This window comes from Pomacea canaliculata, linkage group LG3 (assembly GCF_003073045.1).
Source record: "Pomacea canaliculata isolate SZHN2017 linkage group LG3, ASM307304v1, whole genome shotgun sequence".
NCBI classification, from domain to species: domain Eukaryota; kingdom Metazoa; phylum Mollusca; class Gastropoda; order Architaenioglossa; family Ampullariidae; genus Pomacea; species Pomacea canaliculata.
Genome location: NC_037592.1, coordinates 27,704,839 through 27,965,246, shown reverse-complemented (window position 1 = coordinate 27,965,246; position 260,408 = coordinate 27,704,839). Strand labels below are relative to the sequence as shown.

Genomic DNA, 260,408 nt, shown 5'->3' with positions numbered 1-260,408 from the left:
AAACACAATTTCATACCTTCATTTATAAGCGTTCATTCTCCACCACTTAATTCCAGTGAAAGCAGCACCATACCACTTTTATTTGTTATTATTTATATTATTTCTGTAACATTAAATGTCAGTTAATTCATCTTTCTCAGTCTCTCACATGCACATGCATAATAACGCTGTAGTTATTTCTGCAGTTTTTACCTATTGTGTTTAAAACCAAATAACTAGCAATTGCTTATATACAGTTCAGATATGGTAGAATAATATAAATCTATAGCAGACGTGTGTAATCAGGTGTACAAACGTCATCATTAATAAACAGGTGACAGACGAATGTAAAAAATAAGGAAATCGTTGCTGGCTTGATCCCTTGAGAGACGAAAAGAAATTATAATGGAAGAGTGTTAAACAGAGAAATCAGTAGAATCAATATTTCGACTAAGGCTCTGAACCGTCTGTTTAATGACTGGCTGATGACAGTCTTTAACAGAACAAGTTATAATGAAGAGAGTATTTACTTTCACGATGAATAGATTCGATAGGAAACTTGTCAACGTGAGGCCATCGCACATGCATTTTAAATTAAAAACAGCAACGAAGCGATTTTTCTTTGGCCAGAAAATGAAAAGTAAATAGTCTGGGTTTTGTACTCATGATTATACTCTCTTTTTTCACAAATGATAAGTTTAGGAGAAATAAAATCCAATAAAAACTGTTCGCCTCTATATAGCCTTCATTGCTTGCTCGAGGTAAAATTCTACTCATTTCTTCCCTTGACAAAAAATGACTAGTATAATATTTGCCAGGGTCTCTGTCTTCAACAGACGACTAACATGTATACAACGTCTTTCCTCGATCCCAGTTTCACGAACATACAACACACACAAAGGCGGACTAACAAAAGTGTTAGCATCAAACACTCCTTCATGAACAAACACGCAGGAAAGAAAAGAATAGTTAGCTAATAAGGAGATACATCATTTGATTACGGGTATAGAACATTTTTCTTTGCTAGGGTAGGGAGAGGGAAGGTTTGGTGTGCGTCGAAGAGGAAATAAAGTAAAAGCAACCGATTATCGGCTAAGGCCATAAATGTTATGTACACCCCTGTTATTTTCAAAAATTAATTAATTCAAAATCAATTGATTAAAACACTCTCTCTGAAAATCTCTTTAGCCCACAATAAAGTCGAAACAAACAGGCCCGAAAAGAACTTGCATACATTATACGAAAATAAAAAAAATAAATCAAAAAGAGAGAAAACAGCAGCATGACAATTATCGGAAGCTTTCCAAACTATATCGGAAGCCATCATGTGTGTGCACATCCCGGGGTAATCAAGAAACCCTACGCTGGGCGACTAAAACCGTTTCTTCTCTGTCCAGGATGACGCCGTGGGCTGCACAGCCTTGACCTCGTCCATCAACGGTCGGCTGTTCCTTGGGCAGAGTAAGAGTAGAAGAAAATGCATAAAGAATACGCTTGTTTATTCGAAACACGCACGCACTTCCGTTTCTCATGTTTACTGAAAGTATGTTTTAGAATATTCGTTACTGGTACAAAAAACCAGCAATAATTTTAAAGTTGAAAATACCTTTTATGACAAATCTCACATTTTGTGGTCTAAATAACCACGTCTTATTAATGTGTGAACGATTTCTAATTTTATAAAAGGGCTCGCCACATCTGATCCAGTTGCATCTGAAGAGACCTTTTAGCTGCAAAGAAAAGCTGTTTCCCGTCGTTGTCTCCATTATGTAACGATAAGATGTGTAGTTAGCAATGTTCTCGTCTTTATCGTGCATGTTGTGGTTATCGGCCCCAATGTCGTCATTGATGCTTGATAACAAACATGTAGACTTGTTTTCTTTGTTTTCCTACGTGCTTCGAGTGGTAAGCACAAGATTACTGTTTAAAATACCACTGTGTATTTAAATCCAGACAAATGGGTGAATTTTAAATATATATTTTTAAAATAATTTCTAGAAAGTCTGTAAAATTGTATAGATGATGGGCTTTTCTGTAAAGAAACATTTCAGAAACTTATAAGGGGAAGTAACTTCAGCTTTCCCAGATTCTTGTCATTGTTACGTCCCTTGAACTATTGTGTTCAGAAGCTCACAAATTCGATTAAGAACAAACGGACGAGCAAATAAACGGATGAACGAAAATCGCTGAAAATGAATTGTACAGGACTAAGATTTAATGGGGTGTAAATTGGTTTTCTAACAATTGGGCAAAATACTCAGTTCTCAGTCTGGGCTAAACTCTCCTTCTGTCATGTGAAGAAAGAAGTTAACACCACAGATTGTTGTTGTACATGGATTCGAGTTCGTGTGATGGCCTCAGTAACTGGAAGACATGGGGCAATATGTTACAGAATACATCTGTGTACAAACATGACCTCACCATTTCAACCTCTCCTGTCTATGGTGATATTTTTGATAATGTATCTAAAAAAAACGGTTTTCAAGCGAATCTAGAGAAACAGTATTTTGCACTAAGGTTTACTTTTTTTATTAGAAAAAAACAAAGTTTAAATTCCCACAAGTCTCATTTGTCATCTCCGCTCTGCTTCTTACTGTTCACCAGAATGTTAAAGATCCACACGGTAAATATTATTTAAATTAAACCTTCACGCAGTGCCTCGCAAGGAACCCCAAACTAAAAGGTTCACTAGAAGCCAGAAGATGTCGATATGAAGTCCAGAACTGTTCCTTTTTATGATCAGTTAAAGTTCAAGAACAAGTGGTATTGACAGAGACAAGAAATAGAAAACTAAATAAAAGCAATGTTAACTTTTTGCATATTGTCTTCCAGTCCCTCACCGACTTCCACATGTAGTCTTCATATTTCTCCTTTTAAGTGCTTCTTCTCAAAGCACTTACAAATTCTTCTCAAAGCACTTACACCGAACTTTCTCTTTAATAAAATGAACACCTGCCCTTGGTTATTTTTTCTGAGAAAGAGAGAAACATTCAGAAGCATGTAACAGCGCTCCATCACCACGATAGCAGCTACATATATATTGCCATGAACACCCTGACATAAGTCAAAGAAAAAATACTTTTTGACTTTCAGCTTCTTTGAGCCAACGACAGCCAAATGAAGGCCGGAGTTTATTTGATTTGTTCAATTTGAGTAGTGGAGGCCAGCTTGACAAGCGAGAACAGACGTCTGGCAGGTGATTAACTGTGTTTAGGTACAGTCTCAGCCGCAGCTAATCTCCCGCGACACATGGCGGTCGGGCTAAGCCAGACTTTATCAGATTTAGACCAGAACAGGGTGGACCTGAGTGAATGGCCAAAAGTCTCTGGTACTGCGGTAGAGAGAGAGGGGGAGGAGAGAGAGGGAGAGACAAGGCGATGGAGAGAGGAAGAGACAGTGATGGAGAGAAGGGTTAATGACGGATAAAGGGAGAGGCAGAGACAAAGTTGAAGGAAGGAATGAAGGAAACAAGAAAAAGGAGAAAGAAAGATCGGGTGCACGCACCCGTGTATGTGTTTTGGGTTTTGAGGGAGAGAAAGAGAACAAGAGAGGGACAGAGAGACAGAAGGATTGAATTTAAGTGGTGAGTATTTCACTGAGGTCAAAGAATTGTGTCTAGAAGTAGAGGTGCTTGGGAAATGCATAGTATTTAAGTTTCTTTGCGTGAACCAAGCTAAACTAAACCAAACTAAACTACACTAAACCAAATTAACCTAATCCAAACTAAGCTAAACCAAACTAAACTAAGCTAAAACAAACTAAACTAAACCAAACCAAACTAAACTAAGCTAAACCAATTAACTAAACTAAACCAAACTAAACTAAATTAAACTAAGCTTAACCAAACTAAACCAAACTAAACTAGACTAAACCAAACTAAACTAGACTAAACCAAACTCAAGTAAAATAAAGTACACCAAACTAAACTAAATTAAACACAGCTAAACCAAACTAAACTAAAGCAAACTAAACTAGAATAAACCAAACTAAACCAAAATAAAGTACACCAAACTAAATTCCACTGAAACACAGAACCCGCAGACCAACAAATACAGTTTTTTTTTCATTCTGTCGTTTTATCTTGGGGCTGGGAAAGCACTTGGCATGAACACTGCTTGCTCAGCTGAAAAGACCGCAAGGCTGGGCAAATACTAGCACATCAATGGCAGAAACATTCTCCATCAATGGAAGGAGCATTCTTCCATGGAGAGGCAGTTGCCCAAGGCTATACTCTTCTCCTCTTTATATTTCCAACAACCTGCAAACTTCAGCACCGCCCCTCACCCAAGACAGCGAGTGCAAGAGGCTCGCAGACAGGTTCGTTGGCACATGCGCTCTCGCCATCAAAGCTCCGTCTCGTTATCGCTTGGCATTCAACGAGGATTCATTGAAAGATGATGTGTTTGGCAGTGTCTGCGCATGCAGTACATTTAGACCTGCATTAAGGGATCAAATATTTTATTTTCAGGGAAAATAATGCTTTTTTTCCTCCCATTGGGTCTGCTTCAGCTAGTTCACTCCATGCTTTCTTGAGTTACTATGGAGACACGGGCTCTTACGTACGCACGCGCGTGGGCATGTGCTTCATTAAGTGAACGTCTTGCCGCATGTCCAAGTCATTTTATGTAATTCAGCAATTTTTTTCTGTTTGTCTGGGAGTTTATTCCTCCTTTCTCCGGTGTGTCTGTCTGTCCATAGTTCTTGCTCCATTCTTGCTCACAGCAAAACTGTAATAACAAATTTTTTTTACATCAGCTTTCATAGACATTCGTAACCTGGATGTACTCCACACTATGTAAGATAAAGCTGCATCTGCAATTTTCCAGTCCAACGGACAGATTCTCCTCTACACAATACCTGTGAAACTTTTCATCGAGGTCATGTACTTTTGTAGCAATTGTTGACTTGCTCTGCTCAAAGATGCAGTGAATTGAGTTTTATTTTTATATCGTACAGTAGAAGAATCCAGATGGTTAATAACTTGTTCTAAAAAGTGTTAGATTGATAAGAAGAGAGGAAAAAAAAAATCAGCATGCAATGAAGGGGGGGGGGGCTTTCTATGTTTAACAAAGGGCTTCCTAGAATAAACTATATTCCTAATGTAGACAGCCAGTAAACAGAATATTTCTTTTCGGTTTAGTTAAAAACAAACGGACATAGACTACCTGCTAAAAATGCTGAGTTATTGTGTGTCTTTGTCAGTTAGAATTCAAACACTTCACGAACCCATCCCTCTTTGCTTTTTTTCTCTGACGGTGACAGATAATGAGACACCAGTGTCTGACCCAGGTCACGGATGTCAAGACGAAAATGTTTTCTGCAAGTTTGCAAGACAGTAACTACTTTACATCTTGTCTTTCTTTTTTCCTTTGTCCAACTATCTTGTTTCTCTTGTCTTTAGTCTATGTACGTATGCGTGCATATCTTGTGTATGTATGTACAAGTGCGTATACTCAGATATCACTTTAGTATCTATGTTCTACCCGTATTAACAATGGTAGCATTGGAACATCTTTCAGGTAAGCTGTAAGTTTCCTGTCAACTTTGGCATGGTTTGTTTAGAACTAGCTTCACTTCAGGTTTTTTTTACAGTTAAGGCCTTAAACAAGAGGAAAAAAAAACACAAAAGAAAATAAACACAGACATAATCACATGAAATATAAATGTTTATTTTTATATTCTAGGATTTTATAAAAAGGAAATTGTAGTTTGCAAGAGGAAGGGATGTGAGATAATGCAGCCAACACATTCCAACCATCACCAACAGTTCTCCCTCCTAGTTTTCTATCACCGGTCAAAATGCGCCCCGAGATGATGTAAAAGCGTTTTCCAGATCGTCTGTAAATTAGATTGTCGAAAGCTTAATCGTCGATCATTCTGATTTTTCTCCTAATTTTACAATCTCGTGACATGGGGCAGCCAATCGTCTCACAGCACTCGTTTTCCTCTGGGTTTGAGTGATTCTTGCCATCTTGTAGACGACAGTTTTGCTCGTTCGGTCGTCACTCAAGACGGTTCTTAACATTTAGAGAAGTTTCTGTTCAATGCAAAGCTTTTTGACGTCCAGCCAGAAATCCAAAATCTTCTTCTTGCCGATCTGGTTTCATTAGCTCGACTGACTTTTAAAACAAGTGTCTTTGTGTAGATTACATCACAGCTCACTGGCATAGAGACATGCATCAAAGATTTTGATGATCGGTTATCTATTTTATGAACTCGGTGAGTCTAGTTTTCATATGTTAGCACAAAATAAACTAAATAAAAATAGTCAGGGCACTTTTTAGTAGGAAATGCAGTTAAAATTTCACGCATACTTCTTCAGATTTAAAGTCCCCAGACAGGTTAAAGAAACCTTTCAAGGGAAATCTTTGTGGACAAAACAAACCAACGCATATGAAAGTGCGTGGTGATGTTGAAAACACTAGACTAGGAAAGGAAGTATTATTAATGTTAACATTTGCTATAAAGTTTTTTCACTACAGATACTACCTACGGGAAAGAATAGGCATCAAAGTCTTCTGGATGATTTTTCATTGCCTGTGTATGCAAGGTTCTTCGATAACCACAAACTTTTTTTTTTTTTGTCAAATTCACTCAATGTTTCACATAACAACACATCGACATTTCGAAGTAAAAAAAAAAAAAGGATAAAAACTAAAAAAGAGCTTCTGCCAGTTCAGACCCTAGACATTGAGTCATTTTGTTGAAACTACTTTAAAGGCTTAATAATTTTTTTTGATCCAAATACCAGAGTGATTGTAATTGCCACTGGCTGTGCCAGTCTTTCCCCACTTATTTATTTCTTTTTGGGTCGTTTTTAGTTCCTTTCGTTCTGCCTTCGCAGTCACCCTCCTCCGCAGAGCGGACGTGGCTTGATCGCGAGAAGACACGAGGAAATGGCGAGAGCAGGTCTGTGTGGTGGGCGACGTCATCGCCTCGTGGAGCGAGACGCGAGGGCATCTAGCGTAGCCCTGACTGACAGCCCTCGCGCTTCGCGGAAATTGGACGAAAAGCCCGGTTGCCGCCACCGAAAACATCTCGTTTAGGCGCCTGAAAAAAATTAAATTTGTATGCAAATGAGACAATTAAGAGGGAATTAAAGAAGCCGTTGTTGTGACGACAGATTAGGACGGAAGAAGGAGGAGTGGTCGGGGTGGTGGTGAGGAAGGCTAGGCAGCAATGGATTTCCCGGATGTGGTTCGTAGACATGGCAGAAGTGATGGATGGTGGAGATGAGTTGGAAGCGTAGAAGGCGAGGAAGGAATTGATAGTGATGAGATCCTGTCTCACAGCTTCATTACAAAGTCGTGCAACAACAAGATAATAAAGCATTAATGCCTCGTCTCCTAAGTCCCGCAGCGGATGTAACGGTGTAACGGTAGCATGCGATGTTGTCGTTAACCTCCTTCTCTCTTTTTTTTTTGTTTAGTGTTTATTGTGATTCTTGATTCGAGGCTTCCTAGATTTGATCTATGGATAAACAAACAATTTGTTTTTCTCACTTTTCTCTCAAAGCGTTATTTGAGGAACACTACCTCTTTCCTCTCTGAGATTCTTTTTGTTATGAGAAGCTTCTTCTTATCTCCTGCTAATGTTGTTGCTACGGCTAACCACAATAATAACAAATATAAAGAAGACTGTTAATTTTCTTCACTTTTTATCTAAGACCATTCTTCTTATAAAATAAAATATCACATGGGAAAGAAAAACAAATGGTTTATAACGTACAAAGGTAGTTTAGAGATGCTTGACTATTGATATATTGAGATTATTAATAATTGATAATGAATACTCATTGCATCGATTGTATTTAAAATGTTTTGTGCTTGTGTGTGTGCATTCAGCGTGCCTGCATGTCCGTGTGTCTGGATGTGTTTGTTTGCTTATGTTTGTTTATATGTGTGTTTTCGCAGCGTGTGTTCATGGGTTTGCGGGTCTGTGTAATTGTGTGTATTTCTGTATGCATGCACTCGTGTGTTTGATCATCTTTAAAAATGTCCGTGCGTCTGTGGGCGAGAGCAGGCTCCTGAAGATTCTAGAAACTTGTTAATATTGCCGGGCACGAGAGTTTTCCACGGCTTGTTCATCAACAAGTGTCCTCTTGGTCCTTTCTCGCAACCCTCTCTGTCCACTTCGACAGCATTTATATAATTATTCTGACAAGTTTTGAGACATTGTACAACACCATTCTTAACTATTGCAAGCACAAGATAAGTAGTTCTACGGAGGTAGAGGGCCCTCGGTAGTATAATGATTCAAACACTACTTGTCACCCCTACGGTGAGAGGACCTGGGTTCAGACACCGTGACACCTGTTACACGGTCCTTCCATCAGGGATTGTGTGTGGATAAGCCACCAGAAAAATATATGGACAGGCAATAATTTGGTCAAAATAACAACATTTTTGTTTTTAAAGTTAGAAGTTAGTTTGTCAGGACTGCGAAAGTTTGGGATCCGTGTAAATCCAGCGCGTGCCGCCTGACGTGAATACTAAGAGCGGAGACGTGGCCAGCCCGTCACGTGACAGGAGACAAGCCAGCGGTAGGAGGGTTCAGCGGTCGTCCTGCTGGTCTGACACCCGAAAGTCCTCGGTAATCTTCGGATTGTCTCGGTGTCAGTAGTGTAGTCTTCTTGATATGCTAAGCGGACTAGGGAAGTGGCAAGATTACAAACTCGTCTTGCAGTTTGTGTGTATGTGTGAGTGCTTGTGTTTGTAAGCGTGTGAGTACATATCTTTCATAATTTATCGTTTCTCATCGCTGTCTTAACTAAAAATGTATGTTTGGTGGAGGTTTTCATCGCTGTCTCAAACCTAAGACTGAGTCCTAGAGTAGACTATTATTTATATTCGAAGAGTTAGGAGGTGGTACTCGGTGAATTCGAATTTTTGGAAGTCGTACTCGTCACGTGCGTGCTCACATACACACATATATTAATACGTTTACACACACACTATCTCTCTCTCACACACACAAACACACAACAGAAACACGAACGGGCATATACGCACATACATCTACCAGTCCTCCCACTTGTTGACTCAGAAAACATTCAGCACCTCATCATGTAAAGTTTTCATTATAAAAGCAAGCACACAATGACTGTCAAATGCGACATTGCTTTTCCTAAAGATTATTTCATTAAGTGAAAAGCAGGATATCGGTTTCCCATAAAAAAATAAAAATGTCCTCTAAATAGTGAAGCCCCGGTGTTCATTTTGGAGAAGATGCGGTGGAAAAATAAAGAAAGATAAAGGATTCTTTGCATTTCTGAGCTATCGTCAATGAACGAGGCAATAATCGGATGCATTTACTTCTGCGAAACAAATAGTAAAAACAAAACAAAATAAAAAAAGAAAAAAAAAAGAAGCAAACAGCTAATTAAATCTTGTAGTAAAAAAAACTGACTTCGTTAAATGAAGCAGAAGGGTTTGCTTTTTGAAAAATGGAATGGTGGGTTGGGACTCACAAGACTAGACACTGATGTGAAAAGACAAGATTTTGATAAAGGAAAATTGTGAATTTGACTAAAATGACAGACTGACTTTCTGAACCCACTATTACTTAAAAGGTTAGGTTGCTAACTGAAAACAGTTTACTTGAGGAGTGAGCGATGTTCAGCATGGCTGACGGACATGCTCCTGTGTATGGGAGAAAAAATTTTCCCTAAACAGGCTTCAATCGATGTTGAAGATGTCTAAAAAATAGTAAAAAATAGTAAAAAAGAATCAGGGAATGTACAAATGAAAGATTTCTGTGCCCGCTGTGTTTCTGCGCCCGCTGTGTTACAAAAGAATAACTGATTGTGAGACGTGGTGAGTTCTGCTTCTGCCGACTTCGTAAACAACTCTAAGCTTTGGTGAACACGGGCCAGGTTATGGCCTCAATGAAACAAAAGGACAAAAAAAGAAAGAAGGCTTCAAGTTCTGAAGAAAGTGCGATGGAAAGCTCCAAAATAACGGACGGAGAAGAGAGAACAGCCGTCTTCGTGAGAGATCGGATAGTAAGTCCAAAAAAGGTAGGCCGTCGCAGTCTAGAGACAGGCAACAAACGCTACTTACACAGGCCTTTGTCGTCAAAACAAGGCGACAATGCTGCTATTGTAGAAAGACTCGAGGCCTTACAGAAAACGACCGATTCGATGAAACAACTGATAGAAAACAGCAGATGTTCACTGCTGAGCAAATTGATAAAAAATTAGAAATTCTTACAAGCACTTTGTTTGAATTAAGAACTGAAAACGATCTGCTAAAAAAAATCTTAGAACAAACGCAAAACCAAGTAAACAGCTTGGAGGAAGAATCACAAAGTTTGAGAATACAATGTGCAGAGCAGAAGGAACAAATCAACGTGCTGGAACAGTACTCACGACGTGAATCCATACGTGTGTTCGGGATACAGGGAGACAGAAAAGAAGAAACACCTGCAGAATGTGAAAAAAAATACTGCATATGATTCAGAATGTGCTTGGTTTGAGAGATATTGATAGTGCCAAATTTCAACACTTCATCGAGTGGGGAGAGTGACGACAAACAAACCTCGACCAGTGATCATAAAATTCGTGTCGCGCAAGGACAGAGATCAGGTGATCAAAACAAGAAATAAACTTAAGGGCTCAAATGTTGTCATCACAGAAGACCTGACTAAATTAAATGTACAAAGACTAAATCGTCTGCGGCAACACGATGGAGTGTTAGATGCCTGGTCAGCGGCAGGAGGTCGTTTATTCGTTAAACTAATAGACCTATCCATAATGGAAATCAAGAACGGAGACACCAACCCCATAGAGAAGAAACTGGTGGGGGTTACAAGAGAGCAACAGCGACCAAGCAGGGAACCAAACAGACAACAGAGATATCGTCAGGGGGAGCAACGACGGCAGCAAGACCAAAGACAACACCATCAGAGGTCAGGACGGATGGAGGACGACCGTCATGGGGCCTCACCGTCACGTTCCCACTTCTCCCCTACCACCTATTCGACGCCTTCAACTACCTGGGTACATTGCGCCCGAAACATGTGTTAGAGACAGATATGGTCCTCCATCAGCATGACTCTAACAAGGAACAGCAGCCTTCCGCAAGTGATGTGAGCAACATTGATATGCAAAACACAAGCAGAACATTGGATAATCCGCCTGTGTAATTGTGAAACACTAATGACAAAAAGCAGTAGATACTCGGTATATAGAAACTGAAAATTCATGGATATATTTGATTTCCCTCAAAACCAGTGTGTACTGGTAAGTAACTTTCATATATATATGTTCTGTACTCTTTGAGACCTTAATAAGGGGAGTGAAGAAGCTAGTAGGAATACGCAGAGCCAAGGATGGGTTACCTTTTTTTTTTTTTTTTTTTTTTTTTTTTTTTTTTTTTTAAATAACCCACCTTTTGAGATTCTCTCTATTAAATAAAAAAGTAAGAGACAGTTATTAGCGCATTTAAATTCTAAACTGCACGAATTCTTACTACTTAGAATTGAGTGTGCTTTCTTTCCCCCCGTCCATGTACTCGCATAAAGAAAAAGTACGCAGCCGTAAATAAAGGTAGCGCTTATGCACAGCAAAAAGCTCACCGACGTAAACATAGATGCACAGTGGGACTTTTATGTCATCCCTTTCTGTAACAATATGCATCATCGACATTAATACATCGGTGAATACCGCTCATGGCAAAATGCTGTGGCCTTGCTGCGCCACCGTGCCAGCCTCTTTTTGTTTTTTACCTTTGCTTATGTCCTTGTTACTTTTCTTTCGCTCTTTTGTACTGTGTCTACTTCTGTCCACATGTGTCATACCTAGTTTTGCTTTTTGACACCAAATGCATTGTTCTTTGTTTACAGTTAATAGTCAGACCAAGAGTAGAGAGACTGTTAGCAATAAAATGGTATAATATGACAACTGTATTTCTGCCTAGAAACAAATTAAAAATGACAAGCATTAAGATTTGCTCAGTAAATTGTCAGGGACTGGGTAACCTACAGAAAAGAAAAGATGTATTTAACTATATTAGACAAAAAATTATTCAATATATTTCCTACAAGATACACACTTTGACCCTAAACAAGAAAGGTATATTAGATCTGAATGGGGGTACACCTGCGTTTTTGCATCCAACAATACCTCATCTAGAGGTGTTGGAATTTTATTTAAAAAATAATTTTGAATTTAAAGTTAATAAAGTGTATAAAGATGAGAAAGGAGATTATATTTTGGCAATGATAGAAACTATGGAGAGAACCTATTATTAGTCAACATTTATGGACCAAATAAAGATAACCCGGAATTTTATGTGAAACTAGAACACTTAATTCAAGATATGCAGATTAGTAAGTAATAATAGGGGTGATTGGAATCTAGTTATGGACCCTAACATAGATTACCATAATTACAAACATAAAATAATCGAAAGCCTGCGTAAGGGTAGAAACTTTAATAGACGATTTAGAACTAATAGATATATGGAGATATTTGAACCCAGAAATAAAGCAATACACCTGGAAAAGATCCAACCCTTTACAACAAAGTAGGCTGGACTTTTTTCTTATTTCAGAATCTTTACTTCAATATGTAGCTGAGGCAGATATCGAATTTGGATATAGATCAGACCACTCAATGATTACTCTTACTCTCCAGTTTGGGGATAAAATAATACCTCACACTTTATGGAAATTTAATTCCTCTCTCCTAAAGAAACTTACTATGTAAAGGAAGTACATGAGACCATTGACAGAGTTGTAGAACAATATGCTGCACTCCCTTATAATAGAAACAGCTTATCTAAAGTTACAGACCAAGACCTACAATTAACAATATCAGATAAATTGTTTCTAGATGTACTACTTATGGAAATTAGAGGGAAAAGTATAGCCTACTCAACAATGAAAAAAAAAAAAGCATCTGAGTTAGAAAGAAATTTAGAAAAGGAAATTAAAGTGCTAGAAAATGAACAAAATAAAAATAACTCAGTTTTGAAAATGTTGGAGGAAAAAGAAATAGAACTGAGATCCCTTAGAGAAAAGAAAATGGAGGGGATCATAGTACGGGCAAAGGCAAAATGGTTGGCAGAGGGAGAAAAAATTAATAAATACTTTTGTAGCCTAGAGAAAAGAAACTATGTAAATAAAAGAATTATGAAACTTATTAAAGATGATGGAAGTTGTATTACAGATGCAGAGGAAATAAGGACTGAAACTAAATTATTTTTTGAAAAGCTTTATCAAAAGAGAGAAATAGAACAGTGTGAAATAGATGAGTTAGTTAATGATATTCCTAAATTGCCCGTCATGGTGGCAGAAACTCTGGAAGGAGAAATCACCATAGAAGAAGCAGGAAATGCCCTTAAGAGTATGAAAAATGGGAAAAGTCCAGGAACAGATGGGTTTACAGCAGAATTTTTTAAGTTTTTTTGGAAGAAATTAGGGTCATTTATCATAAGGTCACTTAACGAGGCCTTCAGAGATGGGAACTTTCACATCCTCAGAAGGAAGGACTCATTACTTGTATACCTAAGGGTGACAAGGCTAGAGAATTTATTAAAAACTGGCGGCCGATATCGCTCTTAAATGTAGTCTATAAAATAGGTTCAAAATGTATAGCCACGCGTATTAAAAAAGTACTTCCATTACTGGTCGCGGATGACCAAACAGGATTTATGGCTAATAGATACATTGGGGACAATATTAGATTCATATATGACCTGATAGTTTACCTTGACCACAAAAATCTACCAGGTTTATTGCTTAGTTTGGATTATGAGAAAGCGTTCGATACCATAGACTGGTCCTTTATGCACAAAGTATTAAGGACACTTGGATTTGGGACTGATATCTGTAACTGGATAAAAACATTCTACCAAAACATTAAGTCAGCGGTTATGGTTAATGGAAGACTATCAGATTGGTTTGAAATAAAACGTGGATGTAGGCAAGGGATCCAATATCACCGTACCTATTCATACTTTGTGCTGAAGTCCTAGCAGTAATGATAAGGAAGAATGTTAATATAAGAGGTATTAGAATAAATGAAAAAGAACATAAAATATTACAGTTTGCCGATGACACACAAACTTTATGGAGGGCGATGAAGTATCGTTTAATAACACTTTGATTACATTAAATAAATACACTAGAATGTCAGGACTACAGATAAATTTTGAAAAAACAGAAGCTATCTGGCTAGGAAATAGAAAAAAATTCACCCATAAAATATGCCCCACACCTGAAGTTTAAATGGAATCCATCAGAATTTAAAATATTAGGATATGGCTAAGCACTAAGTTAGAAACATGTTACACTCTAAACTTTAAGGAAAAATATATTGAAACAAGGAATTTAATGAAATCCTGGCTTAAACGAGTTATTACTCCAATGGGAAGAGTGGCTGTATTAAAATCATTAATACTATCAAAATTAATTTATTTATGGATACTGCTACCCAATCCCCTATCCAAGATATACAAGAACTTCAAAAGCAATGCTTTAACTTTGTGTGGGATGGAAAACCTGATCGAATAAACAGGAAAGTTGTAGTGAAAACTGTTCGTAATGGGGGCTTAAGTATACCCAACATTTATCAATATATAAAAGCGCTAAAGCTGATGTGGATTAAAAAGCTAAATGTCACTGAACATAAATGGAAAGATGTAGTGATAAAGACATACCCAAAACTTGTAAGATATTGATAAATATGGCCCAAATGTGTACTTTGACACACAACATAAAAATAAATTCTGGAAAGATGTATTAAATGCTTATGGGAATTCTATTATTATGTCAAGCCAGAAACATTAGAGGAGGTGATGGCAGAACCAATACATTTAAACAGTAGATTTCAGCTTGGCAAGAATGTTATTTTCTTTAAAAACTGGGTTAGTAAAGGGTTATATAGAATTAAACATTTTTTATAATGAATCTGGTGTACTTCTGTCCCTGGATGGAATTAATGCAAGTATGGAACAACAATAGATATAGTTACATATATGGGATGTGCAAAAATAATTAAAAAATTTATACAGTCAGTGGCATTACAATTAGGAACAACACTGCACAAGAAACTTCAAAAGCTATTAAACTAATTAATTCTATAAAGAAAGGTTCCAAATATTATTACGAAATATTGACAGAAAGTACAATCAGGCCCAAATGTTGTGAAAAATGGGAAAATAAAATGGGGGTTCAATTACCCTGGAAAATAATATTTTCAAAGGTTCAAGGAATAGAAGATATTAAACTGAGATGGTTTCAGTGCAGAATTACACACAGAATTCTAGGTACAAACTCCCTGGCAGAATATATGGGGGTAGAAGTTAATAATAAATGTACTTTCTGTGGCAAGGAAAGGGAGACAATTGAACATTTATTTTGGCGCTGTAAGGAAACCAAATTATTTTGGACAAGCCTAGAAAAAGCAATAAGAGAAAAATGCCCTAAAAATAATAATTAGCACTTAATGAATCTGTAATACTATTTGGATATGAAGCAAACTGTCCAATAGATAAGACGTTAGAGAATATACTACTAGAAGCAAAGTGGTTTATCTATAAATGTAAAATAGAGAAGAAACAGCCAGACTTAAGAGTTTTTATGCTACAGCTAAATAGAAAATACAAGATTGAGGAATTTAGTGCACTTGTTAATATGAAATTGCATGAATTTATAATAAGCTGGGCTGATTATAAGAATTTTATGAGTTTATCTGGAAATATATAATTTCACGACTATGTTGTTTAATGTAAATTGCATGGTGCAACATATTAATCTAACACTAGCCAAGTGGACACCTTTCTTTCTTTCTTTTTCTTTTTTTTTTCCTTCCCGCTCTATCTCTTCTCTTCAGTTATGGATTTTGTCTAGCAGATAGATGTATTTTTAAAATTGTTGAATTTGTTGAATTTATGTGCACATGTTCATTGTTTATGTATTGCTTAATAATAATAAAAAAAAAAAAATTACTTTGCCTGTACAGTTTCACAAGTAAAGTATAACTGAACAATTGGTGTGATATTTCATTGTTTAAAAATTGCTGTTTTATATAGAAAATATTTTGGTTCTTCATGGTTAGCTGCTGTGAACAAAAATGGGTCTTGCTATTATTGCTCTGAATAACAGTTTGTTGGCTGTTGCCTCGAGATTAAATAAATTTGTAAATTTCTATTATGCAAACATTCCTACATAGTGAGGGTGTAGTTACTGTCGTGTAATGACTAGATCGAACAATTGTTTTCAGCTTTTTACTAAAGCTTTTTCCTACTTTTGATATATACATATATACATTTGCTGAACTTGTGTGAAAGATAATTTTTGTACAAAGGAGAAACAAGTTTTTGTGAGAACAGTATGGCTGCAGTTTTTGTGTCAGTCAAACTCTGAGTTATGCTGGAACAAACTGCACATTTCTGGAAATTGTTTTTGCAGTTTGTGGTATGCAACCAATGAAGATGGAGGTTCTCTGTTAAAAAATTTTGCAATCACAACAGCATGATTGAGTCTGCACTGTGATGTCTCCAAGCATTTATTGTAATCTAAATACTTGTTTTGCTAATCCTCCAGCCAATAAATCAATCATTCAATCATCATCCTCGTAATCATTCATAATCATCCTCGTAATCATCATTACTATGTACTTGTACTTGTACTAATGGACTGCCTGCAGGCGATTTCTATTTCTATTTTGTAATTTCTATTTCATGTATCTGTGAGACAAAATAAATGTTATATAAAAAAAAAAAAAAAAAAAAAAAAAAAAAAAAAAAAACAAAAAAAAACAGTTTACTTACAATCGTGCCTAAAACACGACTCATATCAGTTCTCGGAACCGCCATGGTTAGTAGTCTTTCATGAAGAAAAACAAGTTCTTTCTAATTGGTTACATTGGTGGTAACCAATTAACTAGTAAAACATTCACTGTCCTGCCACTGTCCTCCATTTGGATTATCCTCATTGTGTTCAGGCCTGAGATAGTACCCACACGACCCCCAATTCTGCGATGCCAGGGTCTAGACGAGCACATTAATGAGACCGACAATGAAAGTTTGCTCCTGTTGATGACCATAAGACATGGCGGCCACCTTTTACCGTCCCAAGGTTGTTACATGCAATTATTTTACAGTCCGAAAATTTGAAATCCTTGAAATATAAGCATTTACCATTTCAGACCAACTCACCATTTTCCATCTTCCTGTTTCTGAGGGCGAAAATAGAAGTAGAGTGAAAAGGTCTGGAAGCCAGGGAATGGTCAAACCTTTTGTGACCTTTGTACACCGTATAGACAGGTGTAGAAGAAAGTGGATCTTATTTACCTGGTACGGCTGCCTGGTCATCTTTCTCCTGCATTAACTTTTTAATGCTCTTTTGTTTTCTCCGTTTACCGTCTAGGTTAGAAAAGAAAAACAAGTGACCAGAAAAAGGGGAAAACACTCACGGCTGTGTCAAAACATTTACACACATTAACGACCCATCAGGGACTCAGTTTGCTGCTTTTCTTTTTCCTGTCTCGTGGCTTTTTGAACTTCTACACAATGATCGGCTGAAACCAACCACGTTTTTTTTCAAAGAGACTGTGTTTTTTTTAAAAAGGAGGCAGAAACTGATTAAAAACTTATTCAAAGAAGTTTAAAGCACTCCTGAAAATGTATTGGTCCTTCAATGTAACAAAATATATGTCTGGTACGTTTGTGAAACTTTAACTAAATGACTAAAAAGCTACATAAATAACTAACTCAGCAACGAAAATTTATAACTAAGCAAAGCTTTAAAAGGAGTAATGTAGATAAGAGGAATAACTATTAAGAAGAAAGTTCGACATAGATAAAATTAAAGCACTTTGCTACCAAACGTGTTGATTACAACAGCTATCATAATGATTTGCACCTCTTCGCCGAGTAAATCAGATACGTGGATAGAATGACAACTACTAATTACAAATCCTCCAAAGTTAGATTGTCAGGATTACAAAAGTTTGGGATCCGTGTAAAACTAGCAGGGAGGGGAGTTGGGGAGAAAAAAAGGAGAGAAAATAATTGAGTTGCGTGCGACCATCTGGTGACACGAGAAACGAATTCCTTAAAGAGAATAAGAATGGACATATAGCTTTTAATATATTTTCAACAGGAACATCTACATTGTCTTGTGTTGTCATGACGACTAAGAGTGACCAGGACCACAGGGATGGAACCCTGGACAGTTTCTCACCTCTCTGATTCCTGAAAAGTGATCTTTCTAGAATAGTAGCTTAAAATTAAAAGTAGCTTAAAGGTCAGCCAAACATCAGCAGAACAGGTGAGCATGCAAAACATTTAACAGCTTATTCTTTGATTGAGTATAAAATGATTCGTATTTACATTATTTATTTTAATAAAATACTTTTAACACGATTCTGAAATTACAGTTTTGGTGTTTGAGGTGTTGAACATCTGCTGATGGCATCAGAGGCAGTCGTGGAGTTGGAAAGTGCAGGTATGTGAAATCACACTTTGTATCCACAGGTAAACAACTAAAAACAATGCACTTAGAACTTTTTCTAATTAAAAGTATTTCAAAAAATGTTTTCAAAGGTTTAAAAGTTAGAGAATAAACACAAATATAGGTGATGAGCACTTCATCTATAAAGTGAAACACCCGATACAGGTTAATGAAGTTAATTTGTACCTGCAGATGTGAAGAAAGACCTTCTCAGAGATAATTATCTTTCTGTTAATGGTTGGTCTATAAAACAGGTAATAAACGACTTCTTTTGCACTTCAAAACCTAGACTTTCATCATCATTAAAGTGATCATGAAGATGTTTCTATTCAATGCTTTAGAATGTCGAGAAACATAATACAAACTGTCTAAAGATACCAGGTGCACTGAAACAAAATTAGTGATGTTCAGATGAAGATGAAGCATTTTACATGAGTAGTGTTTCCCTTGTTATTGTTTTATTCCAATGTTTTTTCCAGTCATCTAGGTCTCTCGCCTTTTCTCCCTCCATTTCTCTCTCTCTCCTCACTTATCTCTCTGTGTATTTCATAAGCACGACATTAGTAGCAGTTGCAGAAAAAGTATTAATATTAGTCACTAATAAATGAGACCAACCCACCTACACACACACACACACACAAACACACATTCCCGCTGTCTTCTCTCTTACTTTCAGACGACCGAACACATTTTTGTTCACTTGTGACCTCTCGCTTCAATTCCTCCTCGTCGTCACAGATCGTCGACACGTGCCCGAGGACCAGTCATGCGTGACAGTATCATCCTACATCAGCAAGCCCCGCTCATCGCACCTCGCCTGTATGTTTTTAACATCGCACACGAAGCAGAGGCAGGTCCTGGCGGAACAAACCTGCATCCCCCATCCATCACAACCGCCTTTCTTTGGACACCCTCTTCCCACCCCAGTCCAAAGGACATCATTATTTCATGAAAGTGTGGTTTGGAGGCGCCCCAGGGAGATATAAAACAGAAAACCGTGGGTATCACAAAGGCTAGGAAGTCGGAAATTCAAAGGACCACCGTTGGCAGATGTGTATCACACGCTTCGTACATAGAAAAGACAGAAATATCTCACGCTAGGGACGGCGAGTACCTGGCAACAGAATGCGAAATGAGTTTCTAATTATAGCATGCAGTATGTGTTAGGTAGACTCAGAACACGAACAACAAACAAGTTACAAGGATGCATAGGTCCAAACAGTCGAAGGTGTCCAGTTTGTGGGAGTCACAAACAAATAAACATCGGTCCAGGAGAGTAACTATCATTGCCATTAGTGTGCCAAACACTCGGTGTCCCTAAAGACAATGAAACAACCTGGCCTTATGGTGCGTGGCCCACTGGCTCTAACTGCAGTGATCATGTGACCTTTGAGGACTGCCCGCTGCTGAAACAGCAGTTAGAATTGTGGTGTAAATACCCGGTTGTCGTGAGGGAGAAAATAAATTGTTATTCACAATGCGCCTATGAAGACAGACACTGGAGGTCGATGGTTTCCTTCTCTAAAGTTCAAATTTTTGTCATCACGATGAGCATGTTTGTCATCTTAATGTCAACGGTCAGTTTTTTGGCTGTGGTTTTGGTTGTGTTGACTGATAATATTCCATTTCAAAGACAGTAGCTTTTAAAGAAATTGATACTGGACCTGCGTTCAACATGAAAGGTGACCTAAGTGAGTTCTGTTAGAAAAGTAAGAAAAATCTGTGAGTGGACAAACAAGGAGACAGGACGACCTGAAGTTCCTGCAGTGGTAACATCATCGCTATAGTTAAAATATGGATAGAAATACATAAATTGTACACAATATGCCGACCACGTGTGATAGCATCCAGGGCTAATGATTTTTAGGGAATGGTTTGGTTGAGGCCTACAAGAAAGACATTGGTGTAGAATGATAATTTAAGGAAATGGGAAAAGTAGGTGGGCTTTTCTTGGCTTCACATATCATCCATAATGTTAGGCTGCCTCTAGAGTTTCATATGCTACAAAACACTAGAGGATGCTCTTTCTTTTGCTCCTAAAACTCTTTGTTGTAAACTAGTGAGAACTGGTAGAAAATGTAAGGGAGAAACACAAGATCAAAGAGAAATAAAGAGAGAAAGGATGGATGGTAAAGGAACAAAGGAGATGAGGATGAAGAAATGGTAAAGAACAAATGAAAGTGGGAGGGAGAATGTGATGGGATGTTCATTGGAGTCCTAGAGATGAACTACACACTGGGGGTAAAGGTAAAGGAAACAAAGAAGAAGGAACAACAACAAAAAAAAGTATAGAAAAACAACTGCTGCAGATAAAGGTCGTAAAACCGTAAAAGCTTGCAAGTGTAATCACTCCTGTTGAAGTTCTCTGTCTGATAACACAGGAGGGTAAGCAGAAGGCTGTCCCCATGTTTTGACTGTGCAATGGGCTTTAATGGCTTTTATAAAAGCAGGGTTGTAGTAACTTGAAATATAACAGACACATCCCTGACATTAGCACCCATATTACCCACAAATGTAGTTCCCAGGAGCAAACTGTGCGAAACAAGTCATACATCAACCTGGCAGAAACTGAAGTTGATGTCAGTGTATATATATATATGAATAGAGATTGAGAAAGAGAGTTCATTCCAACGGCAACGACTTCATAATCATAAATAATAACCCCCTCTCTCCATCCCTCCAGACAAAACGCGCCCAGTCATCTGTCATGTGGAGGTAAAAGCAGACAAAAGCAGACTGACTGCTTTATCGTGACGTCAACGGCGGCCACTTCCCATCCTCCCCTTCTCCTCCTCCTCCTCCCTCGCCATCGCTCGCAGAAAAAATAAAAAAAAAATTGCCTCGCAAAATAGCATGAGCCTAAAGGAAACGTTTGAACAGCTAACAGAGCGAGCAACTGGCCAATAAATCTCTCTCCTGCGCTTCGTCACACGGTGTGCAAGTGCCGCCCAGGTAGTGACAGAAGTCTCTGGTAGCCGGGGAGCCAGACACAATCATGGGGCTTAAAAGCCGCCGTTTGTTTACCTTAGCCGCCGAGGAGAAGGAGGACTTTGCCAATGTGCACATGCTCCTCTGTGTTTGAAAGGACTAACAAGTAGTGCAATTTGGTTTCGCAAGCTTTGGATTGACGCCAGACAGGACGAAGGAGCCAGAAAGTGCGGGCTCGATGTCTTGTGTGCAATTGAGGGTCGAGACGGTTGGGGGCAGGGGTGGTCGCTGTCAGATGGAGGAAAGAAGCCGTGGAAAGAAACGGAAGGGAAAGAGAGAAAAGGGAGTTGGGGAAGAGATCATTAAGATATTCGGAGAGAAAGAAAAGAGAAAGAAAGAACATAAAGTGGATGAAAAGAAAAGTAAAGAACGAAGAAAACAAGGAATGTTAGAGAAAAAATGATGGATAGCAGGGCAAGAAGACAAAGGAAAGAAAAATAAAAGAAAAGAAGACATATGTACAAATATCTTGGAGCGTGTTTACCTCACTCAAACACAAGTCTACCTCGTTAGAAATACGGAAATGACTAAATGCCAGAGAGGAGAAAGAAAGAAATGGACCATACACGCTCGAACTTATTTTTCCACTCTTGATTTCAATAAATTCCGAGAAATTCAGTACCGGCCAAATTCTTCATTCTTTCTCTTTTTCTTTCTCTAAAACCCTCTTTCTTCAAAATCGACATGGAGGCTCCACGACTGCAGTCTGCGAACGACAACAGCAGCGATGCGCAGGTCGTCAGATCGCGTCCAGCAGGCGGCGCCACCGCGAGCTCAGAAAGCAAGCGCGCGTTCTGGAACTTGGTTGCAATGGCCGTCTTTGATGAAAGGCACGACTGCCAGAGCCAAGAAGAGCAGATCGTCGCAGAAGAAGATTAATTTAGAGGATTCACGCTGATCAATAATTTTAATCATCACAGAATGCCAGAGCGCGGAGCGGTGCCAGAACTCGCCAGACGTCTGGGGCCAGTTCCATGAATGCCGAGCTTAATATTAACGGCGTTTAGATGAGATATGGGATTGGTCAGAGGTCCGGAGCAATCAAGCCTGAATGAGGACAACAATGGTTAAACAACCATTCGTTTCTCGCGACTGGGACGCTCGGCAAGTATTGCCAGTGGTTATAAGGCTAGGATGAGTAATAAGCAAGAACCAGGTTTTAAAACTCTTCATTAAAGGAGATCGCCGAGAAATTGATTGAACGGCAGAACAGAAAACAATTGTCAGGGTAATTAAAGTGAGGTAAATGAAGGATAAACGACACTTGAGTTGTTTTCGATTCTAGATAAACAACTTCACAGAAATAAGCTTGTGGTCCTGTGCTTGCAAGCATCATCAGTCTGTACATCCAAAGGGCATGTTACTTCCGGGAAAGATTAATAAACATAAATAATTACAAAGGAAAGAAAAAAAATCTAGAATAAATGAATTAGAAAAAAACAAAGAACGGAAGAAAGAAATGAAAAAAAAACAAGAAGGAATTAATGAAAAGAAAAATGAATAAATTAGGAAAAGTGAAAATTTCCTTTTATTGTACACCAATTTAGATAGAGGTAATCGTTTTATCGACTGCTGTCATTAATTAGGCATTTTTGTCACTTAAACACCCATTTTCTATTAAACGGTTTATTGATATATTTTTCTCTCTCCTTTTTGAAACCACTGTGAATTAGGAAATTAAGCGTTTGAAGACAACAGGGGTCCAGATGGTGGGTTAATTTATTGTCCATTATTATAGCGATAAAATAATGCACTCACCTCAAGAGAAGATGCTACGGACTGTGAGTGATTTCAGTTCAAAGAGTAGAAAACTTCAGATGTCCATCTACCCAGGTAGAGTCAGGAATCCCGACCATCACAGTCAGGAAATAAAAGGATGCAAAACTCTCTTGGACAAGACTTAGCCGAATCTCAGCCACCTTTACAGAGGAATAGCTCTCATCTTCCATTCCAATTTTACTTGAAAATTGTAGAAGAGGAAATGATGTAAAGGTGAAACTCGCCATGCTCTCTGAGATTTAGCAGGTACAAAGACGAAACATTGCATGCAAACAGGGTGTGATGAAAGGTCACACGCTCTTCAACTCAGACAATTGATGGCGACGACGATAACTCTACCGCATTCTCATTTCCAGTTCTTCCAAGCATGCATCCCTGGTGTTGAAAGGAGACAAAAAGGTAAGGTAGATGAGACTAGCGAGGTTGCTCACGGTATCATCTTGTTCAGAGCAGGAAGTCCCGAGATGGGTTCTTTGGATCATTGTCAGGCTCAAAGGTCTAGTCAGTGCAGTTTATTTTCCAGAGACTGAATAAAGCTCACTGCCAGATTTTGTTTTGAAATAATTATTGAATCCCCTTTAGTTTTCAAACTACACGTCTGCAAATATTAGAAAGAGACTAGACTCTTGATGCCAGGTTTTGTACAGAGATGCAGAATTAACTAGCACATGGCCCAGGTCTTCAATTGGCCGACTTCCGATCTTCTTAGATATATTTAGATATATGTGTCTGTTATACTTCTTCAATTTATTCGACAAATTCTTTCAACTTAAAACTTGTCAAACTGCTATGCAGATTCCAAATCACTAGTTTTGTTGAGACCCCGCCTACCAATTTAAAAAATCCCCTTAGCATGTCCTATAAGCCAACATACAAAGAAAACAAGAAAAAAAGAAACAAACAAAAATGATGTGATCCATGGCTAAGCCAGACAAAGTAAATAGAACCGACACAAACTTGTCTCTGTGTTTCTTTTGTCGAGCATTTAGAACCAGTAACTGGCTTGTGTTTGTCAGTCTTGAAATATTACATGTCTTGTCACGAAAGACACTTCACTGCTGGTGGCCCTAAAGGGTCAATGTTGTTATTAGAAACAAAGACCAGACGGACTTGTTTCCCAGCAGTTTAGCATGTGCCCCCCACCGCACGTGCAATCTTCGCCCGAATAAAAAGCAGACTTTTTTTTTTATCTCAAGACGCTTTTAATTTGTCTATCGAAAAATTTCCGTCAGGCCTGCCAGCCCGAGAGTCTAATGTCCATGTACGGGGCTGGGTAAGAAGTGGCCGAAGAACGCCCTATGGCAGCCTGTGACAACCCACCTCCATCTCCCGGGGGAGCGTTCAATGGCGACTCGATTAGGCTGTCACTTAAGAAGTCAGATGTCAGATATGACGGCCTTGCCTCCATTACTGGTCCTCCTGCTTCCACCAACAGTTAGCTTCCTTTCGTTCACTTCTGTGACCACGTGGGTAATATTGGTCTTGGCCAGAGCTGTTACAAAACAGAGCATCCAACATGGTATCCATCATCCCAAATATTAATTTAAAAAAATAAATAAAAAACAAACGATGGATAGCAGACCTGCTAACAGATGAATAACCAAACAGAAGGACATACCAAGTGGAGGAAATAAACAGAAAAAAACCTGGTAGACAAATAAGCTAAAAAAAAATACCAAACACTCACACACAAATGAGAAAAACAACTAAAAATACACTCAGCTATAATGTCAACTGTAATTTGAGAGAGCGTGCAATGCGATATCGCGAAGCAACATAACAGCCTCAGACAGCATGCAGGACAGCTGAGCTGCAGAGCATCATTGATTGCCAGCACTACATCATCAGCTGCATGTCAGGCTGCAAGACGACGATCTTGAGACATAAACAACATCGATTATGAGACAAGCAGCTTCAATTGCTTGACAGCAGACCCGTTGTCTGGGAGACCAAATTCTCTCCGTGAAAAGAATAGCCTAGCGGGGCACGAACATGGAGGAGAGTGTGATACAAAACTCTCAAAACTAATATGAAAAGAAAAGAAAAAAACGGAACAAACAAAGCATCTATTATTAGTACGGGGACCTGTACATAAAATGTATATTATGTAATACACGTGTCGTGCATGTGTTCATTAATATGCTCGTTAACGACAACCACTGTTAAACTCAATCACAAGTGAACAGTTTACAATGCAGTCTCAAAGTGTTTTTAGTGGTCTCATTTTTTTTTCTTTTTTAATACACAATTATCTGTGTTATCTGTGGATGTGTATTACCAGAAGGATAGAGATGGAGAAAGAGAGAAAGAGAATAAAATCAGAAGATTCCTGGTAAACAGTGTGATAAATAGTTTCAAAGAAATACAATCCTTGAAGGTTCAGTTACAAACTAGATAAAGTTTATATCGCAAGGTGTTTGTCCTCTCAATACCTACAACATTACCTAGCATTGTGTAGTCACCGTTGTCTACCTCTAGATTTTTACCCGATCTTCTGCCACTGAACTGTCTCCAGTCCACAGCTAACCTAGGGGTAAAGTTACCCCTATTTCACAACTATGACCAAAGAAGTCTTACCACCGCATTGCCAGGTTAGTTGAGACCATGTCCCCTAGGGAAGAAGGCAGATCGGTGTCACCATGGTAATGATCTCAAAGTCTGCGAACGGGTGTCACTCAGAAAGGAAGTTTCAGTCAATACAAGCGTGACATAACAGAAAGAGGAGACATGAGCGGCTGGCCCTGCTCTCAGGCTACCGGCCATTCTCCATCACAGAATGGGAGGACCGTCAAATGGAGACATTGTTACAGTCACGAGTGATCTGACTCCCCCTGTAACTGCTGGCTTGGTCGTGGTGCTTGTTTGTCCTGGTGTAATCTTTCTTGTCTTCAAGTATTCCTACACAAATAATCTCTCTCAGAAGAAATGATTTGAATTCCACAACCTAAAATTTGTAATGTTTTTTGAGCTTACGATGACGGACTGTGTTTGTTTACTGTAAATAGCTGTTTAATAATCAAAACGCAATTTGTTTAGATGATTATAAGGTAATAGACGATCCTACCCTTTTAAAAACCGTAAGGGGTGGTGACTGATTCTAGAGACCAATTTTTCTTATTTTTTCTTTTTCTTTATTTTTGTGTGGGCAGTAATCATCTTCTCTCCCTTTGACTGTTTTTAATCTTTCCCAACCTCTATGCAGTCAGGTAGCCATTGCCAACAGCTGGATTGACTGGGGAAAAGTCCAGGTTTGTAAACCAAGTTCTCTAACTACTGTACTGCTATCCACCCCTCCACACATAATGAGAAAACAATATAAAAATGTATATATTAACATTTCATGTGACCTTTACGTCAAAGTTATTTCTCTCTTTATCGCTTCCTAACAACTATTTTAGGTCAATGCATGTCACAAGAGCTCAGCTTTAACAGTACATTAAATTTACTTAATAATAAACACAGAGAACGGAAAAATTAAATACAGAAAGAAAAACAAGAAAGAAAAAGAAGCTCGGAATGGGTTATAAGTTTGGATAAAATGTATAATCATGAAGTAAGAAAGGAAGAAGTCCTACCACTCTTCAGAAGACAAACTGCTAATCAGGATGTTTTCTGGCATTAAAAACTCTTGCAGACGACATCAATGAGGTGCGTGACGTAGGGGCGACTGGCCAAACGGCAAAACACAGAAGGTCTAACGATGGCAACGGCAGAGTTGCAGAAGGCCAAAGATAGTTGCCGACGTAATTCAAGGCGCCAAAAAAAAAATCGATCTTTTCTCGAGAATTCCTCGCAAGAGCGAGAATTATAAAGGAAACGCAATCGGTCAGAGAAAGAGTATCCATCAAATGAAGCAAAATAATAAACTTCGTTTTGCTTCTTTCTGTTGCTAAAATATTGATGGACGTACTGACAAATATTGACAAACATTTAAGTTTGTTTAGAAGACACGTGGGTTGATTATTTTATGTGATTAATTTTACAGCTTTGAGTTTGCCATAAAACTATGCAGTTTGTTTTATTTTTTCCATTTCTGTTTGATTGTCCGCGGGTTTTGTCAGTCTTCTACCAGTCTGTAGGCAAATCGAGTGGTAATGACATCAACAACACAAGAAGCCAGTGAAGATGTAGACAAGAGTTGAAAATGTTTGGGTTTTCTGTTTCTGCTACATCGAAAATAGAACATTTTGCTATTTAGCTAAGAGCAAACCCTTTATCGCCAAAAGGAAAACAAATTATATTTCATGATTGTTTCTTCTGTTTTCTTCCAAAAATGTCTTGGCTATTTTTTATTAGGTGAATACTAATCCATGGTATAAGGCATATATATATATATGCTTGTAACTGCATATCTGCAGCAAAGAATATTTTTACAGGAACTGCTTTGAACGAGAATTAATGGAGAAGTTTCTCTGATATTTTCTTTGATGTTTCAAAATACATTAAACGTTAGACTTGGTTTCAAACCTGGAAACTAAGAAAACTACATTGCAGGGCTGATATCTAGTTCTTGGATAAATGCTGTATGTTTGTGAACTTCCCAAGTATAATGAACTTTATGTATTAAGCTCATGTGTGTGCGTTTATGTACGTGTGTGTATGAAGTTGAAAGAGAGAGAAAAAAAAAGAGAGAAACTAAAAAAGTTAATAAATAAACAAAAAGATCAAGAAGACACTCTCATCTCTCATCCATACGTACAACAGACCTAACATTCGTCATTACTTATCCCTAAGAAAGCAGGCATGCATGTTTCAACGGTTTTTTGCTTCCTAAGGGGCAAAGCCAACATGGTTGAGGGGACTAAAGACGATATAAGCGGATTCTCTTGCGACGACGACAGAGATCCTCAAATCAGTAAACCTCTCTCCACATCTTTTCTGACACTACCCAGAGAGCTTCGACCCTAGAACTAGTTATTTTCCTTTGTCTGAATGGCGGGCAAGGCGCGAGCCATCTCGATGTGCGTCGGGTAACAACTGCAGTGAGACCAGAAGAACAGAAAAAAGAAGAGAGAAGGGAAAGAAAAGAGAGACCAACAAAGAAGGATGAGACGCACAAACATTCAAGCAGAAGCATTCAACCTTTGCTCTTACATTCACATGATTGTTCTTGTTTGCTCCAGCTTTTATAGAAGTACAACCCCTTTAAGAAAGCTGAAGCATTACAGCCTCCGCACTCTCTCTCTCTCCTCCCACATTTTCACCGACCTTCTGAACATTTGCGAAAAAGTCACTCAGAACATACTTAGTCCATGTCTTGTAGCTTTTTTCTAAATCATTAAATGCGCAAGGTCTTACATGCTCCTCCATCCTCTCTTTCCCCAACAATGGCAAGTTGCCTTCTTTATTATTAAAGGATTTTCCCCCCATCAGCTTGTAACAGTTTCATGTCTTGCAAGTCATCTTAGGTGTAGAGAATTTCCGCGCTTTCCAGTTCGTGCTGTATCTTTCGGAGGGCGTTCTGCGTTTTTGTTTGGACAAGCAACAAAGCCGTGACATGCTGTTTGCCTCCCTCTTCCCCCCACGAACTCAATCTGTTGAAAGGAGCCTGGAGTGCTGGCCACGTTGGCATCACGTAGAGTTTCCGCGCGTCTGTCAGAAAGACACAACGGCACGCAGCTTTCTGGTGTCTGCAAGGTGAAGAAGTCGCCACGGCCATGCTGCCCTCCTCCAGAGGACCCCCCGCATCGTTTTTTTTTTAACCTTCGTCCCGAAAGTGGATTTGTTTCCAGCGAAAACATTCGCACAGCGAAGAATAACAATCAGGTTTCACGTTGTTCCTCCCCTACCCAGGCTCCCAACGCCTAGGTAATAATGGCCAGCAGCATCCCGCTGTTTGGGAAGATAGGAGACGGTGCGGGTCTTTGGCATATTTTATCTTGTTTGAATGTTGTGAGTGGGACTTTTCGTAGTAGAGGCTCGAACACTCGGCACCATGCAGATGGTCGAATTTTAAACGCATTGCCTCTGCTTCACAGTTTGGCCATATTTTTTTTCTCCTCTCTTCAGCCATTTGGTCTCCATCGTCTCCCAAGAGACCTAAATGGGAAACTGTGGCCAAGGGGTGGGTGGAGGACTGGGGCAAAAAAACAAATCAGGAACGATGGAGTGGCTACGGCGTCTAGACAAGCAAATTTGATTAGCACTGCGCCTTATGTGTGTATACGTAAATAGTTACGAAATGTTTTCCACTTTTCTCCCCGACAGCGATGGAAACAGCAAAGTGACTTGGAATTTAGGCTGCCATTTGTAACCTGCTAGACGGTCAAAACGAAATGAATGGAAACCTTCCTTGAGCGTGGCTACCGGCGGTTCTTTTACTTCACGCGCGTCGACCAATAATAATGTTCACTGTATGTCAGGATGGAGTGCGGTGACAAGGACGATAATGCGAAGACGACGACATTTCTGAGCAGTAGACGGTGACGTCCCTTTCTGAGGAGAGCACTTTCTTTGTAAGATTACCCGCCGATGGGGCAATCTCATTGATTCTCTGAACATGTTTCGCACGTTCACAGTCACACGCGTGCTCTTGACATGGTGTTTAATCCGTTTTCAGCCCCACGGCATTCACGCATGCGCATTTGCGTGCATACAACGTTTACCAAACACACAACTGCTTCCTTTAAGGAATTTCTCTGGAATTTTACTTTCCTGCTCAAGAAAATTGTGATTAAAATGGACTAAGTTCATTCTCTTTAAGTAAGCTGTCTGAGTTTAATTACGGATTTTAAAAAAAAATGTCTGTTAGTTCTATCACAGCATTAGAGACAATCTCTTGACCAGACTCCAGTGTCTGTTCGTTTACCAAACTTTCCGGTCTTTCTACCATCACAGAATTTTCATTTCCTCTCAGTGCTGTAAAGCAAGGAAGCAGAAAACAAAGAAAGAGAAAATGTGGTCTAAGCTACAATTACGAAAAATAATTTTTGAGGGAAAAATGTGATACTGATCGTTTTTCTGCTTTGCTTGTTGATTTCCAGGATTGCTGTTTTTGTGAAATGATTGAGTTTGTGTACATGCATTCACTTCAACGCAAATAAAAAAACCCTGCAGCTTTGCATTTCGACGAGACAATTTTTCAAAACTATTTTTTTAAAAAGAAAACTGTTAACTCGTCGCAGGTCTGGCAGTTTCTGCTCACATCGCTGAGATGCTCGCTGATGTATGTTAATATTTTGCATGCTGCTATGAATCACGCATATTTCTGTAGTTTCCACAATCAATATTTCATAAATCCACTTTCCACTGGAAACAAATCCGCTCTTGAACGTATAACTTTGTCTTAGGTTTTTCTAAATCATTCTTGTCGTGTGTTCAGTGTAGTTTGCTAATAAGAACATGACTTCCACGTGGTTTGTACAAGTAGATGGCCTCTACCTTGATCACAAAGTATAGTCATGATGTCATTGGGCAAAAATATGAAAACCGTTGCTAGACAGTCGTTTTACAGACTGCAGCATCACAGACATGTCCTTTCTGTAGTTCTCTAACGACAAATATGGTCTTAGTTAAAGCTTACCAACTTAACCCAAAACATTTCATTCTTTTGCAATGATGACGAATTAGTAGTAAAATTAAAGCAATGGTCAAACTATCGTATTTCCTATGAGCTTCCGGCCACTTGTTCCTCACAGAATCCTGCAGTGGCTCTGCTTTGCACAGTTGGGTCAAGGAAATGAAATAATGAGCCTGGCACCATGACACCAGCATCATTTCAAGCAGCAGCGCCGTTACACCAGAGATTTCACCACATGCAGCGCTGCCCTTGCCCAGCCTCGTAAAACTTGGATCCTTGGGACATGTTAACTTGATTTTATGCAAATAAAGAAACGCTAGTTTCGCCAATGGACATGAGTGACACATAAAATATTTAACCTGCTGGCAGCAACAATCTTCATAGCTGTCTTTTTCTTTCTTTCAAGACCTTTTTCTCTCCCTCTCTCTCTTTCTCTTTTCGTATACTCTGTTTTCCCCTTTGATTTTTTTTTTAGTGGACTTAATTTTTCTGCTTCTCACATTTTCTTTATTTCCATTTTCTTATTTGCTTCTTTTCTAAAAGCTATTGCGAAAAAAAATCCTGATTGTTAATATTTTTATTTTGTTTTAATATGAGCATATAATATATGTTCATTTGTTTTGATTCTTTTGTTTCTCTACCTATCATATCGCTTTTTTATTATCAGGAAGGATGTATGTTGTTGTTGTTAAAGTATCCCTTATATTTTTCTCTACTCCTTTCTCGCAGTCATTAGTATTATAGAACTCATGTTTCTGTGACAGCTATCGTAGTCTATTGTACATACTGTATGAGAATTTATTTAAGTCATCTTATTCTCTTACTAACCATATTTTTCATGTTTCTAACAGATGCAATCACATCAATTCATTGTCTTCTCTATTTCTTAAGTCTACAGGCTTTTACAATAATGTTATAAATATACTTTTCTTTTCATTTTTAAGTACATTAAAGTCGCCTTATTGTCAAGAACTGACTGAATTTTTTTAATTATACCATTGCTAGCTAATCATACCTATTTCGTTTCCATTGCCACTGTAGCCATCAACATGGACCATCTTCTTGAAGGCAGTGAAGATACATAATCAGAGGTGTATATATATTACAAACGCCTTTCCCGCTAAATAAACAAGTAAAAAAGTTTGTGTTTCTTGACACAGAAAGGCCAGCAAGAAGATCTTAGTTCTTGAACTCATATAAAAAATATCTTGAAAACAAGGAGAGAGTTACACCGCAGCTAAGTCCAGCTACACACGCTCTTAAAGTAAGCGTGAGTAGGTGATTTAATTTGGTAGAGACTAATACTGTCTCGCGAGTCGCCATAGTGGGGAGGAGACACCTCCAAAGACTTGCATCGCAGTTCTTGACTGTCCTCCTGACCCGGTTAACAAGTGGCGACTACAGTCTTCCCGCCAACAGTCATCGCCATGAAGCGGTCAAGGTCTAGTGTGGACACAAGGAGGCAGAAGAGCAGACAAGCAGTCGACTGAGGGAAGAGAACTGGCGATGGAGTCTTTTGTAATTTTAATGGTCAAGGCTTGGCGGCTATTGGTTAGAGAAATGCTCTGTTGTCATTATTTTGTAAACTTACTGATAAGTCCTCCTCCTCCTCCTCCTCCTCCTCCTCCTCCTCCTCACACCACCTCCTCGTCATCATCATCACTTTTCCCCTTTTGCTCGTATTTACAAGTCTCACATGAAAATTCTCGCCCGTTTTTTAATCACCCCGTTTGATGCCATTGACAGCGCGCATAAAATGTCAGAAGATGTCGTTACCAGAGACACTTGTCAAGACGCATGAGCAGCGGGAGGCCTTCATTGCCATCATTTGTAAGTAGTGTACAGGAACATGGCGAGCCCAAGGTGACACAATTGACGTCTGCCGCTCCTCGCTGTGGCTGATCGATGAAGATGAAGGAAAGAATGTTTTAAAATAACCTACACACGCGTACTAACCCGTTTCCACATGTAAAGACGCATGCGAGCGTACATACACAGACTTACAGACCTGCACAAACATTCACGCAAACACAGGTATAGTTATGAGCGAGTAGTACCACACACACACACACACACAGACACACACAAACACACTCACGTACGAAACACACACACACACACACACACACACAGGTTTATTATTGCTGACGTCCCGGCACGACTATCTATATCGTGCTTCTATATCAGACCTCAGCTTTTCTACCTAAACATAATTCTACAACTATCTCTCATAACGATTAATGAAGAGAGTTTCTAACTCCTGACTGGAGTGCATGCAGACTCGCAGGGAACCGAATGACGAAAACCGGGATTGATGGAAGGTAATAACATGAAATAGGAAGAACGAAGCAGATGGATCGACTACAGGACTCCTTAGGGTAGAGCGATAGTCCAAGACAGGGAAGAAGAAAAAAGAACAGCTTACATGAGTTTTTTTTTTTAAAGACTGGGTCCTTTTCTCTCAGAGAATTTCCTGCGGTCCTTTTAGGAAAAGTTTTAATTTATATGTTAGTTTAGCATTTACAAAGTATTGAGCAACTAGAAAAAGTAAAGTTTGAAGCAGAAATAGAGCCAGTGAACGAAAATGCGCTACTAAAAGAATGGATTAAAAATATATAGCAGAAGTTGTATATGTATTTAGCCACTAGCAACCCTCATACCTACTTTAAAGCAAGTTGACTTAACTAAATTCAGAAAGAAAATATATGTTGTAAAACCTTTCAAAAGCATTTAAGAAAAACAAAGAAGCAAAAATAGTGTACTGATCCAGATCACATTGAAGAGATGCATTATGGGCATGCATATTAGTTATCCTAGATTTTATTCGAATTAAAGTCGAACAATATCTGAAGAGCTGTTCCCTAGAAATGAAAGACTAGCAGCACACCTTAATGTTGGTGAGTCAGTGTCCAAGTTGAGCTCAAAGACTGTCTGGTTCGTAACCTGTTTGTTTTCTTATCTTGACTACAGAAAAATAAAACTGTAATTGAGACGCTTTGTCATCCGCTTCAGAATGATGAATAAAAGATAACGATTTTAACATACACCAGCATGCTAACAACTGATCATCTTCAAATTCTAGACACATGCTTCATCACAACAACAACACCAACAGTGCTTTTGGGGTCTGGACTCTAGAATTCAGAATATACAAGAAAACTTGATGCATGGAAATAGTTCTACCTTAAGTAGAAGCATTTATACATCACTGACAAAACATCCCACTCAATAACAAAAGAAATATGTACACCAAAGACAATCATTTACAAGAACAGCTTTTAGCAGGAAGCAGCTGATAATTGAAAGATCACGTGTTTAGTTGGCTGCTTTTTGCCTATCATCAGCATTTCACATCATCTGTCGTTGATGACAACATCCTCTGTTGTGTTCGTGATGAACTTGGCTGCAATCTTGATATTTCAGGCTGCCACCAAACGTCAAGGAACTGGCAATCACATCTCTTCCTGTCCTCGATGCTCATCGACAGCAACTTCCCAATGCAGACGACATGATTGTGGTCCCACGCAGGCAGGCTTGCCTCAGGGCTCGCGGGAAGCATGTGACCACGTGACCAGTGGAAACCAGGGCGACTTCAACTGCTTGGGAAACAGAGTTCTGCGGCTGACAGTTTCAAGGATGGGTGCTATTGTAGGGAGAGTAAGAGGCAGGGTGAAAAGAAAATGGAAGTTCCGGTTTTACTGACGAAATTGTTCAATACTGTAGACGTCTAGAGAGGTGGACCTCATTTCCTTTGGCAGCTAAATGAGAAAGGAAAAAAAAAAAAAGAAAGCCTACATACGATTAGCAAACTTTTCTAACATTTAAAAAAATAAAATATACCTTTGTTCTTTGATATATGACTCTGTAAAGTATATCTTTTCTGTCTTTGAAGAATAAAAAGGTCAGATAGCTGTCGGATCTGTGGATTTCCAATCATGCCCCATGGAAGGGAAGGTAAGACACTGGCATTAAAATTAACAGAAGGGGGAGAATTTCAAGTAGAATTTATTTATGGAAAACTGTCTAGAGTGTATCTATGGAGAAACAAGTAGCTGACCAAGTTCAAGACAAAAGAGTGTAAACGGCTTTGTTTGACCGTTAAAAGTTCTCGTTGTTAGCCGTTACCTTAACGAGGCAGGGAAGGAGAACGCGAGACTTGTCTTAGTATGGTTGTAGCTCTTGCTTGTGATGCATTTAAAAAAGGAAAACACAAGCAGTGGGATTAAAAGCAAAAAAACAAAAAACTAGTGGAAAAAAAAGAATTGTAACAATAAGCGAGTTGTGGAAAACAAGTCCTTTTTAAAAATGACAATCAGTAAGAGAAAAAGTCTCTTTGTAAGATCACAACTATATTTTACCAACCAAATAAAACAAACGACAAAATAACTCCCAACATTTTGCAATATGCAATCAGTCTTAATTTGTTTTGCAACGATCTTAGTAAGTATAAAACTATCTACATAAAGGGCCATGTGCTTCTGGACTAACATTTCTCATTATGAGGTCGTGACAGGAACAAATCAATGTACAACAAGCGTGTTGAAAGCCTAATGCAGCTGAAGACTGGAATTCTTCAAGCAACGGGCTGTAAAATATTCTGTGTATTGGTGTCGAATTGCAGCAAACTGCCTATATTGCCATCTCACAGATCTGCATCCAATTTATCGCTTCTCATTAGAAATTTCTCCCCCAGGGCCCGGCGAAAACGACTTTGGAAATGAAAGCCTAGGATTGAATTTCCAGTGAAATTCACTGATGACAAAACAGAATGTTTGCCGCAATCGAAGCAGACTGTTCTTAAATCCCTTAATGCGAGGACCTACGGAGACCCTTTGTTGTCTGTTGTAAAAAAATACCCGGATGGCCGTGCATATATTACAAGAAGGTAGCTGTCCGGCCATTCTTCTACTTTCACTGCATCGTGACGAGGGAGAAATCTCAGTAAACAAATGAAGTATAGCCCGTGTCTGGTATATATTTCAGGCATAATACTAGGGAGTCAGATGGGAAACATCGGAAAGGGGAGATTAATCCTCCTGACTGATGACGATTTATGTGAAGTTTGAAATTGTTTCTTTCTCTGGAAAACCTTTCATAAATGCGCCCTATCTTATGCAAGCAGCAATCAAGTACAGACACACACGCATGCGAACACAGAAATATTCATGAACACGCACGCTTATATGTGAAAGCTGTTTTGTTTGTTAAATGGTTGGCCATGATGTTAGGGAGCAGGGAATAGACAGAGGAGGTCGAGAAGATAAAAGAAGCATAAGAAGCAGAAGAAAGAAAGAAAGATTCAAGTGACCAGCAAAATGCTTTTTTTCAACGATATATCAGCAGTTAACTTAGATACATTTTTGTTTGTGATTTCGCCTTATTTTGCTTTCGGGAAATGATTATTCTCCATTTTGGAAAGCAACGACAAAATGTAGTACTTTAAAGTGTATAAAACTATAATATAATGTAAATAGTTTGCTATTTTGTTTTATTTGCATTTACATTTTCACCTCAAAATTTACAAAATAGCAGATTTTAACGGGATAATAAACAAAATCATTAATATACCACTGGAGATACTTGTATATTTATGTAGCTTAAGACATTGAAAACTTTTTAATACTATCATGTAATACGTTTCAGCTTGACAAAAGAGAGGCAACAATAACATAAATAAACAATAAATTTTATCGATCATTCGTCAGGATGCCGTGTGTAAAAAACATGGACAGATACATACTCACACGCACTCACGCACCTCACACACAGGCGCAAAAGCAAAACAAATATGCATGCACAAACACACGTGCACACATACCTAAAGACGCATAAACGCTTTTAAGGGTAGCAAGCGCAACATCGAAGACCCCAAAATTAAAAAGAAAGAAAGCAGCTGGACTGTAAGGTGTGGGACTGCCAGCCATCTGTGCAGAATAAAGTCTACAAGATGTATGCCGCGTGTTTTTCCCGAAGCGCGAAGCAGGCGCTGAGGTGTTTTCAGGTGAAAGGACACATTAGATGCACCAATCGAAAACCCATTTCAAAACGCCCAGACAGTCAGTGTGCTTGATAGGATTCGTTTGAACTCTGCTTCTTTCTCTATTGACCCTTGCACCGATTGACTGCGCACCCTGACTACTTCCGGTTAGAGCGTCGGCGCGAGAGGAAGTTGTCGATTTCTGTGCGCGCTCTTTACAGGGAGACTACCATGGCTCTTCTGCAAAAACTCTGCCCCGTAGTTAGCGGCAGCAACTGGTAGTGTTTCCACATGAACAAAGCCCTCAGGTTTATTGCCTACAGAGTGGGCGAAACCTCTATCTGACAAGCGGAAGCAAGCGGCTGTGTCTATTCCTTCATCCCTCTTCTACCATCATACATGCTATTATGACTACAAAGATATTAAGTATATTCTCTCTTCAGCCAGTCTTGTGTCCTGCAACTGATCTGCAAGGCAACAAATTAGAAAATATTTATCACTCTTTTATTGTCCTGCTTTCTGTCTGTACGTGTGTGGAGTAGTGGTGGTGGTTGTGGTTGTGGTGAATGAGTGAATTTGTGGGTGGGTGGTTGTGGTGGTGAAGGGGGGCAGTGCACGGCGATGCGTGTTTCACATTTATCTGTCTATTTATTCCTTCTGCTCTTGATCACAAACGTACTCTAGCACACACAGCTTTTTCTAGAGAGAAAGATTCTACTTGTTTAAGGTCAACGAAAGTTGAATACTTAGTGTTGAAAACTAATTCAACATACTGCATTAAAATCGTATTAACAGATGTTGTTATAGCTATCGTAAAGGTTGAAAATGATATAAACAAAAGTTGTTAGTGCAGTTAATGAGTCTCCTGAATTGCTTGGGTCGTTAGCTTTTGGAATTAATTGCAATAATTCTTGGAATGTGGAAAAGTTTCTAAAAACATTTCGAAAAAAGATACCGACATTACAGGACGAAAACTTCATGTATCACCTGTTAATGCCATCTCTTCACTTCCTTTCGTTGGATTTTGGTTTGATGATAGAATCCCTAGACATTCTTGTTAAAAATGAGCGAGGGTTATATTTGCTGTTATTATGCTAGTATTATTATTATTAAAGTTAATTCTTAGGATGTTTCTTATGTCTTATTTCTACATATCAAAGTAACTTAGTCTTAATAAGTTTGAACAGAATTCCATTGTTTTATTAGTTTTTACGAGTCCCTCTTTCGTGAAAGCCAGCATGATCATCTTGTTGTAAGCGAGACGGACTTTGCTTTACATAGCTGAACATCTTCACTTACAAAACAAACTTTGATCAAGAACTTCACGATTTTTTCAATAAGGTTTCCGTGTTTGTCATCAACATACTGATGTCTTATATGTAGATATTAACTCTGTTGCTGTAGCTACCCAGATTGTTTTTTTCCAAGAATCAAGAAGATTTCTAGTATGCACGACCCATGACATAACCCAGCACATAGCACTGATTGACCTGACAGAGCAGACGCACTTAAAGTTTTCCTTAAAGGGCAAACCGATATTTTGTACTTTAATGACCTCCATTAGAGCTCTGAATAATTTTGTTTTTAATTTTTTATTCGTTTATTTGTCTCTGGAGACAACTGGTCGTTGGGAAGAGCACATGGAAAGAAGCGACTGTAAACAAGACCCGCGATTCAGGTCTGTCTTGAGAGGTCGACCATCCACTTGTTCACCTTTATAAGCCAGTTCATCCTCTGGCCATCTCAGTGTCGACCTCTTCCCAAGATACCATAAAGGACGGTCTTAGACAGAGTTTGGTGCCTGGTCACATAGCCTGACTAGACCAAGCTTACACTGCTTGACTGTTTTAAGCATGGGTTTCTGGTTTCCTACAAGTGTGGAGCATGCGCAGCGAATAACCTCTACTTCTGTGCCACCAAAAACAGGATGACCAACAGTATTTCCAATAACACCAAAGCGAAGACCAAAGTGTGTTTTAAGTAGCAGGGCTCGCAAGTCCAAGCACTCTGGCACCGAGTGGAATAAATCAGATGTTGTGGATTCCTGCAACAATTCTGTAGTACTTAGTAATTAAATATTAATGCTTAAAACATCTTGCTAGAATTCGAATCAAACATATTTTGTGGACAAAAAAAAGTCAAGTCCAGTTCACCAATCACAAACATTAATCAATGCGTGAAATTGCTATTACAAAAAATGACATTGAACAAAAAAAACAACAATAACAACAAAATGTGACTCCTTTACTTAACCCACAGATTGTAACATGTGAATTACTTTGACATGTTCTTTGGAAATTAATCCCCCATTCGGGTTCTAGACCCCATTTTGAGTACAATACCTGTTCTACAACTTAAATTTTGTGCAGTGACGATTTATTAAAATAAGCATCCACCTACTTTGCCCTTTAAACTGTGAAAATTAGCAGAATTTTAATCTTCACCATTCGTAGTCTAAAAAAAATATTTATCTATTTTAGAGTACCGATGATCACTTCATTCAGTTAATCAGAAAAATCTTTAAAAAACTTTGTTTTCTAATATTCATTTCACGGCAATCTTCTGTGCGGCAAAAGAAATATAATTTAGAAAAAAAATCGTCAAAAAAGTATACAAATCTCTTTAAAAATTACATTCTGGTCACCTGATGAAAAGTATTTTTAGCTCCCCTTAGACACACATTCTCACGCGCATATCATTATCAAACACTCGTGTACAGTATTATTGTGTCTCACTCTCTCGCCCACATTTTTGCTGAGTTCGTTGTTGTCGCCGAAGACGTGGCTGTGGACGCCTCGCTAGGTCATTTACAGAAGCCAGCAGCACAGCCAAGGGGAAAGCACCATTGTCGCTAGCCGGGGGTTTCACTTCCGGCCTGATGAATAGACGTCCCTGGGTAGCGACGTGTCGTGGGTGTGTTGACTCACCGTCTGCAAACGATTCTAAGTAAACAAGACAGGAACCCGTCAAACTCATAGAAGAGATGGCTGTAAAATGTTGCTGTAGTTTCATGCATAGGCCGTTAAACAGCAGTTGCTCCAACGTGCGTACACATGTGCACATGCGCAGGATTTGTACATCGGAAGTTCACAATACATGTGGCGTCCTATTTCCAGACCAAAAGGCTTGTTTTTTTTTTCTCTCTCTAACTCTTTACTATCTCAACGTATGATTATCATCTTGCTGAACATTTTTCAAAAAAGGAAATTATGGGAAGCAAAATGTCCAGGATGTGTGTGAAAAGCGATCAATGTTTAAAGCGAAAAGAGGAGAGATGATTTTAAAAAATTCAGCAGCTGAGATCGGAGGGGTAATTCCAGAGAGAACATGAGATATATAAGGGTGACAAGGTTTGCTTCTTCAAACGAGTGGTACCCCAAGACTTAGTAGACCTAACACGAAGATACGAGTCTGTTGAATAAGATAAATAGTTTTGTAGCTGAGGACGAGATGTTTATAAGGACATGTAAAGACCTTCCTAACGTGAAGACAGATAATTTGAAAAAAATAAATGGATGGTCAAGTTGGCTAACCCAGAAAGTTATGTTTTTAGACAACGCATAAAAGTCTCAGAGCTGAAGACACTCTCACATTTACTCACCAATGTAACTGCATTACGGTTTCACACTGCCAGCGACTATTTTCTGGTACAATCTGATATAATCTGTAGTCTTTTCAAAGCAACTAGGGCTTTTCGGCGACTATTTAAGTTTTAGAAGCTTAAGTTGTATTTCACACACTGTGTGTGTGTCGGGGTAAGTACTTCACGTGCAGTCTACGAGAATGCATTTTCACCAACATTTGGTTAAATAAATATTCGGTTTTCTTTCTGTGCACTAAGGTTCCTAATGACCAATTTCCTCTCTGAAATTTATAATAACATTTATGTAAGGAAACAATACGGGGAACCTCTACTGAACCCAGTCTACACTTTAACCCCTGGGTAGTTTGGTAGACTAGTCATCAACAGCTTAGTGTGTGCGATGGAACGGACTGGCTTCTCCGAAGACTTTTTCTTCTCTTTTCTTTTTTTTCAGACTGACAATTATGCCTTCATGCATCTACAAGTATTCAAGGAGGACCGCAAGCATGCAGACTCGATCAAGTTCCTATGTCACCGAGAATCCCTGGGGATCGCAGGAAGCTTCTCCAACTGATGCAATCTCACTTACAAGCAATAGAGGAGGCTGCGGAATCGCGACATCCGGACAGCAAGCTCCATTGCCAAGACTATTTTTAAAAGACGGTAGATTACCTGCCTCTCCCTGACCCACCCCGATTGCACCTGAAGCTGTTGGGTCACAGCATCCATGACCCCGGTGTGCGCACCCAGTGAAAGATGCGTGCAGCGGTGATCATGCAAGCGAGGTCAGTGAAGTGTGACCGGTGTGCACACTGCACGCTCCATGGATTTCACATCGATTTTCCTCACCGAGGCCTTGTCTGTAGCAGCCACATTTTACTCTCCTAATTCAAATAAATAAAATAATAAATAAAAATAAATATGCCTTAAAGTTCTGTCGCAACTGTGTGAAAAGCTTTACACCGATTAATAATCAATCCCTGAGACTAAAATGGAAAAATAATAAATTGATGCATAATTTAATGCAGCTGGTTAGAGAAAAAAAAGTGAACTGTGGTGAACTATGAAGTATTATATTTTATTTTAGTTATCCTCTTCCATCTCTCATTCATCCTCTGCTGGTTCTTATTTTACTTTTTGTTGCTATATGATTTTATCCTCCTCTTTCATCCTTTTCTCGTCATTGAATGGCAAATAAAAAGTTATTTAACAGTGATTAAAATATGTATAATAATACCTATCCTCTAGGCCTATATAATGGAAATCTTTCTTGTTACCGAGGACAAATCTCAGAATGTTATTAGTGGGTAACTACTTTTTAAACATTTCTCAAAAGAACTTCGCTTTCAAAATAATTTCCTGTGGGACTTGGATTTTTAACATTGAAAAGCGGAAAGACAAAATCGTGGGCGTATGAACGGTTTTTGAAGAACATTCTTTAATTTACCTTTTAGCACGAAATGATGGCTTTCCTAGTCTGTTTATTTTTTCTTCTCCTCCTTGTTAAATAAAGGTAAAGTACGTACAAAGATAAAATGGATAGCCTGGATTTCGAAGGGTAGACGACAATTACGAACGTTAATTATAAAGTCGACACGTGCGAAAATAGAATCGGATATGTGCTGGAGGGAAAAGGAAAACTTGCAAGACCTTTGACTAATCAGATGAGCATATCTCGAAATTTCTGTTCTGTCATGATCATGTTTACTACGATGTATGGTGGTGAAACGTGGACTCTGCCTGCCAATACTGAGAGGAGATTTCAGGCATCTGAGAACAAGTCCCTGAGGACGCTTCTAAGGATCTCGTAAAGGGAACATAAAACCAATGACTTTTCATGGACCTCGGTCGCCCCACTCGTAGGATACCAGAAAACCCTACTTAAAACAGTCAAGCGGTGTAAGCTACTCGGGTTTGGTCATGGAACCTAGCACGAAACTCTTCAGACTGTCCTTCGAGATGCCTTGGAAGTAGGTTGAAGAGGGAGATGGTTAGAAGAAGAAATGGCTTACAAGGTGAAGGAGTAAACCGAGCATTTCATACAAGACCTTCTCATCATTTCTCATGACAGACCTGAGTGGCAGGACTTGTCAGCTGCCGAGTGTATCCATATGTTCCCTCCCGATGACCATCATGACTAGTACCAGTCAAAGTACGAATGAATGATAAGATTGCACTCGTTAAAGTTAACCAGCTTTAAACTCGATAACAGCTCAATCTATAAACATTTTTTTTTAAAAAAAAGGTTAAATCAGTTTAAAGCTAAAAATTGTAATTATGACTATAAAAAAAGCAAGGACATGTGCCAAAAAATAGCCAATCACGTTTATTCAGTATTTTCAGTATTTGAGTGATTTGTGGAGGAGGCTGGAGGTTTGTTTGCACTCAACGACCGTTCCGGAGCCAAAGTGACGAGCGTAATGAGTGCTTAGCACGTGAATGGCACGAGCTGTGGGCAGGGTGCCAGAGTTTTCAAAGCATAATCGACGGTCCGTCATTCACGGCGGTGAGAGTTAGGGTTAGTGAGCGCGAAGATTGTCGTTGGTGGTGTTGGGGATGGCGGAATTATCGAGCTCACACCGTTTCAGGATCGAGAAATCGTCCATCCGTCTGAGAGAAGCGATTTGTTAGCGTTAACCAGTGCAAACCTTCCTACTGATGTTCCCTTTTATTTTGACGAGAAAACATTTCTTTTTCTTCTTTTTCGTTTACTGGAATAAACTAGCTCGCCATGATGCTGACGGCGTTAAAACACTAAAAACTAAACAAATAAACAAGATGTATGTAAAAATCTTGAAAAGACGGGCAGACTATGCTGGATTTGATCCTCACCCACGTCTATTAGAACATTCCAGTTTACCTGTGGGGGAGAAAGCGAGAAATTGAACTAACCCCCGCATCCTGTCTTCTATTACAATGGATTCTCATTGTTGACAGTTCATCCACTCACAGCTCGTTATATAAACTCTGCTTCATGCAATGTTTTTGTTAGAACAATAAGTGGTTGCTTCCTGGCCTTGACATGACTTGCAATGGACCCTCACAATGCCAAAGACACCTCCGTTCATTACAGGTAAAGCCGAGAACACCAGGCGAGGCAGTGCTATTTGAGTCATTAATTATTTCTTACATTGACTGCTGAATCCCGAACTTAGTCTCGTGAAAGAACGAGTTGATTGAGGTGGAGCAGGATTTAAATGTGGACACAAAATACAAGGTGGTGCTGAAATTTCTAGACAACACCTTGCTATCCTTGACGTCTGTTGTGTATGATTTGTTTGTGCGTGTGTTCGTGTATGTGTGTGTGTGTGTGTGTGTGTGTTCGTGTGTATTTGTGTGTGTTCGTGTATGTGTTCACTTTACTTCAGTCTACCATGCCGTGGAATCTTGGTCTACAAACGCTACCTGCCACTTTTACCTTTGTTCGATGAGCTCAGCTACCTGTTTGGCACTCCAAGTGATCTTTTCTGTGTCTCAGAAGACAAGTATTCAGAAGAAAAACATCCGAGTGCCGCTACAGCCTCTCCTTAGTAAAACACTTGCTTGTGTCTCATCTGGCATTTCTGACAACATGGTCAGGGTTTAAGGTGACGGCTGATTAGAAGGAGACATTGTATATGAAAAGAAATATTAAACTGTTCAAACTTTTATTATCAAAGGGCAAATACAGAAGCTGATTATGTTTAGGTTGTCTTCCTTGTTGCAATACTTTCACTGTAATGTTTAAAAAGTCAAACTGTGTGAGATTATTTAACAGGCGAGAGAAACTCCACGAAGGTTTACGAAATAGTTGTATCCAGTTTTATATTTGTACTACATGAAAAAAAATTGTCCGGATGAAAGATTCTTCACTGAACAGGTGATCGTCAACTGGGGGTGAGAGAGAGAGAAGGTGGAAGGAGGAGACGACTACGTCTTGCTATGTGTTTATTTGTTTACACAAACGTAGCACGCATTACATTCCCACGAGAACAGCAAAGAAATCTCTTGCCACTGGGGATTGCTCATGCATGACCGAACTGAAAAATTGCAAAAATTCATACAAAGAAAAGGGAAAAACGAAGAAAAGAGGGAATATAAAAATGGAGGGATGGAGAGGGTAGGTGGTCATTTATTTTAGAAGAAGAGGGCGAAAGAATCAAAAACCTGGGTGTAATAAAGGTAAAGGGGAGAAGACCTTGGCTTAATAGATGATTACAATCTATACTTATACAAAAGATTTGTAAACTGTCGTTACTGTTAGGGGAGGGAAGGTGAGGGAGGTGGTTAAGCGTGTTTATCATTGCAAACATTAAACGCAATGGCAATGCAAATATTTATTAATTTATGGATAGAATCAGTTCATCAATGCATTTTCTGTCTTACCACACACACACACGGGCGCGCATGCAACGACATCTTGTTCACATTAATATTACACCAACCTGTCTATTTTCACTTCACAAGCTCTCACACCTTTTAATAAATGAAGGATATTAACACATATAAAGTTAGATAAATATACTGATGTACAGATATAAAGATACTTTCGTGTTCCATAAGCACGTCTCGCTTTATAAAGTTCACGTACAATGGTCTGAGCAAGAAAAGTGAGAAACAATGATTTCGAAGCTACATCGGTAGTTCTAATGACCACCACATTCATCGAAAGATACTCAGGTGGGAGGTGGGGCTTCTTCAAGTAGGTGTTTATGCCGAGCTAGCAACTAAGGGTATATCATTGAAAAACAGCCAGCCCTATAACCTGGCGCCATATACAGAGATGTATGTCGGGGGCGACAGCAAGACGTGCATAGTTCAGAGCCGCAATGTCTCACCTACAGGAGCAAGGCGGGTCCATCATAAGTAAATGATAAAGGCATAATGTAAACCCAATGCTTTCTCCACTGCAAGTCAGTTGTTTGCCTTTGACTTCAAAGCAGACATTTACAGAATATGCTGTACAGGAAACTGATGGCAATATAGCCTGTCTTTTACGCATGTGCAAGGAAAACATAATATTTTCAATACCGACGGTGACCGAATAATTTACTTTGAAATTCGAACATTAAGGTCTGGATGTAAAATCATAAAAGATATGTTCTTCTAAGAATAATATTGCAGTGATTTCCATTTATCGTCGTCTAATGGGTTGGGAGTGTAAAATATACGTAAAGAATACAGGTTGTTAATATGTCTTCTAAAAATATTTTTGCAATGACTAGTCACGTGCGCGCGCGAGCACACACACACAAGCACAGAGAGAGAGAGAAGTTGGGGAAGGGGAAGGAGAGAGAGAACGTCTCATAAAAGACAGATCTCTGTGCCACTTCACCCATGTTATTAAGTTCGTAGAAGGCGGTTTGGCGAAAGAAACGGCAGTTTATTGATCTTTAAAACGGTTCTGGCGTCTTCACTCGACTTCTTCAAAAGTCTTGGCAATCTCAAACGCCAGTCCCGCAGCTTTATAGAAGACCGCAGCAGCCCCACTGCTGTATTCTACCCACTCCCCCCACTGGACCCTTCACAGTGTCCCACGCCCCCAACAAACCCTCCTCTCCTTCCAGCCGTGACAACCTTACCATCATTACTTGACCCCCTCCCTCCATCTTTTGCAGGCCCCTTTAACCTCGCGACAAGACGAACACTTGAGCGTAATTGCTGGAATACAGCGTCTGCGGCAAACGGGGATTGGAACCCTGCCACTCGGGCTGTCACAGGACCAGAACGGTGAATGCCAGGGTCTCTAATCACCAGGGCTTGTGAGACAAACTGATGGGTGTTAGCATGACTGTTAGTCGAAGATCAATGTTATCCCAGTCTCGTGTGCGGGTGGGATGCGGGGTGGGGTGGTGGAGAGTGTGAGGTTTCTGGGTACGTAATGTAAGATTAGAGAAGGAAACAAGGTTTTCAGTTCTTGCTTCTGTGGTGGTGAGACAAGCAATACACATGAAGATTGAGCAAGGTACTTGGCACTAGGATAGATAAGGCAATAAAAATCAGTGAACATCTATATTATGTAGATAGGCAATAGCAGTACTACCAGAGTTAACAGCTGCAGGGTATATTTGATCAGTGGGTATGCTTGCTACAACATTCTACAAGGTGTGTATCACCTGCCATATGGAAATGGGTGCTGGTGCAATGGGTTAAGTGCTTGTCACCATCACAATGAAAATAAGTGGATGTGGGTTTGAGCTCAACTCCTTCACCTCTCTCAATTGACGAGGCTTTGATGAAGCTCTCTCTGTTTGGTACAAACCACCCAAGTTTTGCTTTGATGGCAAGTGGCCGTGATGATGTTTTCTCTGTTAAGATCTCGTGATTATATATTATGGTGTTCATATTTAGTGTAATGGTGTATAAATATTATATTTTGTGTGTGCACTTGTATTTTTGTGTGTGTGTGTGTTTGTGTGTAAGAGAAACAGAGAAAGAGAAAGAGAAGGTATGTTCACGAATGCTTTATTTTGACGTCTATATATATATAAATGAGAATTTTCTTGGTGCATGTTTATACAGAAGTTGAGTTCAACTGGTTCTGACTTTGTTTTTTGTTAGATTCTATATATAGTAGTTTTAAGATGGTCTATATTTACTGTGATGGATGCTAGCACCTGGGGCTATGCTCTTGAAGAATTCACTAATCAGTCTGTGTACGTACTTGTGTGTGTGTGTGTGTGAGAGAGAGATGTTTTGACACATTTCACATAAGTTAATTCCAAAGAAATTTCTGCAAGCCTATCGATGCATGTAAATAAAGAACTTATGAGGAGCCTGTGAGCGTGGGTAAGGACAGCATATAAGGACAACATCTGAAGCTCGCAGCTTGCGCTCTGCGCGGTAAGACAAGGGCAGATAACTACATCGACCAACAGTCCTGTCACACACTTACTCCGCTTTGCCCAAGTGGGTTGTCGACCTTGTCAGAACCGGTTTCTCTCTTTTGAGTTCTGAGTTATGATGACTTATTTCTTGTCTTCTGCTTCGCCACCTTCTCCCGATTATTCTTACGAGCGCTTATCAGACAGGAGCAGCTGTGACACAAGTATTACAACAGAATTTTTTTCTATATCCCTTAAATGTCCTAAATATGGTTTGACAGTGCAATCATAATTTTTAAAACAATACAAACAAACAGTACACAAAAGCAAAAGTCAAGCAAAACAATTTTCTGTTTATTGACCAATTTTGTGTCAGTATAGATAAGAATTTTGATTAACCTATAAAGAAAGCTAGAAATAATGTATTAAAATTGTTGCTCTCAAACAAAAAGCTGCTCCTAAAGTCCACCTCAAACTCATCCTTTCTTCCACACTTCCTTCCTTAACAATGTAAAATTAATTATAATGTCTAATTTTGCAGATATATAAGCTCGCCCAGGTTGTTTTCAACCACCTCCCTACCCATCCCCCCACCGTCTGCTAACTTTCTTCTTTCCTGAACGCAGGTGGAGTATGTGCTTTCAGAAAAGGATTCAGTTTAAATTTCGAGACAAATGTCTGTCTCTTTGCCATCATAAGTATCAAAAAGTAATTTCTGAAAAGTCATCGGGATATATTGCAACTGTTATTCGATGTCTATGCCTCCGAGAAAATCTCATGAACAATTCGACAACCATCACAGAATTCATTTCGTGATTTTTAAATTTTTGTTTCACAGATATTTGATGACTTTTGTTTCTTTTTTGCAAAAAGATGACAGTAAAATCTTGAAGCAAGCTATCACAGAACAGATGAATGAGGTCGCCGTAATATTACTTGTGTTAACCTTTGTCTTTTTGCGTGTGTTCCCAGTCTCCAAGGCACACTTCTGCAACGACATTTTGCCGAGGCTTACGACTGTCAGTGGATGCTTTGCAATTAGCCATAAAAAAATCCAGCTGCGAACAGCAAAATCATGCTGCATAAAAAAAAACATGAGCGCGTGAGCGTCACGTGTGCATGTGCGCGTGCATGTATGTGTAAGAGAGACGATTATTTACAAACGACGTGTTAAAAAAGTGAAAACTTTACTGCATACACGCAAACAAATGACAAAGCAAAAACAAAATATCAAAAGTCTAAAAAAAAAAGAAAGGTAGAACTATTAACTATATCTGTCTATTCACCTGTTTGTCCTTCTGTCTCTCTATGCGCCTCATTTTCATATCCACGAAAACTCAAACATGCAAACTTTATTCTTATTATAAAATTACAAGAAAAGTCAAGTAATAAAACTCCAAAGACATTAAAAGATTACAAAGATAACAGGAAAAAAATGAAAAAAAAATACGAAAACATAAACTGACTACAACAGAGAGTACATGACAGAGCCATTGTGCGATGTTAATTATTTTCTAATAAACGGTGAGGTTCCACGAAGGGTTGTGCGCTTGCCTGAGGACAGATCAATGGATCCCTGCTACAAAAACTCGTCCCTCAAGCGAATTTAAATAGCAGCAAAACACATGTCACCCCCGAATCTCAGCAACTTTTCCCATAATGGTCGCGAGACTAGTGCTGAATATCTCCCTCTTTTTTTCAAATCCCTCCGTTTCTCCTTTTCTTCCTTCTGGGCCTCTGGCATAAAGGCGTCTCAAAAATCGTGTTTCTGCTGCCATATCTCTCTGTGGCATTCGACCAACTTCTTCTCAGGGGATGTGACAGACAAGTCTCTCTCTCTCTCTTTAAGGATTTTGTGTTTCCTTAGTTACGGTGTTGTTGCCTAGCTGCAAGCTTTCTTATTATTTTTGTTTGATTGGATTTTTTCTTGGTAGTTCTCATTAAAACGTCGCTTGCGAAAGTCTTCGTTGATGTAGTAGAGATGATGACGACTGATATTTGCAATAATGATCAACTGATTAATAAACTATCTTGAGCCAAAGATCTTCTTAGGAAGGGTTAGGATTCCGTTGGAATCATGAGGAGGTTGCACCGGTGTATGAATTATTTCTTTTCGCAAGAAACAGTGAGAATGGCGCATTATCTTATGGACTAGCAGTTAAGAATCCAACAAAAACTTTAGACTACAAAAACTGGCTTTTTGATTACTTTGTAAAATTTGAACTTGAAGAAAGTAGGAGGAAAGCTTGTTCATTAGGTTCTTTCCTAAACAGACAGAAAACAAGACAACTAAATAATAAAAAAATTAATCAAATTCAGAACAAAAACAATGAACACTAGAAAAACAGACATGATGAACGCAAGAACAAAAGCAATTAACACAACGAAAACAGAGATAATTAACGCAAGAACACAACAGTAAACGAGACAATACAACAAAAACAAAATAAGATACCAAAAGCAATAAACATCAACAATCAAAATAGAACCAGACATGTCCTCTGTAATGATCACATTCACTTTATTTCCTCACACAGAGCTGCAGTCCTGCAAGAAATCGCACTCAATGCCCTCTGTTGTCGCATAAGAACAACTCTGCCTCACGAACTTCGAGCTTTGATGCGATGTCAGCGATGCCTGTGTCCGCACACACCCAGAGATGACTTCGCCCTCTAACTGTGTGGACACTTGTATTTATGTCAGTGCTCGTGGCCATCTTACTGAACCTTACTTTATTTACATAGGCAGGCATAAGCACTGTCACACCTTGTCCTATCTCTCCAAGCGAACATATCCATGTACACTGCTGACGTCAGTGTTGGAGTCATCTTGCCGCTTGTGATGTTATTTGTAGGAGGGTATGTGAACTGGGTTACGACCCAGATTTAGGAGTAGTCTCAACCACGGTGCTATTCATTCTAGACCTAAAGCACCGAAACTATCCCAAGGGTTGTGGGACATTCTTGTTTTATCTTCCCTCAGACAAAATGGAAATGCAAACAATGTATTGGGCTTTTTTAGGCTGGGACATGTTTCAAGAAAAACAATTCTTCTTGGCAGCTGATGGATGACATTAGACAGGCTAGTTTAAAGAAAAGGAGGAGGGAACTTCCCGCATGTTCACAAGGTTATCTGTGAAACCTCCACGACAGACAACCCAGTTCACTAGCTCAATAAACGGCGACCTGACAAAGGAGAGCTTGGTGTAATACTACCTATATTTGTTGTATATTTTGACATCCTGCCCGAATGTGACCTTATACCTCTTTTAGATGCCGTGCATATATAAACCGGATGCCAATGGGTTTTTTATTGTAAACACTGGATACCTGTGTGGGTCTCTATTTCTGCTTTGTTTAAAATAAACCCCTGGAGAAAGGGATAAAGGGTCGAGTATCGTAATAGGAGCACTGTTGGTTTGGAGTTTGGTTTGGGAAGAGACAGTCTTTCATCTTTCTTTTACCAGCTCTATCTTCTTCCAAAACCTTACATTTATTTTTTCCCCTTTTTTGTTCATTTGACGTGTCACTTTGCAAACAAATGTAACTAGAGATAAAGATAGGGGGAGGGTGGAAATTGGTGTTATTACCCGAGCCAGCAGCTAAGGCTATATTTATGGCAAGGCAGCCAGCTCTGTAAGATGCAAAAAAGAGAAGAAAGAATGAATAAAAGATAATATTTCGTGGAGAAATAAATATGACACTGTCTGTTAGCCTACGGAATGAATGAATGAAAGTCTAAATAAATGAATGAAAAGTTTGATAAACCTGCCACTGTGCATTAAAAAGTATCACATTTAATTGTGAAACACAACCGATGATGTACAACTCCAAACTCTTCCTCAGATATAAAAGACAGATAATGCGATCTTTGATTTTTTTTTTTTTGTTTTTTTTTTTTGCATTTGTGCATAAATTATTAGGTTTTTACGCGTTCTGATTTATGGTGTGTGTACTATTTCTCGGACCATCTCAGCTTTCATAAATGTTAGCATTGCAAATTTTATCTGATACAGATTAAACAGCTGCGATTTCTAAAGAATGTTTCTTTTTCCCCACCGTATCAATAGAAGGTGCAATCGTGCCCAGTTGTGTATAATACAGAAAAAACATTGGTTTTTCTCAGACGTGGTATTCGAGTAATGTTCTCGAGAGTAGCCGAGACTCTCTTCTGCATGTTAGTCCGGGTGTTCTCACACCCTTTTGCTTCAAGGGACCAGCACTGTCTCAACTTCCTTTCCATCGAGCACACCTACACGGTCATTATTCCTCTGTTTACTTTGCCAAGGCCTCGGATGGAGTGGCGTGTTCAGCTTCTAGGGATACAGATCTGCCAAAAGCTTCCCTTTCCTGCAAACAGCCACCCGCTTAATGCGCATTTGTTTACCCGAAGTGTTCCCACGGGATAGCTCTGACCGCGAGGCAAGCTGGCCCACCCTTTCTGGCCCGGCATTCTGGACGCCATCTGCACCGCACGAGAGTGGCTCCGCCTGCTGGTCTACAATGCGGAAGAATAATAAGGAAGGTAAATTTTTATTTCGTGCCCTCCTCTTCTCTCCCCGGCAGCACTTCATAAAGCTGGAGGATGCCAGTCAGCTTCTGATTAGAAGATAAAACCAGAAGCATCCCACTCCTCCACTTAAGTGTCTGTACGGATATTCATATCAACTTTGTGGGCTGGGTAAACCTTGCTGGTGCACAACCTCCAGAAACAAAGGCGTGACCTTCTTCTTCTGACATCTCTTACAGCTGTCACACTCTAACAGTTACATTACAACTGTCACAACTGTCTCATCCAAAAAAGAACTCAGTGCAAATATTTCTTTTCATCAAGTTGTAATTTTGTAAACAGTTAAATGTAAATTACAACGAACGCTTACCATCTAGCATTGCCATAATATAAACTTCACTCTTTCGAATTTCAGTATGTCATGTCCTGTTTTATTTCAACAGTGCAGATAGTATAAACCTTTTTTTTAAAAAAAAAGATTATATAGTGTGGTGTACAGGACGAAAGAAGAAAACATACAATAATACCATCAAATACGTAAACCGCGAGCTTGTAGTTTTAAATGAAACTTTAAATGTCAACGCTTGTAGAAGTAACTCATTAGTGTGAACATAATGTTGAGTAACCATGTATATGGGTGTGGGTCTGTGCATGAGAAAGACAGAACAAGCTCATACAATAATTACTAAACTTTTATCATGTCGCAATACTTTACAAGACGAAACGCATCCTCAGACAACCGCGTTTTAACTTTCACTAATTCTGGAAAGAAAGAGACTTTGGTTGTGCAAACAAAGATAATTTTTCTCGATGGCAAAAGTGTAGATTGGCAGTACTCTACGCAAATTGTACACATGTCGCACACAAAAGGGAAGTATATTCTGATCAATCCATGCCTCTTAGCGGAAATCAGAAAAGGGTTATATTTCGTTATTTTTCTCCGCTGCTATGCTTATTTATGATATTTATTTATATTTCTTATTATTATTTCTAGTCAAGTATCGCGTATTCCTTCTTTACCGGTCAAGGAAATTTTGTATATTTCTCCTGTCTCCTGCAACTCGATTGTATCCTGCATTCATTAGCCTAAAATGCAAACGTGTTTATGAACATCAACATTATTTCAATGAATAAATGAATGAATCAATCAAGCTCGTCTCCCTTGTTCTAGTTAGTTCATGTTGTCAAGTGAGACAACAATGAACTACATCTGGCTACCATGTATGTGTAAGAAAAAAAATTACATTTTACGAGAAGTCGTTCGAACACACACACACACGAGCGCGCACACATACACTCAGACACTCGGTGTTACTGCTTCTATAACTTGCGTTGTTCGACCTACATGTGTATATATTCCAATTTATCATTGCCGATCTAGCATAATGAGACTTGTTAGAAAGCTCTGACTTGGACAGTACGAACAAGGAACTTCAAAGAACACAAATCTCTGTCTTTCTTTCATCTTTTCTTCCAGGTTCTATCTAATGCTAATTAAGCACTTCTCAGATCCTACCTTCAGAAAGCTCGTCTATATACCCCATATTTCACAGAATCTTGACTACCCCTTTATCCTCTTAAATGCCAGTACTTGAGCTTCCACGAGGCTTCTTACCAGTGATATAGCAGTTACAGAAGTTCTATTAAAACTAGTTTAATGATTCCTCCTTTCTAGAAGTATTTAAAACAGGCTTACAAACAAGAAAACCATCTTCGTCCATAGGTAAACTGTCCTATAAACTCTTCATAAACAATGCCATTCGTCTCTAAAACGTACCATCCCATTCCAAAAGGTGACCTATTTATTAAATCAACATCGAAATACTGAGGGAGGATACTGTATAACAACCCTCCTCCCTACCTTGTCTCCAAGATGAAGCGTCTAGCGACAAGAATGACTTGTATTGTATAAATACCTATATCGCAACGTGTGATCATTTGCTGAAGCCTTTTACCCACCACTGGTGAGCCCATTACCAGGATGTGCACTGGACTTGCATTCAGGATAAAAGTCATAAAGCTTTTGAGATACTTCCCGACTATAGAACTCGTGTGGTATTAAATACCACTTCTGTACATATTTCCAGCCACTCCCTGCTTCTGTCATGTCTTACTTATATTACTTTAGTAACTTGTGTCAGAGAGCTTTGGCGTGGACAATACCAACGGGAAATTTCAAAGAACAGAGGCATCTTTATCATCTTTCCTCCCTCCTCTGTCTGTCCATTAACAATAAAATAGAATGATGAAGTCCACCTGTGTTTTTTCTTGACTTCACCTCTGCGTTTTTGTGCCCCACTCCTTACGCCTGTCATCACTACGAGAACCCTCCTTCTCCTCCTATGCGATTTTCCAATCCTCATCTTCTGACCTCTTTATTCTTCTCCTTCTCCTCCTCCTCGTCCTCGTCCTCGTGGCCGCTGTTCTGTGTAATGCAGGCTGAGCCTCAGGGCATAGGTGCTTGGTGACTTACAAGCGATCCTTGCGCAGCCGACGAAGTTCCGTCTCATTGTCCTACGGATGTCTCCGTCCCCGTCTGCGGAGCGTCTGTAAGGCGACCCAGCGTAGCGGAAATGACGGAGTCGGCGCATTGTCAAACGACAAGGATCAATGTCCAAAGCATTCTGAGTTTCTGTCTTCTCTGCTCTTCCATTTCGTGTTGCCTTATATTGCTGTCGTGTAATTCACTCGCTCCATGATCCCGCCCCCCGTGCCCTCCCTCGCCCACACACACCAACCCTTAGTCATCCCTAAAAGCCGTGACTTGTTTTGGTGAAGATTGAGGTCATTACTACGGATGTCGTTACTGAACAAATCATATTAGAAGGACAAGAAGAAAGTTTTTTTTTATTTGAAAAATTGGAGTCAGGCGTCATAAAGGTCAGGGAGTTCGTGAAGTGTTGACTTCTTTATTAGAAGCAACTCTCGTATCTCCATTGGCGGACGTGCTCACATACGCTCAGACAAATCCTTTACCTTTTATCTTCGATCCAATCTGTTTCTTGCAAATCCAGGTGTGTTTGAATAAAGTTATGTACGTTTGTATGAATGTGTTCAAGGAACAAGGTCGTCCCTTACTTTTTTGGGTCGTTGGGGTGAAATATTAGAGGCCACGCATTTTTGGAGACCAAGTATTTTTTTGTAAAGCTGGTGCCGCCTGTCTTCTCCTTCTAGCTGCTTGACCTTTCAAAAACTCTCTATGGAGCTCGCTTGACTCTGGGAATATCGCTTGCGACACGCAGGTATTGAAGCGTGCGCTTTCAGGTCTGGACACCGATTCTCTAACAATCGGCTATTCGTTTTCCATGTGTGTGTGTGTCAGAGAGAGAGAATGAGAGAGACTAAGCACTATTGACAGATAAGTAACATTTAGTCGAACTCTTCGGGTGTATATCGTGAAAAAAGTTCGAAAGATTAACTTGCTGATTATTGAGAGTCAAAGCGTGTTTCTTGGGATGCTGAGTGATTGTTAGTTTACCTCTAAGGTAAGTTTTACCGTAGAATTTTTTTTTAAAACATTTGTTTTAATTTTAGGTAACAAAACCGCAAGCCAAGATGAATAGAAAGTGATGGCTGTAAGAATGCTTCTTTAGTAAGTAGAAGTGGGTCACCTCTACAGTATCCGGAGCCTTCCTTACATTTTTTATGCATGTATATAGAAGAACAGAGGGGTGTCGTGTCAACAAATTCTGAGAAATAGTACTTTCGTCATTAAAAAAAACATCCTACTATTCCTAGAGAAAGGGATGTCATCATGCTGTGATTTCATGCTGTAGGGTTTGAAGTAGAGTGCGGTTGAGGGTAGAAGAGTTTTGAAGAGACCACCTGCAGGCCATCCTTGTAGACAGGTGTCACATTCTGAAAAGAAAAAATCACTAGCACAAGAGATGCGCCATTCACGACCTTTACTTACGTCTTCAGACTAAGTTTAGACGTCCCTGCAAAAACTCGATGCTAACTGGTGCAGACATAAAGACGACCGGATGTAGAGCACAGATATGGGAAGATGACTGGCGTGAGTTTTACTGGCCTGCAGGGTATAGTCTCGACTAAGTCTGCCACGGTATCCTCGTGCTCTTTGACTAGGAAACAGTCACACATTTTCTGATAAGGGCTGAGGCCCAAACGCCGACAGATCAATGTGTCCTCCTCCCCGCTCCCATCGTTCTAGTCTGGAGAAGAAGTGTTTACCGTTCCTTGGTATTACCGCTTTCAGAGTGACCTCCCCTTGCTACTTCACTGGACGTGACTGGTGGTCAACTGTCGCACTCCGCATCTCCATTACGACTGATCAGAACCTCTCTCACAGAAACGTCATGGCAACGAAAAGCGTTTACTGACAGTTTTCTACATTCTTTGTTTTATTCTTCTTACCGTTATTCTTCTTATCCTATCCATGCAACATGTCCTTTCAAAACCGTTATAAATGTGATATTCTTTTTTTAACTACTATATTTGTTCATCTGTTAAAATTTTGTAATCTGATTTACGAACACCAAATTAATATTTATTTAAAAACTATAAAAAAACATTTATGGAAGAGAGAGTGGTTGTACGTAATACTGTAAATAATCTGAACCTGCTAGCGCGGGTTGTACAGCGAGTTATCTTTCCTGTCTGTAAACAAGATATTTGATGTAAAAGAAAATGGTTGCAGATAATACGGAAAATTTAACTATTTCATCTAAGGGTTACTGATATCAATTCTTATATCTCCATTTGCAGATACATGTAAATTTTTTTAAATAATTAATATTGAAAGAAAGAAAGAAAGAGAAAAATAAAGAAATTTAAAGGGCAGCAAGTCAAACATTTGCAATAACTTTAGAAACAAAATGACTTGCACTGGTCTTCAGTCCACCTGATTTAAACTAAGCTGTAGGGTATTAGAGCCCCATGCAATCCTTAATACCTTCATAAATTACCCTGATAAATCTTGAGTTACGCATATAACAATACAAAAATAAAATGCATCGCCATGAATGCCAGCATTATTACTACAAGTTAACATACAACACGCTTTACTAGGTTTTTGTCGGATCAAGGGATTTAATCAATGTTTGTTTTCCTTTAGCAGCATTCCGTATTTTGCTCCCGAGCTTTCAGTTGGCATTTTTTTTTCAAACTGGAAGATCAGCTCATTGTTTACCGGCTAAGCAGGCAAATCTGAAGTGTGTACAGCCTGTTTTTCACCAACAAATCACGGGATGCTTCGCACCGAACCACTGCCCACACCGTGCGTTAAGAGCAAGCAAGAACATATGAATCACATGCAAAGGACAAAGGTCAGGCGTCACGCATACGCTTACTTCACGTACGTACTAGCAAACACACAAACTACAGCAACGGCAGGGAGGAACACAAAGGACCGCCAGCCTGTTAATTTTGTGACCTCTTTTCCCCCAAAAGAGATTAAACGATGTGAGCAGTGTTTGCATCCATTCATACAAAGCCAATGTTGCACGGCTCAGTGCTGACGTGTCAGTTTTTGTGTCAAAAACACTTCATCGTAAATACATAAAATTGTGTATCTTTGTGTAAAACCAGCAGCGGCAGAAAAGCCTTTCTTGTCGTACACGATTTGACATTTCCTCGTGAAGAGAGTCAAACAAGCGAGAGAGTTGTCTCCCTTACTGTGTGAGCAGCGACCCCACCCGCTGCACCCCTACTGTCTGCCTTTAGCTTGCTTAATCCACCAGACGTACATCACTGGGGAATATGAGAGAGTATCGGTGAAATGGAAACGCCAAGCCCCACGTCTAAGCGTCCTCGCTGGTGCTTACTCTCAAATCCTAGCGCCTGCTCCAGCATCACGTGACTTCCGGCTGGAGTTCTTTTGCTCGGTTCGCGGTTTGACAGTCCTGTAGCAAGATGATAGGAGGGAGACCTATTTGTTCGTGAAACGGGTATATGTGGCGCTGAATCGATGCCCGTCCAGCAATAGGGGCATTATGTTACACGTGGTCATTGTTAATTTAACTAATTAGTTGAAAATTAAAATATATCACGACTGTGTACATATGCGCGCGCACACAGACTGACAAGACAATCCTGTGGGTTGAGGTCACGAGGGAAATGAGAGGATTCCTCATATTTAACTTGCTTTCTATGACTATGTCTAGAAGTCTGAAAGCACAAGAAAGGCGATGTAGAAATGATTCAGTGCTGACATAAAAGCTACTGGTATTCTTTCGTGTATCGGTAGATGTGTTCGGCTTATATTGCCGGAAGGACCACGACTTTGATCTTTGCATTTTTGTACTCGCTGTCCATTAGGAGTGTAAGAGTGGCATTGTTTGCTTTGACACAAACCTCTCAGACTTCAGTAATGAGACAAACCGTGCGACCCCGGTTCTCTCGTGCATGAATGAATTGTGAGTGTATGTGGGTCTGAACTATGTGTAGATGTCTGTCTGGGATGAATGTAAATATGTGATGGTATTATTGGTCCTTGTGAGTTTAACCCTTGTTTTTCTTGTCGAGTTGCTTACCTAGTTGCCCTCTAAAGTAAATCAAATCGTATTTTATCCTAAATCTTGAGAGAGTTGACTATAAACCGTACACTGTGCTCTCAGTCAATAATAAGTCTTAAATAAGTAGAGAAAGAAAAGGAAGAGAAAAGAAGCTTTCAAGACGGAAGCAAAGGAGAACACTGATTTATTACTATAGTCATAGGTCATGTCAGTAAGAAAGGTCATACTCCTGATAAAGGACGACATTGAATATGGTGATCATGAGGAGAAAGGTCTTAAAGGTCTAGTGGGGTAAATATTTTCGGTAAATAGTATCTTGCACTGCTATTTACTTCATCATTACAGAAAATGCATCCCACCAATCCTTTAACAGTCACAGTACTCTTCGATAAATATACTCCCTGCGGGAATAATTATAATGCCTCGCCTACTACGATTTTCCCACTCATTTCATTGTAAAACCTCTAAAAAAAATTTATCACTTTAGTGAGAGTTAAAATTATTAAATATACAAATAATGCTACTCAATGTAAAACAATTTTTTATTGTTCTGCAAATTGAAGATCAAGACTAGAATGGATGTCTGACCTTCTAACATTGCTTTTGCGAGCACATGAGCTGTGAAAGGTTTGTGGCCCTCGAGTGTCTGCGTCTCTTCAAAGCCAGTCCAGCGTACCTCTGCCAGTCCCACAACGTCCCATCTGTAGTGTCTGAGGTCCCGAGGGAACTCATACACTTTGGTATCCCGGGGATGCGTACAGACGTTGCACGTCCCAACTGTTGTCGTAACCTTAGTGTTGTGATGACTGCAGGCTGGACGGCAGGCTGTGATTCCTTGGCGGCGAGAGGTATTTCGTGACGACAGGCTATTTGGTCGCGGTTGACTCTCTCGTAGTAGCAGGTTCCTTGGCGCAACGACGGTTCAAGTAGCATAATTCTCGCAACCTCCCACTCCTCCGCGCCGAAGGGGTGAGCGGTCGGTTTTTGACTTGGGCCGCGACAGATCCATTGTTATTTCGCTTGCTGCAAACCATCATGTCTTATCTCTGGGCTTAATCTACTTGGCGGCACCCATTTCCTTCTCCAGCCACACCCCAGACGGTGTCCCGTCGACTCGCTGTTGTCGACCGAGCCGCCTTGGGCACGAACAGGAGGGCCCTATACTCGAGCTGGCCCTCCACATATAGTGGGTTCTTCCCAGCAAGTCAGAGTGCTGGTCAATGCCATCATATAGGAAGTTCATCGGGATGTTAACATTTATACGAATATACCCCATTACTATAGGGTTGTGCTCCCTTATTCTTCATCCCTAGTATCCCATATGACAGCAGAGCAAGAGCGCCTGGTCACGGACATGTTACTAAGCTCAACATCCAGCTGAAGAAAAATCATGTTCGACACACTCGAGAACCAGAACACCTTTTTGTCGATCGGAAGAGGCAACTTATTAACCTCCTTATGTCTGACGACATTTCTCATAGCGGCCAGCAACAGACACTCAAACTATCTACTAGTGCAAGCGCGTATAGGATGGAGAATACCATAATGCGAGACCTGGACCTTATTCAGTGAATCAGAGCGACGGATCCAAGAGTTAGAAATAAAATGCTTCAGGAGACTACTCCGGACCTCACACAGGAAGCAAAGGACGAACGACTACGTGCACATTCTAGTATCTTGTCTGGCAGGTACCCAGGAGCCTCTGCTTGTCACCGTCAAGAAGCTGGATTGGCTCGGTCTTGTCGTCCGACATGACATCTTGCGTACGACGATCCTGCGAGGTAATATTGAAGATGGTCGACGCTGTGGCAAAAAAGAATGTAAGCTGAGTGACTAACAAGAAGGAGTGGACCGGCTGTTTACTAAAGGATCTTCTCGTGAAGGCACAAGTCCACTGGCATGAGTACCCCTCTGCTACGCTTCATCATGTACCCGCTTTGGTACCGGGAATGAGTTGTGAAAGGGCCTTTTGTTAGAAAACCAGAAAAAGAAAATGAGCTATGAATAACTACATACAGGAAATAGGAAAGATGACGGTCGGAGTGGATGAAAGAAGACTGAGACACAGCAAGGACAAATAAAAACCGTTTAAGAGTATAAATTTCCTTACACGTACAGCGTGAACCGAACTAAACCATTTGAATTGCTTGCGTGCTGAAATTCAAGATTCTTTGTGCCTTTCTCACTTGAAAGAAGAATCATTGAAAAGAGAAGCACATCCTATTTTTATTGTGCAAACGTTCTTATATGTCTTTTAAACGATTTTTCAAATGTTTTCATTCTACCATTTAACCATCACTTTCCTGATTTTCGTGGACATTAATTGTCAAGCGAAATCATTACCTAGAATCGTAATCATCATTTTAGAGTATAGCTTCTCGGGAATCCCTGTTTTGTGTCATTAGAGGTGATTGAATAAACAATAAAATCGGATTAAATTAGGTCTTCCTAAAAAAGCTGGTACACATGATACATATCAGTGACCTTTTTTGTAAGTAGTTAGGTGGCTGTTAGTGTTTTAACATGAGGCCAGCAAGGAATGTCAGATCACAGAAAGAAAGTTTTAATGTGCAGATTTATGGACTTGAAATGTGGAACTGCACTCTCTACAGTACATGTTGTTTTGGACTCTGTTGATGAGCAAGACTCACTGTCCATCTAAAAAATATTTTTTGGCTGCTGTACGTGCATAAATTAATAAACAAATAAATGTGTATGTGTGTGAAAATTTTTTGCATGGCCTAATGGTTTTAAAAAAAAAATACTGAATGGATACTTGTTTGTTGTAGATGTTTATCGATGACGTGATATTATACTATCACCATTCAGTGCAGCGCATTAGTGACGAATTAATAATAAATGACGTCACACATTGCAGCAAGGAGCGTGTGACGTCAGCGGTGGGTGCGAAGACGCTGATGCGTAAAAAAAATTAGAAAAAATGACGGAATTGCTACGTCAGGATAGACTGTAGTAGAATGTTCGAGCTATATATAGTTCCTTCTGGAACCTTCTCCTTACCTGTGTGTAGTATATAAGCACGTGTTCTGTGGAAGCACTTTCCCTTTCACAACAACAACCAACAACCAGTGACAGAGATAGACGGACTAGTGACTAGAGAAGCAGTGATGTATAAAATAACCAAATAGGTACGTGCAATACGTCTATTGTCGACAAATAGAGCGATAATAAAAGTATTAAGTAGTTGTCCAACAATATATTGAGTAGCCTAAGGACAAGTCAACTTTTAGCCATAGTATCTTTGCTAGTCCATTGTCAGAACTTCCCTTGACTGAACTTTCAAGTTGTTTGCAAGTTGGATGTTATTTTCTGTCTCTGAAGGACAACAGGTACACCAGCAACAAGGACATTGCTCCCCAAGTTTCTCAGACACTGACGCACCTGTGCACTCATCGCTGGAATTGCGCAACAACCAATCAAAAAACGTCAAGCTCGAAGTGTTCCGATTAATGGACGAAGCAGCAAAACATCTGTAATTTGACTCTTTCATCATGTGTGATGATCGATATAACAGAAATGATGATATCTAACTGCACTCGAAGTTTTTACATCCCGACTTTTGCAAAGAAAAATTTGTAAATATATATATATATACAAATCTAATTGGTTTTGGAGACGTGTTGTGTTCTCTTTTCGTGTCATTTAGACTTTGTAACCAACCCTCTTCTTCACAGAATCCCATTCCAACACTCAATTCAGCATATCGTCTAAAAATTTCTGCCGTTAGAAGGTGGGTTTTTGGCCTAAAAAATCTTTAGGGTCGTATCCTATTCTCATTTTGCTGGCTGATGGATAGTCACGTGAAGGATGAGTCCGGTGACGAGAATGCTTAGAATCACCAACTGTCTGGAGGGATTTGAACAGTGGTGTTCTCACTACTGTGAATTGTTATAATTAAATTTTGTCTTCAGCTCTTTATTTCTATCCTGTGCTGTGTTGTTGTTGTTGTTGTTGTTGTTGTTGTTGTTGTTGTTGTTGTTGTTGGGCCTTACTTGTTTACGTGCTCATAAAACAAACAAGAAAAGCAAAACTTCACAAAATCTTGTACCTTCGACTGCTCGTAGGGTTCATGCCCCTGCCGATTTCCCTGTGACCATCTAACCACTTAACGGTCGTAATGTATTTGCTATGAAAGAAAAAAGATTTCAGATGAAATCTCCCAATTTACAAAGCTGCCATGTTCAGTATAATGTCTGGTGCTGAATTTTCATCTCATACTCCTTTGACTTTAGATATTTAAGCAGTTAACATGCCGAAATGGAACAAAGCTATAACTGACGTCTTGGTATCCACCCGTCATAGTTATACCTTGATCGCTGCTCTCCCGGCACGTGATCGGCAGGGGAAAGAACTCCCAAGAAAGAGTTACAGATTTGCAAACAGCTCTTTTCCGATGGACAAGCTGGCGGATTCGCTTGCAGCACGCACATCCTTGGGCCTGTCTCCTGGCACCAACTGCAGGAAGAGTGGAAGGAGCCTCTCTTCCTTCTCTCGCTCCGCGCTATTCCCTGCCGGCAATGGCGGTACGAAGGCAGAGCGCAAATTAGCGAAAGTGTTCTCGCGAGATCTCGGTAGAGAACGGAGGTTCTCGCGAATGAAGTTGGAAGCGTAGTTAGCACGCCCTCCCCCGCAACCTTCCTGCAGTAGGATGCGCGAGGAAATGAAGCGACCTCCACATCCTTGTAACGGAACGGCGGATGAGACCCTACTACCCTTGTTCCTTCAACCCATCCTCCTTCTGGGGAGACGGGAGGGGTTGTGCCAGAAAGATGTTCGTGGTCTCGCCTCAAGATCATCGCTCTGGATTACAGTTTCCGATCGAGATTAGTGCAATGCAAAGCAAGCACGACCAGTGACGATAGTTTGGTGTTAGTAGGTGTAAGGTCCTTATGGTGCTAGACATTAATGGTACACAGAAATAAATTGTTTCTTTGGCTGCCTTCACGCGCTAACAATATTAATCTAGTTCTTGTGTGGGAGGTAATCAAGTAAATAATGAAGCAAAAATACATCTTGATATATTTGCTAACAAGATGCACAGAAGACGCTTTCAAAAGTAGATCACGAGGCACCGTTTTCCTGTTAATTTACTTCAGACCAATTCAGAGAACATTTAACCTGAAGAATATTAAGTGCTTGAAATAATAACAGCGGTGACGACCATCCGATGAGCATGATAACGATAACGACGACCTCGATGCTGATGAACGGGATGCTGTTTATCTCAAACTATTTACCTACTTAAAGTTCGTGCGTGTTACACACTAAGAACATGATCCTACCGACAAAGCAAGAAGAATATCAAAGCAAGATGGTCTTTTTTATTTTTTGTAAGCGCTAAAGAACATCATCACCGTGGCTTTGTTAGAAGCAAGAAGCAAAGTGCTGGCATGGCTACAACATGATATTGTTGTTCCGTGTGATAAACATCAACCGCCAAGCTGCATGAAATGCTCAGCTGCTGTCAGGGTATACCGGTGAATGAAATGATGCTCTTTATAGCCTTAATATATCACATAAAAAATGATGCGGTAAAAATACATCAAGCAGACACCACAAAGAACATGTCAGCACCCAGCATGGAAAGAGGAGAGTGGGTGAAAGAATTAAACTCACCTCTGATCTTGAAATGTCTGTCGTCTCACTGTTTGCTATCTGTGAGCTGCCGAAACATCCGTAGAAGTAATGACAGATCGTGGGCTGGCTGCCTGATGTGTTTTTTTTTTAATTCGAGAAAGTAAAACAACAAGACTGTACCAGAAAACTCACAATGAGTCAGTCCACCCTTGACAGTCCACCCTACATACACAAAAAAGTGAACTGTTGGAACCGAGATCCGAACACAAACGCATGACACACGATCTTGGAACTACTGATGACAAACAGTTTCCCACTGAGCGACCGAATCCCTATCCCTCCCACCTGTCAACCTATTTCCCCAAGGGATAAGCTAGTCGTTCGATGGAAACAGCCCAAGCAGGTCATACAAAAGGAATGTCGTTGATGACCTACTAGTTTGTAAAAGTGGTAAGTAAGGGAAAGGGAAATGACCAACTTTTCTGAACTGTACCGAGTGAATTGTACTCACCCACCAACGAATAATACCTCTCCCCCTACCCACACCATCACCACTAGGACTATTACCACTCTCTTTGTGATGCGGGCAATCCGATGGCCTACTGCACACCTTTGCCTACTGAGGCAAGCCTTTGCCCACACTTGCCTGATGAGGTCACCAGAGCTCAGATGTCGAGGCCGGCCTGCCGGTGCGCCGCCACGTGCTGAATAACTGAGCACCACCAGCTGCGCTATTTGATTGAAAAAGATCACCTGGTGGACATGTGTCCAGGAGGACCAGAAGACCTCCAATAACAGCGAGAACCATCAAAGGAGAAGGCAGACACGCAAACCCCATAATGACCCATCACACGGCAGGTGTTTCCTTGCGTTTCTAAGCAAGGCTTAAAAATTAAAAAGGACACACGAAATGTCCTTTGCAATATTTAAAATACTACAAACGGACAAAAGAACCAGTCTGGGAGTAGGTAATTGTATTTGTCAAGCCAGAAACAAGGAATATATTACTGAGAAGCAGCTGGTCTTCTAGATGTGTAGGAGGTTGTTTCCCAGCGTGGTAAGTAAAAACCGTTTTTGAGTGTTTATATCATGTTGCTTTTAGCACAAAAACTAATAACTCTGTTATTTATATCTACAGAATGCTTACATTTAAAGCCCATTCGTGTCCAATCTGCTTACACTATATTTGAGAGTTGCAGTTTACTAAACAAGGCACACGCACATGCTCATACACGTGATAAGAGACAGAGGGGGAAGGAGAGAAGAAAATGGAAATCTTAACCCAAGCAGTACACAACAAACATGTCTCTTGAAAGTCTGGTGCATACATTTAGGATAAAACAAAAAACAATCATTATTGCACAATATAGTAGCAAGGGACTAAAAAAACATAAACAAATCCGTTTTTGTGTGCGGAGGAACCAGAGTATACACATACATAAAAGTGCATTATCTTTTCTTTTCCTTCCTTCTACGTCTCAGGAGAAGATTGCTTAACCATCTTGTCATATTAGTCAGTGACTGACCACGTGCGTTTCGCACTTAAGTTCTCGTATGATCCTCCTTAAATGGCAACGGCAGGAATTAATCAGAAATTATTTGAACATGTAGTCTTCCTGCAGAACAATAAATTCTGTCTTCGAAAGTGGATATCTTGATCTAAACCAGATTTATCCACTTTTTTCTCGTCTGAAATTCCAGTTTTCTCTTCTTTATTAGCCGACTGTCTTCATTTTCGTTCGCTCGTACAAACAGGGACTGTGTGTGTTTAGTCGCGTTAAGCTCGTAAAAGCTCGAGAGATATTTTGTCTCGTCTCGATTGCAAGTCCTCGGGTGGAGAGGTTTGTAGTCCGCTCGTGGTTATTGTTCTCGCTTTTTGCATCAGAGGGTCGAGTATTCGCCTTCCCTTCGGGACCGAGCTGGAAAATGTTTTTCCTGTCCACTCAACAGCTGTTGTAAGTAATACGGAAATCGGTTAACGGTGTCTTTGCTAACGTCCAACACCCATTGCATCTTTAGAGACCTGCTTATCACGTGGGAGAAGTAAACAGGTGGAGTGGTCACAGCGGGGGGTCACCAATAGTTCTGAGGATCACGTGCCGTAGCATACTGCAGGACTGGTTGTACTGGCTGAGTATAGGAATAGTACAGCAGATGTGGCTTTTGGGAAGAGATTCTTTTTCTATAACAATGGTGGTAAGAGGCAAAAGGAGTTATTTTTAAAGAATTTCTTGGCTTAGAACCAGAACCGTCTTTCGTTTGCATATGTCATTGCCAATACCCTAGTTTGTAGTTTAAAGTTTTATTGTATCGACAACTTTCTCTCTCATTCCTTCTGTCCTTCTTTTTGTATGTGTATGTGTGTGTATGTGTGTGCTGAATACTTTGAAAGTCTGCAACCTTCCTACATTAGGAACAGCCAATGTTTTGCAACTACTTCACCACACTAATAGACTTTGTAGACCACGCCCGTGCGCACCAGACATCTCCATATATTTAAATTTTCCCGACATCCCACTTAAATTTCAGTCGAAGTAACTGTAACGCAGACGAGTACTTGCCTGACCTCAACGATTTGTTCTCTCTGACCCTTGGCTTTACCATTTGCCTTCTGGAAGAAGCCTTTGGTTCTGAGAAATCGTCGTCAATGTCTTTTGATCATCATCGTAAGTCGTAACTGCCAATCATTGTCATCTTTGATATCGTTATTAGTGTGATACAAAGTTTTGAAAAGTTTTGGATGACATTTTATCGTCTGTGTCATTACTTCTTTTTTCAGCAAAAATTTGGATAAATAAAAAGCGAAGAGATGTCAGACAAAATGCTGTCATGTCGTTTAATATGAGGCACACCCGACTGTCTGAGTTATTTAGCTTCGAGACTTAAAAAATAATGACAACTTCTAAATTTAGGTAACACAGTTTTTAGAAATGTCTGTACTGCATTGGTGAAACTCTCGAACATCTGTCTCTAAAGTATAAATCATCCCATGCTGCTCAGTGCCCAGCACACCAACAATAAAAGTACAACTTAGTCACGAAATTATACGGGATTTCCACAGCAGTTTTATGTCGAAAACTTCTTGCTTCATTAGCACTTAAAGTTTTGTAGATGTCTTAACATTTTTTGAGCAGGTACAGACTCGAATCTGCTCCTTTTTTGTTTTTAGTGATTGCTACTCATTCTACAATCATCGGGTTAGGTTTTTTTTTCTCTGTGTTGTATCGGACAATATGTCATTAGTGGAATGATGTTTTGCAGCACCAAAATTCGGCAGAGGCTTCTTTGTTACAGCTTTAAAATGAGATCAAGGTATTATTTAAACTCGATCAAGATATTTTGCTGCCAAAATCTTGTCAATATTCGTAGAATTCCGAATCTTTTATCTTATGGAAGGTTCGTTATCGTTCTTCTACGTCGAACGAGCCCTTGATTTCGAGAACTGCATTAAATATATCATCATTCTACACACTTCTGCTCCAAACCTTCGTTCCTCATCAGACTCGCTGTTCACAAGTCTTACTCTTCTCCTTGAACATGTTGAGTCTTTCTTGCTACTTCCAGTAACCAAGCAATTTTCTCCTGCTCATGTGTGAGGATCTTGCCCTAAAGATGATGAAGACGCTGAAGCTTTAGTTTCTGTTCTTTCCTTTCTACAAGTGTTCTTTGAGGACCTTGTTTAGAGGATTGCTCGCAGGGTATAGAAATAGTTGCTGACGCGGCTCTAAACAGTAACAGATGGCTATTACCACAAGAACATAATGAGTGTATCTGGTGAGAACAAGGGACAGTACATAAAATGATAAAAAAAAAAAAAAGCTACGTACTGAACTCTCACTGATCAGACAATTTCTCACACACGACACGAAGACTTGAGGAGGATCAACAGAAAAAAAAAGAGTTGTCTCAATTTTTGTCGGCACTTCTATGGATAGTTTCGGTTCGAGTGCTTCGGGACAGGTTCCCTCTAAATGAGAAATCCCACTCCTGCCCTCGCATTATGACACACAATCTTTCTAATTCACGAATTTTTTTTTCTTTTTGGATAGTCGGGGGACACTCGGGGGATTCTGTTTCAATAGCGCACATTGTAGTAATCTTTAGGGACAAATGAAACTCACTGTTTGACATTGTTAAAAATGTGTCTATTTTTTGTTTTGGTTTCTTTAGTTTGATAAGATTTGATTGTGAAAACATTTGTCTATGGCGGAAGAGATGATTACAATGATTCAAGAAATTAATGATGGCAAGGGGAAACAGGAAGTGGAAAAAAAGATTAGAAATATGATACACATAAGGATTGCAATAACCAACAACACAGGAAGTCAGTAAGTTTGTGTGTTCTGCCAAAAAGCAATGATATTTAGATGAACAGCAGATGTTATTTGTGGTGTGTAGTGGAGGTGTCACGAATAAAGGTATATTACAGGTACACTGAAATCAACTTGAAAAGAAAACGTGTGACACGATGACCCTTTCTGAACTCGACAAGAAGGTCAGCTGCATTGTACTGCACTTTCTGTAGTTCTCAGTCATCTGTTGTAAGCAGCCAGCGAGAAAATCTTTGTAATAAACTAGTCTGGTAAAAGCTAGTGAACAAGATAAAACTTATTGACAGTAACTTCAACTAACAAGCATCTTCATCTCAAGCTACGGGAAGACCTCGAACCATATAAGTTGGTTTATACTGCATCGATATCAAGAGATGCCTCTCTTGTAGCTCCGAATTGCTCACTAGATCACGGGTTCAAGCTCCAAAAATGAGCTTCGCATTTATGCTCTTTTTGGGGGCTTCGGGCCGTCAATCTCAGGACCAGCCTGCCTGTGTCGATGACCCAAGCCCCATCATTGAAACCGTTTAGACAAGCATTTTGCAGACCTTCAGTTCTCAGCTGAGTTCCCCATTTGTCCAGATCATTACAGGCTAAAAAATCTCCGGAAGGGTGAGGTTGGAGTGGAGGGTACAATTCCATACAAAGCTGGAAATGGCGACCCACATATCTCTAAACTTACCTATAACTATAAGACCTATGACTATATGACCTTTGTGTGTTTTTTTTTTTGTTTTGTTTTTTTTTTTTTTTGTCGTGAACAAGTCTGGAAAGTTCAATGCTATTAAATGGCAAATGACGAAGTGTTATCATGGGATGTGCAATGCACAGGGGTTACTACGGGCTGCATGTGCACACTAGAAACTCAGCACTGAGCTCTGCTCATCCATGCAGGTAGATTCTGTCCTCGGGGAACAGAAGGATTTGCAGCCAGCTTGAAACTAGAGTCGCTTCGTAGCATGACTGCAAGTGCGATGTAAAATAATTGCTTTGGAAGCTGTTTCAGGACCTCATAAAGACGAGGCATGAGCCTGGCGTGGATTGTGACCAGGAAACACTCCACCATCCCCCTGTACTCTACTCGAGTGAGAAGGCGGGATGCTCCTGTAAGTCCCTGCATTAACCTTTATGCTTCCCCGGCATGGACAGTGTGGACTACCCTTCCTGCGAGCTTTGTGTACAAACTGGAGGGATGTGAGTGTCATGTGGCCGTTTTTAGAATCGTTTGTGGCTTCCACAACACTTCAATCGTTTCAACTTTAAATGCGATAAAGCGATGAGGAGCTTGATGTTTAGTTGTCGTTTTAGACCGTTCTTGCTAGGGTAATAAGTTTTTAATAAACTAACTTTACTTTTTTTATTTGTTTGGGATCAATACAGCTTAGTTATGTTTAGCACTATGCATTTGTAACAAATCCGTTACAGAAGTTTTTTGGAAAAGGAAAGTAATCCACTGTTCCTCCTCCATCTCAAGAAACAGCGGCATCTTGTTAAAACATTTGCACACGACTCAATCTGAGTTTTCTTCGTGACCTGGCAATGTTTAGTGCTTTCACCTCTGTCTCCTCCCCCATACAAGTTTTATATATGCAATCACTGAGAATGTTTCAGTGTGCGTGCGCGTGTAATGTGCTGTAAGGAGAGAAAGTGAGCTGAGCTCCTCCACTTCTAAAATATCAATTATTAAGGAAATTGTTCAAACCGAGTTTCACTACACATAATATCGATGTCAAAACAAATAGCATCACATACGTAATAAGCAAATAGAAGCAAACAAAAAATAATAAAACAAAATATTTGTCTTTTAAATGGTGTTGATCCTCTACTCGTGTGTATAACCTTAATTATAGGCAAAATTTTCTGCAATCTAGAAGTTAGAAAATCCTCCTTTTAAAACCCCTTACTCAGTAACTCTAAGCTCCGGTTCTTAAATAGAGATAATTATTATATTAAATCGAACAAACAGTAAAATCTTCTCAAATTTCACAAGGACAAAACTGCTTAACTTTTGTTATAAAGTAATTGGAAATATAGAGCTTTGATAGAAGTGTAAATTGAAACTCTTTGTCACAACAAATTAAAACGTGTAAATTTATTCATTAATAGCAATTTTTGCCAGCTTAGCGAGAGTAAAGGTGTAGAAAAATGTTGGTGTAATTTGTAACTGATAACCATACACACAACAAACAAATTATTCATTACATATCAATGACAATATGGGACCGAAGCTGGAATGGAGGGTCTTAAAGAACAGAAAACTATGCTTGTCTGCTAAGCTCAGGGTTTGACCTCCTGCTCGAGAACAACGGAAGACCGGGGTACATAGTCCCCCGGTCGTAGTTCCCGCTTGTTTCCCCGTTACTCATGTACGTCCTTCCCCGGATGTCCAACTCCAGAGACGATGACCGTGCGAGCTGCACGTGCTCGCGCCAACTAATCGCGCTGCTGTTGACGGCGCGTGCTCGGGACCAGCCACCAGCAAGCGGAACTAGCTGCTGTGTACAGTCAGGCGGAGGGAGCGACGAAAAGAAGGCGATGACGCGGCAAGCGGCTAAAATCGCTACGAGGTCTGCGGCCAAATTGTGCATGCTTGGGTGGCCAATGTCTGCGGCAAAGTGCTGGTGTGGGGAACAGATTTCTGTCACTCACCCAGAGTTTGCCAGCTGATCAATCAATCAATCAATCAATCAATCAATCAATCAATCAATCAATCAAGTAGAACTGCTTTTATGTTATTGCAGATCATAAAGCCAAAGCCCATATATTTTTGCATGACGCAGTGACCACGAACACTTCGTAAGATTCTTTCATTGATTCCGCCTTATTTGTTCTGTTAGTGAATGATGTGACTCATGAATAATATAGTTTTCATAAATAAAATTCTCATGTTTTTTGTCTCAGTTTTATTTAGGTTTGTGTGTAAGATGCCTTCTATCAACAAACCCCACCGGGAAGTAAGAATATGAGAAGTGGAAGGTTGAAGGGTTAGGACTGAAGAACTTTACCATCTTTCCGCTCAGTGGTCGCAGGACTGGACACCCGTAGACATAATAATTATGTTGAGTCGAGTCCATAAGACTTGGAGTTACATTTCATTCTCCTAAACGCAACATCGTGGTAGGAGGATCGTCCCACACAATTCTAAACCTAGGAAAGCTGAGCAAAGTGGATGGAGGAGACTGATGTGACAAGGAAATGGCCGTTTTTGTCCAATTGTACCACCTACATCACGAAATAGATACATTTGTTTTCCTTCTCGAATGAGACCAAGCCTTCTAGAACCGACATACAACTATTTTTTAGTCACGATTGTAACAAAGCAGCTGGTTTGAAATTGTAAATTTTGAGTGTCAACGATTCAGCATCTGTCACTTAAGCCTATCCTTTCATTACACTTGCGGTTGCCTCTAATGGTTACACAATACAATTCAAGCTTATGAAGCTGTCACAAACGAGTGTTTGAATCCAATGACTGTGCCAAGGCAAGCATTCTTGTATCGTGTCCGACGACATAACCACACACTCAACCATCATTAAAATTCATTCTTTAATGAACATACTCTTATAGACATGAACAACATTTTCGTGTAATCATCAGGAGCAATTAATTTACGACACCATGTGTCTGATCTCGATCGTAATCAGACTGACTTGCCAAGTGCATCTCAGGTACAAAAAGGTCGTATCTATTTACAAAATGTCAGTACATCACACACTTTCAATCCATGTGTGGTGACTCTGATGTCCAACCATTTATTCCTGCCGTATCATCTTACTGCACTGCCCTTCTCCTCCACTCATCCCTCCATCCAAGGTCTGCCGGGTCAGGTTTTATCACTGTAATCAACGTCTGAGCTTGATGACAGGCTGGGCTGTCAGTCGGTAACGAGGCGTGAACTTGAGGTCATTGTTCTCTCATTAGAAGTGGTTGTAGACCATGCTGACTCGTTAATACCGAGGAATATCCACTTAGCTACGCCGGCTGGAGGTTCATTTCGTGGCTCATTATCCCTTCCAGCTTCATCATCTTCCTGAGTTCGATGAAGATGGGGATATTGTCATATTGCGCTACCTGCCAGTTGTGGTAGGAAGAAGAGAAGACACTTTTACGTCTGCTTCACCTGGCCTAAGAGTTCTGTCAAACACACCTGTTTGCACCTGTCAGTGATGAAGGCAGGTGGACAAGGTGCACAGCAAGTGGCATGAAGCTAGCTCCAAGACTGATGCTTACCACTTCAGGAGATTGATGATAGTTGATGAGTTAGTTTGGCTATCCAGTTATAGCGCCAAGCAAAATGACTTTCCCATGAATCTTCTTTGTGAATTGCCATCCTTTTTTAAAAAGATTTTGCAGCTGTTGTTGTTGTTGTTGTTGTTCTAATAACAATACAATCTTCCGTAGTTTCAAGCTGTTCGTGAAATAATTTATCCCAAATTACCCTTATCGCAATCCGTTTTTGTTTGACATTCTGAATGTTTCTCCAGAGGGCTTTAGGATTAGTCAAGAAACTTCAAATAAAAAGCACACCTGAAGCGAAAGGTAATCAGTAACCCTCCATGTGGAAAATGCGCGCGGCTCAAGGCACGCGATAATCTCGTCCGGCGGCGCTGACACGCAACTGATCGTTACTCCTCGCGGAGCATCCATGCGCACTGCCGCCCCTCATCCTATTACCTGCTAATCCCCGAACTTGAGCCCACTTGCACGGCCTGCCCCGGGCTTTTGACCTCCACACCATTCAGATTGCTTGCTTCTCGCTCCAGCGGATCCTGCCGACACGTCTTGGACGATGAGAAGAAGCATCTCCGAGTCATGGACGCAGGTGACGTTCACGTGTGAGGTGAAGATTGCGATTCCCAAGAGAACGGAAGCAAAAAAATTCACGAAAATGCGTTTCCTCGGTGCTTTCGATTTTTTTAATTCACGTGTATGTGTGAGAGAGGGTCAACCCACATTATTCAGTCAGGTCGGGTGTGGCCCGGGTGCTACTACGAGTTCCTGTCTGGGTACATGTCACCTACTGCGTAACCTTGCGCCGCGAGGCAAAATATGAAAAAAAATGTTCATGTTCATGCTGATAACATCCTTACAGCACGTTCCACATAAAGAAAAGGCTGATAATGATGATAATGACCTCGACGACTCCGACTCCGACTCCGACTAGGAGGAGGAGGAGGAAGAGGAGGAGGAAGAGGAGGAGGATGTAGCATTCATGTTTTATCGAGTCGCCAACAGGGAAAGGGCAAAGAAATAAACAAAGTTGTGGTGTCTGTCCCATGCTGTGTAAAGATGTAAACGATGCTCATGAAGGCTGACTACGTTAGTTCTTTATGGTGTAATCAACAAACAAAAATAGTGCTTGATCCTTATTGGTAAAAAGATATAAATAAACATCACACAGACTAATCGTTTTACTTGAAACTATTGAACTACATGTATAATCTTTTATAAGCAAGATGCCTGCAAAGATTTGTAAAATTCAAGCTGCATGTGCGAGAAAGAAAGAAAGAAAGAAAAAGGCATTTAATGTCCTGGGTATATTTGGGGAAAAAGAATAACAAAACTACTGTTACATGGTATGTGAATTGAACTTGTCAGACTTTTGTGTTACGCTGGGGCAAAAAGAAGTTAGTATTCATCCGAAGCAGCTGCGACTGCTCGCCCACTCGATGCTCAAATCGATTTCAGCTGCTCGCCGACAGAACGGGTTAACAATATTATAGATGCGTTTATCATACGCCGCTTTTTCTAAGTGCATCTCTCCTCCCGACCTCGCCAGGACGGATCAAAGCCAGGATGCTGAGTGAGCCCAGGTGTGGGAAGAAATTGATGGACGCTGAGACCCTAATACCTGTCTGTGAAGAGCTGCTACCCCGACCCCGTTACACTGAGATGTAGACAGTTGGCTTTCTAATTTAGTTATTATTGTGTGCCTCTCTACATAAAAAAAAAACCAACAGAATAATGCCATTTATAACTTGTATTCTGTCCTTCTGATGTTTACAGCCTGACATCCCCATCTGATGTAGTGTGGATGTATGTTTTCTAACTTTTGGATAGTTGTATCGAGGACATCCGTAAATAAAGAGAGCTTTCAACAACATATACAGAATCTAAACACGTACATGGTTTGGCGTCGAGGGTATAAAAGCTTAAGAAGGTTTAGGTCGGTCAAGATTTTACCATTACTAATTATCTTAGTCTCACAATATTTAAATGGATAAAAAAAATTACCTTTGACAGGTGAATGTGGTCAGTTCTACTTTTTTCATGTCAAGCAGCACTACGGTAGTACTTTGAGGCTGCCTTCTCAGTAGAGAAGTATTACATGTGATTGTAAGTTTTGTCTTTGGACAGTTTTCCAGACACTAAGTTATCAATATTTCCAGGAACTGATTAGCTCATATACATTTTTCAACCACTCTTTTGAATCAACAACCCGTAAGACTGATAATTTACAAAGGACAGTGTCCTTTAGAAACACTGTCATCAATTGTTAAGAACGAAAGATAATATTTCTTTCTTTCTTTACATTTGCTATTACGAATTCTAAACTAATTTTGAAACATATAATTGGAATATTTTGTGTTGTATAACTTTTGTAGTGCACATAATTATACTTTATTTTTTCTAAACCTATAAGTATAAAAGCTGTATAGAAGTAAGACAGTTTTTATCACTTAGAAACTTGGAATAACAGACAAAAAAACTGACGAATATTTATTTTATCATTTGGAAGTAGTGACAACCAGACGGCCAAAGGTCTTATGGATTTAAAGAAGCTCATCGCCTCAGCCACCGATGACACTAGATGTGATTATGGTCCTGATTCCATTTGACCAAAGTTCCCTTTCTTATCCTATGTAGAATTCCCCTCTCGCCTCCTGACTTCCGGTAAGATGATAATTACAGAAAGCGCATCGATGAGCACTGGGATTTACTCTGTGGCCTGAGGTAAAAACAACCGGTTACCTCCCCTGCATACTGAGCACTCCAGTGCAAGCTGCAAATTGCATTTTTTAGGCCATGCCGTAATCAAGCCAACGCTGTTCGGCGCTAAATTGAAAACCCAATTTCAAAAAAGCGTAAACTGAGTTATGGGCCCTTGAGTATTTTGAGGATGACCCTTTACTTCAAATCTCTAATGCGCTTGTGCCCTCTGGCAGAAGGCTTGGTAGAGGACGGGAGACAACTCCCTCCATCGACGACACCATCCAGCTAGCGTTGTTTCTCCACTTTCACCACGTGACATCCTCATGCTAACCCCCTCTCTCTCTCCTCCCTTCATTCTCCCTATTGTCTTCCCTAGTCCCCGACCCTCTCCTTACAGCAAAAAATAAAAAAAAAATTACTAATAAAATAGTGTTAGTGGACGCAGCAACAGCGGTAACATTTGATTTATGATATAAACGCTCGTGTCCCGTGTGCACAGAAGGATAGATAACCCAATAGAGGCGGTCTGCATCAAAGACGAGCAGAGATATCATGCAGACCAGTGTGAGACGATCTGTCTTCCTGCCCCGGAATTTGAATAATCCCATAAGCTGCCGGCTTCCCCAAGGGACGACATCGATCCCTTTGCCTTTTAGCCTTGTAGTCAAGCAGAGTTCGTGAGATATCTTTAAGAAAACTCTTTTTGTTTTATGAGTCTGACCGTTGACATTGGTCACATTGCCGTAAATTATGGTCACATTTTTTAATATAAGGTAGAAACATGTTAGTGGACAGGGAATCCACCAATCAAGAACAAACGAAGGAAGCATACAATCTGCATTGATTTTACATTTATTTTCTTAGTCACAGGGGACGGTAAGTAAGCGATTTAAAGTTTCAAAGCATCACGTTCACCCTCCTCCAAACATGTCATTTCTGACTTGTAGGGCAAACTAACCAAAGAATTATGTATTAATAAATTCTTACGCATAGACAACAGCATTTATAGAATGGTGTTACCTTTATTTATGTATACTGAATAATCTGTTAACATATAAAGACAACTAAAAAGAAGAAGAGCAAAGGTAGACGGGTTGACAAACAAAGAGGCAGACAACAGACTCACGAGATGAACTATGAAGAAAAACCTGCTGACAGTTCTGTCCCCTTCATTTTCCTCTCTGCCTTTTTTTTCTTGTTTCTGTTTTTTTGTGTGACCTTCCTCCATAATTCCCTCAATCCCTTTACTCTCATCGCACGGCCCGGAGCCGGCGTGTCTTCGTGGCTGGTGCCCTAAATGCGCTTCAGGCAATCCGTCCCCTTCCTGCCGCTGGGCAAGAAAGAGAATGCTAGAGTGATTGGGTTGTCCATCTTTTTCTTCCTGCTCGCTGCTGCATGCAAAGGAAATAGATTTTACTTTCCTTCCAGCTTCTTTTACATGTTTTCACAATATTTGGGTATAGGCTGAATTTGATATAAATCGTGCGAAAAGAAAGAAAATATGGTCTGGGAAACGGGTGGAACGTGTAGAGAAAGGGAGATAACGAATAAAGATAAAATATTGCATTGAGGGAAAAAACTAAAAATAGAAAACGAATGAATAGAGAACAGTTTTACGTATATAAGAAACTCTACGAAGAAAAAAGAAAAATCTCAGGCACACAGAAACATTTTTAACCTTTCGGCATCAAGGCTGTGGAATAATGACAATTCTTTCCAACAACCATTGGCTTACACCTTTAAAAAAAAAAATTCTACCTTAGAAGAACTTAGCTGACTACTTAAAGTTACATCTACTACACACACGTGACCACCGTACATAGTAGCTTGACATTGAACATCAATCTGTTCAAGGTACCTGAGTACAGTAATACATAACGGACATTCCTGCCAAGAAAGGGAAGTAGAGCCTTATATGGAGAGGTTTCCGAGAATTGGCAAGATGCTGATGCTGCAGCTGAAAGCTGTGCGTTTGGTCTGATGCTTTCTTTCCTTCGTGACAATAACATCTATAGCTTTTTTTTTTTTTTTTGAGAAGCATGTGCCTGGAGTACAACTTCAAAGTTCAGTCCTCTTTCCCAAATCTTTTGGCCGCTGCAATTTCTTTCCGCAAGGATCGTAGAGTCCGCCCAGACGGGAAGGGTGGCTGTGCTGCACAGTTCAAGGGCTGGGTGGGTGGATGGATGGATGGAAGCTTCAGATCTGTTCTTAGTCCGTCAATCACAGTAAGCTTACATCAAAGATGGCTGCGCATTATTGCCAAGGGGAACTCACTCTTCGCGACACTCATTTCGCTGGCAGCAAGCACGAGGAAAATCAGCTTTTAGATTTATTTGGAGAGAAAGTTGCTTCACCAACTGACAAGGGCGCGCGGCCTTCACGCAGTACGTCAATCACGTGTCAATAGTCCCACTCCAGCCTTCACCTCTGACCCTCCCTGCCAGTGTCCCCCTCCCACACACACATACCCCTCCCCCACACATACACCTTCCTGTGTATTTGTTTCATTGCTGCTGCATCTCCAGGGAAGCCGCGGGTTTGGATGCGGTCATCGATACTGCTGCTACTGTTTTTGCTGGGTGGCCATCTCTTCCTCTCTTCTTTTCGAAATTCGTACAGAATCAAATGAACGCCGTTTCCTAGTTCTGTCACTAAATCATTCTTTTCTTGTCTTCGCTCCCTTGTGATCTATGAAAGTGACGAGGCTCACCTGAATATTTTAGTCACGCCTGGTGATCACGCTAATTTTTTTTTCTTTTTCTAAATGTCAGCGAGAAAATTGCTTTTCGTTATGCCTAATCTCGCCACCATCTTTAACACGACAACCAGCGGCTGATGGACGAGTGATTCTATCCTATCTGCTCTGTCTTTACCCCCCTTCTCTCCTTCTGCATCATTTCTTTATGTGGTTATCATTTATCGATAACTGATTGTTTTTGCTGTAAACGAATGTGTCATTATGAACAAATATATTGTGCTTTTTAGAGCTATAAACGGGTAATCGTTATGTTAAAAACGAACCATCGACAGTGTTTAATACCAGGGAAAGCATATTGCCTGTGAATCGATAACATAATAAGGCTACAGTGTAAGAAGGATAGAAGGAAGAAGAAAATGGATGGATGAATGAGCGAACGAATGAAAAGGAAGAAGGAAAAGTGAATGAAAATAAGGAAATGGATGAAAGAGTGAAAAGGAACAAACAAATAAACACCCGCTCAAAATAATCAAACAAAGAGATAAAATAGGCAAGAATAAATAAAAGAAAAAAATAAGAAGAAAAGAATGTAACATAGCAAAAGACAAATGAAAGACGACTTTTTGTAGACCTCTGTCATTCACATGCCTTTTATCGATAAGAGAAGATGAGGAATTAGCAGCCAATCGTGTCTTAGTGGTTGTCACTACTGAAAATGTCTTGAAATCATGATTAACTCAGTTAACATGTCTTTCTTTGGATGTGACATATTGTTTTCAAGTTTCTCCTTGGTCTCCCTCCACTGTGTGTATACGTGTTAATTTTACTCACACCCTATCAACATGTCTCTGCTTGTATGAGTACATAATGTGTAAGTAAATTACAGTGAGCAGACAGCTGCTTACGAAAGATTAATCTATATAAATGTGTTAAATTTTGTTTTATAAGCTACTAATTAATATAATTTTTTATTTACTTTTATGTATTAACTATTGTCTTTTCCGAGAATATATCCTATTTCTATTTCAATAATATTATCAATTAGCGCAAAAATGCCATTATATATATATAAACTGTATTTCTCTAACAAACGGAGGTGCTTTTTAAGAAAGAACACACATTCCAATGACCTGTAAATTAAAACCTGTTCTCTTCCTTCTCCCACTTTCTTTACCTTCTATTATCTCTGTTCTCATTCAATCAGCGTCCGCACATGCGCCTAGCCTTACTTAGCATACCTCCACAGAATCTTCCTCCTCTCTATAATCCTCGTAAGCTCTATACATGAGCTCTCTCTTTTTTTTTTTTTTCAAGAGCGAAGTACAAGATAAATTGTGAGGCCACCCCACCCGGTCCCTAACCCGGGGTTGCCGCGCTGGCAGTGTGCTCTGGACAAACCCAGGACACACGATCGTTGGTGTGGTCAATAAATATTTCCCGCCGCTGTTTTGCCCGTGCTTCGCCAAGACATAGTGTGCGCGCGCGTGCGACCTTCATCAAATTTCCGGCGAAAAGTCGCTGTTACCGGAAATCGATTTTAGGCATGCCTTAATTGGCGACGACGAGCAGAAAGATCCTTGCATTTCCGGTTAACCTCAAAATACTTGCAAGATATATAGCGTTCTGACCTTCCTCCTCCATTTTCGGGGGTTGCAAAGTGTGCTTTCTTTTTGAAGGTTCCGTTGTCTTTCTTTGTTTGTTTGTTCTGTTGTTTGTTCTGTTGTTTGTTTTGCTGTTTGTTTGTTTGTTTGTTTGTTTGAGCACTCCATGTCCATTGATGCCGTTACTGTTGGTGTTGCTGGAGACTTCAGTCTCAATGAGTATTTATCCCAAAACAATATTCTGTTTGAAGCTTTTGTTTTCTTTCTAAAATGTTTACATTTTAATTAGAGTTGATTGCACATAATTATGCATGAGTTGGGTGTAAAGTAGGTGTGGATTTTTCAGTGTTGGAGAGGCGAAGCGCGTTTACAACAGCGTTTGTGTTTATTTTTGGTTTGTGTGTGGGATGAGGGGGAGAGCACACATACTCAACTCAGGGTTATAGATGACAGACATCATAATGCCTTCTATAACTTTGGTGATAAATCTTACACATACTGACAAATGATTTTGTTAAGATATGTCCGGTGTGTAGTCCTTATGACTGACATTTTGTAGTAACAGCTTGATGGCCTTTGACGCCGAAGTTATTTTATAAATCAGTTTCAAGAATGACAAACTTTTAAACTGTGTGCCTAATTACCAGTCCGTGTGTTTCCAATCCTAGAACTTAATGCTTACAGGTGTAAAAGTAGTTTATATCAAACCATCAAACAGCATCGATTTTTTCATTGATCTTGATGATGAAAGCACGTTTCTTGATTCGCGTAAGCATGTATAAATTAGCAACAGAAACACTGTTACAAAGAAATGACACCTTCCTGAATTGGCATTTTGAATTCAGAGCCATACTCTTTTGTCTGCTTAGAAAATGATGGAACGCTTGCTACCATTTGCACCTGAGGAACTAAAAACTACCCTTAGAACAAAGATTGGACACTTGACATTTTCTAAACATTAAACTCTGCAGACCAGTGGAATCAAAAACGACATAATCAGCACACACATGCACAAGCAATTTAATATCTTGTCTTCCTTTATTTATTAATGGGACTAATTCCTCCACAAGTAAAAGAAAAGAAAGCAGGCTTGGCGCTGACAACAAGCAGTCAGGTGGGCGCCGCACTTGCCACAAGTGTTATCACGTACACACATGGTTTTAACTGATTGGAATAGTTTTCCTATAACACTATTTTTTAAAATAAAAATAATCCAAAGTAATAATAGAATCAAAACACCTTTTTCAAAATGAGTAAATGAAGTATACCGTTCATTCTCATAAACTCAACAGCAAAGAGCATACTAACCTAATTTATTCAATATAGAAGATACAATGTTTAATATTACAAGTTTGAAGTATCCTCTAAAAATATCGAATTCATGGCTTGACATGTTAAACCCACCTTGTCCTATAACTTTACTTTCAGTTACACTTTTCCCTAAAAATGTTCCTCTGATCAACATCCCTTTAGAAACAAATCCCTTGATAGCGCTGAGAATTGAACAAATAACAGAGACAATAACAGAAAAATAAGTTGTAAATAATTGAAACACAGTTTATTGTCACACTTGCTCCGTGGCTTCAGCTTTGTTGATACAATAAACTATGATGGAGCTTTTGATGCAACGTGTTTTACTTCTGCATATATCATTATGAACTGGAATAAAGATACCCCTTTGTATCCTAAAGTTTCGTGGCCTGTGTTCTCGTAAAAAGTAAGTTAGAAATAAGCTAAAAATTGTAAGTTAGAATCTTAATAATATCAGCTTACTGAACACCGAGAATGATGGACCCAAAACAAGCTACATAATATACTGCTACTGAATTTTTTATTTTATTACCAAAACTTATTATGTTCTCTGTGTGTGTGTGTATTGCACACGAATCTTGCAGGGCCTTGGGGTTCTTTATCCCTAAGGAAATCTTTATTCCTTTGCTTTCTAAAGCGAGTGCTGATTGTGTTGTCAAGAAGGATGGAAAGCTAAAAAAAGTGATGCCTATAGACATGTGACCCAGCATGTGAGTCTAAACCAAAGAGAAACTCAAAAAAAAAAAAAAAAAAAAAAAAGAAAAAAAAAAAAACTCAGAAAGAGGCTGGAAACAAAGGCGCTGTCCCAAATTGTTGCGTCTGCAATTCCACGCTGCGAAATATAGCAGGCAATAAAAACAGACATTCGCCAAGAAATTTACAGAAATACCTTCGGTAAAGTACCTGGTGCCAGCAGCTTGTGTGTGTGGGTGTGTGGGTGTGTTAGAGAGTGAGAGAAAGCTCAGATCTTCCGGCAGCAACGTATGACAAGTGGCGGACTCCTTAGACAGCAAAAGCTGAAGGACCGGACCGGTGTTGTGAAGCCGGTGCATCTTTCTCCATCCTCTTCTTCTTCTCCCCCACCCTCCAGCAACCGAGCTCAATCCTCATAGCCCACAATCGGGCAAGATCTGGTGGCGAGGATGTGATAAACGATGCGGGATTACGATAAACATCCCTAGTGCGTGTTCACGGCTGCCTGACAAATTGGAGGTGCCACTCGCGATACACTGCAGCTGACTCTCTCTTGTCTCTAGGCGCGACTTGCTGAAAGGTTTTAGTTGTTTCCCGCCTTGTAGAACATGGCTGGGTTCGTTTCCTTTTCTGCGTAATGGCCACAGAGCATGCCAAAAAAAGACCGCCAAGGAACCGTATGAGAAAAAAGTATAGGGAAACAAACAGCTGGTCTGTCTGGGACTTCGGAAAATATGCGGGAGGGGTAGAGACGGGCTTGTTCGTCGAGATGCGTAAGGAAGGATGCTATGGGTCCCTTGGGGGAAAAACAGAACCAGTAAGTCATCGGCTATGTCTCATACCATCCAACACCGGAGTGTACTTAACAGAGCCAGCCCAGGGACCGCCTCAGAGAATATATCAGCGAGAAGGAGAGGAAAAGAGTTTACCACAGTCTGAGGTCAGGCTCAGATTTTTCCCCTTTAGCCAACCATGTTTACCAGAGGAAAGTCACGACAGAGTTTTATTTGTAGACAAATGAAAACAAAGTGCTATGTCATTCTTTGCGTGGGGCGGGTGATACGTGGTGAATAACAAATTTAACATTATAGAATTTTATTACTTGCGTATCAGTTTAACCTCAACATTCAAGCGAGACTGAACTACATTGGACGAACAGCTATTGGTTCGTTCCTTGCCATCATCATGCGAGGAATCACTAAACACACAGTCCCCGCCGTGCGAGGAAGAACAAATTAAACTTCCAACGACCGTGTTGACGACCTGAGGTCAATTCATTTTATGGCGCCGCGCTTTGGGAGGTCGCGAGCACCGGAAAACATCGGCCATCGCTAGAAGGTCCTGTGATGATCCTTGCAAAATGGTCTTCGCCATCTGGATATTGAGACCGCGCGGTTGAATTAAAATACATTTTGGCGAAACATTAGGTTCGGCATTGAGCTCAGCCAATGTAGAAGGCCGTTTCGGTAAAGGATATCTGTTTTTTGTTTTTTTTTATTTCTTTTCCATTTGCCAGTACATTCTTCATGGCTCAAATACTAGCGAAACAAAACCTAGGGTTCTGAAAGCAAACATTCAGCGTGTATCAGAAAATTAAAAGCAAATGCATGAAGATGGACATCAGCTGATACTAAGCCGAATGTGAAGAATGTCGTTTTGTTTATTCGTCTCTTCTCTGTAATTTTAAACAGATACATGTATGATGATCCTAGTAAAGGTTTCTTCTGGAACAGATGAGCGATAATGGAATTCCCTTTTTGTCATGCATCAGCACGAACTTGGATGCCAGACACTCTTTGCACCTGCAAGGTCTTCGTTAATCTTTTTCTACCAGTGCTTTAAACTAAAATTGTAAGGCAAAGCTGGTCTGAGCACGAACAACAACGGAAGAAGAAGAATCACAAGAAGAAATGGCATATATGATAAAAGAGGAAACGATGATCGAAGTGAATCCAAAAATGTTTATTATTTTAGTACACTATGGTATATTTAAACACTTTAACTGTTTTGTTCAGTATATATATAATCGTTTGTATGTATGTGTGTCTTGTTCTGTTTCTATGTGTACCTGTACTTTTGATATCTGTGGATACGTGCGTTTGTTCATGTGCGTGTGTGCACGTAAAATAAACGACAGCGCGTGTTTTTAAACTCTCTGTTCTTGTGCCATCTCACAATTTATTGCTTGCTCCGGAAGAGGAGAAAAACATGGTTTTCAGAGCGTGGGCTGAGTTAAGAGCAATATTTTACCCAGCTAATAAAATGCCACGCATTTCTTGTGCTGCGACGTGAACTCTACTCGTATACACGAGCAGACGACCCGGCTGCCTGTCAACCTGAATGATCCAGCATCTGTCCCCCGTGCGTCTGAGTCAGTGACGACCTGCAGCAGTCTGTCCATCAATCAACACTCAGCGCGCAGGCGCAGAGGCTGACGGGAGGTTAACACACGTGACCATGCTGCCGGAGGAGAGACGTTGCTCGATTCGCCAGAACCCAAGCCCTTGCTGTATTCACTTACAACGGGTCTCCAAGGAAAAAAGCTGCAGGACTTAGATGTCGGATAGTTCACCCCATGAGCAGGACGAGCATCAATTGGGGGTTGTCACCCTGCCTGTCAGGCTCCAGATGTCGCTCTTCTCGAATAAAGACAATACAAAGAAAATTCAAACAGGATGCATGGGTGGGGAGGAGGGATAAGAGGGTCATTTTGGCTTCAGTCTGCGAAACGCCCGGGGTTAACATTCATTGGTTAACGTATTTCTAACGAGGACAATCTACTACCCCCATATCCACCCATACTTTTCTGCTGTTCCTGTTCATCTCACAATACGCCAATTCTAAACCTTGCCACAAGCCTCTTTTTCTGTCATGTCAGACACGCCACCACTCAATCGAGGCCTTAAAATGGAGGCTACGATGTTAAACTTAATTATGTATTAAGAAAGAGCCTCGCCAAGCGTCAAAGGAACGCGACGTTGTGGGTGACCTCTTGACCTTACACTTTGACTTCCGCAGCCGATTTGCAGATTGACTATACCGGGAAGAACTGTTTCTCCCTCCCTGGGCCCGCTGCCTGTGCCAGGAGACAGCTAATTCAAAAGACAAAAAGAGTGTCAAACTAAAGGGCCGGCTACTCACGTCAACCATTCGTTGACTTAATCGACCAGGATTTTTCTTAATTACTGCCAATAGCAGTCGACAGGACCAGAGCAAATGCCAAAGGATAGAGTGGTCGAACATCGAGACAACTGTGTAAGAGGGGGTAGAGGGAGGGAGAGAGGGAACAGGGGATGAAGGACCGACAGTTGATCGTGTCATTCTACCAAAAAAAAAATTCTCTTCCTCTTCTTTCTGTTCACCTCCCTCTACAGCCTTAGGGGGAAGGGAGGCCTCACGTGACTCGATCTAATCTTGGACAGAGCCCTACTCCCCGGGCCGAACATAAAGTGTCAGAAAAATGATGCAAATCTGCGCAGCTGCATCGTTCACAGCATGTCAGGCTGCGGACTCCATTATAATGTCAAAATTGCATTTCACGTGCGAGTGATGTCATTTTGAAAATATAACTTAAACAGAGAGGTGGGTCATCTGCCACACGCGCTTTCAGGCTGTTTTCTTTTCTTATTTATTTACTTAAGGGCAATCATTTCATTTGTGAAAATTTCACCCCCGTCAGCCACCAGATACTAAGCTCACCAGACTTCTGTCGCCTGGTTTTGGCTTCATTGAATTTTTTTTTTTAAGAAATGGGGATATATTTCTGGTGAGCTGAGTGTCAGGGCATATATTTCTCTGGTATCACTTAGCTGTCTGACGCTGTCAGTTCCTCCTGCTGCCACTGACCCAACCCCATTTGCTTATCTAGTTCCAACCGCTGTTCCCATGAACCAAGGCGGAAGGAGCAGTGCCGTGGCATCTTCTTTCAAGAAATTGAGAAAAAAAGGTCTCCGATTTTGGCCAGATGTCGTATGGGATGCCCACCCACGAACGATGGCGTTCCAAGCATACACCAGAGACTATTCTTTAGTAATAATTCTGTAGAACATTGGCCACATGATAAATGTTCGCAAGAGTTTACCTTCTCTTTTACTTTGATTTTATTCTTTTTATTGTGGACGAAAATGGTACTGAATAAACATCCATTTTTCTCTCTCTCCTTCCAGTCTCTATCTCTTCTTTTCGTCGGTCTTCGTTCTGCTATCAACTGATTTTCATAAAAATGCGGTTAGAGCAATTTTCAAAAAAAATTCGCATCAACATTTACAGACGATTCTTGATTCTACCATCAATTTTTTTTTAAACATTGTTCTTTAAATTATGGGATGTACTTGCCATGTGTTTGATATACAAACAAATCATACTCCTTAAAGATAAAGTCATTTGAGGACACGGAAAGCCTGATTGCTCCAAGACCTATTCAGAATGCACAGAATATTTTTACTACGTGTTTTTTTTTATTATTATATTAATTTTGGACAGTCGTTTTTCATCGACATCTTATCACCTTTGACCTATTTGAGGGCATGCGCGTGAGGTGACTAACAACACTTACGCACATTAATTATAGTGTGGCAAACCGTCGCAGCTCTGTGTCAGTGCGAGCAAACCTATCTTCATCACCCTTATGGCCACATATATCACCGCTCGCAATTTACCCCCAGCACGGACTGATGCAATCCCCCCGCTGACCTCACTAGTAACGAAATATAACCACGTAATTCATTGGCGTCTCGATTCTCTCCCCTGTTCAGCAAAAAATCCTCAGTCTACAGCCTGTTCGATCATCTTTCCCTCCTTTTTTTTCTCTCTTTCTCCCTCTCTCTCTCTCCACAGAGTACATAGTACAGTTTCTATTTTTTCTTGTAAACACCATTACTAAGTTATGCAGCAGTAAACAGTGTAAACAATGGAATAAGTTTTATATGTATCCTTTTATTGTGTGGGTAGCATTATCTTTGTGTCTCCTATAATTGTTCAAAAGATTGTATATTTACTCTAAGTAGAGTAAGATGATAATTGCAAGGTAAATTATGGTCACAGATGCGGCCTTTGCCCAATACTCCTGTAGAGTTGCAGATGTAGAAACTTTTGTCTTCGAAAGCCATACAAACGACCAGATGCCTTGACGGAGTCTATAATATATACCTCCTCGCACTTATTATCCCCCAACGCTAACACACCTCACTAATATCAACCAGTTTCAGTGCATTTCAAAGCTCACTGTCCAGCTTACTCATTCTAGAAGAACTATCTTTCCCCGAAAAAAAAAAACTGCAACTGTTCTGCATGTCAGCTGAGGATTCCAGAAATATTTTTTCGTCTTTTCGGTAAAATTAATCTGATGAGATTTATACCTGGAAAATAAACAAGTTATATGACACCCTCCCATTTGAAAACCCTTCTATCTTTGGTAAACGATCTTTTCAAATCTCATCTGGTCGTCAAGTTTAGAATTCCCCTCTTAGCTCCCTTCAGGTACAAGGAGCTTTGAAAACAATACCTTGAAGCTCATCTTTCACATAAATGCTTCAAACAGATTTATTGTTTTGCGTGGTCGTGTTGTGTACGGTCGGTGGAATCTGCTGGAATAATAACAACAACCATCATCATCATCGTCATCGTCATCGTCATCATCATCATCGTAGACAGAAGTGTAGCCTAGGCTCATTCTCACACGTCATCGCTTGTGGTTATAAAGTTTAGGCGAGGAAATAAATAAACTAGACTCCAGTGACGTTTGCAAGATAAAAACATTGTCCTTTCAGTGACGGTTACACCTGGAAGTCACGCACCTGAAGTCGCACAAAAACACAGCACGATGCACAGTCATGATGCCAAGAGACACAGAATGTACATAACGCATGGAGAAAAACAATTCCGATTCAGAGAGTGCTATTAATCTCCCGTGACAAACAAGCAAAAGGAGCGGCAATGAGTAATCCGACTAGCAAAATGCTTGTAAAAGATTTCGTGGAAGCCTTGTTGAAATGCGATGCTAATTTTTTTTTTCTCCAAAGATGAGTTGCCTGAACAGAAATCATGTTGCGCGCATCTGAGTCTCTGAAGTCCATAAAGAAGCATGATTGCGTTTTTTAATCAGACCTTTGTATGTTTATGGACATTTTCTTGCTTGTTGACTGGTTGAATATTTTAGTCACCTTCATCCTACAAAGACATTTCGATGCTTTCTAGTTAAATCGCTTGCAAATAGACTAATTAAAGGAAAAGCATTAAATACGTAGGCCTCTCTGATCCTAATTGTTTCTGTACATTATTACAGCTACCATACAGTGGGGATATAGTTTCAAATTATCAAATATTATAGAGTAAGTTATTTTAAAAAGAAAACAATTCAATATAAATATTAATTAAGTATTGAAAACGATAATATACTGTCTACCTATTCTAACCTGACCTAGCCATTTATCAGTTTATGTTTGTCTGTTCATCATTTTCACTGTCCTCCTCTTTAATGGGCTCTGTATATTACTGGCTGCACACATTAATAATTCTAGTTTTTCGAAGCGGGAAGGACATTATGAAGTTGTTTAAACTGGTGAAAACAAACTGGGTCTCAAAATCAGTCTACATGCTGTAGCTCCATACTTCACCCTCAATTTTTTATTTATTTTTTTTTTTTTTTTGTAGTTTGTAGTTGTTGTTTTTTTATCACTCTCACTACTCTTAGAGGCATTCTTATGTCTGGTTTGAGCCGTTATATTCCGGAAGTGAGTGGAAGCACAAATAAGGCATTGGGAATCTCGTGTTTTATTTGTGTGACTTTTGAGGCGGAAATGTCCTGGAAACCTTTGCTTTTCCTCCATGCCTTGTTTTACTGAAGGTCGATATTGGAGTGTGTTGCTCAGGGCAACCGTGCGAAGCTGAACAATAATGACTACCTGTAGATTCCTTCTACTTTTATTCAAGGGCTCACTTCTGTCCTTAAGGACGATTGAATCACCCTCCCTGCATGCCTATGTTTGTATGTGTGTGTGTTGTGTTGGCGGGGAGGGGGAGGTGGTTGCCGAGTTAAAGGTGCGCAATTGTCGATGTCTTATCTCCCTTTAATAAGCTAGAGACTCCCAGAACCATCGGAATATATTTTTTGTGTGAAAAAGTTTAATTAAAAGGGGCTATAAAAACTCCGATAAGGACAGCAAGAACATATTAATTAAACATGCAAATTATGAAAATACATGCATACAACAACAGGACTTATCTGAAATGGGTTCCAGTATGTCCGTGCTATCCGTATTTCCAATGACACAGTGCTGTTTACTCCCGTTACAGCCACAATCAACTCTCACATTGTTACTGCTGCTCTCTGTGAAAATTCTGTTTACATGTTGCATGTCCAGGCTTGTGATGAGGTGAGTAGCAGGTCTGCACTCTGATGACTCTCTTCTTGTATCTCACCAACACGGTCCCCCTACAAGTTTCGGGAGCGATGAGTATTCCTTCTCCCTTTCATCGGCGACACGGAACTGATGTTAGTCTGTGTCCTCGACAGCTGCACTGTCATGAACACACAGTCAGACGCACCGAGATGAGCAGTGCTACGTACAGCCGGGTATCTGTCGCAGGTAACCCAATCAGGCAAACTTTTTACGACCACAGCTCGCAGTCCCAACGGTCCATCGTCGTTGATTGCTTTTTCCGAGAAGGTTCTCTTCCGTTCCCACTTTCCCTGGAGTCTTTGCCACTCTTAGACTTTGGCGGAAAGCTGAAGCCGTGCCGGCAGTTGACCAAATACTTCATGACAACGAATATAGAAGTGTCAGAAGTTGACTTTCTCTTACTTCATATAATCACATGTGTTTGACACATAAAGTTCCATTTTTTTCCAGTCTAAGGTGAGGTTTTACCGTGGTTTACCTCCAGCGTTCCTCGTTCCCCTCCTGCGTTCCAGAACGAATCTCCTTGGAGAAGGGTACCGTCCTTCTTGATTCCACAGACGACAGCAAGATTTATGTGTACTTGGTCTGGTGCTGGTGGTGCAGACGATACTGAATTATATATATATATACCGTATGTCTATATATATATATATCGTAGGTCACCGTGTACCCAGTCCCTCCTTGTACAAACTTTCTGTCTTCAGTGACGTTAGTCGTCTTCTTCCTGCCTGGCTTCTGATTCCACGGACGACGACCAGATACTCGGTCATTAAGTGTACCTCCCTACTGGTGGCAGGTTGACACTGCCTCACCACACCCATCTTCATCCTGCCTGGCTTCTTCCTGACTGGCCTGCAGGCACTAACCTGGCCTCTACAGAGACAGCATCTCCGTGGCACGAAACATCCCCGTCCCGTTTGTCTAGTGGTCTGCATTTGGCTACACCTCTTCACATACGAGGTTGGTAGTCGGTCTCCACGCTTCCTCTCACCATTCCTACATTATTACTACAACTTTACTGCCACTCTCCTGGCAACAGAGTGTGCTCTACTTCTTCCTCCACCCCACCGCCATCATGGCTTCCTCCCCGCGACGAAGTTGACTTGCATGCTAACGCGCCGGAGATCCTCTCCTTCCAATTGTGGCGAGCCCCATACATCGACACCCGTAGGATGGTGGGAAGTAGTTTGAAGGAGAAGACTCGAGACATGGGGAAGGTAGTCTGTTGACGATTGGAGGCGACGAAGCGTATCAAGTCACTGAGGCAGTTAACATTGTTAGCCTGGTCAATCTTGTATAGTCAGCTGACCGTTTGGGAGTCCCCTGTCCTCACAGTTTCACTCCTGTTCACAAGCACCTCCATAACTTCTTCATCCTTGCTAGCCTTCCTTGAACTCTAGCGTCTGTCGCACGTTGTAGTGAGTCCAGTCTTTCTGTGATCATCCCCATCTCCATGTTCAGATGAAGAATTTTTGCTTAGATGTCCTAATATCATCTGCCTGCTTTCAGTCTTGCTGTCCTGCTAAGTTTCTTTCTAACCCTTCATTCTGATATCTCCTTTGCGTGCCCACATGATGGCAGTTTCTTTTTGCACAAACCTCAAATCCTCATCAAACCTCACTTTAATCCTTTTCACCTAATCTCTCTACACTCTAATCTCTCTTTTTAAAACAGGTGAGCTCAGAATTAACAATTAGAAAGCATTAAAAAAATCTTTAGTCTCAGACGACGACATGACGATGACGATGACGATGATGATGATGATGATGATGATGATGATGATGTTTTTTTATTACACTCTCCATTTCAAGCGCACAATCCCTCCTTACTTGCAGCAAAAGTATATATATATATGCACACACACACACACAAACAGTAATGCATGCAGTCTGCCGAACAAGTATGTTTCAGATTAAGCTCTAACTTTGTAATAGTTAAAAAAAGTTTCTTTACCTAAATACTTCTAGCATCCATCCCTTCTTTTCTCTCTTGTGTTCTTTTTGCTGCAATTCTTCATTATTTGTGTCTTTTGGTCTTTGATTAGTTATTTTGTTAGTGTATCAGAGTGTGTGTGTGAGAGAGAGAGAGAGAGCCAAAGACATAAATAATTAAATTAAATAAATAAAATATCAGAACTGGATTAAATGCGAGCTACGTGTGGCTCAAAGCTTTGAGAGGTGTTTCCACAAAAAAACACGGGTTTCGCCATTAAACAAACGAGTAGACAGAAAGACGCACTTTGCATTTAAAAACGTGATGGAGGGTTAAAAAGTCGCGTGAGTAAAATGTTGAAATGAGAAGCAAAAACGGTCGTCACTATTAAAAAAGTAGGGGCTGGAAAATGGAGTGCTAGATGGACATATAAAAAAGGGTCGGCTCATTTAAAACCGTTTCGAGTGCCCAAAATCGACACAAGAAAAGGTGAAAGCTAGCTTCCCCTGAAAAATTGAGCAGAATATTAAATCTGAGAGCAGAAGAGGCTTGCTTCTAATGAAGTGAACTGATGCAACAACGAGGTTCCACGCAAACAAAGGTGCGCTGACAACTTGGATTAACATCTTTCTCGGGACATGCCACCTATACACCACAAATAAAACCACCCTGAGATCGAATTAGCCTTTTGTGACTTATAAAGAAGCAAATGCAAATGAAGATCATAACATCTGAACCATAAAATTTCTTCCTTCTGTTAATTAGAATATATTACCATATACGATGTATTGGCTATGTTTGGTCCAATTTATAAAAGAGAATTCTACTGCCACGTGGGAAACAAATTTAACAATGTAATAGACTTCTAAAGGTTTCTTTTTTTATCGAGCTTCCATTATTTTTTTTTTTTTACATAATATAGTATAATGCTTGTAACTTGTGACTGGTTTCAAGTATAGAGTTGTGTTTTCATATACAGAAGTCCGGAATTTAAGTGTGATACAGTCTTTTTCAAAACCGTTTCTTATTTTTTTTTTCTATCATCGCCCCTTGCCAAAGTCGAAGACACTTTTGAACTTGCATTTCGATGGTACCTCACCTTTTCCTCCCGTTGGTAATATTAGCTGGGCTCGGCCAGGCGTGCTCATTCAATCTGCAGTCTTTTCTCTCCTGTCATCGTCTAGCCTCAGTAATTTAATTTTCAAACTAAATGCCTGCGCCGTCTATTGGCTACTTTTCACCATCAGAATTGCCCACAGGAGTGGGAGGGGGAAGCAGGCGAGCGACAAGGGTGTCAAAGGGGCATAATCAGCTAGCTTCCGGCACCGAGGGAGCAATATAGGGCTCTCTGCCCGCGCCCCTGCCCCACAGTAATGTGGTCGAAGGCGTCTGGAGATGATGGTATGTAGGTGTCAGGAGTTTTCTACTTTTCCGACAAAAGGTAACCGCGAAACATGTTTGTCGGAATCAATAGAGAAAGGTGCCTACACTGTGTAAGACCAACACTTTTTGTACACAAACTGTTCCATTTCACGTACCAAACGTATTTTTTAAATAATAATAATATTATTATTAATATTATTATAATAATAATGCCAGAAAAACGTTCATTAAACATTGAGAGGAAACAATCTACCAATTTTTTTTTACTTTTACATGCGGAGCGCAAAAACCACGCAGTGACATGTAAAAAGCCACCGGCCACTCCTGACATTTGACCTTTTCTATACGGCAAGCTATCGGACATCCTTGTATCATTGGAATGACTCTTGCTGTAATGTGCAAGAAAGATCACATGGCCACGGTACATTCTGTTGGTTTTTTTTATTACTAAAGATATCTTCCTGTCGGATGTCTTTATGCCTAATATTTGGATGCTACAGTACTTTGAAGTACTTACTGGAAAGGAGGGAAGACGCACGTTGAACCAATAATCAGTGTTCATCGCTTGTAGGGCACCAGGTCAAGGACTCACGGAAAGACTTCCTCCCTTTCCTCCCAAAGGACAGCCTCTGCAAAGACTTGGAGCATTCATCACAGACTAAGCCTCAAACTGGTGGGAAGTTGGAAGGGATCGAAACACCAGAGATTTATAATTCCACATAAATGTCAAAAATTTTAAAAATTCAAACAAAAAAGGAAACAAAATATTGCGTGCCGTACATGCTGATTGAAGTTAATAGTCCAGATTTTATTTTTTCGCCTTTCGATTTTTTTCAACTACTTCACAAATTAAGAGTTACATGTAGCTGCAAGAAACAAACAAAAAAAATAAAAACAACAAAAAAAAAAATACTAAAAAAAAAAAACGCACAAGGTGTACGAGAAAAGCCGAGACTTCACACTATGGAAGTCGCCAGGTTGTCTCTACATGGCGTCACACGGAGGGACAGAGAGCTGAGAGAGGAGAGAGTCCCAGGAGACAAGGATGGCCGTTTGGAGGGAGCCAGGATGACACTAGCCTGCCTCATCTCCACCACGCGCTTCACAATCGAAAGCGAGGCACGCACGGGGAACTCTTCTGTAGCGGAGGCTGGGCGCGAAATGATGGCGCTTCTACCTGTGGGCCAACCTCCCGACGGCAAGACGGATGGCTGGTCCGGCGAGAGAGATGACCTTGCTTCGGATGGATGGAGGGTGAAGATGGAAGGAAATGAGCTGCCAGCGACTCACGGTGGGGTCCTCTTTGTTGTTGCTCACCCTCCCTACCCCGCATTACAGGGTTAATAGTAGAGAGCAGACCTGGAAGGGTTAAGTGGGCCACTTAGGTGAGGGCAATTGTTTGCACTTAAAGGCCGCCTTAGCCACTTAAAGTATTGATTCATCTCTCCCATCATCATTTAATTTCATACTCCTCATACCTTTTGTTGTGATAGTATTCTAGCAGCTTAGCATAATATTCGTCTAGGTCTCTAGGACAAGGGCTAAATTTAAAATAAAATGGTATGTTTATACCTTAGAAAAAAAGTTGTCGTCTGTTTATGTATCCTTCTTTCCTCCCCCACCCCTTCTGTGTGTGTGTAAACTTTGAAACATTGATAATTTGCACACACGTCCCTGGGGACAATAAGAGACATTTGTTAGGAGTGGAGGGCGTATCAAAGACATTGAATCAGGAGGAGAAGACAAAACGAGAAAAATAAGGCGAAGCTAATGTATCAAACAGACAGCAGCATGACAATGTAATCGTATAACACACTACAAGATTAAAGCAAACCCTAGAAATGGCGATCAACTGTCGAGTGAAGCCGTCTCAACACAATCCTGACCTGCCATCTGTCAAAGTTTACCGAAAACAGCTTGCCCAGTGGCTTATTCTCCTTTACTACAACAACAACAACTTAATCCCCTTTCAGGAGGTAAAGACCAATTGTCTTCCAAGAAACAGCTTCCTGACCAGAAGTAGTCGTTTGTCGCAAGTCTAAGGAGAACAGATTTAAAAGGACAAAAGGATTGCGATTGGGTTACTGTCTCTCACGCAGAAATAAAACTAATCCTGCCTCTGTGGAAACCAGATAGATGTCTTACACGAAAAACAAGAGATCCAGACAATACATCCGACGGAAAGAATACCACTTACTATTTTTCTTGAACACGTTCACGAAGAAAGAGACCCAGGGGGAGTGAGAGAAAGAAATAAGAAAGGGAGAGTATAACATACAGTTTAAGTGGTCAGGAATTATCTTCAGCTGGTGTGAAGAAATAAGCACAAGGACAAGAGTATCAGCAATGAAAAAGCAGACAGTGCAGCTGGATACAATGAAATATAATAGGATACAATGCAATACAATGAGGATACAATACAAAAGAGCACATCACGTCTTCATTATGTCGATAAAAAGAAATTCATATCGTCTGCAACCAGAAAAGAAAAGTGTTAAAAGAGTTTAACCAAAGTAATAAATAATAATACATTTACACCGCTGTTGTCTATCTAAGGCTACACGCGTTCTTAAATTTAAAAAAAAAAAATTCACTCAAATCAGAATTCAAAAAAAAGAAAAAATAAACTTGAGCCTGACTTCTACATGCTCCTCCAGGAAATAGGACTAAAGTGTGGAAAGTCTGCTAGTATATTATTCCCACATGTAATCATGTCGATCCGAGAAAGGTTGAGCTCATCTACAGTTACATGTCTAGGAACGGAGCCACAGAAGACTAAAAAAAAATATTTCCAGACATTTAAATTCTGTCTATTTATGCGTTTTTTTCGCGAGATAAATTAAGGCGTTTCGTCCTCTTCCTTGCTTGAAAGTTGCGGCACCAAGGATATGATTTCAGGGTCTGCCTGATGCTGCTGCTCCAGACCTTCTGCAGCCCCTTGTCTAAAGCCTGCCACTGGCATATTGAATCTGTTTTCTCCGATAACATCATCCTGATTGCGCTCATCTTTGATGTTGAATTTTCAAGCTTGTTGAGTGAGGTTATGAATAAATTTCTAGCTTCTATGTTTGCTGGGGTAATTTGCATCGGAAGCCGGCAGTGACAGTCCGAATAACTTTATAGCTGAACGTGAATTCCTCCCTAGTGAAAACTTTGGGTTTGATTCTCTTCATGTCAAAACTAACAGTCACCAGTGCTAAATTTCGATTGAATATGTATACGTTTCGTGTTTTTTTGACTAGGAGTAATCGTCACGGATTCACTGTTTTGTGATGGGGCTGATGGCATTCCCTTCGTGATAATGAAGCGCGAGAGACTTAGTTGTGTTAATGACAGCCTTTATCAATTGAGATGTTTTGCCTCTGTCAGTCTCAGCAGACAGGGTCTGGAGGTCTAAATTGAACGCTTGTCTGTAAAAGACCGAAAAGCAGCGACAGAAAAGGGTGGGCAAAAAAAAAAATGTTTGTGCGTTTCTTTCTTTGATTTCAACGCGAGAATAGTGGTGTGACATTTAAAACTCGCCTTCTCTCTTTTTGCTCTGTTTTCTCTTGTAGTACAGTGACGTCACAGAACGCGCTGTCGAGCGCACCTTGCATCACAATCCAATCGCAATTATGCGGTCACCGGTCCCGTTACGCCCTCGTCAGACGTTGCATCCATGATGTCAATATGCCAGAATACATAGAATAAACATGGTATCCTGCCTTTGTGATTCTTTCTTTTTTTTTTTGACAATGTGTGGTTATCCATCTTTAAGATCAACGTGGAATGGCAAACTCAGCTTCCTACCTTTAGTTTCTTTATCAGCTTTGATGGGATTTAGTAATGCTTTGTATTTATCTGTTTCTTTTTTTAACTTTTGTTTTAATTTAGAATAGTTGCAAGTAGGTAAACACTACTCCTTCTCTCTACCATTAACCCTCGTAAACATATAATGACTTCCCGAGAGCAAGGCACCATGATATAATTTGGTGAATACCATTTTTTTAAAGTGAATTGGGAGAGCCTTTTGGAAGCCAAAAATGACTTTCAGGATACCTTCTACAAATCTGACTTCGCCAATGTCCTTCACTGGGCACCTCTTTAATGTCTTCTCCTGAAAGCATGGAAAGCCAGGTCCTCGGTTTTAGGCTTAAGGGGGTAGTGTGGAGTATTCAAGGGGGATTTTGTTTCCGATTTTATCACGTGATTCCTTTTTTCTTGAGTCGCTTTGATATACAAGTAAGATCGACGAGGTTTTTCTTGACATAAAAAGCAACTTAAATGGACTACATCCTGAGACAACGTCGGTTTTAAAAAGGGAATGAATGAAAAACCTATGGCTGTGTTAGCGGTAGTACTAACGGATGCAAACGACTCAATTGAAGGGACTATAGAGGACGGCGATGAAAACCAGACTGGCAACCACAGATAGCAATGAAATCAGTTACCCGGATTACAAATGTCTTCCCAAGAATAAGAAAAAGACGAAAAGAGTGGCATCAGTTATTATCTTGCCCTTGTAGTTTTGACAATTAATTCAAACTGCCGCTTGCTTGCATCGATCCGGTAAGAGGAGGCAAATGGTGGATGTGCAAATGCATGTTTCATTGCTGCTTCTGGTCTCAGACACCTCTTGTAAGCTTCAGAATGAAATAGATCGAACTCTTCTCTGCCAGTAAAAGCGTTAATGAGCTTGGCTCAGATTTATGACACGTGACCACCACTGCGTAACAGACTGATGTCTATCCACACATCTCTCTTTCTCCTTTTCTCCTTCATTCATTCCCTCTTCAAATCCCCCTGAGCTGCATAGGAGAAGTGCCTTCTCACAGCTCGGTATCAAAGTATTAGCCCTCGGACGCTGTATCTTGTATCCGAGCTTTAGACATATTTCCTCTTCTAGTATATGCCAAATGTATGCCAAAAAATAATACACTGAAGTCAAAAGTATTCGATTGTTTCATTTGGTAAACAATAATAACCTAGAATTCTGAAACTGAACGCAGTCAATACAATAATAAACCAAGTGCAATCATGTTTTCATCAGGCAAGGGTCTTGAAAAAGTTCAAAAAAAAAAAAAAAGACGAAAAAGGAGGACAGATGGAAGACGATAGTTAAGATAAAGACATGAGGATTACTTAAAACAAAACAACAATAAATGTAGCGAAAAATACTTTGTCTAATCGGTATTAATTAAAGACAGTATTTTCACTCTCATTTTCAGTGTACGCGGTACGGTCCCCAACCTTCTTCTCAGACCTTGTCCCATGAAACTCTGTGTCTGTATCATCAGCTGCCCATCCTTACTTCTGAATCAAAGCCGTTTTCCCCATACAGTTGGTTCCCTTGTTGTCTTTGCCCAGGCAGCCACTCACCCTGTCCAAAGCCTTACCAGCTGCCCGCCCTTCTTTTCCAGGCATCCGTATCCTCACCCTCCCCATACCCCATCCTCCACCCCGCGGTCCGGCCCGCGTTTCCAGACCGTGTGAAGGGAAACGAAGCTGTGAATCCGACTCTAAAAGGCAGAAGCTGAACATGTCGCAAATTGTTTTGACCCTCAGGTCAATCAAAACACTCCGGGTAATTTGTTACATCGATCTCCCACATATGACAGATGATCTGTGCCTCGTTTTCTTGTTGATCTGCACCTCCACGTCAGAACACTTGCCACAGCGACTTGGAGAAAAATGTTCTCTTTTTGAGCCTCTCCAGCCCTCAAACTTGATTGAGTCTTTTTTATGTAGAGGAGGGTTTTGATATTATTTACTTCACCTCGAGATGTAATGTAAGTATACAAGTCAAGAACTAGCTACACTCATATAAAACAATTTATTGAAATCTCACTTGAAACCATGAAAAAAATGAAAGAAGAAGAAATAGATGATTCTATACACGAAGAAATCCGAAGATTTTTTTTCTTATAAAAAAAAATGAAAACAAGATTGTATAAACGTATAAATCATTGACTTTGTCGCTATGTATAAAGCTTGTTTCTCTCCATCCCTATCTCTTTAAACCTTACCAATAAACATCCGACGAACCCTTCTCCATCGACACTAGCTGGTGCATAGTTTGGATCGCCAGCCCCAGTCCTGTTCAAGACAGCTCGTTTACCATCGGTAATACCAATATACGTTCTGCTCCATGTCTCAGTGGTCTCCACGGAGTTCTGTCCGAGACCGTTGCGATACTGATCCGTCTGAGATGATTCTTTCGCCTCATTTCAGGCTTCATTGTGAACGTGTCCCCCTATTTTCCACAGCCGTGCTCGGGAGAGATTCGCTGCCTTGCTGACCCTAGATTTGACCCGACTCCAGTTTTCCTACCATTTCCGATCGTCCTCACCGCTGTCCATCTTTGATGCAAGCCTGTCAGGCCGCACGAGCGATCACACTGTCGCTATTCCTCACGCTAGAACATCCAGTGAAGGGTGTAGTCATAGCAACTGCTGCAAGAGATATAAACATGCTTGAGAGAAAGAAAGAAGATGAGAGAGGGAAAGAAGACAAGATTGATGTTCATGTTGCTCGATTTGAAGAAGAAAAATAAATTGCAATAGAATGACAAAGACCCATAAATATGGTTGTGGGGGAGGAGTGAAGCAACTTATCTCAGTTAAATCTGAAATACGTACTGAACGATGCATGAAAGATGCATCATGGGACTGATCCTGCCAATTACATAATTTATCTAATTTTTAGTAACATCATATATAAAACCACAAAGCATACATAGTATGGACCAGCTCTGTGTGTTATTATCATCATCGATCTTGTCTGCTTTAAATGTCATCGCCCTAATGACATCGTCACCAACTTAACAGACACCTCATCAGCCTCCATCACCACTACTTCTATTCCCGTCATCACAGTGCAGTCTTGCTGCTACTTTCTGCGGATAATCCCGATTTAGTCCGCTCTGGTAGCAAAGAAAAATGGCATCGAAGCCCAAAGAACATTTTCAAATAGCGATAACTGTGGCCAGGAGGCCGTTGGTGCGCCGTTCCGTACACTGTGGCCGACGTCTCTGGTTGATGATACAGTTTGTCCATGCATACATCTTCCTTACTGTCACGGAATGGAACGGAACTGCAAACGGTTTGAGTCTGATATATGGCGCAGGATTTCTAACAGGATTTTCCCCCAAGGGCTTCCCGGGCGATAATTACTGTTGTTTGAATGTTCTTTGTCCTTCGCAAGAGGTAGAACGTGAAAGTGCAGTTTCTTGGCTACGATTCTGACCGAAGCCGATATAGAACACACGATGATTAACAGAGTGATTCACTTCATGCTGCAGTTGTACAGAAATCCTCTGTCCTCAGTCTTCAACTGTCTTGATCATCATGTCGTGTCAACTCACAAAACAACAATGTGAACCTCCTTTATTTTTTAACTTTTACTTTTCTCTTTTTTTCTTTTTTTTATGCACGATCTTGCAGCGCTTGTTTCCAAGATTGAAATGACGACTTCAAAGCGAAAGTTTTAGTGCACAGACCCTTTATTTCGATAAATATAAGCCTTCCGTAAAAGAGATGTGCTTAGTCAACCGTGCGCAACAAACTAGAGAAGTGAGGGCTGAAATTCTCATTTACGTTTGATGCTCTTGTTTGTTTGAAGCCAAAACAGTTGAAAGCTTAGGCGCCTTCACTCTCTTTCAGCTCCTCGCATCAATACAAACTCTCCACCAGCTCATTCCACTTTCTCTCCACAGTAGGAAGCCTCATTTACGGCGCTCAACTTAAAGTACAAGGCATGTCAGAACTGAAGTTTGGCTTAAATGACATGAATTGATTGTAATTATTTTTTAAATGTTGGTTAAAAATGAGAATTTTACATACAGCCAAGACAAAAATCTCTCTGAGGCGGTTCAAAAAAAAAAAAAAAAAAAACCCGCCATATTGGGTACTCGAGTGACGTCAGTGAATCATTGGACACCAGTGTATTTTTCAGTCCTCCGAATGTGGGTTTAAAATTACAGCATCCATGCCGTAAAATTTCGGAACCGGAGCAAAGTGACAAGACTTTGAGCAAACTAGAGAACACAACAGAAAAAACAGTAACAAGAGATTTTACCGTAGCTTTCGGTTCTTTTGAGCAATTGTACCAAACCTAATGTTATTAGGTTACCGACCTATGTGGGCTAAAAAATTAAAGAAATGCCATTGTAAAACTGAATGAACCTCATCTAGTTTACTTGCTTTCAGACCAGTTTGTATAATTTTCACATATCCTCCTACACAAACGAATCGTTTGCTCTACACGCACCCTGCTTTCTCGAAGGTAGGACAGAACAAATGTGTTTACGTTGTTCTCGTAGCTTCTGTCTTTCTGTGGATGTCAAACTTTACTTGCTTCTCGCAGTTGTAACAATAAATCTTTGTCAGGCTGGGCAGCCAGCAAAACCACTAACAACATCGCAGCATCGCTCAACACGTTTGTTGTCAGAGGGCCCCGTAGTAAATCTACTGACATTGCTCCACAACAACCCAAACAAGTCCAGAACACAATAATGAATAGTAAGAGATATTGATTGGTTGTGTGGTAGAATAGAAATATAGTTTCCAACGTTAATTAATTATTCATTTGTCAAAGGTGTATTTCTTTTCTGATCAAAAGCAGAAGTCATTTTTTATTTCATTTTTTCTTACTTTTTATACATTTACAAAACCGTGAATTAAAAACTATAATGATATCCGCTAATGAGTTTATATGAGTCCTCTCTTTGGGAAGTCAATGTAAATGTTCACGCTCGTGAAGATTATTAAAAAAATTTAAAATATTTCTGTACAACGCAGACTATATATTTTATCTTTTTCCACTTACTTGATATATTCCAGTACCAAATGGACAGCAGGGCTTTACAAGACCAAGAACACTTCTTGTCGGTGGCCATCGTTGTTGTTAAATGCGTTATAGCAAAGTTGATGTGACCAGTCGGACGGTAGCTAACGGTTACTAACTCGTTCCTTGCCATGGTACATGGTGTGACCTACCGACCCAAACCAAGTACAGGAAGGTCTAGAAGCCCATGATACAGAGGCTGACAGCAAGTGACCATCAAATGACTATCGGTCTCTTTGCCAGCCGCAAACTTTCTCTTTGATTGATGCCGGGTTTCCATCCTCTGCTCGACTTATTTTCCTTCTGTCACTAACCATCAATATCTGTTCAATCGTCGTTACTTTTCTAGCACTCCATATTAAACAGTGAAAAGCAGAGATCTCAGAAATGCATGATGGATAATACTTACCACATGAACTAAACGAAAGAACGCAGAAATTTATACCTTTATTTAAAGCGGCGATAAGACATGAATGAAAAAATAAAGAGTATAATTATAATTCAAGAAAAAATAAAATTGTTAAGAGTTATGCATGTTACAGTAAACACTAATTTAAAGCCACAGGTCAAACCTTTCACCGCGTTGAGAACTGAACAAAAGAAGTAAGCAGGTCAGTCTAACCGTAAATTAACAAATAAAAGGAAACAGGCGGAAAAGCTTGGGAGGCCATTGTGTGAACATGACGTGCAATTTGAACCCGTGCAAGCACGACTTAACAGCGCACAGGTAAAATCCCTTGACAGGCTGCATTTGTCACGAAAGTTTCATTAACTACTCTCTCTCCTTCTTTCTTTCTCATGTCAGGGTGTGACTGAAAAATGTACAGGTGAATCCGCAGAATTCTTTTTTAGATACTGCTATAATTACAGAGTAATGCGTTAAGGGCATCATCCATCTAACATTGAATGCTAGTCGACAATTTTTAGAAAAAAAAATATTTTATTTGACCAGTTAGAAGTTTAAAATGTAAATTTAATTTTTAAAAAATAGGTAAATTTTCTCCCACCACTCAGAGTTGGAGAAAGTATTAAGTAGAATAAATAGAATGAATACGTGTGAAGTAAAGAGTAAGTCATGTGAATGTTTGTGTGTACATGTTTGCCAATACCATTTCTTGCGTGTCTCATGTGCCATTCTAAACATTCCTCCATCTACCCTGGGTACCAATGTTACTGCCATCAACGAACAGGTTGTCACCCCCTCTCTCCCTTTTCTTCCTCCCCGCTGTTTGGATGCACGGTACCGACACAAAAGCGAGGGCAAGCGAAGTGCAGACCGATGATCAGTGACGGCGACGGCATTGTGCAGCCCACAGTCCACCGACCCACCGGAGCGATGATGGATGGAGCGAATGATGTTTGCCCTCGCTGTCTCCCTTGGCATCGCGTTGCTTCGGCGGCCTCATTCATGATTCATTGACGCTGCTTGTAGCAGCGCCACCAACAGGTGCTGACGTAATGTCCCGAACGTTGCCACCGGATGGACACGTCTGGTTCTCGCCACGAGAGACTGAAATGAGTTCAGCAAACTTCCCTCCCCTTCCTCCCACCAGTCTACGTTGAAGACAATTTAAGACTTGAAGGTAAGTGTTCGAGTCGAGGTAGGTTTCAAGAACACAGTCCTTCTGGTTTTTTTAATGAAAGTTCGGAGATAATGTGTTGAACGGAGAAAAGAGAAGAAAGACTGAAAAGGAGAAAAATGTTGTTTCCATTATTTTTTTTTTCGTCCTTACATATAAATTGTTAATGACTTTACACAATGTGTGCCATACATACTTGTATAATGTACTGCGATGAAAAGCACTACCGAACAGTTCAGTCCATAATCGTTTATTCTGTCATGCATGAGTCATGTCTGTCATGTCTGTATCTTCTGTCACAAACACCACGTAACAACAATATTTATTGCCATCGTCTGCCAAACAAGTTAAAAATTCTTCTGAACTGGTGAATGAATAACCGTTTCCATCGTCAACAGCTTTTTTTGGGTGTCGCCTTGAAGAGATTTGGTGCAGAAGGAAGAGGAATCAGTGAAGCGGTGTGTCGAATGCATGCGGCGAATATGCGTACATTGTCTGGCCACAACCAAACGTATTCCCATGCGGGTGACTCTTAGTCTAGATGTCATCTTCGAACGTCAGGCCTACAGTGAGAAGTTTCATGTCCTAGTGGCTTCATGGCAGACCAAGGGAATGAATGACAGGCTGTCTGTAAACTTGTGTTTATAGCGTAGACCTCTGGGATTGAGATGAATCCGTTTGACCGAAAGTCATGACTGCGTGGATTTGGGTTGAAGTTATATAGAATAGTATTGACATTCATTTGTTAGACATTCTACAGTTATTGCCCTATGAAATATGTGTTTCACTACGTTTACTCAGTACTATCTAGGGCAGGGTGCAGTTCTTTGTGTCATCATAATGGCGTTCGTGACATATAAAGAATCAGGGTGTGTCCTTCTTTCTTTGTCCTCTCCAGCCTGCAGATGTCCAAAGCCCAAGAGTATGCGTGCTGTCATCAGGAAATATGAAGTGTCTGCCCCGCAAGGCCGTGTGTAACTCTCGGTTCCAGAGTTAGTCTGGAAGGTTGGCCTCGCCTAACAGAAAGCTAATGGCTGTTCAGACTCGAGGGTTGACCGAGGACGGTAGAAGTCTTTTTGGAAACTTAGGAACACTTGTTCTGTAAGGGCTGCGGTGGACTAGAAGTGACAGGGTTCGCCTCTTGCCGTGATGTTCCATGGTGTGCAGGCTATGGTATGGAGTATGAAGGCTGTGATTTACGGTGAGAGGAGATGGTAGGGAGGTAGGAGGGTTGCAGAGTGTGCGTCTCGACTTCCACCGTAAAGCCGCCCAACGCAGGAATCAACAGAAAAAGAAATTAATAATGGCGTAGATGGAAGAAAGTGCAGTCACTAATAACCTACGCGGGCAAACGAACATCTGCATACAATCAGGAAAAAAAAATATATATATATTATTATAGAAAGAGAAAATGAGTGATATAACAAACTAACGAATTAACTTTATTAAGATATCTGCCTTTTTAAGAAATTTTGCAAACTAAAATTGGATGACGTGATAATTAACACCGAGGTTATATACACATATGGATACAAAACAATACTATAGATATTATAAAACAGAGATTACACAGCAGGCATATGTTTATAAATTATTAATGCATACTTATTTGCAGGATTTTAAGAAAGAGTGATACATAGTTTAAGTATTGCTAATGTTAAATAACATGGTTTCAAAACTAAAAGATGTCATGGAGCATGATGAATATGCCGAGAGAAATAGAGGAAAAGAAGGAGAGTTTAAGAGAACATAAAACCTTCACAATCGCATGAGTGACTTCTAGTTGTGCTCACAAGCAGATCACTCTAGGGGTCAAAGGTCGAGCTAACGCCTTGGTGGTGACGAAGAACCAGCAATAGTGAGAGTTTAGCACATGCGCAATGCCAGCAAAAGCCTTCAACAACGGTTATCGACGGACAATCTGTCTTCAGCAGACGATGAAATCTGACGCTGATAACGACGACGCTGTCTGTAAACAGAACTGTGGAGGAACGGAGATGCTAGACGAAAACCTGGGGAAGCAAGCAAAGGGTAGCAAAGGTGAGAGAATATATTTTTTATTCTTGTGCTCTTGCAAAAATTGGCCAATGAAGGGAGGAAGATAAACAGTTCTGCTGATGTCGTCCTTTTAAAAAGACATCAATTTATTGGAGTTCATGTGCAAGCTTAACACATCTCTTTCGATAGAAGTAACATTTTTGAGTCGATGGTTTAAGGTTCCTGTCCCTGGGTGCTTATAATTTCTAAAGGTGTTGACGAGAAAAACTGACAAGTTCCTGTTCTAAGAACTATTGTCCTCCAAGACAGTTTAGAAAACCATGAGCTAAGCATTTTGAAAAGTGGTTTGTAGCCGGATTCTTAATGATGAGCATAAGCATCTCCAGGAAACTCATGTTATGTAACCTTCTGGCAAAGAAGAAATCAAACTCAAACACTTAACACTACAACATTTATTGGATTATCGAGTTTAGACATATTTTTAAATGAAAAGAAAGAGAGAAGAGAGCAGAAGAAAAAGAGAGCGGGGAGTGGATGAAGGTTCATATCGAACAACAGGTAAGCGTAAAGGAGGGAATGAAAGACAAATGAGAAAAAGTTAAATAATTAAAAAAATAATAATGCAACAAGGTATGTAATGAAGTAGTCACGTAAAGCAGGGGAAGACAGGGGGTGATAGAGAGAGAGAAAAAAACAGGGATAGTAAAGATTCGAAAGTCAGATTTGAATTCCAAACTGTTTGGATTACAATTCATCTCTGTTCGCTCTAGCGTTATAGACGGAAAAAGCAACACTGATTAATGTCCAAACTGAGCATAATACGCCGATATTATGAAAAACGGAAGTGACAGATAGGGTGCGGACATGCGTAAAGCCAGGTCCTTGGCGGGGAAAACGACCAGCTGAGGAAATTAGTGGTGAGTGTTCAGTGGAGTGTGAAGGCGATGTGACAAGCATGGCATTAGCGGCTTGCGAGCTCCGCTACTTTCATGCCTCGTAACTGACCCTCTCGCCTCCAGTTTTTATTTTACCGGGCTTTGAAACTGCTTTCTTTTCCCGTATACTCTTTCTTCAAATTGGATTTTCGTGCGAGAATTCATTAGATGGAATGAATCCAAATATGGGGGCCTCCATGATTGAAAGTAAAAATTAGAAGAAGGTTAATACCTGAGGTTTTAAAAGTGCGAAATTTCAATAAATAATTGACTAAATAAATCATGGAATAAATACTTGAATGAAGGATTGAATACGTTATGAGATGTATTTTTTAATAGGTAATAAAACAGAAATGAGTTGCTATTTCTGTTGCTAATTTCATAGCTGTGAGACCGAAAGTTTGGACTCATGATGCAAATGAGAACACGAACTATTTCTTTATTTACCATTGTATTCTGTCTTCATCGTCAGGGAGATGCGGATTGGGTGGATTAAAGAAAAGGCAGTAGAAGAGGTAGAATTAATCTAGGAATTGTCTTCGCAGAAAAGAGGAGCAGAAATTAGGAGGCTTATACGGAAAGGGTGAGTGTGAGATATAGGAGAGAAAGAGAGGTTGATAGATTTTGAGCGAATTTTTGAGAGTGAAAGAGACAACATGTGTTAGAGTGACAGAGAGATAGGTGAAGAGAGAGAGATTTTATGATTATGTGTTAAAGAAAGAAAATGCAAGACCGAACCATTTTGAACTTGAGATAGAAAGAGAGAGAGAAAGAGTGGGGATGAGTGGGATCTTGCGAGTGAGTGTGTGAGAAAGAGACTGTGTCCGTGTGTGTGAGAGAGAGAACGAGACAGTTACTCATATGTAATTTTCTCTAAAGAATAGAGGGCAACAAGACTTGTAGGTATTCAACATTAGATAATGAGAGTTTAGCATAACAAAAAGGTTCCTCTGGACAAATTCAAAAAATCAGCAGCGTTTAAATGTTGTACACGTCCCTTACGCGCGATTGCAATAAATAAATAAAATGTTTCGCACCAATGGAAACTGTTTCCACTGTCTAATCATTCATTTTACGAGAAGGTAGCCAAGTAAGAAACGAAAGCAGCAAAACAAACACACATACATATAAACACTCGCACGTTCGCGCTCAGAACAGCAAGCACTGCAGGACCCTAGGGATTCTGACCCACACATCCCAAGAGGTGAATGTAAAGGCTGGGCATGATGGATGCAGGATGAGTTAACACCAACACTCATGGGACAGCATTGAGTTGTTTTCTTCTTCATCGGAGACGAATGTTATCCGGTAGTGCGACCGCACTATCATTTCTTCTTGCACTCCTTCCCTGATCTGGATTTCTTCACTCTTTCCTGAACTTCCCATTGACAGTCATCATCTGGGAGGAGGCCTCGGCTACTTTCCGTTGTGCAAATGGCTCTTTAGTTCCAGTACTAATACTTTTTTCAGAGCGACACATAGCGGATTTACGACCAGTAAACGATCTTAAACGATGCGATCTCGTGTACAATTTCTCTTTGCTGTCGTCTGCAGGAAGGAACGCGCTAATTCCATCGACATCTGTCTCGCGGGTATCCGGTAAGATGCTAACGATGTCTCCTGACGCGCCTCGTTTTGAGACCCCGGATGTTGCGTAATCAAATTACTTCCTCCTCCACCATCATCACCCTTCCTTCCACATTTCCCTGCCAGCGATGTCTGCAGCGACGACGATGTCGCCCACAGCATCGTAAACGTGTCCAGCAGTTGTAACACTCTGTGGCTGTGACTGCCGGATTGTCTGCGTCCTCGCCTCGGTGCCGACGGACGCTGCACGCCATCACACGGCGGAGACCATTGTCGTCTGCTGCCCCGACCTACACAACTACGGCGATCAGCACCGGGGTGGGGAGGTGAGGGAGAGGAGGGGTGTGTGGGAACTGCTAGGGGGAGGAACGACTGTGGAGCTAAGGCTGAAGCACATAACTACTAGGTTCCACCTGCTCATTCTGCCCAGTAATCTACGGCACACTGATGCAGATTGATGAAGTCTGCGACGCCCCCTCCTCCCCCATCCGTCTATGAAGCTACAGCAACTCGGCCAACACCACCTTCAGGCCATGGCTTGCGTCTTGGCTGGACTATGGAATTCTGGAACCTGGTCTTCTGTCTTTTAGCAGGTCAGGACTGATTGTGCACAATTGAGTTAAGGTTCCACTGGATTCCGTCGGTGCCCCTCCCACCCGAAAAAAAAGAAGAAAAAACACCAGGATGGATAAGTTTTACAGTTGTGTGTTAAAGTAATCGCGGTTAGTTAGCCACATGACTGTCACATAATATGCAACAATAATCTTGCTCATGCAATAAGAACTGTCACTCAAATAACATCATGCATGTTAAATATAAAAACAAATTTGAAACAGTTTGTAATCACTTACATTGTGGTCTACATTTACTACATTATAATGACGAACAGACAGATTTATACCTATTGAGAGAGAGATTGCATGTGTATGATAAGTATAATTTCGAAAGCAAATACTGCTTTAGTTATACGGATTCCAAATCCTGCTTGATGGTCTTCGACGGCTTAAAGGGACAGATGGAGGGTCTTCTTCCCGCCATACACTGCGGCAGTTGTTTTCATTTTTCTTCATCTTCCGGTGTTTTGTTCGTCTGTGTTCGACCTCCTCGTTGCCTTATGATTGTCTGGTCTCTAGCTCTGTATTTATGTTGTCTGCTTACATGACATTTCTTGATTATACGTCTTGGCGACTACCGGACATCACATTTGTTCCTCGGTAAAGGATCGGTGAACCTGACGCCCATACATCTTTTGGATTAGTAGTCGACAGCAGATGTTCAATTCTGTAGCTGTAAGTGCCACGCTGTTGTTTCCTTCGAAAAACAAAACACAAAAATAATGTATGTTCTAAGTAAGAAATCGGTCAGACAGGGGAGAGAATCCGTTGCTGATATATATATAGAGAGAGATATTTTAAACTCTAGTCAAGACAATCAACAATTTTAGTTTATTGATGAGGACACGTTGCATCAACATCACCTACATTTTCATGGCTAAGAAAGTAAAGTTTTAATCCTAAATATTACACAAATAATGTCCATTCATCCTCACCTCAAACCCGACATGCGTTGCAGTGAAGTTATTTAAATCACTAGCCATTAAACTGTTTTTCAAACAACATTGAATATTATTACATTATACTGAGAAGGACTTTTCTGGAACTAGTCTATGCTCAGTGCAGTAGCAGGGTGACCACACAGGACTGATGAGCTTTAACCCAGCGCATTTCAGATGGCGGAGAGGAGAATGGTCTCCAAATATGAACAAAAGGTTAGTCCTGAAAAAATAAGCAGTCAAGAACCAACTGGCGGTGTTGCTATCTGGTGGCACTGCTACCCACAGTAAGGAATACTTCGTGTCCAATGACAGGTCTACTATGCGATTAAGATCCGCATTATACGCCCTGGCACTGGGGCGGAATCCCAGCAAACATTCCCCATCCACCCCCTGTGCTTACAGGGCAGGATGGACTCTGTACATTGTACAGCCCAGTAGCTTAGGACAGAAAACCTTGAGTGCTGAAGACAAAGGTGTCTGGTGACACGGCGCAACCACTACGACTTCCTGTTCAACAGTAAATCCCTATTAATAATGACGATCAGGATCACGATGATAATAATTAAATAATGCAATAAAGATATAAAATCAAGGAAACACAATAATCACCTCTAACTCACCCTTATCAACTGTGGAGTGGATGCGTCTGTAGATGGTGGTGTTACCCGGGGTGAGCGTGTGTGCCTGCCGTACATTACACTCAACACTTGGTCGGAGACATCCACGACACACACGGCAGTGGAGCCCCGCTGGTAGCCGAGGACGTAATAAGCAGCTGCTGAAAGAAATGCACATCCTCAAATCACTGCATCCGGGAACTCTCTCTTTAAGGTCGGCGTAGATTACATTATTACAAAGGTGATGAGTGGCACAGAAGACCAGTGGCGTATTATGTTCATAGTCAGAACAACACAGCGCGCCTCTTAGAAGTGGCCCTGACAATGATGGCAAAAAAAAAAAAAAACAGTTGATGTTAGTAGGTGGGCAGCAAGATGAAAGCGTTAAGAGAAGGACATAAGAAGCTGCAACTTAGAAGTGCGTAGTAAATGAAAGAGCAAGCTCTAATATTCTGTTGTGCATTCTTAAACAGTACTCATTATCTTAACATAAGGCTTTCAGTGTTTAAAATTAGAACTGACCTCAGAGGTATAATTAAGACGCAGGTGTAAGCATACAACTAGTTGAGTATTTCTTTAATGAAGTATACCTACTGATTTAAAATAAGCCATTAAATATCAACTTAGATCAAAGAGAAGAGGGAAAAAAGATAACGAATGAGAAAAGAGACTAAAAGAATGAAATAAAAGAAACAGTAGGGGGATAGGTATAACAAAAACTATATTTGTGAAGAGCATGAGGTTTGATTGTTGATTTTTAATTACTGAATTGAATTCATCTGCGAGTACTTCATGTTGAAAAGAGGAGTTTGCTGATTTTATGTTACATGTGTAAGTGCACCTTATTACTTATTAAAAAAAAAAAAAGCTACTACCACGATGATAAGTAATGTCCTAATCTGTGGACTCGACTACGTGTTATCAGCGAGACCATAATTTCAATAAAGAATCTCCAAGGGAGCTCATTTCATTTTTGCTTCATGTTGACCTCAGATCATCGACTAGCTCTTTTGTGCGAATATAAAGTCAGTTTTAATGGAAGCCAAAGATAAAAGGATTGTTGAACAGTCCAGAGGACTAACGATAATAAGCCGCAAATTAAAAGAAGAAATATAAACTTCGATTTTTATCACAAATACACGATGCACTATCAGTCTCTCTTCGTCTTTCTTAGCATCTACTGTTCTTGCTCTTCTTCATCTATACTTATTTCTATTTGCTTGCTTCATAGAAAGTAATGTTCAGACACCACTGGCACTTACCACTGGCGAATCCCTTGTTTATAAATAAAAGTCGAGTTGCATCAATCTTTGTCCGTTTTATTTTATCTGTATTCCTTCCCGATCCACACTTTAAGCCTGCTTTCCGTCTTGGACGAGAACAGTCTGAGACAAACAGACAAACAGACAGACAGAGCACAAATTAAAAAAAATGCGGCAGACAAGACCAGACTGTAGTTCGACCCAAAACTAAAAAAAATAAATCGGAGAGCATCGGCCCTTAAAAGGGGCTCTATCTCTGCCATTAGCCTGCTTCCCAATTTGGAGGCGACCAGTCTGACTAACTGTGTGACTAACGGGTATAAAACATAAAAAAAAAAGAAACGACAAGCTGTCCTTACTTTACCCATGTCCACTTTCCACTTCATTTAAAATTCAATAGGTGAAGAAAGTAGTCCTCGCGAGTTTGAACCCTCGATCCTAAAGTACGCCTTGCCATCGCGGCTTTGTCGTCTGGTGCCATGACGATAGGATCATAGTTGTTCAAACCGTTTGGACAAAGAAAAAAATCCTTTGAAAAGCACACAAAGCAATAAAGACGCCAAATGGCTTTTCTTGGACCGCAAAATCTTGCCAGCTAACGAAAGAAAAGAAGTCCAGCAGATAATTAGTCCAAGGTTTGCAGGCGTTCGGGTTCATTGAGTGTAGGTACTGGCATGATGCTAAAGCTCTGCTGTCGGTCCCCTTACATTTTAAGATAAAGCTTTTGTTGCCTAGGAGATTTTCTAGGCTAAGGTCGAGCTTTCTTTCGATGTTGTCAATTTTAAAGCACAATACCATTTCTTAAGATAACAGAGATGACAGTTTTTTGGCAGATTACTGTGCAGATACAATGGCGTTATTGAAATATGTACTCACCCGAGCATAACAGCAAAGAAGAACACATGACTGGCATGTGTTAAAACACTAGCCACAGCATAGGACAAAAAACAGAAAACTATGTAATGCAAGTGTGTATATATACAAATTTATACTCACACTGGAATCTTTACTGTTTTATTAAAGCTTTTTTTTTCGATTTTGAAGCCATCTAGAGACAAAGATGAAGGGACGTAACCACGTCCAACCACAGTGTGCTGCCCCTTGAGTCCTACAGGTAGTACATATTAATCGAAGGTGAAGTAGGGCGTCCGAAATAAATGAGTGTTGATGCCCACACTTCCCATTCATCCCTCTGCAGGATTTGGATGAACACAAAGTTGTCTCAGCTAGCAGCCTTTGAATTATCTTCCATCGACACAAACATCACCGTGCGAGTATCCCAGGTTTAACTCCGTAGTGGAAGCTTGCAATGCCCTAACAATCACTTGTGGATTTGGAGACCATGGATACCAATACCCCAGGCTCGCGGGGGGCATACAAAGAAACCCCTAATCAAGTTTACTTTTACGATGACCCTGTCGTCCGACGGCTTATCAATAAATAAAGTGTAAGGGAGGGAGGACACGCAGCCCGCTCTTGGCAAACTTTCGAAAAATGATGACATGAAATAAAAAAATACGATGCAAGGCTACACCAACAAATCCCAGAGTTCCAAGCATTAAGTCTTATCCTGTGAGTGCTCTAGACTGGCCACTCCACTAAAGTACGGGACTCAGTCTGCCTGCGAGAGTTTCCCCGAGAGGGCGTGACTGGGTTGCTACTGCTGGCCGAGCGATGGAGTCGACGCACGTTTCCTACCTTCTTAAACTTGCCAGGTGATAAATACCTTGTGACACAGACCGATACGCTACCCGATATCACACGCGCTGACCTCCCTCGAGGGGTGGGCCCAGCTCGGTGCCTGTCAGAACAAAACAGCCATTAAATAATAAATGCATGCGTCTGCACAGTATGGCGCCTCGAACGGCGATTCTTCCCCTCCGAGGGTTTCGCAGGGCAAATTTCACTAATTCAACGTTATAACATGGCGGCTGATACCCGTGACCCGACAGTCCTGGAGCCTGGCCCCACTTCCAGCTGAGCGGCTCATTTCTGAAAGTGTGCGACGACTGGCACGACCGGCATTAGAGGAGAAACGACCCCCGCTCTCCACCGCCTCCTTCGCAAGTTTGCCTCTGTAACTACAAAAAAAGGAACAAGGTGTAGGTGCCATCTTCCTTGGCAAAAACGGCGGGACAGCGCCTGGAACCCGGGGTACAGTTAGATTTACTCATTTTGTCATTTTAAAAGTTAAAAACCAGACACGTTTTAGTTAGGATTATTCAGAGTGCAAGAAAAAAAGGTAAGAAGAGGTTTAAAAACAAAAGAACACAAATAAAAAAATTCTGAGGAAATCAGGCAGTAACTCAGTTGTTCTGTCACACAGAAACAATTTTGTTCTTGTAGGATGAATAAGAAAAATACCGTCATCTCAAAAAAAAGTGAAATAAATATTTTTAAATGGACATCGAATGATAATTCACAAATTGAAGGAAAGAAATAAGATCTGTTTACAGTTTTTTGTATTAAGGGTGAACATTTTAACACAAAAACCCCACAAAAGTTTGTGGAAATAGTGAAACAAAAGACTTACCATGTAAGATGGTTGTCCTCTGAGCTACTAAACGAAAACGTGGAGGCGCCATGAGCTACAAAACTGGAGACTACTTCCTTCTCTGTCTTTCAAGACTGCGACGAGAGATTAGTGACACCTCGCTGTATGGCTAATCCTCAAAACCTCGAAAATCTGTTGGCTGGAAGCTCTGGTGCTATACAGGAAGTCCTCTTGTTAAGGGTACCTCACCCGATGGATGTTTGGCCCGATGACAGGCAGAAGACTCGCCAGGAGCGGGAGGAGTAGGAAGATGGTGGTGATGGAGGCTCAGCGGATTATGTCTCCGGTCGATGCGGGAAAAAAGCGATCTAACCTCTACCCTTGGCTTCGGGGTTTAGCTTCAAAGAAACAAAAAAAAAAAAAAAAAAAAAAAAAATGGGGGGGGTTGATTCTAAAAGAGCAAAAGTGGGAGAGACGGAAACATGCGAGCTGTCAGTTAAACTTCGAAAGCGGATACCATGAGGTGTTAGAAAAAAAGGTTATGAATAAGACCTGCAGAGAGACAGAAAATAGTATGAGCTAGTAAGATGGGGAATAAACGAAGAAAAGTGATTTGAATAGAGACAGGTGAATACATTTGTGTGACAGAGGAAAAGTGTTGATCGTAGACAAAGGTGGGTGAAGAGACAGGCAGGCAGAAAGGTGAGTAGAAGAAAGGAAGACTAGAAATGATATAGAAGACAAGCGAAAGAAATGAAGAAAAGAGCACAAGACCATTAAGACATGCTTTATGGGTTCAGGTCAGAAAGTCCCAAGGAAGTCGGCTGCTACAAGAAGACAAGAGTGCTCAGGTACAGCATCTCTTCTTCTGTGCGCAAGCAGGATTACTATTATACATTGATTTAATGTTTCTTTGTTCGTTGTTCTTTTTCTGGCTTTGATAAGGACCTTTCTAATGAGCTTCATTTTCGGTAAAACCTCCTGGTGTGCTCTATTTGATGGAGCTTTATGTTTAATAAATATGTCACTTCCGGCATTTTCAGGAAAAAGACATGGCATAGAAATCGTGTATGTGTTTCCCGGATTTACTTCGATTTGCTTCATCTCTGTATAGTTAGATGATTTTGTAGACATATACTACTTTATATATTGTTGTAGAGTTCCAAACTCTCAGCCAGGACAGGATAATGAGAATAAGAGTTTTGCTTAGCAAGGGTGGGTTTAATCTTTCTATTTTTTCCTGTTTGTGGGTGTGAAAGAGAGACAGACGCAAAAGAGAAAGAAGGTAAGACAGTCCGAAGCATCTAGTATATGAATGTTGTGTTGAAAGTTCCCATTCTATATGACAGTTTTATGATTCTATCCCAACATTTAATTTGTTGCTGTGAAAACGCATCAACCCTGTATAAAGGTTCAACACTTGTATTCTAAACGGGTTTGCACCACACGATGTATTCCTTTCTTCAGACTGTGGACAGACTTACAGGGGAAATGGAGTGAAAGAAGGAAGGGTGGAAGGTCGCGTGCCTGCCAGCACTCAGCGCACACTACAGGCCCTCACAGCACATCACTCACCGTAATGAAGGACTCGCTGTGCGCGTGCGGCTTTAAAAGCGCTGGGGTAGGTCGGGTAGAGGCAAGTGGCGGGGGAGTCAAATTTGCCTTCTTGCACCTCCTTGTTCTTCATCATCACCACCTTATCTCTCTAATCCGCCGTGGAGAGAACGATCGGGTGGAAAGAAGAAAGCGTAAAGAACCGACGCTGGGTCGGAGTGCTCTCCCCAGCGAAGGACTCTGTCCAAGACTAGGGGGAGCCACGTGCCTACTTTCAAAATCCTTGCACGCAAGCAGGAAGACCCCTGCTTATCGTAGGGGCGGGCGTAAGGGGGCGCTTTGCTGTTGAGCTTGAGGATGGCCAGACTCTGGAACTACTTGCAAGTAATTAAACAGCGGCCGTACCAGTGACAACGCCTTGCTCATATCCCTCCTGCGGCTTGTCTATAGTTTATGGCCGTTGCGAAAGTCCTCTTTGTGACCTAGCCTGAACTTCCAATAAGGCCAGGGAGTTGCACAAGTTTGAGCCTCTACTAATTCTCTTCTCAAGGCCACATCTCGCCAACAACCCAAGTGCCATTTTCACGAAATTGCCTCATCCATTTTATTGTCAAACCTTCAGCCTGCTATTATTTTTCTAGCTTGTGTTTTCTTTTCTTTTCTTCAAGGGTGGGGAATGTAGTTGAAAAAGTGCAGTTGTTGTTTTCGTTTTTCTTTTGAATTTTTTTTCTTGACGAACGTGCTGGTATGTGTCCTCAAAACTCTATTGACCTCCCATCAAAATTTCTACTTGCCGGGTAGCTGTTAGTGTCAACACTTAAGCCACCATTTCCTGTTTGTTTCCTTACCGAAATTTTATTGACAATGCAAATGTATGATGATAACTCCTAATTAAAATAACTATCATTCAGGTTTGTTAGTTAAGCACACACGCACTTTTTTTCTCGAAGTCACACGCATAGATGCATAGGTAGACAAGGAAGGACAAGAGAGAGAGAGAGTATGAGTTGCTTAAGCAGTTTTCTCTTAAGTGATGTTTCCATGTGTTGCATTACACCTCAATTGTTGACGAGCATTTTTAATAGTTTGTAATTGCGGGCTGAAGCAATATACAATTTAGAAGTGGATTCTGTCACGAGAAAGAAGCAGAGATATCAGTTCCTGATTTTTGTTTGTTTGTTTGTTTGTTTGTTTGTTTGTTTGTTTGTTTGTTTGTTTGTTTGTTTTGCTTGTTTTTTGTAGTTTTTTTTGTTTTGGTTTGGCACTAGACGCACATTCATTTGTGTCTAAGGGGCTAGTGTTTTGAAGCCTCATCAGACTTAAACAGTTATTGGACAAATGTGTATGCCCATGAACATGAGTTTGAAGGAAAGTCCACCCTCGTACATCAGTTGATGAATGTGACTTTGCATGCGTGTTATGTGGTGTTCTTTTAGTTACTTATACTACATCTATGAAAAGCCAAATCTGGGTTCTGTCACAGAACCCATTAGTTCTGACTTAAAGAGAACCTATAATCATTCTCATATCCCTTATCTTAATAATCAGTCGGCGTGTTGCATTGTCCAGTGATGTACGCTCAAGAAGACCTGAGTACAACAAAGATATCTACTTATTTCAACCATCATAGTTTTTCATGGATTTTGTCAGTTAGGACAATGATAAGGTATTTAAAGTTCCAATCAAGAGAAGTGCACAAGAGAAAACAACATTCTTTTCCCTAAACCCTCATATTCTGAATGTCGCTGTAAGCACCTTCTGCTCACTTTACACCTCCTAAATTTGTCTTCTGGTGTCATGAACTCCGGTACCTTTTGCTTCCACCTTTTTTTTCTTCTTAAATATACCGTCTGCAGACATGTTGCCATGATTGCTATTCCGTTGCGTATGAGGACCTTTATGCCGTTGTCAGACTCGCTGTCGCAAATCATTGACGAAGTCTCGAGAGCCCACTGAGGAAATTTGGACTGCTGGGGGACGTGGAGGAGACGTCCGTCGCTCCGCAACTTCGGCGGCTGGGTAAACAGGATGGTGGAATTAAAATCGGGGTCGACAGGAAGTGAAAATGAAGTAAACACTTTGCTCGCGTAATTTGTTTTATTAAGAGAAAAAAAAATGCGCGGCTGTCGGTAAAGATCGTTCTATGAAGTCAGTGTGTGAAAATCATCTCTCACGAAGTCTTCCACGGAAGGACTTCAAATCGGATTCCGTACTTCTTTTTAAGAGCTGGTTCTGTATTTTTTTCTTCTATTCAAGAAGAAAGCTATTTATGCGCACGCATGCTTATGAGTTTATCGGTACAAACTTGTACAATTCGTCTAGGCATAAGAAATTTAAGAGTTGGACAGAGATGTAAACAACGTGAATCCTTAGTTACTATGTTTTATTATTTGGGAGCAAAGAGTTGAACAAACATCAGATTGAATTATTTTCATCTCCTTTATCTGTAGTTAGTCGAAGTATATACATGCGTCCTCTTATTATAATTACTGTCTGTGCTTACCAACAATAATAACAAAAATAACATTAGAACATTTACAACAATAACATGCCATGATACGAAACACATTTAGCCACCTAGCCACGTGTTAAAGAAAACAATGGTATTAACAGTTAAAGTGATACTTTACATGTAAAAGAATACATGCACCATACACATATACTAAGTAGAATTAAAATGTGTTAATAATATGTAATAGACTGATGTCAGGCTGTGATTATGACTTTAGTAAGTGATGAAGCCCAGCACTGGAGAACAACAGACACGATAATCAACAATCATAAGATAAACAGACATTGTGAACATTCGTTCGCTTTGAACAATGATTCGGTTATTATATTTCCAATTATCTTTTATTTTAACTGTATATTAAAATGCAGACATAGTTATCTTTACATACACACACATGCGTGAATATTTATTTGAAAGTGTTGGCACATTTTATTTCTCTGCAAATTTAGTCTTTTATGTTTGTTAGTAACAGTTGGTATACATGTGATTTTTTTTTATTGCGAGGGTGTGTGTGCGTGCGTGCGAGAGAGAGAGAAGAGGAAGCAAGCGCTGCGCATGATGCCGATCTCAACGCGCATGTCCTGAGCTCGAGGCGTCACACCGCCAGCGCGCGCGGTCTCTTCATCTCAGGTGTACGCGGCTGCAGCGGCAGGCGAGCCTACAGTGAGCGGTACGGGAGGGACAGGGGAGTGGCAGCGGCAAGAAGGGAGGGGGAAAACACAGGGAGAAAGAACAGGAGGGTGGAGGGTAAAAAGAAACTGCGGCAGAAGCGGAAAGCCGGGGGAAGGGAGGACGGAGGGAGCAAAGGGAAGGGGAGTCGGTGCGTTCGGCCGCAAAGGTCTGCCGCGCGTCGAGCGAATCGCCGCTTCGCGATCGCAGGCGTCAGCCGCGTTTTCATGCGTCCCTCGTTCCCAGCTTCCAACGCTCCGGCCCATGCTGTCTCGAAGGCAGAAAGTAGCAGACGACAGACACTTGGTGCTCTCCACTGTGACGACAAGCTGTGTGCCTGGCAGCCTCCGGCCCCTTCCGTCTCTTCTGTGAGCGTGTGCCTGGGTGGGTTGCTTGGTCAGTTTTTCCCTCAGTCACTCGCCTTCCCACACCCTAGCCAAGCTGATGGCTCGTGGAGATGACTACTCTCGTGTTTTACGTTGATTTCTACTCACCTCGGCTGCTGGACGTATAAAACCGTGCAGTTCCAAAAGGATCAAGGGACTGGTGAAAAACTTTGGATGCATGTATGCTGAGTTTGGAGGATACGCCCATTTGAAGTAAGCATCTTTCTGAATTATTCCTATAAAGACTATTCTGTGTTTATATTGTAAGATATACATTTTTTTCATTTATCTCTTCATCCTTCCTTCTCTCTTTGTATCTACCACTTCCACTCCCTCTTTTCCTCCCATCCTATCGCCTACTTTCTCAGCCTAGCAGATTCCAAAAGTTTTTCAATCACTGATTAAGACCGTCATATGAGATGTAGAAAGTGTATCAAGTTCTGTAATCATTCAACGCAAATTAAAAATAATTGAAAGTCAAAAGAAGAACAATATTGTCGAGGTTGTTGTGCAACAGTTTTACTTACGAGTGTTCATACAAGCGAAAGTGGACGTACAAAATTTCCACTTAACTGTCTATAGTTCTCCCAACATTACTTTTCCTTCATGTCGGACAAAAAGGAGTTGATTAAGGAGGCTGAGAAGAGTAATTCCAAAGATTCTAATAATCACTGACATCAGGAAGTAGACGAGAGAGAAACTATTCTTAGAATCTTTCTTGTTTAATTCCAACACTTTAAAGTGACAACATACACGGCCATTTCTGAGGTCTCAATATCAATATCAAACATTCTCTTTTTTTTTTCTCCCTTTCTTTTCTCTCGAGATTTCTACCTAACGCGGTCTCATCACAACCTTCAGATATAATAAAGGTGTTGACAATTTCTTTAAAGCACTCTGCAAGCTGAGCGAAGCTTGAGAGTAATGGAACGTGAGTAATCGATAAACATGTTCCCTTAGGCCGTGATTTGGTAAACAAAAGCCACCAGCAGAGACTAAACAACACTGAACACTACTTTATAACTTTCCACAGCAGAAGTTAACCGTGTGGAAAGACTAGAGAGCAGCGGCTCCACACGATGGTAAACAATATGCTCACAGACAACACTTTTATCACTTTTTCTTAGGGGACAAGAACCGGAAAGGTTTGACTGAGAAAGTCATCTGTCACCTCGACTAAGGGTCTGTAAAACGAATACAGTGAGGTTTGTAAAGTCAAGGGTTCGGATCTCATCTCGGGGAGTAAACATTTCTATCTGTTGCGGCGCCTGTTGTCATGTCCAACCTTTCAAATGTTTTTTTTTCTTCTTCTCTACATGGCTTTATTTTGTTTCCGTTCGTTCTTCGTTCTACCACAGTATGAAATTAGTAGGATTTGGCCGCTTTATGACAATAAATAAATAAAGTAAATAAAAGAACGATAACAGCAGCAATTTATCCGCTCTCTAACCCGTCTCCGCACTGAATATCCATGACAACAATAACCACACACGAAAGCAAACGATATTCATTCGTTAGGTCCAGAAATTTTAATCTGCGTTCATTCAATCTTTGTCTTCCTCTTTCTCTCTGTTTATCACGCACACACACACAAACAACACCAACGGTAAGAGCGTTGGTGGAGCGCTAATGAGTGACGTCACGAGAGGACACCGGGTCACAATCTGGCCACTTGACGGTTGTTTTATGTCTGTTAGCTTTGGCGAGAGATCAAATTTTCTCACTGGGGAGGTATGAACTCTTTAAACTCTCCTATATGGGGGTTTACGTTGCAGCTTTTAACCGGTCAAGGAAATAAACAATGCTTGCTGCATTAACTATTGAGTATTAGTCCAGAAATCTCATCCATTCTCTCGGCATTTAGAGGTTTAATTCTATGCAATCTGTAACAAAAAGTGTGATTGATGAGGTTTGCAATATTAGGGCCATGGTGTGCATTTTGGGGTGGGTTTCCTCTTTCACTTTTTCTCTCAGACACTCATACTGATAATATCTTGATTGGAAACGTTTTTGACTACAAAAAGTATCAAATAAAGTTCAAACACAAAGCAGATCGTTAGGTGCAAAATAAATGAATTTTTCTGTTAAAGAGAAGACGAAGGTGGAGGAGAGGGACAGAGAGAAGGACACACACACACACAGTCATATTGCAAATGGATTGCATTGGTGACTATGTTTTGAGACTTATGTAAGTTCGCATCTGTAAAATTTCTTTTTTTTAGAATATGAGACTGTTTCAAGGTTCTGAACCCTCAATGCTAGTTTTTTTTAAATTTTTTTTTTAGTTGTTGTTTTTGCTTAACGCAGCTCTTGTCGTTAATTTATAAGACGCATTACCCAATTATAGAATCCTTTTATTTCACATCAGCTAATGGCGGTTCATTAAACTGAGTGTATTCAGCTGTAGTTTAGGTTCTTCGTTTAAAACTAACGGTTCTAATGTATCTGTTGTTTATCTCGGCTCTTTATGAACAAACACAGCACACGATTTTTTAAAATCGGTCAGTTGAATAAAATTTTCTATTTCCCTTTCCTTTAATAGTTCAAGCTATTTTATAAAGGCTTGAAAAAAGTGAGGCAAAAGAAATTAATATTAATACTAGGGGAACAGGATGCAATTTTATTTTACTAAAAAACAAGTGATACGAAATTAAATCGATTTGGCATTTTATACGTGAGAAACTAATTTTCGAGAATAAAATATTCACAACATGAGAAGAAGGTATTATGGAAACAAAGGATTGACTTGGAATTGTTTTTTTCAGGTAAATGTAATATTATACATTTGAACTGCGTTGTTTTTAATGTTAGGGTAGAGTATGAAAAGGATGTGTTCTTGAAATCGAAAGACAAGCTTGTATATCCTCTTTACATGATGTCAACAAGTTCTTCTACGAACTCTGTCAGAGATGTCCTTCTTCCCGACCCCTTCCACACACACCTATTAATGCAGACAAAACACATTTTTGAAAAGTTCCCCCTAAAAATGTTGTTTATAGATTAAAACTACAGTCGAAAGAAAATGGTTGTTATTCGTCCTTTCTTTGGTCAGGTTTTATAAAGACAGGTTTCCCCTGTTTCATTTGTCAGTAGCTGTAAGACAACTTTTTATCGCAGTCTGTCTTCACGAGGCTCTTGAGGACTGAGTAGTAAAAGGTCTTGCATCTGTTTTCCAATAATAAATTAAATTCTTTATGTTCAGGGGATGACGGGGCTTTTAAGCATATCAGACGAGGGTGTAAAGGCTCCACAAAAGCAGCTCAGTCATGCAACACATGTGATTCTGGCATTGCTCTCGGCTGGTTATTGTCTGATTTGTACTTATCTCACGTCTGCAGTGTTCTACATGATTTATATTTACACCCTAACATCACGAAAATGTGGCTTAGGTTTATACGGTTATCCCACCATTACTGCCGGCGCGACGTCTGGATAGATAAAATTATATCATATTACTTTAACGCTCGTTAACTCTCGCTTCTGACACGCTAGTGGCAAACATCTTAAGGGACTCTAAATCACAGCAACTTTAATGCTCATTGGATCATGATGGAGATGATTTGTTTGGTCGGTTAAAGAACACATCGAGCTAAGGGTAGAATCTTTAATGACTTTTTTTTTTTTTTTTTGTCTCGATGTGTGTTTTGTGTGTATGTTGTGTGTACATTCATCTTTACTAAAGAGGTAAAGAGGGGAAAAAAAAGACATTGGAAGGAAGTGATTAAACATTGTTTTAGTATTGCATGTTCACGTTAGCAATGGTAGTAAAACCGATCGAGTAGACAAACAGATAGACTGAAGGGGAGGGGGGGCTGTGAGAACTCACAAAATAATTTAAAGGCATGTAGAAAAAAAGATAGAAAATGATATTGTATTGCATATTTAGATTAATAATTATTGAAAACAATCAAGTGGATAACCAAAAAAAGAAACAAACAAAAATCTCATTAAATTCTAGCGAATGAGATAGATGAGAGAGGGATGAGTATAGCTTTTTATATTAGGCCAATCCAGCCTCTAAAAATAAATCAACCCTGTAAACAGCTGCTACATTCAGAAAAAAGAGCAACGACATGTGATCTTCACTCTGTTAATGAGAGGGGCTTAATCATTGTACCTCTGGACCTCTCAGAAAATGCAGAGAAAAAAAAGAAAAAAGCAGCGAGAGTTCATACAACAATGGAACAGGCAAGAGAGACAGAGCGAGAGAATGAGAGAAAACCCTGATGGTGACATGCAATCACCACCCACACAAACGATAGCTTAAGCGACGACGAGCATCCCGTTTTCAATCCCGACATGCACCGGAGTCTCGCATGGAGCTGCGAGAACTCGCGAGAGCTCGCGTCATCAAAAGCTGCCGCCAGCGTGTCAGTCGGCAGCCAAAGGTAAAGCCCCGTGACTGTGTTGTCTCCTGATCTCAGGGCTACTTAACCCGCCAGCTGACGGCGGGCTGTCACTGGAACCAAAACAGGGAAACAACATTTGAGCTCTTCACAGGATCCATCCACCTGTACCGAGCCCCGTCACACGCCTGGTGTGACCAGCACGTCACGCAACAGCTGATGGTGATTGTTCTTTGAGATACAGAAAGTTGCAGTTTATCTAATTGAACGCTTGGGTTTGTGTAGTGCGGGTATCTGTGTGTGTGTGTGGTGAAAATATTTTTTAAAAAAAAAAACGATTAAAGGTTGGACGAGCAGAAGAAGACAGGAGATGCAAATGGCAGGGTGGACGAGTAAGAACGTGGGTGGATGCGCAAGGAGGATCAACGGTCGGTCAATACACACGGAGGGTAGTGTTGCCAGGTAGTTATTGTCATTAGGGTGCTCAGCACTTACAGCAGCGGACACATCAGGTTGAAGTGGAATGCTAATTGCCAGCCCCATTTAATCTCCGCAACAGTCCTCCTCTATCTCACTCTCCTCGTGCTAACAGACTGCTGTCCTCTCTGTACGTGTCACCCCATCGACTCCACCCCTGGCTACATTTCTTTCTAATTTAGGCTTACTCTACCCGTTTGTTTTTGTCTAACATGCATGTGTGTGTGTGTGTGATTTACCCTAAGTGCTAAAGTGTGTCAGTGCTTCTTATAAAATTATCATCTGAATCTTTAGTGAACGATTAAAGTTACTCTTTGTCCTGTCGCCAAATTTGATGAGGACAGGGACTTGAAAACAAATAAAAGCGCATTAATAACAACAAAAAATCCGGTTAAAAACATAAAGTTTAAAACATGACAGTACACACGTACTACGATGTATCTCATCACTACACTCAATAAATCTTTACTACTCACAAGAGGAATTAAACGCAGGCCATTTATCCTGTCAGCATCCATTGATTATGTTGAGATGTGCGCCATGACTACACATCATTGGCCGGAAACTATAAAACAAAACAGAAATTCGGGATTTTGCGCAGATATGTGGAGCATGTAACTATTTCGCCATAACTATTTGCTTCTTAGCCGCACAGATGTGAAATGATGGTGTCAGAGTACTAGAGATACACATGTACTAGGGTATCATAATGGAGATGTCAACAATCGTGGGTCACATGCCTGCCATGGTGTGTTTGTCTCAGGTCTATTTTGTTTGTCTATTCGTGACCTCGATCTTAAATGTACTTTTCTCAAAATGTTCCACCAGGTTTCTTGAGCACGCAAGCAACTTGAAAAAAAAGAATAACATCTGAAAGATATTAATTTTTTATTTTATGAATTTTTTTTAGTTACTAGTCTTGCACATCTTCCATTTCCAGAGTTTGCGTGAAACATTGACGAGCATGTCAGACTTGGAATCCTTCTGCCTGATGACCAACATGTGACAAAACTTTTCTTTAAATAAAAAGTAGTTGTTTACACGAAAATTTCGATGAAAAAGTCGTGTTCAGGTTGAAAACATCCCTTTACTCTCTTTGACAGTAGTATGTCATTCCTCTTGCCTACCTGTAGCTAGGAATACAGGTGCGGTTAGGGAAACACATGACATCTGTGAAATCCGTTGGATATCATCACTTTGTTGAACAAACAAAAGTGACATGAGACAACATCTTTTAAAAAAAAAAAGGTATGGGAGGCGATAGCAGCAGCCGCAAGGGACAATAAACATTTAAAGTGAAAACAAAACATTGTGGAGCTAAGATCAGCACGGCCAGTGACAGATTTGTGAGGATCGTTAAGCCATTGCCTTTTTATGAAGTGCCTCGCCTGAAAATCACCTCTTTATGCCCCAGTTTTACAACCACAAGTGTCCGAGAAAATACGCGTGACTAGTGGATCTTACACGCCAACTGTATTCTTTTTTCTAACGGTTCTGGCCGGTTAATAAGTTTCCTAAATAAATTACGCCTCGTTCCTTACTTTCTCTCTCTCCATGCTGTACTACATGCTTGAATGCTCTTGTAAATGTAGGAGAGACAGAGAATGCGTGTGTGTAAGAGATGAAGAGTGAAGAGGGAGTCGGGGCTCTTTCTGCTTTTATTTTGGAGAGTAAATATTTACGCACGTCTCATAAAGGCAAAGAAACGATCGCGAGAGGAAAATGTCGAGGAGTTGTAGTAGCATTGAGCTATAATGTTATCGCGGTCATAAATCATAACGGTCTAATTTAAGGTCTGTGGCATTTGATCGACTGTTTGAGTGAAGGAATAAAAATGTATAATTTAAGCAATTTTCTTGTATCCATTTTTTATGAATGAGCGTTAAAAAATATTCTGTAACATGACCGAGATCAGTAGAGGGAATGTATTATTCATCTGATAAATGTGTTCTCTCAGCGTGAAGCTGAGTCAATTTAAAATATGTAATTTTTTATTGCAATCAGTCAGAAATAATAAAGCTGTAGAGTAGGTGAAGCTGTTTCCATTTCTCTTTTTTTGTGTTCTACACATACTGTGACATAGTAAGTGTGTAAACATGCGTGTTAGAAACGACCGAGAGAAAGAAAGAAAAATACGAAAATAGTGGCAAATCCGGGTATGCAAATGTTATTGATAGGGCTTTTGTTTCAGGGCAATCTTTCCTATTTCTGGCTATTCCAAACATTGTACTAACACGCATCTGTATGGAAATTGAGTAGACTTTGAAGGCGGGTGACACGCATCATCACCTATTATTGGTTTCATCTCGTCAAACATGACAAGCCTCCCCTCCCCACCACCTTTCAACAATACTTTTGCCTGGTCACTCATGCATCACCCGAGTGCTGATACATGCGAAGGGTACGCCATCCAGCAAGCCGGCCGTCCACCTCCTGTTGCTGGAAAGGGCAACATCGTAAAGCTTGCAGTCGGGGTCATCAGGACAAGATGCATCCTCGGCTACTTTAATCATTCACGAAAACTGCGTGCCCAGGTGCCATTTAGCTGGTGCTAGATCCCACCCAACGCTGACCTGTAATACATTGTGTATGAACTGTTGTTGCAACGCCTCTAGGGGGGGGGGCAGTGGAGGAGGAGGACCTGGAATATTTCAATGTGGTGCTTACAAAGGACTGGGTGACTGGGTGCAAAAGAAGCCATGCGTGTTGCTATCGAGTTTGTGGGTTGGACTATGTCAGATACTGTGTTTTGCATAATTTATCAATCGATCCATCTCATTGCATGTCGTCTATCTTTACAAACATAATCACACGCACAGACGTAAATACACGGACTCACAGACACGCGCTCTTGTTTATCAGTTGTTTTTAATCAGTGGGTATAGTTTTCACAAGCACGCACATGCACAGAGACACACACACATACAGACACACACACACACACATACAGATGCACACACAGACACACGCACACACACACACAATCACATACACACTCACACACACAGACGCGCTGACATAAGGATACCCTGTAATCACCCCAAGATCACTCTGACTCACTCTGTGCTCCACCACGTGCGCACGGCTGGCGTTGACATGGTACTCCATCACAGCTTGTAGAGGAAGCAGCTGTGCCACGAGGAATCAAGAAAAACTCACGTTTCCAACCGTTAAAAACTGACCGTTTGAGTAATTCAGATGAATATTGTGCAAATGACGCACACTCACTATAAATCAGTGTAAAGAAAATAAAACAATGAAAGGAAATGACGGTTAAAAAAATAAATTCTTGCGCAGGAAGAAATCGTCAGGACTCCTTGTATGGGTTTGGAATCAATAGAGTTTGGGTTTGTTTTGTTGTAGACGATGTAGTGGAAGTGTGGAAGTTTGAGGATATTTCTGGTCGTTGACTTCACGACATTTCAATCAGACTTTGACCTCTGATTGTTTTTGTCTTGCGATTTCAATGCAGTACACAATGGATTTCAATAATTTTTACGGTCTCGGGAAACTTGTGAAGCTTTGTGATGATTCCAGTGGTTCTGTCGTGACACACTGACACTTGCAAACCTAACATTGCTAATATCTGGTACTGGACTCTGGCACTTTAGTGACACTTGGTCACGCACTGGAATTGGAAAAATTACAGGTTACACCTGGACATGATGCCATCTTTGATGTCATTGAGTGTGTCTACCTTTCCTCCCATTGTTGCTTAGAGACAACAGAGAAAACAACTAGAAGATATTTTCAGATGGATGATCAAAGAAAGAAAACAACATTATTGAAAGGTTGGAGGCGGCCACCCACATATATGATTTACGGCGAATCGTAAAAACTAGGAGGGAATAGTGTTTCAAATACCGAACAAGGTTTCTTCTTCTTTTAAAAAAAAAAATATTTAGCCATCTTTTATCTTGTAACGCATCTTTTTCTACGGGAAGTCTGAGATAAGAAAATCTGCTATGCATTTGTTATCTTCTTTTTCTTTTCTCACTCGGAAATCTTAATGTCAATGCATGTTTTAACACGGTTGTGCTCTCGTGCAAAAGCTGCACGGTTACTTTCCTAAAAATCATTCCTTCATGCTTTAATTTTTTAACCTAGTTGAACTTTAAGTATGATGAACACGAATGCACAAAGTTTTAGTGTAGACGAGAGAATGATTCCATAGAGGAAAAAGAGGATATATGTTGTATATGTTGTTCAACTAAATATAACCAGGTGGTTTCATATGGAAGGAGGTCAGGATGTGGTGCCAGTGTCTGAATATGACAAAGGATGTACGACAAGTTGATTGTCGCGTGCAGCGAGCCAGCATGGATACCAGGGAGGAGTGCAGCTACATCCCAAACATGTTGGCGTGCGACTTAAAACCGTATTTGACTTTAATGCATCTTGAAAGCATTTAGCGGAGGTTTCCTAAAGAACTAGATCGAGACCGAAAGCCGGAAAAATAAAACAGAGGATCACGAACAGGAGAGAATGAAATGACATAAACCTTGCACGAAGGAAGAAGGGACACTTCCATTTACAAGCATTTAAAATAATACCGTCTTTGCGGTGTGCGTTCTGGGAACAACGAGGAAGACTGACAAAAAGAAGGAATGAGAAAGAAGAGAAGGAGGAGAAATGAAAGCGGAGTAAAAGAGCGTGTTTTAAAAGTTTTCTTTGTGGATGTAGAGTTCATTTATTACTGGCTTTCAAGTTTCCCGAAAGCATCTTGTTTACAAGAACGAGTGGTGTAGAGTAAGATGTAGTCTACAATAATAAGTGATGTGGCCATGGGGAAATCGCAGACATTGTGAGAGAAAGTGTGCAAATGTTGATGGTGGTGGGCATAGTGATGGTGGTGATGGTGTTTATGGTGGTGATGATGATGGTGGTGATGATGGTGGTGGTGATGAGGGTGGTGATGAGGGTGATGGTGATGGTGAAGACATAGCAAACAAGGATGCTGATAACTCCAAGACTTGTTTAAAACGTGATAGAAACGAGGCTGCAGCCCCGGTTATAATTAGTCCAGGAGCAAAGCTTCTCGTCAGGAGACTGAGACACATCTCCTGCTTGCTGCGCGCCTGTTCTCCGGGGGATCATTTGACACTTTGCCCCGCAGAGCAACCAATATCTGAGAGGACCGCCACCCAGGCGAGCTGGCAGCAGCTCCATTTTCGGACTCTTTCTTTGGCATTACGGGCAAGCATGGCAACAAAGGCCAACATTAGCCTCTCCTAAAGTCTAAATCTTCTCAGCTACGTCAACAAGATGGTTCAGGGACAGAAACATATGTGCGAGAGAGAGAGAGATTACCTAGAAGTGATTCGCAGAGGACTAAAGACAGAGAGAAAGATGGTAAGAAAAAGAAAGAAGGGAAGAAGTATTGATAAAGACATTGAGGAAAAAAAAACAAAAAAGAAAAAGTAACAGAGACACATCAGACAACATTGAACCAAAAGCAATTAAAGCGACGTTTGTGGTCGCAGCATGATCCATTATCATCATGGCGGGGCGTCAGAACTCCACCGCGAGCCTACAGAAGCCAATGACGTCACTTGCAGCCACCGAACGCAGTTTCGCCGTTATTTCCGGTTACGGGGAGGGTGACCGAAAAACCACTCCCATGTTCCAGGAATTAAGGCACTCTTAAACCAAAGACGGCTTTCGGAAACATTAGTAATCAGGAGAAGAGGCTGGTCATTCTGGGCTGCAGAAGACACAACCGTAACTAAAGAACGAGTGACGTGCTACAGACAACAAAATGGCGGCGAAATTTGTCTACGCATTTTCCTTTGTTTTGTTTTGTTTTTTTTTTTTTTCCTTTTCGCGAATTATTGATGACGCTGATTGGTGCAAAGAAGTCTCTCAACTTCGCTCAGCGCTTGTCGACCGATGAGATATTTATAGCTGAGGCTGGCTTCATGCGGGAGTCTTTGAGAGATGCTGCTAACGAGAGAAAAGTAAATTTGATTAGTAGATTGCAGCCCCACATAAAGGTCAGCTTTCAAGTCGGGGACAGCCGTCTCCAAACTGCACAAATCTCAGCATCGCTGTTTGTCGTCAACCGTCTTCGACATGGGGACAGGAAGCCGCTTGACAAACTGAACAGATCGCAGCATCGCAGTCTTGGAGATGGTGTGTTGAGATGTATGTGGATTGAAAACTGATTATCTTAATGCATTAAACTAGGAGACTGTGTGTTGAATTTCTTCGTTCCTTTCTTCTTTCATTCAGTTGGTCGGTACTTCATTACCTCCCTTTATCCATCAGCTAATTCCTATTTAGTAAAGAATGGGGTATGACACGTGACAAACAAACAGTAATAGATACATTCAATTCAAACACGTTCTGTTCATTTGAAAGATATATAATTTTTTTTTTTAATGATGAGTTATTTTTAGTTTGTCTCTACGCTGAGCAAGCTCACGAATACTTGCATTGCTAGATGGAAATTAGTCACTAGGTAAGCGGAATATCGAACAGAATGATGGATGGTAAAAACGAAGGTATAAGAAGGTTGTTTAAGGTCGTTTTTTGCTGATGTAATGCAAGACTCATTTCTTCGAGCATCTACACGCTGTTCTACTGTGGTTGATCGGCGCAGCTTCCGAAATGGCTTAAGCAGCTATAATTACCTGTGATGGCATTTTCCTGCGGCAAGAAGAAGCAAATGCTGTGTGGATCGGTGCACCAAGCAAAATACTCTTAATGTATTGCGAAAGAGCGGAGTTCCACGGGGAGGCAGAAAGAGAAGGAGAGTGAGTGAGTGAGTGAGAGAGAAGAGAAAAGAAAGAAAGAATAAAACAGGCGATGCCGAGAGCAAAGAGCAGAAAGTTCTAAAGTGCAGAAAGATCCTTCTATAAAAGAGTTGGCCTGATCGTTATGAAAGAGACGGTTTGAAACGGAACAAAAGTGGTAGATATCTGTTGCTTGGTTTCCATGGTGACGTCCAAACACCTTGCAGGTAAAGGTGACTGCGTAGAAGCGACACGCCCGACGCATGCAGTTGACTGAAGACTACTGCTCTTGCGGCGTCAGCAGGGCGTCAGACGAAGTAAAATAACTAAAAAAAATATTGTCTCGCTCCGTGTCACGTGACCTGATCATCGAGTATGTGACGCTCGCGGTGCGTCTAGGTCTTCTCTGTATTGGTAAATGCTGACTCTTGCTCTTACATTAAAAAAAAAAATTTCGAACTAATTACAAAAAGTGAGGGAGTTGAGTAGTGATTAAAACTCATTCGACGTGTAGTGACTACTGTTTATGTTGTTGTGGTTGAAACACGTGATTATCATTAAGAATAACAAAGATAATAAAATTATGTACAGTATACACTCCTATTGGGAATTAATTGCAGTTGTTGTCATGTAACACGTGACATCATGGGTGGGGTCGTTTGCTCCATTTTGCTCCATTTTGCTGTGCTACTTGCACGACTTCTTAAAGGGGACTCATATAAAAAAAAGTTACAGGTACATACGGGTATGTCAGCCGTCGCGGCATGCACAATATTAATAATTCCAGTGGTCTGTGATATACAGTGTTAAACTGCGTTGTCAAGTTCCATGGATCAGTGCAGGATTCTCGAATGGTAAATAAAACAGTGTATGGACAGGATTCAAAGGACATCCAACGCTTGTAGATGGTTTCATCCCAGGAGGCACTTCGGGCCAGATGATAGATGATCAACGGAACTTACGGGTCGTGACCACATTCATGATGTCACTTCGATACCAAGCCAGTCACACCGAGCGGGTCATTTGTCATTGCCTTGCTGTCCATCATTGGGTGGTTTAGTGCCATGATCGTTTGGCGTCAGCAGACTTAGTTTTTCACATCCTCAAATTCAGCAATAAAAGACGCTCGACATTTTTATCTCACACAAACAGAAACACAAATACAAACCACAACACATGTTAAAAACAGTGCCCAGCCCTCTCCTTTTACTGCCTTTACGTCCCGGGTACCTGTTTCTGCTCGACTTCAACTGGGTGGGCGGACGGAATTTTTAACGACGGCCGCGGGTAGACCTCCTACCATCACCTTATTCGCCACAGTCGGAGGGCACTAACTAGCAGTTGACATAACCTCCTCTTGCTTTCAACATTTGCTTTGTTAATAAACATTGGTAGAGGTTGTGAGAGGTAAAGGAAACCTCTTATACGTTCTACAAACATGTTGCTCAGTTACGAGAGAACCAATCGATCTCTTGTTCCATTGAACGATTTTTTTTTTCTGCCTGAGATCGGAATCCAGATGTTTTTAAAGTATGGATGCCCTTTCTAAATGCCAGTGAACATATACCCGGCACAGCAAACATTCCCAACGCATGAAAACCTGTGGTCAAAGCTGAATTCAGTTTTTTTCTTTGAAAAAAAGATTCCTTATGAAAGGCTAAGTAAGAAGCAGGTCTTCACCAGGGACGCAATAAAACATGCTATCGATTTGTTCCCTTAGTGCCAGAGAATTTATAACAATGGCTTAGCTGCTTTGGTCGCATGCGTCCAGCTTTCTGTCTTCATCAATGTTTTTTTGGCAGCGCTTACGATTCAATGCTCTTAAAATGTGGTACGACCTTGCCGTGCGTTACTGGCACCACGAGGATTAGACCCTCGCTATTCACCTCCCAGCTTTTGCTGCTGTGGAGGGTTAGTGGAGACAAGATGCGAGGGATGCAGATGCGAGCAACTGACGTCACTGGTTAGACTTTGTGATCTGTGACGTCACAACGTCTTTGCGAGCGAACCTTCCCATGTTTCAATAAAAAAATGGCCTCCGCTTGTTAGATTAACGTGAAGCGAGCGTGGAGTGGTCCTGCCATAGCGCCACATCCGGCATGGCTGTTAACTCTGCCGAAGCTCAGGAAACCTTGGATGGATTACGTCCTCCTTTCCAGCGCTCCCAGGCATGTTACGACGCCGGCGAGAATTGTAAGTATCCGGGACAGGAAAACGCGGAGTGACACATGAAATGGCGGACTGAAAGTCGATCTCTGCCTTCTGGAAGTCACACGACACCGCACTTGCATTGATTTGCAATCATGGTGGCAAGGACAAGCGAAGAACAAAAGACCATTCTCTAGGAGGTGAAAGTTTGCAAGGTTGTCAAGCGATCATAAAATTACCGTTGCTACGGTGACGTAACTATATGATTAAGTTAAGCCAAGAGAAAAGTCAGGTTGGGCGACAATAAAAAGATCTGAGTCCGCAGGCTGATCATCAAGAACAAATTTACATTCTGATGAAACAGACGAAGCAAATTGCTACAGCGCAATGAGCCAGTAACAAAAGTTTATAGGTGGACGCAAATACATTCCCAAGCTTTATGTATGAGAGAAGTCAAAGGTAGAGTAGTCAAAACTTGGCTTAGCTACCCGACCAAATCCAAAATTAAGTTGGTGCCTATGTATGAGGAAGATATGTATTTTTGCAAGTGCTGTGTGTGTGTGTGAATTGATGATGATAGGCAGTTCATTTTTTCTGGAATAAATCTTAGGGTGTTAAAATTATCTAAATAAATAAAATTATTGTTGCTCTTTGTTACGTTTCATTGGAGTACTTCTTTCTTATAGGAAGATTTTTTAAAATCCAGACTATAAAAAAAAAAAGGTGCAGGGAGGCAATCAGTATTACAATGTTTCTTACAGTATAAACAAACTTGACCATGATAACATACAATGTACACATCTATGTGAACTGATTGATTGATACATATGGTAGCGCTAAGTTCTCGAAAGAATAGGATAGAGGGATGAGATGTAAGTAGAAGAACTGAGATTGTACCCGACATAGAGTAATGCCGACATTTAGCAAGGCTTTCTATAGACGATTAAAGTGGTCGTTAGTCAGAAGGACCAGCTGCTTGCATCACATTTTTTGAGTACCTCATGAAATCGTCTTCATCAATGCTGCTGGACTTCTCCTTTCATGTGTCATCGCTTCTCGTAAAGTTTCCTATGCAAAGATTCTTTCACAACAGGTCATATCTTCTGTTTAGCTATGTATAAAAAAGGCTATTTCCAAGGAAGCAATCCCTGAAGCGAACTTATTTTCTCTTTTATAAGGCCTCCCATGCCTTACCTGAAGCCGGAAATTTCCTTTAAAACTAAACGGATACAGAAGATGATAAGTAAATATGGCAAGATGTCTGATCTGATGATGGCTGTTATTTTTTTCACAAAGCTTGAAATCAGACTGTCTTTAAAGTGTTATTGTGATTCCAGTCCTGCTATTATCGTGAAAGAACGTGGAAATCGTAAATAGATATTTTATGTTTGTCTTCCAAAATTTGTTAGTCAAACAATGGAAGTTTAGGTTTTGTTTTTAATACACGATCTTGGAGATAAATATAAAGATTGCAGTCAAATGCACAACACAGCTGTAAAAACAAACATGTCCTTGGATATATTTCCATTGTCAAGCAATGGTTTCTATATTTAAAAACTTGTGATTGTGTTTGGTTTTTTGACATTGAAGCAAGCCAGATTGAATGCCAGTGAGACCATTAGTCTGACAGTCTGTTTTGCTCAGTCCGCCACCACAATTGGAGACAGAATGCTTTTTTTTTCTTGAAGACCAGCGGTTTGCTTTCACGTCCATCGCACGCGAGTGCAGATCATTTGCAGGCGCGTGTGTACCCACCCGGCTGCTGGCGTCCTTAGGTAGTTTAATTGTATTTTGCCAGCTGCATCTGACACCGCGCCTCGGCTAACGACACAGGGTGAGATGCTGTTTACAGCGCTTGCGTCTCCCTTAGGAGGCAAAGATGGGTATAGCTTAGCTTCTTTTTTCTTCTTCACCAGCATCGCGAGATGTTTGGGAAGTCCGTGCAATGCGCGTGAGTCCGCGCAATAAAAATGGAAGCCACCCAAGGGAAAAGCAGGCCGCCTTAGAAACGTTGTTTCATATGTCAAAATGCTTGCGCCATGTGCTACTCGAAGCCCTTATGACCAGTTAATGACGTGCGCTCTTCCGGGAGGATCCATCCCCGGGCGATGACAAGAAAACGAATCCACTGAGAGTTGAGCTTCGCCGGCAGCGCACGAGCGGCATGGCGGCGAAGGATATCCGATGGCGAGAGCTGCAGGGTGGGGTAGGAGAAGAAAGAGAGAGGAGGGAGTTGCTTGGCTCATCCCCTTGTACTGTCTGTCCACACGTCCACACTGTATGATTTAACGCTTTCCTCCGGCTTCTTCTTGGTGCTGGCGTTGGCTCCGCTGTTGCTGGTTGTTGCATCTGTCTGTTGCGGCTCTTCCTGCTTTCGTTGCTTGGAGTCTGTTCGATCCGTTCCCAACAAATAACAACTGGATGCAATACAAATCACGGACGAACTGTGTATAATCTGCGGAATCAGCAGAACTCACGGAAGATTTCCTACCAACATAGGTAGTTACGCCTTGGTCAAGTTCCAAGGGACAGTACCGGTCCAAAGGGACACAACCGGAGTCAGATCGCCTACAGCGGGGAATCGCAATGAGAGAGCGGCGCTCTGTCAGTTATAAGCGGGCGACGTAGTCAATAGTTCCGGTGACTTTCCCTCCACCTGCCTCCCCATCACTCCTTCCAGCCCTCCTACCTCAGCCCCTAACAACCAGCTCAGCCTCGGACCATCCTGTCGTGCAGCAAGCTCGTCCTCGTCTCCGGCGGGGGAAGCCCAGCCAGTAATTACATGCACCGTGTCTTAAGTCAGTCTGACAAGGAGATTCTTAGCCACCGGAAGAGTCCAGAGCCTGTCACTCAATCCCATAGTTTACGCAATCGACACTGTCTCTACCTCCTTCCTCTCTACCTCTTCTGAGTACAGATGTACACAAAAGTCAGTGGTATTAGTCTGGGTGGGTCTGTGTGTGTGTGCGCGCGCTCTTCGTCGACATATTGTTTCCCAGAGAAACCAGAACCGTCCACATTACTTCTGGAAATCATTGCTTCTTGTAACAACTTATCATGTTTATGTAAGTTGAAAACAAGAGAAAATATGTTGCTATTTTATTACATTAGAAAAAAAATCCTTACAAGGTCTGCGGTGCAGGTTAGAGGGGTTACTATTCACGTGGGTCTTCATCTGGAGCTATTTCGAGTGTCTAGCAGCCAACAGGTCATATATACTGTAGAACTTCCTGTTGCACGTACAGTTATGTACAAACTCTCGGCTGAAATACAAGCTGACCACTCGGTAAAATGCTGAGGACATGATCAGGTGAAAACAATCTTTTCTGCCACATATTCTTGATTATTGGAGTTATCTCTCCTATTCTTTTCCAACCAAGGAAGATTGATTTAAAGAATGTCCACGTCTTTGGCTTTGCATCGTCCTCGCCGCTGGCAAGGGTTAAAACTGGTTCCAACAAGGAAGAGAGTGTAAGGGTTCGATACAGCGGCAAAGCAAATGAAGCACTCGATGCAAGAGGGAGGAAAAGGAGGAACACGTTACAATGATTACAACATCCAGGCAAGTGTTGCACTCACTGTAGGACCTAGCTCCACCTACCGGCAAGTGTTACAACAGCGGGGCAAACCCGTGGACACACAAGGGGCTCGCCGCGGTTTCATCAGACTTGGCGCTGCGGCTAATTGCTGGCTTTCCGGCCAAGCCGGGGTTGACAAATTTGAAATTGATCGCAGGGCAAATCTGAATTCCTCTCGCCCATGCTCGCGCATCTTCCTCCAGCTCTCTTTTATAGCTCCCTGCCCAGCATCCCTTGCGAATCCGTGGGCTGCAGCAATCGCCGTGATGAAGACGAAAGCCTCAAAGATGTGGCGACGATGGACAGAAGGCTGGAGGGATTATGTTCCCCCAACTCTCTGTCTGAATGTCTTTTGACACTTGTCTGTCTGTGTGTCTGTCCGTCTCCTACTTTTCTCTCTACCCACTCACTATCACTATCCATCCGTTTAATTTAACAGGTATACCCATCATCGATGGAACCTTTTTTATTGTCGTTAATGATTGAATTATTAATTGCAAAGGTAGCAGGGGAAATATTATTATAACCTTTTAATCATTTTGTGACAAACGACTATATTTAAGCAAATAAATCGGATTAAAAAGTAAGCTTTTGTAAATTCTACATCCACGTGCGGCTGTTTAAGCACGTGCTTACTTTATTTCTGTTGTCATGTGACTTATTTTTTTTTATAGAAAAGATCGTTTTATGTATGGTGTATGATGTATTTATACGCAGACACACAAACCAACTCGTTCGCCGCGGATAAGTTGCTTAGTCAGATGAAGATAACCGCCGATAACGACAGACTTCGCCTCGTTGTGTCGTCTTACAAGGGAGATAAACACCGACATCAGTGATGGCTCTGTTCACAGACCCCCGCCGGCCCAGTCGCGTACATCCAGAGGAGATATAAATAATAATCAATGATAGATTTAGCTTACTTTCACTGACCCAGAAGTGTAAGTATAGCCACCGTTGATGGTAGACAAAATCGTAATAATGAACAACTCCCTTGCTTGGTATGGTAGCCCCGCGAGACTGGGATGAAGTTTTCTTCCTTGGCTTCTTTGGTCATCCTAAGGAAACACTGGGAAAGGAATGCTGGGAAAGTGGGGTAGCAGCACCTTGATTTTGTTAATTATCTACCCACAACGCCTTCCTTCTGGCTTGGTGCTGACAGACATTCTTCGTGAACACTTGGAATCCTTCCTTCTGCGCTCCGCCATGTTGCTGGGTCGTCTGCTCGCTTCTCTATCTTTTGATGCAGACATGTGTAAGAAGCTTGAAGCCCCGCTAACAGACACAATTGTTTCTGCTACAAGCCCATGAAAATAAATATTGCCAGAGATTCCTGCCACAAAATTAACGTTGCTTCCTCCCACCACCACAAAGCCTCCCGATAGGCTCGAGTCACGTGATGCAGGGATTCTCAGGCTCAAGCAATATGATGAGAGGTATTTCAAGCCCGTGTCAAGTGCAGGTCTTCTCTTGCTTCTGAATCTTTTTTCTAGTCAAAATGCTGCGCAAATGAAATAGGGGTATAATGTTGCCTCCACCCGAACCACCACCCCAGATTGCTTTCCTCAATCTTAGTGACCAAAATGTCTCCCACCTGTGTAACAATGTCCATCCCCAACCTCCTTTAGCCATGTTATACCCGCAAGCCTTTACTTCCAGCAAGACTCGGGTCGTGACACGCAGCTTCTCCCTGCATACAGCTGATGTTTTCTTCCTTTCTTTCTCTCTTTGTCCCGCCTTCTGCACCTACCCTGCTGTGAGGTGTGCGTCACACGCACCAGAGGATCACGGCCCGCGGCCCACAGCTCAACACTGCCCTCCCTCCCCCAACCTCTTACCCCGTGCATCAGTGATGTCCTTGGTGCGTGCGCATGAGACACACGTGCCCACACGTTACCACCCAGCAGGCAGCACGTGCAAGAAACTACGTGACCCGTAACATCACTGCACGTCACCGTTGTCATCTAGTAACACTAGAGCACGTCATAATCGCACCTGTAACATTACCACAATATCTCTGCGATTTTATTGTATAGTTTTGTCATTCTTTATTGGTAATTCTCATCGAATTTTTTTATTTGTGTGTTTTACATGAAACGAGTATAATATATGACAGAAAGTGGGATGAAAAAGAAATAACGAAGAAACAGAGATAAAAAGACGAAAGAGAAAGAAAGAAAAAATAAAATAAAAGAGAAAGAGAGAGAGAGGACAATATACAGAGGGAGAATCACAGAAAAAACAAACAGCAGGAGGAGAAATTTAAGATGCGGACGTGTCTTCCCCTTGTACAGCTGGCTGCGTGTCGGTGGTTCGAGAACAGCAGGAGAAGAGAGCATCCAGATTACTCGCGCGTCACTGCGCCGTCCAATAAACTGTGCATTAGCATGGAGGCTCGGTTTCCGGCGAGCACTAAACGAACCGTGTAAAATTTACACGCTAACTTGTTTTCATTTTATTGCCTGTGGAAGTTGGTTTTTCACTTACGCGTAATCCCGGCATTGCTTCTGGTAATCATGACACTGGCGTAATCCCGACACGAATGTAATCCTCATAATCCGTCTCGTTAACAGTCCCTACGGTAATATCTAAATATAATTCCACACTAATTTCCACTATATAGTGATTTGATTTTCGTTTTGATGTTTTCTATTGTGTGTGGTGAGTACTTCAGTCTGCTGTTTGCGTTCTTCGTGGCAAAGAGGAGTGGATGGAGTAGGCCGTTGTAACCTCCCGTCGAGACCCCTCTTTTGTTGTCCATTCAATCGCGCCGCTTCCCAGCACCTTTCAAGGGTTCCCACTCTTGATGTGATTTGTTCCCCCTGGTCCGAAAATGAAAAAGAAAAAAAAAACCAACGTCGCAGCTAAAGTTGTTCAGACTCCCCCGAGACCACCTAGGGCGGGTCTCATCGGTGGTCACCGTCGCGGCAAAACTGCTGTGTGATCAAGGTTTGCAGGCGGGGGTACAGGGGTGTAGGGGGTACCCCATTGCCGACCTGCTGAGTTCAAACAACGTAGGACCAATGACAACAGGACCAGTAACGTCTTCGTGCCGCTGCTGTTGTCGTGTTTTTAATAATCCTCATCCTGTCTGCTTTCATCCGTGATGACTGGATCGATAGCAGATACTTTCTTTGCCGTCACAGGCTCCTTTTTATGGGTCTTTTTCAAGAGGGTTTTCATGTTCCTGTCAGACATTTCTATGTTTCTTCCATTTTATAATGAATAAATTTGTGAAAAAATAGTTCTTCTTCTTTGGAACGAAAGACAGAGGTCATCAGAAGAACAACACCAACAAAACCCCTTCAAAGTTGGGAGTCTGTACATGATTAAGATACCTCTAAATGTTTTGCTCGCAGTGAACTCGAACACTCTGCACAAAAAACAGTAGAGTGGTTAGCAGGGAAAAGTCATTCACCGGCTTAAAGAGAAATATGTACCTTCACGAAATGTACGCTCCACCGCAATTCATTTGAAACGGTTTGATGCCATGCTGGAACACCAGACTTGGTCAAGCTCCTGACAATTCATCGATTCTCACTCTTCTCTGGTTCACATTCAGCTTCAGTTCAGCCTTTCCAAACTACGATTTCTGTACTTTTTCCCTTTCATTTTGTGTTTGCTTTGTTGACCATGATGTAATGACACTTTTCTGGTTAACATTTGCAGAAATTTAATGTTATATTTATATATATACACTCACAAATAAAAAAAGCTCTTTAAGTATTGCCTTCAGCAATAATTAATAATTATAGAAAAAAACATTGTAATTAGCCGTTTGTGATGATTGAAGGTGAAAAGAGAGCAACGAATTAATATGTGGAAGGAGAAAAAGAAAAATTAGTGTCGTACACTGCCGCAAAACGATACTGTATATTTTTTAAGGATTTTGAGTGCAAGTGTTCATAACGGTAAAGTGCAAATTTTTAATAATTAAGATAGTTCCACTGCGTATTGATTTCCCTTCTTTAGCTAACCCTGATTCTCTGTCCTCTCTGTACATCTCTCAGCCTATTTCGAGTCCCAGGAAATTGTTCCAGACTGCAGAAGGCTAGTTAAGGGATGGACATTAAGGGTATTGAAGAAAGGAGCGCACAATTGTTCATACATTATTCAACACGATAAATTTTAAACTCGGGGAATATGATTTGAGGACAGAGGAGTGCCAACCCTAGAAAAAAATCGTTGGTTCTTTTCGACACAGTTTCACTTACGAAGTGTCGATAGTGTTCTTGCTTCACCTTCATAGATTGCAGGAAGAAAACTGCAGTGATGCTTTTAAGGAAAAAAAAATGAAATTGAAATATATTTATTTATGCATAAATGTACTCCACTCGCTTTCCATTAGTGCAGTGAACTTTCGAAGGGGTTGGGAAGATAGTATTGGCGTTTTCACAGTGCTGTTATGGAATTTTCAGACATTTCATAGGACATCACTTGACAGATACGACAACGTCCCACGCAAGCGCAGTCAAACCAATGATCGAACAAGAATATTTTCGTTCAGACAGAATGAAACTGCGATTTGTCTGGCGGTTTTCTTGCGGTCATTACTGACAGCAAGTCCGATAACTAGCATTTGTTTTTTCAAAGGATGGTGGTGTTCAATAACATATTGGATTTGAATGTCCTTTACTGAAAAACAAACATACAGAAGATAATTCTTGTAGAAGTTAGCCTCTCGGGCGGGTTTGTTGTTTCCTTTCTTTTTTTTGTGTATCTTCCCCTTCGTTCTTCACTTCTTTTGCTTTGCACTTTTACACCATCTTCCTATTTTTAATTCCATTTTACATACCGCTGGATTCTCTGTACTGAAGTATGGCTAGGTCAGGGTTAGCCAGCCACTCACAGAACTCCGCACCAAGTGCCTTCATCTGTACCTTCTTTACTTCTTCTTAATGCAGCTCCCAAGGAGGACATGCAGAATATTCGTCATCTCAGCCAGAAACAGGCGCAGACCCTTAGACTAGGGGAAGGTTGTGAGCGCCAACGAGACGAAGACGATAGAGAAAATTCAATAGTTTGTCTGTGTCTGGAGCTCCTGACACTGGGCAAAGAATTCACGGCTTCGATCGGACCATGTTACCTCAATGTATGACAGGCGGAAAGAGACTTGGCACTGATCCTCCAAGACGTACGCTCCTATAATAGCGGGCTCGCACTATCGTAAAGCTTCTACACTTCTTAAATGTGTCTCCTCAGACCCAGGTGTTTACTTCTTGTCTGGATATTCTGTTTGCTTCCAGCAGTTTTTTTTTTCTTAAGACCAAGAGGACGATAGTATCTGTCCTATAATTCACGTGCTTTAAGATGTGAAAAAAAAATCGAAATAGCCAACCAAACCTGGATTTACAAATCGATCAGCGAGGTACTTAAATGAAAGAAAAAAACTCAGAGTAGACGGACATTTGCAAAGGCAGATGCTTACACACTTCTGAACGGGTTGGACTTCTCAAAAACTGAAATCAGGTTGCAGAAACTGGGTTCACGACAAGACTAGGTCGACTTCGCAGACAAAAACGGTTTCTCCTTGTCCCTAGCGTGTAAATCCGATGTAAATGTCACTTACAGATGCTACAGGTCGAACTCCACCCTTACACATACCGACCGCCCACACCTTTACTCGTAATATTGCTCATGATGTTAGTATTATAGAAAGGATATATATACTTTTAGAATCTTTCAACTATTTCAGTATTTTTTTTTTGTCTATGCTATCAATATTAAGCAGAATCAGTACCCACAGACAAATAAATATGAAAGGCTTTTAAATTATAATTTAAGAAATATTCTTTACGCTGCTTTCCACCTGGCTTGATCTTCTGCTACATTCTTTCTAAGAGAAAATGAATATCTCCACATTGTGTCTGTAGTATCACATCACTGATGAAAAGGAAATATTTCTGAAGACGATGACCATAAAAAGATAATAATGACGACAACAACAATGACATTGACGATTGACGATGATGATGATGATGATGATGATGATGATGAATCACACACTATTCAGCTAGCACCATTGATATAATCACACTGACAAAAGTACTTACTCAGATTTATTGAAGAGCATTTCCACTCCTATTTGCATTTCAAAATGTACTTTTGTAAATCGACCAAACCTTTACTGACATTAGAAAGGTTTACTTATGCTGCTTAGTTCATTGCAAGAAATCCGTAAAACAGAAAACCTTCATTTGCAGGACATTCGATATAATAAATAGGATAAAACAAAATGTTCAAAAAAGACAAGAGGCTGCTGAAGTCGCAGGTGTCCTTACAGTAACACATCTACTATTTCATACTTTGCTATCTCTACCAGGTGTGCCTTACCTTTCAATCAACAGCTTAAAAAGGATAATTAAGCGAATGCATTAAAATCTAGAAAAAGGAACATGTTCACTGTAGACGTCCTCTATCCGCAGATGGCTTGGGTGAAATTAATGGAGTTTTTGAATAAAAAAAGAGAAGAGACATGCGAAACGCTTCACTAACAGCTAATTAACTATTTCCAGACTAGTACAGGCATGAGACGTATCCTGTTACGACTAATGTCAAGAGGCCTTTGACTGTTTATTCTGGAACAATCAGATTTTCCATGGTAAAAAGTTATTCATGGCTTCCAATTTGCAACACCAGTCGACCGCGTTTCTCAGAAGTAGAAATTGTCTTCAGTTTTGCATTTCTAGTCGATAAAGGAAGGAGTAGGAAGGTCTTCAATGCATAAGAAGTGTATCTTTTGTACATCTATGTTGCCGTTTTTGTAAAAAATGAATTTTCATGAAAGATGAATAGTCAATATTTCATGCACACACACTAGTGACCATCAAAAAATGTTGTGACTGTCATGTCGCTAGTAAAATAATGCAGTAAACGTTATTTAAAAGTAATTTTTTAATCAGTTCCTGAAAAAATGTTTACTGGAGGTTTGTGTTAGAACATTAAAGTTGACAGTCGCTTTAAGTTTACTGCCTTGAAATAACCTTCGACATTTTCTTCATTGTACAGAACCATTTTAACTATTGTCCTTCATGTTGAAGAATTTATTGCATATATATATATATGTGTGTGTTTGCATTTGTAAGTATGTAACTATACTAACTTTTGTAACAACAGAGAGCCCCTAGCCTTAGTAAACCACACCAATTCCAGCTGTTATGGCAATCAGTTCCATGTGTACTATTATTTTCCAGCTCTTGCAGGACAACACGAGAGCTCAGCGAAAATCACTAGGAATAGAGCACAAAGTATCATATAATCATATTCCGGTGATATTCTGTGACAAAGAGGCATGCGAAATATGATATTGATGTTTTCTTTTACTCACACCTGGAATTTGTCGAGAAAACAGGAAATGACGAAATATTTCTAAAAATAGCGTCGTGTGCATGAGCTGAATTTGAACAGGAGAGATGCGATCCTCGGTAAAAGAAAACAGACCAGAACACAATGTGGTGTTGCTAAATGTTCTCTCGACACTCACATAGAGTTGACACACCATCTGTCGTATTGATGACCGTAACTGTTGCCCAATAAATTTTGCTATGGTTTTCTATGATTACTTACCAGTCTGTCAAGTAAATTTGGCTTGGACCTTTTTTTAACTGCTGTCAACACTTCTATATCAAGTTCAAATCTCTAGGGCTGTATTCCAAAATTACCCGTTTCATTTTCTGGGAAAAAACATTTCATTTTGGAGCACGACAACTTGAGCAATGTTTCTTCTTTTGACTCGAAGACATACCACACAAAATTTAAGGATGCAAAACGAAACAAAGGTTACAAAAGTGTCGTAAAAAGAAAAGAAAATAACCAGAAATATATTTTTTTCTCATTTAATTATTGCCCATGTCCTGTCCTTTTCTTGATACACATTCGAGTATCAGCTAAAAAGGTTGAGGTGAAGTAAGATAAAATAATTTGTCGCAGGCGTCCGCAACAGCGCCACCAGAAGTAAAAAGTTTACTCAAGAAGGGCTCACTGGCTGATGATGGGCAGGAAGTAAGGATGCCGATGATGTGGACACGTGACTGAATGAGGTCAGGAGATGCTGGACCATACACCTGACTGAGTGTCGCACACAGGTGGGTCATAAACTGTACCTGTTCAAGCTTGTTTTATTATTTAAAACTTGTTAGATTATTTGTCCCTCTGTCTGCCTGTCTCCTTTATCGTCCTCCTTTCTCCCATCTCCAACCCTCTTTCTCCCTTTCCTCTTCATCCACCCCAAAAACACGCATTCATTCTCTCTCTCCTCTCCTCCTCTCTCCCTCTCTCCCTTTCTCTCTCTCGCACATACACAATAGCACACGGGCACATACTCAGACATAAATTAAGCAAGAGATGTAGAGGAGATACAGATGTTGTCGAGCGGTGTTGCTGCCGAGCACAAACAACAGCGCCCATCACCGTGACATGCAGGAGAAGATAATGCAGGACAGCACGATGACAGAGAGAGAACTTCCAGTGCCACGGCTTACTTATGTGCGTAGAAATAAATCATTGTAGATGATGGAGATTTCATCAAGACTACAAGAAAACCCTCGTGTCTTTTCACTGTCTGTCAGATAATTTAAGGAGAAGACAAAAGAAAGAGAAACAAGTGCAGAGTCAGAGGTGGGAGCGGAAACAGGGAACAACTCATAACTCATCTTCAGACATAAGAGATGTTTTTCTGAAAATAATAAGAAAATATTTTTTTTCAAAAAAGTTAAGGAGAGCTAGTTCCTTTAAAGAACAAATAAACAGACGATATTGTATTTAGAGCTGTCTCTACTTGTGCATGCACTTTTACAGCCACTAACGAACCGACTCAAATACTTCTGCATTCTCACTCACGAGACATGTGGAATTTTATCTATCATATTATTTTATTTAATTTCTAAATACTTTTTACAGACTTGCTTTGTAACATGATTGTTTTTAATTTTCCTCTGGTTATTGACCATGGGTTACTGTAGTGAGCTATCATAATACTTGTTTTTTCATCCTACGTGGTTGTCTTACTGCTTTGTATCGACACATCGATAAATAATGTAACATAAGTTCTTTAGTTCGCCAAGAGAAGAAATTTATTCCATACAGGGTTCCTTTGTTAAAACAGCTAATCAAACGCCTTCAAAATGACAAATAAAATAACTGATACAAAACTGAAAAAGGTTGCATTAATGTAAGAGTTTGTTCAACAATGGAATTAAAAGAAATCTAAAAATTTTAATCTGCAACGACATATGCGGCACCTGTACAGAACATAGTGTGTAACATGACAGGTGTGAGACAGGGTGTGATGCAGGATAACAGTTATTTTCTGTAAAGAAGGTTGCTACATAGGTTTGTTTGGCCTCGACTGTAAGAAGACTTGTGGCAACTGTTCTGGGAAACAACGTGCAACGTCCTATCAGGAGACTGTCTATAGGGCTGAAATCAAGTTTTCTGTAGATTGCTGTAAAAGTTTATTTATTCATGTAAAGCTGCTTGAGCTAGACCGCTAAGCTGATGACTGAATATTATAAAATTTTGTAGATAACTCAAGTTTCTCAAAATCTTTGGGGGTTTGTGTTGTATGATATGTTTCTTATCACCCAGCAGAATCTGGTATAAAACACACACGCACAACCACAACCACACACACACACACACGAGAACAACTTTCACTTCTCATCCGTCGATGATCAAAAAGGAGAAAATGAAAAACCTTTCAGGTCAAGGATGGCGGTGGGGAAAAGTGTGTGTGTGTGAGAGTGGGGTGGGGAGAGATGGGGACACGGATTAGTCCGATACTTTACTCATGAGCATCCTCCAAGTACAGAATCAAAGATCGATGGTCGATTACTATTTCAGTACACTTTTAGTCCGCGAGTTCCCCTCCCTTGCGGCCATACACTATAGTCGGGCAGCGGCGGCCATGTTTATCCTCATCCCATGTTTCTTTCAAGATGCCAGGTGTCGATTATCTGGGAAACAGTTTGCAGACTCTGGCACATGTCCGCTGCGCACATATGGCCAAGGGTTGCGTCTGAAAGCATGTTTCGTTTTGTCTGATCACTTAGCTCCGACAAACACAGGAGCGCAGGGTTCCCTCAAAAAGCAAACAACCCGACAAGAGAGGCTGGGAGAAGCCTTGGAATCTTGCACTGCTGTAGCGGGGAGTGATGGGAAAGGAGGATCAGTGGTGCCCTCGCAGCGGAAGAACGGCTGTTTCCTCAGGTCAAAGGGTGTGTGCGTCGTGTATGCATGAAAAGAAGGATGAACACGCGCGATTTTTTTGCGAAGAGTGTGGTAGATGCAATGCATTGGATTAGAATATAAAGGCATGTTAAGCCAAAACATCTGGCTGTAAACAAAACAAGGTCTCCTTCGTCAGCGAGGGACCTAAGGCTAGGTCAAAGTACTCCCCATTTTCCCCCCAAAACGAAATAAAGAATTTTTTTGTGTGTTTGGATATATATATATATGGGAATGAAAATCGCCACCAGACGTTTCTTTGATGAAAATAGAAATGTCGGAAGTCAGCCCTCGTCATCATTTTATAAACCCACCTTTACTCAAAATTCTGAGGTGTGGAGAAATATGCTTGTCCGAACAACCATGAGCGAACACGCACTTCACACACACACACACACAGAGTAGAGAGATAGGTGTTTTCTCGCACACTAATGGAGATATCATTTCCCGAGGAGACTCTGGTACGGAAGCACCATTGTCACTGTGGCTGGGTGTAATCTGCCTGGAATCGTTGCTGCGGGACTGATGTTGACGCCCCTCGACAGCCTCTCATTCAATAGAGCCAGCAACAAGGTTTTCCGCCATTGATATCCGCTGACCGTTTGTCGAGCTCAGTAGACTAGTCGGACAAGAAATAATTTCCCTGGTTGGTGGTGTCGTGCGACGTGCTGGTACTTTGTGAAAGTTACTTTGTTAGGTTTTTTTTTTACTTCGTTACTTAGCTAGTTATTGTACTGAATATGTTTACTATTAGTGGCTGAGCTAGTCACGTGGTTACTTAGCTACTTATTTAGCAAGCTACTTTCTTTCTTAGCTTATTGTATAATAACTTACTAACTGAGCTACTTAGATAGGCATGGAGGTATTTGTTTACTCAGGAATAGAAGTCCGAATGAGTTTTGCTACAATAAGGCTCAGAAATTTTATTTAAAAAATTTAGTTCATTTCAGCAGAAACGCGAAATCTGAAAATCTAAATGCTTTCTTTTCCCGCTTATACAAAATTTGTACACTATACATGAAATTAATTGCTGATAAAAAGGATATCAGAGATATAAGTTTCTCAACACGGACCAAGGTTGCATCAACCCCTGGTGTGGGTCCCGTGAGGAAGTCTGTAGACGATGTTTAAATTGACCTTTTACCTTCCCAGTGAGGTCATGGCCATGTCAGACATTTTACCTCTACATCATCGGCTCGCATCGACGTGAAAAAGTAGCATCACAATCACGACATAAAGACTTTGTAGTATGTAAACCAGTCGGAGGCGTATGGCTGAATTATTTTGTTTTAGAACTCGTAAAATGCGAGGGTTCTACTTTTCTTTCCGTTTCCCCGCTAGATGACCGTCATTGTTCCAGCCATGTCTTTTCATGATTGCCAATGAAGTTGCATGCCGTGAGAAATATTGTGTTTCCCGCCGCCTCAGTGGCAACAGAGCAATGACAATTTACAACCCTCAGTGTACCAGCTTTGATGTAGTAATGGCCCTTAATTGCTAAATGCTGACGCATCTGGTGTCGGCACAAATCAATAGTTCACATCACCTTCCTTCACCGGAACACGCCTCCATGTGTGCGTGTGTGCGCGTGCACGTGTGAAGTGATGAAAACAGATGACATAGAGGTGAGAGACAGAAGGGAAAGTGCTGTAAAAGCCAGAAAGAGAATGCGTCTCTTGGGATTTACAAGGTGAGATGGCTCTCTCTCTACATATATATAAAATGTATCAGATTTTTTTTATCACAGTTACTCTACAAAACTATAAATGTGCCACACAGGTCTTGAAACAACTGATGCATACATTTTTTTGTGATAGACGTCGTGATGAACCTCAGATGGGTCACGTGTCAAAAGTCTGTATCTTACATTTAACAAGCCCTGCTTCCTCATCCGTTTCACCTCACTGGTCCCTTTCTTTTGGATATAGCTTATCACGATGATGCGAAAATTGTATTTGAATTTGACTTTGGTTATATTTGCTTTCTTTTTGAAGTCAAACGTTTGCATGCTATAAATACATGTGCATTCAGAAGAAAGATCGGGTGTCATAGTTCGGCTTTCAATATAAATACTTGGAAATGACACTTTCCCTTTAAACATTTTCTTGGTCGAGCAAGAAGATTACGTGTATTTTGTTTCTGAATGAGTTATAATGTAAACGGTTCTTGCCGTGATCAGTTCAGTTATTTTGTTATGATTGTGGTGCATTATTTATAACTATGTCCTCAATGAAGAAACGATTGCTCCATCTGATGATGTCTCACAAGCTGATAATGATGCTGACTTACTAAATAATGTAATCGGTAAATAATGTGCAAACAATTATTTGTGCCCATACCCTCCTCTATGCACAGTTATGTCTAGAAAAAATTCTTTCTGTTATCATCTAATTCCCATTTACGGTAGGAAAGGTCGAAGAATGCCAAGACGTCACGTGCCGTAATACGATAAACATATTGTCATGTTCATTTGAAGGTTTTTTTAATCCTTTCGGTCAAATTTTTTTCTGATTTGTTAAAAGTACGTGACATTCTGCTCGCCAGGCAACAAGAAAATATCCAGTTTCGATTTTAATCAGCAAAATGTGGGATCTCCGACAGGAAGCCTGGGCTTCTTGAGAGTGAATATTCGTTTGACGACAAGAGACGCTGGCTGAGAGCGTGGCGGCCAAACGAAAGGCACAAAAAACCCAAAGCCTGAAAACGCTCCTCAAAGTGTGGCGGCCAGCAAACAGCACAAAAAAGGTCCACAGAAAAAAAGAAAACGAGAGCATCCACGCGCTTGCCCAACAACCATTTCCTGATGCGAAGACGGCCTCTTTTTTGGCTTTCCGTCCCGCGATCGAGTCCCCCCTCCCTCATCCCCTTTGCTTACCCTCCCTCCTCCCGTCCTCCCTTTTCCACCCGTCCATGCTGCTGCAGTGTGTCAACATGCAGCCGGGGGATCGGTGCGCAAACAATTCTCATCTCACCTCTCCGTCTTCTAAGGTCTGGACGTTCTTCGCTACCGTCATCCTCTCCAACCTCCCTTCTACCGTCCTCTGTCCCTCCTTCGTTTTCGGTGTCCCCATCCTCTTTTACTCCCTTTCGCCCCACTGCCACGCCTCTGCCTACCCCCCTCCCCTCACTCCCTACTCTTTCTCTCACTCTCTCGTTGTCTCTCGTCTGTCTGAATTTTCTCCTGTGCATACGAACCTGGAGTGTTTTCATTACCCTGTTTGTGTGTCAAGAGCTGGGCTAGCGTTCCATGCAGAGGGCGTCGACGCTGGTTGAGGAACCATTCCCGGGTCGATCTGAGGTCTGTCGGCGGCTGAGCTCTGTCGAGGCCCTGAACGCCTTGTCTCAAGTCATTCATAACAAGGATGAGATAGTTCCAAGGTTGGTAGTGAGCTCGGAGATAACATCATTGATCCTCCGTTTGACGAGGTCATTAAAGATGAGCTTTGCTCAAGCGTGTTTTTTTTTTTTACATTTCGTAGTAATATATCTTCACTTTACTTCTTCTGAACCTGTGCTTATTGTTCAAAAAAAATCATGCCATCTTCAATTTACTTATGTAAGCTAACTATCGTGTGCACGAGATGTGAAACTAGTCATCCTACAGTTTGAGGTCTGTTCACCCCTGTAAAGGTCGGCCTCATTAAACGTGAAGATGGTAAAACTACAGACGATAGATCGCAGAGACCTTTCTTATGAGCTCGAAGTATTTTGTAGTCGAATCGATTTTTTTCTTGTAAATGACTAGTTTTTGAAAGGAAAGAAGAAAAATAAAGAAAGTAGAGAAAGAAATCACAAAAGTAAACAAACCCTCACTCACACCCAGGAATCATGGGCTTACAGATGCAAAAGCACTGAACTCACATGCACATAGTGTGGTCGTCGTCACCATCTTAACAGCATTCTTTTCAGAGCTTGTAATTCTGTCTGAATTATCCACAACAGAGGATGAAAAAATTAGAAGGATAATTCTGTAAGACTTTTTCTGTAATTTGCTCTCTCACACACACACACACCTCACCCATCTACCAACTACACCGACCTCGTCCTACACACACCCAGACAGAGTTTTTTGTAAATGCACAGTTTTAAAAAATCCTTTCGGCTTTGGCTTGTCCACCAGATCTTTAATTTTTAAAAATATCATGATGTCTCGTAATGAAAACGCACACGTGCAGAGCGAATCGAAGATGCAATCAATGGTACCGGACACACGAGGAGAGGCGCGTTCTTAAGGATACCCCGTGCCATTACCACGCTGCTTGTCTCCTCCAGCTTTTTCCTCCCCGCCCGTCTCGCGTTCCGGGGGCCTGCTTGGATAACTGTCACTACTTGCGGGGCTTGTCGCATGCTGTACCCTAGCGACACTGGATCACGTGGTAACGAGGGGTAAGTGTGGATAAAGTGCACGTATCCTTGCATACCTCCCTCTGTGTGTCTGTCTATCCCTTTCAGCCCCGCGCTGTACAGAACTCACCTGCGTGTGGTGTCGTACCGTGGTGTGATCCTCCGTCCTCGGCGGGTAGGAGAGGTTGAGAGATGGCGGAGTGTGTACAGTAGTGTGGTGCTGATGTTTGCTTGGCGTGTGGATAGTCTGTATAGCTCCACGACTATCTTACCCTAGACAGGCTCTCTCCATTTCTCTGAATTCTACCCTCTCCTAGTTCTCTGTCGTGTGTATTAGCGTGCATCTGTGCTTACTCTCTGAGAGTTGTGAGAGAGAGAAAGAAAAAGAAAGAGTCAAAAACAGATTTAAACGGATTATGCCAGCACGCTAGTACGTGTGCGTGCCTGCATTCTGTCCTTGATCATGTTCCAAGTCGATACTCATGAGACTCCATTTCTTTGCCATCTCTCTGAAACCGCTTCTTGTACAAGAAACTGCACAGCGCTTTGTGCGCCATCTACCGGCGATGGTGAAGCCCGTCGAACCAGATTATTGCTTCTCGTGCGGCCACCAACAAAAAAAAAAAAAAATGGTGGCTAACGGCAAATGCATCAAGGGACTAACCGCAAGCCCACTAGCGTCTTCTGCCAGTCGGAGGGCATTGTCGCAGTCGATGCTGTCACTGATGAGTGCAGGAAACCCTCCACGTAAACAAAAGCCGGCGAGTTGCCAGTTTTACGGCAAAATAAACATTTCCCACTCTGGACAGAAGTAGAGGGAGGCAGATTGGTGAAACGTGCCATTCACCGGCCATTAATTGGCCACTTGATCGCCCGCATCGATCTCTTTAGGTCTGATCCATCAGTGGGCAGGCGATTGTGGCCGCTTCTTGGTCACAACAAAATAAGTCGACTCGAAGATGGCTGGACAGGACTAGGGGAGTGCAATTTCCCTCCCTTAAAGATTGGGTAACGCTTGGTGTGAGATACTGTGTCCCTAATTTTGGGTTCATACTCTGTTTCCGTTCTGGACACACACTCCTACAAACATCATTATTCACAGAAGGTCAACAACACTGACGTCACGAGTGTACATGGATACCTTACGTTGTGAAGACCTCTACCAGTGGGACAACTGGGACGATAGTGACCTCACGATTTTGACCTTTTTCTTTGCATGTTAATATTTATAGGCGTGCATATTGAACTGTTTAATCATTAGAAAAATGTGTACCTCACGGGTTTTTTTTTTTTTTTTTTTGAGACAAGGAATCTTGCGACTTTGAATACGCTTATGATGCATGAAAGTTACGCGAGGGCACTAAAATCAAAATTTGTAGTCTGTAAACTTAGTGTATTGTGTCTGTTTGTACGTGTTTCTGTGTGTGTCCGTCTGTCTGTCCGTTCCCTTCCTCGCTGTGAACATCGTGACCACGTGTGTAGTCTTCTTCGCCATTGTGCCTTTCATCGTAACATCTCCCGACTCCAGACATGGTTCTGACTTGCCCATCACACACACACACCCTTCCTGCCACAATTTTCTAAAGGAGCTGGAGATTCGCCATCACTTTTAACGGGACTTTGCTGTCTGCATGACCCGCCGCCTCCAGTCAAGAGCCACCTGTAGGAACCCTGCCCAGGGTAAATGTCAGATCGATTCATCGACATACTTCTTGCTAGACGTTTGATGGTAATGGCGTCAAATTTGCGCGCCTTTCACTAGGAGACACGTTGCTTTTTGCTGTTTCTTTCTTTTATTGAATTTTACTCAGAGATCTTTTTCTTGAGGTGAAGTTTTAAATTGAAGAAAATAGGAGAAAAGTACATCACTTGAAATCTATATAAGTTTTGATATACAACAGGATTTTTTTTCATCCCAAGTCCTTGTGTGAGTTGAGTGTGTGTGTGTGTGCATATGACAACTTCATTTCTTTTTCTTTTCTTTTTTTCTAATTTTTTTTTTTTTTTTTTTTTTTTTTGTCGGCGTGACTCGTACAAACGCTGCTATTTGGGCTTTGGTGGGGAGACCACCATCGTTCGCGAGGTGCGTGGAGACGTCTTCAACACGCGATCCGCAGAGGTGTTTGACACGATGACCTTTGGGAGGACAAGTTAACCTTCTGCTAGGGATGCAAAAGACACTGAGCTGCTCAATGTCAGACGAAAGCGTGTGCTGCTGCTGCTGCTGCTGCTGCTGCTGTGACACCAATCTTGCAGTGCAGCGCTTGCTGCTAGACACGAGGCGTTGTTCGACGTTACCTTTGTCCTCTTTTTCCAGGTCCTGACCTTTCTCCCACAGTTTTCATTCATTACAGTGATATTTGCGACAGGTGAGGTGTGACGAGGTTCTTTTCGATTAAGACGTCTTGATAGCGACAGCACTAACTGTTACAGTAACATCACGGATGGAGGTGACGATCAGCATCGTCAACTGGTCTATGCTTTCGTCACCGATGAGGGAGAGATGAAGCAATCATCGATGAACTTTATACTATCCCTGAAAACAACAGCAGACGAGGGTTAAAGAAAAAAATAATGTAAAGGCACATCATCTTTAAATAAAAACTTTTAGCGGTAATATTGACAAAGACAATAGTTTCGGTAGCTAAGAGACCTTTGGCCGGCCGTGACTGGCACTGAAGTCCATAACCTCATGTTTGCAACGGAAAACTTGCCCCAGTCAGTCAGTTATGGCCCGGCTTCACTGCATGGACAGGAGTGTGGCTCTCTTCCCCCCGACCAACCTAGCCCCTGCCACCGCAGCCGCCATAAGCGATCCGATCTCTGGAGAGACTGACGCAAAGTAGACGGTGACTATAAAGCTGCAGGGACTAGACAGACGGTCGATTTTACTCCCACACTAAAGGGGAAAATCACGAGGCAAGAGGCGGCCATGTTCTCAGGGCACACTTCTTTTTCCTGACGATCTGCGGCCGCGTGGCCACCGACACGCCACCAAGGGATCGTCTTCTCTTTGTAGCTGAGAGTTGTTTCCCTTTACCTTTGAGAGCGGTTTCTCTTTTGACCCTTCTTACCACCCTACCCAACACCATACCCTTCCCCCCCCAAAAAAAAATCTAAACAATAAAACCACTATTTTTCGTCCGGTGTTGTCTATGGAGAAGTGTCCGATGTACTAGAAAAGAAAAGGAGCGATGAAAGAGCTAGTCTTCTTAATATTGGTGATAATCTCTCGCTTGATGACCTCGCGACGATGATGTTTGGCGTGACCTCTGGTGTCTCGCCCTTCCTCTGCACGATTTCTCGGGAAAATGAGGCAGTGATTAATTGCAGTTCAGGTTACCTGAACTTTCAAAAACACTGTGCAGTGTCTCGAAAAGTTTTGCCAAGATGGTCCTTGAATGGTAGTCTTAAGCCCTTACATGCCCTTAAAATGACTGTTTGGAAGTTTGTTTATTTGTAAATATGTTTGCATGTAACTAGAAGGATCGATCTATTATCTTCTTTTATTCTTTATTTTCACTTTTATCTGTCTTCATGCCTGTCTGTCCGTTCGTCAACTTTCTTTCTTTGTCTTAATGTCTGTCTGCCTGGATGGCTGTACATACATCTACTCGCCTACGTGATTGTTTTTCATACGTATGACAGACATTCTGGAGCTACGATTCGACCCCCAAAAGTATAAAAAGAAACCATAGAGTTATGTGCCCCTTTGTTAAAAAAAATACACAAAAAAGAATATATTTTCTTGTCGGGGAGTCAGCAGTCTGTGAGAAGCCCCAGAGGTGAGACGGCATGCAACGTTTGGCAAGCGGACTGTTCCCCTCACTTTTTTAACATGCCACCTCTCGTCTGCCAACTAAGTTTAGCGACCACAAAGCAACATACTCGGAAACAAGTTTTTGCGGACTTCCTCACCCAAGAGTATCCGTCATGGCGCCAGTGCCACAAAGCAGCAAACTATAGATGAGTCAATCATAGTCTTGTAGAACGATGGGGGTCTGCATAATATAGTACAGTCTCTCTCTTTATACCCCCATTCTCTCTCTTTCTCTCTTTCCCCCATATATATATATTCACACTTCACGTAAACACACACACAACCACACAGAACACTGAAGTCTTGCCTTTCTTGCTTTCCTGGAGGGTGTGGGTCACCCACACAACATGATACCCTAATCTTCAACGAATTACAATCTTCAAATCTTTATTTCTTCGCTCTTCTTTACTTTGAGGTAGACACAAGACAAACAGAACGAAGGAACACAAACATGAGTCTCATTCCCATCTGCAGACGACGAAAACTAAACCTGAAACCGAAACGCGTTTGAGAGTAGCGGATAGAAACCGGTTTAGTCTTACGCACGTAGTAACATAACTTGATCTACGATGATCGATGTGGTCTGTGTAGAGAACAGTGGCAGGTCTTTGACCATCACATACCTGCAATGAAGCCTAGGGACCAAAGTTTCCCGGATTTCACAGAGCTAGAATCGTTGCATCTTGCTGTGCTGTTTTTATTGTGGAACATCCGCTCCCGTCCTCTTCTCCAACAGAGCCTCTTCCATACATCATCTCTTAGCCTTTTTCATCTGATCGTAGCTTAGGGGCTTATTTTGGCGCGTGTCTTGCCTGCAACCAGTGGAGAGTAGAAATGACCACTCTCTCAGCTTGGGGCTAATGGCAATACCACTGTATTATGATATATTACTTCACAGTTTATTGGCTTAGATGATGGGATTGCATTTTTATGGAGTCCACGCTGTCCTTCTGTCCTTCTGTTTTCATTTCGCTCACCATATCAAATTAAACTAGTTTTTTTTCTCCATTCCACTTTCTTTTATCTGTCTCATCTCTTGCTGTGTTCTTTTTACAATTCTGCTTTTCCTTTGCACGAATCCTAATTCTAAAACAAAGGAATTTTTTTCCTTTTTGATGTATTTTTACTGTCCTCTTGTGTATATCAAAGTACTAGGTTTTTTTTAATAAACTGGAAAGGATTATTTCATTTATTATTTGATTACCACAGACAGACAACCCCTACGGATGTTTGTTTGTCGACCTTGTGGTTTCTATTTCTGCTCAATCTCTCTATCTCCTAATTTTCTCTTGTCTGCAGCATGTTTGTTCTCGAGATAGGCGCCATAGCAATGTGTATCTAGGCATTAGAGCTCATATCCAAAATTAACTGACGCGTGTGAACAAGAAAAAAAAAAGAAAAAAAAATCCGAACCAAACTTTCTTCGTGGTATTTTTGCCATTGCTGAGGAAAATTCAATGTGTGCAGCTGTGGCAGCCGCGACAATAAAATAAGCACTAAATCAAAATCCACATTAGAAACAAATCTGATTTGTCCGAATGAACCCTAATGTTGCGTATGATTGCACAAGTCATCTGGGAAACGAAATTTCTGTTTTGTTACGCAGCACTCTGTTATCCCGGGATCTCCTCATCAATTCTTATCATCCAGGCCACGTTTCTAGTTCCTGCTTGTTTAACTAGTTATCTCCCCTTAGCTTCCTGTTCTTTCCTTCTGTTGTCTCTGCTTCTCTGGGACTGACTGACTAACCGACTGATAAGACTGACTGACACTCATCGAATCACTCATCCACCCTCTCATGTTCAGACTGGGACAGAAGGAGGGCTTGCCTGTGTTAATTTGCTAATTGATCTTTCTAGCAAATCCATAAGCTAAGCCTCGGCCATGTTGTAGTTAAAATTAGATCTTAGTAACGCTGTTGATCCCCCGACCTTCGACCCCGGACCTCAATATGTAATTGCCTTAGTTTCGATACGGTGAAGAGATATTGCCATCTTTGTAGTTTTCAACACTAACAAAATTTGGTTATCAAACACTGCAAATTAAATGCGATTCATTAAGCAAAGAAAAATTCGCTATGTGGAAAAAAAAAAGAAGAGAAAGATAGATGAAATAAACGAGTAAATCATGTTGAAAATGACTTATTGATGATGCAAGCGAGCAGACAACATTAAGACAAGCTCTGTTTTTTATCGAGTGTCTCCCTTTTGTATCATTTATGGATCGCCCGAGGGCTGTTGATGTTCTCGGGAACTCTCGCGGAAATTTTAGGGACGATCTTAGTACTTTGATGGAATGCCCTCGGGATGGTGAAATCAGTAACAAAAGAGTGGGGTGACGAATGCAAGGTTTGGTGCAAAGCTTTCTGCGGCTCTTAAAACGCCGCGGTACGTTGCAATGATGTCCAGCTGATGCAGCAGCTGTCGTTGCCCTCCGTTCCTCCCTGGCTCCGTCTGGGGGCCGGGTGATTATCTCTGCGGGGTTTAACTTTCAACCAGGTTTTCTAACGACGAGTCATGAATTATTCTCCTTTGTCAACATAGCCAGTTGCAGCATATGCTGGAATTACATGGAGAGAAGGAGAGAAAACGGAAAGGTGCTATCCGGTGCAACGCATGTATCAAGCGTTAAAACGACCGTTAGAAACGAACCCTTTCCATATTAATGTCTGGGGAAGCGAGTACGAGACAAGAATTTCATCCCCTTTGTCAAGCATGATTATCCTGCGATTCTTTGATCTTTGAGTGTTTTTAAATATTTCAGGATATGCTTTTTAACACGAGTTTTAGCAGTTTTAACCAGCTATCCTTGTTTTCAATCGCCGCACCAACGGAAATTCAATAATCAGCCATTTAAGACTCCCAGGTCTAATTAAAATTAGGGAAAAATAAAATTTAAAGAAATTACCACCTTCGGCAAATTACATTTGCATGCAGTTCTTGTTACTTCGTTGGATCAATCCTTGTTTTATTGCAGTGGGTGTAATTAAAAAAAACTCTGACTTGAGAAATCATAAGAGTATATACTAAAAAACTCAACTTCGAAAGAGCAAACATCATAATAAAAAATAATAACAACACCAGCCAAAATACTCTACTCAAAATGCTCAGTTTGATTATTCTATTTGTTAGTCTTGTCCCGATATTGTGTTCTTTTTTTCTTTCTTCCCTTATTTTTTTTTCAACTTTCTTTTCATACAGTCGCTATCGTGTTTAATCTCGTATAAAGAAACAAAAATAATGAACTCGTATTTCGGTGAGCAAAAATCATTAAAAAATTCACAAAACAGAGCTGTTTAAGTAACACAGACTCTCTCCCTATGTGTAAGTGTTTGCATATATAAAATAATATTATTGTTATATTTTATTTCTATGAGATTCATACATTTGATATATCTGCACCAAGAAATTTATCTTTCCAATGTCTGATTTTAAGGAACCGCCAAGAACTCATGTTGCAACCCAGTCTGTATCATGGAAGCTCTGAGATAAAATGAATTCCTTATTGCTTTCTTTTCAGACTCCGGTTTTCGAGTCTTAGAAGAACAATCAGCTTCGAGAATCACCGGTATGAACTGCTGGCAATTTTCTGTCGCCGTAAGCTGAGATGTTAGACGCAATCACTTTTAATCCCTGCAGCGGTTTGGTTAGTAGGCTACCCAGGGGCAATATTATTCTTTTTTAAAAAGGTTTATTTCATCAAAAACTGCTTAGTCTAATATGTAACTGAAAACTCCGTTCTAGTCATGAGAAATAAGTCATTGGACTTCTCAGTTTTCATCAGAGTTCTGATGAGTGGTACCCACCTTTTTTTTTTTTTTTTTTTTTTTTTTTTTTTTTTTTTTTTTTTGCCATGGCGATGCTCAAACTTGCTTTGGACAAAGTCTCTTAGCATATGTTCTGTATGTAGCTTCACATTGGCCGCTGCCTTTAATGAAGTCGAGAGTAAAAATTTAAGTGAACCTTTGAACAATTTTAAATATTTTTTAAATTATAAAACACACTGTTATTTAAAATGTACTATAAAGGTTAATATTTCCCTCTTAGACATCGGAATTTTCTTTAATAAGTACAACTTTAAAATATAAAAGTAAGGGACTGCAGAAGTGTTCTTAAGTCCAAGAGTTTCTCTGACACTTTCAACAAATATTTTGCTATTTGGGACTAATAAATGGTTTAACGAGTAACTGGTGAAAATTTCAGACCGTTAAGACGATGGGAAGTGAGTGAAAAATCTGATGCTGTAAACAAGAACAGCTTGAAAGGCGGACTATGGTCACCTTAGATCGTCACATGTTGCCATGTACATGTGTCAGAAAGTCGTCAGGAGCAATGTATATAGATAGTAACGGCTCAATATTGAATCATTATTTATTAGTCTCAGCATTTGATTGTCTAACTTGTTCCCTGGAGATTGGTTTGACGCTAAATCTTATTCACTTATTTGTTTGCTTGTTTCTTGCTTGAATGAATAAATAATCGACAAATCGATCAATCAATCTCCGGTGCTGTGAAGTATTCAATGCATTTGACAAGGCACGCCAAGACTCCAAATAAAATTCTTCATTGTTTCCCCTTTCGGCTATTCAGTTGGTTAACCCTCCCACCGCAACGACACCGGCATTGTCGCCCCCACCAGCACCATCACTACAGTACCCGATAACCACACACACACGGCCTCATCATCCTTGTTATCTTCATCAATTTATCCGTCGACAATGTGTCATCGCCATCACACGCACCACTCGCTGGTTCAGTGGAGGAAGGAAAAGTCATCGAGGGGTCGTTTGATACGTTCACCCTCCTACCCCTCCCTTTTGACCTCGGATGCCCACAGTGATTGCTTGGTACAGCTTAGTCACTCCGTTCTTTTATACCTTCAGTAGTCAAGTCATCCTAAGCCACCCGGCAACCGCGCTGTTGCCAAGGAGCTTGATTAGGCTACGTCATTTTTGCGCATGCGCAGAGAAAGAAGACGGAACGATCAAAGGCGCGTACTAGCGAAGATCTCTGCGACTGATTCCATTCCACTCTACTCATCTACGTCTCGTTACATCCTCCTACTCCAGACACATGGCCCCGCCTACCTTTGGTGCAGACACACCTACATCATATGCCATAATGTGCTCTATGCTAAACTTTTTTAAAAATATAAACTGTCTAAGCAGCAAGATCAGGGCAACCGAGTCTGCTTGTAGTTATATCTTTAGAAGATGAAAGAAAGTGAATTTTTCTCAGTCTGGCTAATGCACTGCGCGAGCTGCATTCGGCAAATGGAATTCCAGATTGAACGCACGCGACCAATGTCTTTTCTACCACCACTGCCGCCATCTCTCGCTCTCTCTCCCCTCTTCAATCTCCATCTTCAGAAGCCCCATTACTCTTGCTTTGGGATGGTCCGTAAAATTACTTCGTGGAGTCCCAAAGTTTATGTACCGCTGCTCCTCCACTGCAGCCCTGACTCAGGCCGCAAGGGCCAAATACCGGCGTTTCCTATCTGATTTTTCTTGGCAAAACCTCCAGTGAGGACAATTACACTAGATCCTCCAACCTTTCTGTCCCTTTGTTAGTTTTCTTTCCTCGTTTTCCCTTACACTCATCCAAAAATCGGACCATTAGAGCCTTTAGTCCAGTAGCTGGCACTAGTTTATGGTAGTTGCAGGCAAGCAGTTATTTCTCTGTATATAGTGTCTGCTTCTAGACTATACTTTTGTACTATAATGTTTGTTTACTTTTGTTCAAAACAAATCGGAACAAAATTTATATTTTGTGCTTGCTAACGTCCATTTCCTTTGACAGTTTTTCCCCTTCTTTGCCTGCAAAACTGAAACGTCTACAGGCATTCATCTGCAACAGAGGAAAGAGTACGAAAACGATTTGCTTACACAAGTGTTAACAGTCAATTAACTGTGCGATGGATTCTGTCCTCCCGCTGATATATTTACAAGGTTTATTATGAAACGTTTGACAGTAGGCTGCTTAAGACCATCCTTCTTTTGTTTTTGTTTTAACGTTCATTGTTTTAGCTATTTGAAGACAAAAACTGTTTTCCAAACCGTCCAAAAACAACAGGCGGGTAAATGAAGTGTGAGGTGCAGGCCGCCATGCTTTGTCTTTGGTGTTCTGATGCGTGTAACAACAGACCTGATGTCAAGTGCACCTTTTGTGCTGCTTTTGCAGTTCTGAATTTTCTTTTTTACTAGCTTTCCTTCTGGCTAACTTTTTGAGGAACAGTCTAGTCCTTGTTTATTGGGACTGCGGTTGCTGCTTTAGTCTTTTGTTTAGCTGGTTAATGAAGCAGCCGAATTTTTTTTTAAATTATACAAAAAGAAGAGAAATGTTTAGCTGAGATTATATCCAATATCCACTGACAAATTGAAGGAAAAATGGATTGATTGATTGATTTGTTCATTCAGTCATGAAACACAGAATGCACATGACTTTTACTCCGTTGGTTATAATGTCTTACTGCAGTTACCTCAGCGCCATCTGTGTCATGGTGACATATTTCAGTATTTTAGAGCACATTCTGGAGTGTATAATGATATTTCACTTTGGTATCAAAAACGTGTGTATAGCAGTTTAGAGTGTGGCGAGCTTCTCATCCTTTTCCTTTGTTCCCGACATTATTGATTTCAGCCTCGGGAAAGTGTTGATGATGTCGTCATGGTTACTGACTTCAGCCATGGGACTTTTACAGAAGAACCTACCTGTCACGCCCATAACATGTACTTTGTCTTGATCTCTCTTTGTGATTTAGACGCATCGTCTATGTAATAAATAATAAATTTTTACTAAGTTTACGCCGTTGATAGATAAATAGACTTGACGAGGGTGATGTCCTTTTGCCTCACCAGCTTTCTTGCAGCACCTTTGGGTTTGTTAATCTCGCCCATAGAGCAGGGATAAGACGCTATACAAAGGAACTTGTTTATTATTTTTATATGAATTCATTGTTCTGGTCTAAAGTACAAGCACACAAACGTAAACCAAACTCACATTTACTCGACCACCCACCTTCCTCAAGGGAAATAATCATCAGGGACTTTCTTCCACTCCCTCCAAACCCCATAAACATGAAGTCTTATTGACTCGGCGGCACAAAATGTTGCAGGTTTGTGTGCAGAGAATCGCCCACGGTTTCATTTTCGCAAATAAGCATCGCTTACCCCTCTGCCCCCAAGTCCACCTCCATACTCTCTCACTCACCATCCCACGACTCCTGCAACTAGCGGGCAACGTATTTGGCCGTCAACAAGCAGTTCCTCCGCATCCCAGAGGCCATTAAACTCCGTCAACACGTGCTCGCTAGCAGCAGATGGCGAATGAGATGCCGGAAAGAGTCCACGCGGTGCAGACGGCTTTGCCTCTCGTCGTTTTATCCTTTTCTTTACCTTACTCCTCCCTCCCGAACATTTCTCAAGACTTTCTGGATGCGAGTTTTCCTCCCCACCCATACCCGTTTCACTGCTTTTGTCTAACAACTCTCTAAGTCAGTTCGCGAGGTCAAGGGTTAATATAGTACATTATATGTGTACATCATCTCGTGTATTATCGGTCAAATAGTTTTGTAACCAAGCTGTGTTACCATCGCCGGTTATTGGTGGAAATTCGATCACGCAAATCACCAGTAGGCCAGATTAAACGATGAGCTTATAGGCTCATTGCTTTCCTCCGGCTGCTTTTACTTTGGCCAGACTCCAAGTGAAGAGACTGAATATTATCTAGTTTCGTGAGATGAGCCACTAAGGCTGGAATTCCTGGCATTACGAACTGGTATCAGAAAGGTCGACTTGTTTGAAAGCCTCTCGTTTCTGGGTCTGCTTTTGGTGGTTTTGTCGTGATACACGTTCATTTTACTTGCTACCCGCCCTGTGTCATCACTCTCTATTTTGTTCATCTCTTTCGTAGTTTTCTAACAGCCTGTATAGTGTGCTAAGCGCACATCACCCCTTTCACATCTCGACAGCCTCACTCCTCCCTACTTCTCGAACTCTACTCACCCTCCCTTTCCTCTCTCGTCCATTTCGTTGTTCTGTGCAGCCAGATGGCTATACATCAGACAAAACAAGCTCTCTTGTAAGAGCAAGAAAAGAAGGGGAAAAAAAAGAACAGACATACGCTCTTCGAAGTCAATTTTCTGAGCTAACTAGACGCAGCCATTCGAACAAAACAGCGAAAAGAATTCACTTAGAAATCGGGTCATGCGTGTAATTACTAGAAAGACAGCATCAAGGAGGGCAAGGAGAGATAAAATGGCAGAATCAGGAAAAATCCCTCCACTGCAACATTTGCCGCTATGTTCAGTACAATAAAAAAAGGCGGTAAATATATAGGAGATTATCTATATACTTAAAAGAGAATACTCCAAGGTCTTTGAAATCCTAGGGCTAGCAAGCGAACATAGGGAATACTTTGACTACGACATGACGGGTATAAGAGGGAACCCAACTGTCTCTCCAACCAGTTTGGAGAAGAGTAGAGTAACACGATGTGTATATGCGTTTTTCTCATTTTAAGCAAAAAAAAATCTACTTCTTGTAACAGGGATATGTCTAAAAAAATAATAACAAAATGAGTGTTTTTTGATGTTTTTTGACCACACCTATATTTTTTCATATCCGTTTCTTCCTCATATGTTCATGTTGTATTTTGCTCTGGTGTCCAGGAAACATGAACTTCGTTTATTAATAACTTGTGATTGTTTTTCTTTTTTTCGAAGCTACGAAAACGTGGTACGTGTAGTGGACTGTTGTGAGGCTGACAAAAAAAATGCTTAATTCTGAATAGTTCCATTCTTTTGTATATGATATCATTTACTTATTTGTGTTCTGAAGACGGTATGTGTGTGGGGTGGATAGGGTGCTTGTGTTTTAGTTTGAGAAATGTGCATAAAAACTGTTTTGGAGTTTGGTTAGTATTTAGTGTTAAGGCAAACTGGGTTAGGGTTTGGATGTAGGTTTTGTTTTCGGGAGAATGAGTAATGAAACCTGGAAAAGCTTGCTTACAATAATTCAGTCGCATCAGATCGGTACAAATGTATAGTCACCTCCTGGCCAGACGTGGGTTTTAAAGAGTTGGTTTGATTTGCACTTGTAAACATTTGTCTAGCCTTCTAGTAACCTTTCCAGCGGAGTAATGAGAAGTTTTTACTGCCATCAGCACACAAAGCCAATACTATGTGGCAACATCGGCGAGTGTCATATTACCCAGACACTACAATACACCCTTCACAAAACATCCAATATGAGAGTGTCATCATTAAATTAATAAAAATGGATTGGCTATAGAAATAGACGAGAGAGCTTAATTAGCTGCAGTACAAGGTAGAACCTACAGACAGACTTTTTAATTACATGGAGACATTTAGTTGATCTTACTAAGTGAGCATCCATGGTCATATATATATAATTTATATACATTTAAACATTCATGATTATACAATAATTAAATAGTTGAATAAATAAAATATACTCACAAGTAATAAAGGTAAGACAATGAGAAAGAGGAAGAGATACAAAAAGAACAAAGTGTCAAAGAGAGAGAGAGAGATAAAGATACTCTCCGGAGGAAGAGACTTGAGGTCTTTCTTTCCAGTGAGAAGAAAACATGGGAAGGTTTGAAAGAAAGTTTTCATATGACTGTTACATAAAACCTTGCAATTTTTGCTCAAACATTTGTCCTTTTCTGTCTCGTTAAGAAGGGATTTGAGGTAAGTAAGGGAGTGTACTCTGGTGCAAGCTGTGCTAACCTTTCAAAGGTCGCAGCCGTCGCACCGTGAGACATCTCTTCAAACACAGGGAAAAGGGAGCGGTCAGTGATTACCTGAGCAAGGACCGGAAAGACCAGTATTAATCGATCAGCCGGTAAGATAACTCTAAGAAAACGCCAGGCAAGGTAGGGATAGAGAGAAGGGGAGAGAGAGAGAGAGGGAGAGAGAGACAAAGGGAGAGAGAGAAAGTGAATCTCGTAGACTTCAAGTTCTATCCCAACATTTTATATCAAAGTAGCAATGCTTACGATACCAATTCTCGGATATTTCTTCTCTTCTATAAAGTGTGTACAAACTCGAAGACAATTTCTAGTTCTCACTCTGACAGTCTGCACGGAAAGATCAATCTTTTCTCCTCGGTTTCTCTCATCTTTCAACATCTCTGATAATCGCGGTTTCCGTCCTCTCTTTTTTTCTGTCTGCTATACTGCAGGAAAGAAAAGAACTGCACGCCTTAACCCTTTATACGACTACACCTCGTGCCGGTTGTTTCATTACATCGCCTTTCATCGCCATCCGTCAACAGGAAAGTTCTCACATTAAAACACCACTCGTTCTCTGTCATGATAGCTTATTCATCTGACAGAGCTTGTCGTTTGGCTTCGTCATTAGCGAGATCATCAAAAGCTTGATCAATATTATCTTTACCTGACGCCTTTTACCTGATTGTGGCAAATTGTAGTTTACCGCGGTTTCCCTCCAGCACGCAGCTCTCCCACCAAGCGGTCTTGAACCCATCAAAAGGCAGTCGACAGCCTCAGCAACCTCAGCTCCTGGGCCGATCTGTCGTCACCAGAGAAGATAACCTTATTCCAGATGGTTTTTTTTTTTTAGCGGATGCAGCCTTTCCTTTGGTTAGTTGTTCAGGTGCTCGTCCTCGCTCGATAGAACCTTGTTTGAAATCGCTGCGCATGGCTGCAATAAAACACCTTCGAGCGCACTGAGGCAGCATTATTGAAATGTTTATGCAAACCTACCTGCCCCAGGTGCGGACAGCCACGAGCTGTATTAGAGAAGGGAAATAGGCCGGTGCAAGCACGGTCGTGGCGAGAAACGAGTGTTATTGGAGCAAGTGCAAACATGCTAAGTATGGTGCTGCTTTCTCTCCGACGATGTTATTGGAACAAGAGCAAATAAGCCGGTGTAGGACTGCTTGGAGCGAAAAAAGTGTTTTCTTTATATCCTGATTCCAGCAGTATTCTGAGCGAGATGTACAAGCACATGACAAGTCAGGAAGAAATGTAAAAATATATATATATAGAGAACAATCTGTCAGCGTGCCAACCTTCCCAAGTTACTGTCAATACTGACAGGATCTGAAGGAATAACGTGATAGCCACGTCACGTTGTTGTACCTGCTTATTCTCCGATTTTGCATGAATTTTCGTATTTCATCTCCCTACAGGAAAACTTCCATACATTTTATACAGTAAAGATGCAGGCTCATGAAAACCTTCTGGCATGCGCCAAAGTTGGTGATCTATGATGTCATCCTGGTCTGCAACAGGGATGCCAGATCACAAGGGAACGGCCTGAAGACCACTGAGGTCAATACAACAACCCCTAAAGGTCGAAGACGACTAAGGGAAATATACAGGAAGACTAGACAGAATGCCCGGGCTGCTATACCAGCCTGACATTTCATCCGCGGTAGTCTTAGTTACGTGTGCGTCAGATAATGGCTGTCAACCTCAAGACTGGCGCTGGGCGCTGCTAAGGTTCCGCTTTTCTACATGTGTGCATATATATATGTGTGTGTTCCCCGTCACTTTTATGCCTATTTTTTTTATACAAATAAAAACGAGCAGACTAGAAAGAAATAAATGAAGATCAAGCAAAATTACAAAGGAAGAAGAAAGACGAAAAGAAGACATGAGAAAGAAAAAAGTCAAGAGCGACTGCATATGCATTGTTACCATTCTTATGGTTGCAAGACAAAGGAACATATGGCACCATAAAGAAATAAACTTAAGAGGTCGTCAAACAGGGGAAAAGGGACAGTAAGGAACCAATACAGGGACAATGGAAGACCATAAGCCAATTTGCAAACACGTGACGTGTAAGAGCCATCCTGTGCGCCGGCTGACCCCGGCCCTGCAATGCTATCCGCAAACCTGCGGCCTCGGTGGATAAAAGACCGCCGTTATCCGCAGACTATTTTCACTAATGGGAACTTTTATGTCAGCCAAAATTGCGTGTACACAACCATCAACGGCCCGTGATTAATTGCGTGTGATGCCGTTAAACATCCGGATCTTTCGATGAATAGTGGCGGCTGAATCTTGCGCAGCCGCACGTGAACTCTCTCCCTCTTTCTCTCTTTGTCCTTCTCTACTTTCTTTGTTTATTCTTTCATTTCATTTTCTTTTCCTCGTCTTTCTTTCTCCTTTTCTTTATTTATTCGTTCCTTTAGTCCTTTCCATTATCCCTTTCACCCTTTGGTCTGTTTCTCTCACTGTCTCTCATTTTCTCTCACTCACACTGTCTTTTATCCTCTCTGTAATGGACGACCAAGGTCTTTGTCTGGTGGTGGTGGGAGGAATCAAATTAAGGCTAAACAGACTTATTCCATTTTCTACAAAGAAAAGTCAAGATGTTGATTGCTGCTGATGAGATACAACAGTTGGTCGTCAGACAGATAATTATGTTTCTTGTATTGAGTTCTTTCCTCCTTAGGAAAGTTTTTGGAGTATCTTTTACTTCTTGCAAAGATCTCTAAGATATCGAGCGGACATTTCAATAATGCTTGGAACTGCACGCAAGAAAACAGCTGTATCACTGAACAAGAAATACCAAAAGTCAAATGAATATCACAGTATATCTAAACCAGATTTTCCAACTTCATAAAATTTTTCGGAGGATCATGTATAGAACAAACGTTGTTGTGAAAACTGATAATTACTTTGTATCCAAAGATATGAAACTTCTCTTTTTTGAAAATTTGAGAGCTTCTGTATTTTAAATCTGTCGAATAAAAAAATATTATAGTATCAGTTGTTGTCTTCGTCATCATAATCTACATTTGTAGCAGCTCTTGGCAAAGAGAAAATAACATTCACCATGGATGTTTTTGTGTACAAGTAATCACAACTTTGTTTAAAAGTTAGTTTTTTATGCTTTCAACATGACCTTCGATAAATTAATGATAGTAGAATTCACTTGTTCTTTAAAGGTAAATGATATTTTAGATGCTGCATACATAAAAATATCCTGTTTAAAGACTTTATCTGTATTCTTCTTTAGACATTGATTGTTTCTTTCTATTCCAGGATGCAATTATCGTTTCATTTATGTGTCACGCGGAACAGTGAATTAAATTTAGTTAAAGAAAATTAAAGTAAACATTTTTAAAAGTTGTAAAGAAGACATCGCTGATCTCTTTCCACTGCAAGTGATAATTAAATAGTCCAGCGTTTCAAAGTTCAAAATGATTATGTCAAATTAAAAAAATAATAATAATAAAACTAGTCACATCTTGTCCGGTTAGCATTAGGGTAGAGATAATCTACCTTTATGAATGTTTTGAAAATATAAAAGCTCAGCTCCTTTCAACCTGTATTTGTTTCAACACTACCAAGTTCACAAAGAAAAATTCTAGGACAAGGGGTCAGTTCTCCATGGTCTTTGTAATCCATACAGGGAAGAAAATTCCCATCGTGTTCACTAATTTTATGACATTTCGGTAATTGAAAGTAAAGGAAAGAAAGACAGATAATAAGACATGAACATCTTACATCTGAATATTTTTCTAGACTACCAAGAGCACACTGTAATGTCGGAAACATCTAAAGCATTTCATTACAAAACATTCCAGCACAAGGGAGTATTTACATAACTAACAAAACCCCAAAGTGTGTTAAATACGTATTAAAAATAAATTTCTCGTTAAAATCTCTGGTGAGAAGCTTTTCTGCCTGGCTATTACTATTATTACTGTAAGATCGTCAGCCTTATAAAAGAGCTTTTTTGTTTTGTTTTCTTGTTTTGCCAATTTCTACAGCGAGACAGTTTCTTTGGATTCTGTGATGAGGTGTTTTGCATAATTACGTTGTCGCTTGAACTCCGTGCACTGTTTAGTTTTGCACAGTTCATTCTTAACAGCCACCGGCCAGCTAATCTCGTTAGCCATGGAAGTTTGAAGATTAGACCGACAGCTGAGCCTTTCTTTATGATGTCGTGTTGATTTACCTCTTCTTGGCGCTGGACATGCTCCTCATCCCGGGCTCGTTAGGACCGTGGTGTAAAGAGCAACAGAACGGACATTGAAAAAACAGCAGAAAATCAGCCCTCCACAGTTCTGTTGTCTAGAAGCCTGCATCATTAATTGTAGGTAAATGGAAAAAAATTATACAAGAATTGGAAGCTGATGGAGGAGTTTTAACTGATGATTTTGAAATCAGATGCACTGTGGACTTGAAAAAAAAGTAGAAGAGTTGTATTTGTGAATGCTGTCGAAGTAGGTGTTAGTGCAATGAAAGTGCAATGTATTTTATATATATATAATTTGTCAGGCAGATGCTAGAAGGAAGGTGTGAAAGAAAGACGAATCGACGCTGACACTAGTGTCAAAAGATGTTTCAGGAGAGGGGCAGAAGAAGAGTGGCCTGAGAGAGAGAGGAGGAGGAAACGGGGAGATCAAGACAGAGAAAGAGAATGAGTTACCGAAAACTAAAAAAGTGATGACGAAAGAGCATATATGAGTGGAGCTATGTAGCTAAATGAATAGATAAGATAGAAGTAGGGACAATCGAGACAATAATTATAGTTTTTGGTCAAAATCACTGGTACCTAAGGACTCTTTCAAAATAATTTTTTACGTATACATATTATTTTTAATACATGACCTCTGCCAAAAAAAAGTCGTGAAAGAACACAACATATCAATCCAAAGTCGTTGAGGAGGTGGCCATAATAGACAAAGTTTATGTTCAAGACACGTCCGTGGAAAAAAAAGTTTGGGGTCGTACCTAAGAGGGGCGTCGCAGTACGAAGGTCTCAATGAGGAAGTTTTACTGTAGTCGGATCCGCAGACAATTAAAATGCCAGACCGACTCTCGACCCTTGAGGAGGACAGGAAACAGCGCTCGGCGAGACACTGCGTCTAAGCGTTGCGAGGGTTTTGAGTGACCCTTAATGAGTCGTCAGGTGCTGTGCCGGGCTTTGGCACTTACTCCTTCCCACGATCACTGTCCTGGCTGCACTCACCACCAGCCTTCAACAAATATCTCGCCGCAAAGCTTTCTCCAGTCCAACGGCGCCGTCCGCCTCTTGGCCAAGAACGCTAACAGCGGAGGGATGTCCGGATGGCGCTGGATGTACAGTGGCTTCTAGTGCTCCCAGCTGATGTGAAGTCGGCCAAGGAGTTGTAAACCCTAGGGCTGGGTCAGGGAGGTAATTTTTTTTTTTTTATCCACCCCTGCCATTCGTTTTTGATGCTTTGCTGCCACTACTGCTGGATGCAGCTTTATTTTCGACACTGACACTGATGTTCGTTAAGATTCCTTCAACCCCTCAACTTAGCAAAAAGATGATGTGCCTTGACCTGAATAAGTAAACAACTTCTCTCTTCTGTTGTCTATCCATATACACCTCTCTTCTTTCTTTTCTATGGTGGAAAATCATTCTTTCATTTTATGTGTCCTTTGCTTACGGTCCTCTTGCAATCTAACTGAATAGCAAGTGCCTAGACGTGTTTAACTACTTTTCGATTCACCCCAAACCCTTATGCGTTTATACCACAATAACTGAATTACAAGAAACTTATGTTAAACACACACACACAGATATTTACATCTCTCTTGCAGAAGAGCGAACGAGGACTCTAATCACTTGACAGAAATGCATGCTGGGAAGTAAAAAAAAAAAGGGTTAGAGAGCTGGGCTTGTGACAAGGACAACATGGAGAGCATAGATGATCTGGCTGTTTGCAGAGAGGAAAATTGTCGCCATTTGTAAGCTGGAGGCTGTATTGATACTAGCGCAACTGGCTGCAGCATCTCGGATGTTTATGGCAAACATCGGTGGCCATGTTGAGCCGCTGGGCCAGCGCAGTGTGTTCACCACCGGAGGTGGTCTGCTGCTGTTTGCACTCTCTCCTTTCTACGTACGAGCAGGAAGCTTAGATGTTCTCCGCGAAACCACCAAGATTTTTTCAAGCAAAAAGTTTGTATTCGCTTTTACTAAGCCTCTCCCCTTGTCGCTAACTTAGCTTGGATAGCTGCGGTTGTTGTCTCCCCTTGAAGAAGTCGGTGCCAATGACCAAGAACAGATTTTGAGGCAATGTAGACGGCGAACTACTTTAACCGATTTAATTTTTTTTTAAATAAATCTTTTTGTTAAGTTTCTTAAGAAAGCTATTTCTGTCTCTGATCCTCCCTCCACTCTTTGGTTAAAACTTTCAATAGCCGAACTTTCGCTCGAGGTCGTGGTTATTTAGACGACAGCAGAGAAAGATTTCACGGCAGTTGTAAATCCGGTTCATGTGTACTTCTGCTTTTGAAATCACGAGGCAAAGCTCTTTGACAAGACAGTTTCCAAGCCGGAGCAAATAAGTCCATGTCGATCGGAATACAAAACTTTTTAAACAGAAGGCATTTTGTCGGCGACGTCATGGTGGACGTGAGTTCTCCTATTGGCTGTAACCTTGGCAACGCAAAACCTATGGATATTCGTCACGGTGTTGTGATTTCTTCCATTTGTGTCCATCGGTGCCGAACGTCTTTAATTTCGAGAACAAAAAAAGGGATTTTTCCCTCACTGTAATCTGCGGGGAAAGGTTAAATATAAAAATATCCTTTATAAGATATTTAACATAAGGATTCCCCTGTAGTAAGGAGGGAGAGAAACAGAACAGACAGGCAGACAGGAAGAATATGGTTTCTAGCCAGAACTGTTTGGCGGTATGACTCATTGGACAGATTGATCTCTAGACGGAATGGCGTACGCACCTGATGCCACGTGGATAAGAAGAAAATGGCTGTCAGGAGCCCTTACCGGCGATGACTGAGAGCGGAGGTCAGTCAATACATTAAGTCTTATCCTGATGATCGACACGTGGACTACTAACTCGCTTTGTGTGGCCAGTAGCTTGTCAGAACCTCCGGCACTTTCCGGTTGGTTGGCTGTCTGTCGACCTCCAGGCCTTTGTGACTAAGGTGAGATGGTGTGTGTAGACACTGTTCACCTGCACTGGCGCGTTTTAGCTATTCTAAAGGATCAATCAATCAATCGATCAATTAATTAACCAATCCATAAATCAAATCAGAATTAAAATGGAAGTAGCCTTAACCAAATATAATAATCAAAGAGGTTAATTAGTAATTAAAGACGCAAACAGCAGGTCTCTAGACTTCATTAAAAACGATTTTCTAGTTCACACTGCCAGTTGACCTTTACACCAGTCTCTACAGAATTACGATTTGTGGCTCAGCTAATGATGTTTCTCCGTTTACTAAAGCACGCCTCATCCCACGTGCCGGCATTGGGCGCGGTAAATTTGATTTTACACTTCTCGTTACCTACATCAAGACTTTGTTTTCAGGGGCGTGGTTGCCGTTGGCATTCTGTTGGTGCTCTGAATTTTTTTTTTTTTTTTTTTTTTGAGTGGAGCGCATGTATACGAAGAAGTTCATGCATAGATGAGAGGAGAGAGAGAGAGAGAGAACGAAGGATATGAAGTTAAAATTGGAATGCTTTTACGACATAGCATCTGACATTACTTTAACCTAGTTCCTACATTCTCTTCAACCTGGTGTAGTTCTTTCCCATGCTCTCGCCTCTTCCACCAACACTTGGCGACCAAAGACGCTGAAGCCCGGATGTTGCAAGTGCAGGTCTTGGCGAATCTCTGCTTTGGACATGTCACCTGCTATGTGGTGTGTCTCTTGTGATGTTCTGCAACCAAAACTTTGCATGATGGGTTGTGAATTGTCGTACTGCTCTGTGAGAGAAAATATGCTCTATATGCGTGTTCAACGATCCCTGCGAACATCATAATTGAACATCAACTGTACCTTAAAATCGACAACAAAAGCATTTAATTCCATTAATAGTGTTGACGGTATCTCATAATTTTTGCCTCGTTTTGGTGCTAAAAATTATTTTAAAAAAAAGAATGGTGTTAAAAATATTTTACACACCCACGCGCGCATGAACACATGCACATGAATGCAGGGTATTCATATACAGTTGGCCAGTAATTACATAATGATGTTCATAACATAAAAATAATGCAAGAGCTGTTCGCGTCATAAGACTGCCATGATTTTTTTTTTCTCATTTTCATGTCACATTTGTGGACTGCAATTTAAGGGTCCACACTAAACATAAATCTTTGGGCCGCCTGATCTCTCCGACAAAACGTGAAATCCTTCTCAATTTCATTAGATTTGATGAGAACAAAAGATTTAGGGGCGGGGGACGATAGGGGGGTAGAAACGGAGAACTCAATTTAACAGTTCAGAGAAGTAGGAAGGCCCCTGTACCGTGCATGTATTAGGTGGGAGAAGGGGAAGGTGGTCCTGTTGACTCTTTGTGCCAATAGAGCAGCCCTCCACTCTCCTCCATGTGCATCAAAAGAAGGGAGGCAGCGAATGCAGCGGGTGCAGGATGGAGTGGGGTGGTGGAGGGTTTGGACGTGGGCGGGATGGGGACATCGTGTATCCCGAGGTTCGAGAGGCGGGATTACGCTGACCGCTTGAGTCAAGAGAATGAGTGGCGAGCTTGCAAGCAACCGGCAAACATTTCTCTTCATCGCAGCAACAGCTTGTCAACACTGCACCGTGTCGGCCTGGCCAAGGAAGAAAGCCAGGGAAACATGGCTGGATTTCTGTATCCAAATATTGTTTCCTGGCGACTTCACACAGGGGCTTAAGCTGTGTCACCGGCAATTATCACTTCTCGATTTTTTTCCCTCCCGAAAGCAGAAAAAATATAGCCTTCAAATCGGCTTGACAGTCAGTGATGCTGGTCTCCGTGCTTTGCTGTATTGGTGTAAATGCACGTCCATTCAGCCATCCAACGCTTCACTGCAGGCGAGAGGCAGAATGCGAGTTCCCAGCGTTCCTGCTCCACGTCTTGGCTGTGGTATGAAGTCATCCAGAAACAACATAAATTCCGGATCCTTTCCGCAAAACTAACATTGAGCAAACTGTGGCATGACGGAATAAAAGAATAAAAAAAAAAGGAAAGAAAGGAAAAGTCAAGCTGTGTATAGCCACGCCTGGTAAAAACGATCTTGAAGGCTGTCTGCTGCGCAGGCATGATGCTGCAGCTTAGTTGAGTGTAACCAATTCCAAGTGCCATTCCCATGCTTCTCCTACATTCGATCCGACTCTTCATGGGTAGTCGATGTGTTTTCTGCACTGTTTTTTGGGTGACATTCTCATTCAGTGACAGAAACGGGTGAGCCAAGGAGCTGCTGCTGCTGAATCCTTCAAAATCGTCTGATGGTGCGATGCTGATGTACATATGGAGTAGTTGTAGACTTTTTAGGGCGCTTGACCCTAAACTTTTAACATCAGTTATGCAACAGCTTCCTGAGAATTGAAATCACACGTTACAAAATGTATTCTAACAGCAAATTTTTTTTTCTAAATCAAGGACAGAGTCGACCTCTAGAAACTTGATTGGTTTGCCGTTGTGCCATCATGACAACGCCGTCGGTAGTTATCGATGCAGTGCTGCAGCAGTTGACATTATGGTACAGCAAATTCCTTATTATTATTATTTTTTTATTATTTCTGTGGGTGCTGCCGATGTCTCTCAGCATGGTGGTGCAACGTCATTCAGCAGTTTTGGAGATCAATATACAGCAACAGATTTTTTTTTTATATTTTAGTTCTTACGTCTAGAACCTACAATGTATGGAGCGCACGAACAACTGACAATTCAGTTTCCTCTTTTGGCTTCTCTTTATCTTCTCGCAAAGGGTCACTTGGTGTAAGTGCGGAAATTGAGCTTCAACAAAGAGATTGACGGTGATTGTGACGAAAAGAACCAAATCTTCGTCGACCAAGCTACCTTTCGAACTGAACCACACAGCTGACCTCAGGTCAATGATCAATGATACACGGCATATAGAATCCTGCCTTGACATGACTGGTATTGATACAAAACACAGTTCAAAATATCCTGGAGTGCTGGAAGGCCCATTATTTTGGAACATTCCTAAATAGACTTCTGTGACACTGGCATCCGGCAAAGCTCCTACCAGAGAAAGCCATATGTATGGTAAGTAAGGGATATCTGGCGATAGACAGCCAGAAAGTAGCGCTGCCAGCCAATCGCAAGGCCGATGCTTAGGTACTTAAAAGCTTTTTACAGGAGAATTAACTGGTGATCAATTGACATTTTTCAGTCTCAGTAATCTCAGGCTTAACTTTATTACTCCAGTGTTTACATGCACGAGAAAGCGGGGGACTAGCCTTGCAATAACACAAACACTTAGTTCCATACTTCAATCTGTTTTATGGTTTTTTTTCATTTTTTAAATTTTCTTCGTCTTTCTGTCAGCGAAAACTAATTAATCTTTTTATAAACATTTTCCTTTAACATTTATACTGGCATTTCATTCAAAAATGAATGACTTACCGCCTTCTTCCACACGCAGTGAGATTTTGTACTGTAAATCTCACATCTTTCCTTCCTCGCCACATTTTAGAAGAGGAATTACATACTGCACAGTCATTACAAACTCATTTACATCCAATTTACATCTGTTGCACTTTCTCCATATCAAAATGCAGTTTTTGGTAGTAAGGCAGGTGGGCTGATATACAAAATGTGTTATTCCTTACAGACAAACGAATAGAACTGAGACTAGACGACAGCTGGCGGCCATGATGCCGTAGTTAGTATTGATTGCAGCTTTGGTAATGCATCAGTGGGCCACTAAGATAATTATTTTCTATTCAGGTGTGTATCCAATTAATTTTTTCTCACCTATTGCTTTGATAAAAAATGTTACTGTGTATACGTGTGTATTGGTGTGTGTATATATATATAGATATTTTTCAGGGATTCTCACTTTAATATGGATATTGTTTAGTCTTTCACTAAACGACAAGAGTGATAATTTTTCTGTGTTACTTTGGAAACGGCGCATTTTCTGATAATGACAATTAGGTCCCTGTATGAACAAAGAGAGAGGAATAAATGTGTTGTCAGATGTAACTCTCGGTCAAAAAGGGTAAAACATGGAAAACCACAAAACAATTCACGAACAAAAAGCCTTGAAACACAATGTTGTCTAAAATAGCTTCTGTCAAAGGGTTAGGAAAGCTGGAATTGAGCTATAACCATGGTCATGTGATATTGGTGAGATCTGAATGTTGTGTCAATAGGAGGTCAAGGGTCGTCAGACAGGAAATGGCTAATATCCATCGGGTAAACTAGGTACCGGGACTACAATAGCTACTACGATGCTCCTACCAAAGTTATCTGTAGTTACTACAAATTCATCTACAGCTTCTGCCGGTGCCTCCACCTTCAAAAAAGAAAAAAAGAAAAAAAAAATCCAGACGCCAGATATGTATTCATTAGCTTTCACATTCTCATTCTCCCTGGCGGTCTTTTTCGCTATTATCATGTGTGTGCGTGGGTGCGCGCGGGTGCCGATATCTGTCATTCCTGTCTGCATATCTCCCTCTTTTCTTTGTTTCTTTTTTCTTTTTCTTCATGTCTTAGCTCTTTTTTCCTTTCTCTCTTTTATCTTTTTTTGAAAATAAAACGAATCTGTGTTTTAGTTCGTCCCTGCAGATGTACCCAGAACGAGGGTCAGTGCTGAATAACTTCTAGCCCTGTACTCATCAGCGATGTTACGGATGTAAGTTCAGATGTCTTTACCTTGGCACGTGGTTCTAAGCGCGCCTGCAGGCACGTGCGAGCTTAACCCCGTCATGCACAGGCGCACCGCACATCAGAAGGAAGCAGATTACTTCTCGCTTAGACACTGATTTCTTCACCACACCCCCTGCCTTTCTGCTATATTGGTTTTCATTTAAGAAAATGCAGTTGTTTCCCTCTGAATGCAGCAGGAAGGAACTGGTACTGATGGAAAAGTTAACCCCCTCCCCTCTTCCCCCACAAGCCTTTGCTCAAAAAAAAAAAAAAAAAAAAAAAAAAAAAAATGAAAGGAAAAAGAATGAAGCAATTTACTTAGGAGCTTTGCACACTAGCTGTATCGATCTCTAGGTAGCAGCTGGTTGCTAGAAAGTCTGATGAAAATATAGGAATGGGCCGGCGAAATTGAAAAACATCAAAAGAAATGAAACAGACTTGCCGGCACGACGGTTGGCGACCACAGCGCCCCCACACGACCGTCGGACGTGCTGGTGGTGTTCTCACATTCGCAGCCGTGTCCCCCAACACACGCGATGTGGTAAATCTGGTTTTGATTGCTTTTATATGGCGGGGCTAACTTCGAGTTCCTTTGATTGTTATTAAAGCGGTCACGCAAAAACGAGTTCGAAACCCGCGATTGCTTTTTTTTTTTTTTTTTGGCCATTTTAATGATTAGCGTGGTCACATGCATGTGATGTATGTAGTTTATACTTTTATTTTGTCATAGCCATTCATTGCTTTGATTTCAGTCTTATTTCGTAGATCGTTTATTTTTGATGAACTGGCGTATTATTATTTAAAATATTTCTTGATCTTATACAAACTGATTGTAATGTATTGCAGCTGTCATTCAACATGTAAGTAGGGATGAACATGCATGGGCGGGTAGACAGATGGTCACACAGACTTATACAGAAGAAAAAAAAAAAAAGAAAAATAGAAATAAAAACGCACGCAGCGTTTGCATCCGCGAACACACTGTTGTCTTCTAATCATGTTGTTGACCATCCGCAGTTACGTCTAGACATGCATGAATATTCATGAGGGCGTTGCTTCCACGCGTCCCGCGCACTTATTACCGACGGTTTGCAATCACTCTCCCCGGACACATTAGGGCTTCCTAAGGAATGAGTAATGCAGCCAGTCCATTGGTCAGTGTGACATCTGCCACACCGGCATCGCTGAACACTTCTGCTTGGTGGCTAGCCAGCTGGGAGCCAGACTGGCGACTGTACAGGCAGAAATATTGGGCATGCAAGAGGGAGAGCGATATGCGCGTGCGTGCGTGTGTCTGTGTGTGTGCGTGTGAGAGAGAGAGTATACGTGGGTGTGCTTGTATGGGTATGGGTAAGTGGGCTCGATCTCATACTGTTAAAAAAAAAAGGAGAAAAAAAAAAAGAAAAAGAAAAGAATGATAGAAAAACGAAAAGAAAGAAATGGAGTTAATCATTTATTCAGACGGGTACAAGTAAGTGACTGTAAGAAGAACACCAGGATACTGGCACTCTGTCCGCCTAACTCGGTCAAGCCCAAATGCCACCCGTGGTACTCTGGACCACATTAATGTAAGTGCTGCCTCGGTCACTTTACATCCAACTGATGGAGGTCTAACGTTTCCAAATTACTTTAAACATTTCTCCTCCGAAAGTGAGTCAAGTATATCATGCAACATCAAACGAACGGGTGTCACAAACAAGAACCCAGCTTCTACATGTCATTTTTAATCAAAATATATTTTGAAATCAGGCAAGTAATTATCGGAGTAGGTTTAATTAAAGTCTTATCCAGGTTATGTTTATTAAAAAAATATTTAAAATAAAAAAAAAATCTCAAATAAAAGTTTCAGCCGTTGCTGACAGTGTTTCGGGTGCGCAAAATGAAAACAAAGAAACATTTTATTGTTTTTAAGCATCCATTGAACAACAGAAACCTCAAAACAAACAAAAAATGACAGAAGGAAAACATGTTTAGTTAGCACGTGGCGGAGACCGTTTAACCACAGGATGCAGCAGAAAATTACCGAGAATGCGACCGTTATGCTTGTGAGCGTCTGCTGGTTGTGTTGCAGTGTGAGATAACATTAACTGAAATGCGATCGCAAAATTAGTGGCAGCCTGAGCGCGTGTTGCCATGTTTTATGGTGTCCTTGTTTCTCACTTCATTCCCCTGCCCCTAGTTCTTCTTTTTGTCTCTATCTCTCTCTCCATCTCACTGCAGCCTTCTTTTTCACTTGCAGTGTTTCTCCATCTCGATTCCCCCTCTTCACGATCTCTTTCTGTATTTCTCTACTCTCTCTATCTCTCTCGCTCGTTGGCGGCACGCGCTGTTCGTGGAAGGTCGAGTCGTGTATAAAAAGTCTGTAAACTCGTTTACATGTAAAATTATTTACTCGATAATTATCGGTAATTTTACTGTTGACATTACTGGCTTGCTTCTACCGTTTTGCTTCGAGTTTCATAATTGTGGTTGTACGTGACTAGTCAAATGGCTGCGAGAATATCACCATCTAGTTTCTCTTAATTTCTTCTCTCTCTCTCTCCCACACACACACTCCTGATCTCTTTCTCACTTCTCTCTCCACTTTACATTTCTTTTTTTTCTCTGGATGCGCATAGAAGAAATACTAGCATTTTTTCTGTGATCCTCATTACATCACGGATATAAAGTTGGTCTTAGCGTTTTTACTAGTTGGGGAAGAAAACACATCGGCCATTGCATGCATTAGGAAAATTGCAAAACAACAAGTGGGTTTTTTTTTCATTAATAAATTAACAATATAAGTTGTCTCTAGACAATTTCCTTTCCAATTTTTTAGTCACTTTGATCCTCCTTATTCTACCAACGTACATGTTTGTGAGAAGGAATAAACACAGTGTGGACTTAGACACTAAGCGTGCACACACTCCATCACACGAACACACCCACAGACGCACAAATACTCGTAGGCGCGCAAAGTCCTTAAGAATATGTCAAAACCTTTTTTTTTGTGTTGTTTTACCCTCCCCATCTCTCTCTCCTACACACACACATACACATATGCACATGAGCGCGCGCGCCCACCCGGAGGAGCTATCTAACTCTCTTAGATCCTTCGTTTGATGTCGCAGTCATCGCCAAGGAATAGACAGCGCGCGCAGTTCCGATCTGACTCAGGTCGACCTCTGACCATCAAAAGCCCCACCACCAGCGCCCTCTTGCTGCCATCAGGATTCGGATCAAAATAGCACTCTGGGAGCCCTGGTGCTTCCTGCTAAAAAAAAAAAAAGAGAGGGCGTTTGACCGCCATCAGACAATGTAGCCGAGATTTTTGATGTCACTTATTGAGGAAATCGCCAACATCTGACTCAAGGGGTCGGAGGCACGTGATCACAGGCAGGGAGGGAGGAGCTGGGACAAAGCGGGACCTACGTGGAGGAGGGGAATGTTACAATTTCTTTCATCTGGACATGCGTACGAAAATAATTTTGTGAGGCGCATGGATCGGTGTGTTCGTGAATGTGTTACTCTATCATTCACTTTGTGTATGTGTGCGTTTGTGTGTGTGTGTTCATTTAGCTGCTGGCGCCGTGAGGGGGAGCTGTGTGCGCTCGGGGGGCGTGCAGTGCGGCGACACAAAGCACGCAATGGCTGATGGATGTAATGGCGGTTAATGGCAGCTCCCCCCACTGCCAGCCAGCATGATCTTTGTCTGCACTGTGGCGCTGCAATTTAGAGGCCCGTGAATCTGTTTCTCTCTAATGAAGCAAGCGTGCCACGCCGTCGGTTTGTGGCCTCCTCAATTTCCGCCAGTGCTTCTGCACGGTGTGTGCTCGCTGCTTTGTGACCAGCAACTGCCGGCTTTCCAACACGTTGCACCCCATGCTCGTGCGCGCGAGAATTTAGTAAAAAAAAAAATTAAAAAAAAAAATACATACGTATCTGAGTTCGCGACCGATCTGTAGGTTCCCATTTGTTTAGATAAAAAGTTAAAGGTCACCCGCCAACCTTTTTTTCAGGTCGTTGAGATGTTTGAGACCCCACTTTACTCGGGGTCAGCTTTATGGACTGGCGGTGCTCATCTCCTCTCTGGGGAGTCAGGTACTCAGTCCCCGACAGTTTGATCCCCTGGGGAAAGTTTGCCGAGCCTCTCGGTTTCGCCTGTAGGTTTGACGCCATTGCACTGACCACTACATTAGTTTATGAATCATCAGATTAATTCAAGCCAGTTCGTTATTCCTCCTCAGCTCCCGCAACTAATATTTCACAAAGATTATACAAAGATTTTATGAAGACGTGTCATTTTAACACAATTTACAACTGTGCTATATCTTTCATGGCAAGAGGAGAGGGGAGGAGCGGGCGGGCGTGAGACCGCAGCCAAACTTGGAAAGTTGTATGTTTAGCTCACAGGAAACCAAATGTTGACCAAAGTTCCAATATCCTGAGCGTTAGCAGCAAAACCACTGGTTTCCCGTGATGCTCACATGCCATACATGTGTGGTAATACGACATGGAGTGTTGGGCACTTTGGAAAATCTTATCTTGCCCGATCAATATCATCATCATCATCATCGTCATCGTCGTCGTCGTTACTGCCATCCAAGATGTCACTATTATCATCAATGGCTTACTTGGCATGGTTGTTGGAAGCTTACTCCCAATAAAAGGGGTTGAGAATGTCCCTTTCATTATCTAGAATGCCATCTAAAACAGGTCAGTGATAATGAATCCAACAACCCGCACCCAACCACACACACCCGTAAAATATTCCTCCTTCTTTGCGGCCATTCTATTTTTCTCGACTAAAAAACTCATCCTCGTCTACAACTGTCGGCACCAGACATTGCAGAAACTCTGACCTACCTATACAACCTAAGTCTTTCCAAATCACACTTCCCCGCCCTTTTTTAATAAGCAAAAGTCATCCCAATTCATAAATCAGGTGACCTGGAACATCCTACTGACTATAGAGTTCTTTCATCACTCTCAAAACCCTTGGGAAGAGATATCCATACCCATCTCCAAACTCACCTAATCAAACATAAACTTCTCCACATCCAAACACTCTTGCCACAGGACTAACATCTCTAGCAAAGCAGTGGATGAATGACAATCATTATACTGTAGCCCTATTCGTAGACTTTGCCAAAGCTTTTGATATAATTGAATTTGGTCAGCTCATAAAAATTAGAACTTTACAAACTTAGTACCTGCTCCATTCAATTCCTTAACTTTTTTCTCTCCATAAGAACTCAGATTCACAGTTAAAAACTAATCGTCGCATTTCATTGAAGTAAAATTTGGTGTCCCACAAGGGCAGTCTTAGGTCCTCTTTACTGTTGTGTACATAAACGACTTTCTCTTTTATATCTCTCAATAGGCAAACTTTTTTCCGACAACAAGAAAGAAAGAACGAAAAAATTAAAGGATAAATAAGCAAAACAATCAAAACCCCTTAAAATCAACCGCTCGCAGTTTTCAAAATGAAAACTGTCGTTTTTGCTAATAAAAACTCTGAGGTAGTTACCAGCAGTTTCTGGGCAACACGCCGTAGAGCGGGGCTTAAAATTTTGAACAGGTTTAATTATACTTTATTATCTTTTTATCAGCATTACGTAGAACACTGCTCATCATGGCCTGATTTGCTCTTGAAATCAATATCTTACAGTGAAATCAAGGACCTTAATTCTCCCTGGCTGTCAGTCGAAAAACTGCCTACAATCTGATTCAAGGAGGAAAAAAACTTGCTCTAGAACACAGAAAAAAAAGGCAACAAGTGAATGTATTTCCTCGGCAGATATTGAATAAACCAGGATTGTTTCATTTTGACTCATACTTGCAAACGATCGAGCGAGTTTGCACGCTGTGGTGTCACGACGAAGCCCGGATGTCTGTGAGTTCAGCAGCAAGAGAATTTATTGTGCGTGTCTAGGCAAATATCAGAGAGCTTTTTCAATTTGCAAAGAAGCCATGAAAACCGTTGCTTCTGCTTAGTGTTGCCAAACGGCCATCATGGCAGAATGTAGTAAGGTTAAGAAAATAAATTTGAAGATTAATATTCAGGTTTGGAAATATCTGAGGAAGCACTTCAGTGGCATCTCTTGCTCAAACTGATTGAGGCTACATTTGGTCCAGTTTCATTGTAGAGTTAAGCAAGTATTTGTTTTTATTTTTTCCGACTAAAACAGTAGTTATCAGTCGTGATTGCTTAGCCTTAACATAAATGTTAGCCTGCTAACATCAGTCAATAAAGGTACTCTAGCACTCTTCTCATTCCCTCTGTAGGAAGTCGCAGTGTTATTTCAGCAATGACCGGGTAGGTTTTGACTAGTTAATCTTTTTACAAAGAATGACTTGATATAAGATATTCGCCATCTTTGTACCTCTGATGTCCACAACTATTCGATTTGTGTAAAATGATTGGGATGCTAGAGCAGTCGAAGACAGTGTGTACCGCTATAAGCGGGTATTCTGTTACCTTTCTACAGTTACCCGCCGTTTTCTCGAGAAGCAACTTGTCTTTTTGCCCATGTATGCACTCAAAAGATGAATTTCACTCATCTTCTTTAAAAAAAAAAACTTTCTGTAGGATTGCTTCTTCGCTAGTATTACGATAATGCCGAGTCAGTAAACTGGGTTTAAAGAATAAAACAGTCTTTTCATTACTCCCTTTATATCACATTACATCTTTCTTTCGTTCTTTTTCACTGTCTTTCTTTCTTTATTTTCTCTTTCTTTCTGATCCTTTTATGTTTCTGTCTTGCTGTCGCGTGAAACATTTTCTAGTTTGGGGAATACTATTCATGGTGAAATTGTTTTCAGCTCCACACTTTTTAACGCTTATTCCCTAGAAATTCAGCCCCTAAATTTTATTCTGACTTATCAAAGGCTCAGCTTCGGGAAAAGGGTATTCCCAGCAATAGATTGTAATTGCACGACCGCCTTTTCCAAAACATGCGACTGTCTTTCCGAACGATTGCTTAGATCCGCACGTCGAGCAGAATGAGAGAGAGAGAGAAGGGGTGGCGGGTGGTGGGGATGAGGGGGAAGAAGTTTTGCTTCGTGGTTATCAAAAGAACGATGCCAGTACTATTGACCTGGTTTATGGTTAATTTCCTGGCGTCGCCCACAGATTGCTCCTGGAGCGTACCACGAGGCTGGAGTGGTGGTCACCGACAGAAACCGTTATCGAAAATCGACGTTCTTCCTCAATCGGGTTTTCTGGCCCGAGCACTGGACGTTAAAAGGCGCCGTTTACCTCCGGTCCCCATCACCCTTCCTAACTTCCCTCCATCCTCCTCCTTTTTTTTTCCTCGTCTGAAGTCCGAAAACGTGGACCGATGGAAAGAGATGGGAAGTAAGAACAGTAATTACAGTCCCAGCGGAGCCTTAAAGTGGTATCAATTGCTGACAGCAGGGGGAACGCTGGGTATCCTCCTCTTTTCTCCAAACTGGGGTCTTTATCGATCAGAGTTGCTGATTAAACTTCTAATTTCCATATGATTCATTGAAAACCAGTTCGAAGAAGCTTTTTTTCTTCCTCGTCCTGAGGTGATGCATTCTTTTGTTTGAGCGAGATGGTGGTTGTAGGAGGGGAAGGGTAGCAAGAACCAGTTGCACCCTGCTTGTCTAGTTCTCTGTCTACTGTAGGATGTTTGGGAAGTGACCCTGGAGTACGATACCCTGTACTTTGACCTGGCATGGTGAAGGAGAACTCATAGTGGTGCTGACCCTTTGTACCGGTGGTTACCGGCAGACCAGGAAGACATGGCTGGCTAGTTCACCTGTTAGTAGGGTGCTTCCATAAAGCGGTGATTTGCGCTGTTGGGGGCAAAGGAATGATGGAGGAGGAAACGAAAGTCCTGGGAAAATACCCCGATAACCAGCCGTGTGTATTTTGTAATTTTCTAGGAAATACGTGTGCGGCTAGACGAGATTTGAACCCGAGGCTTTTCGATCCCTTAATGTATCGGAGATGAGCGAGTTATTTACCATTGTGTCGCTCGAGCCCCTAACGGTATCTATCTTCAGATCATGTAGATTGTGAGGGTTCACCCGGAAACAAATTACCTGCAAGTAGAATTCACTTTTTTTTAGCAGCCCCTGCCTCTTTCTCGGAATAGAATGGATCCTTCCAAGAAATTCAACCTTTGATCTATGGCTCCCTCCATGGCCCCTTTCCAACTCCGGTCGGTAGCTCCCTTTAGTTATTCATTATCCGACCCATAGCACCCTGTAAGGTGTCTGATCTTTGGTCCTGGCTAGGAGATGGAATTGACAGACACAAATTTCACTCTTGCAGAGACGAACAGAGGAAAGGTAAAGGAACAGAGAGAGGAAAATGAAGTGTACCAAACGTATCTTTTTACCATACTTTAGCTAGAGAGTGACCATGGGCTTATAACTGACTAGAACATGACATGGTTATAGATGATAAAACATCGGAGCAGAAAAGCTTCCCCCAAAAAGAGTGCTAAGGTAAATGGTTGTCTCCTAGCTTGCTGGTTGTGAGTCCAGCTTTACAATGAGGTTGGTTCCCATCTCTCTCCTCACTGCTTTACTTTCTCGAACTCTCTATGGACTCAGGTAGTCATTACCGCCAGCTGGGTCAACTTGTGCACATTAGCTGCGCTACACGGGTATCGAACCAGCGTGGTTCTGGGTTCGAACGTTCTTGCTCTAGTCACTCGGCTTTCCATTTCCCCAGAAAGAGTGAGAATGAATTAGCCAAAATGACCTTTCATTCCGACCCGGGAATTCATCATTATTACACAAGAATTGGCAATAAAACGGGCGTACTTTGAAAAACATCAAGTAGTATCGGCTAAGTGGAGCTTACGGTTTGAAAAGATCGAAGAAAGGACTGCTTCATCTCTCCCTCTCTCTCTCTCTCTGATCTCTCAATGCGGGCTTACAGTTGTTTGACGTGTCAAAGCCTGCAATTGCCTCCCCCAGACTTTTCACCGTTTGAAATCGACTCCACAAAAGCTTTCTGCCATCCACTGAACCACTGGCGCCGTGGTCTGAAGGCAGTTTTAGTGATAAGCGGAGTCTGTTAATTACATTTCGATCTCTGTATCTGAGACATTGAAAACGCTGTCAGTTCTTTTTGCGCTGATTTGCATTTCAGTGAATCATAAAGGTTTCTTTGATGAATTGCTAGACAGTTTGAACGCTTGTCAACTCTGTTCCATTCGTTCACACACGTATGCATACAACTCGCAGCTCTACGTGTTTAAAACACACGCAAACACTATACATGGAGAGAGAGAGAAAGACTTACCACAAGACAAGGATTGAAAATAGAACAATTGAAATAGATAGCAAAGTCTGAATTTAAATATTAACCAAATAAAATAGATAATAATGATTTTATTTGTTTGCCTGTCCACCCAAAGTTGTTTCCATGAACCATTAAAATGACTGTAAAAAGGTAGTGAGAGACAGAGATAAAGAGAGAATGAGTGAGTGAACAGAGCAAAATATAATCGGAACATAAAACAAAAATTCGAGACCTTCAATATATGCATGAGAGAAAAACAGTTTAAAATGCTAGCTTTTTCTATTGCCTTCTCGTTTTGCTATTTTTTCTGCCCTCCACTGCCATTTGTTTCTTGCTTTCTTTCTTTCGCCTCTTTCCCCAGTGTACACATCCTCATCACAGTCACGTTTGTGTTCATTTCTCTAAGTTCTCATGAATTAGTGTCAACTGCCCGTCTCTTTCATTTTAGGAGCCGATTAGCCCGAAAGGGGGAGGGGGAAAATTGATTTTGTAGGTTTCACTCTTCTATCGGCTGTTCCGTCCCTCTTGGGAGGGACTCCGTCTTTCTTCATGTTTTTCTTTTTTTTATTTCCTTCCCTTTCTCCTCCTCCTCAGAGTGCCCCCGCTTCGGTATTTAAGCTGTTTTAAAAACAGGAACTTCAGCTACATTAGACTAGCTTGGCCGTGCATTTCAGCGAGGATTGTGTTATTACTCCTTGCAGATGGTGTAGACGAGATGGGCTGTACAGCAGCTACTCTTCCGAGCCTGTGAATACAGAAGGACGATGCTGCTGTCGACACCCGCGCCAGCGTCCCGCACGGAGGGCTCCTGTATCAGGCGCTAGGAGCAGCTGTAGACACTAGACGAGCTTGAGCTGTCGCACGAGAACTGTCATCAAGATGGCGGCATTCGATCCGGGCGCTGCGCAAGCTTCTAATTGTGGCCTCTTTATGCGAGTCGTTCTTTTGGCATTGCTCGTTGCACGGGAGGGTACATGCCAACAGCTCCGGCAAGTGGTGTTCGAACTGATCGAATCGCAGCCTTCAGGCACCTACGTGGGCGACATTTCCAAAGCGAGCGGCATCGAGCGGCAGGTCTCCCCCGCCGAGCTACGAACTTTGCGATACAAGTTTCTCAACCCCAACAACCTCCAGACCGCCTCCCTCTTCAGCATCAATAGCGAGAATAGCGTCATCTACACGTCGGCCATGATCGACCGCGAGAGCATCTGCAAGCTCGACGAGGTCTGTATCATCTCCTTTGATGTCACCGTCACTTCAACAAAGACGCCCTTCTTCGAAATCCTGAATGTCCGCATCAAAATCAAAGACATCAATGATAACGCCCCGAGATTCCCGACGGACGAGGTGACGTTGTTCATCAGCGAAGACGCCAACGTCAAGTCTGAGTACAAGATCAACGGCGCAACGGACTCGGACAGAGGGACAGGAAACTCCGTGGAGCGCTACGACATGCAGTCCGACTACGATACCTTCAGCCTGGATGTGGACCGCAACCTGGACGGCACCTGGAGTCTAAAGATCGTCACGAACAGCCAGCTGGACCGCGAGCAGACGGGACCACTACCGCTTCCTCATCGTGGCCAAGGATGGAGGAACTCCCCCGCTGTCAGGCACTCTGACAGTCAATGTCAACGTCACGGACGCCAACGATAATTCACCAGTGTTCACGCAGAATGTCTATGATGTCTCGGTGCAGGAGCATGCGCTGGTGGGGTCAGTAGTGGGCCACGTTCTTGCCAAAGACCGGGATGCGGGCCAAAATGCCAAGATCACCTACCGCTTCAGCTCGCGGCGTGCCAGCAAGGTTGGCGACCTCTTTTTCATCGATTCTCAGTCCGGGGAGATTAAGGTCAAAGACAGACTGGAGTACGAATCCGGCAGCAGCTTCGAGGCGATCGTGGAGGCTTCAGACCGTGGTAACCCACCGCAAGTGGCGCAGGCCATCCTGATCTTGCGGATCCTCGACGCCGGAAATGACCCCCCGAAAATCGAGATCAATCCGGTGACAGACCGAACTGGCAGTACCATGACCCTGTCGGAAGGCGCGGAGATTGGACTGGTCGTGGCGCACGTTCAGACAACAGACAAAGACCAGGGACTGAACGGTGTCGTCGAGTGCCGAAGCTTAGACGAAAGCTTCCGCGTGGAAAGATTTGAAGGGAGGGGTTATCTTGTACGAGTGGCCAAGGCCCTGGACCGAGAAGCCAAGCAAGAGCACAATGTCACTGTCGAGTGCCAAGACTCTGGGAGCCCCCCGTTGCCAGCCACTTCCAGCTTTCAAATCCGACTGCTGGACGAGAATGACAACAATCCGCGGTTTGAGAAGCAGATTTACCGAGGAAACCTGACAGAGGACAACAAGATCGGAGAGTTCGTGCTGCGCGTGACTGCCCGGGACATGGACCACGGGATCAACGCCATGCTCATCTATTCAATCTCACTGGAAGAGCAAGACTCGATGTTCCAGATCCACCACGAGACGGGGGAGATAACAGCTGCCGCTGTCTTTGACCGCGAGACTCTGTCGCAAGTTCAGTTCATGGTCAAAGCCGTGGACGAGGGCGTGCCACCTCGAACGGGCAGCGCCTCCGTCATTATCGACATCGTGGACAAGAACGACAACGCACCTTACTTTAAATCGTCGCTGGAGTTCGAAATTCCTGAGAAGCTGGAGGGAGGTACCAAAGTGGGACAGCTAGAGGCTGGGGACGACGACGAAGGTCGCAACGCCGAAGTTCAGTTCATGGAGTTGACGACCGACTCCAGGCTGTTGCAGGTTCCTTTCGTCGTGCTGTCTGATGGAACTATTAATACGGACCGCATGCTCATTAAGGCGGAGCGCGAAACTTACGAGATGATTGTGGTGGCCAAGGACGGGGGTAATCCTCCCCTGAACACCACGGCCATGGTGAGGATACGAGTCATTGACTCCAACGACAACCCACCCATTATTGAGTTTCCCAACCGGAGAACAACACTGTCGTTATAACCTCGGACACAAAACCAGGCGAGGTTGTCACGACAGTCGTCGCCTACGATGAGGACGAGGGGATGAACGCTCGTCTCAAATACTTCATAGAAAGCGGTAACGAAGCCAAGGTGTTCGGCATCCCCAACCCCGAGAAGGGCGAGATCATCGTCATGAAAGATCTCTCGCGCATCAGCGATCGCTCCTACGCATTAAAGATCGAGGTGCAGGACCAAGGACTACCTCAGCTCCGTGCCTCCTCCGAGCTGGTCATTAAGATCGAGTTCCTAGGCGGGACTGGTCCAGTAAGAGGGTGGGACCTGGATACGCCAGCAGGAGCCGCAACGCCACCGCTACACCCTTCTTTGGCGACGAGGACCTTAAGTACATCATCATTGCCGGCGTGGTGGGCGGTCTCACCGTCATTGTTTCCATCATCATCGTGACGATAATCATCCGACTGAGAAGGCCCTCGCAGGACCGCCGGCACCGCGCCGGGGGAGTCATCACCGGGGTCCAGGAACAGGGGGACGGCCGCCATTTTGACAAACAGTTATGGCACAGCGTGCCGGCTGACGACATCAGCTCCACAGCCGACGAACCGGAAAAGCAAAGTGACGGCCTACCCAAGGAGAAGATGGACAGCGAGAAAAGCCGGGGTCCCCTGCTGACCGGCAACATGGCGCCAGACATCACCGACGCCTACATAAAAAAACACGGTGGGGACCAGTATGGCGGCCAGCAGCAGCTGTACACTTTTAGAAAGGTAAGTTTCATTTCTTAATTTATTTTTGTGTGTTTGTTTACCTGTCTAAAAGAGAAGAAATTTTTTTTTATCATCAACCCACACGAAGGAGATAAAGAGATGGTGTTTATTAATCACATCAACTCGTTCCGAATCAGCACCGTGAGGACATTTTGCTAACATTTAATACTTTCTCTCAGACGAGGCAACGAGCAGCAAGCATGGCGCTCATGAACTGCGAAAACGCTTTCCACCCTGAGAGACAAGACTAATAGATTTTTCAGCGTGCAGCTCGCGCTGGCGTTTGCGCATGCGTGTTTGAATTATTTCTCAAGCGTGGACGGTGAATCGTATTAAAATGGGTTTGTGAGCAGTAGGGTGAGGGGTGTGTGAGTGGCATGGCTGAGTTTAAAACCGTTTGCGTGCTGTCAAGAGTGCACTTCCTTGCCATCCCACCGGGGTCTACGTGGTAAAGGCGCTTATTTATCACGACAGTTGATACAGCTGTTGAAAGTCGCGGAAGTCTAACATTATTTTTCTTGCCTTCCTCCAGCCCCTGTTCTCACCTCCCCACTCAACCCCTCCAGGCTTCACTTTTGGATATAATCAGTATGGCAATCACTTGCATCGATGACAATGTTTCACCTGCATTGGGGACTATAAAAATATGTCTCACCTGGCAATTCTCAAAGGCAGTTTGCAGCTCAAATGTTAGAAAGTTAATTGAGCAATGTACTGCTTTAACTATCAGACGGATGGGGGGAAACATCCACATGTTGGAGAGCAATTAAAAAGTTAATGATCAGGTTGTCAATACACGTCCACCAGTGCAGCATCCTAACTGTCACACCGAGGTATTGACAAGGATGGCTTGAATGGGAGAGCTGGGGCGCATCACCAGGCAAGAGTAGCGATGTTATTTTAGCTCGTAGTGTCTTGCATGAGTAAATTAACTCGTGGAGACTAAAAAAAATTTCTATATGTTCAGCATGGCAACAAATTTTCAATGGAGAGGGAAGCGGGATGGAGATGGGCGAAGGGAGAGGGGATTGATATCTGGGTCTGCCTACGAGGCTAGAGTGTAAACAGTAATCAGGAATCTGAACCACATCGACGCAAAGCTGTCTGACATCTGAAGACAAATCGAATACAACAGAAAAATATAAAAAAGCAGCTGCTTAAAGCTACACTCACGGTCGTTACCAAAATAAGCTATGAACTAAAGCCCTACGGACACCATGTATACTCTACCCTAAAATTAGGATGCTATACAGTGGAAGAGTGATGGTGTGTTTGTGTGTGTGTAGGGGGAGGGATAACAAGGGAGGCGAGCAGGAGAATTACACGTGAATATAAGAGTGTCTGGTCGCTCACGAAAAACGGCCATGAATAACTGGTTATTAAGAACTAACAGAGTGGCAGCCTCGAAAGGCAAGGGGTTAATGGTGTCCTGCAGGATATCTGATCCCATCTGATCGCTCTACGTTTGGAAAGGTTGCCGGCTCTGCCTCTAATTACAAAGAGGTTCGCCTGCAGACGAAGGCTCCAATTCTGTCATGTCCGCGACAATTTTCGTCTTTACCCGACTACTGATCTTGCTAAAATTACAGGTATGGAAAGATTCCTGGACAGGAAAAAGGCCAAGAAATCAAGAACGAATAATTCTGCCTTGAAACGCAGTCAGAATTTAATATTCCTGAATATCCAAAGCCCAAACTTCCTCCATCGTAGTCCCTATACAGAAACGACATCCAAGAAGAAAGGTTGAATGCACTGTTCACAATTATTTTTCTATTTACAACACAAATTTGTTTACACCCAGGAGCTCATAACTCTGTCAGAACCGCTGGTCCAGAATGTTCGCCATCTGACACTGAGAATGTTGAAACGCTTAGAAGCTTTTCGATGTGCAGCGGGCTAACGACTGTAAGAAGGTGAAAGAACGGTTTGTCTGTCACTATGTTCGCACCAGAAACTCTTTAGCAACACTCCTCCTTCTGGCTCTCCTCCCTGGGAGCGGCGCCTGAGCTGTGAGTGAAATATTTCATTGCTGAACAGCAGGGATGCGACAGGTCTGCTCGGGGATGACGGATTGATAGTTGTAAACAAGTCATCGCCCATGTGTTTCTCTTTTAAACATATATGTGGATGTTGTCTCTCTGTCCCGTCTCCTTTCACTTTTTCCTTGCTTTTCTTTTAATCTCTCGAGAAGTGAGGATATGTATGTATACATAATTATGTATGTGCGTGAACAATTTTGTGGATGGAGGACAAAATAATTATCGCTTCGTTCAGCTATACTTTTTTTAATTTGTTTGCGTGTCTTCTTTTAGAAAGCATCGCGTTTTAAAGGACCTCATCATGGGTTAAAAAAGGTTTCATGACAAAGTTATCTTATTACAAAAGTACAATCCTTTCATTTAGTCTTTGCAATTTAGCAAATTACAATGCTCATGGCATTGTAATAGCCTCTCGTGTTCTATAAATTCCTCGGTGATGAACTTTTGCAGAAAAAAGACACTTGATTTACGGGAATTTTGCAGAAAAGCGGGTCGAGAATTGTGTACTCCTGCAAACTCTCAGTGTTTGAAAATCATTCGATAGAGAAGCAGGTATGGTATAGATATGAAAGCGTTAAATATCCCCTTTTCCACCCACGGGAAGCTGATAATCTCGTGTCAGTAATTAAATTTAATTATGGAGAAATATATTTTGACTACCACGTTTATTACTTTACTTTTATTATTTATAATTAATCTCACCCAAAAATGTATGCAAATAAAGAGTTGCCAGAAACATTCTCGATTAGACGGCTTGTAGAATAATTATGATCCAAATATCGTATTTCTGTCTATACCTGAAACTAGTTTGATTGCCTTCATGCATTTAACAGCGGGAATTTATTTCCTCGGCTGCTGACTGCTAACATTCTACTCACCCATTTCAATCGCCCATTTTACCCTTTTCCATCTAGCTTCTTGATAAAGTTTCCCCTCTCTCTCTGTCTTGCCTGAAGAAGCTGTCTTAAAAAACTTTTTCTGTTCCTTTTCTCTTTGGTTTCGCTTCTGACTAAGGTTCTCCACCAGGAAGGCCACAGGTTTTCTGAACGTCTACTTAATGCCGGGCGCAGTCCGCCAAGTTTTGCTGAAGTCGTCTTTGTGTCGTTAATAAATCAAAGGCAATCACAGCCGCCTGCCGTATGATTGAATTACCTTTTCTTGCCCGTTAGGAAGAGGGAGGTGGGGGAGGCAAAGAAGGAAATGTTCTCCTTCTTTTAACGTTTCTTCGAGTTCCAGTGCTTCGTCGCAGCACTCCCTTGAACCTCCTTCTCAACTAACCCTTCGACCTATGCCTCGCATTACTAACGACCTCTGGGCGCTCTGTTGCCATCGCTGCCCTGACTGATCTGTGTTCCCGCCGGGTCAACTCTGTGTCTCTGTCTCTGATCGCCCTGGCTGTCTATCCCTTCTTGCTTATCTCTCTACTTAACCTGATGTCTATGTCCTTGTCTACCTTTCCGGTCAGTGTTTTTATGACTTGCTACGTTTACCTTTGAATTTCGGTGCATGGTGCATGGTGCACCAATGCGTGTGTGTGTGTGTGTTTACCTATCTGACTTTCTTTCCGAAAAGCCGACGACAAAATTCTGTCTTGGTAAGCTCCATCAGAAACCCAATCTCTTAATGTTCCTTTCAAGATGTCTTCAATAGTCTTCAAATGCGAACGAAGCAGGTTTCTAATTAAAGACATCAAATAAAACTAAACCGTATGAGCAGAGTTACGATGCAGGAAGACATCTGGATTTCGATCAGTCCTGTCTTTTAACTTTTTCTGCCCAGGTTAGAAAAGGGATGTCATCCAAGAAACACAAGAAAACTCTAGTCTCGAAAATTCTTCAAAGATATTTCCGTTCCTGGATGTTGTTATTTTCGTCGAGAAGGTCTCCAGACAATCACGCTATATGAGACATTTGCAGGACATGACATGACCGAGGGTCTGTTGGTGTCCAATGGAGGAAGTGTGGTGGGTGCGATGAGGCAGGGTTAGTCGGTCGCAGCAGGTCGCTCTCCAGTCCTGGAGGAGCTTTCTGTGGGCGAGACAATGAAGTGTGTGCTGACGTTTCCCGCGCGACTGTACTTCAAGTCTGCGACGGAGACGAATCGGCGCGGACCACCGTCTGGCATGTTCGACGGTTTTTAGTCTAAGTGGCGCGAGAATATTTGCATATGCGCAGGCCAGGCACGTTTTCATTTCATAATGGTATCATTCGATATTTTAGAGAAAAGTTAAAGTTTTCAATACACGTGAAGCAGAATAGATGCTGCGTGGACTTTTTTCTTTCATCCCACGGCGCGGGATGAAAGGGAAGAGGGTGAGACGATAAGAGACGAAAGGACACACGAGGCGAGTGGTTAGGAGGGGGCTGGGATGGCGGTGGAGGGTGTTATCAATCAGAAACTGAAGCAACGACGAACTTGAGATGTTGACACGAACTGGAACGAAAGCTGAGAAATGATGCTAGTAATGTAAATGCACAGGGAAAGGAGGTAAGGAGAGAAAAAAAAATATAGAGCAAAAAAAAAAAAAATGTAATACTAATATGTTTTATTATCTCGCCTGGTTCTTGCTAGAATCCATTTACCTCGCATAACACATGGAGAGGGATGCACAAACACACAAGAGAGCCAATCTGTTAAGTATTTATAGAAAAATAACTTTCATGGTATTTTTGGAAGGTCCTGTCTGCATAGTGTCCATTACTTACCTCTCCATTTTTACTTCCAAGCAGAGAAAGCTTTTTTAAACTTCATTTACAACACCAGAACATGAGAATAGAAAAAAGAGAAGTGACAGAAAAAAAGAGCCACGAAAACACACATGCGTGTGCTTACACAGAGGCTGAAAGGTGGAATAAAGAAGGAACAAAGGGGCAGAGAGGAAAAAGGGAGGTACAGAGGGGGAGACAAGAGAAAGATAGAGTGGGAGAGAACATGGTCGGGAGAATGTAAAAATATTTTCCGAGTACACACTCCACGTTGCCCAGCAAGTGCCAGCACATCGTTGATCATCGGTTTGTCTATGAGAAGGATAGCCAGAGAAAATATTGGCTTGAGCCAACCATCGCTTAGAATGGCAACCAATAGAGATGATATCGGTAAAGTCTGCTCAACGAATTCATATTCAGCCGCGGCCTATCCTGCTTCTCATCTCAGACGAAATGGAAACCATAGAAAGAAATTGCATTTCATAAAAGTCTCCAGTTTAAAGTCACGGATAGCTTTGTAATTCTGTGTGAGACAAGATTGTATTGTCTATGTTTGTCCAGATAGACATCCAACTAGGGAAGTAAACTATTACTTTTTAAACTGTCACCTAAGACTGTTTCGGAAAGTTTCATGATGCACAAAGCTCCTTCACACTTTATTAGCTGAACCTCTTCACTACTTTTTTTTAGTTAACGAAAAAATATAGAACTATATCTGTACGACTGTCTTTTCCACGCCAACAATTACAATCACACACACCAAGAGTTTAGTACAAAGGGAAATAAAGTAAGTATTTCTAAATGAAGGATGCCAGCCGAGAACGAACACACTTACACATAATCTCTTATACTATCTCTCTCTCCATTTTCCAATCTCTCTCTCTCCAGCTGTTTCCTGCTTTGTCGCTTGCTGTCTGTTCACATAACAGCGGCCTTAAATTGGAGCTTCTTCGTCGTCTGCCCATCACCCCATCATCAAAGTCGCAGCAGGCAGACTGGGGGACACGCTCGCATTATTGTGCACACCAACCGAAATTGAAGTTGACACTGCTGGAAGGTGGCCACCAGAGAGAGAGAGAGGGACAGAGAGAGGAGAAAAGAGAGCTTTGTGTGCTTCCCCTGTTTAGCACACGTTGGGGTCTGTGCCATGTAGCCATAGTTTCCACAAGGATGGACAGAGTGTAAGAGAGTTGCTATCCTCTTATTTTACCCGCTCGGCAGTGCACCAAAGATCTGTGTAGGAGTTGAGTGATGGTGCAATGGTTTACCTCCCTCTTCATCCGGACAAACACATTCCAGTTAATTTTCCATCTCCTTAAATGTTCCTGCCCCAACCCCGCACTTTGTGCTTCTTTTGATGGAGAAGATCTAATGTAAAGACAAAGAGCATGAGGGAGAGAAAGTGGACGAGAAACCATGGTAACAGACAGTTGCGCTTCGTCTGGTCGGCGCCTATTCATTTTTCCTTTATGGTATATTGAGTTAGATAGATACCCATAGGATCTGACCCGCTTACTGAACCATTTGGATCCCTGTGTGGGTTTTGTATATGTGGCTGCTGGTGTGTGTGTGTTGTTTGCCTAAAGGGAGGCAGTCTCTTTGGCTATAAATATCAAAATCAACGATCTTGCCATATTGCAGAATTGACCACTCACATCCACCTGTGATATTTTCACTGACATGTTGCAGACGATTTTATATCGCAATGAATTTCTTGGCCAGAGATACTTTACTGTCCTTTAATAGGCCACTCACAGCGCTTTGAAATGGATACCCGCGGTGTAAAAAAAGTTGTGGAGCGGTCCAGGCAAAGAGTTATAGTTGATATGAGACACCAGGACTGCCACAGCCAAGAAACTATTTTGTTCAAAACTCATACCATCCAAGATAGAAAAACTTCAGGGTTTTTTGGTTGTTGATTTTTGTTTTCTTTAGCTGGGTCTCCCAGTCTGGAATCCTGGCTTGACATTACTCCTAAGAACAATCTAGAAATCGGAATTTTAACTTCTGGCACCAACCGGAAGTGGATCATTCTTTTGGCGAGTGTTTAGTGTGATTACTGGGCAACGGTCGTGTCTTCATTCGCTGGCCGCGAGCCAGAAAATTGAGCTGGTTTAGGCCACCTAATATCGGGCCTACCTTATCTGCTCCACTGCCGCAATGAAGCCTCCAAACATCGCTTGAACGAAACGCAAGACATGGCCCCCAAACGAGTGTCCCTTTTTCTTCCTTTTCTTTCCCCAAACTCACTGCTGAATTCCGCTTGAGAGACTAGGGCTTAGTGTAAACATGGTGCGACATAGAAAGAATGAAGGCGGGCTCGGTGTCCAAACCTCGCTATTTTATGGCCTCGACCATTTTTTTTCCCTCCCCCCTTTTTTTCTCCTCCTCCCTCCCACCACCTCTCTTCCTTGTTGAATGGAATGGCAGGCATAATGCTACTCGGCCTGTGCAGATAAATGTCTTCGCAGCGAGCTATTGCCAGGCTTTTGCATGTTTCCTTCCACTCTAGATTGTGTTACCATTTCCAACAGATCGCCTCCCTTGGCACAAAGTCGAGCGGTAGAGTAGTCTCTCCCTGTTTTTACCCCTTCCTTCCATCCACCCATCCACTCCTGTTCCCCCATTCTCCCAAGACTGGGAAAAGAGGGGAACCTGAGATCTTTAGGTAGCGCTGACCTTTGCCCCCGTCCCCGGATCCATTGCCGATGTGTTGAAAGATGAGGAAGATGATAGGTGTCTGGCGGTGATTAGATAAACATGCAGCCATGTGTCAGCTGCGACAGGGGACATGCAGCTGCGTACATGCTGTGCAGCAAGGTAGAACGTAAACACTGAACAGCCATGAGAAAAGGTGTTGCAGGTGAACATGTTCACGCTACACTAGGTTTCAATGTCCCTGGAAAGAAGGGAATGATGAGAGAAGTAGCAAAGGGATGTCTGGAAAACAAAATTAAGATTGCAATGATATATCAATAATGTTTGTCAGAAAAAACACTTGTAGGCCATTAACGGGTTTTAAGATTAGTCGTGATCAATATTGTCCTCACACTGGCGGTGCGATCTGCTTGCCTCGTGTTGGCAGAAGCAAAAGACAAAATATCCAACGCAAACTAGTCTTGAGGAGGAAGGCTGAAAATAGCAGGATCTCTGAGATAAGCATCGCTATTGACACTGGCCAATCATTATGCACTGATGTGTGTAGAGAATAAAAATAAACAAACGTTTAGCAGCCGGCAGTACACCTGCGCCTGAGATCAATTCCTTTTTCAAGTAAGGTCCAGGAGAAGGTGAGAAAAGGAACCGTCTTGAGAATGTTGTTCGTCGACGTTTTGAAATAATCCGGGTATGATGTAATAATCTGTTTTGATGATGATGAGGATGATTGATAATTGATGAGATGATTGATGATTGATGATTAATGATGATTCACCACTTACAACGAAGAAAAAGTGAGACCATTTAGTTTTGAATGATTTTGAGGAAGCAAAAGTACAGACCAAATTTTTTTCTCCGAAAGTAAGACTTCTCCCAGAATATCTCATGCCAGCTGGAGTGTCGAGCCTTTTACCATTAAGGATACCTATTTACAGACAGTACACAAAGTACACAATTTTTGAAAGCTCTGATCAAAATTGTTTCCATCGATCTAACACGAGCTGTCCAAAGCCCTTCGTCTGAAGGAAGGTCTGGAAGGTCAAGAAAGACCCGAAACCGTTTCCCCGGAAAGAAGAAATACACGATGCAGTCCCTTGTCGCTGCTTTACTTAGCAAAAAAAGATAACTCTCTACTCAGACACGGATTATAGAACCTTGCACCTTTACTTCTCGTCCTCACGACATTTGTGGCAAAAGGAAAAAAAAGCACCTTCATTATCAGAGAGGGATGGCTGAAAGGCGGCTCGAGAAGGAGCGAAAAAAGACGAAGACATATTCTCTGGACTAATAAGTGTACGACCATTTATGTCAAGTGCATGGCAAGTGGCGGCTGCTAAATGTTTTAGATTTTCTTTAATGTTTATCTGATAGTTTATAGCAGCATTATTGGTAAAAGACTTTTTTGGCAGTGTAAGACGGTCGATATGGATACAAATATGTACAAAGGAATAACTATATATATATTTAATTCATCGTATTCAATAAATTATGTTTTACATATTTATTATATTTACACAAAAAAATTAAAATAATATGGTGGTAAAGGTACATGTTTACAAGATGACAGGAAAAGAATGGGAAAAATATAATATAATCCATGACAAGTTAAGAATTAGTATTTGTATTTGTATTATACTGCGTGGATTGAAGAGAGAGAAATAACAGTAGAATTGGCTGAAGGTAGGAACAAATGAAGAAGAGATGACAACATTGACTACAATGTTAAAAAGGATTATTTGATTACTGAGTTCTTAAATGATATCGTCTAGAATTAATTCTTGTAATTGAGTGATCTTTTTGTGTATCGACTTCTCGTGTAACGCGGTCCAATGAAACAACGGTTACATATCTGTCACCAAGACAGTGTCACGTGTTCAGATCTCATATCAGGTGAAATGTTTTTTTTTCCCAGAAGACAGCACTTGTTTACAGGGTTGTCTGCTTGGCCATGATACATCCATCGGTGCTTAAAATGCAAAGACATAGCACCCCCCCCCCTCTCTCTTTCTCTCCTTCCATCCCTCGTGTCTCATTTGTCTCGAATTTTTATCTTCTTTCATGGCTTTACTCCTCTGATCCCTGCCCTCCGACTGTCCTCCCACACTTAATGCGAGGGTGTTGTATAAGCGCTGTGCTGGGGTAAAAATAGAAATAATGGACGACTTCTCAATCTTAACCTGCCAGCTTTCTGTAGTCACACTATTAACAGGAAGCTGCTTAAGACTGTGGCGCTTCTCCAAACCTGACACGACAGCTTAAGGACCCTTGGCTCCCAGCCTTCGTTACCGACCTCACCGACTGATGAGAGGAAGCTGTCCACGTGACCTTCTAGTCGTGTGTGTGAGTGAGAGAGAGAGGAAAGAAAATAGGAAAGAGAGAAGTAGAAAGAGCAAACCAACTAATGACATGATCTTGAAAGTGTTAGCAGTCTGTTGAATTTCAACCAATGACATTATGTCTGGACAGACAGATTTTAACTTGTTTTTCTTTGAAAATTTTTCCCTGTGGTGCACTCTTGGTCTTTGTTGTCTTAGAATCAAGGACACCATTGACACATATGTTATAGAGGTAGGAGGGGTGAATTGATATTTTACATCGAGTCAGCAACGGTGCCGGAGACGAGAGCTGAACCCAGGACAGCCAACCTTCACTGTATTGGTGACAGGCGCTAACCGTTGCGCCACCGGGCATTGGAAGTTGGAAATACTTGCTTAGAGACGAGAGATAGAAGGAGAGAGGAATAAATCAGCTAGCGTTCGTGGGAGCACGAAGACAGAAAAATGTTTCCATCTTAAGGATTCCTGCGATGCGTAGGCACAGTCCTCAGCTTCACTAATCTCACAAAACATCTTCAAACTTTAAGCATTACTCGTTCATTATAATCAAGATGTCATCAGACTACACAAATAAACACACTTACGACCATAATTCATAGTGTTAACAACTAAGCCTTAAAATAAGAAGAAATATACCCGATGTATAGAATTTCGTCAAAGTATAATGCAAAGTCTGAATTAAAGTTTACACGGAGAATTCATCATCTCTGACCATTATTACGAAATGCGTATTTCTGTCTGAGAAATCATCATGCCATGTTTTTCTCCCCCAAGTCCGCGAGGTGTGCGGTTTTGCATGGAGAAATTCTCAAAGAGTCATATTCCCATTACGCCCATTTCCAGTCAGGTCGATGCGTTTTTCATGCTTGGCCTGCTGGTTCCAGGCAGCTCGCTGGCGCGTGATAAAGGCGAATCGTTGGAGCTGCGAAGAAAACTTTCGGTTCTGACTTGAGTTTTCAGCAGTAGCCCGACAAGGAGAAAAGGGGGTCGTGTGATCGAATCTGCAAACTCACTTAAGGAACAAAAGCTAATCGGATTACAGCTTAACCCGCAAGATGTAATATCAAACAGTGATGAGGATGTGACATGTGACGGTCATCTCTTTACATGTGTGTGTGTGTGATTATGTGCGTTCCTTTGTGTACGTATGTTTGTACTTAAGTGTATTTGCAGATACAGAAGGAGAATTCAATGCATATGGGACATGTGATGAAGTACATAATAACAAAACAGACAAAAAGCAGTTAAGCTGTCAGAACTTGAAATAGAGAAGCTCGTCTTAGCCTTCAGCATCCTTGAGCTAAAATAGCATTGAGATTTTTATGTTTTCATTCTATTCTCTTCCATTTGTCTGCGATTTTTTTTTCTACCTGCTTAGTCCACTGCGGGCAATCTCTTTCATTTCTGTAACCATGTGGTGTTGTAGAACTAAAATGCACTAAATTAGCGGGATGATGGAGGCGTACGTGGGCCGGAGTGGTCTCCCCCCTGTAGAGTTATCGATGTTTCAAGCATCTGCAGCGCCAAGTAGTGAGAAAACACCACAGAGGTCTTCTTATCGGTGGCTTTGCAAATCAATGAATCCATAATCACAGCCAAATCTGAGCGCAAGTGTCAAGAGGAGGGAATTAAAGGCGCGACCAGATGAAGCGGTGTGATGGCGCTGTTCTCCTGTGTCCTGCCGGACCTCCGGTGACGGGAGGGAGACGAAGATAAGCAGTGCTTCGTGAGGATTTTTTGTGTGAGAGGCAAGAGGAGGAGAGAGGACAATCTCAGCTGCTATCGGGTAGCGTGACTACTTGATACGACTACTTAAAGCACAAAGGACTCGACAACTCTCCAATGCCCTTCTTGATGGACACATCGGACTTGCAAGGACTGGAGGGACTTTCAAACCTGAAACGTTTGGTCTGCTGTAAACCATAAGGACTGATAACATTGTTATCAGCTTTTTTTTTCTTTTACGCGGTCTTTATTTCTAAATAAAAATTTATCCCTTAAATAATATTTCGCATCGTAATTCCATATGGGTTCAAGCAAATATCTGAGCTACACAGGTGAGCACACATCTGGAGCTCGGCTGCGCAAAGATGAAGAGAGAAAGAGAGAAAGAGAAGCCCCTAAAGACAGAAAGCTGAACCTTGAGTATGTCAACTAATACAATCTCATAAATGCAGTTTCAAAGGGATTGGGTGTATGCGACCTCGCGACTAAATCACTGAATCGACTGGACGAGTCCTAAGAATTGATATGAGGCTTCCAAACTGTATGACATAGATGGAGCCACAGTTTTATTAAGGTAAGGATTTGATATTCAGGGAGAGATTGGGATAGTCTACGGTTTCCCGTATGCTCCACCTACTCCACAAAATTTGGCGAGGTCCGGCGGCACGACAGTTGAACCTGTCACCAATACAGCATACACTGGATGCCCTGCGTTCACTTCTCGTCTAGGGTTTGCTATTCTTTGTCTAAGTGTGGCATGTACACAGGGCTGGTTGACGACAGGTGACTGCCCTTAATTTACTGGATTAGCAATATTGTCCTGTCTCCTGTCCCACAAGTGCATAGTTCTTTGGAGGACAGTGTCGTCTGTGTCTCTATCTTTTAAAAGTTGCGATAAGCTTCTGATATATTTTTGTTGTACGTTAGAAAGAAGATATACCTTGATACATTTTTAATTTAACCAATGTATGAACAGACGGCAATGACTATTAACTGTTATTGGGACTGAAAGGCGCTTTGACTACCTCAGACCTGCGATCAGACCTGCGATCAAGGCTAGTATAGTCACAGCGGGGCAAAGTTTAAAGTTCCTGAGTTTAAAACCTCATTGCCTATTTGTAACGTGGCAGTGTATTTAGTTTATGTTGATGCAGTTTTCAGGTGTGTGTGTGTGTGTGTGGGCGCGTGCTGGTAGGTGTTGGTCGTGCGTTGACCTTACAGCCAAGACTACCACGTTGTGCAGTAGGTGGCGTCTCGCCTGTAGTGTCGGGACACCACTTGGGATATCGACTCCCGCTAAGCATATTACTTCCCTGATGAGCTTCTGTCTGCCGTCTAAACGATGGCACTCACGCACCCCGCGCCTTTTTTTTTTTTTTTTTTTTCAAAACTTCTTACTTCGCTCTTTCTCGACCTCTACTCGCGGTCTCGATGACCCATCTACCCTCTTCACACCTTCCTCCCTCTTGCCCTCTTTTTTTTTCTTCTCTCGATGTTCCTCCTCCTCCTCCTTCATACACCAACACCAATGTTCTTTCATTCCCGCGACCTTGTAAACCCGAAAACTGTCCAACCCTTTCTTGCCCGGTGAGTCCTTCTAGCCTCGCGCAAACAGTATCCTTTGACGGTCTTCTTTTCTGCCAAGTAGATTAACTCTGATGAGACTGGATGGTCCTGGAAACTGTGCCTTTATTGAGCAGAGGATGCAATAATGAAGCCAGCAACGTGGCAGTCGCGAGATAAAGAAGACTTTATAGTCAGGTGGGAGACGGCGGGTGTGACATAGGTCGCGGTTTGAAAGCTGCCGTTAGAATCCGGTGACAATTGAAAGAGTTCTCTCCTTTTTTTTCCTGGTCGATGCTGAATATTTTTATGGCGGTGGCAAGGTTGGTGCAGCAGGAGGAGAGAAAGTGATACTTTTTGATTTATTGTAAAAGTAGATAACGGATCGATGACGATTTGTCTTTGTTCGGTAGGCATGTTGGCAATAATCATGACGTCCATCCAATCACGATGGCATAAATTCTTTCACACACACACACACAAACACTATCACACACGTCAGAGAGCATGCACTTTTCAGGTTCAAAGGTGAAAGGACATTAATTCTGAGCTCGTGAAAATAAATTAAATATTCAGAAGTCCAGCACCAGGCTTTAATGCAATGTAATTTTATGCCCTCGGGAACACGTCGTGCGTTCACTGCGTAATGAGTTTCGCTCAGGCCATGAGATCACTACTCGCAATTGACCAACACCTAGTTTTTAAGAAGTTCCGATCGTCTGTTAGGTATAGCAGACAGTTTGTTAGAGAGACACAGTGTTCCGATGTTGTCACAAGTAATATTCTGTTTTTGAGATGTTCAGTAAAGTATTGAGTGAGCGAGCGAGATATTTTTAGACTTTCTGATAAATTGGCGATTAGTCTCGAGTGTGGCTTATCTGAAATCTGTATGTCACGACCATAACACACACACACACACACACAGCTATTTGACTATGAAATACTCCTCTCTCACTCCAAGAGAGACAGTTCTGGGCAAAATGACCGCGTGGTATTGTCGTTAGCCCTCGATCTCGAAAAGAAAGGAGTACCTTCCCTCCTCCCTTCCCACTCTCATCAATTAATACTTGATCACTTGCGAAAAGTAACCTATCATCGGTCGTACAGCTGCTGGGCAGTCCACGGAGGCATTTATTTTCCCTTCTAGTTTCCTCCACTTTTCCGTGACGTGGCCACACACGGTAATCTACGTCATTCCCTTCCACCGATTGGCTCATTTCCACATCCGTCAGGGCTGGACTTCCGGTTTAGTTTTTTTTTATTCTTGTTCCAGTCTTTTTCTGTCTGACTTTACTTCTCCTCCACCCCCACCCCTGAATCCCTAAGTCCCCAGCCCCCACTCACCTTTTCTCCTCCCCTCCACCCTCCACGCTCGCGCCCCTGATTGCTGTGTTCTTTCTCAAATCTGCTTAATCGCGAGCAGCAGTGGAGGCTGGACTCAAGCCTGGAGCAAACATTTGACTCCGACACTCGTAAACGTGGCTGCCTTTTGATGAATGATCGGATTTTCGAAAGCTCTGGGCAATGGTGGGAGGTGGTGGTGGAAGGGGAGCCACAGGAAGTCAAGAAGACCGACTACTAGTATATCCTGTTTGTACCATTGACCACTTCATGCTGAGACTGATGACTGGTGGATATATCTGTCAAAGGTTAATGAAAGTTAAGTAGCATCCTGCGAGGATTCAGCAAAAATACAATTTTGCACGAGCTTGAGGATAGTACATAGTGATGCTGACTGGTGTTGGGATGTGATCCGATTCCAGTTTGGCAAACTAAACAACAAACCCAGTCAACCCAGATATCGTGAGTGGATACCTGGCTCCATTAATGAGGTTAGGAAAGGTAAAGCAGCGAAAAAAAAATCTGGTCCTAAAAAAGTGAGGTCTCTAACACGTCCACTTTCTGGAAAAATATTGCCGAACTTCCAAAAAGAACTGGAGGTCCAGACTGTACCTTCAAAAATTTCCACAACGCTCTTTGTTGTTCCTCTTCTTCTTCTGATTATCATAACTATTACAATGATGATGATTGTTATTACTACTGCTACCTTTTACTAAGTGTTACTACTATTGTATCCTTACATATCCGTTATTTAAGAATTTCGACCAGTATCTATGATACGGTTTTACTCTGATATCTCGAGAAGTGCAGAATTTGGGAGAGAGATTTTGGTCTCTTGACCTTGTTATGGTGGATATTTGTCCTGTTCCATTCGATTAGTCATGCAAAAAAGGAACAAAAAGAGGAAAAAATCTCGAAAGATGACTTGCTTGGCAAAGAAATACCGAAAATATCTTAATCCACTTTTTGAGCGAAGGGAGGGAGAGCCGTGGAGATGGCTGATGCGGGAGGATGTGGCTGTGGTCAGTAAAGATAAACAGAGAAAGAAGGCTGGAGGTAATTCCTTGAGCAGCAGGAAGGAACTGGCTTTTTTCCAGAGAGAGGCGACTGTCCTTAACCAATCAATACTCGCTTCTAAGACCGCAGGTGCCTTCTTAGACATTTCTTTTTCCCCCGTGGAAGTGTACAGGAAGCAGGGATGGGCGCAGAGGTTTTCTACCGCTCTCTTTTATTCTCTGTCAGTCTGTCCGTCTGCTTGTGGATTCTACAACTGTCTCAAGTCACGAGGACAGCATCAAGACATGAGGTACTAAGGTCTGGGCAACAACCTCCTCTCGGTCTGGAACGAGTCTCATTGCAGTTAACAGACCCTTCGCTCAGTGCAATGCAATGCAAATGCAATGCACCTGCAAGGACGGAGTGTCAGATACCGATGAGGGTTGAATCCCTTGGGACATTAAATAATTCTGCTGAAGAGCACCCAAAGCAAAGACGCAGAGAGCGAGGCTTAGAGGTTAGGGATGGTGGACTATGTAGGGGGGTGAATAGGGTGGACACTTCATCGATGTTCTCTCTCTTTCTCTCGGCGCAGATTTAATTTTAAGCCAACCACAAGAGACTTCCCATTGGCCGTTGGAGGCAATTTGGATTTGTTCTCAGTCTTGTCGCCATGTCTGTTTTACTACCACTAACCCACCCCACTTTACTCTCTTTTCAAGAGGACGATACCACCTCCAAGGTGAGGAGCAGATGGTTGAACAGCATGCAAAGTCGAGTGAGTAATATAATCATTCAGAGCTCTGTCAGAATACGGAATCTACATACCAAATGGAGGGAGGCTGCATCTGCATGCATTAACAAATTTCTTCTGTCTGTACTTTATTTTCTCCTTCATTCTTTTCTTTTTTTCATTCCTTTCTTCTTTCTTCTCTTTTTATTTATTTATTTTTTTTTTATCTTTTCCTTTTATGTTGAACATCATCAGCACAGAGTGAGTGAACAGGCCTTGTTATGAACACAGTTCAGTGAAGGATTCATGGAACATGAACTTGTGGTAAAAATAAATAAAATCATATAACAACGACCAAACAAAAGTTCTTCCCTCAAACAATGACGTGAGAGAAGACTTCCGTCACGAGCAGGAAATGTTTGTCAGTCATGTGATCACGCCACCATATTGCTACGTAACACCAAATACCCAGAAAACACCAATTAAAGAACCGATGACAAACGACAGCGAAAGAGACAGAAGGGAGCCAAGAGAGACACGGAGACGAAGAGAGACGAAGTATAATTTCGTTTTCCTGTTATGGCTTAGGAAAAGATGCGAGACAAAAGCAGACCTCGGTATGGAGCGGTCCGCCTGAAATGAAGCTAATCTGTCGAGCGAGCTTTAATGGGATTCCCTCGAAAGAGAATCAAACGTCGACTCGGTCTCCTAACGACTTTCTTAATCTCGCGCTGCTGACGTAGTCTTGCGAGAATCTCGACTACAGTCAGAGCCGCACGCCCGAGAAGGTAACAACGCGCCTGATCTTTTTATGAAGTTGTCGGCCTTTGAATGGTCACGTGCTTCTGACGCTCATGATGGATGCGAGTCTGGCACACACAGAGCCTCGGCCTGGCCGCGTGACCACGAGACCGCCCATGAACGGAAAACAGAAGTAATCACGGGCCTGTGAGAAATAGCTCCGGCTTCAAAGACATAAACGAGAAGGCTAGTAAAAGTTGCAGGATCCAGCTCCAGCAGATGGAGCTGTTCTTTCAGCGGACATTGCCAAAGGTTAGGTCTAAGGGAGCTACCGAGCTTCGTGGGAGTTGCTCCAGAGACAAACTGACAGCAACCTCAGAGTTACATAATCAGGACCGAGTGAAGTCCTCGCCATAGGATTTAGTAATGAATAATGGTTAACCTTACCTCCGGGTTAACTTTGTCTTCAGATTGTATAAGACCACAAGTCTGTCGTAGTGATTCTAGCTGAAGACTAGCCAGTGCAATGACAGTGGACAGGACAGTTCTTCAGGGTTAGGGATGGCGGAGTGTATTCGGGAACATGGGTAGACAACTATCTAAGTTTGTGACTTCTTCAATTGCAGGACTCCCCAACACTTTTACAACCTATTCCTCTTTAATTATTCCTCCTCATCCAGTCATTGTCGACTTTGAACACAACTACCTTTCATGACATTTGCATCGGTTTGTAGTTTATCCGCCTTAACTGTCTTAATGTAGACTCTCCAAATGTCTTTACCAAAAAACTATCGCCAGATTGATTTCTACCAAAGTCGTTTTCGCACCTATATACAATCATACTTAAACTACGAATTGAAGAGAAATGTGTTACTCGAGTCCAGTCTAATCTAACCAAACACCGCTTGATATTTTCTGAGGTCGGAAATCGACATAAGAAAAAAAAGCATTTTATTTAATGTTTTTGATTGTGGTTTTTTTTAATTGCATTGCTCCAGGCCTAATACACGCAGAAAGTGTTTTAACATATATGAGAAAAGCTTATTTTTTTTTGAAATACATTTTAAGTATAAAATTAAATAATTGAAACTAAAAGAAATTTAACACACAAGGATTGACTGCACAAAAAATTGAATTTCTTTTTTTTTTTTTTTTTGTTCTTGCTGAAAGCAGGTTCTTTTTGTCCATTCCTCCATTATACTCTGTCTGGTTTTCTTTACTCTTTTCTTTTCCTTTTAATTTCTTTCTAACATGCTTTCCTTGAAGTAAAAATACCCTAGTGAGATTAAGTGAAAACTGTACTATCTTTTTCTGGCACGCACACACACACACAAACACAGACATACTCATCTTGAATAGAGACAGAGATCACGGTGACCACCGATGCCTTGAGCAGAGCTTGCCGAGGAGTGTTTTCAGTTTGCCAAGCCGTTATTTGCTCGGACCATACCCTCAACAACATGTTATTATCTGCGAAACCCTATGTAATCGTAGCACGTCATCATATGGAAAGCTTGGTCTGCTCTGTCATTGCGGTGTTGTCTCCGTGTTTACTGATTTCTTCTTTCTGTTTGCTAATCATTTTGACAAACCCATGTTTATGTTATTACGCTGCCATGACAACCAGGAGGCAGTTATAAACAGGAAACACCCTACATGCAATGTTTTTTTTTTTTCAAAACAATGCAACACTTCCTTGTGTATTTGTCACCAAAGTAGGACGACTGACTCTCTGTCTTTATGACCACAATCTTTCTAGTTTTTGTTACTTGACCTTGGATTAAGGCAACGGCTCTTTCCACTGTTGTAGTTCGCCATTCATTGAAATAGTTATTTTCTATGGTTGCCTTTCATGCTGCCCTCCTTGCTTTGCAGCAGCTGCCTGGAATGCTCTGGCCAACATCAAAGATGTTCCTTGACAGCTTTCCTGTCCTTTTTTTGTTGTCCTTTGTTTGTCCCGATGACATGTTCCGTGTGAATCTCGTCGTCACACAACATCCGCAGGTCCGACAACCAGGTCTTGTCATTAGAGAGCTCTTCACACCATTTATTTATTTACTAAAACTATAGACACAAGCAGCTTCTTACGCATAACCTCGTCTTCTTGACAGAGACACGAGAGAAAGGTCACCAGACTGTTGTCTCCAAAGAAAAAAAAATAATTTCAGAAATTCAGTGCGATCATGTAGCCAAAACTACAAAAAGCTGCAAGTAAAGACCCGCCGCGTCAGGTTGATTGAAAATAACAGAAAAGGTATGGAACTTCAAACAGATCCTCAGAAAGGTGACAAGAATGACATGAAGGTTTGGAGCAAATGGAAGGCGACAGCAGCGCTGAGGTGTAATTAGGTAAAAAGATGGATTTAAATGCACGAGGCAGATCAAGAAGATTAGAAGGCAAAGCCTTAAAGACCTACCCGAGCGCGAAGGGCGTGTCAAAGCAGGCAGAGGTGTAGCAAATGAAGACAGAAGAAAGGAGGATTTGTTGGCTGCAAATTACGTCTTCGGAAATATCACGTGACTGACATCAGAGCTTGCAAGTCATGCACCATAGAATATAACAGGTCTTGGGGAATGATTAAATTCAGGGAAAAATAAAGATATTTCCAAGACTGTCAGTGCTTTGCTATATAAGTTATTATATACCAGAAACAGAACTGACTCCTTATAATAAAACTCTATGGGGATTTTTTAAACAATGAAAAGCAAAGTAAAAGAACATGATAGATTTTTTTTATTCTGATTTCAATGATAATAAGCTTTTTTTTCTATAACTCAAGTATTTTCCCAGCAGTTCCGGGATACAATATTTTAAAATTTAATTCAGGGCAATTTTTAAACTCCAACCTGAAAATGAATGAAATGCGGATTTTGAAAGACCAGTTCACGAACAGTTAAGAACTAAGCAGTTTAAAATCATTATCTGGCAGAATTACTTAACAATGAATTGTTCTAATTTTTTTTTCAGGACACCCAGGCACTAAAAGATAATAGTGATATAATTGACATTTTTAGAAAATGTAGTTGCTGTGCTAACCAAACACTCATCTACTCAAGCAACTCTGGTTTTACTCAAGCTACAGACATCTCTTAAGTATCAATGGGTTCAACTTGTTGAGCTCTTTTCAACAAATGTGTTCATTTTGCTCCACAAATCTTAGATTGGCTGTAATGTTGTGTGATTTTTTGATTGTACTTTTTATAAATGTTTACTCTCAGACAGGAGTCGTGCACTCTTATATATCATGGCTTACCAATTCCTTTGAAGCTTTCACTAATTGCTGTTACATTTGAAATCTGCCATGTTCAGCGATCATTTGTATTAGCTGAATTTTCGGAACACAAAACACGACAATACTTCAACATTTTAAAAAATCATTTTCCTTACATCTACTCAAAAAATGACAACTGCAGAATTTGGCAATAAAATATATTTATCTAGCCATTGCACTACCGTTATTGTTGGTCGAAATGGACGGCCAGCTATTGACCCTGCCTGCTAAAAATGAAAACTGATACATCATCTTTTATAGATGTTGACTATGGCTTAAAACTGGCCAGAAACCTGTAGTTTTCTCGTTTTTCCTTTATATGAAATCCTTCCATTTCGCTTTCCCTTTAGCTGGTGTCTCTCTGAAAGCCTGGTGCCAGTCTGCAAACTGTTCCATAACCTTTCTGTCTGACCCCGACTTGGAAGTAGGATCTGTATTACAGCTTCGATCAGTTTTACTTATCGGCAGCTTGACACACTTTTCCGAACTTATGCCACTTAAGCCCAGTAGTCTTTGAAATCTTTATATGTACAGTCAACCCTCCTTCTGCCTGTAGGAGTCACATACCATTTGTAATCCTACTTAGGAGGATAGTCATTTTTTTAGCAACACTGACACAATCCATTGTGAAAATATGCAGCATCCTGCAACTATAAGTGTTTTGTACAGTTATCTATATATTAAACAATCTATCTGGACATTCAACTTGGATATTCAACTCTGTATGTCTGGCCCTCCGTTGGACTGCGCCGTGAAGATGGTATGAACATTGCTTTCTCTTTATGACTGTGGAACCTGTGTAGGTCTGGGCAAATACACTTTGACCGCACATTGATCGACCAACACGGACGGACATAGCTTTCCGGGGTCCAAAAATCGTTTGGGTTGATTGCAGAGGCGACCCCGTGTGACTCCAAAAGGTCAGGTCACTCCTGGTTGCCCTCAGACGGCTTTTAAACACAGAACCTTCTGGAGAACCTCGCGTCAAGAAGGTCGAGTTCCAGTTCACACAAATGGCTCTAGTCACTAGCACCTCCCGTACAGGTCTGTGGCACCAGGAGCAGTCACACACACAGACACGTGTGCATGCTTTTGATCGATAGAACGTCACTTCCTGCCTGCATGGGCCACAGGGGGCGTTAATGGAATTTTGAGAGCGGAAGAAACGAAAACATGGTCTTCAAGTAAAAGATACTATTTTCTCCTTCTAAATAAACGGATTTTAACATAGTGTATTTCTGTAAGGAAATTTTGTATTACTGAAAACCAAAGCGACTAAGAAGTCAAAATATTGTCATTACAAAAAATAAACGTGTGAAACAGGGGAAGGGAAGACGATTATGTCAGGAAAAATATTCTCGAATTTTATATTAAAAAAAACAAAACAACTAAAACCATATTATACAGACGCTAGCAATATTTATTCTTGCACGTTTCCAAACGTTCAATTTATGTATGTATTTATAAACTTGACTGGAAGAACATAAAAGGACTTGTTTGTGAAAATTTTTTCTTTGTGCGTGCGTATTAATCTTCTTTTTAAAAAAAAACTCGGTCTTGCGTGTGTTTGTGTGTGTGGACATTGTTAGCTAGATGCTTACGGCAATAATTCTGAGACCAAACTGTCTCACCATGCACTTTGAGTGCTGTTGAGGGCTGTGGCATTGTGCCGGCCCCATTCCCTTAAAACATGCATTCGAGGCGCCAGTTCCAGACCTCGGACCACGCCTCCTTGCCCACACGGCGCAGTGTCAGCAATAAACGCAATTAGCGGCTGAGTTATTGTCGTGGAGATAGCTTAGGGAACTGAAGAAATCGTTGGTGAAAAGGGACACTAACTTAATCTCTCGAGAAATAAGTGTATTCTGCAGAATGCGGAATTACAAGATTCCGGTATCGCTGGACAGTATTAGGTTTTACGCAGTCCCAGTCCTGCCTGGAAGACTGGATTAGCCATGTGTACATGCTCCGTCGCTTTCAAAACTGCATTTTTTCCTTCTTAAATTTCGAGGCTGACATTAAATTTCAAGTTGAAGGCAATGCTGGTGGGAGAGATCTGTTGAGATGTAACTGGTGTATGTTCAATTTTTTTCTGCACAACTGCCGCCCACCCTTTCATCCAGTGCTGTCTCTTGGTATAACACAACCCATCAGTATATATATTTTTTTCTTTCTCTATTTCATTCTCTCGTCTCACATCTCCTTTTCCTTCTCTCTGTCCTCTTTGTATTTCACCGTCTTCACTGACACAAGCACATAACGGATGCTTCATGCAAATGTAGTTGTATGTAGTGTTTGTAAGAACATTACCACTTGCTATCTTTACACATCTGCCCTTCCATCGTGCGAAGAACACTTCTTGGAGTACATTCTCTAACCTCGCCTTGGGGGAAAATGCGCTCGCACTAACAGACAAACATACGAACAAAATAACGATACACGTGAGGACAGGGACGCATGCAAATTTTATTTAACAAGAGCCGAGGCAGGCGGCACTGGTGAAATTGAGATTTCGACCGCTGATGGATCTTCGGTTTCAAGTTTGAGAACTTGCGTAGAAAACATGTATAAATCCTACATTTTTTTTTTTTTTTTGGAAGGGGGGATTTTTAAACGCAGTTTTGTCGTTTTTGGCCGAAAGCTTTATAAACTAATTTTCCGGTGTTTTAAAGTTATACTTTATTTTTTTTTAAAATTATGTCGGGATGATAGAGCCCGTTATCGTCATCATCGTCTCATTTGACAGGGTTAGGTTGAATCCCTCCAAAAGTTGTGGTCAGAGAGCAGTTGAAATCCAAGTTTTTCCAATGAAGATGGTGAAAGTGCTCATCAACGGAACACAGATGCATTTTTTCCTTTTGACTGTGTCCACAGGTAATAATTTAACGCAGCTAAAATTAGGGCAGTCTGGAGCTTTAATGTTAATGGATTTTAACCGTAATTTCCTTTTCTTCGACTTTTTCTGCTATTTTATTTTCCTTTTCATCTATTTTTTTCCTTCCTTTTACTTTTTGTTTGCTTTGTTCCGAATATACATTAATACTTTTTTTATGTGCTTGTGTCTGACATTCAGCTTCATAAAGGACAGATTGTCTTCTTTTAGCTACTTCAATCTTTCCTTTTTCATAGTTTTAAAGTGTCTGTGTGTGTAAATGATTGTGTGAATGTGTGTGACTGTTTGTGTATGTGATGGTTGTTTTTCGATCAGAAGGGTCTTAGACTCCAGAAGCAAGTGGTCACTTGCTTGAGGTTCGCCTCTTACCACTTACTAGAAATACCTTTGTATAAGACAACCAATAAACTTTTACACTTTCCTTCTACTATTGCCTAGACTTTGCTACCTTTAATTTTTTAGTCATATTTAATTTGAAACGAAACCAGCTTCCAATAAGTTTAGAGCCGTTCGCCCAGGTGTGTGGTCAAGTTCCTTGGAGAGCAAGCCAGAGCAGGGTTGACAGACGCGTTTTGACTACACCCTGCAGCTGTGTGACCACTGCCACAGACCCACAGATACCCCACTGACCACAGCTGGGCACTGTCCACCAGGCTAGTCTGGCCTGACGAGTTCCGAGACCTCTGCTGTCCACTAATTACAATCCGTAATTAGACCCTTGGACTGGAACTGCAGACTTGTCAAAAATGACTTCCGGCATGGATGTCCAGTAGAGGAGCTGCAGCCTCCCGCAGTCACTGATAGGGCCCGGCAGTTGAAACTTCAAATGACCGTCGGCGGCGAGAAGCAATTTCTTAATTCTATTATAAGGAAAGGTTACTTTGCCGGACGGCTTCGTATGGACAGTGGCTCCGGGGGGACAAGTAGCGGTCAGTGTGATCCCCCCAGGGAACGGATTGATATTTCATCTTGTCCACAGCTCGGCAGTATTTATCTAGTTCCTAGATGTCTTAGGGTGATGGTCACTTTTAAGTCTCATGTTCTTCTCCACACCATCCTGATCAGGGAAGCAAACAAGCGCAGATAGAGTGAAGTTCACGGGAAACACAATGTCCCTGTAGTAGACCCTGTAGATAAAGGCGTTCTGTTGGGGTCTGAAACACAAAGGAAATAAAATACTCTTGACGTGGACGAAGACGTAAGCTAGACCATGGTCACCTTTACTTTAGCTGCCAGAACTTTTTTTTAAAAGAGCTTGGCGTAAGCCTTAAAAGCGCGATGTGTCGAGCACCTCAAGAAGAAGAGTGAACAAAACATCGTTCCCATGGAGATTAGCTCCCTTGATGAGGACAAATGAAATAAGCCGGGGTAAAAATGGACAGCGCTTCATCCACGGAGTGTCCAGGGATTTGAACGTCAGCACCGAACAGATTGGTCCACCAGAACCTCCTCCCCCTCCCGTCACATCTTCCCCACCCAGCACCTTTGGGCTCGAACTCCTCCACTGACTGAAAGCCGCTCCTGCAGAACAAAGCCGGGGGCTGACCAGACTGACGTGGCCGAAGGGAGTGGTCAGCGGGCGAATTAGATCCACGCGGTCAGCATTAGCGTCCAGCTAATGACAGGGCCGCCTTCTCCTCCCAGACCCTGCAAATTCGATGACAATCCCAGGCAGAACTCCCCTGGGTGTCTCCCCGATAAACGGGTGCAGGTGACCCTTCCGCACAGCAGCGCGTGCCTGGCAGGCCGGGGAGGGACGGGTAGCCGGTCGGCAGGTCTCCGTGGACCGTTTGACGGGGGGGGTAGGGGAGGAGGAAACTGCGGGATCCGGCTGTCCTCAGGCCGTGGGGTGTTCGAGGCGGGGAGCCCCAAATGTTCGTGTGATTGTCGTGTTTTCAGCCAGCCGGGCTCATTAAGGTGAGAACCTTTATAGCACCACGGGGCGCCAGATGGCCTGTCTCTCATAGTGACAGCTTAATTCGGTCTCGCGCGACTTCTGCAGCGAGCCAGAGAGCGAGAGAGGCATTCAGTGACACGGAAAGAGAGATAAGATGATGGAAAAGACTAACACACACACACGGATGTATATATTCAGTTCGGTGTATTTAAAGAGCGCAGAAAGCCAACTGTAAATAAAAAAAAAAATGTATTTCTTACAAGATTAAAAATAGACGACAGGTAAAGACTATTAAAAGACAGGTAAGATACAATAACTTTTCTTCGAATCTGAAAACTATTCAAGATCTGTGATTTAGAAACCAATGATCTCCATTGTCATCTAACAGACCGAAAACTAGAAAGAACAAAACAAACAAATAAACAAACAAACAAATAAGTGAACAAATGAACAAAGAAACAAGCAAACAAACAAACGAATAAACAAACAAATGAACAAAGAAACAAGCAAACAAACAAACGAATAAACAAACAAATGAACACCAAAAAAAAACAAGCAAACAAACAAACGAATAAACAAACAAATGAACAAAGAAACAAGCAAACAAACAAACAAATAAACAAACAAATGAACAAAGAAACAAGCAAACAAACAAAACAAAAAGCGAACAAACAAACAAACCAACAAATAAACAAGCAAGCTAAACAACTAACAAAGAAACAGGAAGCATCCCTGGAAGAAAGACATCTGCTGTTAACAATGGTGGTTATCATATTTCTCATTCCACTCAGCATTGTCAGGTGTTCAATTCTTCTTTGATTGGAAGCCTGGTCAGCTGGTCACCAGACCCACTTACAACTCATCCTCTTTCGGACGCTTATCAGGCTCCTAAATGGCCGCCAGGTTGAGTGAGTCACTTGGGTGTGCGCATGCACGACTCTTTATCTATGCAAAGCAGCCTCGGCAGTCTCTCTGTGAACTTTCACAAGTTGACGAAGTTTTCCCGAATCTGTAATTCTTTCCAGTCCTTCACACACACACACAGACTCTACATTTCTGCCTGGTGGCACATATTATTTTTGTGCCATGCTTCCTTACCTGGAGAAGCAGGAAGTGTTGCTCGGCAGCCGATGAGATGCTGAAGTCTCGATGACTTCTCGCCACTCAGGGCCTTCATTAGTGTTTGAGTCTGGGCGGACGTGGACCAGGAGTAAGTAGTCGGTGAGATCTCTTCAGGCCGGATCTTGTCGGGACACCATCAGTCAAACAACGACCAGAAGCGCCATCTTAGCACGATAAGGTGCAGCGCTTGGCAGCAGCATCCCCGCAGCCCTTGAGGCTGGAAATAGAGCTTTAGGGATCATTTCGAGGGTCTTGTACCTACTTCTTTGTGCCTCCTTCATGCTCAGTGTCCGTGAAACGGCGGTAAGTCAGTGTAGATGAATACAGGGTTTTGACCACAAGGAGCCTGTAGATGAAAAGAAAAATCGTGTTTTCAGAAGTGAAACCTCGTTTCCTGAAGCGTTCTACCGTGGGAGGTCATGATGGCCAATAAATCAAGCAGCTTCTGACCTCTTGTGGCCAGGACTATATTTTTCTCCTTTCTCTTCCCATCTGTCCGAAGTAAAAAGGATGTATCGTGAAATCATAGGAAATAAGTGTCTGCAACCTATAGAAGGGCCAGTCCAGCACGAGGCAGACCCGCTGGAAGACTTGCCTTCCCTGCTGGATCTTTTATGGATGGCGATTTTTATCCCCGTCTGCAACTTACTTTTCTCATTAATTGCTTTCTTGTTGAAAGATATCTATGAAGCTAATTACCAGTTCATGGTATATGTTAAAGATTTCTTACCAAAGTAGAACAAAAAACAGAAATGAACACTTGATGATTTGGGTCCAAAGCCTTGTTTATTTAAGCAGCTTAGCAAAAGAACAGAGCCGGAAACAACACCTTAGAGATCCGAGATGTAAGCTTCTCGGCATTTGTAATGTCTCTTTCTCTTTCTTTCTGAGCCAACTGTTTTTTCTGAAAGATCATACGAGTGGTAGAGAAAAATTTCGCATTTTTTTTTTTATTGGAAGATTCAAGTTTCTTTGATTCACCAGTCTTTTATGACAAGCAAGAAGCAAGAGAAAGTGTGCAGGTCCTGTCACTTCAACTGTTCAAAGGAAGCCAACTAAAAGAAAAAGAGCACAACCCCACAGAATCAGAAATACAATGTGCAAAACTTTCGTGTCTCCAGCAGAACGCACACCTTTGATAATAAAGGCGATAAAAGCCGCCATATTAGGGGTAGGTTAGTGGGGTGGTGGTAGGTAATGTAACACTTCCCCCACGTGATCTGTGAAAGCCGCAGGTAGAAAAAAATACTCAGACAGGTTGATGACAGACAGATTATCTGCCATGGAAACTAAAGGAGTAGATATCATGCATCTTGCTGCTTCGCCCACTTCATAAACCAGACGTCCACCCACCTTCGTTCTCCCTCTCTCTCTCTCCTCCTCCTCTCTTGCTCAGCCTCTCAGCGCAGAGCAGAAATAGAGTGGCACTCTGTCTTTGTCACGCTGCCGCTGTTTGCTCATTGGCAAATGATCGAAGCTTTGGCCTCAAGCGGTGGGTGCCACACCTGGAGAAGTGAAACCCTCTTTGGTGGGTGACAGTGGTGAAAGAGCATGGCCGCCTGCAGCAAGAGCGTTTGAAGGATCACCGGTCCTCGGGTCAGCGTTTTCTTTACGGACTCGATGGCGAGCTTGAAGAACTTATCTGTCTACTAACAGATGCTAGTCTCCCATTTTTATTTATCTCCAGGAAGAATGGTCTTTTGTTATGATAGTGCGTGCTGGCGTCAGGTTATTTGGGGGAAAAGGTTTCTTTTATACCTACTCCTGATGAAGTGGAGTTTTACGACTTTTTTTCTGTAACAGACTTTTTATTTTTCTATCGCCAGAACTGTCGTGTTTGTGTTCCCAAGTAGAAAGAACATGCAACATCTTATTGTATTGTATTAATAAATCAGTAAGACGGCTCTTGCTGTTCTTCGATCTACACGGCCATGTCTCACCATTAAAGCAATTGCGATTTTGCCTCCTTAGAAAAAGTTGTTGTTGTCCTTGCCATTCTATTGCTTTGTCCTCCGAGTTCTCACTGTTGTAAATAAATAAATAGACCAACTGGACACAACTCGAGGTTAAACCTGCTCGGCAGACAGACTTGGGGAGGTCTATTTTCGTAGTCTAAGGGCTGTTTCAGCATCAGGAAGTGCAGCTCGGCATTGCAGGAAACAATTTAGCTCGCTCGCAAACAAGAGAAAAAAATCGTTTTTTTCCACTAAAGGACCGGGAGATCGATTTGAAATCTGTACAGGATTTGGTCTGCAACCCAAATAGAAGCCAGTACAGGAAAATACCTCACTACACAGTAAATCACCATGGAAGAGTATCTCATCAACAAAAAAGAAAAAATGGGGTAGTTTTGAAACGAAGGTAACATTTCGTCTGATTAGCACAACGTGACTTCACAATCAACGGCTATCGGAGAGTGGGAGGTATAAATGAACATCGCCGCTCACCCACAGTGATTCCTCCGACAAGGAAAAAAAAAAACTGCCTGGCCAGGCTGATGACTGCGGCAAGGCACCGGGCACCCGGTGTACGACTTGAAGATGGGCCTAGCTGGAGGTCGGGGAGACGCAGGGAAGATCGATTTTCCTCCCGAGGATAACCGGGTGCAAGCGGATCCATACCTGCGTCTTGGTGGGTACGATCGGTCACTCTCGTTTGGCGGACGTAAGTTATCTTAAGAGCTTTCAAGCCCCGCGGCCAGTTTTTCGCAAAAGCAGGAGATCGAATTCTCAGCCCGCGAACCGTGCAACCCTTCATGCCATCAGGTGAAAGCGTAGACATGGAGTGGCCGAGGCCTTGAAAAGATCGCACTAGCTCACTCCGGCTCTTGTTTACCCTTGTCCGGAGGGGACGAAAAGGAGAAAGAGGTATGGGAAGGTTGGTGGATGGTTTAAGGGCGGCCGAGGAACTGGAAGGTACAAGATCATTAGTGTAATTGCTAGCTAGATGGCCTGTTTTACTCGCTGCTTTGGCTTTGTTTAGCACCACAATCACCAGCATCACACCACCGCGCTGACACTAAAGAAAAAAAAACCCAAAATAACTATATATAATCGACTGCCCACAGTTTTTTTCCAAGTTGCCATCTACCGCAAACGTTTTCTCTTTCTTTGTAGATAAATAGCCGGGAGCACCAAAACTTTATTCGTAGCTGATTGGTTGCTTGTTTACCTGATCACCTTGAAGGTTTGCGCACCTTTGTCAGTGGAGGTGTAGGGGATTTTTTATTTTGCAGGTTGTTTCAAGAAGGTTTGAGGATTCAGTAAGGAGAAGAATGTAGTTTTGAAAACTTGCTCCTCGTAACCAAACCCACTTTTTCGTCGAAATATTGATTCTAAGACCACTTTGCATCAGTCCATCCCACGTCCGCCTGTGTCTCTATCACTATTGTTGATCTTGGATACAAGACGCCATCTGCGACATAAAACCTGCCTATGAGCCGAGCAAGACCCGAGCAGACTAACACATGGGTTCATATATATATATATGTTTCCGTTTGAGAAATACCATATTCAGGGGAAGTGGGAAGAAAGAAAGAACAGAAAAAGTCAATAAAGAGATATATCAGCTAGAGGGATAGAAGGAAAACATCTATGAGTATAATGTTCAAGTGAGGGGACAAATAGACATACATAGAGACACACCATGACACCCATATGCAGATGATCCCCCAGGCACACACCCACACACAGGGTCGTGCATGCACAGAAACAATAGACAAACGGATACAAAATCCCACGGAAGTACTCACAGACGAAAGAACCCAATACACTGCCGGAGTGAAAAAGAGAGACTGGAAAAAAAAGGGAGAGAATGGTGGAGGTCCAACTGTAAAGAGTTACTGTAGCCTGTAACAAAAGGTAATTGCTTGTATTGTGGCCCGGTGTTGGAGGAGACCAGAACACCGACTAGCTTTCCTGGACATTTGCGACCTGCTGCCTCTGTTAAAGTGGCTGCTGCTGTAGGAGCATTGTCTGATGGGTTATCGATTCTTTCTTTCTCCATCAAGCCTTCCTCAGTGCACAGATGACCGTGAGGACTGTGTTTGTGTGTGCGCGCGCGCGCGATTGAAGTCTGTCTGTATGTTTGCTTTCTTTCGTTTGTTGTCAAGCTAATATCTTTTTTCCTACCCTTGTAACCTATCTCTCCTGTATACGGAGAGGATGAGAAAGGACAGAGATAGAGAGCGAAGGCAGACACCAACAAAGAAAAAGCCAGTAGAGATAAAGAGACGGAGAAGGGAGATAAGTGGGAGCGAGAGCTTTTCTTGCTTTAAGAGTTATTCAGCCTTACTCTTCCACCCACCATTCACTCCTACAACGATTATTTTTATTTTATTTATTTTTGTTTTTTTCCCCCTCTCCGAAGGATTTTTTTTTTACTTCAGGCGAGTTAAAGTTTCATGTGCAGCAATTACCCTCGTGCCCTTCATATCATCGGGAGCCAGCGAGGAGAACAGGGAGCCAGCGCAAATAGAGAAGAAATGATTAAAGAAATGCGATTGCTTCTTAGCGGCCGTTTCCTCTAATAAATCCAGCCTGAGACAATGAAGGCCTCCCTTGCAATAGTGCTCATGATTTCCACCGAGCCCTTTTTTTTTTTTTTTTAAGTAAGGGGATGGGGAGAGGTGATGGAGGGAAGAGTGGATGCTACCAAGGGGCTCCATGGTATACAAGTGGTGCCGAGGAGGGACTTGTGTGCGAGGCTTGACTGTTCTCTTTGCACAAAATCGTTCAGATTAGAGTTATCTGAAACGTGTCGGGCTGCTGGTCAAAAACAAACCGTGTGTGACGATGAAAGCAGCAACTTCAGCGGCTCGGACAAATAATCTTTGTTTGCATGTTATCGCGGACTTGCCTTTCTTTTGTGTGTGTTGCCCGCTCCTCGCGTCCAAACTAATCATAACATTGCTGACGTGTTTGGCTGTTTGTGTGTACATTCGTGCATGCGTGTGTGTGTGTGCGTGTGTGAATTGATGAAAGATAAAGAATTAACTAGATATTTGTGTATAAGGGTTAATAATGAGTGTTTGTGTATATGTGTGGGTGGGCTTGAGTGGTCTGTGTGTGGGCGCGTTCGTGAGTGCGTTTGTGGATGTTTGAACAAATATCTCTGTGTGTGTATGTGTGTGTGTGTGTTTTAGAAGAAGTAATTCTATGCCAATCATGCTTCTCCCTAATTTGCATGGGACAGTATATTTGTTTTAACAAGTGATCCGTGTTCATAACACACAGATGACAGAAAGCCTCTGCTACCAATCGTAAACATGTTAAATAACGCAAAAGATCATATAAAATATAAAATCTTCGGTATTAGTTTCATCCATTACATCCTAACAGCTGCCTGGACAAGCTCACCCTCTTCAATCACCTACCCACGCGTTAGGTCAACATCTCAACGGTGATACCTTGTTACAAATAAATGGACCCAGGTAAAAAAAAAAGAAAAAAAAAAATCACAGCAAATTGGTGGACAAAAATCACGTGGAACACTTTTAGCAACACATATAAGGCGACATCATGCTGCAGGCTGAAAGTATGACTAACGAGCCTATCGTTGGAGCGCAGGAGAAACGTGGGGGTGGAAACCAAAATGTCCACCATTCCATTCTCATCCGCCGGCTCTATAGGTTAATGTACGGAGAAGCTGTAGTAATAACTACCCCCCTCTCACACACTCACTCACTCCTCCCTGCGACTGCCAAACCCCCGGCGCTCGTGCGGCTTCATTCCTCACGCGCATCCAGGACTGCTAAATGTTAAAAGGGTTGTTTGGAGACCCTCCTAGAAGGGCAGATGATGTTTTAAAACAGATAACAGCGGTAAAAGCACGATATCTTTGTGAGGGAAAACAAAAAAAGATAAATTTAACGAGCTCAGGACCTGAAAACAGAAAACCCTCCAGTATCTAAGGCCGAGAACAGCCGAAGCTGACATTGTTATGAAAGAATTTCTTTGTGAGATGTATTTTTTGTCGTTTGGAGACTACAAGTACAGATCAATGTACGATGCAATTATTACAAACTGTAATGATGAGAGAGGTTTTCATTAATACCCTGACTGCCTTTACGACTGTTTTCTCACTCTCGTTAAGTACCTTTTAGCCACTAGTCACGTGACTAGCAGTGTGTTTTTTTTAATTGATATTTAAGTCACAAAAGCTGAATCTTTGTAAATTGGTATGCAAAAATGATTGTTATCTCTTCCTGAAATCATCATTAAAATAAATATTATAAGACGACCAGGGAAAAAAATGGTGCTGTAATTCCTTTGAACTTTCACGTTTGATTTGTGATTTGTCAATTTATCAATAGTATTGCCATGGTAACGGCTTCTTGACCTCATTCCGACCATACAGTTCTTTGGAAATGGTTACGAAAATCTATAAACCTAATAAACAGGTACATAGCTGTTCAAGCAGCAATACATAGTATAGAATTAAAGGAAAAAATGTAAATACTTACCATAATATAAGTATACATAAACTTTCAGATAAACGGTCTGATTTACGGATATGTCATGGAATCAATGATGTAGAGAAGTATTGTGATGAAGGACTTGCAAGGGAAGCTCTCTTCATAACATTGTATGATAATGATAATTACGATTGCTATCATTCGTCCAAAAGATTATTATTCCTATTTCGCTCACCACTCTTTAATCACCATCCATATACTGCTCTTCTGCTGTACTTCTTGCACCTGGAATCTTTTTATAGAGCTTTCTTCTTTTTCGTTGCCGTCGTTGAGAGAACATTATTTTCTTCGCCTCATTTTTCAATCTTGTCCATACAACTTCGTTTTTGTTTTTCGCGATGTGATCAGCTTCCTGTCGCTTGTTTCTTTGTTGTATGATTGACTGTCCGTTCCTATGAAGTCTTCTGTTCACAGCGCCTACAGCACATTTTTACATGGAAAGTGTGATCATCATCACCATCATCTCCACCTCCACCATCCATCATCGTCACCACCAACTGAAACTTCTAATCTCTTTCTTCGCTTTCTTCTGTTTGTCTTTCACATAAAAGCACATTGTAATACACATTTTGAGACAAAGAACCGCTAACTACTTAACCCCTTGAAAAGATAGTCACGTGTCTTTCCAGTTTTCACACTTTTGGGTTAGATGTCTTCCTTCCTTACTTACCCGAAGTGTGGTCGTGGATGTGTGAATGCCTGCGCAGGTGCTCGTGTATGAACAAGATATCCGAACAATTTTTTTGTAATAAATCTTGTTATGTCTGCTGCCTTCCACCCTTTAATCCTCCTCCACCTCCTTATCCTTCATCCAAATACTAATATCTTAGTACAGGTTTATCTTCTGAATCACCTCCCTTCCTTAAACATTTACATATTCATGAGGGATACTGTCCGTCATGCAGATGGGAATAATTCCCTGGAGATTGCTCTATATTCCCTTTTATTCAGATTGCGTATTAATAAGTTTAGTTTGCGATCACTTTCATGAAGAAAAGAAAGAAGAAGAAATCAATGTCAGTTTTCTATTTATAGACCCATCAAAGATACTGTTTTCCCTTTGTGCTTGCTTTATGAGTTGTTTTGCTGTAAGTCCAATATTTGTTCTCTTGCATCCAAGGTACACACACGTGTGCCTTTTCATCTGCTGGAAAGATTGTGAAATGTTTCTTTGCTCTGAATAAACATGTGTGTTTTTCTGCAAGCGCGGACAGCTGATACCACGCCGTTGAATTGTTTTTGTCCTTTATTATGATACACAATGAATAACAGGAAGTCGTTATTGCAGTTGTCAGGCACCAGCAGGCCACAAGGAGTGATTAGTTTCCACCTTAAGAATCCCTCCACATGTTTGTTTACGACTGATCCTGACTGATCGAAAAACTCCGAGATATTTCAGTTTCAAAGACCATCTCTTGCCATTTTGTAGCAAGGTGAGATGAACCTTCTGATCCCTCGACTACAGGAGGCAGACTTCAGATGGTCGAAAAGGTGTTACAATGTTCGTCGTGTGCTTACCTGTCCTCCCACACACCATCCTGAACTCAGTCATGCTGGATGGTGAACTCAAATGTGTACTTTCCTATATTTCTCTGTATAATTCTCGGTCAATCCCTTTTGATGTTTTTCATTTGTCTATCCATCACTCCGGAATGCAGTTGTTATAGGTATGCAAACATTTATGCTTGTAAATATGCACTTGACATTCTGTTGTTTTTTTTCTTTATATAATATATTATTTTTCTCCATCACATATAAAAAGAAGACATCCAGTCAGCTTACAGATATAGCTTCTTGTAAGAAGCAAAGTTTTTGAAAGACACGCAGTACATGACTTGCTTGCCAACTGTGCTTGCCAGAGTTATCATTCAGACGGGTGGCCACTCTGCAGTTTTCATTCCACTGCCACCATGTTATTTTTTTTTTTTTTGTTCTTCACGTGCAAGTGCCATTCAGCCTCGGAAAATGCAGTTTCCCCCGATGGCATCGCCGTTCTAATGGCTCCTCTCGAGCAGAGAAACAACAAAAGAAGGAAAGGGGTTACTTGTTGTTGAAAATTGTTATTTCAAGCTTGTGTTCGATAATGTACTCAAGACACCCCTCAGGGCTCGATGATTTGAACAATCGCCAATCTATACTCAAGCCCGCCTGACCCGTCTGCAAAGAATTCCATATCGTACTTTGTCATCGATTCCGCCTCCAGGTTTTTTAAAAACAATATTTTTAACCTGTCTGGCCACGTAGGCTGGGCACTTCATTATGCACCGAGGATGGCATCAAATAAAGACAAGATTACGAAAAAGTTTGGGGAGGGGGAGAGAGAGAGAAGGGGCTTGAAAACTGTAAGAAGAAAGTTGACTTAAAACTATCGATGCCTGGAAGACAGTATGCAGAGGAGATTACAGGCGAACCTTGGTAAATCAGACCGCCGGACCTAATGTATCACGGCTGCGACAGCATTTGGACACACCTGATTGAATTTGTTCCCCAGCACCCAGCGGTCGCGGAAGTGCTGAGTGATGTAGTTTGATAGAAAGTCCAAACTCTTTCTGGCCAAACCCAAAGGTGCTGCCGTGGTTAAAGAGCCACCTGAGAGAGGGAGGGCGAACGAGAGACAGAGAGGAGGGTCCGTTTCTGTTTTGTTGTCAAAAATGCGACAAACTTGGCAAAACATTTTATTTGAAATTTAATGTTCAATCTGAGTCTCATAATAAGTCAAGATAATTATCACAGGGAAGAGAATGAGGACAAAGGTTTATTTTATTTATTTATGTATTTTTTGTCTTAAGCGACAGATGCTCATAGTTTGCATTTGACATGTTATCCGGTACACAGCAGCCACATTGAATATACGCTCACACTGAGCTCAGTGAACTGAAATAAATCTTTTCCAAACCAGAGAAAAGCCGTCTTTGAAGTTTCAAATTACCACGATCAGGATGTGAAGCACCTTCAGCAGCTATTCATCTGAGAACGGAAATCAATGATGTCAGTTTTCTCGAAGTACGCGGAAAAATTCGTCCAACAGGTTTCATCGAGCGAGGACAGCGTACAAGGCGTCAAAGGATGATTCACTATACGCACTCCCACCCACCCTCTTGCTCTTCTTATCTCGCATTTCCATTTGCCACTCGAGGTGCCCATGTTCTCTCGTTAAAGTCACGCGTGCTGTCACGTGATCGAAGAATGTAGGTCATGATAAGATCGTTTCTCTAAGGTGGGAGTCGTGATCTGTGAGTGTTTATTGGCTGGCATGCTCATGGTGTTCATCCTGTTTATTGCCATCTCTTGTTCTTTTGGACAAAGTCACTGTCCACTTTGTTTGCAGACGCCAGTACATTAGTGGGCGCGAACTTGTTATTAAATGTGTATTTCTGTGGGTGTGAGTTGAAGGTGCGTACGTAAGTGTGTGAGAGAGAGAGAGGGAAGAAAGGAAATGGCAAGCTCAGGTGGGTGGGCGCAGAAAATAAGGGGCAAAAATAGACCTTTCAGAGACATTTTAGTCAATTTGGACCATGTAGACCTTTTGTCTCCACGCATCGAACCTAAAGATAACGGAGGTCTGAAAGCTTAGAGGGATATCAGTCAAACACCAACGTGTTGACAATGACATTTCCCCCACACCCTTCGCCACCCACTCCACTCCGTCCTCGCCGTTTATCGCGATCGTTATCCACAGCCGCCAAAGGGCGTCAGATAATGGCAACGGGCAAGAGAGCGATGCCAGAGTTCGCTGCTGATCTGTTCACTGGAACAGACGATCGTCGGAGAGAACTTTGGATACAAACTGCGTGGCCTATCGGTTTTCTCTCAAAAACAACGTTGACCATTGCTGTAAGCCTTGCGTTTCTGTCGAAAGACAAACGTTCGCCATTGTGGTATGAAGACCACACAGCTTCTGTCGAGAGACAAACGCGGTAACACGCATCTTACAAGAACCCTTTTGGACACAGAATTTATGTACACTGAATGCAACCAGTGTTGGAAAAGAATGTGTTGTCAGAACCTTATGTCCAATCGTCAGTTTTCAATAATTACTCCATTTTAAAAAGCAGGCGAAAGACTCATCGCAGAGATTTTGCATGGTTCCTCCCATTCTTGCGAAGGTTGACTAAGCATTGTAATAGAAGCACTCAATAGAAGCGGAAAATACATTTTATTTTTGTCCAATATTTTTGTTTGGTTTGTCGTGTATTAAATAACCTGTCGCCATTAGTAATTTCTTGGTCTAAATACAGGACACATAATACTTGGATCCTGATGTGCTGCCTTATTTAAGATGTGATCCTGCTATAAGCTCTGTCATAAAATAAAGCTTAACTTGCTTTAAAAAACAGCAAATCCCTTTCTGGAGCTTAGCTTTAACAGCTGTATCTCTTTAAAAAAATATCTACATTATTCTGATTATAAGCCATGAACATCAAAGTCTGAACTTAATGCAGTAGGAGAAGCAGAGAAGACCGGGTATTCGAAATAATACTGACGTGACTCTGCACGTGCATTTTACAGAGAGAGAGAAAGGGAGATGCACGCATATATTAGATATATCATGGATTTATGTCAAGAGAAACATGTCGTATTCCTGAATGCATGCCAATGAAAAGACCATTTTCTGCGTAGTTCCAAAACTCTTTCTGATGAGGGCCAATGACTGCTGGGTACTAATAAAGTTCTGACAATGACCGTGTTTAGTCCAAGTCGCTTACCGTGAGTCTGATCATAGAATAACAATATTGCAGCTGAGCCCTTAATGTCTTTTTTCCTTTCTTTGTTGCAAGACATGAAACAGGGCGTGACCTGCATTATGTGCAGATCATGACGTCACAACGCATTTTGGTGCGATTATTGAATAATACCGAATTGCGGAAGGAAAATCGTTTGGAAGCTAGTTCATTCCTGGCATTTTATTGACACCGATTCAAGAAACCATAAATGCCGAAGGCAAAGGCATAATGTTGATCGCCTTTGGTTTTCTCCACGGTATCAGATGTGCGTACTCCTGACTCACGGCCTGAGTTTTTTTTCTTGTTAAATTACTCAAAGACGAGCGAGAATTATCGAAACATCAGAAGCCGGGTGAGAATAAATCCCTCGTTATGAGCATCCTGGTTGTGGAGCAGATTAAGGCGTGACACTGTGTTGTTAGCTTCTTTAAAGCTGCAACACTGATGAAGAGGTTGGGAAGGTAACAGCAAGAAGGGGTATCGTTCATAAAAAAATATGACTTTTAAGGCGATCGAAAATTTGCACATGCATGCGCACGCACTCACGCACGCACGCACGCGCTCTCATGTGCAAACACGCAAGATTACGGTCGATGGAATTGGCCAACGGGAAATGATACACCACGTGATGGTCACGGAGCGATAAAGTGGTTTAGCCGAGCATTCAATGTACACTAAACTGACAATCAGCAGGACGTCTGGTGCATGCCAACACTAATGCCTAATCACTTCTCATTTATACCTCCATCCTCGGAGAAAACAAACTATTTTCCTCCCTCTCCCCTTCTCTCTCTCTCCCTCCAAGAACCTGTCTAGTAAGAGGAGGTGCCTCTTGGCAGACTCGATCTCCACCTCACGGTCAACGGAACATTTACAAAACAAGATCCGGATGTGTATGCATGATGTTGCTTCATTTTTTTTTTTCTTTTTTCTTCCATACTCGCTTCCGCCTGTCAGTTTTGTCTCGGTTCGTGGTGAATGCTGCAGCCAGCATCTCACATGTTGCATGCACAATCGATCAGATGTCAAGAGTTTCAAAACGTACTGCTTTGATAGGATCGATGCTAACATGTGTTTCTTTTTATTTGCTAGGAGTCAAGTTACTTTACTAACTGGTTGACAAGACTCCTCCCTGTACTGGTTGGGTTTTTTTTTTTTCAAACAAGAGGCTAATAGAGGGCGAGACCCGTAGACTATATCGTTTTAATAATAATTATCAGTAGAGTTTGATGCCGAGCGGAAGGGCGGGGCTGCATGGCGCGTGAGGAGAAAGGGATGTTGGGTAAGGATTCGTGTTTGGAGGGATCGTGTCAGGTCAAGGGTCAAAGCGGAAGGGATCAGGAGCTTCAGTATGTTTACATCCTGGTGGACAGCAGTGACACAGCAAAGAGCCTTTTTATTAATCCTATTCATTCGATTAGGTTCTTATTTGCGGAGGGATTCCGACCTGCGCTTCAAACGTTAACAAGAGTGGGATTTGGTGGGAGGCGCAAAAAAATATTCTGGGGACTGTTGGTGTGGGGATCGCAGGGGAGGGGCAGTCAAACAGGTTCGCGCTCCTCAGCACGCCTCGCTCGCACCGGATGGACGATAACGTGACGAGATTGTGTTTACTCTCGCTTCATTGCAACGTGATCTCGTGGCGCCGAGATCTGGTTTCCACGCACGCCGCTGTGTTTGGTTTTGATGTCGCTACACCCCGTGTAGCTATTCGCCTGAGATGCTTCCCTCTCCCCCTTAAACCCGCAACCCCCACAACTTCTTGCCTCCCACTGTGACTTCCGCCGAATCTTTGGCTGTGCAGCTGTCGGTGTTCTTCTCTGCATTTTTGCGTAATGTAAACTGCCGGCTGGATGGGGCTGCCGAAATAAATTCTGTAGAACATACTTGCGAGAACATCAGCTTGATGTGATGTAACTGATCGGACGGCTGTTGCTTCTCGCGAACGGACTCTATAGACCTACATAAATACACACACGCACGCACGAATGCACATACACATCAGCACCACGCCAGTGGGCTGAAAAAAAAATATGTTTTAAAAGTTAACGGTATTTTCTATTTTGGTAAATCCCTTTACATAATTATAGGTTCTTATTATAATATTTTCGGTCACCAACAAGTTATTTTTCCTGATTACACAGTGTTTTCGGCCAATTAATCAAAGAGTGTTTGCTAATGTAGAGACATTTATTTATTTATTTATTTTTATTTTATTTATTTATTTATTTTTTAATTTGCCCTATGTTTAGTCTTAAAATAGACCAAAAAATGAAGGATATGTTTCAAAAGTCTCTACTGGCAAAATTATTATAACCATCGTCAGGAAAGTCTGCTAAACTGGCAAAGGGAAGAGTTGTCTGCTCCTCCATGGAAGACCATAAGAAGTAATGTTGTTACACAAAGCTGTGTCTGATTGTAAGAACCCCTCTCCCCTTCTTGCTAACCCCTGTGGTAACAGTCTCTGTCATTCACATTCCCTCTTTAACCCTTACCTCCCCCTCTGCACTCCTCACCCCCCACATCCACCCCACCTTCCTCCTGGATGTCGCCCCTCTACAGCTCTACCGAATTACTGGCCCCCTTGTGATGGATTAGGAGACAGGGGAGGCATTTTCGTGTTCTGTCACTTCTGCCTGCATTACCGCAATTGTTCTAGCGGGTTGAACGTGCGCGGCTTCCGGGCAAGGCCTCGTCTTGCCCAGATTAGCCCCCGATGACTTTTTATTCCTGCCGCACGCGTAATCGATGGCTGGGCCGTGCTAATGCACGAACAACGCCGGGCACTCGAGACAGCTTTCGCTCCCCAGTCGGGTGGCATCGTGCGGCGAGTGGACGGTGCCAAGGCTAAGACTGGCATGCACTCTCATGTTCGAGACCTGCGTGATATTTGCGCAGTTGGACGTGATGGATGTCTTCGCCAGCTTATAGAAGGACGGCATATTTTTTTCTTGTTTTTTTTTTTTTTTTTTTTTCCTTCCTTCCTCTTTTTTTTTTTTTAAAGTCGGTAAAAGAAATGAAGTCGGAAATTCAGCGATTTGGATAACATTACATCGGCAAACTAAAGCACGAGATATTAAAGAGTTCAAGAGTGAAGCGCAGTGCACAGCTGTGGAACGGTAGATGAAATGTGCGCATGCGCGGTTGTGCTTTTTCACGCTTCGTAGTACAAGCATTTGTAGAAGTTTGAACGTTTGTGAACAGCGTGTTTGATGTGAATATTTGAGTTCTTTGTTTCATATCTCATTACAATGAAGCTTTAATTTAATAAATTGGCATTCTGATACTCTATGATGATGAGGAGGAGGAGAAGAAGGAGGAGGAGGAGGAAGAGGAGGAGGAAGAGGAGGAGGAGAATAATAAAAGATCACAACACATGGCCTGATGAGACGCACAGCAATCTTTTACTTTTCTACACCGAGCTTTTGATCGTGTGGTGGTTATTTTGATACTTTGATATGCTCCGCGATTTACGAAAAAGTGGATTGAACTCCTACTCGTAGACCTACAAAACTACAGGAGAGACAATCATAATTCACACACTGATATAAATATATCATTTCATTCCAATTCAGAAACTTCGACAGTAATTTACAGGGACTTTTGTTAACATTTAGGATACAGGAAAAGATAGAATTCTCACAACTGGCTTCCATACCATTAGCCTGAGCTTGTGTGTAAACTCACGAATAAGACTTCAGTTACATTTGTTCAGGCTAACTTTCGGTTCTTGTAAAGAATTTGCATTCGATCTTGCAGAAAAAAACCGTTGAATCCCTAGTGCTAATATTTAGAAAAGACAGGGTATTAGAGGTGATTTCAGCTAATTAGAAAATTGAGAATATGGAGTTTGCGATGCTTGACTGCATCAAAATTGCTTTATTGAACATTTTTTCTGGGTTTCCTCTTTCATATTTTTGACAGACTTGAGAAAGGAAAATGCTTGAGAAATTACGATTTTGACATTTTTTGGTATTTCCGATCTGTTGTTTAGCTTATTAATGTATAAGTTTTCTTGATATTTACTCCTTAGCTTGTTTCTTTTGTAGGCGTCCAAAATACTGCGAATTCAAGCGCGGTAATAAGATTGTCTTTAGTGTTTAAAAACCATTTCTTTTTACTTGTTTGGGATTCCAATTTCTGTAGCTGCCTTTAAGCTGATACAAAAGCCTGGTGATTTTAAAGTCTTGATAAATCAAGGCAAACCCTCGACAATTTTTTCTTTGTTTTCCTCGGAGACGCGATCCACAAGAAACAAAGCGCAATGAATAAGAGTTTGTTTTTAGTTTTAGGGAATTTTGAAGATAGATGTTACGGTATTCTCTTACCAACCCGCCTCTTATTTTCCCCCTTTTTCACGCTCCCTCTTCTCTCATTTCGTTTCCTTAAAAATGCTGAACTTCGTGCTTTAAGGTAGATGACCGTCGTACGTACATTCTACATTTGAAACTCATTCCATCACTTCCAGAAGTCTTAAAATGGTTCTGTCTTCATTTGATGGTTTACCCCTGGGACAGCTCCTAGTACCTCCAAAAAAAAGTCAGGGTCTTTGTGAGGGAATATTGTCAGGAGTCCACAAGGAACGCTCAATGTGGCTGTTCGTGTGAAGATTTCACTCCTGCAATCCCTCCGTCTTTCCCTCCTCCGCCTTTTGAGCTGAGAAAGAAAGCGGATTAAGGAAAATGAAAGAGTAGAGGGCTTCTCAGCGTGGAGATCAAATAATTTTGGCAGAACACAAGCACCATTCAAGCCGAGTCGAAGGAGCCGCAGCAACTCAGAATGTTTGATGAGAGAATAAAGCTGCACAAACCAGTGACAAGAGAGATGTCAGCGCCAGCGAGCTGCCCACTTGTGCCATGTCTCCCCTGTGCTCGCCTTTCTTCTGTCTTCCTTCTTCTTCGCACATGGTCCGTCCCACGGACTGTCAGGGTGTCTAGCTGAGGGGTTCTACTTTGTTTCTTCTTTGTATCACTCACTCACACCTCTCATCCACTCACTCACTCACCCACCTACTCACCCACTCACTCATTCACCCACTCACTCACCCAAACATGATCTCATTGTACCTTGTATTTTTTTGTGGCTGCTCGCAATCCTTCCTTGTGCTAATAGCAAACCTCGTAAACGTCCCTCTGCCATATTGTCTCTGCCTCATATATGGCGGCGTTCTTCCAGGCGGCGCTGATCTCATTAGGTTTCTCCTGTTCTGGATCGTTCGGAGCGACGTGAATGGCTGGTGCAATCAAAGCGATTCTCAACACGGTCCTGCCAATTCCAAGTCTCGAGATCAAAGAGCTTTCCACTAACCTGCAAGGTCAATGTTCGATCATGCAGCACACATATGACTCTACCCGCATTCTCTCCGCGTGGCTCGAGCTGATGACGAGCTTCGCCCCCTTCTTCCCGGATATTCAAAGACGCATCGTACTGCGCATGCGTAAACATTAAAGACCGGTCGAAAGGGGTACAACGGCTGGGTGTAGAGGTCAGTTGAATGAATCGGGCTTTTAATGACAAGGGTTATTGTACTCAAACGGAAATCTTATATTAAATAATGATTGTGAGACAAAGCTTGACAATTTTTTTTTCCTACTCTTTATAGGTGCTGAAGCTTAGTGTATTAAACGGTCTTTGAGAAGCAGTAAGCAAGTGCGAAACAATCTTATTTTCAGACAATTCTCATTTTTCAATTGCGAAAAATGGTTTATAAATCATCAACGACGAAAGACAACAAAGAATGTGCCAGATGCAAAGGTCTCCAAGCTTAGACCGAATCAGATTATTCTCTAAATGAGCCTAGCATTACCCGATATGAGAAAATTAAGTTTGCTCCAAAACGACTCAACCACTTGGTGTAGGATATTTTATTTATAGAGTTTCAATTGAAAAAATCACCGTGTGAGATGTGTAGACAACATATCTATATCTTGTATGACAGTTTTAAAGCCGTTTGAACTTCAGTAAGCTGCCACGATGACAGCACGTAAAGCAAAACTAGAATGCACACCATAGCTCACATGAAACAATAGAAGAAAGTCCGACAATGGATAAACGTACACAAATCCTTTCAAAGAGGATTTAACTGTTATTGCATTCAAAGCTTCTGCAACTAGAGAGATTGAGTATGGCAATAATTCCCAATAGACACCGACAAACAAAAAAACCTACGTTCTTCAATCCGGAATTAAACATCGTGGCATCGCCGAGCTCATAATTACCCCTTTTTTTAACTTAACGGATAATTAACGATTCCAAAGAGTCTGTGTTGTAGTATTTGGGGTGATGACACTCCTTTACATCGTTCCCAACCACCCACTACACCTTCCTCCACCCGCTCGACATCCACACTCGTATCCCCTCCCCAACCCCCAATATTGTTGTCCAGAAAGGAAGGAGCTCGTTTGCCGAGCATCTGCCTTTTTCTCAGCCTCGTGTTACGCATGTCAACAACACAGCCACGTGACACAGCCCCAGGCCTTTGGAATAAGGGCGAAGACCGCATGCCTCCGAGGAAACATGGCTGCGTCCTGTGGAGCCGTGTCCACGGCATCTTGAATTATTGAAAACAGCCCTTCACTAGCAAATGCCAGCCACTAGAAGCCGCCCTGACATGCATTCCACCAGATCAGCAGCCGTGCAGCCTCCCACATAGTGCCAGGCGTGACTACTTCAAAAAAAAATTAATCCAGGAAGGAGGGAGCTTTTCATGGCGAAAGGGCGGGGAGAGCATTGTTGGTCTTTTCTTTTCTCCAGATTTTGACACGTTCTTTTGCGTTCATAACATGCTCATACAAAATTGATCCGACTTTGAAAGGTTCGCGGATGCTGGAAGACAATGTCAGGAACTGCCCTGAAAGATGCTAATCTGCTGTCAAGCGTAATTCACGGAAAAGTATGGGCACGGACAAGGGTGTTATTTTACGACAGTGACCGGACATTTCACACAGGCTCACAGGCTCACAGGCTCACAGCCTGGAGGACTTCGCACTCCACGCACGTTCCTTCCAGCAGCGCGGACCGATGTCTCCCTGGGTGCCAGACTGCGCGCACAGCCACCCGGGGTTTGCCCTCGTCTGACAGCGTCCTTACTTCCGGGGTCGTGTGCAGACTGTGTAACATCTTCAAAAATCTACAAAGAAGTGCAGCAGAGACATGTTGCAGTTGGGCAGTTGGGAGAGACGGAAAGAAGAAAGGGAAGAGATGAGTAGTTTGCAAGAACTCGCCGATGTCTCAGCCCACAGTATCAGCAGAAGACATGCAATAAATAATTTATGGAAAAAATTCAGCTTTCATATTGCACTGGCTTTATTCATAATTTGTAGACATTAAGATATTTCTGCTTAAAAATAAAGATAAAAAGATATAAAAAAAACCAGTAGATACAGATATTGTTTACAGACAATCTACTTTTTTTAAATCCTCAATGACAAGAGTTTCATGAAGGCACAAGAATCGTAGATGTAAATATAAATTCTGATGTAATTTGTTGTAAATTCTGGATGCAACTCATCATTACATTAATGTTCGCAAGATATCTCTATTTCTTACATCCATCCATCCGTCATTGTGTTGACTCATTACACTTCTACAGGCTGAGAGACGAATTCAAATTCATTTTTTCCAGTAAATACTGCTTATGTTAAAAAATTAGCACTGGCTTTACTCCGGAAAAAAAAAAACTTTCTCTGCTGTTATTAAATCGATTTTTTTTATCTGGCGAATATTAAGAAAAACAAAAAATGAAGTGTAAGTCCTATTTTCAGTTTCAAAGCTCTTTATCGTAAATTTGAGAGGCGGGAAGTAGAAATCTTACTTTTCATCTTAAAAGTAAAGGGTAAAAATCTTCGCGCTTAATGCATAAAAGCTGAGATATTTTTTAAGCAGGAAAGACACCTTTCCAATTTGTTTAATGTGAATCCGAAAGCTAAGATGATAAGAAAACATACTTTCATTCATCTGTTCATTCGGTCGCTCATTCATTTGATAAGCACATATAAGAACGTCTCTTAATAAGGTTTATCTTCGCAAAAAAAAAAAAAATGTTTCGGGTTGGATGTTTCTTGTATTTTTACACTGTATGTGTGTGTGTGTGTGGTTTGGAACTCGTCCTTTCCATAACTTCACACATCCACTTCTTCACACACATCACGTTCTGGGTTTCCGTCGAACCGTAACATTCAAGTGCTACAGCGGCGGTGGCTCAAAGGTGGATTGAAATTCGTTTGCCGTCTCTCTTCATGGTCTCCATACCTTCGAAATAATCGCATCACGGATCCCCACGCGCAGGCACGAAGCAATTAACAGCAGAAAGAAAGACAATGACAAACTCGCTTAATCAGACGAAATAATCCCATCCGCAGTTTTGCACGCCTTTCCACACAGTTTGAAGGCGGGACCGGGGGATGCGGAGGCAAGATCTCTCATTCGCATGCCAGCCCGTCAGTCTGCAAATTGAAGAGCCGAAGGAAGCGGAACTATCGACGGGGGCTTAAAAGGATTCGTTCTAAATGATATTTGGAAACGGGAGAGTCCATTTACATATCGCCGGATACATGAAACCAAGCAGCGGTAAATTATAAGAAATTGCGAAAGAAAATAGAGGAGGAAATCAACACAACACATTCTAGTAAAGAGAATTTGACTTAGTTGATTGATTCCCGCGCCGAGGGAGGTTGTCCACAAGCTTATGACACAGCAGTAAACAAATTTGTAAGGGATAAATTCGTAGGGAAAGGGACCTTCTCTAAAGAATGCTAGTATTGGGTGGGAATCGAAGTATATTATTGTGCAGTTAATCATGATTTCGTCGATAAAAACACGGTTTTATTAATCGTGTCCAATGTGTTTGTTGGAAGTGGTCTCTCTCACCTCCCTAAAGGGAGGTAGACATACAAAGCCACAGTTTGGAAATGGTTGGCGAAGGGGAAGAAAAAAAAAGAGGATGGAGATTTAAATTCTATAATTACATATTCATTCTTCGCCCCTATTCCTTCTTTTTGTTCTCTTTCTTCATTGGTTGTGTGTTATCACTCCAGAGATATTTTTACCGCTTTTCCAACTACTTTTGATTTAATACTGTGGTTTGTCTAATCATCATAGGGTTATTTTTGCCGTTTGCTCCATTTTGTTAGTGTTTTTCATTTTCCCCATTTACAATTTGTTTACTCCAATATCTTGATTAGACGGATTCAGCCAAAGGATGTCCTACAATACTGAAAGGAAAACTATATTCGCATTAAATAATGACACAAACATCTCGCAGCATTTTGATGGCAGGGTGTTAAAACTGATGAGAATGGCTGCAGGTGAAATGAGCGCATTATCGGCTTCATTAGTTGTGCATATGAGAGGGAATAGAGAAAGGAAAATGAGAGAGAAGAGAGAGAGAAAAAAAAAAAAAACAGAACGAGGACATCCCTGAATAAGAGATGAATGGAAGAAGAGAGAGGGAAGAATGTTACCACATTGCCGTCAACTGCGTCCTTATTTTTTCTTTCTCTTTCATATTCAATGTATATTGGCGTGACATGCCTGAGGACGCCCCTGATTCCGGTGTAATACTTTAGCAAGGTCTAGTTTTTGCTTGGTGAGCAGTCTAACCTTCCTGGGCTATTAAGTAATGAGGTTGAAGCAAAAATTCGACTGGAAATACATAAAAAAATTGTTTGCATAGAACGTTAACCAGTTCTCGTGTAATCAAGGTACTGCTTAACCCCATCGATCAAAGAGAGATGTACAACTCACTCTTTGACATTAGTGATGCTTTTTCTTTTCTTTTTCTCTGTCTCTCAAGTATTTGATTTTCTTCACTTCGTGTGCATCCAGTTTTTGTTAGCTTAGTTTTTCTTCAAAAGACAACGTCCTGACTAACCCTCAACACATCACTCGCAAGAAGAGGAAAAAAAACATAAAATGATTTGTCAATTTTACGATAGGATGTATGGGTATGGGCAGATTTCCACATCAGCATTTTCTTTAACACACACACTCTCTCGTTCCCTCCCTCTCTCTCTCTCTACACACACGCACTAACTTGGTGAAGCAAGTAATTAAATCACTGGGTCTGAACTCAGAGGCAAGCATGTTCGATTCTCGTGCGTCGCAGCAACGTCACCCAGTCGACTTATCTGTCAGGAATGAGGACTCTACAGACGGAGGGGCAAAAGCAAGGCAGTGGAAGAGATAGGCACCACCCTCACAAAATCCTGACCTCCAACACCTCACTTCCGACAACCAATTTAGGGACTGACCTTTGCCACCTACTCACTTATTCTCTCTGCATGTTTCCCAGCATGCATTGCGCATCCGAACAGGTGTGCTTCCTGTGTGTCCGCGCATGCGTCAATCCTTACTGTCCTTGTTCTGTGCGTGCCAATCATTTCCTATATATTCTTGTCAAACCGTTTTTTTAAGAACCGTGTTCCAGTCGAGCTTTGGAGAGCGTACTCACGTTTTTGCACGCGCCTTTGATCTATGCCGACGCCGCGACGCCTGCGCGCTGTTACGTCATGCCCAGGCGTGAAGAGATCGTGAACTATTTAACAGAACTGAGCGCCGCTACCACAGTTGTCAGCCTCTCTCCTCTTTATTGACGTTGATGACGAGCCTGTCGGTTTTACCCTGACCGAGTACGGTGTTGTAGCGTCTGCTTATTGAATTAACGCTCTCTGTCGTGTTTCGGCCTTTCCTTTTCTCCTTTTTTTTTTCTTCTTTTTTTCCTTCTTTCAGGATCATAGTTCCTTTCTTCCTGCATGTAATCAAAGACAAAAACGACAAACTTAAAAAAAAAAAATCCTGCAGGTCGTCCAGTAGTTCCACAGTGCGGCTGACTCAATTGGTTGGCGGGTCCTGTCCGTTTCTCAACGGACACACACTGTAGTTTCCTCGACAAGAAATCGATCCCTGATCAAACAAAACTTTCCTTGAAACCCTGGTCCGCACGTAACAGGAGCCCGTGATTACGTCACCGAGACGGTGCGACGTGTCGATAGGGCTTGAAGGCCGCTTCAACGCGAGGTTGGCTGGGTGAAGACTGCGCTGGGATGGTGAGGCGGGAGGGGGACAGCCAAGAACGGTCTTCACCCTTCAATTTGCCCGGCCAAGTCTTTGCACAGCAAAGCGTCGATGGCCATGTGAACGGTTACGACTTCGATTTCCTGGTCGCCCTTTCCGTAATGCTGTTATAGAGCGGTCCAGCCCGCCTACAGAATGACAAGAGCTTTATTGCATGACAGAAGTAAGCAGGACGGTATAAAGGGCCAGAAAAGGAGACAGGACGACGACGACGACGATGATGATGATAGTGAGAAAAAAACTCCCATCTTCTTAGCTTTTTCTGAAGGCCGCACTACGGGAGGTGAGAACGTAAAGGCCCCTGCTGTTTGATCAGCTGATCGTCTTGCTTGTTGACGAGGGCTGTTGCAGACCCTTGTAGAGGTCCACGCCATCGACGCGGAGCGTGCTGTCTTCTTCCATCGCCGTAGCGCACGTGCAGTGCAAGCCGATCCAATTGACCTTCATAAGCGGATTGTTAGTGACGTCACACAACACCAGCAGCGACAAGCTTGTGTGAACACTGCTTATATGAGAAAGGAGTAAAACACGAGGATATTCTTTTAAATTTTCGTTTTGTTTTTAACCCAGGAAGAACCCATGACTAGAAATGTCCATGAACTACTTTATCCAACACGTTTTTGATAATAATTATCATCGTTCTCATCGTCTCCATAATGATATGCACTTTTAGATGGCTAGTCCTAAGCTTAAGTCAGGCTCGCTGTTCTTTACTACTAGGCACAAACACAAATTAGAGATGTCTAAAAAAAATAACAAAAATTAAATATACAATACTAATTAATAATTATTTATTCTCGATATTTTTGCATAAATTTCTAAAGATATTCTTAGAAATAATCAAATTCTATCATGTCCTTTCATCTTCAACTCTACTGGTTCCTTTGTTTTCGATATCGAAACTTTATCAGACGGTAAAACAGGGTGACAACCTCGTGAAAAGGGTGTCTCTCACTTTTACTGTCTTCTTTCTATTATACTTTTCATCCTTAACTAACATTTATTTTTAAAATTAATACAAGAGTAACCAAATCAAATGTTATCGAATCACCCAGACCCAGCCGTTGTTGATTTACACCCGGGGTGGTTGTACTGTTTGTTTCAGTGTACTACTGGGCGGTCGGCAGGCGAAGATTTCCAAAGCGACACGTCAGGGGAGACAACTGCCAGTGACAGCGGTCGAGGCGGAAGTGAGGAAGACATTCAACTCCCACCGTTGCCGGAGATGTCAGGTTTGTGGCTGAGTTTTATTCTGGATAAATTTTGTTTCACACACGAACATGCTGACGCTTCTTCTTTATGTTTCTTTATACATGTTTACGTGCGGAAGTTTAAGTATACCGACATATAAATATATAAATAAGAATAAATACATACATGCAGGAACCTACAAAGATAAGAAGGTGGACGGGTAAAAAGCAATTGAAGGCAAGGCACGGGAATAGTCAGAACAAGGACTATAAGAACATCTCAGATAATAACGAATAAGCTGATGAAAGCAATGGAAGATGGGAGGGGGAAATCCCTTCGAAGATTTTTTTATATTATTTTAGCTTTGACTTTCTCAGAGTTAAGAAGCAGCCACGGCCTTGATCACCAGAGCACAAACTTTGCCCTCCTTAACGCTGCTTCTCCCCCTTGGCTTCCCATCATCCTGTGTTATTTCCTTTTCTTTGAAGTTGATGTTTTTCCGATCGCCCTCACTTTAATCTGCTGCAAGCTGCCTTCATTACGTGGGCACTCTGATTTCAACTTCGGAATTGATTTCTCGGGGACTGGGCTCCGCAGTTTCACGTCATACAGCAGTAGACTGAAATGAGAAAAAACGCGAAATCCCGGGACTCCACACACACAGCCACCCAGCCAACCCACAGCGCCGCCTTTATGGACTGCCATCGTGCTTCTGCGCATGCGCACAAGGGGCAGGCCAGTCAAACGGCGAGTGCTTTTATCGGACGTTCAACAATTAATTTCTCCGCTCCACTGACTCATTGCCACTCTCATCCGACAGTTGGACATCTGCTTTTTTTTCTTTTTTTTTTTTTGTACCTAATGCCGGAGCTTGTTTAAGCGGCAGGAGACTCGCCATTGGCGTGTAGGCTGTCACTTCCATAGCTTTTCCTTTCTTAGGAGAAAACTATAAGCTGCTGGCGACAAGCAACAAAAGGTAGACAAAGGTGGTTTTAGTGCTTTGAAAAATTCTACTTCTAAGAGGCGTGTTTACAGAAATTCATAACTTGAATATTCACCTTATATACCAACATGATTATCAAAATTGTATTCGTGGTTGAATTGCTTCTGAACCGCGCACACTCAGGCACGTGACTTGTACTTAGATGTAAAACTGCTTTTAAGATATTCTAGCTATGCTGGAGGGAGTGAGCAGCTGTAAATTTTGTTTCCAGTCCGATAAAAATTAAATAACAATATAATTAATATTAAGCCCAACGGTAGTAATGCAAATTTAGTTATCTCTTTTCTGGCTGTTTTTTGTTGTTGTTGTTGTTGTTGTTGTTGTTGTTGTTGTTGTTGTTGTTGTTTTTGTTTTGGTTGGTTTTTGTTGGTTTTTTTTGTTTTTTTTTTTGAGAGTGGGTTTTATTTCATGCATATATCATGTTAATCCAAGAAGGTTTTGTTGTTGCTGGTTTTGGTTGTGGTTTTGTTTTATTTGTAAAGGTGTTAACGAATAAAGCATAACCGTCGATATTTACATTTGTGTGCAGTCGACACGTCAAGAATGGTATTTTCACACAGCCCTGAAAACCTGTCGAAAGACCGTCGTTTCATGTACACCAACAACCCTCACGACCCCGAAGCCATCTCTTTTGAGACATTCTCACCTCGCATGCTTCCTTCGTACGGGCACCACCTACCACGTGACCCTGGAGCGCCAACCGCCTTCCGTGATGTTCACACCCTGGGCAACACGCGGCCGTATGCCGCGCAGGAGCGGAAGTTGCCAGCCGACATCAGCAGCAGCAGCGGGAGGCGCACGCAGCGTCCACCGCCCCACACCCAGACCCCGCCCACCGGCTCGTCGCCGACGATGAAGGAGACGACCTTCGGCGGCAAGCGAGTTACCTTCAAGAACGACTTGAATGCCAAGAACCTGCAGACGCTGGACCTGGTGCACAAGATGGCGCCGTCTCCCTTGCCGCTCGAGGATGTCACCCCCTTCCGCGGCGGCGGTGACGACCGCTCCCCTGGCGGTTACTGCCCCAGCATCACGAGGTCCCACGACGACGACGATACGACGACTTCCGGTAGCTACACCTTGAACGTCGAGGACGACCTCGACGACTTGCCCCCACCGGTCGGCTACTCTCTCGCCTGAAACTCTTCTCTCCCCCGCTTCCACCTCCACCTTCCGGTCTGTAGCCGTTTAGGTAGCCTGGGAATCGTTGGCGCAAGTGACTGTCACCAAACTCTGATCGTGTTGACTCATACAAGGCCACTCTAACAAACCACGTGGACAAAGTGACAATGAGAGAGAGGCAACCGAACTGCCTTGTTGCCTGCGACACACATCTGCCGCTTGATAAAACATCTTTGTTCATGTCGTTTGTCCACACTTTGTTTCAACAGACTTTGTGGTAAAATGTAATTATCGTTTCTGCATTCCCATTTCATCTCAGATAACAGGAAAAGTATTCTTTCTTTTCCCGATCTGCTTTTTTTAATTGTCGATAGAGCTTTTTTTGTAACTGCTGTTTACTCTTTGGTCCTTCCACTCCTCATTTTAAGATGAGGATTTCTATTTGGCTGGTAGAGGAAGCGATGATTTTAAATTTGATTTTTAACAAGTCTTTTTATTGGCATGTTAAAGTATGAACTAGTTTTGGGATGATATATGAGCCACAGTTAAACAATTTTATTTCTGCTCAAACTCGCCCACATTTCCGCCCAAACATTCGCGTTATATGGAGGAAAGGTACAGTTAGTGCACAGTTCTCCAAACCTTGCCATGTTCCTGGAGTCAAAAGTATGTCCTCATGTAGTTTTTTTCCTCCAGGATACAAGAATTTAGCATTTATGTTATTGTCTCCAATAAATTGAAGCACAATCAATTTGAAACAACCCCTTAACGAATGGGGTTAAATAATATGATTTAAACATCATATCCTGGTACCTGAGCTAGGGCTGAATACTAAAATGTGTTAATAATAATAAGCTGAATAGTAAAGCGTGTTTAAAGAGGAATGAAGTAAGATCACTGCAAAGATGCAAAAACACATGAAGAGTAAAATTCATATTTTGGATACGATTGACTCCGAAATGTTGTAAATGGCACAACATCCGACGGGTACTAACATAATTAAATCACTCTTACTGCACCAATAACATTTGCTTATTTTAGTACGAACACAGTATATCCAGCTTTAGTCATGTACAGCTCAAAACTTATTAATCAGAAATTGTTGACATCTTTGTGGCAGTGCTTCAGTTAAATGTTCTGGGCTCGAAGACGAGACTCCGGGTCCATCTGTAAGACAACCTGCTCTGTACTTCGTGAAAGGCTATAGGTAGTGACGCATGCGCACATCCACATCACTGTTTGATTTTTCATGAATAGTGGACACGTGACATTTTTCGTTTAGTTGCACAGTACTGTAATTTCAGGAGTAAGTGATGAAGTGATAGACTGATGGCCTGTGTGCGTGTGCGTGAATGCGTTCGTGTTGGTAAGTGTCAGAGGTCAACTGGGTAGATGATGGTGTCCAGTTCTGTCACTGTCACATATTTTTGGAGTTCAGTCTACAGCGTGTTGCCACTCATGTGCTTTTAGGGTTTGAGAAACGTTTTTCAGCGACTCATGGACTTCAAGTGACGTCACAGTTGTGCTTCTCGCGACACGTGTGTACATCAACAGTAGTGTCCGTTCACAGTGTATTCTTGTTGTCCGCAGCGTTCAGTGGCGCGCTAGAGCAGCGACAGTCTCTCTCAGATAACAAAAAAAAAATAATGCAGTGATGACTTTCATAAATGTGTTTCCTCTCCGTGGTGTAAGTCTAAGCCTGACCTTTCGCTGCCTTCATGCGTTATTTTGCCGTTTAAAGTGAAACAGAGAGCCATGATGAAATCCCTTGTAAAGTGCCAGATAATTATTGCTTTTCTGTATATTCGACGACTTAAAAACTTGTACAGAAAAATCCTCTCTTTACCCATTTTTTTTCTAATGTTCATTTCATCTTTTTTAACGTCTTTTTCTAACTTTCATTTTTTTTTTTTTTGTCTTTCTTGTCTTTTTTTTGTCTTTCGTTCTATGTTACCTTTAGTCAGAATTTTTCCTGACTGTAAGGTTGAAGCGAGAGCTCCTGTGGCAAACTGGCAAACTGGGAAGGAGGACTTCAATTAAGCATCATATCACATACAATTTGAAGCCTTCTGGAGAGAGATAAAAGCCCGCAAGTCTCCGACTGTTGCTGGACCAGCGCTAAACACGTGAACCAGACGGCCTTGAGAGGAACTTTAAAGCTGCAGTCGTCTCTGATTTCCTCGCCGGCTTCTCTGCGGTTTCAAGGACCCCTGCTTTGATGTGGTGGACAAAAATAACATTACTAGTCAAGTATTCAGGCTCCTGCCAAACAGCGGAAGCGATCGAGTTGTGCAGACGACATGAATACCGCATTAGTTCTGCTAGTGCCAGAGGGTACTTGCAGGAATAGCTAATTTTGAGGTGGATTCCTTTCAGCGGGGAGAGGAGAAATACGACAGAGAGACCAAGGAGGGGAGAGAGAGAGAGAAAGACAGAAGTTTTCTGGTTTCACGTAAACGCTTCTCTCATTCTGAACCAAATTACCGCGGATAACAATGTTTGGCACGAATGTGTGAAAACAATGTGCGGCTAATTGTGTGAGAAGAAAACAAAACCCATCGCTGAAGTGAAGAAAAGAAATTATTTCGCCGTTTTGTGGCTTATTTAAGAATCGTAAAAAAAAAAAGCAGAGTATTTCACATTAAGTTGACCGGATCCGCGAATTAGTTTATCATTGGTCTTAACCCGTGAACATGTGAATTGTGGAAAAGTTGACAAGACACCGACTTTTACAATTCCTGGACAGACATTTTTTTTCTCGGCTACCATCTCCTGCATTGTCTACACCTTCCTCCCACACTCACACATATACAGACACAAAAACACACTCTACATCATGCTTCTGTATATGTTCTGCTTGCCAAATGGCTTCCAGTTCATTCCGTGGACTAAGCGTACGCACATGCGGCAGAACCACAGAGATGGTCATAGCTATTTTGCAAATGTATAGCTAACCAGCTGAGACACAAAGTAATGTGAAAGTTCAAGACTAAAACTGGAAAGAAAGGTTCAAAGGTTACAAGGCTGTGTACGACCCTCCCATCTCTATGTTCGTGAGAGGGAAACACAAGACTTGTTTCTGTGGACTAGCATTGTGTTTCTTTGTACAAGCTTACACTAGTACACTTGTTTTGGTGGAAATGATAACACTGGTGTGACTAACTGTAAGTAGGAATGTCCCTACCATACACTGGAAGAGCCACCGTGCCTGTCTGCATGGTTTGTCCAACGTTCTTTATGTTTTCCGTTCGTTGGCACGTGACTTCAACGTTTTCGCGAGGTTACCTCTTTACAAGCCGTAGATCATAAATGCTTTCGAGTTTATGTTGCCCTATGTTCAAGCCAAAGACTGTTGAAATGTTTATCCGCTTAAAGACAATTGCTCTGGTATAAAATGGTAAAAAGCCTGATTTTTATTTTGCTTTGCTTTAATGACATAAAAGAAGAATCCGTACCTGATCAGATATGTTCACGATTTTTATCTAGTTTTAAATGTTCATTTGGGTTATAGATTTTGTAAGGCTATATTTTGATTCCATCCGACTTTTTTTTATCTATACGTCCGTGGTCTGTATTCTAGGCTGGAATTCAGAAAGTTCTGCGATGGTAAAGCCGATAACAACTGTTCTTACTCCATCAAGTGTGTCCATCCCGTTTTATCAATGGAGTCTTTGGAGCCTGTCGAATCATGAAGGAGGCAGGAATTACAGTCAGAGGTTATTGGTTTGATGGTTTAGTAGTCTAGAATTCCAGCCTTGAGCTTAACAACTGCATGAGTCTTGAAGCAACTGACAAAAGTCCGATCCAGGAATGCTGACCTCCCACATTTTCAAAACAAACAACTGCTCATGTTTTTTTTTTGTATTAGGTTCATTCTTTAAAAAAAAATTTGTTGATCGGTTGATATTGTTATATCGCTAATTTGACTTTTTGTTGTTCTTTTATTAAAAAGATATTTTGTCCAAGTATAAAAATCCATCCAAGTCGTCCATATCTGTTTTGAACTTTAAACAATTTTTACTATTTTGGTTGGTGTGTCGTTTTATGTAACAGTTTTAATGTTTTTAATTATTTTAAAATTATGTATTTTTAAAATTTTATTGTAATTGAATGTGACTGCGTTAGAGTTAAGCTGGTCCTTTTATCTTTGACGATGATTAATTTGTGAGATTGAAGCAGCTTGGTACTATTTTAGTGAGCGCATTCTTACGTTATAAGTTGTAAACGGGCTGTTTATGGATCGAGTCATTTATTCACAAACCAAACAAAGAAATTTGCCAAATACTAGCTGATGAAACCTTTATGTTGAAAATAAATCCGAACCACTAAACTATTTCTGCCAGCCATTTTTTTTTCGCTTCTAAAAGCTGAGGAGTTCTTTACACATGTTGACTTTTGTTATCGCGATGGAGGCACCGGCAATGGAGCTCGTCGGCATTGTTGTCCCTGACGGGCAAACAAACTGCATCGTTCATTATGACGTCATATCCGTTGAGACTGGCTTGGAGCGGAAGTGAGCATATTGAGGCATTTTGGTCCCTAAATGTTTACTTCTGCTGCCGAGGGCAGTTCTTTCCAGATCTGCACTTACTACCAAACAAACAAACAAACATGCACCTCTGCCAAAGCACCCGGGCGTTGGCAAAGACATGGCCTCGTACACAGACGCTAAGACTACCGCTAAATGCCGCTGTATTTTGCGTATTTGTTCGCTACACGGGTAAAGATATAATATTTTTTTCATTTTTAATAGGAGAATAATTCTACCGTTGTAAAAGAAAATATCACATTTGCGGCTTGCACAAGCAGCAGTCTGAAAAGACCGAGTAAGATGAAAAAAAGGACAAATGAAATTTCCTTTCCCTGCATATAGATATTGTAATTCTGTGCTACTTGTAACCAATCTGTCTGATCTGCTTTTCATTGACCTCGGTTGTCAAGAGGCTGCCACGCCAATGTCATTGTCTGGGCAGCAAAGTGAAAGACAGTTATCATTCATTCATCAGCATGTTCAAAATCAAGTTTCTTTGCATGTTTTTCACACCTGTATAAGTCTTTCTTTTCAAGGACTAATCGCTTCTACCGTCATGTCAACTAATTGATATAAACATATTCATAATATTCAACAAACGAAGGTAAAGTAGAACTTGGAAGAGCTGATTGAGTGCGTGCTTCAGAATTTAACTCATTCTGTGCGTGCTCCTGGGCACACGGCTCTTTCGTTTTGTACTTATGTAATGACAAGTGTATTGTTTGATCGATATCTGTGTTATCATGAGTACCTGAAGCAGTGTGGTCAGACTTTTACAGCCAAGGAGTGTTGAGGCGTGTAATTTATTTCATTTCAGTCTCATGTCCTATGACGCCATTTTGTGTTATTGTGAGTGTACATTGCTGGCTCTATGGATATTCCTGTTAATGTTGTCAACAAACCTCTTCGTGTTTCTGTTCTGATTCGGGACACCGATTAAACTGTATGACATTTCCTTTGACTTATGTATTTTATTTTTAAGTTTGAAGAGAAAATGTTAGAGAGGTAGAGAAGTATACATGTGTGTGTGTGTGTGGTCTAGCATGCATTTGTTTATGAATGTTTGTGTACTTATATTCGTCTGAACTTGAACATTTGTTGGGGTGGATGGTATGCCTCTAAAGAACGCATGTAGTTTCTGGATGTGGATGCATTGGTATGTGTTAATCGCAGGAATGATGAAGAAGTTTGCCATCCATACCATGTCGTCTTCCAGCAACAGTCTAGTCTCCATCTCGTCTCCAACGCCGGCTGTAGAACCATCTTAACGAAGGTAGAAAACATTTTCTAGACCCAAAGCAACTCATGCAGCTGACCCCTCGAGTCGTGAATGCAGATGACCTGCCGTGCAGCAGCAGCAGCAGAGGAACAGAGGTTGGATGCTGCGACACCGCTGTGCTCTCGGCCAAGACACAAAAGGCGCAGATGCTGCACCACAGCATGAAATCCAGCCCATGCACAATTTTTTCTCCAATCTCTTTCAGAAGAAGGAAAAACGCTGTCGCGTGCTAATGCATGAGTGTTTATCCTTTATAAAAAATAAATTTTGAAAAAACCTCAACGGATGGCAGTAAAACCTCGAGGAATAATCATTCGGTAATGCAGTTGTTTTTTTTTAAAGAAATAATCGAGAAGCAGAAAATATTCCGAGCAGCTGGTTGCATGGCTGTAAAACAGTGCGAGTAAAAAGCCCACAGTTAAAGGGCAGGAAAATTCAGCGAAAAGTAAGATGATTACTTGATGCATTTTCTAATGATTCCTAAAGCTGGCTTGGCAGCGATGTTTAACTTTTGTTTCGCGAGTTAATTCGGCCTTTTATTGACTCTGAAAACACGTGAGGGAAGTAGTGGTCTGGATTATTTGGAGTCACCCCGAGACGAAATGATGTCTTTAAATGCGGGAGTGTGTGGGTTGGAGCGTGCGCACGTGTTCTGTAAGGACAAGTTTGTGTGCGTGTGTCTGTGTGTGGGCTTCTTTGTTCCCCATTGTAAAAGAAGCAGAAACAAGAATCCTAATCCTCATCTGCATGTCTAAATCCTCATATAACCTCTCGTAAATAAACGTTTCAAAATTGAAACCCGTTTGGACACTCTCGAGTCTTGCAGAATTTACGGGGGCCATTCAATCTACATCGAATCCCATCTCAGGAAAACCGTGTTTGTCAGCTATGGCCACGCACTAGTTCGCTACGAAATAATCTTAAAAGCCGTTGTGAAATTGCGAAAGCAAATAATTATATTGGACTTAATGGAAAAAATATTGGTATAAAGCAGCTTAAATGAGTTAGAGCCCGGGATCGTGGACAATCGATGACCCTATACCGACCAAGTGTATTTTGTGATCTTTTTGTGATATTTTGCAATGTGAGTGGCATGAAGGAAAAAGCTATGGGTTCTGGAGTTGGGAATGATCAGGGTTGGACATCTCATTCTCTGGAAAAAAAAGTCAGTGAAAATCTGGATACAGTTTGGCACTTTAGATGAAATAAACTGAACAATCGCAAAAGTTCATTCATAAATGCTCATCACATGCAGACCCTCTACACCCAGAAAAATAGTTGTACATATACTTCCAACACACACACATACACATACACACAAGCTCTATTTATCATACACACAGAACTACACATACATGAATACATGCATACACACATACACACAGGTTCTATTTATCACTCACTCACACACATAAACGCGCATGCAGATAGAAAGAAAGTGAGAAGAGACAAGAGGAGATTTTTAATACAACATAATCTGGGTTAGTTTTTAAGACACCTTAGCATTTTTAAGTGGTGTCTAGCATCTATATTAAGCAACTGATACACTTACACTCTACACTTTCCTGTTTTCTTCATCCTTATTCACTTATTCACACGTAGTGCATTTCTAGTCTGTCCCCGTCAGGGACTTGAACATAAAAATAGTTCCACTCCGAGCTGAGGCAAAAGATATTGTGAAGGAAGTGAGTGCGAAATGACTCCATCGACAACTTTGACAAACAAGAAATAAATTTGATATGGTCTGCAATTTTCTTCCAATAATAAAAAAAACTGAAACTTTCATTCTCTCTTCGAGTGAAAATGACAACAAATGATGGCCTTGGTGGGGACGAAAATGTTAATCTTTTTTTGCTTCTGAAACGGTAAATATAGCTTTAAAGATAAAGAAATGGGAAAATATAAATGAAAGCTACTTTTGTAAGGGATGAAATGAAAGGATGTTGACCCTTGTTGCTGGTACCAAAAGCTATGATAAGCCATTTGAAGCACAAAAAAATGTTTCAATGGGAAAAGAATTCACTATTGCACTTCGCCATAGCAGAGCCTGAGTTAAATTTCAGAATATAAAGAATACTTGACAGACGATCCCCGTGAGCCCTAGGATGCGGATGGGAAAGGGCAGTAGGGGTAGGGTCCCTGGCGCTATTGTCCAATCGATGTATTCCATCAATGTTTGGCATGGTTTCTCTCAGCGAACGGAACAAACAAAGGGTTCTTATTACCCTGTCAGAAAGCTGATGGTGGCGCGTGAATGATCTGAATGTGAGTGCAGTGATCATTGGGTCATGATCACCACCCACGCCCTTGCCCAGCACAGGAAATATGCGAGAGCAAACGATGGAAGAGTGAGGTCGCTGACAAGGTGTATCTCACCTCGAGGACTTGTCATTCTCCTCGCGCTCTACACCCTCGTTACACCCTCGCCACACCTACTCTCTTTATTTACTCCTTCGTCCTAAAATACGAAACTGCAGTTGTTCCACAGCCTTTAACTGTTACCTGAAAAGAGTAAGTTGCAGATCGGTCTTCCCCATTGACATTCCTGTCGCCCTAGAACCTCCTGGGCTGTTGACATCAGCACATCTTTGATGTTTCCTCGATGGTGTTATGATGTTGGGTTTTTTGGTCTTAATGAAGTACAAGTGCAGCGCAGAAATGTATCTTTGGGTTACACAAAAACACTTACAGGCGAAGAAAAAATGTCACACATTGATTTGTGTATATCTATGAGAGAAGAAGAGATAAACACATACACTAAACTCATGGGCGCACACCCTGCCCCCCATTCCACCCACACAGATATGAAATGCTCCCTGCAACAACAATATTCTATAAGTTCTTGTGTCTGAGAATGAGGATGGCTGCTGACATGAAGGACTCCCGGTCTGCATTTCCTCGCCAAGTGGCACTTTGCATAGCCTGCCAGGAGGTAGCAGCTGAATGTGGAGACAGAGAGTGTGTAGGTCTGTACTAATACCATTTTTCTGACTACATGGAGATTTATGCCAGAGAGCGGTAGCTGAGGTTTTTGTCAATTATCTTGCTTGCCTGCTTGATGACTCCGGCCAGCCTTGTCTTGTCTTTGACTGGAAGAGATGGTCATACCAGACGGGGATGTTAGAAATGAGAATACTTTCAACAGTGGACCCTAGTACTTCCAACGATGCCACTGAAATTACATACTTGCCTTAACGAAAATCACGCAATAACGGAAAGTCAAGAAAATTGATTGATTGATTGACTGATGATTGATTGATTGATTGATTTTCAAAAGATCATAGGTTTAGTCGGGAAGCCAAACAGCCAAACTTGCATAATGCCCACAAAAAAAGATTTCCGAAAGACAGACAAGTTCCCAATAATCGAGCCGTTCGCCTAATCTGAAAATCTTTCTTCGCACAACTCTCCATCAGCAGGTTTACGAACTTGATTGTGCATTTGATATAAATCTGCTAATGGCCAAGACAAGTATGAACAATATTTGTAATGTTTGTAACATAAATAAATATATTAAATAAATAATAATATAAATTAATGAATATATTATTTGGTATATTTCACACACGCAATGCTTCATTGGTATGTTCGTGCTACATTTATCAATATATTTCCTTTTAATAGTTTCATTATAATAATAAATTGACATGAGTTAAAAAGAATTCGATGAATTGTGCACAAAAGATACAAAAGACAAACCAACGGCTTGTCACGCTACCAAAAAAAAAATAAATAAATAAATAAAACACGAGCCAACGGATTGGACATTGTGGCCGATATGAGTAAAGTGCATGGATAAACACGAAAACCTTATACGGAAACGAAAGACTTTGCTGAATTGTGTACGATACGTCTTAAATATGTAGGGGCTTTTTGTTTTAGGTCGAGTTTCAAAGTTTCGAACTCAGCTCGAAGAGAAAGGGGCAGAGACATGCAAACGGTGGGACTAGACAGGAGATGGAGCGTCTGAGAATTTCTCACGCCCGATACGAAACACAGAAGGGAACACAAACAGATGGAAGAGACCTAGCGGACTGATAGCTTGTCAGTTGTTTACACATGGTCCTCAAGACATTTGTAACACAGTATGACCATATTGTAGTCAGTATTATCCACCTGCAACTGGCAGTCAGTGACGTTCGGGGAGGATGGGTGTAGTGTGATCCCCCTTTTGCCAGCGGAAGATATAACGAGCGGTGTTATTCTTATCTTAAAGCTTGTCCAGAAGTCGGTTAAGGCTGACGAGTGGAAAGTTACAGAAATCCATCTAGGATCGCTCAAATGCAGAGACTTGAGATGTTTTTGGTTGCAGAAACGGATAGGAAGGGACTGATCCTGCGAAGCTCAAGAAAAATAGACTTGCAGACTGTATTGATGTGAGTTTCATGAGACAATGATGTGTCGGCGATAACACTAAGATTCCTGAAAATCTGGAAAGAGATGTTTATCCAAGAAAAGATTAAACAAAGTAAAGGATGGCGCACATGTCAGTTTGTTTACAGAGCAGAGACTTGTTGAAATGATCACGGTTTTGTCGTCATTAATTTTAAATTTACTGGTCAGTATCCGGGCTTTAAGAGAATAATATCCTGTTCACTGTGTGGACTAAATTATGTTCCCCTAAATCTGCATAAAACATTGTTTCCTCTTCCCGATAATATGCCTACTAAATAGATATTTTAAGTCTTCAAAACGTTACCTCATAGTTGGGTTGATCATGGGAGTTTATATTAAAAAAAAAACCTTTTCAACAAATTTTGGCAATGATGTCAGCCAGAGTTCTTAAAAAATGCCCGTCACAATAATTCAAATCGTTCGCGTCGTAACAAGACTTCTCCTCTATAAAACTGCTATCATCCGAGTACACTCGATAAATCATACTTTAAAAAAATAAACCAAAATCAGATTGCATTTTAGCTTACACAAGAAAATGCTAAACAGCTGTTGATTCATCTTGCTTTTGTTTGACTTAATGGATGCTGTAATAAGTATCCCCACTTACAGCAAGCATCCCAGACCACTCAAAGGCAGGCGTGAGCAGGCAAGGTACAGGCAAGGTACAGTTTGCCCCATGATGCATCACACACTTCCAGTGCAATTTTCTGCCACGACATCACTGCAAGACAAAACACAAAAGGCATTGTCTTTTCCTTCAGGTCGTTTTCCTGTTGCTTTCTCTTCCTTTTAGTGCAATAGGGGTTTCCACATGCCATTACGCATGGGTCAGCGTGTCAAGTAGGAGGTTTGCGCCTCCTGCGCAGAATAGTGCTTCTGCTGAGGACGCCATTATGCGGGGCTGGGGGAAAAATCACGATTCTTGCGGTTTCACAATTCCACACAACCAAAGTCGTGAATTAGCAGACAAATACTTTTTTTAAAAGCTGACATGTTTCTGTATAGTGCGCGTCATCACAAATTAAAATTAAGATAAAGAAAATTTGGATCCTGTGTTCAGAACTTTGTTGACCTCGATGTAGCGTTTTTGTATTTTTTTCCTGTCTTTTCCAGAAAAAAATGTGGAGCCAGACTTGGCAATCTATCTACTCTAATCAGTGCAGTTAGTGCACCTTCATTCATTATCACCATTGTTGTCATGGTTACTTTGGCAGCTGCTGTCATCACTACGTTTCTCCGTTGACAAACTATTCTCAACACAAAGCGATAACGCCTTTCCATTTAGACTGTGCAAACCTTTAAATTCTGGAAACAGGAAAGGTAGAGCCAAGATACACTTGGGTATTCTTTTAGAACAACAATGTTGGGCTCAATGAGAGAAAATCTTACGATGATTAGTTTTATCGGGGATTCATTTTGAGCCTAACATCGTTGATAGAATGCAAACAAGAAAATAATATATTTTTGAACAAGTGCGTTCAGGACGCCAGCGGAGAACAAATATTTTAGAAAGAAAAAAAAAAGAGAGTGTGTGTGTGCGTGCGTGCGTGCGTGCGTGCGTGTGTTTCTGTACCTGTAAGAGGTCGTGATGATTTAGGGGCAGTTAGGTGAGTTTGTTTGCACACGTGTTTATTAACATCGATGTTCTGTTTTTATCATAAAAGCACACAGCAGTCGATGAACCTCATTCAAGATTTGGGCTGTGAACTGAGTGCCGTTAAAGACGAGGACGTGCATGCTTCATTACTTTTTCCAAACAATCTCGCCGAGTTTTTCGTTTTCCCCCTTAAGAGCATCTGCTGTCGTTTTTGACGCAGATTTTAAAGGCTGACTGAATAGATTTTTATTTTGCATGGTTGACGTGGCAAATAGCATTGCATTCTTGCGTTAGGGCGTGCACGCGTGTGTAATGTTGGAGTGAGTGAGGGAGTGAGTGAGTTTTCGGTATGAAAAAATAATCATCTTATTTTTTTCTGCAAATTGTTTTTAAGAGGTAACCCTTGCTGCTCATAAATAATCAAGACAACAAGTTCTTATGAAAAAACACAGAAGTATACCTAAGGAGGCGGTCACTCAAAACTGTTTAACAACAGATGCTGGGGTTCAGCAAATCCTAGCAAACCTTTCACATGAGCCTGGGATCATAACTGAAAAAGTTGATTAACAAGACACATATCCTGGGCTATCTGGTTATAGGGGAAATTGTTTTTCAAATAGTAAAAAAAAGATTGTCACAGATATATCCATCCGATAATGAGTATTCAGTAAAGAATGGCCTGGAGGCAGCATCTTCGGCACGAATCATCCTGGACGTTCAGGATAACCGAGGGCTGGCTCGGCGCCATCATCATGCACAGAGGGAGACCATCTACATGGGATGCACACAGACCACCAGACACACTCCTTCTGTAAAGCCATCAGATCAGTTAACAGACCATCACACCTGATTGGGGCATCTCTGCGTTCTGAAGACGAAAGCACCCCGTGATGCTGATCTGAAAACTTCAAGTGTCTTTTCAAGCAGCAAACGAGTCCTGCAAGAAGTGTCACTGATAGTAGTCCATTCAAGCGGAAGAGACGTTGATGCTCACCCAACCCCCGTTAGCCCTGACCAACCCTTGGACAGCATCCTGCGTTAGCAGCATCTTTAAAAAAAGGTCATCAAGTATGGCAAGGGAGTAGAGACTGTTGGACCGTAGTTATGATGTGGCCATCGACTGGAGGAGAAATAAATAGGGAGAAAATGTACACTCACCCTCACCCTTCTTCTTTCCCCCACCTATCTTTCTCTCTCTCTTTCAATTGCTTGCGCTCTTTCGTTTCAATTTTGTTTGCAGGAATACATTATCACATCATTAAGAAGCACAAACATGTCAGTGAACACGTGATGCATATATTCATGCCATGAGAACAGACTGGATCACACAGAGATTGGTAAACTGCAATAACCAAATCTCAAACTACTAGTTTCCTTTTCTATTATCTACCTGACATGTCTTCTATCAACCGGTAAAGAATGGTATTACTTTAAGCAACTTTTTCTTTCTTTCTTTTCCGCTGAAGACGTTGCCAATGGCAAGAGGAACAAGTGGGATAGGTACTGATAAATACGATGATGGCCTGCAGTCTAGTTACAAGACCTCTCTGTGGTCCCAAGCCAGTTTTCGTACAACCAAGCCATCAGGACAATTGCGAGTTCTCCTAAAACAATGGCACACTTTGGGTGTCTCATCGCACCCTGACAGCAGTTTCGTCCACTCTAGCTACACCAAGACCTACCACCCCGGTGACTGTTGTTTCAATACTGAAACTCTTACTCCAGCCACACATACAAAAGAAACTATTTTTAGAAAAGATATTTTTAAGCCAAAATGGCAGAGGCTTTGTGTGATGCCGGCGACACCCACTGTTAGCGTCTGAATGGACTCAGCTGACGAGGTCAAGGGAAATTACTGACGATGGAGCGAAAGGTGTTTCGTTAGTCGGACCGGCTGACTCACAGACAATCGTGAAGTTTACAGAAGAATGAATGTTGTGGCAAGCAGAGAAATCACTGAAAACAGTGGGAGCAGAGTTTGAACACCACTTCAAAGAGACCGGTAGTTGTCAAAGAGTAACGGCCAGGAAAGATAACCTGTTAAATAGGGGAGAAAAATATCAAATTCTAGTTTGGCTGCGACACGAAAACACGATAAGAATTCGCAAAATGTGAGAAATGACAGCAGGCCGTGAAAGTCACATGACAAAAGCAGGTTATGTTTCGATACTAACCCCTTCCATAATAATACAAATGGCCTTTTCAAGTGGATTAATACAAGATCTTTTTCATGCTCATGCTGTTGATATTCGCTATTTTTCTTTGGCGAACTACAATCTGCAGCAACTGAGCCACGCAACCAATCTTCAATATCTCATCAGACTTTCAATATTTATATACACACTTTCAACATGCATATCTCACATGTCTAAATTGAAGAAGGACAGAAGATTGCAAGAAAAACAAATAGATGGGTATCTATGTAAGACTTGTTACTTGTTAAGGTAAGAATAGCTGGTAATGTTAACCTGAATATAACGGGCCACTGAGCCACAGAATAAAGATTATTTTTTTTTTTTACCTCCGTCTTCATTCCTCTCTTTTCCTTGTGTCTATCTTGCTCGCTTTCTCAGTTTCCACACGTGCACAGTGGCAAAGACGACCCTAGAGACTTAGCACTTGACAGGGTTAGCCATCTTGGTCTGTCCTTTGCGAGACGCAGCAGGGCTTGGGTGTCCGCCTCCAGCCGGCATCGTCCTCGTCAGCTTCTACTGTAGACGATGAAAGATCCCATTGGTGTGAGGTCAGAACGAACACGGAAGTTCACGCATCTGGGGAGTGGACAATAAAAACAATAACAATGTGACGGGATTCCTACAAGGGTAAACAGTTACAAACTGATCAAGTGTTGGGTCTTCAGGGGCCGTGACATTCAGAATGGAAAGACAAACTGTTATACGCCGCTAGCCTTCTAAGGCTATCTTGGTACGTCAGTGGTGCTACACTGACAACTGTAAGGTTCTCGGATCAGATCTCACCTCGGGGCTTACCTATTTCACTCTGAATGCCTGGATAACCTGAGGAAAGAGGATTTCACTGATACGAAAACACAAGATCACAAACTCTTATTTCCTTCAAGATGCTAAATATCATATTTGCAATAAACAATACATTATATTATTATGAAATAATAATAAAAGAAATATTATTTAAATATCGTTTAAATACGAATCCTAGGGATTTTTTTAATTGACATCCATAATATTGTGCAATCGTGTAACAAGCGCATATGCACTATATCAACTTTGCTAGTCCATATCTTAATAAGATTAAATTATGATAAACAGCAACGGCTTTCATTTTCTCAAGCTTTTGCTTCTGGCCATATGTAGCCTACAATTAAGCTATTATGATTAGAGTGATTTCCCTTGAAACTCTCACACTGAGATAAGAGAATGGACCGTGCAGACGGTCGAAAATTATAACCTTTGCAGCTGACAGCTGAAAGCGTGGGATGATCCTCCCTTCTGACGGTAATTTTGAAAAGATTAGAGTTATGAATAATTGTCTTCTGGCCCCCATCTGAGCCTTGGGCGGCAGCCATGCTGACGGCCGTATTATCGGAGCCAAAAACGAGTGACCTGGGAAATGTTTCTCTCCCTTGCACAGCACCGCCACCGGAGATCGCATATTCACATGCAACATGCGACTTTGCAATGAGCCACAGAGGAATTCTGCTTTTCTCTCCTCAAAATCTAGGGGCACTTCCCCAGAGACAGATGGTACGCTATCTGCTTTTCTTGTCAGTAATACATGTCAGCCCGTTATGACTGATGGCTTCAAGTTGGTGGGAAGGGACGTGAAAGAAAACCCATCACATGCTTTGAAACTTTTATGAAAATATTAAAACGACGACACCCTCCATCTCCCCCCTTGCTACCCCCCTACCCGTTTGGACTTGCTTTCAGCGCGATCAACAGCAGAAGCCAAAATGTCACACACCATGGCAGCCTCTTAGGATCCACGTAAAAGCTTGTATTGGAAAAGTAAAACTGCATTACTTCTTTCTTACTTCTTTCAAAAACACATCTGCCCTGTATATAGAATAGTCTACATTGAAAAAACACTTAGGGATGTCAGGAAATATGATCTGCTCCAGAGCACTCTAAGAACAAACTTTTTTTTTAATAGAAAAAAACAGGTCTTTGATGAACATAGGATGTTAACGAAAAATGGCTTTTCGTTATTATATAAAGTGCATGTAATTTTTTTGCTTGCGTCTAGGTAAGTGGAATATACTTTAAAATGTCTTATAGGGTACAGTCTAGGAAAGGAAAATACTTATTGCTGGGTTGTTTTGATTGAAGAAGCCACGAAAGACTTCATTGTAAGGCGTTATAGATATTAATACCATCGTCTGGTTTCTATTACCTTTATTTATATCCCATGATTAGGACCCATTACCAAGGTGCTTAGTGCACCAAAGGCACGAGGTCAGGATGTAGAAAGACCAGTGCTTGCAAAGCTCTCGGACTTTCCTTAAATGTTAAGGTCGAGATAAAGCCTGAAGTAAGTAAACAAAAAGTCCTACCATTTAAAGTTTAGGTTACCAAAGACGTTTTCTTTAAATTGAGGATATTTCTTTGAGTGGGTATCCCACACTCCATGCTAGTCCAAGAGAATACTTTAACTTGTTTAGTAAATCAATATTTAATTGGTGAGAAACATTAAGCGTGTGAATAATTTACTTGTTTTTTTTCTAGCGGAAAGGAACAAGCATTGATGGGAAGTGTTACATGTGTGCGAACACATTGATGGGCATTGCGCTGCAAACATGTTTTGATATATTTATTTACTTATGTAAAGTATAAAAAAAAACTCATCGCAAAATCGCATACATGTAATGGAGTTGTCTTTGCCGGAAGTTGGGAGCGAGACTTCATGATCCCTCGTCTTCTCCAGATGGTAACTCCTCTCACTGACCAGCAGTTGTCTTTCCCAATAAGCTGGGCACTGCATTACGACGGCAACTTTATCGATGGGTGCATCGAAGCGCACCATTAGCAATTTAAAATGTGGAGCTTGCGTGTCTTCCTTCCTGACCTCGCAGTGCACAAGCCAGACGCGAGGACACGGAAGTGACGCTAGGTGTGACGTCAGAGGTGCCAGGATGGACGGTGAAATCTCTGATGTCGTGGTGTCAGACGTTGCTCCAGCTTGCGGTCCGTGAGTCTGTGAATGTGAGCTTGTGCTTGTCATCTTGACCTGTCGGTCGTGTCTGCACGTGCGTGTGTCGGTGAGTATGACCGAGTGTTCGTGGTCACGTGGATGTTGATGTGCATGGGAGCAGCGTGCATGGTCAGCCAACTGCGTGTGCACGTGCTATCATCCCACATCAGATGCACGCCTTGTGCGGGTATCAATGGGAAAAGGAAGACATATTCACAAACCAAGCATTAGACATCCGGTTTGTATCAACACTAAGGGCAGGGAGGGAGGAAAAAGAAGTGAGAGGTGGGAGAAACATTCACAGACCAAAGAGAAAGAGAATTGCGATTCTATTTACGTCATCAGAAGATATAATAAATAAAAACACAAAATTTTCCAGTGCTTACTTCTGTCTCTCCCTTCCTTCTCTCCCTCTCGAAAATTTGTGCTTTTTCATGCTTTTTTTAGCCGGTGTGACCACAGCTCAGAATAATTCATGTCATCGGATCGAAGCTACCATGACAGTAGCAGAAGAATTTCTACGGGCACCAATCTCGTGATATTTTCTTTCCCTCCTCTCTTTGAACGCTCCGATGGTGCAACGGTTAACGCCTGTCACCAACACACTGAGTGGTGGCTGCCCTGAGTTCAGCTCTTGTCTAGGACATGCTTTTCTTTCTCTCCATGTTCCACCTATTTACAGGACCTGCTGCTTTGCCGCAATATAACCTTCGCTGTTGACTCGACATAAAACACCAATATTCCCCCTTCCTCCTCCCTTTCCCTCCCTCTCCTTCTCGTGTTATTTTCGTCTAACCAGTGTACTCACACCAATATTATTTCCGACACCATGTTTTCTGTTTATGAGTTGAGGCCGGTCAGTGCTCTCGTTATTTGAAGAAACCCTCATGGTGCTGATGAGTGTCAAGGAATAGCAGAGAAGCCTTCTGCACGCCGACATCTCGGTAACGGCTACACTCCAGTGCCCAGTGGTCTGAAGCCCGAGAAATATTGCATTAGGCTCAGCTTTATTATTCTCAATATGCCCCCGTGATGCCAATGAAATTGCATTTGAAGAGCAACAAAGTGTGATAATAATCGAATTGGTACTTACAACAACTTCTCCTTCAATTGCGATTAGTTGCTTCTGGAAGGACATGTCTCCAAGACAGAGTCTCAAGATGAAGAAGAAAAGAAAAGATTTTTTTAGATAGTGTGCAGAAAGGAATGTGGAATTTTACTTTCGCCAGTCATGTTTGTCTGTTCATTTGTTTAGTATAATTCGAGTTTGTGAGTTCGTTTGTTAGTAAGGCATGCGTTTGTCAGTTTGTTTAGTTTGACCTGATTGATTTCTTTTGTTTTATATGACTCGTATCGACGATCTTGATTGCTCCAGGTCCGAACTGATGATTAGCCACCTCCGCTCTTCCTCTGACGACCGTTTTCTAACTACTTCCTGTCACCAGAACAACAACACGTGGTCTCAGGATTTTTAGTTACTGTTCAGCAAAACAATTGAACCCTCACTCTTTCCATATCCGCCACTTACCCACTATTGAATCCTTTAAATATTCACCGAAAACGCACCTCCTCTTTAAACATTATTTCTAACACCAGTTCCCACAATGCTAGTCTTTTGTCACACCCTTCCTCTCTTCTCCGCTTATTGCTAATTCCCTGCTCGTATTCCTTCTGCAAAATCATTCTCAGTCTTTGTTGCTTGGTTTCTTTTTGTATTTTCTTTTATTCGTCCTCAGTACTGTTGTTTATCCTTCTGTAGATCATGTGTTGTTTGTTCTTCTGTCCCTCATACGTTGCCCATGTCTTCTAGCTGTTAAGTGATGAGAGCATGCTTCTTACGAGTGTGAATATGCGCAATATAAATTTTGCGATGTTTATTATTATTTTAAGGAAGACCTTATGTGACAGTTTGTGGGGCAAGGTACTCCGGTGTTCTTGTTCTTGCTGTTGAAGCAGTTCTGGACATCATTCACAGTAACTATATATCGGGGTGCTGGTCATCGTCAACATCCAGATGGCCTCATAGGCCATCCGTTTTTCTGATATTAACATAAATTTAAATTTTCGGAAATGAAGCATACGCCACCCTACACACTTTGGTACGCATAATCATGTAAATGGGTCTCCTCTTCCTCCCGCAGCCTCCGGAATACTTTCGGATTTATACAGTTTGGATATAAAATTATTGGTTTCTTTTGCATTTACTTCTTTAACCATGGCAAGATGCTTAGCAAGGATCAGTAACGACCAACAGGCCCTCTCGACTTTGTGGGCCACTCTTCGACGACAAGAGTGTCACAGCCACAATGGCTGAATCCGTACAGTTGAAGAAAGCCCTTCGTGAATTCCAGACCTCGTATACACCATTAAAACAAACCAGATCCAGCTCCCGCCTTGTTGGTGCCAGAAAAATGGCTTCAGAGGGATTACAATGCGACTGTTGGCGAGACAGTGACAGAGCTAGTAATGTGTCACGGTCCTGTCTGGGGAAATCGAAGAACACCTACGACAATTGGAATTTTCTGAATGAGCTAATGACAGAAGAAGAATGATCATCAACGAGAAGTTTGTATAGAAGTAAAGAAATAAGGAAAAATAACAGCAAGGACATTCCCTAGGTTGTATTAAAACTTTCTAAACGCTGATAGTCCTAAACTCATTTTGTTATTAAATGTCTCAGCGATGTCAGAAAAGAATCAAAGAAGGAAAAACAAAAACAATCAGTAAATCATACAATCAATCACACAAAAGTATAAACAAGAGGAGATTATGCAAATAAACCAGCAATTTTTAGCCGTGCAAACAAATAGTATGCATGAAAACAATCCTCCAAAGAAAGAACAAAAAGAAAGGACGAGCACAGACTGATACGAATATTTCATGCTCTAAAACCACTTTAATATTGTAGCCAAACAATTTAGCTTAGCAAAGTCTTTAGTCAGCTCAGAACTGAAAGTTGCTAATCAATCAAGCAATAATACAAACATAAGCAAATGGTCATTGTTAAAAATCTATTCATACCTTCACAATAAGGTAATAAGCAAACAAAAGCCAACCACATACCAATGTATGATTTGGCAGACAGACATCAATCACCAGTCATGATATAGAATACCAGCACAGAACGATGAAATACAATAGAAGATAATCATCCAACGGTAAAAATGTTCTGGACAAGGGGGGATAAGGCTTAACAAATACCTTTTTGCTTCATGAATAATTAAAATAAATGATAACTTTCGTGTAGTCACAGCAGATATGCAATTCCATTTCCATTAATCACTATTTAATTCCTCCAAGCAGTTTATCACTTGAACGGAGTGGATCGTTTGTTAAATTCACATTTATCTCCCTTTTTGAAGAAATCCATCTTTTCCCTCAGCCTGTGCTAGACCTGAGTAAGATCAGCAGACTCGAGCACAATGCAAAAATCACAAGATGGAGTGACATAGGGAAGAAGAGATTCCTTTTGGTGGAAACAGATGACCCGGAGGGGTGTTGGCCACAAATTATTTTAGCATTACCTTTTTTATACGGAAACTGTGCTGAAATCAATTTCCTCCAATTGCGTTGAGCCTGCAGACACTGCTGGCAAATCACATGTCAGATGCCCCTTCATCA

General features: G+C 41.4%; 2 protein-coding genes across 2 annotated transcripts; both read left to right on the top strand.

Annotated features, from left to right (window-relative positions):
- Nucleotides 1-117,394: 117,394 nt before the first annotated feature.
- On the top strand, nucleotides 117,395-187,493 carry LOC112558509 (protocadherin alpha-6-like). Its single transcript, XM_025228984.1, is given in 5 exon segments — nucleotides 117,395-118,138; nucleotides 143,138-143,292; nucleotides 174,166-174,281; nucleotides 185,172-186,021; nucleotides 186,023-187,493. Coding segments are annotated over 2 exon segments (2,112 nt in total). The 5' UTR covers nucleotides 117,395-118,138; nucleotides 143,138-143,292; nucleotides 174,166-174,281; nucleotides 185,172-185,349; the 3' UTR covers nucleotides 187,463-187,493.
- A 556-nt stretch (nucleotides 187,494-188,049) lies between these two features.
- LOC112558510 lies at nucleotides 188,050-245,302 on the top strand. Its single transcript, XM_025228985.1, has 3 exons — nucleotides 188,050-188,207; nucleotides 237,606-237,732; nucleotides 239,224-245,302. The coding sequence occupies exons 1-3, from the start codon at nucleotides 188,079-188,081 to the stop codon at nucleotides 239,832-239,834; spliced, it is 867 nt and encodes a 288-aa protein (XP_025084770.1). The 5' UTR covers nucleotides 188,050-188,078; the 3' UTR covers nucleotides 239,835-245,302.
- The last annotated feature ends 15,106 nt before the right edge of the window (nucleotides 245,303-260,408 follow it).

Coding starts and splice junctions, on each gene's coding strand:
- LOC112558510 (XM_025228985.1), top strand. CDS start 188,079: ATGGACAGCGAGAAAAGCCGGGGTCCCCTGCTGACCGGCAACATGGCG. Junction 188,208..237,605: donor AGCTGTACACTTTTAGAAAG/GTAAGTTTCATT, acceptor TGTTTGTTTCAG/TGTACTACTGGGCGGTCGGC. Junction 237,733..239,223: donor ACCGTTGCCGGAGATGTCAG/GTTTGTGGCTGA, acceptor ATTTGTGTGCAG/TCGACACGTCAAGAATGGTA.